The sequence below is a fragment of the Mixophyes fleayi genome, chromosome 2, assembly GCF_038048845.1.
Source record: "Mixophyes fleayi isolate aMixFle1 chromosome 2, aMixFle1.hap1, whole genome shotgun sequence".
Classification (NCBI taxonomy): domain Eukaryota; kingdom Metazoa; phylum Chordata; class Amphibia; order Anura; family Limnodynastidae; genus Mixophyes; species Mixophyes fleayi.
In genome coordinates this window covers 139,632,830-139,870,081 of record NC_134403.1, presented here as the reverse complement: position 1 = coordinate 139,870,081, position 237,252 = coordinate 139,632,830, and the positions used below count along the sequence as shown (strand labels likewise).

Below are 237,252 nucleotides of genomic sequence, written 5' to 3'. Positions count from 1 at the left end.
GTAGCTCACCGCTTCTCAGTAAATACCTGTGTAGCTCACCGCTTCTCAGTAAATACCTGTGTAGCTCACCGCTTCTCAGTAAATACCTGTGCAGCTCACTGCTTCTCAGTAAATACCTGTGCAGCTCACTGCTCAGCGTTACCGGTACAGCTCACCGCTTCTCAGCAAACACCTGTGCAGCTCACCGCTTCTCAGCAAACACCTGTGCAGCTCACAGATTCTCAGCAAACACCTGTGCAGCTCACAGATTCTCAGCAAACACCTGTGCAGCTCACCGCTTCATAGCGTTACCTGTGCAGCTCACCGCTTCTCAGCAAACACCTGTGCAGCTCACCGCTTCTCAGCAAACACCTGTGCAGTTCACCGCTTCTCAGCAAACACCTGTGCAGCTCACCGCTTCATAGCGTTACCTGTGCAGCTCATCGCTTCTCAGCAAACACCTGTGCAGCTCACCGCTTTATAGCGTTACCTGTGCAGCTCATGCTGCCCAGCAATACCTGTGCAGCTCACCGCTTCTCAGCAAACACCTGTGCAACTCACCGCTTCTCAGCAAACACCTGTGCAGCTCACCGCTTCTCAGCAATACCTGTGCAGCTCACCGCTTCTCAGCAAACACCTGTGCAGCTAACCGCTTCTCAGCAAACACCTGTGCAGTTCACCGCTTCTCAGCAAACACCTGTGCAGCTCACCGCTTCATAGCGTTACCTGTGCAGCTCATCGCTTCTCAGCAAACACCTGTGCAGCTCACCGCTTTATAGCGTTACCTGTGCAGCTCATGCTGCCCAGCAATACCTGTGCAGCTCACCGCTTCTCAGCAAACACCTGTGCAACTCACCGCTTCTCAGCAAACACCTGTGCAGCTCACCGCTTCTCAGCAATACCTGTGCAGCTCACCGCTTCTCAGCAAACACCTGTGCAGCTAACCGCTTCTCAGCAAACACCTGTGCAGCTCACCGCTTCTCAGCAAACACCTGTGCAGCTCACCTCTTCATAGCGTTACCTGTGCAGCTCATGCTGCCCAGCAATACCTGTGCAGCTCACAGCTTCTCAGCAAATACCTGTGCAGCTCACCGCTTCTCAGTAAATACCTGTGCAGCTCACTGCTTCTCAGCGTTACCGGTACAGCTCATCGCTTCTCAGCAAACACCTGTGCAACTCACCGCTTTGTAGCGTTTCCTGTGCAGCTCACCACTTCCCAGCAATACCTGTGCAGCTCACTGCTTCTCAGTGTTACTGATGCAGCTCACCGCTTCTCAGCGTTACCGGTGCAACTCACCGATTCTCAGCAAACACATGTGCAGCTCACCGCTTTATAGTGTTACCTGTGCAGCTCATGCTGCCCAGCAATACCTGTGCAGCTCACCGCTTCTCAGCAAACACCTGTGCAACTCACCGCTTTGTAGCGTTACCTGTGCAGCTCACCACTTCCCAGCAATACCTGTGCAGCTCACCACTTCCCAGCAATACCTGTGCAGCTCACCGCTTCTCAGCGTTACCGGTGCAGCTCATCGCTTCTCAGCAAACACCTGTGCAGCTCACCGCTTTGTAGCGTTACCTGTGCAGCTCACCGCTTCCCAGCAATACCTGTGCAGCTCATCGCTTCTCAGCAAACACCTGTGCAGCTCATCGCTTCTCAGCAAATACCTGTGCAGCTCACCGCTTCTCAGCAAACACCTGTGCAGCTCACCGCTTCTCAGCAATACCTGTGCAGCTCATCGCTTCTCAGCAATACCTGTGCAGCTCATCGCTTCTCAGCAATAACTGTGCAGCTCATCGTTTCTCAGCAAACACCTGTGCAGCTCACCGCTTCTCAGCAAATACCTGTGCAGCTCACCGCTTCTCAGCAAACACCTGTGCAGCTCATCGCTTCTCAGCAAATACCTGTGCAGCTCATCGCTTCTCAGCAAACACCTGTGCAGCTCACCGCTTTTCAGCAAACACCTGTGCAGCTCAACGTTTCTCAGCATTACCGGTGCAGCTCATCGCTTCTCAGCATTTCCTGTGTGGTTCATTGCTTCTCAGCATTACCCCTGCAGAGCATCGCTCATCATCGGTTCAGATCCAGTTATAACACCTGTGTGGATCTCAGTGCTGTTGCTCTCTGCAGCTCGCTGCTTCACCGCCTTGTTGGTTCAGCTTATCTCAGTCAAGACCTGTGGCTTCACTGCAGAGTATCGCTCATCGTTGGTCTTGTTCCAGAGTTATAACACCTGTGTGGATCTCACTGCAATTTCTCTCTGCAGCTCATCGCTTCACCGCCTTATTGGTTCAGCTTATCTCACAGTCAAGACCTGTGGCTTCACTGCAGAGCATCGCTCATCATCGGTCCAGTTCCAGAGTTGTACACCTGTGTGGATCTCAGTGCTCCAGCTCTCTGCAGTTCATCTCTTCACTACTACTTCCCTACTGCCTTACAGTTCCTTGGTGGTTCCGCGCGTTATCTGCTCTGTGCCCCCTAGAGGACTGCGACCTGCGGTTGAGAGCAGCTAAGACCATATTCCCTTGTGGGAATCCCTGGTGAACACCTCTCCTCCTCCGCACCTCTCTTGGGGTAAGCTGTCACTCGAGCAGAGGTCAAGACCATTGCCATTATCTGGCTTTTGTGACATGCAAGGAGGTGAGAGATTAATCTTACCAGAATAGTCACCAGTTTAAAGTGCAAATATCTATCTGAAGAGAGGAAGGGATGTGAACAGCCAGGTATAATTTATACTGAACAGATTGTCAGATACAATACACAGAACATTGAAGCGTTCGGTCAATCAGCTGACACAAGGAACTTGGAATAAATTTTATTATGCAAAAAAACCCAAACATCCCACGTGAAAAAAATGTTTTGGTGCTAAATAAATAAATTATAGTATTAAAAAGGTTTTCATATTTGGAGCTGAAAAGTATGGTGGTTCATACGTGACCTTTGGACATGCTGTCTAGTCCCATTTTTACACCACATTTTTAGATACTCGTGGTAACAAGGCCCACCTGGGCATTTGTGACATGTGGATACAAAAGAGTTAACTAAAACAAAACAACCTCTTCTGTCTAAAAATAACTTAAAAAAATTATATTGCATACTTACTATTACAAACAAAACAATGCCACCACTAAGTTTTTATTCATGAGCTGAAACACTTAGGAAGACTTTAGTTGCTCCCTGACATATCCCTAAATGCAATCATAACCTGATATAATCAGTGTTACTGTAAACCCAACAATTTCCTGCCTGAATCTAGCATTACCAATGCCAACACTATGCAACATGTGAATTATTTAAGAGCACAAAGAAAGAACATTATTAAATGGAATTTGATATGATAAGATGGTAACAATGTCTATTAAATAAAATGTTTCTAACAAACTGACGTACAAAACTACAAAGAGTTTGTAGAATAAAACGGAAATAAAGCACAGAAACTGCAGAATTAGATTTATACATTTCTGACAAAATCTATGGCCTAGAGGCTAGAAGATTTGGGCAATTTGCCAGCAGTAGACTGGTCCCCAAAAACTGAATTTACAATTTAATTTCATTACTTTTTAAACCTTTTTCTTCCTTTCCAAAGGTTCCTCTGTGACCTCACTGAAAGAGATGTGCTGGTATACTACTATGTTTTACAACCAATTTATTGCCCTCTAATTACTATAAAAAATATACCATTACTCCCTTCTGAAGTTAATGCCACTACAGATGTTTCTGTACATGCACATATGAGTAATGGTTTGGTCGTATTGGTTCCTAGGAGAGATACATGATTGCTGTAGGTTAAAGTAGTTCAACCAGTATTTTAGGGTCCGTTAAACTCTTAGCTGGGTAATAAAAAGGTTGATTGGCCTGCTATGATAACAGGGCATCTTTTACAGGGCATTATTCACTTCTTCCCTAGGCCATTCAAATAGCTTGACCCAGGGAAGATGTTGCTGATGATGACTGCCACACCTTTGCTCTGGACACTTCTATACTCCAGATATATTGATAATGATGGCGTGTCTTTGCTCTGGAAACGTTGTACTCTATTTTAAGATACATACAACTCAAAATACAGATGCAAAAGGTGCTTCTTTACATTCAACTCTAAATGAGGACCATTGTATTCAAGTCTCTTGGGAGACCTTCACCAACAGTATTTGCTGTCAGATAGTTTGTCTGTTTGCATACTTTGTTAAACCAGGACATGGACATCATATTTGAGAAGTATATGTACATGTTCACAGCTACCCCTATATTTTTCATGCACACCTTATTCATCATAAAAAAAACTTTGTCCTAGTCTGAATCTGTACTCAATTGCTCAAACACCTTACTGTACATTGCCTACATTAAAACACCCCTTCCCTCCCCAGTCACGCCTCTTCAGGCATAAGGTGCCGTAAGTGCCATATAGTCGTGCTGAACAGCATAGTTGCATACGTTCACTTTCTGAGCATGAACAGGGCAAAAAAAGGCAAAGATACACTATGGAAATAGGCATACATATCAATCTGAATCAGGCCCTAAGAGTGCAGAAAGGTGTCACTCCGCTTGCTGATGGTATACATTATTCTTTCAGGACATCTTCATGTCAGAAGGAAACCAAACATGGAACATGGAAGGAGTACAAAGGAATAGTTTGTATATTATACCAACCATGCCCTTCAAGAAAAAAGTTTTCTCAGAACAGTCTAAATTTGATATCTGGGTTCAATACTGGTGACCAAATTTTTTTTTGTCAGATTCAATGAAGGCCTCATTTGTTTACTCAATAGAGACAGTGATGTGCAAAATATCTGATTCTATAACAGAAATAATCATGAATAACCTTCACTAATCATTAACGTGTAGTCCTACCCTAGACCCAGAACAAGTGAACATGAAATCATAAGTTAATGTGACAGGTCCCCTTGAAGACAACAAAGGAAATTCAGAACCTACAGTGGAAGACAGAATGTTTGAGTAGGTACTTAATAAAATCTAACGCTTCATGTTCACAAGTGAATGAAAAAAAAAAGACATGCATGTGGAGGGCCATGAGGAATATTTTCTTGGTTTAAGAGATGTTAAAGACAACATCCCTTATAGCCATTGCCTCAGCGAGAAGAGTGAGTGAGACCCAAAGCCTTGCTTGGTATGCCATGAGGATAAAATCCTATGACCAGACATGAAATTTCTTCCAATGGTGATTTCTGAGTTCCACCTAAATCAGGAGATTGAGCTTCCTCACAAAATCCAGAAGAATAAATCTGGCATAAAGTGGATGTGTTAAATTCACTTAAAGCATACCTACACAATTCAGAAACCCTAAGGAAGTCAGAATAATTGTTCACCACATTTCATTTGAAAGCTTGAATTCAGGATATCCATCTTCTAAAATATCATCATGCACAAAGAAAGCTTATCAGCATACAGGATTATCAGAAACCTTAAAGGTAAGGGCTCATTCAAGCAGGGCAGAAGCAGCATCGTGGGCAGCCATCGTTAATGCATCATCTGTAGAATTGTGCAGGGCAGCTGTGTGCTCTTCACTAAACACACTTGTCAAGCACTACAGGCTTAAGGTGAACCCTATTCAATAGGAATTTGGCACTAAAATTCTTCTGTTGTGTATGCAAATAAAACTTTGCTGCATATCGCATTGTTGTGTCATTTCTGCTATGCTATATGCCCTTCAATTACCCTGTGCCATGTCAAAACTTAAAGAGAATATATATTTCAAACATTCTCTAATTTTCCTTTTCAGAACTATAGACATGGCAGTGGGTAGAAATTCTCACCAGAAAAATTATGTTCAAGCTTGGTCAGATCAAAAAGACTGCTAGAGTGAAGGAGGACCTGGGATTCCAACCGCTGGCAGCAGTTCTCTGTGGAAGCTATACTTTACACTGGCACAAAGACTATACTGCATACTTTAGTAAGGTAACTTGCTGTCTATTTTATTATTCCTCTAAGCTGTTTCCATACACAGGTAGCAAGCTGCTATATTCTTACTAAAATTCCCAGTTCCAGAGACATAGAATGTGATAACAAAAAAAAGTTCTGCTCTCTGCAAATTTACAAATACAGCTTTTAACTTTATCAAAAGGTGTCAACTCTAAATACACATGGATGGTGTATAACTCTAAATACACATGGATGGTGTATGCCTACTTTGGTTAGCACCTTTTCTGGAAAAAAGATACTGTCTTTCCTCTTTGTTATGTTTATGAGCTGATAATATAAGCAGTGCATAGTCCTATTTTTACTGCCAATATGGCAACCCTAATGCCTCTATAGTACAAATCAGCAGGCAACTGTATTGATTGCAATGCTACTAGTTACCAAACACCATTGTAATACGTTTTTCTTTTAAGACATATAAAATATAAGAGTGGGAATGGGAGAAACAAAGTCATATCCAGGGTAAAATGGATCATGATTGAAAAGTACACTGTGTGTAGTCAGCAAGAAAAAGCAACCTTATAATATGAACATGTTTTCTATTGTTGCTTATTTTATAACAATAAACACAGCCTTTCCCCCATCCTGCATAGAGAAAGAGACTGTGGTAAAGACAGCAGTAATGTATGTATAAGGTAGAGGATTGGCTGCTCTGCTGATTGCTGGTCCAGCACGAAGGAGGAAGCAGGAAGAATGAGGGGCGGGCAGAGCACTAATCACAGCCCCAAACAATAAGGCCCCGGAGAGGCCGTGTACGGGGAGGTGTGTCTGCTGCTGCTCGGACTGTCACCTCCTCACTACAGGTAAACAATAAGGAGGAGTTTAGGGCGCCCTGGTAAACACACATCTGTACCTCCGCAGTGCATGGCTGCACCGGGGATCCAAATCATCCTGCTGGGAGAAGAGCACAGGCCCAGGTTGGCATCTAACCAAGTTTTGTCAGGGGTGATGCAGTAACTTAACCCCTACTTGTACCACATATATCCCAGCTCAATGGCCGCCATGTTGGCGGCTGCTAACAAGTGCAGCAGAGTTACCTCTCTAGTTCACCGAATGGATCACTGAAATCCAAAAGCTTTGCATTATGTGGCACAATAACCTGTTTATAGTAATAGATGATTGTTTATAAGCATGATAATTATTTACTACGTATCTTTATTCACATTATATTTAGTTAATGTGTCATGTTTTCGGGTTAAAGTACAATAAAAAGTTTGTAGCTGTGCAGCTAATAATGTCACTGTACTGCACAGCTGGAATTACAGGCACAACCTACTCTCAGTATTTACACAGTAAAGTACTTGGGGTTTTGGGTGTTGGCTGATTTACTAGGAAATCCACTGTACTAGACATACTTTTCAGAATCAGAAAGGATGCACCTCATTCTTTTTTTTACATTAAACACAGTGTGCACTAACTTAATGTAAAACATTTATTTATTGATCAGCAAATATAACAATTTATTATTGATTGACAAAAATGAGGTGCAACATCTGACTTTGTGCTTCCTTCACTTTTGCTGAGGCTTGCAAAATCAATCTCACTGTCTCCCTATAGTTTATTTTAGGTTTGGTCTAGGTAGTTTGATTTGGGTAAAAGTGACTGACGCATGAACTAATTATTACAGTATAGTGTGGAGTAGGACCTAGATGGAACTCCAGCCAATACATACTCTATAGTACATTTATACATATTGTGGCCTTCTCAGTACTGTTGCATGTATGGAAGGAAACGTTATTACAAATTTTCTTTACAATTACACAGGCTTTTGCAAGACTACTGTTGAAGAGCAAGACAATCACGATTTTGTTCTACACTCTTGGCCCAATGCAGAAGATATGAGAGCTGTGTCTAATTCAGCGGCAGACTTCTTTCTTAAGTAAGAAACCAGACCGTGGCAGGTGTATCATTACTTTATGCTATGGCCTGCTTAAAAGAAACAAAAACAAATTAAAATTAATGTTGGAATGGAAGTTAAATACAACAATAAAACAGCAAATGTAAAGTCTCTGACCAAAATAAATTCATTCTGAAAACAAAAAATGTCAACATATATTAACGTGAATATACTGTAAACATTCTGTGTGTGAACCATCTTTTCAAACAAATTGGCCTTTAAAAAGACTGCCCACTTTAAATAAGGTTATTAGATCAAACGTGTAATGATGGCTAGAAGATATGTTTCATGGCTACACTATGCTCCATGCCTACATTTTTATTGTACATGTACACTAATGAAAATGAAGCCATGTAGCATGTATATTTATATGCATATGGTTTACATGGCTGAACTGGTAACCCAAACTTTAATTTTTTTTTAGGGGGCATTCATAGCCATGATTTTGCCTCCCAAACTGGAAATCTGTAAGAAACCTTACACAAAATTGGCTTTGCCAGTGGAAACATAAACAATGTCTTATACTGTGCTCCAGAGAAATTTTGATACACTTGTCTTTTGGGATAAAGTCTTCACTAGTGTTTTACAAGGTGGTACAGGGTCCCACTGACCTATTAAGGTGGCATTGAGGATCTTAAGAATAACTTCCATGTATTCTGAATATGCTGTCATTAACCCTTACATGTAGCACCAATATATTATCCAGCTCTTTACAGAGATTGTTTCTAAATTATTCACACCAGCCCTGTCCAGCTAGAGTTTACAGTCTAAATTCTCTTCCACACACACACTAAAATCGATTCCTTCCAAAGACTAATAACCTACCAATATAAGAGGAAACTGGAAGCCCACACGGACATGGGGTGAGCATTCAAACTTCACACAGCTCATGCCCTGTTTGGAATCAACCCTATAGGACACCTTCGAACCTGATATTATTTGAATGAAATATTTTTTTGTTTTTACTGCTAGCTTATTAAACAAAATGAATGTTTTTGACCCTCCACATTGTTAATGTCTACTTGCTTTAATCTACATTATCTACGTTATGGTCTCTCGTTCTGTAACTGCATCCAGTAGGCACAATCCAATTCAAGTCTTTTGATCACAATAAATAATAATAAACTGACGCGTTTCTCCACTAATATTCTGTGGTTTCTCTGAAGAAGCCACAGATTATTAGTTGAGAAACACGTCAGTTTATTGGTATAAAAACTATCTGCGTTCCACCTTTTATATTCCAATTTATTTTTCATAAAGTCCTGAGTGGGGTAAGATCACTGCTGTGAGCAAGAAATATTTACTTGGGAAGACAGACTCGTTATGCAGTTCTAGCAGGCGGAGTCATAAACCGCTAGCAGGGCTCCATGAGTCGGGTGTTCCATGTAAGAACTACACCTCCTAAATGATATATGGACTGTAACATTATATGGCTGGTCGTGTTAGTTAACATTATTATCATCCACACCGAACTGTGACATTGCTATATGGATTATATCCAGCATGATCGTATTTTGGAAAGTGTGGAATGGTCCCTTGATTTTCTATAAACAACAATCCAGGATCAAGGCATAAAGTACTGCTTTTTGGAGGTCATAATTTATATATTTGTCCCTATATGTGCACTATAGGAGACTTTTATATACAAGATATTTATTAGTTTAACATGTCCGGGTCATCGTTTTTTAAGTTGTTTTATATATTTTTATTTATCATGTGACATTGACTTTTAATTAATGGTGTTTATCAGTATTACATTTTTTTTTAATATATATCTATATAACTCTACGGTGATATATTTCTTACCTTAGATAGGGTCAGTATTGTGCTTCTATGATATCTCTGTGTTTAGTGATAACGTCTGCTGTTTTATTGATTAAGATATTTGGTCTCCACATTTAGAATGGCTATGGGACTTGGAACACTGAACACATTGCTATTTCTCTTTGGTTTGGGGTTTTATACAGATCTCCTCAACTATCTACTTGCAATCTTAGAAACTTTCACAGTGTTTATGTCCTTGGAATTTTCAATTTTATTATAATTGTTTTTTGTATCCAAATGACACTATGGCACAACAATTTAAAATATGCTTATTTCTTTTAAGGCTTTAAACATTACTTATTTAAACTTTGTATTCTGATTTAAACGCTTAGATTATGTGTGTTATGAGAGAATTATAAACTAAGATCCTTTTGCATAATTACAGGGAGAATACCAACACAAATTCCATTACTAGCATAACCAAAGAGAATGGAGTTTTGGAGAAATCATTGACTCCGGTAGGTTGTTGTTAAAGTACATATATGGCTGTAGCTCATTAAAGGAAAAATCCACTTTTGACAAATATATATGAATGAAATTTTTATACCATATACAGTTGGAAACAAGTAAATTTGTGCTTTGTAATTATGCCTTTCACGTATAATTTGTCTCACTGTGCATGAATACCACTTGTGCCAGTATTTTCAGCTACATGATTCTTACACTAGCATTTCAGGAAAGTGATCAAGGGCGTTTGCGTGCAATTGCAGTTCAGTAAAGGTATCTGGACGCACTTTATCTTTGCTCTTTCACCTGTGTCAGTAATGTGGTTTTCATTTTATGGTTAAAATGTTGCTTACAAAGCGTCTGCTCCTTGAAACTCGCAACATCACATCTATGTGCTATATTTAAGGTTAAGAGACTTATAAGATGCCTCATACTTAAAGTACAGACGTGCAAATACAAGTGTGCAGACCCACATTTGCTACGCAAAAGGGCTTCTTTGATTCCCAACTTTATATCACCCCCATAGTTTGTCAAAAGTAGAATTTTCCTAAACATCTATTAATGTAAATTAATGTAATTCCTGTATACTATGACTATTTATTACCTCATTGAAATGGTCTGTAAATTTGTTAGGTAGATGTTTGCAAGTTATTTTTTGTTTTAAACTTTTTTTTTTTTATTTTGAAATACCAGTTTATACAAACAAATTAAATAGACAAAACTAGATGTTGAACAGTTTAAAATAGATACATTTACAGTTTACAAATATACATATTTTTTTTCTTTTCGTTTTGTATCAGCATATGTAAACAATTTGTCTTGCATACATTATTTCTAATACCTAGTTCTGACTGGCTCTTGAAACTTTCTCACACACAAAACTGATAAACTGATGGGAATTAACACAATAAGACCTTTTCCATAGTGAGGAGGTAATTTAATTACTTAATGTGCACAGCAAAATGCCTTGGTTTTGTGTGCGTCTGGAGTATTTAACCAGTTAAGAGAACACTGGCTAGACATAATCCTCCTGTCTAAACACCGGACACTGTTTGTCATTGGTCGCAAAACAAAGTAGCACAATACAAATTTTTATGCTTGAGACTCCTCCCACAGCCTTAGCTTGATGGACAGGTGACACTACCATCTTGCCTTTAAAAGGGAGTTCTCTGCAGGTGTTCTGCAATTGCTCTTCACTGCAAGCAACCTTAGGCGTGTAACCCTGTCTGCAGCCTTTAACAGCAGAGCGTCTGTTGGACACTTAATTCCTCTCATAGATACCTGTGGAAAAAAACTCAATTTGTCACCTATCCCTCCCCTTGGCATCACCAAGTAGCATGGCGCAGACTTCATGAGGAACGCAGATTTCCATGACAATGCATTTGCATTTTTGTGCAAAATCCCCGCTATGTTTCATTCTATTCGACTGAAGTTTGATCAAACTAATGACCTCTCTAATTCCAATTCTGATTTCAATTGTTCAGGCTTTTGTAAACAGTGATACTTCTGTGGCAGTTCTGCCCTGACCCCCAGGTTAGCATTCTGGGTTGGCAGTTCCCAAAGATTAAGGTCCAGACAGTATGACTTCTTGGGCAGTCCTTTAAGACCAGGCTTCTGACAGTTGATTCAGTTGCCTATATGCCTGGCTGGACTTGCTCACACAGGACTTCTTTAACAAATGAGAATTCTCGCCCTAGGATAATTGGATACGGCAGCTTAGGTGCTATGGCAGCCACTTCCTTCACGCTTTGGCCTTTAAGTCTAATGGCCAAAAAAGTAATTTTTTAATCTCTTGGTTACCCTATGTGTGCAGCACACTTATCTCCGGTCAACCGCAAATCTTTGGCTCCAGCCAGGACACAGCTGGAAACCAGCGTATGGTCACTCCCAGAGTCCGTGACTGCCTGAACAATCTTGTTGTTCTCCCATACAGTCACTTTAATGAGGGTGAACCACTGGTTGTGAAACTCCCTAAACAGAAACTTAGAAACTGAGGCCCAGCTTGGGCAAGTGAACAGTCAATTGGGTTTTGGGGTCTTGTGCCCTTGGTTTTAAAGTGTCCAAGCTCTCTGCACTTGAAAAACCTCCAGTTAGACACCTTTACAACTGGACCTCGACTAGCAGCAGTGTTCTCTTTGAGGCCTTGGACTCCAGGCTTACACAATTGGTGCTCTCATCCTTGGGGTTCTCCAAGTACTTCTGAGAGGATGCCAAGGCCACTGCTTGGTCATGTTCCTCAGCGTATCTAGAAGAAAGTGTCTTTTCCTCATGTAGCAATCTTTCAAGCTCTTCATGCTCTACAGCCTTGCAAGGCCTCTGTAACTTGCACTCCACAAGTTCAACACCTCCTGCCTTAACCATGACATTTGTTTCAAACAGCAATTTCTTTCTCTTTATCTGCTGTTATCTCTTTAAGAGTCTCCACTGCATTTACTCTTTCCTCATATAAGTCTTGCAACAAATGCGACTTAATTCTCAAAGACTCAGAAACAGCTTCTTGGGCTTTTATCTTTTCATAATACTGTTGCTTTAAATTCCACACTTCCACACAGCAGTTTTCTTCTCTAAAAGTTTTCTACAAGTAATCATACGCTTCCCTGGATACTTAATCGGATGCAGGCAACACCAGATTTGTGCAGAGAGCATAAGATTTTCTTCTCCACTTTGCAAACTCCAGAGCAGGTTTTCCAAATTTTCCTGCTGGGACTGAATTTCAGACACGCCTGCATGTAAGCTTTCTTTTTTGGCATATTTTATTCTTTCTCTTGACCATCTTGGCTGAAGCAAAGACAATTTGAACTGGCAACAATTACTCTTTGTTCTATTGCAGTGTTGAAACAACAAACTTGATCTTTACATTCATTCTGCACTTTTCACAGGCAATTAGCAAAAAACAGGTGCTTTAGCAGCCCAAACAGCAAAGGTTTTTTGTTTTTTCTATGGACCACACCCAACTCACAGCTCAGTGAATAACCAGGTGTGATACTACAACAACCAGCAATTTCTGAAACTTAAGCTTTCTTTGCAAAACAAAACCAGGAACTGAACAGTTCACAGTAATATCGCTCCTTTCTCTGTCTCTCCACATACAGAATATTTACTTTTTGTGCAATGCAGAAATCTCCCCACTACATCTGACTGCTTTATAACAGCTTGGTGTGTGATAGTGGCATTTAATACATTTCACTCACCACCATTGCATCTGGTTTGCTGAGTGGACAGCTGTGCTTTAGCTGTCCTTTGCAACACCACTTGTGACACGGACACCCTTAGGTGATGCATACACAAACAACTTTTTGCTGTATAAGCAGTACTTTTACTGTTCGATCACAAGAAACAGCATACACTTCATCAGGATGACACCAGACAGCCTAACACTGACTAGACACCGGCCACTGTTTGGCATCAGTCGCAATTTTTAGCAGCATAATACAAATTTTTATACTTGAGACTCCTCTTATAGTCTTAGCTTGATTGAAAAGTGAAACTCCCATCTTGCCATTAAAAGGGAGTTCTCTGCAGGTGTTCTGTAATTGCTCTTTAGTGTACACTAACCTTGTCAGCTTTGCTGTTAGCTGTGGAAAAGACACTTTCAAACCATTTTCAAAGCATGTAAGTTAAATCACATGTTCTACTCTGTCACACATTTCTTACACCTATATACCTCATACTAGGTGCCCTGCTATACGTGTGTGTAATCCTGTCTGCCACATTTACCTGCAGAGTGTCAGTTGGACCTAATTGGACCTAATTCGTCTCTTAGATGCCTGTGGTAAATCTCTCACTTTGTGACATATGTTTTAAAAGATACAACCCAAGAACAGTACACAACAATTAATAAAAACAAGTGCCCTTTATCATGTAATTAAATGGAATTCATAAATGCTTATGTTGTTTATGAATAAGAACAAACAAAACAGAAAAAGTACATTAAAAAAATGCTGTTGTGACTGAGGATTTGAGCTGGCCACACATAAAGCAATTTGGCAGTTGATAATGGCCTTTTGGCCCTATATTGCAGCATGTGTGTCCCTTAAACCACATTGATAGAACATCACTGGACATGTCTGTGTGTGCTGTTCTTCCAAGTGCACTAACAAGCCACAATGAAGGTGGAAGTGATCGCCCCAAGGACTGAACGGACAGATCTGATTTGATCTGGCAGCCCATGTGTGTAGTCAAATTGAAGAATAAGTGAAATGACAGGACTGGCCTGTGTATGGCCACCTTAATGCTTTATTGAGAAGAATGCCACAAACTTATACTTTATTTGGTTTACTATTTTGAACACATACTTCATTTTCTCTCTTAGTGGGGATTCAGTTGTTTCGCACATGAAGATCTCTGCACACATTGCTGGCAATTACAGTAGTAATCTCTGCTCATTTTTGGTATGAGGAAAAATGAGCGGAGATTCCAGACAAAAAAATCGGTGCGAGATGTCCCCAACAGACTTTCCAGAGAGACACCTCGCGCAAATTGAATCTCCCCCTTAATATTATACAATGTAATACAGCTTTCTGAGAAAAACAGGATTTACTACACAAGAGGCAGGACACTAGAAGAGTAGAGCTTCCTCTTCTGCTGCCTAGCAGGGGCAGTTGTCATGGGGCAGTAAAATAGAACCAAGTAACCACACCACAGAGTTACTTAAAACACATAATGCTATTAAATAGTACGTGCTTACGAATAACAACTGATAACCACAGACTCCTTCAGAGGAGCAGGTCAGCATCCTGGATCATATATATAAGAATGAAGCTGACTTTCGCTTCATGGTTCTAGATATGAATCCAAACACAGCAGCTGCAGAGTCCCACTCAGTTGTGTGGCTCAGCAGTTGTTAAAGTTGTAGAGGGGGATTTCAGTCATTTTTGTTTTTACTGTTCAAACAAGATGGAGACTCTGCTTTACTTGCTCATTTCTTTGCTTTTCTTTAGCGGGTTTAATGTGGTTTTAAGTTAAAAATTATTTTTTTTTGACTGCTACTTTTCTATGCTTAAGGTGAAAAAGGGTCGAAGACAATCTGAGAACCGCTCTAGAAGAAATTCCTCAAGGCGGAGCAGGGACAGTCACATATCAAATGGAGACACGGCTGAAGCTGTGACACTATTTGAGGTTGTCAGCATTGGAAAGAAAGCAATACAGGTATATCATTTTAGATTAAATAAATATTTTTGCTGCACTCTACATTTGTGTAAACTAATTCACTTGTGACTCTAGCTGGAATCCCAGTGTAAGCTCCATTTACTGTGTATAAGTCACAGTCACAGGCTTGAGAGTTAGACGCAAATCAAGCGTATTTTCCGCTCCAAAAGGTTGAAAGCAAAAAGAGCATATTTTTGCTCATATTCATCTCAAGATATAGCCAACTCTGAATTAGTAGCATATATTGTAGACTTAGGCCAAGTAAAAAAGAGAATATTTACACCCAAATGCAGAGCCTTATTTTCAAACACCACATTAGCCTCATTTGAAAGTCACTGTGGTGTTCTATGTTATTAAAGTACCATCGTATTTTAGTATTATAGGAATAGAATGTAGGCCTGTGACTTGGTCTGTATCGGGTGCTTTTGCCTCAACACTTACTTACTGTACTTAGTCTGCAATGGAACGACTCTCCCCACCACTGTCACATTTTGCCAGTTGTAAGTGTCATATACATTCCAACTCCTGAATATTTCTGCATTTTGTGGGCATGCACAGTGCGAAATAAAGCATTTTGTGCTAAGCAAACTGACTTAAGTCCAACTCTGAATTAGACCCTTTGTGTCAATGTCTCCAAAGGACAAGTTAAAGTATACGTTCAAATATGGTAGGAGAATTGCATGGTATAAAACTATTATGTTTCTGCTTGATTATGATTTTTTTCCCTTTTAACTGGCTCGTGATGTTGTGTTTGGAAATATTTCCTACACAACCTTCTTTATATTTTGTGTGTACTCAATTTCCCCTTTTTTCTCTTGTAGCAAAAGAGGGTAAATCCCCTTCTGTTACCTGAAGTCAGATATTAGACAGCTGTATGCTGTATGTAAACCCGCACCTGTTGCGGTTCATGGCTACTTATTTACCTTTAATTAATAGGGCTGAATGTATTGTGCCGGCCTGCACTGTGAGCCAAAGCGGCTGCCTTGAAATAAACCATGTTTTCCAGTTCTGGATCTTGGCTACAGTTAACAGATGTGGAGGCTCATATAGAAGTAGTATATTTTATCTGTATGTTTAATTAGGCCCTTGTATGGACAGTTGGTGTGACATCTCGCTGAAATGAGAAAGGGTGGTCTCCTAATAAGACCCCTTAATAAGAGCTCAATTGCTGTCATGTTGACAGATTGGAGTGACACAGAAACCTTTTAAGCTTTGACGATGTTTCATGCAGCGTTTTCTGAGCTGAAACGCTATTATGTAACAGAAAGGGAGTATTGCACTTCACTTCAACCTGTCACTAAGGTAGTGATTCAGCCCTTCTGAATGCTGCTCTTTTCCAGATAGAAAAGCTCAGAGCGTAAGCGCTGCTATATGACATCACCCTAAGTCAGCAGTATGCAGCTAGAAGGCAAATGTAGAGCTCTTTTATATCATATAAGCTTTAATTTTTTAAACATCATCTCTGTGTCATAAAGTGTTTTGCATATATTTAATTACGGTTTGAATGGACTGAGTAAATGAAGTATTTATAGGAGTGTCTATAGAATCTGCATGGCTTAAATGTTATGGAATGCTTCAGTACTGTTTATACTGTACCAAGGTGAGTGGTGTCTGGAATAATGATCTTGCGGTGTTCCCCTGTAGTCTGTTGTAGATGACTGGATTGAAGCCTATCAAAGTGACAGGGACGCAGCTCTGCTTGATCTTGTTAACTTCTATATCCAATGTTCAGGATGCCAAGGTAATTGTATTTTTGTAAAGCGCTGATGTGTTTAAATTATATTTAACTCTCTATATTAAATGCATGTTTGCGTGATTTAGTCCCTTACTATGGGTGGGATGGGGCATGCTAATATAGGCTGTGTACAGTAAGGGTGTATACACCCAAATGTGAACAGTTCAGATGGGGAAAAAGATGCATGTACAATTGAGAAAGCTGTATTATTTGCAGGTGGACAGAGGCAAGTGCAAAAAGCTGATTATGGTGATGACTTCTCCAGCACTAGCGATGCACTTGTGATTGGCTGTTTGCGATTGCACCACTGAGGCTGATTGGTGCTTTCTTCATCCCTCGGGCGTATATTAGGCTTTTTTATATGTGTTTAAGTAAAAAAAAAATTCATGCATGAGCCGGGGAGTGTCTGCTTTATTAGAGAGTTTTTTTTCAAAGTTTTATTTTATTTCTTAAAAGAAATGGATTAAAACAAGAGTGCAAGTGCGGCGTAAATGACTAACATGTGCCTGGCATAATGTGCTACTGGTGCAGACCAGCATGAATCTTAAGATGCGAATGGCTCAGCCTATGGGCATAAATGGGTTATTTATATGTGCAGCATTATTGAAGTAAATCACGCCTAATTTGCAACCAACTACATCAAGCCCATTGTCTGTTTTTACAAATGGCATCTAAGGCTTCATGCATGAACCACCTTCCATGTAATTATAGTTTTCCTAATTAATTATAATCAAATAATTACATAAAGGAACGCAATTACTGTCAAATCCCCAATTTACATTCACTGATTTTACACTTTCCCAGAATGTGTTCTTTTTTTTGCCCCCTTCGTTTCTAATGTATTATAATGGACCTATTTCCTAGATTTAGCTCTAGCTTCTCCTGCATCTCACACTACAAAAATTACCCAGATATAGTATTGTGTACTGTCATACTGCTGTACAGTAAGTTTTATCCTATAGTGTTTTAATATAAGGTTAAAATACAGTAAAGCACAGTAATTCAAGTTTTAGTAATGCAGAAGTTACAAAATACAAACAAAATACAAACGACCTGCTCCTTTTTCCCTATAAGGAAAGTTATAACTTCCGTGTTGTTTAGTACTTTTAACTCTGAACCATTATTGAAAAACGGTTCTGAATGGAAAAGCATTTAAGCCCTTACCAGACGAGGATTATTGGTGAATAATCTCCTCGCTAGTCAAAGAAAATTCATATACAATTTATACAAGATTTTTTGGTCCAAACTAGATTAAAGAAAATGTTTCCTTCTGCCTCTCCCTTATATTGTCAAGGCAGTGGACAAAGAGATGATTTTATTACAGCTAGTGGACTTGTTCCAAATAGATAGATATATCTTTCTGTCAGATATTAGAAAGCTATGAAATGTCACCTCATGCTTGATTCTAATGATTGTCCTGTGACATTCATGCCTTATAATAGATTAATATTCAGTGGGAGCTGTATACCCAGATACGGGATTGTCGATCAGCCCATGTGAGATCAACCCTTGTCATCAAACATGGTTTTGTGGAACCTTCCCGTAGATACTCTGTTGTTGATTTTACAAAATTAACCATAAAGACTGAGACTGATTCAAATGTAACAATTTTACTCCTGAGGGGCTGGAGAGACACTTCCGGGGTGAAAATATAGATCAAAACTTCGTAAATAAACTTTTTATAACACCCCTAACATCTACCTCTGTGGAAGTAAAAAGTAGTTCACTTATACTAGAGTTACAAAAAAGGCACATATGACTGGATCTTTGTTTTATTAAAGTATTTTTATCGTTTTCCAATAAGCATTGTCTAAGCGATTTCTTGTGTTTCCAAAGCACAAACAATTTATTTAACAAAAGCAAAGGTTTAGCAGTTCCTTAAAAAAGCTACAGTACAATACAGCCGATACCAAATACATGCATACATACGCTGCGTTCTCTGCTGGGTCCAGCGAGACAGTCCTTCAGTCCTGAAGACTGTGGTCAGTGATGACTGCTTAGCTGGTCCCAGGGAGCTTGTATATATACACTCAGTGATACAGAGAAAACAATCCAGATGATGTGGCTTGCTTCTATAGGTCCAGGCTTCAGGAGGGTCCAGTGTAATGCAGGTCATAGGCCAGTTCAAACAACCTCCTCCAAAGGTGGGGGTCAACATTCCAGGGTGGGGGTCTGCTCTCCAGATGATGACTCAGATTTTCCCGCACAGAATCCAGTTCAAACTAGTCTATTTACATAACACAGACAGTATAATTTTAAATATTTATTCCCTAACATCAATAACTAGAGTATGCAATGTGCGATCCCTTCGGCGAATGAATCGAACAACTGCAGATAAACAGGGGATTAAAATGATACTAAACATGAAATATTTCCTGTAACCTGAACTTTAAATATCACTAAAGTGTACATATAACCTTATAATATATATAACTATAAACCAACCAACCTTTTCCCTAATTTGACACTTTGTTTTTCCCGGTTCCTTGAAAAGCGTAAAATTGGCATTTGTTTGATTTGTTTCTGGTAAAAACACTGATGTCCTCTACTATAGGTTGTTCTTGTAAAGGGAAAATATTCACAGCCATAAGTGAATTCATAGAGTCCCACATAATGTAATTGTTGATAAGTGAGTAGTCCTAGTGTGAAGGAGTAAGATTTTCCTACAATTTGCTCACCACAAAACCACATGAGTGGGCAGACATTGGATTTGATATTGATGTTACACCTACATATTTTGTCAAGTAGAAGTAGAGGAGAGTACCTGTTATTTATATAGATTTTTCCTAGGTGCATTGAACAACATATAATACACACATAAAGAAATTGTCAATTCCAGGGGCGCACGTACTGGGAATTACAACTTGTTTGCATAATTCAATGAAAAGATTGTACGCTGTCATGGACAGGGACTTCTGAACTTTACTGCATGTTTTAGTGTTGTTTATTGTTTGCGATTTTTTTATGCTGATGATATAACTATATTATACAGCAACTTCTTGGTGCTTTGCCATACCTTCCAACTTTTAGAATCACGAAATTGAGACAAAACAAGCCCCATCCCATTTTCTTCCCAAACTCCATCAACAAATATGCATATTTAGCTAAAGCACAACCTAGTTTTGGTTATTCCCCACCCCTTTTGCAACCCGCAAATCGGGATGTCCCACCAAAATCGGGACAGTTGGGAGGTATGCTTTGCTAATAACACATAACAACAGTAATAATAAATCACGAAAATAAACAGGCGAAAGTCATTGCAATTCTTCCATATTTATTTCCCCCTTCAATATTTTCAATGTAAAGTAGATTGTTAGATATACATTTTGACCTGCATATGTTTACTGACCCAATTGTAAAGCGCTACGGAAATTTGCTGGCGCTATATGCATAAATGATGATGATTTGCTTTTTTGTTTTTCTCTGCTCAGGGGTGGTAACGGCAGAGCTGTTTCAGAATCCAAAAAACAGAGACATTATGCAGAAACTGACTGAGGAGTTTGATGAGGTAGATATCCGCCATAATTAATGCTGTGTCCCTGCTACTTCTGGCTATGTGCTAAAAATCACACTATATGGAAAGTCATTTTCAGCTCTCTTTTAAATTAGTTGAATATTCCAAATCTAATCCAAAGTAGGATCAAAATATTAAATAGTAATTTAAAAAAACCTAAAGGGCTCTTCATTATGAAAGCAAGATTGCTGGGATGCTCACAAAAAAGGCTGAATGATGGGCATAGAGGAAACAGCCTGTCTCTGTTCAGTTCTTCAGTTCATTGACTACAAACCTCTCAACTTCAAAACATTCACTGGTAACAAACAAGAGACAGAGGGTATCACAGATGATTCCAATTATCTGCAAACATATATAGTGAATGTGATTAGAGAGATAGTAATTACCTGTGAAGGTGACTGATGTGAACTTATGCCATAAATCAGCTGAATGTGGTTTTGATAAATGCAGGTGCTCGGGTTTCCTGGGTGTAGGTTGTCGGGACAGAGCAAAATACATCTGGGATTAACTGCACTCCATAAGCTTGTGTGTTTATAAAATAGTTATTTATACACTAAAACATGTAAAAAAAACCAAAAAAAACCACAACCGCCCCGTGTGGATTGCAGTTACCACTGAAGTTGTGACAAATACTCACAACAGACACTTTTAGCGGTAATTATCTCTACCCATTCACTTCCGATGTTTGTTAGCTAATCAGCACCATATGACAAACTGAAATATAGAGTTGCTTGCTCGTCGTCCCATATAGAACTGTGTGCTTGCTTTTGGTGCATTTTTAGGAGTGTTCCCTTTTTTGTGTAAGGGCACACAGACTTTTTTACTCCCCAAAAAACATTTCATTTTTACACCAACTCTGAGCTGGCAAAGATGGGGGCTCATCCTATACTCATAATTTGAAACATTTGTCAAGATTAATTTAAGCTATATATAAGGCTTACCTGAGTGGTATTTTAAAAGAATTTTGAAAAAAAAATAATTTAATGAAAGTGGTGGTTCTAAAGTAGTAGGAGGCAGGACTTTGATGTAACATTCGCAGTTTTGCAAAGTTTGTCTCTTCAGACATTTTCTGTCTCCTGCACACCAAGGTACACTTCTAGTTTGCAGAGACATTTCCAAAGTCTGTAAAGTAGACATACACCTTGAAGCATGCAGGGTATTGCATTGATGCCAAACTAAAGTAATTTGAAGTGCATCTAGTGCTTTTTGTAACTAAGGTCCAGTGTTTGTGTGTATTTGTGCAGCACTTTATGCAGTCATAGAATGCTACACATATTCAACATGACCTGATTGAGCATGATCATAATACAAGCCTGTTACAATTTAAACGGACAACGGACACTGCACGTACCTGGCATGATTGGACCACTAGGTGTGATCAGAATAATAATAATGTCATAATATAATTGAACTACATAGGAAACACTTACACTTGCTCAACCTAACCTTACCACTAGGCATGTTCAGACTAAAGCACTATTACACACTTTATAGTCAAAAATAGTACACCTAATGAACAACGGGAATAATATTAATATTAAAGCCTAAAATGTTTTTAGGGACAATCTTTAAAGCGGGATTGTTCGTGAAGGTCAAGAACAACTGACAATTATGAATTACTTGAGGTTTATTAATTGTATTTAATTTGTTGTTTTTTTCATGTTTGTACTAAATGTCCATTTATGCAACTTAAACCCTAAATGAGGCAATACTTGATAGTCATACATATATATGGCACAGAATCATAATTTTAAGGTAAATTCCATTACAGTATTTTAGGGCAACACACTCCTTAACTATAAGGCTCATACATACAGTTGTTAATATAACACGTTCACTGTGCATTCTTAAAGCGTGAAGAATGCACTTCAGTGCTGATGTTAAGTAAATGGACGTGTTCACACGCACACTTTCTGACATGTCAATTTCAACATTGCCAGCATAGTTGGCACAATGTAATTGAGTTCTGTGGGAGCTCTGATTAAATACATAAAACACTATGCTGCAGGGGAGCTTTGTGAACATGCTTTGAACATGCTGTTGAAAATGAAAACAAAGGCGCAAGGATTGGTAAGCCTTTTAACATGTATTTTTTTAATTATGGTATTTGTAATATGCTCACATTGATTATTTTATGTATGACTATGTAATTTTATATAAAGCACTGCCTAGATGTGTTTATTTTAAAGCTGACACTGTCTCTGATTTTTATAGGAAACAGGTTTGCAGTTTAAAAAGTTCATGGCTTATCCTTGGATTCTAACCATTACCTGGCCAGTTAATATGGTAAGATGCATAAGACCTGTATACTATGTTATGTTATGTGCAATATATAGAGAAAAGAAAATATCAGTCTTGAACATTATATGTTTCAGGGATCATTGTGCTGTGTTTAATTGTATTCAAAGGTTTAGGAATCCTGGTCAAATTTCATGATCTTCCCACATCATATTGGAGGACTCCGGGGATATTGGAGGACTCCGGGGATATTGGAGGACTCCGGGGATATTGGAGGACTCCGGGAATATTGGAGGACTCCGGGGATATTGGAGGACTCCGGGGATATTGGAGGACTCCGGGGATATTGGAGTACAGTGGTAGTGAAATAGGTGTGTGTATAGTGGTAGTGAGATAGGTGTGTGGCACTTTAAGAAAGCTGTTAGGTAGCCTTGGCTCCTCCCCTCTATACCTCCCCTTTTTGCTAGGCTAGTTTAGTTTAAGTTGCTATTGTTCTAGGACGTTGGGCTGTTAGCAGTCTGTATTTTTTATTTTATATGGGAAACCTCTAGCTGTCATTACTGCCGATGTGCCTGCTGAGAAGAGGAGGGGGGTTTGAACCGTTTCAGCAGTTCACTGCAGCCTTGTCCGCAGCTCCCCAAACGGACGGTGGTGCACTGCTTGGAGCAGGGGATCAGGGGTGCTTTAGTGGTGCCGTGGGATTCCTCTGTGCCCAGCCTCCCAAGCAGTGGCTGTACAAGCAGCCACTGTTTTCACTGTGCACACAGAGAATGGCAGTAGGTTAGTGCACCCCTTCTCAGCACAGTACTTGGAGAGAAGGGGGGGGAGGTAGAAGTCACAGTGGGTCCCCTTGGTGGCATCCATTAGTTTGTTTAGGGGACAGGATAAGGTAAGGGTTACTGTTTTTTCTGTAAGCCCCTGCTAGGCACTGGATTGGCGAAGGGGATTGTCCTGTTAGACGGCTGGCAGTCCAGTGCTGGGTCATGGGGAAGGTGCTCTTTCCCTCTATCTGCACTTCCTCCCTGGTAGTCTCTCACTCCTCGTGTGAAGACGCCAAATTAAGCAGTCATTTTAAAGCTCCAGCTTCTCCCCTCTCATTGTCCCTTTTCTGGTCAGGTTGTGGGGTATTTTTTTTTTTTTTTCTAAGAATAATAGTCTGTTGGGGCTCCTTGGCTGTATAGTAGGATCATTTTATTTGTTTGATTATGTGCTGCTTATTTTATTAACTGTGATTTCACTCTGTTATTGCTGTGTTTTGTCCCATCTGGGCGTAACATGTCCGATAGGGAGAGACCCTTGAAAGTTAAGGCTGGGGTGATTTCTATGATGAAGTGCACTTATTCCATTTGTAACTCCAAGTTGTCATCAGAATGGTCAGACGCGGATGCGTTGTGCGCAGCCTGACGGTCGGGGGATCCCATGCTGTGTGCGGCAGGAGATTCTAGTTCTGACTCTACGTAACCTGCCTGCGCTCAGTCGCTGTCCAATAGAGTTTCTGAGCTTGCCCAATCGGTGCGGTCTTAGTCTGGAGACGTTGCTACTCTAGGCTCACCTGCGTCTAAAGTGAGTTTGCTGGCAGGCTCATGTTGTGTCTAAAAAAAAAAAAGCTCTGGAAAGGCTCCTTTTTTTCTGGGGGTGTTTTGTTTGGACCTGAGCTTGACATCATTATTAGTCAGGCAACAGGAGGAAAAAGTACTTTTCTTCCTACTAATGCTCCTAAGCTTAAGATGTCAAGGTTCCGTTCATTTTGATCTTCAGGTCGGTCTCAGGATCAGTATTCCTCGGGGGAATCCTCCAGAGTTGGATTATCTGCCCCTCGGTGAGGACTGCAGCATGGACGTCGAGCCTGGTGGCTCACTGACCTGTGGCTAAGTCAGCAGACAAGCAGTCGGCGTAACGGGCATTCTGTGCTTCTGCGGCCAGCCATGGTGGGAGCCTGTCTTCTCTTGTTTCATTCTACCACCGATGCCTAGGTTTGAGGAGTGATGGACTGGGAGTATATGATTGTTATCAACCCAAGCAGGTCTATTCCACGGGTCTTCCCAGTTGTCCCCCAAAGCGTCTGGCCCTGCGAGAGGCTATCAGCTCCCTGACTTCTTCCGGAGTGGTTATTCCGGAGTCACATAAAGGTTTGGGGTTTTATGCCAACTTTTTTCTTGTTCCAAATCCGGACGATTCTTTCAGACCAATTCTGAATCTGACCTGGGCATCCAGGTCAGAGTGCCCAGGTTCAAGATCGAGTCTTTGCAGTCGGTAATTCACAGTATGGAACAGGGAGAATTCAAGGTGGCCTTCGACATCAAGGATGCCTATCTGCATGTTTCCATCTGGAAGGGTCATCAGTCCCTCCTCCAGTTTGCGGTTCAGTCAGATCACTGACAATTTCAAGTGCTTCCTTTTGGTCTGGCTACAGCCCCACGGGTCTTCACCAAGATCATAGTGGTCATGTTGCAAGAATTTGACACAAACCTCTGCTGGGTTCAGACGTAAACTACATATTTTGCACATTTTTTTTTTTTTTTTTAACTATTTATTTTGAAAAATAGCAGTCATGTACAGATAAGAATCAACAATTAGTACATTTGCAGGGCAAGAAACAAAAACAGAGAACAATACTTATCATGGGCATATGTCAATGAAACAGAAAATATTTGAATAGCTAATATACAAAATAGCCAGAGGATATTAATAAACAGACAGATAAGTATACAATTGTTATCCAGAATGTTCAAGAAACTATAACATATTATAACAATATAATGTGGGGAGGGTGGGGGGGGGGGGGGTGGGAGGGGGCTGGTCGCCACCGAGAGTGAAAGAAAAAGAGAGCATACTTCCTTTTATCCACACAATTCCTTGCCCTTCCCTTTTTAGGAAGAGAAACAAATAAATATGAGAGGGGCAACAAAAGTTTCAAAGGTGGATACTACTCAGATTCTCTGGGAAGGGAAACCGCATCAAGAGTCAGGCCATCTATGAACATAGGGAGTCTTTTTAGGAGGAAGGGGTTGGTACAAGAGTTATGGGGTTATAAGTAAAGCCAAGGAGCCCAAATCTGGTGGAATTTATCATTCTTATCATGCAGGTGGTATGTAATCTGTTCCATCCGGGCAATAAACCAGATATAGGATCGCAGGGCCGCCATAGTGGGGGGTTCAACTTGTTTCCAAGACTTGGCTACTAGGCATCGTGCAGCAGCCAGGACATGGGAGGCTAATTTTGCAGACTCTCTATCATCCTCAATCAGAGGGTAACAGAGAAGAAAAGACCATGGGTCTTTCCGGACAGGGCATGGAAGGAGGAAGGAGAGGAGGGCCCTAACTCGATCCCAAAAGGAGGATATTTTAGGACAGGACCACCAAATATGAAAAAAGGAACCCATCTGGCCACAACCCCGCCAACACACTGGAGAACTAGAGGGAAACATTTTAGTGAGTTTGTCGGGTGTGTATATTTTGCACATTTTATTGTACAATTACTATTTATTTTCTGAATTTAATGGGTTGAAAATATCAGTGAAAGTGGCACTTGCAATTAATTCATTATACAGGAGCTGGCCCAACATTCTCTCAGCTCACATCCGTGTGAGCTGATTTCTCACTTCCTTGCACATTTTTTGTTGGTCTTTTTATGTGCACTGCATGTTTGAGATCTCTCAAGAGAAACTGAAGTTTATTCCAAAACCTTAACCTTTAGTTCCAGTAAGTACTTTGTGGTTGATTTAGAAGTATGTTTTGGATCGTAGTATCCAATTTTATTTCGGCTTCATTTTGTTCACTGACTCTGGAACATTAGATTGTAAGATTTGTTGATATTTCGTTGGATCTATTCTTCCTTTCACCAGGTGGCTGCCACACTACCACAAAACATGATAGAGCCATCACTATGCTTAATGATTGGCAATGTGCTCTTTTTTTCTTTTTGTTTTGCTTTACGTGTTTCTTCTGCAAATGTTTTTGTAGTTGAATTTTTGTTTCGCCAGTCCACAGTACAAGCTTATCTTTGTATTGTTTTGCACATTTCAGACTCTTGTGAGGAGGCCATATGAAAGGTTTCCTTCTGACAATTCTTCTATGGAGATCATTTTTGTGTAAGCAACTATGTACTGTGGCTCAAAGTTTGGTGTCCGCTAAACCTCCCCGCAAGCCATCCCTTCTAGCCCTCAGTTAGCTGCTTAATGGGGCCCATGGTTGGTGAGCGTAAGCACAAGTTACTGAGGGGTTAGAAGGGTCAGAGTATTTATCAGCTCAGGAATTGTCTTCACGAGTCTTAATTTACGGCCTAATAAGACAATCGAGTTTTAAGACCTTTAAAAAAAGTATATTGATGAATTATTTGGATGGGTCCCAAACTTTAGCACATGCTACATGCATTGATTTTGTTTTTATCGGTTACATTCAGATACATGGTAATTGTGCATTGGTGCTGATATACTGTGTAATGTGTGAACACCACCAACAGCCTTGTGTTTCATGTGTTAATATATTGCTATGAGGGAACTGTTCTTGATCAAAAAACATTACTCTATAATGTGCATCAAATGTTTATACATTACAAAATTTTAATTAACCATTTCTTGAAAATGTCCACAGTCGTCAGGGCTTCTCATCTGTATGACTAACTTAGGTTTTTACTTGTGTTGTTTTTTTTAAGCATTTTTAGTCTCTTCGTCCCAAAGTGTTTTTTTTTGTTTTAAAAAGCTTTTTACTACTTAGCCAAGTATTTGCAAGTATTTCCACTTATTTTTCTTTCACGGTTTTGACATCTGTTAAGTGCTACCAGTTGCCTACGCTCAAGAGGCTTTCAAACCACAGGAAAAAAATGTCCATTTAGACGTATCCTTGGTTTCCTAATACTGACTTAATATTCAGTAAAGCCCAGTACTTACCATGCAATGTCTGCAAAAAAATTAAAATGTTCCCAATAGTGCTGCAGTTCTGTGGACATGTGGTGTACATAAGGGGGCAGGAGGAAATTACCATAACCTTACATATCCTTTCACAACCTGGTAACATAACAGCACTTTGTTTATTAAAGGACACTGAAGATTACCCACTGATCAAATCAGGAACATACTGGAAAAAGTTTCGCTCCAATTTCTGTGAATTCACAGCTGTGCTGGTTCAGCAGTGTCAGTACAGTGTCATATATGATGGATATCTGCTGAACACCATTATCTCACTACTTCTGGGACTGGCAGACTCCTGTGTAAGAGCATTCCGACATACAAGTACATTATCAGGTAGGTGCATAATGGAGTATTACTGTATTATATGGAGTATTACTGTACATAATGGCACTATGTAGAGTTGGACGCAATTTACACTTAAAGTGTAAGTTGCATCCAATGGCTTTCTGTACTTTTGGTAAGATGTGCTTAAAGTATATTCTATGTTAAAATAGTATCATATGCTTTAAGCCAATCATACGCTACGGGGCATAAGCCCAACAAATAAATATTTTTCTCTAGAAAGCGTGCCACCCACCTCCAAAAAGCAAAACCCAAATCAGCCCTGGTGCATCTATCCCAGGCTGGTACTGGCAAGATCAGGGGAGAAAAAGAATGAGGTCCCACTGAAAAAGCCACAGCTGGGTGGCACAGTAACATAGAAACCCACAGCATGAGGTCTCCCTATGTCAGTGACAACCATCCATAGGCCGGTCAGCATGGGGTACTAATAGTAATACATAGTAATAACATTACCATAATACATGATAGTAATACAAGTGTCAGCGAGCCCATAGCTGTCAGGACCGACTGGGACCTGAAGTGCACCAGAGAAAAACTTAAATAAACGAAAGAGATCATTTTAAAAAAGCTTTAATTGAAATAAAGACTCTAAAACCACCCTTTTACCCTCTTTATTGTTTCACCTAGGTCTGGGCTGGCAGTGCTGGCATCAACTACTAGTATTATACAGCTCTATTTATAACCAAGGGAGATATATATATATATATATATATATATATATATATATATATATATATATATATATATATATATATATATGAGCAAAGAAATCCCCCCCCCCCCCCCCTTCCAATTTTGCTGGTACCAGAGCCTGGCAGCGCTCGTACTGTTTTTTTGAGATTTCGGGGGGAACCCAAGCTTTTTGTCTTCCTGGGTTGGTTTGGCTTTAGGAGGATGCATGCTTGCCCTTTTTTTTATTATTTTTTATTCACTAATAACAAATTCCGTGCTACTGCTTCATCAGCACGGATCTTGCACCAGAGGAAGAAGCATCTGCAATAGTTATGATACCCAAAGGCATATATGCGGCTGCTTCCAACTTTACATAGTATGTAACAAGCGTTAACCTGCCCTCACTATGGCTATATCTCTCCCCATCCCCCCCATTACTCCTTTCCAGCCGTAGAGAGGAGCAACAGGGAGATAAGTAACAGCACAGTAAGGAAAAACACATTTTGCGCTTCCGGGTAGGACCTGCGTCCCAATATCTTAAAAAAGTGAAGGAGGGCATAATATGCAGAAATGGGCAGACTAGTTGGATAACAGATTTTTTCTTCCCGATTCTATGGGGGAGAGTCAATTCAAAGTGAAGTGTCGGTGGAGCCTGACGGGGCTCCTCAGTGATGTCCGGCCAGAAATCTTTACTAAATTTTGCTCATACCTCTATGAGGTGTGAGCAAAATGAGCGGAGATTCCTGTACCGTAATTACTGGAAAGGCTTGCAGGACTACATGGAGTGAGGCTCTGGCAGCAGATCCCCCTTTATGGGTGGAATTCAAACCCCCCCGAAGTAGAGCAGCGTTAAACCTATTACTGTTATTACGGTAATTTAACACAGAGCTGCATATACTGTAATAACGGTATTTAAGCGCACTATTACCGTAATAACGGTAATAATGCACAGGACGCATTACATTTTACAGTAACGCGACCAATTGAATTTCCCTCTATATGTGTAAAGTAAATAGCCATTTTTTGTAAAGAGAAATTACTGTACAGAAAATGGGCAATATACATGCTATGTAACCTGTCACAATGATCAGTCAATGTGCTGGAAATAGGTGATTTTGTTTTCCATTATAAATGCAACATTAACTTAAAGAAAAGACAACATAAGGAAAGATGGACACTTCATGAGATTGGTCAGAAAAAGCAAACTGTTCATAGGATTGGAGGGCGAGCTGTTGTTCACTGTGGCGGTTTTTCACTCTTCTATTCCCTTCAGCTGTAAAACTGCTAACTGCGCTTGTAAGAGTTAGACTAAATCTGGATATCAGCATAGACAACTCCGAGAGACTATACAAGGTAGAGAATGAACGAGTGTGTTTGAAAAGGACCAACCTACGACTTGAACAGCTTGACAAAAAAAGGAAAAAGGTAGGATACTGTATGCCGTATTTCTGTTTTATATAATGTTAGATAATATTATATCATAAAAAGTGGTAGTAGATGCCTGGGGAAAGATTCCAGCAGTTGAGGTTATAATAATACATGTAAAGGAGTTTAAATGTCTATCAGATAAACACAGGTCTATCCTCAAAATAACCATCAATAAGACAAATGGGAAAAACTAGCTGGGCCAATTATAACAATTCTGTGTTTTTATATATGTATTTTTTAATGTACTATTCTCAATTCACTACTAGGTAAAATCCCATTGCAGTGCTATATCACTGATCTTACCTAGCTCTAGCACGATCCCTCTCTAAATATCTGTGCTTGAAATGCAACCCTGATTTATTTCCAAGGTCAAGACTTGTATTACAAAATGATATAACCCGCTATCGTAAACTTTATGTATAAGACGATGAGTCGCTCCGTGATCATTTAAAGACATAAGGTCGTCGGCCAAGTTCTTTTATGTTATGGATCTCTGAGCTAACTTCAATTATCTGTAATAGTTTGTAGTTGAGGATGCTCTTCCCTAATACACATGGTTTCCTGATGAGCACTGAACTTATAACAAGCAAACTTACTGATTTATAAGATGTGACATCAAAATTCACCCTTTATATAGATATTATTTACAGGAATTTATAAATCTATAACCATCACTTATTATAATGGTAATTTATATGTTGCTGTTACTGGATTTTTTATAATATTGTAATTGTTACTAAATACTACTGTGTTGCTTTTGCTCAGCTGCAACAAAAACATTGTGAGATAGAAGATATGATGGATGCACTATTCAAAGGGACATTTTTGCAACGGTACCGGTAAGTAATGATTACAGATTACTTATTTATTCCCAGATCAGGACTGGTCTATATGTGTCTGAGTGATATAGGGAATGTGTCTTGTGAAAAACTTTTACATAAATTGATAATGACTGTTGTAAACCGCCATTTATCTACAACATTCACACATAATTATGAAATTATTTTTGCATTCTTGTGGACATTCTCATATTTCTGGCATACAATAACAAGAAAATGATTACCAGTTATGTTCAATTACAAACTATAGGCACATTGCAAATCTTCAAAGGGGGCTGTCACAAAAGTGTGCCTTAAAATGCGAAACATATTCACAAGATATGTAAGTGAGCTGTCAGGAATGGTGATTTCTCATATAGGAATGCATTCCTACTGGGTCCACTGAAACATTCAACATTCCTGTGCTGCTCTTCTGTTTACTCCTGCTACTGCTTTCCCTTGTTCTAATAGGCGGTGGTTCTGTTATGTCTTTCCGGTGTCCTTGACCGTACACGTGAATTGTAAGTACACCAGGGAGGGGTATCAAAAATACAGATACTTGTTTCAGTCAAGTGAGCAGTTCTAGTATACATAAGATGGTGCAACACTGTTGGGGGAACCCAGTGGTTCTGGCATACTGCGCCTCAGAGGTAACTCAAATTCAGGATTTAACTCTACCTAATACTACATTTTAATTTTTTTAAGAGAAAGATAGAGTTTGAATTAATCATGGAGAGGCTTGCTAAAGGTAAAAGTAGATGACGTTTAAGTGGTACAATTTTTACTTGTGCAAAATATTTTTTGGAGCACCGCCTTTATATCCACCATGAGCATGCACATTGGATATGTATATGAATCATTAATGTACTCAATGTCTATGGCTACATCCACCAGTTAGTCATTACAGTTGTTCTTATGTAGATGCTCAGCTCTGTGTATGGCTTGCTCTTCATAAATGACCCTTTGCAATCATATGGTGTATACTATATTGGGGCGAATCAATTCAAAGTGAAGTGTCGGTGGAGCCTGGTGGGAATCCTTCGTGATGTCCGGCCAGAAACCTTGGCTCATATTTACAGCATGACAAATAATGCTGTGTTGGGATGAATCTTTCTAATTACCTTCATAGATTAATTTCTAACCATCACAGTGGAGATCAAAATAGGTTACCAATATTTTATATCAATTTATATATCTATATAAGTCAGTTAGGTTTGTTAGAAATAAAACAATATCTAGCATCCTATGTAAAGGGCAAGTTAAGCCACTATTTGACATTAATATATGGCTAATCAATGGCTATGTATTATGAACCAAATAATATACCTTAAATAACTGAAGGGTTTATACTTATCTATTAATATCCACTATATTATATTTAATCTCTCTGCAGGAAGTTGCCATGTTAGGAGAGAGGTTCTTCTCTAATTAAACATAGACAATGACTGACAGTCTAGAAGACTTGCCTTGCAGAAATGCAGTGTGTGGGGTTAGTTGATTCATACATAGGGGAAAGGCCAGAGTTCAGTAACTAAAATGACTGTATCAGATCCCATCAGGACACCGCCCTAAATATGTGAAAGGGACTTGAGCGGTCTGTAACATACTGGAAGTATTACTGTACTTTTTAAGAAAGCTGCTATGGAATGTCAGAAATTTTACTTTCATGGCCGTAAAAGTCAGATATGGTCCTGAGATGAAAAAAATTATTTTAGTCCAATCATATATTAATGTATAGTAATAATATAGTATTTAGTCTTGTTACTCCAACTCTCCTAAGCATACTTTATGTGATTGATCCGTGCTTGCTAAACAAAATACAAGCCCTGCCTATCTGTGTCACATGATTCATTTGTGTCTTTTTTTTACCTCATTATTTTTTCAAGTGAGGATATCCCTATCTAAGGGGGGTATTCAATTGTTCCTCCAGGCGCCGCCGGAACGAGCGCGTTAAAACTATTACCGTTTATACGGTAATTACTCGCTCAATTTCAGCTCGCAGCTCCCTGAGCAGCGAGCTGAAATTGAGCGAGTAAATTACTGTATGAACGGTAATTACGCGCAATATTACCGTATAAACGGTAATAGTTTAAACGCGCTCGTTCCGGCGGCGCCCGGAGGAACAATTGAATACCCCCCTAAGAATCATATGTATTCCTTGTTTTTGAGGTTCTTTCTGCTTCAGATTCATCATTACTCATAGTTTTTAAGAGGAGATATATGTAATTGTTATTCCTGTGCTTTTTTTACATTATTCTAGTTCAATCACGTGAGCTACAAATGTAATTTGAAAAAACGTTAACAGCAAATATTTAGTCAAAAAGTGCAACTTTAAAGGTATATAACTTCAAAACCAGTGTACAGATCAGCCTAAGATTTGGGGGTTTTATTTACACTCATGGCAGCATTTATTATTACAATTTGAAATGGTCAGTCTTGATTTGATGTGGAATGACCTAGTGGTTGATTCTATAATATATGGTTATGTGCAAGTGCATAGAGTATGTTAATGAACATTTTATACATTGTTGTTTCCATTTCTGTTTTGTAGGGATGTGGTTCCTGAAATCAGGGCATTGTGCATAGAAGAAATGGGTATATGGATGAAAATGTACCCACACACTTATTTGAATGACAGTTGCTTAAAGTATGTTGGGTGGATGCTGTATGATAAGGTGGGTTTATAAAGCACGGTGTTTCTGGAATTGTGTGAGTCAGTGATGTCCAGATTTGTTCCTTCATTCATTGTTGCTGAGTAAGATAATTGGAATTTTAGTCAACAAAGTTAGAAAAAGTAGATTTTAAATTACTGTTGTATGATAAACTAGTCAAATATGAGTCCCTGTTATGTATAAGTGATATCACTATTGTAGACCACATACTCCGATATGCTGTGTCATCTGTTATATTATTATTATCCAGTATTTCTAAAGTGCCAACAGTTTACTGCGTTTTACATTTATATGTAAGAGATATATAGTTATTACATACTAAAAACAAACAAATATTAAAGGGTGAAGATGGTCCGAAACATGACAGTTCACAATCTTAGGTAGATAGTCTGTTTAAATTATACACAGTGCCTTCCTCAGTTGTAGAGATATTTTGGATGATAAAAACATATTTTTATGTGTTACTGACTGGGAGATTGTATATGTTTGTGACCACACCACACCACAGTTCACAGTTTTTCTATGTGTTTGTTTAAGTTAGAAGTAATTTTTAACTGTTTTATGTGTTTACATACAGACAGGATTTTCTTTTGGTAGCATAGATAAATAAATGTGTTTTGAAGTGCATACCACAGTTTAAACAGGTAAATATTCTTTTTATGATCCTTCCCACAGTTACTTTTAAACCACTTAGTTAAACCTTGAAAAGTTAAATGAATTGACTATGCTGAGTATAAGGATACCATTTATGTTTATGCAATCTAAGGTATGATTGATACATAACCTGTCGGATAGATCTTTCTTGCACCTCTATGAAATGTCTGATGTCCTCACTATTGTGATATCACAAGATTTTCTGTGACACACTTCTCCATTGCGTTATACATAGTGCTCACTTTGAGCATGGTGTATCGTGATCTGGTGGTCAGGAGCCATACGTAAAAATATTCAGAGAGAGTTTCCTGGAACCCAAGTTTGTCATCATTAGCTGGGTTCTGTGTATGGGGCCACATGCTGCGTGTGCGGCTGCCATATTGAGGAAACTTAAATTTACATCCCTCAGCCCATTGTATGTGCACCTGTGTTAAGAAGGGGGTAAAGATTCTGCTGTTTTCCATGATTTGCTATTTTAATCTTGAAGTCATTTCACATTCTGTTGATTGTACTGTTTTGCATGGAGCAGTGATTCTATACATTGTCTTTTCAAATATTATAACCCAGAGATCGGTAAATGTTGTAGATTATCAATCGCTCAACATAAGATTTGTGTGAGAAAGTATGCAACTGCAGCCATGATAGATTGCTAAGAAGCAAGCGTGTGAAGCCTCTCCCTACTCCAGCACAGGGGATTATTCCGGGGAGGTTGATTAACTGACGGATTCACTAGTGCATATAGTGGTATTTACTTACATTGTCTCACAGTTTTGTGCGTTGCATAAAAACATGTTATACTAGATATTTTCTTTCTTATTGCTCTTCATTGTTAATTTTAGATCCCGGAAGTGCGCCTAAAAAGTCTCATTGCTCTACAAGGACTTTATGAGAAAAATCATCTTGTTTCCAAAATGGATCTTTTTACTACAAGGTTTAAGGTAAATAAGTTTGTGTGACATGGTTCCAGCAAATAACGATTTTGGGATCACAGATTTCTTCAAACATAAGAGGGAATTCAGTTGCCGGCGATGAGGTGCGCGGATGTCGCACCGCACATATTGCCGGCAAATATGGTAAAAATATCTGCTCATTTTTCTTTGCAGCTCTATGGGGTGCGAGGAAAAGTGAGCTGAGATTTTGCAGAAATCACACCGCGAAGTATCTCATGGACGTTCCGGAGACACTTTGCGGCTAATTGAATTCCGTCCATATTATTCAATCCCATTTGACAAATCCTTCCACCAGTTGTTATGTACTCATTCAACCTTAATCGGTTAAGTCCTTCTGATACCTTACTATGTCGGTGCCATCTGTATGCTTTCCCTTGTCTATACCACATTTTCCTCAACCCCTAATTTATTCTACATGCCTAGTAAGTTAGTTTCTATATTTACTTTTCTCTTCTACTTTTACTTCTGTCTTTCTTTCTTGGTATTGGTCATTCATATTTAAAGGAAATAACATACTGGCAGTTTACTAATGTACCAGGCCAGTTGTTATGTGCCATCAACATTCTATCTTGGTTGGCAGCAGTGTAAGCCCTGAAACTGGCTGGATTCACCAGGAAAGGCCATAAAATGATATTATTTCTGTATTGAATAACACTTAGTTTCTTTTTAGTTTTGCATATATGCAAAAAATTATTATTATTTTTTTCATATTTCCTAGGATCGCATTGTTTCAATGACCCTGGACAAAGATCATGAGGTGTCTGTGCAAGCTATGAGACTTCTTGTACACATGGCAAAGTACATATTTTATGTCATATATATTATGCTTATATTGTTCTTTTTGCCTGATTAACTTGATCCTTGTTTTATAATTTTCACTTTCCAATTAAACCAGTACATCAAAAAATAACTTGTTGGTATATTGGTATCACCCAATATTATTCCTGAGCCCAGTCTGGTGGTTACCTTGTAGCTCACCAAAAAAAAGACTTTAGGAACATTATATTTGCCTGAAATGAAAAGTAATTTTTCAACACTTCTCTAAAATGCAACTATGTCATAATGTATCTCATAAATGACAGTTGGTATTTATTTAAACCCTTTGTTCTTTCTTCAATATTTTTTTATAGGGATTATTGAACTAAGCCTATATTTGCAACCCTTTCCTGACATGCCAACATGTCATGTTTTTCAGTATTTTCACAGATAATGTATAGATGATTACTCTGTACTTGTACTTATGTTGTCACACACAATATATTCAAAACGTGACCTGTTGGGGGTACAGTAAACCAAAAATTCCAATTGGCTTTAATAAAAAAACAACCATTTTTTTTTTTTTATAAAGGAGCTACTAATAGCATTCACAACATTTTCTGTCAAAGTGTGAGGACTTTTGAATACTTATTTGTGGATTATTACTTATAAGTAGCACTTTTATTTACAGCAATTTGTATTTATGGTGTAAATTATTATGGGCTATTGTTACTTGCAAATTTAATATCTGCCACTAGAGTGCATCATATCACCTGTATTTATTCTGCTCTTGCAAGGATGTCAATACAGGGTTCCAATAGTGCTTTCATTCTTTCACAGTAGAGAGTACTATGATATATTGAAGTTAAATAAGTATCTGTTCACTTACAATATAAATTCTCTATGCAATAAAATAGACAGCATTTGGAACTATAAATACAGAAGTGTATTTGCAAGGTATGTAGACATAACATAAATAAATGAAAAACAACTAAATGCAATACATACAGTTAACTAAAACAAAATCCAGACAAATGGTACAATCAGTTGGAGCTAGCTTAAAATCAGGAGGAGGGTGCTAAAGAGCAAGCCAATGACACTGGGAAATTGGTGGGTCCAAGACTTTTAGAAATTTACCAAAACAACTTTAACTAATATATGTAACTTTTTGTAAATAAAGGACATTACTAATTAAATAATGGAAGTGTATACTGAATGTTTAATATTTTTTTAAATTTACAAATAAAGTCCTATGGGGTCATTCAATTGGCTGCGTTACTTGAAAAAGTAACGCGGCCAATTGAATGCGCACTATTACCGTTATTACGGTAATAGTGCACGTAAATACTGTTATTGCGGTAGATTTAACGCCGGCTTTTTGCCCTGAGCTGCGAGCAGAAAGCCGGGTTAATATTACCATAATAACGGTAATAGTTTTTACGCAGCGGTACTTCGGGGGGAATTGAATTCCCCCCTAAAATAGGGTAACATAATTTAGTGGGTTACAATATCATTATTGCATATAAACCAAGTTGCAAAGTTGGCAACATTTTTATGAAGATTTCAGGACACATTTTGCCAGTGTATTTCAAATGGGGTGCACAGTGTCCTGACATTGGATGCTACCATGCCTCATTTGTGCCAATGTTAATAAGCATCTAATTATGATCAAAATGTAATTTTACTGTGTACTAAATGGAAATATCACAATACATATGTTAATGTGCTATGTAAATTTAAATCAAATTTAACTTCTGTAATTTATTTGCTTGCAGTGCAAAACTAAGATCTCAATTTGTGGATCTTATTCGAGATAATTGACATGATATAAGGGGGTGAAGAGGGCACAGCAATTTCCACTCCTTAGCTCTCCAGGTGCGCCTTTCCAGAGGCATGTTTTAGCCACACATCAAACAATGTAATTAAAAACTGCAAAACTACAAACATGCCACAAATGAGACTAAACTGAGCAGTACTGTGAGTTTTAAAATCGTGGGAAGCTGGACTTTTGATGTACCATTTATACTTTTGCACAATGTGCCTCTTCATATTATTCCATACAGTAGGCATATACTTTGATGTGTACTGCTGGACCATATAGATGCACCAGTGCAAAATCATGTCATTGTCTCCACTTTACACTGTGGTTATTAATGACTCCCCAACAGCCAACAGAATCTCATCATGTGATGATAATGACTTTACTTCTCCATGGTGTTGCAGAACTGCCAGACACCTTACACCGGATGTGTAAGTGCACTGCATAGCTCATTCTAAGTGCTAATGGGTATTAAATGCCCCCTTAAAATATGCCTCTCTTGTAAAGCATTCCTAGTAAGAATAGATAGAGACATGGAATCATGATTAAAAGGGGAAGATGACAAAATCTTCAAGGTCCTAATAAAAAAAAAAAAAATTCAAATAAAAGTTTGGAAAATGATGTAAAAAGGACATTTTGCAAACACCAAAATACAGTATTATGTTACACAAATAAAAATGGATGACAAAGGTTCAAAAACAGCAACCCAGTCTCATACCTGTCTTTTTTGATAAAGTGTGTATTATCTGTCATTAGCCCCTTATTCAGCCTATTGTCCATAAGCTTTTTTTCCCCCCAAGTATCTGTCGCTGAATAGGGACGTTTTTTTTAATGGTGACCAGTATCAAGTGTCTAGTTCTTTATGCTGGATGTAATATCAATATCTCTTCTTACTTTTTACATTAAGTATTAGGTATTATTATAATAATATTATAGTTATATAAGTGGTAATAACATTTTGGTCCTATGTTCTCCTAGTGATTGGTGCATTGAGAATATATAGCAAACTGTCTTTAGAAACTGTATTTACATGGTGATAGCGTATTACACCCAAATGAGACATCATTTGTGAAGAAAAGTTTCAGCTACTGATGAATTTATGGTTGATGGATTTACAAAACTGTAAAAGCAATGTAGCATTGTTGGACTTCTCAATAGTAAGCCAAGCATTTTCTACTTAATAACTCCTAAAATCATATTGATTATTGTTTGCATATTGTAATGTAACATATTTTGGTCCTACTGACATTTCAGCGAGAATGTCAATTGAGGATTACAATATTCCTAAGTACCAGAGACTTGTCCGGTTGGCACTGCCAGCAGCACAGACTATGAATCCTTTGAACAAACTGAAGAATCACTTTGTGTCATCACACAATGATTTAATTGGTCTCTGTTGTGTTGAATTAAAATGGAATCTCACAGAATAGAAACTGGTCTTTCTTCTTGCAGGAATTGTGAAGATCTGTTTACCACTGAAGACTGTGAAACCTTGTACCAGTTTGTGTATACTACATACAGGCCACTGGCTGCAGCTGCTGGGGAGTTTTTATACACACGGTAATGGAAATCCATATAATGCGTAATGACACTTAAGGGGTCATTTAAAATAACAGCAATGCCAAGTACATGGCAGAAGAAAGCAGTATTTTCCATTGAAAGACTCGTTTTACTAGCTGGAAAAAGAAATTCAGAACCACTACAGTGACATCAGCTTTGTCTGTAAAACAGTAGGAGCACGGCTAGCAACATGTTGTAAAAATAGAAGAGCTTTTAATGTAGCATAACTTACATTAGTGGGCACAACAATGTGACCTTTAACGCAGAAGCAGTACATACTAGTTTTGGGGTACAATTGCATGACCATCCTCATTATCTGTATCCAGTTTATGAAATGTTATGCCTTTTTTGTTTTCCTACATTTAACAATTGAAAGTAAGGACTTCATAGATGTGCATGGTTCAATTTTCTTAAAAACGTCAAATGCAAGTTCAATTGGATCAGGCAACCAGCTTAGCAATCACTGTACTGCAAAAAAGCACGCAGATCACATGAAGGGCATAGGAGGAAGCATTACTCTTCTGCTATCTACTGCATCGAGGGTGCATAGTCTGTCTTTCTTTGGGTTTTATGAAGTGAATCTCATTTGGTGGCAACTGAAAGAAAAATAATAAAAAGAAATAAAGATCAAAATATGTAACAGAAGGACGTCATGCACTTCTTCCCCTGTTTGAATCAGACACTTTGTTACAGAGCCAAGTAACATTGGACTCCTCACATGATGTAGCTGGGAAGGTTAGCGCAAATAGAGATGCACACAAAGTACAGTCCCCTCCGCAAACAAAGTAGGAATGTCACAAATTGGAATCAAACTGTGTCATCCAGTCTGTAGCAGTAATTGGAACTCACTGATGGATCTCAAATTTTGTATTGAGTTTTCATGGGGTAACCTTTGTCCCACCGCTACAGAGGCTAAATCTATCTCAGTAGACAGTGACTAAGGGGTCCATTTGTTAATCCTTGTTTCTCTTTCATTCTATCTGCTGGACACTGCTGCCATGGGTTGTATGAGGGGAGCGTGAATTTGTCACTTAACTAGTTAACTTGTTAAATGTATCAATGCTGACAGACCACTGTACTCTACAACAACCTGTAATGCCTCAGTTTACCTTAAGTGCCCAAGGGAGTTGGGCTTACTTTTTCTGCTGGTATAGTGTTTCCTTTATTTTATTCTTTTATTCCTTTTTAAAACCGTTTTTATTTCCTAAACTACAGGTATATGCTCTAGAGAGGGAGAGCACACTCCTGTTAATGCAGCTGCACTACAGCTGTCCTACAGTGAGAACTGGAGGGCCGCTGTCACACTGACCGTTCCCAACATGCCAGAGTCAGAGAGCGGCGGTAATAGGAGCGATGGTGGCCGTCATCTTGCTGGAAGATACCAAGTTCCTCCCTCAGAAAAAGGAGGGGGGAACTTGGATACCAGCATAATTCATCAGGAAATCAATGTGGGAACAAGAAATCGCTGTGGGCTTACTAAAATAAGAGGCCACAGCTATCGATTCATATTACAGGAACAGGAAAGACTCGGATGGAGCTAATGCATATAGAGCTCCCCCACCTCAGCTTAGACTCTTGGACTCTTCCTATTCGCGCCAAAGACTGCCCGGGAAGACACCAGAGTCTCCTCAGCCTGATACTGGAGACAATGCTGACAGACTCCTCTCCTGCAGACCTGTCTTAGCCTGTCGGAAGGCTAAGTGCCAAAAAGATATATTCTATACTTCTATACTCCATTTACTAGAAAGTTAGGGGTATATTAGTAACTGTTGTGCAAGTAGCATACTATATAGAATTCCACTTACAAAACTTATCTCATATCAAACAAAAGCTTATAACAAGATACTACTTTTGACTGCATGTCATAAATTAGTATAGGGTGCAGGCCCAGATTATTGTACCACCCCTACCGGAGGAACCGGCTTGGGCATCTTCTCTGGCGCAATCGGTTGCTATATTGGTTCAGCTGTTTACTAAGCCAGCAGAGATACCAGCGGTTATGACAGTCAGGATACCAGTGACTGAATTATGACAGACTGGTCCATCATCCTCTCTCGCTAACGTATGCTCTCCTTATGGAGATTCGGCTTGGTCCTCATCCTTGGTCAGCGGCCTAGATCGGTTAAAAAAGTTTCTTTGACTCACCAAGACCCATACAGTCAAGAAACAAACTACACTGGTCTGCAAATCCTCTCCTGTCCCTCTCTGATTCTAAGAGATCATCAAAAGAGGAAGGTAAGCTCATTTATGACTCCGATTCTGCACAGGTCATGGACCTGGAAGAATCTCCCAGATATCAGGGCATTGACAACCTGGTATTGGTACGCCCTGGACCTTCTGGATTTTGACAAACCCAAAACTTCTGATGATAATGGACTTTTCAGAAAAATGAGAAGACATGCGATCCGTTTTCCACCATCAGTGGAGCTAACAGAAATCACGGAACCTGCTTGGAAACAGCTGGACCGAAAGTTTAGTATCCCACGGAGATTTCTTGCACTGTACCTCTTAGAGGAATAGGACCTTGCCCATTGGAAACAGGTCCCAAAGGTCGACACTCTGGTGGTACGCTTAGCTCGCCACACTACAATTCCAGTGCCAGGAACAGCGGACTGACAAGGGACTCTCTCACTGAGGTAGGTCCTCCTACTCTACGAGGCGCCCTTCACCCAAGCTTCCAGAACAACCGGCAGCCTGACTGTCATCCACCCCTCCTCGCAGTGGCAGGAGGGGGGGATAACTGCGTCTGTTCAAAGATCAGTGGACAGCATCCTCCGAGGACCATTGGATTCGTGGGATCATGACGAGGGGGTACATGATAAACCTGTCGGTTCTGTGCAACCACCATGCCTCGCGACCCAGAAAGAAAACAGGCAATGCTGCTCTGTATTGCCTCTCTTCTTTCTGCCGGAAACCAGAACGGTTTTTCCTGTCCTCATGCTGGATGGCTCATTCCGATCCCATTTTAAAGATGTTAAACCTACACCTGAGGGTGGCAAGGTTTCACATGGATTCCCTCAGGTCCATAATAAACTGACTGAAAGCAGACAAATTTGTGGCATCAATAGATATTCAAGACGCCTATCTTCACGTCCCCATTTAGGAGGCACATCAGTCCCTTCTCAGATTTATGTTGTGATTGGCTCACTACCAATTCCGAGCACTCCCCTTCGGCCTCTCCAGAGCGCCAAAAATGTCAGTAATGGCAGCATGTGTTTGTTCCGAGGGGCAAAAATAATATCCTATTTGGAGGACCTCCTTATCAAGGCCACATCAGCTCATCTGTTACAACAGCACCTGGCACTTACCATCAAGATCCTGTTGCACCATGGTTGGTTAATAAACCTGCACAAATCACAGTTGATCTCCTGCCAGTGGATGACCTACCTGGGACTCATCATGGACAACAGAAAACAGAAAGTATTCCTCCCGGAGGACAAGACCCGATCATGGCAGAACATAACTACACAGGTTCTGGCCTGTCGAGATCATCCATCCACCTATGTATGCGACTCCTAGGAAAAATGGTATCGAGACAATTCCTTACAAACAATTCAATTTCTGCTACTTCTAGTGGAACGTCTTAACAAAGTGGTCGGGATCCCACCTGCATTTGGAATGGGAAATGATCCAGTTGTCACCCAAAGCTAGGGTGTCAGTTCAGTGGTGGTTGGTCCAGGACCACCTGGTGGTAGGCAGGGCTTATGCCCTGTTGTCCTAGATCATAGTGACCACAGACTCCAGCCTGTGGGGGTGGGGGGCCGTAGCCCTTCACTTACAATTTCAGGGTATCTGGTCGAATCAGGAGTATTCCCTCTCAATCAACATTCTGGAGTTGAAGGCTATGCTGATGGCCCTACAGGGTGCCCAGACCATCCTTCAGGGACCTTCGGTCCGTCTGCAATCCGACAATGCCATGGTGGTGGCTTATGTCAACAGACAAGGCGGAACCAGAAGTGCAGGAGCAATGAGAAAGTCAGTGCAGATCTTGACCTGGGAGGAACACCACATTTCCTTCATCTCAGCAGTGTTCATCCCAGGCGTCCAGAACTGGGAGGCAGACTATCTGAGCCGACATGCTGTAATGCCAAGGGAGTTGTCACTCCATCCAGAGGTCTTCCAGTCGCTGGTCCTAAGATGGGGTCTCCCGGACCTGGACCTTATGGCGTTGAGGCACAACCGGAGGGTACCCAGATTCTAAGCAAGGGCAAGGGACCCCTGGCGATCGCCGTCAACATCATGACAATGCCCTAGGACTCCCAGTTGGGGTATCTGTTCTCCCCCCCCCCCCAAATCCCCATGATTCACCGTGTTCTCAGATGTGTCAGGAAAAGGGGGGCTGGTGGCTTCCCCTTGGCCGCATCGAGTATGGTATGTGGACATTCTCTTGATAGTGGTGGGTAAGGAGATTTGTCTACCACTTCGAGATGAGCTGCTTCTATAAGGACCATTCTGACATCAGGACCTGCCTCAGCTGGTTTCAACGGCATGGTTGTTGAAGATAGCCTTTGGCTGTCTAGAGGGTTCTCTTTCAGCTCGTAAACCAGTTGCGGCTCGTATCTACCACCACATCTACATTAAATGGTATGAAACATGACCCTGCCATTTGGCTTCTTTTCAACTCCCACATATCCTGGAATTTCTCCAGAATGACCTGGATGCAGGTCTTCGTCTGGACTCTTTAAATGTACAAGTCTCTGACCTTTCTGTGTTTTTTCACCTTCAACTGGCGGACATGTCGAATATTCGGACGTTTTTCCAGGGAGTACTGCATATCTAGCCATCATATGTCCCGCCCAAAGCACCCTGGGATCTCAACCTGCTGCTTAATATACTACAAGATCCTCTGTTTGAACCAATACATTCTGCAGAGTTGCGGTTCTTAACTTGGAAATTGGTGTCTCTGCTGGCAATTGCATCGGCTCGCAGAGTGTCGGAGTTAGGAGTCTTTTCTTGTCGTGAGCCATACTTTGTATTTGACGATGACAGAGCAGTTCTCCGTACGATCCCTTCTTTTGCTCCGAAGGTGTTTTAGGCTTTTCATGTGAACCAAGAAACTGTGGTTCCAGTATTCAAAGAGGGTGCGTTGTCCTCTGGTCCGAATTCTATGGAGTACTTGGATGTGGTCAGGGCGCTCCGTATTCCTTATTTATTTTGTTCAATTTCCATTGAACATTTTGTTCAATTTCCATAAACGAAGATGGCCAGGCCCAAAGCAGTCTATTGCTAGATGGATTACTTCAACTATAAGCAGGCTTATGTCCGTGCTAACCGACCTGTGCCAGATCGAATTGTTGCCTATTCCACCTGCTTGGTGGGGTGTCTTGGGCAGCGCAAATTAGTGCCTCAGTGGACCAGCTATTCAGAGCAGCTTCCTGGTCCTCAGTCCACACTTTCACTAACTTTTATCAATTCCATGTCTTTGCGTCCACGGACGCCAGTTTTGGTCGTAGTGCTCTACGTGACGGGCTGTCAGATCAGTCCCTCTCTTAGCGGGGCTGCTTTAGAATGTCCCCATGGTAGCAATGTCCCCCAGATAGGATGAAAGAGAAAAGAGGATTTTTATACTTACTATAAATCAGTTTCTCTGATTCCATCTGGGGGACACTGCGTTCCCCCCCTTCTGCTCTTCTGCTGTATGGTCTTTGGTTGTTTGGCTTACCTTCCTTGAGACTTTATAATTAAACTGAGGAGCTACAGGGGGTTGCAGAGGCGATGGGTTGTGTCAGCATTGATTCATTTAACAAGTAAACTTGTTAAGTGCCAACTCCATGGTCCCCTCATACAACCCATGGTAGCAGTGTCCCCAAGATGGAATCAGAGAAAGGGATTTATTGTTTTTCATGTAATTTCCAGAACAGACACCAATCTAAGTATTATGCAAATGTATTAACACTGCATTGCAGCAGATATCATAGATTGCAATAATACAAAAAATTAAGGCGCTAGGAATCAATTAATAGTATATGGTGTTCGGACCGCAGCTCCCTTCAAGAAGAAATCTGAATCTGCTTCATAGTAAATTAAAACAAAAGCAATAAGAGGCGCTGTATCCAACAATTTCTATTTAATAAAATGCAAATATAATAGCGATTACAAATTCGCTTAGATACAGTAAATTGCCTATACAAGGTCAACAATACAATGGACATCAGGTGATCCCAAATACAAATCACCTAAAGGATCACAATATAAAATTGCAGCTCACGGGGAACAAATCAGCTGATGCACATGAGTATTAACTCATAAATAAGGAATAAAAGATTATATAGAACACACTTAATAGTGGTTCCCAGAAACACCTCAATAAATGGTTATATGCAGATATTTATAATGCTTGATAACATACATATAGCCGCTGCAGCGGTATAGATGATTCAAATCCCTAAGAGTAAAGGGAAACAAGCAATGTGCAACATAGCACTAATGAGCTCTCCTTGTTTCAAAGAGCAGATTTTAACTATGCATGCAGCAGAACGATATATAGCATTCATTAGCAGGATATCCCTTTTGTATAGTTATGATGGTTTTTTTGAGAGTGCAGAAATACCGCTGAAGCGGTTAATTACAATGGAAAGTCCTTTGTAGTGGATAAGCGTTGATGATTTATATCAACTATGAGCTCTCCAGATTCCGTTAATATTATTCGGCAAAACAGTTAGACTTTGGCATGCAGAGAACTGCAGCAACAGTAATAGAAGTCTTTAGCGCAATGATCCGGCGCTTGATAGCCGATACAGATAACACGGAGGCCGTAAATAAAATCACTTCATCCACTTACTTAGCAATCCGTTGAATACCCCGGGGTACAAAAAAACGATGTCCAGAGATGGTGAAAAGAATATTAAAATCCAATAGTGTCCTGACGCGTTTCTCCGTGTTACACACGGTTTTATCAGAGAAATAATGTCAATAGAATGTCCACATACTATTTAAAGCCAGTTAATAGGTCACCTGACCATAACTGGCCAATAGAATCACGATTCCAATCGTTCTTTGATTCAAACGGTGTGTGTATACACTGAGTGTATTCAATAGAAGCAGGCACAAATAAACAGTGACAGAAATGAGAACATAATTCCCCAGTTAGTATTCAATAAGGGACCAACTGTTATAGATAAATATTGTGCATGCTACTGAATACACTTATATAGAATATTAATAGCATCTGTTTAAAAATAAAAATCAGAAAACAAATACAATAAATAACAATAAACGTCTTGAGCTGTGAAGTTCCATTAATGATATCCACATTATAAATGAGATGCATCTCTAGATTAGTACAGAAATAAAATAAAATTAAATTAAAATTAAGACCAGGTGGGAATCTAATCCTAAACAGAGGTCTCCCATCCAAGGAATGGCCCCACCTAGCTCTGCTTAGTTTCCCAGTTCATTATATGCAAGATACCCATAGAGCAGATACACTGATGGTAAATTGGATATAAATAACATATATAACTTTAATATGGATCAACTTAAATATATTACAATGAATTCATATGAGCATACACATATAGATATAAACATGTGTATGTATAGACCGGTTGGTAAATCAGCGTATAATTAAAGAAATAATTTAATAAATAAACCATACACCTAGAGTAATCCAAGATGTTGGTTAAATTCTCAGACAAAGTAAAACATAGTCAATACATTGGCTAGTGTACTCCTAACCAAATAAATATTGAAGACAAGTGTAAGATGAAGCAATGATTGGTTAATTCATATATTATTCAGTTCTATGCTGTCATTTAGACCCAATGGAACTGTCGTATTGAGTCTAAATATCCAGTAAGCTTCACTACGGCATAAAAGTTTGAATCTATCACCTCCCCTAGGGGTAATGTCAACTGGCTCTAATTTGAAGACCCTCCAGTAGCCACCCATACAGATGTTAACATGTGATGATAAGCTGTGGGTCTTCACATTCTTAAGAATATTTCTACAGTGTTCAGTAAATCGTACCCCTACGGAACGAATAGTTCGTCCAACATACTGTATCCTGCAGGAACAGTTAATCAGATATACAACAAATGTGGAACGACAATTTAATATTCTTAAGAATACACATACACATGTTTATATCAATATGAATTCATTGTAATATATTTAAGTTGATCCATATTAAAGTTATATATGTTATTTATATCCAATTTCCCATCAGTGTATCTGCTCTATGGGTATCTTGCATATAATGAACTGAGAAGCTAAGCAAAGCTAGGTGGGGCCATTCCTTGCATGGGAGACCTCTGTTTAGGATTAGATTCCCACCTGGTCTTAATTTTATTTTATTTCTGTACTAATCTAGAGATGCATCTCATTTATAATGTGGATATCATTAATGGAACTTCACAGCTCAAGACGTTTATTGTTATTTATTGTATTTGTTTTCTGATTTTTATTTTTAAACAGATGCTATTAATATTCTATATAAGTGTATTCAGTAGCATGCACAATATTTATCTATAACAGTTGGTCCCTTATTGAATACTAACTGGGGAATTATGTTCTCATTTCTGTCACTGTTTATTTGTGCCTGCTTCTATTGAATACACTCAGTTTATACTAGGGATGTGCACCGGCGACTTTTGAGGTCTCGTGTTTTGTGTTTTGGATCCGGATTTTCGTTATTTTTGAGGTTCGGATTTGTCTCGCAAAACACTTGACGAAAGGTCTCGGTTCGGATTTAAGGTATTGGATTCGGATTTTTTTTGAAAAAAACATAAAAAGTTTAAAAATCAAGTTTTTGGGCTTATTTTCACTCCTAGGCTATTATTAACCTCAATAACATTCAATAACAAGCATTTCCACTAATTTACAGTGTATTCTGAACACCTCACAATATAGTTATTAGTCCAAAACGTTGCAACAAGGTATCTTTCTGGACTGCGTAGAGGAGTGGGTCACCACAATATATATTAAAAACCCTGAACTTTTATGATTCGCACCAATAATTGTACCTGGACTGCGTAGAGGAGTGGGTCACCACAATATCTTAAAAACCCTGAACTTTTATGATTCGCACCAATAATTGTACCTGGACTGCGTAGAGGAGTGGGTCACCACAATATCTTAAAAACCCTGAACTTTTATGATTCGCACCAATAATTGTACCTGGACTGCGTAGAGGAGTGGGTCACCACAATATCTTAAAAACCCTGAACTTTTATGATTCGCACCAATAATTGTACCTGGACTGCGTAGAGGAGTGGGTCACCACAATATATTAAAAACCCTGAACTTTTATGATTCGCACCAATAATTGTACCTGGACTGCGTAGAGGAGTGGGTCACCACAATATATTAAAAACCCTGAACTTTTATGAATCGCACCAATAAATGTACCTGGACTGCGTAGAGGAGTGGGTCACCACAATATATATAATAAGAAAACCATCAACTTGTTTGATTCGCACCAATAAATGTACCTGGACTGCGTAGAGGAGTGGGTCACCACAATATATTAAAAACCCTGAACTTTTATGAATCGCACCAATAAATGTACCTGGACTGCGTAGAGGAGTGGGTCACCACAAGATATATTAAAAACCCTGAACTTTTATGATTCGCACCAATAAATGTACCTGGACTGCGTAGAGGAGTGGGTCACCACAATATATTAAAAACCCTGAACTTTTATGAATCGCACCAATAAATGTACCTGGACTGCGTAGAGGAGTGGGTCACCACAATATATTAAAAACCCTGAACTTTTATGATTCGCACCAATAATTGTACCTGGACTGCGTAGAGGAGTGGGTCACCACAATATATTAAAAACCCTGAACTTTTATGAATCGCACCAATAAATGTACCTGGACTGCGTAGAGGAGTGGGTCACCACAATATATTAAAAACCCTGAACTTTTATGATTCGCACCAATAATTGTACCTGGACTGCGTAGAGGAGTGGGTCACCACAATATATTAAAAACCCTGAACTTTTATGATTCGCACCAATAATTGTACCTGGACTGCGTAGAGGAGTGGGTCACCACAATATATTAAAAACCCTGAACTTTTATGATTCACACCAATAATTGTACCTGGACTGCGTAGAGGAGTGGGTCACCACAATATATTAAAAACCCTGAACTTTTATGATTCGCACCAATAATTGTACCTGGACTGCGTAGAGGAGTGGGCACTGGGCACCACAATAAAATATATAAAAAACCTTCAACAGATCTGCATTACACTACACATACGGCTGCTCCTCCATCCTCTCCATCATATACATGTTGGAGTTTTAGCGTGTGACAACCTCTTGTTTTTGATAATGTCAGTGCATTTTGAATATTTTTCAATTTGCCCCACACCACTGAATGTACTTTATCTATGATACGCATCTATCTATCTTGACTGCGTAGTGTGGTGGCCCCGGTACACAATTTGGTACCGAGGCCACAATATAATTAAAAAACCCTCCACGTGTCAGAATTCCACCAAACAAGTATCTGGACTGCGTAGTGGGGTGGCCCCGGTACCCAATTTGATACCGGGGCCACAATAAAATAAATACACCCTCCACGTGTCAGAATTCCACCAAACAAGTATCTGGACTGCGTAGTGGGGTGGCCCCGGTACCCAATTTGATACCGGGGCCACAATAAAATAAATACACCCTCCACGTGTCAGAATTCCACCAAACAAGTATCTGGACTGCGTAGTGGGGTGGCCCCGGTACCCAATTTGATACCGGGGCCACAATAAAATAAATACACCCTCCACGTGTCAGAATTCCACCAAACAAGTATCTGGACTGCGTAGTGGGGTGGCCCTGGTACCCAATTTGATACCGGGGCCACAATAAAATAAATACACCCTCCACGTGTCAGAATTCCACCAAACAAGTATCTGGACTGCGTAGTGGGGTGGCCCCGGTACCCAATTTGATACCGGGGCCACAATACCTCCTCCAAACATGCTACAGACAATTCGTCATTGACAGACCCCAGACAGACAGGGTCGTAGTGTTATTGTTTGACTTTGTAAACCCAAAAAAATGTCCCTGTTGCACTTGCACATAGTCGTGCAATGAAGACTGACTTTTTCATTTAAAGGCACGATCTTTCAAGTGTAGTGTTTGTAAGTCTAAGTCATATTATACTTTTGGTAAAATTGGTTTTTTTTGTTCCTCTTTATGGTAATTAATTAGTAATAGAATTAAAGTAGGAAATAAAATTAAATAGAATTAAAGTAGGAAATAGAGTGGTATAGAGTTGTAGTGTGGTATAGATAGAGTGGTCCACACAATATAATAATAAAACCCTCAACTGGTCTGAATTCCACCAAACAAGTATCTTGACTGCGTAGTGTGGTGGCCCCGGTACACAATTTGGTACCGAGGCCACAATATAATTTAAAAACCCTCCACGTGTCGGAATTCCACCAAACAAGTATCTGGACTGCATAGTGGGGTGGCCCCGGTACCCAATTTGATACCGGGGCCACAATACCTCCTCCAAACATGCTACAGACAATTCGTCATTGACAGACCCCAGACAGACAGGGTCGTAGTGTTATTGTTTGACTTTGTAAACCCAAAAAAATGTCCCTGTTGCACTTGCACATAGTCGTGCAATGAAGACTGACTTTTTCATTTAAAGGCACGATCTTTAAAGTGTCAGAAAGAGAGAGAAGACACAGGAGAGGAGAGTTGTAGCTGGGGACCTGGGGTGGAAGCTCCCAGGCTCCCCCAGCATTGCCTGGAAGTCTGAGCGTGGTGACTGAGCCAGGGCAAGGAATGTGTGCCCTGGATGAGGGGGAGAACTCCATGCCACTATAGTGAACCCAAGAGAGAGGGGGACACTGCACATGGAAGAGGCCCTGGAGTGAGGGCTGCTACAAGAGGCATGGTAGCTGTAGTGTCAGATCCTGAGGCTGAGAGTACACAGAGTGACGTGTCAGAGCACAGGAGACATTATCCCCGCAGAGGAGGGATGAGCTGCAGTTGAGAGGTCTGTTGTTGAAATAGGACATGCACACTTTAACAAACCAATCATTTCAGCGACAGGGCCTACCAAACAACTTTGACTGAAATGATTGGTTTGTTTGGGCCCCCACACCAAAAAAGCTATTCATCTCTCCCTGTACAGACTAAACAGGCTCTACTGAGGCAAGATGTCGTCCTCATCCTCAACCTCTGATTCCTCTCCCCCTACAGTGTCTACTTCCTCCTCATCACACATTATCAATTCGTCCCCGCTGGACTCCACAACCACAGGTCCCTCTGTAGTATCTGGAGGGCAGTGCTGTACTTCATTGAGGAATTGATTATTCATTTTTATAAACATCATTTTTTCAACGTTGTGAGGAAGCAACCTCCTTCGCCGCTCACTGACCAGGTTCCCCGCTGCACTAAAAACTCTTTCCGAGTACACACTGGAGGGGGGACAACTCAGGTAAAATAGAGCCAGTTTGTACAGGGGCTTCCAAACTGCCTTTTTTTCCTGCCAGTAACAATATGGACTGTCTGACATGTCTACTTGGATGGTGTCAGCAAAGTAATCATCCACAATTTTTTCTATTGTCACAGCATCCAATGCAGCGAGAGTAGACATGTCTGCAATGGTTGGCAGGTCCTTCAGTCCGGACCAGATGTTATCAGCATCCCCGCCAGTGCCTCTTTTGGGAAAACTGAGCTTTTTCCTCGCAGCCATAGATGTGGAAGAAAATGAGGGTGGAGCTGTTGGCATGTCACGGTCCTCTTCAGAGGACAATCTCCTGACCAGCAGGTCTTTGCACCGCTGTAGATTTGTGTCCGCCGGAAACAGAGACACAACATACGCTTTAAACCGAGGATCGAGCACGGTGGCCAGAATGTATTCCTCTGACTTTAAAAGAGTGACCACCCTCGGATCCTGGCAAAGCGTACGAAGGGCTACATCCACAAGAGCTACATGCTTGCTGTAATCGCAATGGCTTACCAGCTCCTCCCTCACTTTCTCCAGCTGCTTCTGCAACAGCCTGATCAGGGGAATGACCTGACTCAAGCTGGCAGTGTCGGAACTGACTTCTCGTGTGGCAAGTTCAAATGGCTGCAGAACCTTGCACAACACGGAAATCAGTCTCCACTGCGCTTGACTCAGGCGCATCCCCACTCCTTTGCCTATGTCGTAGGTGGCTGTGTAGGCCTGAATGGCCTTTTGCTGCTCCTCCATCCTCTGCAGCATATAGAGGGTGGAGTTCCAGCGCGTCACAACCTCTTGTTTGAGGTGATGGCAGGGCAGGTTCAAGCTTTTTTGATGTGCCTCTAGTCTGCGGTAGGCACTGGCTGAATGCCGAAAGTGTCCAGCAATTTTGCGGGCCACCGCAAGCATCTCCTGCACACCCCTGTCACTCTTGAGGTAATGCTGCACCACCAAATTAATGGTGTGGGCAAAACATGGGACGTGCTGGAAATTGCCCATATTTAATGCCCGCACAATGTTACTGGCATTGTCTGACACCACAAATCCCCATGAGAGTCTAAGTGGGGTAAGCCACTGGGAGATAATTTCCCTCATTTTCTCTAATATGTTGTCAGCGTTGTGCCTCTTATTAAAGCCTGTAATGCACAATGTTGCCTGCCTTTGCATGAGCAGCCATTTTGTAGATGCTGCTACTGATGCAGCTGTTGCTGTTGCTGCGGAAGGGGATGCATCTACCCAGTGGGCTGTCACAGTCATATAGTCCTTCGTTTGCCCAGAACCACTTGTCCACATGTCCGTGGTTAAGTGGACAGTGGGTACAACCGCATTTTTAAGAGCACTGAGGACACTTGATCGTACTTCTCTGTACATTTTTGGTATCGCCTGCCTAGTGAAGTGGAATCTCGAGGGGATTTGGTACCGGGGACACAATACCTCCATCAACCCTCTAAATCCCACTCCACTGATGGCGGACACCGGGCGCACGTCTAACACCAACATTGCAGTTACAGCCGCAGTTATACGCTTTGCAATAGGGTGACTACTATCGTATTTGGTGGTCATGGCAAACGACTGTTGGACGGTCAATTGTTTGGTGAAAGACTTAGCGGTCTTACGACTTCCCCTCTGGGAAGATGACCGACTAACAGCAGCAACAGCAGCAGTGGCAGTAGTAGGCGTACCGCTGCAGGATTCCTCGGATGAATCCCGTATTGAGGAGGACTCAGTCTGGCTGCTGACTTGGGCTGCAGGACTGAATCTGATGGAGATTGTGGAGGAAGTTGACGAGGAGGGTGTTGCTGGTGTGTATCCAACTGGACCACGGGATTTAGGTGTCCCTGTACCGATGAGGGTCCTAGCCCCAGTTCCTGAACTAACCACTGAACTATGAAGGTTATTCAGGTGACGTATAAGGGAGGATGTTCCTAGGTAGGCAAGATCCTTACCCCTGCTTATTTGAGCTTTACATAAGCTACATATTGCCATACATTGGTTGTCTGGATTTGGATAAAAATAACTCCAGACCGAAGAGGTGCATTTTTTGGTCTTCTGACCAGGCATGACGATGGGCTTTTTCATCCCATGGACATCAGCTGTTTCCCCCCCTGGTGCCTCATTTACAATAACCACATCACCATCCTCATCATCAAGTTCCTCCACAGCGCCAGCTACATCATCAATAGCCTCCTCCCGAGCCACCTCTTCCCGTACAGTGATGGGAAGGTCAGGCTTGACAACCACCAACACCCTTGGACTCGCCTTGGGGATTTGTGATAATTTCTCTTTAGAAGGCAGAGTTGTTTGCTGTTTTGTTGCTGACAGCATAACTCTCTTCAATTTTTTGTAGGGGGGGGGGAGGAGGAGGAGGGCTAAGATCCGTGGGTGAAGCTGAACACGTCATGAACACGGGCCAGGGCCTAAGCCGTTCCTTGCCACTCCGTGTCGTAAATGGCATATTGGCAACTTTACGTTTCTCCTCAGATGATTTTAAGTTTCTCTTTTTGCTACTTTTTCTTAACTTGGGCTTTTTGGATTTTACATGCCCGGTACTACGAGATTGGGCATCGGGCTTGGAAGACGACGTTGATGGCATTTCATCGTCTATGTCATGACTAGTGGCAGCAGCTTCAGCATTAGGAGGAAGTGGGTCTTGATCTTTCCCTACTTTATCCTCCAAATTTTTGGTCTCCATTATATGTAGCACAAGATACTGCAGAATGTGTGAACTTGGTAATATTGCAGTACCAATGGACTTATACTGCTGGATTGGTTTTGCAAATTTGGTTATAATTATTATATATTTTTTTTTTTTTTAATTTTTTTTTTTTTTTTACTTTTTTTTTATTTTTAAAAAACTTGGGAATAGTGGGGAAATAACTATGCCCTTAGAAGCACAGAGCACAGGACACAGCACCACTGGACTGAACAGGACACGGCACAGGACCCAGCAGCACTACGGAACTCAGCAGGACAGAGCACAGGACACAGCACCACTGGACTGATACTGCAGAATGTGTGAACTTGGTAATATTGCAGTACCAATGGACTTATAATGCTGGATTGGTTTTGCAAATTTGGTTATAATTATTATATTTATTTATTTTTTTTAATTTTTTATTTTTTTTTACTTTTTTTTTATTTTTAAAAAACTTGGGAATAGTGGGGAAATAACTATGCCCTTAGAAGCACAGAGCACAGGACACAGCACCACTGGACTGAACAGGACACGGCACAGGACCCAGCAGCACTACGGAACTCAGCAGGACAGAGCACAGGACACAGCACCACTGGACTGATACTGCAGAATGTGTGAACTTGGTAATATTGCAGTACCAATGGACTTATAATGCTGGATTGGTTTTGCAAATTTGGTTATAATTATTATATATTTATTTTTTTTTAAATTTTTTATTATTTTTTACTTTTTTTTTATTTTTTAAAAACTTGGGAATAATGGGGAAATAACTATGCCCTTAGAAGCACAGAGCACAGGACACAGCACCACTGGACTGAACAGGACACGGCACAGGACCCAGCAGCACTACGGAACTCAGCAGGACAGAGCACAGGACACAGCACCACTGGACTGATACTGCAGAATGTGTAAACTTTGTAATATTGCAGTACCACTGGACTTTTACTGCTGAATGTGTGAACTTGGTAATATTGCAGTACCAATGGGCTTATACTGCAGGATTGGTTGTGAAAATTTTGTGGTAATTAAAAAATATTAAAGTAGTTTTTGGTATTTTTTAAAAAAACTTTTTTTTATTTTTTTAAACACAGGGGAATATTGGGGAAATAACTATGCCCTTAGAAGCACAGAGCACAGGACACAGCACCACTGGACTGAACAGGACACAGCACAGGACCCAGCAGCACCACTGACCTCAGAAGGACAGAGCACAGCACACAGCACCACTGGACTGATACTGCAGAACACAGCACAGCACAGCACAGCACAGCACAGCACAGCACTAAACAGCACAGCACAGCACAGCACTAAACAGCACAGAACTAAACAGCACAGAACTAAACAGCACAGAACTAAACAGCACAGAACTAAACAGCACAGAACTAAACAGCACAGAGGACCACCTAACACACCCTCCCTCTACCCTGATCAATGCCCGAGTGAAGATGGCGGCGACTAGCGGGGAATTTATAGGATCCGAGTATCGCGAGATCCGACAACGGGATTATGAGTCAGAGCCTCAGTTTCACTTTTGAATTTGGCGCCAATACCCGGATCTGTCTCGGATCCGACTCGGATCCGCAACGTTCGGGTGGGCTCGGATTTCAGAAATCCGAGCGCGCTCATCCCTAGTTTATACACACACCGTTTGAATCAAAGAACGATTGGAATCATGATTCTATTGGCCAGTTATGGTCAGGTGACCTATTAACTGGCTTTAAATAGTATGTGGACATTCTATTGACATTATTTCTCTGATGAAACCGTGTGTAACACGGAGAAAGGCGTCAGAACACTATTGGACTTTAATATTCTTTTCATCATCTCTGGACGTCGTTTTTTTTGTACCCTGGGGTATTCAACGGATTGCTAAGTAAGTGGATTGGGTTTTACTCACATATACAGGTTATAAATACACCACCAACAAATTGGCATGGTATGTTATTGACACTGAAAAATTACATTCCGGCACCAGTCCAAAATGTACTCAGAACTCTGTAAAAGAGTTATGCCAAACTATACACACACCTGCTAATAACCATATGACCAATAACACACAGACATAGGGAAAGGAGGGAAGGGGGGAACCACATTGGGGGAGGATGGGTCAAGCAAAATCCTCATTCAAAAATTTCAGTTTATTTTAGAGCTCTGTCAACCTAGTAGGTTATGCATCTGCCGAGCACACCACAAGCCTAAGTGGTCCACTCAACCAAGCCAACCCACTGGTGCAAAAATGGGAACAAAACCACTCAATCTGTCAAATTTGAGATCGGGGACTCTGGAGAGTCTAATAGGTTTAACCATGGAACCCAAATAGCATAGTACATTTCAAACGAGTCTGTGGTTGACAAATGCATCTCATCCATGACCCTATAGAGTTCCAATCTATTAGACCAGTCCCGAATACTCGGAGGCATAGTTGATCTCCATTTCACTGGAATTACTGCCTTCGCTGCCGAGATAATACATTTTAAGAGAGATTTTTTAAAACATGATAGAGGCATGTCAACTTTATTTACCAGCCAGAACACCGGGGTGTTGGGTATGTTTTGACCTAGCAACTTCCGCGTGATGCTTATCACCCGGGACCAAAACGTTTGCAACACGGGGCAGTCCCACCAGATATGCAAAAGAGAACCAGAACCCTGGTTGCATCTCCAACAAGTGTCGGGCACCCCGCGGAAGACCCTCGCCAGATGAGCCGGGCATCTATATCACCTGATAATTACCTTATAGTGAGTTTCTAGGATTGAAACATTCGGAGAACACGCGTGCGCTGCCTGGAAGATTTTAGACCAGTCTGCCTCTTGTAACTCAACTCCTAAATCTCTCTCCCACTCTATGGTAAATTTCGGGGGAGATACGAAAATATGTTCTACCAAAAGCTTATATATAGTTGAAAGGGAATGTGAGGGACATGGTGACCTGAAACACATCGATTCGAACACCGTTAAACTCCTAGAAGTATGTTGTTTTGGGAGGCCCTGTGACAAAAGGTGTTTAATCTGTAAATATCTTCAGATCTTTGCATTAGACAAATCCCATTTGGATTGGATCTCTGTAAATGGGAGAACCCCCGTAGCACCCACCAACTGTCCGACACGATGGATCCCTGCTTGAGACCACTGTTTGAAAGCTAACGGGGTATGGACATCGTTTTTTTGTACCTCGGGGTATTCAACGGATTGCTAAGTAAGTGGATGAAGTGATTTTATTTACGGCCTCCGTGTTATCTGTATCGGCTATTAAGCGCCGGATCATTGCGCTAAAGACTTCTATTACTGTTGCTGCAGTTCTCTGCATGCCAAAGTCTAACTGTTTTGCCGAATAGTATTAACGGAATCTGGAGAACTAATAGTTGATATAAATCATCAACGCTTATCCACTACAAAGGACTTTCCATTGTAATTAATTGCTTTAGTGGTATTTCTGCACTCTCAAAAAAACCATCATAACTATACAAAAGGAATATCCTGCTAATGAATGCTATATATCGTTCTGCTGCATGCATAGTTAAAATCTGCTCTTTGAAACAAGGAGAGCTCATTAGTGCTATATTGCACATTGCTTGTTTCCCTTTACTCTTAGGGATTTGAATCATCTATACCGCTGCAGCGGCTGTATGTATGTTATCAAGCATTATAAATATCTGCATATAACCATTTATTGAGGTGTTTCTGGGAACCACTATTAAGTGTGTTCTATATAATCTTTTATTCCTTATTTATGCGTTAATACTCATGTGCATCAGCTGATTTGTTCCCCGTGAGCTGCAATTTTATATTGTGATCCTTTAGGTGATTTGTATTTGGGATCACCTGATGTCCATTGTATTGTTGACCTTGTATAGGCAATTTACTGTATCTAAGCGAATTTGTAATCGCTATTATATTTGCATTTTATTAAATAGAAATTGTTGGATACAGCACCCCTTATTGCTTTTGTTTTAAGATATCATAGATATCTGCTGCTTTTCATTTTTTTTTCGAAATACAGTGCTCTGTACTGCAATAATATGCAATGAAAAGCCATTTACACATACGGTAATGTATGCCAGCTCATGCTGGCATACATAACTGTATGTGTAATTTTTCAACTTGCTCTATAGGGTGAACATAGCGGTAGAGGATCTTTGGATTCCTCACCGCATCTTACTGCTCTCCCCTCCGGTACCTATCGCAAAGGTTGCCACTTTGTGATAAAGACCATAGAAAAGATATACAGGTCCGTTTTCGCAGGAACTGCAGTTTTTCGTGACTGCTGTTCCTGTTGAAGTTTTTTTCAATAAATAAACACGATCTTTTAATCCTTATCTTTGCAATAAGGATTTAAAGGGATCGTGTTAAAAATTTGGTCATTAATAAATATGCCCCTAAGTGTCCAGCCAGCTCAGTGTTCTAGAGATGTAGTGCCAGCTTACAGAAGTGTGATATACCCATCCCAGGCCAGTGTGATAAATGCACACACACAACCCTTATTTTCTTGCTAGCTCACTGAAGGAACAAGAGCTGGAGTTAAAGTACAAATGGGTGTAAGGTGAGATCCGGGGAGCCTGAATGAGAGAGGCGGAATTGTGTTAGGCAGTGAATTTGGGGTTATCTTCAGACTGCAACCAACAGCTTCAAGACTATGAACAACCCTGCCCCTAACTCTGTGATTTGAGAGTTTCACGACGCTCCTACCCAATAGCCAGTCAGACAATAGGGCTCACAGACCTGAGAGATCGAGCCTATCTGGTCATGTCAAGACTTTAGAGCTGCTCATGTAACTGTCAGTGTAGCGGAGGTTGGAGCCGGCTGTCAGAGTGCGCAGACCTGTGCACCACTGCTGTCCACTCGGCGCCTCATTGAAGAGCTGGAGAGTGCAGGAAGGGAAAAATGAGCATATGGAATAGAAGACAGAAGACAAGTAGTAACCGGGTCTATAGACAGTGGGAAAGAATCTATAAGAGGGGGGGGGACAGAGCAGAGAGATTGAATATTTCAAATACCTGAAGTACCTGGGCACTGTCTCTGAACCCCATGCAAGGTTAAGATGCACACATTAGTGTTACACATTCACCTTCTAGACAGTATTGTAGATGTCTACAAAATGTTCTTATACAGAATTTCTCTAAGTTCTATATACCACTGTTTTGGTACACAATGCTGCCATAGATGTATATGCTGTACTTACGGCGCAGTATAGATCAGCAAAGTATTCGATCTGCTGTTAAATCCTCCTATATCGATGGTTACACTCATATACTGCCATATAGGACTGCTGGCCAACTAGCATACAGTTTTGCATAGTGAACTTAGCTATAATGTGTGGCATAATGCACATACCAGGCTTCTTTTTCAATAACTATATTTAAGTTTCACTTAAAATGCATATGCTTGGCACACATATATTTTTTTTTTTTTATGGAGAATCCCTTTACCTGGGCAACTTCAGAAACAAGTGTCTGACAATTAAGACAGAGGTTAACATTGTAATGACACACATTATATTTTTGTAACATTTTACATATCTTACAGACTATCTTGTACATTACATATTTTACTCTGTTTAAGTGTAGACATTAGAGAAGTAGTTATTTCTAATGTTAGCAGCTCTAAGGCTGCTAGAGTTGAGTGAGGGAAGAACTGACAGAGCAGATCGGAGGCCACCAAAAAGCACAATACTTATTTCTTTGCCTAAGTTTCTGAAAATGTAGTCTGGCAGCAGCAGCCCAGGCACTTAGGCAATGTCCTACATAATGATGACATTGAGGCCAATCTTTAATATTATGGTAGATAAGTTTAGAGTCCGCTCTGCCATCACAGACATCCACTGCCTTTCTCTTTATATTGTTGAGAAATGTGTAAGTCTCAAGTTCAAGGTAAGCAAAATAAAAAGAAGAGTACTATCCTCCTTAATAATAGGGGTCTAGGAAGGAACTTGAAGCACAATGTAATTTTTTTTATTTTAATTGATGTAATTTTTCAAATACAAGTCCAATGGTGGAAGCATAATTTATTGTATGTACTGTTTCCTGTAATACTCATGCTCTCATTACACAGGTATTTGAACCCAGTGAAAGGAGAAGAGAGACATTCACAGGAAACAAAATGTTCTGAGGACAATCTAAGACAGTTGAAGAATCTTCTAAATTTCTTCCTTGAAAGCGAGGTATGATGAAAACATGCATGAGGGCATTTTAAACATTGCGTAAATTTATTGCAGGCATATTACCTAATTATCTGTTATTTTTTAAATATGTCCTTTGTTAAAGGATAATATCCTAAAAAATTTATACCTAAAAGCTTACATACTTGTGGTTTTGTGTTCAGGTTACCTGGGGGGGGGGGTTACTAGACATCTTGCACACAAAGCTGCTCTGCTTGTTCCTGAACACTCCAAATAAAGACCAGGTCAACATAAGAGGACATTTCAGACAGGCAGCGTATCGATCACCAACAACAAATGAAAGTCTCAAGGAACAAGTGGAGCAGCAGCTGGCGTGTTCAGTGCATTGCTCAGAATGATCCTTTAATGGTTTTAAAGCTATACACCACGTAAGAGATGTTACAGAGATGTCATGGTCTAATGTGAAGCTGCAGAGACGGGAAATTGTTGTGGACAGAAGCAGGCCATTATCACGGTCCTCTGCTCGACACCACTACACCCAATCACAACACACTCTGAACACAGACATGCCTCTGGAACTGCCTTGCATTCTCTTCATACCATTGAACTTCTGAGCTCCTAGCTTGCAAAATCTAATTGACACTGAGCTGTATATGTATGTATCATAGTGTGCACATGTTCCTCCATTCCTCTTTCTGTTACCTGAAGTGATGTTCCCCATGTCTATCTACACTGTTTGTAATGCTCTTTACCTCTACCTTCTCTTCCTGAAATGATCTGCACACCCTTTGTAATAGTTTAGGTATCATAGAAGGAGTCGAGTAGTCAGCCTTGAAGAAATCAGTTCTGCCTGCACAGGCCAAGGTCCATGCAGGCAGAAGTGGAGTGTAGCTAAACAAGACGGTCATTGCACAGGTAATCAAGCAGAGACATAGTCAAGGACAGGCTGGTTCAGTACACAGGTAACAATAGTAGAAATAGTAAAGTGAGCTTATGGGTTGAAACTACAATAATTGGGCAAGGCGAACAGAAAGCTGTTGAGTTTAAATAGCTCAGTGTTCTGATTGGCCAGTGAACATGAACAGGCTAAACTTAATGAGTAATTACAAAAAGCCTAGGAATAGTCTATAAAGGACTGTTTTTTAAAGAATAAATGTCTCGGTGGTAGACCATCAATGCAACAGGCCAGAAACACAGAAGCCATTGTTCAAGGCCCAGCAGGCTCAGTTCCTAAAATCTCCTTAATCTTTTGAAGAACATCATCTTGATGTCTTTTTTTCCAGTTTTGTTAGAGTAACATTGATGGAATTCTCAACACAATCTTGGATCTTGTACATTTTCTTAATGCTTCAAGATCTTTCTCCTGGCCTGTAACCCCCCACCCATTGTAGTGGGCACTGTCACTTATTTTAAAACATTCTTCAATGTTTTTTCCACTACATATTCATAAATGTCTAAAAAGGTTATTTGAATGATTCTTATTAGGGTGACATAGTATTGGGTCACTATATTTACTTTGCTTACCATAAGACAGGAGGTCAGAAGGTTTAGTCACTCCTACAAAGTTGTTTTGTGAAATAATGGTAGTAACAGGCTCAGTATCTTAAAAAGGATTAAAATATAGACATGGCAGGGTCTCACCTTTTGCATTCCTGGACCTGGCCTATAAGAAATATGTCAATTAAATCTTGAAGAAAAAGTCTCCACCTTTCTTTTCTGGCTGACATGCTTAAATGAACTTAAAGTTGCAATGATTTCTAAGAACTGTCCTTTTAGAGAGAGCATATTTTATGACCAAGACAGCACAAATAAATCTGATTCTAGTATAAATTGTAAAAAAAATATCTAAATATATAAAAGACTATGTCTATGAATCTTATATGAGTCACAATAATTGTAATAATGCATGAAATACAAAATGAACACACATTTATAATACATATACACTAATTCCAGGCAGCATGGTGGCTAAGTGGTTAGCACTTCTGCCTCACAGCGTTGGGGTCAAGAGCTCAATTCCCGACCATGGCCTTAGCTATGTGGAGTTTTTATGTTCTCCCTGTGTTTGCGTGGGTTTCCTCCGGGTGCTCCGGTTTCCTCCCACACTCCAAAAACATACTAGTATGTTAATTGGCTGCTATCAAAAATTGACCCTAGTCTCTCTCTCTCTGTCTGTCTGTGTGTGTATGTTAGGGAATTTAGACTGTAAGTGGGGCAGGGACTGATGTGAATGAGTTCTCTGTACAGCACTGCAGAATCAGTGGCGCTATATGAATAAATGGCGATGATGATGATGATGATGATGATGAATTCTATCACAAGACTCCATGGCAGCTGAATACTTAATCAAGAACAATGAGACAATTCTCTGTGGAATAATACACCTATAATGATTCATGGTGATGCATATACATCAGCACCAGAAATGATTTTCTTATATAAGGAACAAATGGCACAAGGATGTAACATCATTTTAGGCCCAGTCTCCTGGGAGAGGACAGTTCCTACAGGAGAGTGGCATGTGTCCATTTTGACCACAAATGACATTTCTGGATTAAGATTGGCTATAGAAGCAGAGGTAGATGGTTTTCAGATGCACAAATTCAGCTCCATTATCATGGGACCAGTTAAACAAAACATCTTTCTGAGTAAGTGTGATGATAGGATCAATAATTATAGAGAGGTTTCTAGTAAATCTTCTGTGGAAGTGTACAAATTCTAGAAAAACTCTGCTTTTTATTCTCACTTTTGGGAATAGGTCATTTTCGTAAACACTTAATCTTGCTAGGATCTATACCTAGACCATACAGGAAGATGATGTATCTGAAAAATTGGATTATGTGTTCTGAAACTCACACTTATTTAGTCTAATATATAATTGTTTTTGTGGAGATGCTCTAAAGCCAGTTTTTTAAAGATCTCTGCAAATTGCAATGTTTCCAGTAACTCAGGGATTAATGTGAGATTATTTTGTTTATTGACAGTTACTTTATTAATATCCCTGTAGTCAATTCATGGACATATATCTTGTCACTTTTCTCCACAAAAATACGGCTACCTGGTTCAGAGAGAATAAATTCACCTGAAAGGCATTACAGCTCCTGGCTGGAATTTAATGGAATCATACATATCATTCTCATCATCAGATATATATATATATATATATATATATATATATATATATATATAAAAAAATATATATATATATATATATATATATATATATATATATATATATAGCGCCACTAATTCTGCAGCGCTGTACAGAGAACTCGCAGTCTAAATTCCCTAACACACACACACACAAACTTCATTTGTTCATTACAATCATAGGCATGTTTGAAGCAACTTCAATACATAATACAACTGATATGCCCTAATATTTGTTTTAATGGCCCTATCTTTGTTCTACACTACCTATACTTTTAGGAAGTCAGAATCTGAGATTGATTTATTAAGACCTTATTTCCATCTAACTGAATCCTGTGTACTTTATCACTTTAGCACTCTTTTGTGTGTACAGTACTACCAATGGTTCCAATGTTTATACTGTATGATGTCAAGTTGTATCTGCAAGTCACTATCTGCACCCTGTTCCTAATTTTTATTATTTAGAATCTTTCTGTTTAACTTGTGTGGTGTGTCAATTGTATCACTTGATGCAGACTGTTATTTAAGTTCAGAACTTAATTCACAGAACTTACCTAACCGTGCCATGTTACTTGTAAATGAAAGTCTATTATTGGTTTAACTGCTTTTAGATGCATGACCATGTGACATACCTTGTTGACAGTCTGTGGGATTGCACACCTAGATTTCTTAAAGACTGGCAATGTATGACATCCATCCTGCTGCAAGATATTAAAGGTAAGAGTGCTGGTGAGTTAATGAATCCAAAACCTAATACTGTCTATGGATGGTTTTATAAGTTGATAGAAAATATAAATGACTGTTATATAATTAGAAAACAAATAATGCAACAGTTCTCAACTTATTTCTTTGTATGCTATGTAATGTAGATATCACTGTAGAATGTAGATGAAGTGTGATAAAGGGTAGATGTGGGCAGGGCTGCCATCAGAAATTGTGAAGCCCGTTACATATCAAACAAGCGGGGCCCCCCTCCTTCTTCTTGACCACACAGTTCCCCCCCCCGATCAGGTGGATGCAGAGTTGTTGTGTGGAGCCATTACACCCAGACCTCCCCACATGGCCCACAGACCGCCCCACATGCCCTTTACATGCCCATTAGACATTCCTACATGCCCCATAAAATTATTTTACATGCCCCACAGCCTGCCACCTTTACCCTGCTGATGGTGGCCCTGCATGTGGCATTGGTTTTGGTCAACCTAGTGCAAAGACAGCAATGATTGTGCTCTGCTGGCTTCTCTGTAATTCAGCACTTATCAAAACGTAGGAATGTACAATCACTCTATAGGGCAGTTTAAATTGTACGCAATGTTCCTAAGAACATTGCAGATGCACATTTTTACCAATTTTACAGTAAAAAGTAACAATAATTTTTGCTCGCACCTCTATAGGGCATGAGCAAAAATAAGCGTTACTTCTGTAAAAAAAATATATATATATCCGCGCAAGGTGTCTAGCGGCCTTTCCTGGAGGCACCTTGTGTGGATATTTTAAGCATTGAATCTGCCCCTATGGATAATTTCATAGTATTTAGTATCTAAAGAATGTATGTAGGACAACTGGACACACAATATGGGATAACAGTAACCACCAATCCCTTCTTGTATTATGACAATTTATTAAAACTTATTTGATACAATAGTGTGTAGGTCCTTGCACTGTGTGACACCCTCCCCCATATTGCTAGTGCTAACTGGCCAGGACTATCTACCACATTATGAACTAAAAGGGGTAGGTGGTGGCTACTTATAGTAGTTTAGGTAACAGCAGAGCTCTACTTTGCCTTTATTCTACAGTATAGCCTTGTTTCTATTTCAATAAATTTGCTTTTAGAGTTATGTGGAAAGAATGTTTATTGCCATTTTACCTTTATTGCCACATTATTTAATGTTGTACACTCCACTACCTCTGGTGAAAGCAGTTTCACCATCTTCTACTCTTTCAATAACAGCATGATAGGTGTGTGGTAAAGTGCAGATTTATTTACATTCTATTGTACACTGTTCTAGTAATGGTTTTATTGGGTTTCAGACTTGAGTGCAACTCAGGAAAACCTGCTGGTAGAACTCCTGTTGGCAGCTGTACGACAGGCTGTAGAAGGCCACCCTCCTGTTGGGAGAGGAGCAGCCAAGAAGGTGTGTTAATCTATATGCTTTCAAAAAGCAGCACCTCATGTTGCACATTTTGTAAGTAGCAGGAATGAGTGGGGCAACTGTCATGATGTATGTGCTATGTAATCCTTGGGGATTGAGATGGTATTGTCTCCCTTACATTATATGTTTTCACTTTATATATTTCTTGCATGTTAAGGTCATTCTAGTTTTACAGGACAAATGTGAAGCACGTTAAATCTTTGTGTATAAATTGTACTGTTTTATGCTAGGTATTCTCAGCCAAGGAGAAGAAAATGCAACTGGAAGACAGAGAAGGAATTACTAAACACTTCATAGGGACCCTTCCCTTGCTCTTGGCAAAGGTAACACAAATGAAAATGTTGCCAGTCACTTGAGCTACATCAAAACAACCACAGGAGCCAAGATGTGTCCTGTGGGATCATCAAGTACTGCAGCAAATACAATAACTTAGAGATCTGACATGAACAAGAAACAAAAGTCAGTGTAGATAAAATAATGTCTTATACCTTGTAGGATAGCATTCATTCAAATTCCCAACTCCATTATGAATTGAAAACCTTACAAAGATATTGATTTTTTTTCTTATGTTTTGAGCTCAAGATTGCTTTGTTCTACTTAACAAATATTTTTTTATTCCTAGAACTCTAATAATCAGTTTCAAGTCATAATAAAATAGCTATGGGATGTTAATACTATATTGATCTATTGCCAGTTATACTACATCTTAGTGTAAATGATACAAATACAGTATTAGACGTCAGCAAGGACATCTGCGATAATACTGCATGTCTCCTGCGCCTGCGTCTCATGTTGTCTTCTTCCCATATAGTGCAAATGAGCTGTAATGTGGACCATGAAATATATTATATAGAGTGGAACCTTTGCTTTTTTCTGGGGGTGTTGTTGATTTTGCTTGTGCTTAGTTTAGTTTGGGTTGTATGTACAACAGAAGTACAAACCTTTTGTATGCTGTTATGGCAGTACCAATCAGCACTGAACCATTGCAGTGCACTTTTTTAATTTCACTTGGGGTATAAATGATCAGGTTCTGGTAATATATGTGTTAACTTGATGATAGTTATAGGTGATGTCATGAAAGCACTCAACGCACTAGTGACTTGGATGTTACTTTGAGGGGTTAAACAGGATTTCAGCACCTTGCCCACATCTATCCTACAGGTTGCAGTTCTAGCTGAAACACATGCCAAAGGGTTCTCATACGCACTTAACACTTCATACTTCTTTTCATATGGAATTCTTAGCGTAACACGCACAAACTTATTACGTTTTAGATTTAATATAAAAATGTACAGGGCCCTAGATATAATAAATAATCAAATAAATAACATACAAAATAAATGCAATAACAGAAAATAAACAGGATAAATTGACAGAAAATAGAAAACATATGTAGTATAATATGTATGCCTGGAAAGTGGCAAAAGTGTGCAGCTTCTCAATTCAATTGAGCACCCCAAAAGACTGCCAACTTCTCACATACTGACATGGTATTATAATCACTCATGCTGCTGATGGCTCCCCTCCTCCTTGTTAGGTCAATCAAAAAACATAATTGTAAATGCTAATGATGGCTTATAACTCTGGCATTCTAAAGCACTTTTCTTCAGGACTTAGAAATACAATATCTCTTCCAAAAGGAGGGTCACAGAAAGATACATTCACTAACCCGGGAGTGAGTTCAGTCACAGTTACATACCAAATATAGATGTAAAATATTAAACACGGCGGGGAACGTGAAGTTTCTAGCTTATCTGTACAGCTGCTATCTATAAGTTGGTACACCTCATATAACTATTGTCAATTAGTTTAGGTTGGCACAGAGATCTCTCAAAACATGAAATATAAAGAAGAGTGTTTTTAAGTGTTAGTTTTTCTATATAAATACATATGCCCTGTGTGAGGGATGTTTACAGCTTGTGTTCTTTGAAGCTGCATCTACCCGACCTATAGATACCACTGAGTCATTCCTTCTTCCTAAATTGACAAGACTAATACCTTTCATTACTAATATCTCCCTGTCTTTACAAAATTAAACCTTAATTTATATATAGTTATATATAGATGGCAGGAGGGAAATTGGGTTATCAGTGACATGGAGAGATGCAAGTGCCAAGCTGGCTTCCTGACACACTGTGTACCCTTTGATGTATTCAATATAGTTGTCCACCCCCCCCCACCCCTGCTCTTACTGTTCACATTCCTAAAGCAGTTTGTCGGTGGAGAAACCAGTTACGGAATGTCATATCTTTATTTTAAGTTTTTACTTGCACCTCCCCATCTGAACAAGCATGGTAAAATAAAGATTATTATCTCAAGTATAAAATGATGTAAGTGCATTTCTTTTCTTAAGACATTATGACTATTAGGTAATTATATATAAAACAGGGCCTTCATGGTCAGTGTAAGAATTAGCTATTTATTTGCTTTAGCACATAGGTGCAATTATCAGCACGGTGGCTAAGTGGTTAGCACTTCTGCCGCACAGCGCTGGGGTCATGAGTTCAATTCCCGACCATGGTCTTATCTGTGTGGAGTTTGTATGTTCTCCCCGTGTTTGCGTGGGTTTCCTCCGGGTGCTCCGGTTTCCTCCCACACTCCAAAAAAACATACTAGTAGGTTAATTGGCTACTATCAAAATTGACCCTAGTCTCTCTCTCTCTCTATCTGTCTGTGTGTATGTTAGGGAATTTAGACTGTAAGCTCCAATGGGGCAGGGACTGATGTGAGTGAGTTCTCTGTGCAGCGCTGCGGAATCAGTGGCGCTATATAAATAAATGGTGATGATGAATTATCATACTGAAAGATGAGCAATTACACAAACTGTTATTTTTCACTTTTCTCTTATAAGTTATAAAGAATTGTTTTGTTTTTTTCATTAATCACTTTTTAGTCACAATTAATATTTAGTTTTTTATTTTTTAATAGTTTTCAACAGATCCTGATAAAGTGATGAACCTTTTACAGATCCCTCAATATTTTGATATGGAGGTTTATTCTGAAACACATATGGAAAACGTAAGTACCGTATATACTCGAGTATAAGTCGACCCGAATATAAGCCGAGGCACCTAATTTTACCACAAAAAACTGGGAAAATTGACTCGAGTATAAGCCTAGGGTGGGAAATGACTTGCTTCTTTTAATAAACTCAGGCTCCCAAAATGTCTCCAAATGTACCAAAAAATCAGCAACCATATTAGTAAGGTGTATATATTGTGTATATATAGTGTATATAGCGTTCACATGGGATAGCAGATGTCACAATTTGGAAAATATTGGAGAGGATATGTGCCTGGTAGGGAGGGAGGGATTTTCTTTAGCCCTTAACTTCCACTGCGGAAGATAAGAGCTGAGGGACCGCAGAACAGGCACTCACTCGAGTATAAGCCGTGGGGGGCTTTTTCAGCATAAAAAATGGGCTGAAAAAGTAGGCTTATACTCGAGTATATACAGTAATACTTGTAATTCTGTTCTGCTCTCACTACCAGTCTGCCTTTTGTGAACGTAACCTCATTACTGATCTCTACACATAAGAGCACAGTCCATTTTGTGATCACCTGATCATTCTTATGGCGTTGACATTAAACTGTGACCTGTACATATTGATGGAAAACAAACAAGTTGATGATTTTTTTTTTTGTTTTATAGTGTTAGCTGCTTGCATATGTAAGACATTTACATCAATTTAATTTTAAATAATTGAGGGAAAACTATTTTGCAAGTGTTTTACCATAATTGTAAATAGCTCCTAATTTGAGCCTGTTATTATCAGTGTTACTAAGTGGCAAGTTGCCAGTCATAATTTGGAATGACTGTGATGGGGTGGATGCAGAAATTAACCCACACTTCCATGAAACAAAGGCAGAAATATGAATATATGACCCATAAGGAACAACTACAAATATTTCTCTTATTAGCCATTTATATAGCAGTGAAGGATAATCAAAGGCAAAAGTGATCAAAGCTTGATTACAAGATACACGTTTACAAAGAAAGATACAATGTAATAGAAAAACAATTTTAAATGCAAAAATGAAATGTCAGTGCATGGAAATCTTTTTAACTCCAGTTTGTATTACAGCACTTGGAGGCCTTGTTGAAGCAAATGAAACACATAGCTGTAAGTCACTCCGACCCGCAGGTGCTTGAGGCTTGCTCCAAGACATACAGCAGATTGGGTAAAGATAACCTGGTAAACCAGAATTGCGTCAATCTCTCCAAAAGACAACTGATTGACCATCTTGTGGACACTTACAACCAAATGCTGGATGATATTCTGCAGGAGGTGTGTTATATTGTAATCCCTAGTCACAGCCATATGTGTTGTTTCTTGGCTCAATCGAGATGTAGGACTCTGGATGTAGCTTACATTTTCATTTTTCTCACTATGCTTTATTACATTAATACTGCATTTATCCTACTTTGGTATTGTAATTACACTGTGCAACAATTGTTTTACCTCAAGTAAATACTTGTATGTTCTTATCATGTTCATTCGAAACTACCCTGAAGCTATTTTCAAGTCAAGAATTCAAGAATGCAATAAGGATGAAACAATGACTTCATTTTGTGAAATGCAATTTTAATTTACCAAATATGATGTTATACAGTATTTTGAAACTACAAAAAAAAGAATGTTGAGCTTTGTAAATGGATTTCATTGTTTAATTAATTGTTTATTAAGGTACTTATATTCCATGTATTTTTAATCACAGAGTGCCTTATAGTAATTAGTTTTATAGTTGGTGTTTGTGCCGGGATGGCATAACAATTGTTATTAATGTTCCAGGGAGAGGAGCCTCTGACTGCAGAGGATGTACATCCTATGTCATGCACATTGAGAAGGCTTGCAGCATTTCACAAGTGAGTCATATCACCCTTAAATATCAGGATTCTCTTTTAAAAGATGTCATTATTTTGTACCAGTGCCTTGAGAGGCTCCATTTTGTTTTGTTAAATTAATACATATATGTGGATAATGTGAGCCATAAAAGTAACCATTATAAATCACTTTCTTTAATTACTATAAAAGGTCACAGCACAGCTTAGCATGGCACCATTCACTTACTGTAAGATGTTCTTTGATATAGTGATTTGGGTTTAAGGTAAAGTGATGGCCAACTGGTGGCTTAATAAGGCTTACTAATGATTCTATTTGGGTACATTTACACAGCCAAGCACCAAGTTAATCCCTGATTGGGTAATGCTGTTTTACTTTCTCTTTACAAGATGTTTTGTTATTTGTACAGTGCAAAACTAGTTTGTAAAGCGAGAAAAAAACAAACAAACAGCAGAACAGTGCTATGCTGTATCCCAAAAATAGTATATATTAAATACAAACAAATAAATCCATCTGCAAGATTTACTAAAGCAAAGAAGTGTCTGTGGATTGTTTTTAAAGAAAAAGCAATAGTTACTATTACTATATCAACATATCCTGCTTAATTTATCATCATCAATTTGTGGATTTATAAATTTAAGTCCTCTTGTGAGACTCCTAAAATATATCATATTGCCCTTCAGTGGGAGAAATTAAATTGCAGCACAGTATTGCAATTGCATTTAATGTTTTGTCCTGTCATTAGAATACTAATCACAGTGGAAATTAGTCTGTTGAAACCAACCTGTCCCATTATTTCGGCTAATGCTCTGCGGGAGCCACTCTTACCATATGCCAGCTTTGTACCAATAGCAAAACCGCAGTGATTGGCTTCATTAAAAATATTATGACAACTTTCAGACAAAGGAAATATGAGAATCTGGACATGTTACAGCATCCTGTTATGTTACACTCTTTATATCTCATGTGCAGTGCTCATAACCTTTCTCAGTGGGATCTCTACCAGAAGACCGTTCAGCTCCTTGTGTATGATATGGAGCGGCTTCGTTTGCCAGCGCAGGTAAAATACTTTGTTTTATTTATTGGCATTGTAATGAAATTTTTATTTTAAAACCATGTATATACAATACAAAGTATATTTTGCAACACTGTTACTTCTGAAGTCAAAGGACAAGTTGATGCTGTGTGTGTGACACCATGGGGCATATTCAATTGTTAGGGGGGTATTCAATTGTCAGCGGAAACACCGAAAATCTCGCGGTCCGCGCACTATTACCTTGATTACGGTAATAGTGTGGTGTGCGGAAAAACCGTTATTACGGTAATTTTCTCGCTGGATTTCAGCTCGCAGCTACCGTAGTAACGGTAGTAGTTTTTACGCGGCGGGATTTCCGAACAATTGAATTAACCGTTACACTGAAAAATAACTCGGCGTGCGCACTATTACCGTCATTACGGTAATAGTGCGCGTAAATACCATTATTACGGTACCTTTCACACTGGATTTCAGCTTGCGGCTCAGGGAGCTGTGAGCTGAAATCCGGCTTAGTATTACCGTAATAACGGTAATACTTTTAACGCTGTGGGGAATTCAAGCAATTGAATATGCCACTATGGGCTAGATTTACTAAGCTGTGGGTTTGAAAAAGTGGGGATGTTGCCTATAGCAACCAATCAGATTCTACCTTTCATTTTGTAGAATGTACTAAATAAATGAAAGCTAGAATCTGATTGGTTGCTATAGGCAACATCCCCACTTTTTCAAACCCGCAGCTTAGTAAATCTAGCCCTATGTGTTTGTCTACATGGCAAACACACAAGATCTTCCTTACAGTGGCTTATGTTTCTACATCTACTCTGTGAATTGAAGAACAATATCCAGTGGCCAGATTATCTTGAACAAGTTGACTGTATAAACTCTGTGACTTAAGTACATTTGACACCACACTCTTCCTGCATAATTTTCACTGGAGCCTTACAGAACACCTGAAATATTCTGTGCTGCTGGTATCATTCTGATCATCTGATTGGCTACCTGTTGTTCTATCTTTGCCTGCATAAAATCCCACCTCCTTAGATCTGTCCTGCCTACTGCCTGCTCACACCCTGCCCATGTGTTCAAATTATCCCTCTTCATTGGTATCTTCCCCTCTTCCTTAAAAAAAAGTACTTGTCTCGCCCATTCTTAAAAAAGCAAATCAGCACCCTGTCTAACTACCGACCCATCTCTCTCCTCCCTTTTGCTTCTAAACTGCTCGAACGGCTTGTTTACTACCGCCTGTCTAACTATCCTTCTGGCAACTCCCTCCTTAATCTCTCCAATCTGGATATCTGGATTCTGCCCCACAGAAACTGTCAAAGGTGACTAATGATCTTCTCTCCGCCAAATCCAAAGGCCACTACTCCCTGCTTATCCTCCTGGACCTTTCTGCAGCCTTCGACACAGTTGATCACCCTCTCCCACTGCACCCTTAGCACCGTTGGCATTTTCAACACTGTCCTCTCATAGTTCATTTCCTATCTCTTTAACTGCTCTTTCTTTGTTTCCATCTCTGGCTCCTTCTCCCCTTCTTTCCTACTTCCTTGGCCCTCTGCTCTTTTCTTTGTACACCTCTTCACTTAGTGAACTTATCCGTTCCTTCGGCCTTCAGTACCACCTCTATGCCGATGACACCCAAATCTACTTCTCCTCTCCTGACCTCTTCCCTTCCCTCCTCAACAAGGTGTCCTGCTGCCTCTCTGCCATCTCCTCCTGGATGTACCATCTTTTACTTAAATTGAACATGGACAAATCTGAACTTATAGTCTTCCCTCAAGAGTCTCTCCCCCTCCCATCCTCTCCATCACGATTTGGTAATACCAACATCTCCTCTCTTTCGACTCCTTTCTCTCCTTCGCCCCCCACATACAATACTCACCCTATCCTACTGCTTTAACCTCCGCAGTAAAGCTTGTATCAGACTTTTCCTCTCCATTGGCGCACCAAACCATCATTTACCTCCTTGATTACAGCAACCTTCTCCGTACTGGCCTCTCCCACACCCATCTCGCTCCTCTTCAGTCCATACTTAATGCTGCAGCCAGACTGATCTTCCTCTCTCGCCAAACTACTTCTGCCTCCCCTCTCTGTCAAGAACTGCACTGGCTACTCGTCCACTACACAATCTTCTTCAAACTCCTCACCTCAGCTACAAAGCTCTCTCCAACTCCACTCCTCCTTACATCTCCAACCTCAGCTCCATTCATACTCCCTCTCGCCCCTTTCGGTCAGCTAATGACCGTCCCCTCACCTCCCATCTGGTTACCACATCTTACTTCCACACTCAAGAATGCTCCTGTGCTGCCTCCCTTTTCTGGAATGATCTCCCTTGTTCTATCAGGCTAACTGCGAGCCTACAAACCACCCTTAAACGCTCCCTTAAAAACCCATTTGTTCAGGTAAGCCTACCCATCCACTGCCCCACACAGCCTGCCCCTTCTTGATCCTTCTTCACCAGTCATAATAATCCTCGTCCTCATTCTTGTCCTCCTCTTTCTGCTACCTTTGCCCTCGGCACCCCTACATCAGTTATACAACTCGTCACTAGACCCTTGCCCTTGGTCTCATCTCCCTTGCCTTCGCATCTTGCATACTCTCATCCTGATAGTTAATGAGCAGAAGTTGAATATTAAAAACAAAAAGTGTTCAGGTGCTAGTCATATACACTTTAAAAATGGCATAATGTTGGTTTGCATAACTGAGCCAACTTGTTTGAAAAAAGCATCTAAGATACATTGCAGTTGCTTTACTCGACTAGAAAACACATCATAAAAATAAATCATTACCTATATTATGTTTCCTCATCATATTATTTTTTTTTGTGTAGCTTGTGCTACCTGCTCTCCAGTGTATGTATTATGCCATTGTTTGGCAGCTGGTACCTACCATAGAAGAGACACACCCCAAGGTACATTTTATGTTTTATTTATTTTGACAGCTGGGTTGGGTCTTTATTTGTTTAACTAACTAAATTATTATGTTTCAGGATGTCATGTTTGTGAGAATAGTTAGTCTGCAGTTCCTATTTAGCAACAACAGCAGTAGTTAAACTGTTTATTGGAGTATCGGACAACTGTTGCAAACATAAAATGATTCTAAACACAGCAGTATTATAGGAGAAAAAATGATAAACTTTATATAATGAAAGTGGTGGATCTAAAGTGCTAGAAGATTGGACTTTTAGCCTTTTGTACATTATGCTTCGCACACATGTTTTGCAGTAATCGTGTACCTGTAAAGTTGGCTTTTTACATGATACATTGATGGATACAGAAGCCCAATTAAACTATACAGTGGGAAAAGTACCAGTCTTAGGGAAATATACTATTTGTTCTTTGGGGAAGATGAGTGTTTTTTGGAAAACGTGATTTATTTGTATCTGAATTACTTGCTTGAATAATGCATTTTGTCTCCCTGATATTTTTTTTCATGAAGAGAGGGCAATAGGTAGAAGCTTTATTGTGATAACCTATAGATCAGTTTAGTCATTCAACTATTATTTATTGACCTATTCATACTTTTGGTGATTTGGACCTCCATATCCAAAATATTTGTGTTTAGGGCTGGGAGAATAAGAGTTGGAAAAATCCAGCACAAAAGTATTTGTTGTACGAATAAAACAGGCCTGGACAACTTGTCTCTCCAGGTGTTGTGAAACTACAAGCCCCAGCATGCCCAGGTTGGCCAGACCTGAAAAAACCTTGCATAACACTTCTTGAAGGTTGTGTTTTAAATATAATTATAATTCAGATATAGTAATTTTCCCCAAATCAAAATAATTTTGCATTGATTTTGTTGTCTGCTTTATTTGATTCAAATTGAGTTACATTTCTACCAACATAAAAAAAACAAGAAATGTGTTTTTTGTGGTTTTGTCAAATTTTTTTTTAGGAGGAGCTCTGTGTGCATATATCACAAGTGAAACACTTTTGTCAGCTGTGTAGAAAATACTTAGATCATCAAGATCAATCTGTGAGAGAGCAGGTAAGTGCTGCTTAAATGCGTTTTTCGGTCTTTGGATAACCACTGCTATTTAGGGCCCCTACCCCAGTGTACCCCTTTGCCCATACCGAAAGGTTAGAGGCATGGTTTTTTCCTAATTAGCAGAAGTTGACTATCCTTTAATAGTTTTTTGGGATTTTTTTTAATATAATTTTTGTATTTTGGAGCTGTTTCCTGAACATTGTTGGTATTTTTACATCCGCAGCAGGTGACCTTTGTGCTGTCCACACATAGCTTTATGTTTACTCAGTAAAGCAGTGCACAACACCATACCTGGAATGGGGCTGCCATAGACAACCTTTTGGTTACAGATTTTTGACCAGGAACCATACTATGGGTCCTTGGTCATCCATTTGCGATACACCGTTTTCAAATTGTACAGTTCAATGTGGACGCCTATGCTTCTGAACTGATGAAGGAAAATTCTGTGATGTCATATTAGTGATTTCACTAGAGAGTGTCCTTTGTCTTGTGAGAAGCAGGAGACAGTTTACTCAGGTGTCACCTATTGTGAAATCCTATCTTTACCTGGCATGTTGTCTGATGTTAAACTCAGATTAGACTGAATCTATCAATGTTTTCTAGGTTGGGCTACATAGTTTAAAAGGAGTAAGTTATAAGTGAAAAAAGGTTAGAAACGAAATATTGTGGGAAATAAACAGGTACCCTTGCATCTGAGCCCTATAAATGTGTTAAACCTGGCATAACAGCCTTATTTACAGTCATGGGAAAAAGTTTTGAGAATGACACAAGTATTGGTTTTCACAAAGTTTGCTGCTTTAGTGTTCTTAGACCTTTTTGTTAGATGTTGCTGTGGTATACTGAAGAAAAATTACAAGCAAAATAATAAGCTTTTGTAAGTGTCAAATGATTTTATTAACAATTACATTAAGTTTATACAAAGAGTCAATATTTGCAGAGTTGACCCTTCTTTTTGAAGACCTCTGCAATACGCTCTGGCAAGTTGTCAATCAACTTCTGGGCCACATACTGACTGATGGTCGCCCATTCTTGTAATCAATGCTTGGAGTTTGTCAGAATTTGTGGGGTTTTGTTTGTCCACCCGCCTCTTGAGAATAGACCACAAGTTCTCAATGGGATTACGGACCCAAAATTTTGATGTTTTGATCCCCGAGCAACTTAGTTATAACTTTTGCCTTATGGCGTAATGCTGGAAAAGGCATTGTTTGTCACCATACTGTTCTTGGATGGTTGGGAGAAGTTGCTCTTGGAGGATGTTTTGGTACCATTCTTTATTCATGGCTGTGTTCTTAGGCAAAATTGTGAGTGAACCCACTCCCACCAGTGCAAGGTTTGCTCAGGAATGGCAGCAGGCAGGTGTGGGTGCAGCTGCACGCACAGTGAGGCAAATATGTTTGCCCTGGTGTTAAGAAGGCCAGCAAAGAAGCCACTTCTCTCCAGAAAAAACATCAGGGACAGACTGATATTCTGCAAAAGATGCAGGGATTGGACTGCTGAGGACTGGGATAAAGTCATTTTCTCTGATGAATTCCCTTTCAGATTGTTTGGGGTATCTGGAAAAACGCTTTTCGGAGAAGGGAAGGTGAGCGCTACCATCAGTCCAACAGTAAAGCATCCCGAGACCATTCATGTTTGGGGTTGCTTCTCAGCCAAGGGAGTGGGCTCTCTCTTAATTTTTCCTAAGAACACAGCCATGAATAAAGAATGGTACAAAAAAAATCATCCAAGAGCAACTTCTCCCAACCATCCAGTAACAGTTTGGTGACGAAAAATGCCTTTTCCAGGATGATAGAGCACCTTGCCATAAGGCAAAAATGTTAACTAAGAAGCTCGAGGATCAAAACATCAACATTTTGGGTCCATGGCCAGGAAACTCCACAGACCTTAATCCTATTTAGAACTTGTGGTGAATCCTCAAGAGGCTGGTGGACAAAAAAAGCCCCACAAATACTAACAAACTCCAAGCATTGATTAAGCAAGAATGGGCGACCATCAGTCAGTATGTGGCCCAGAAGTTGATTGACAGCATGCCAGGGCGATTTGCAGAGGTCTTCAAAAATAAGGGTCAACTTCTGCAAATATTGACTCTTTGCATAAACTTAATGTAATTGTTAATAAAAGCCTTTGACACTTTTATAAAAAGATTGTAATTTTATGCTAGTAATTTTATTTCAGTATACCATAGCAACATCTGACAAAAAGGTCTAAAAACACTGAAGCAGCAAACTTTGTGAAAACCAATACTTGTGTCATTCTCAAAACTTTTGGCCATGACAGTAGTATATTTATACTTGGGGGTGAACTAGCCAATTATTTTGGGGTAACACCCATTTTATTACTAATTGTGTTACATTAACTATGGGGAGAATCATACAAATGCATATTTTTGCTGCTTGTACAAATTACACTATATGTAATTAATTATAGTCCCAAAAGGAAAAAACTATGTTAGAGTCTTGGTTACACAAAGTTGTTAAATAATAATTATATGTTTATTCAACTCGGAACAAAATGTTAAAGTGTGGTCTAGTGACAAGGACATAATATCGCCCAGTTCATGAAGGGATTAAGGCAGAGAGATGTTACAGTGTATATTGTCAGAACACTGCAACTGATACAACTCTACTTGTGTTGTTAAAAAAGATGCACACATACTTGCCAATATATTAATTTAAATTAGTACACCGTGCTGTTTCCTATGTTTCACATTAATTTACCAAATTAATTAACATGGATTGATTTGAATTAGTAATGCTAAAGTGATTTTTATAACACAAATTGCTTAATTCAACCCAGGTTAATTAAATGGGGGAAGTAAATGAGATGCAGACCATTCTGTCCCAGATAAAATACTCTGTTAGCAGCAACAGGACAAGCTGTGTTGGCTCCCAAGACAAAATTTTTGAAATGCGTTCCATCCTACAACCCCCAGTAAGGGAACCCCATTTACCATACCCACCATTACTGTTTTCACATTATATCCCACTACACAATAGGCCCAACAGTAACACTATGTTATTTTAGAATAGTGACCCACACAATATATCTACACATACCCCTGTCTCACATAATAAGAAGTGCAAGAAAAGTAACTCTGTGTAGAGCCCATTTTCTGTTAGCTAATATACAATACAATGCTCATTGCTTAGTGGTAATTGTATTATAAAGAATTCACAAAGTTATGGCTAGCATGCAGTACAGAGCCCATTGCCTGGTAGCTAGTATACAATACAGAGCCTGGTGGGCAGTGTAAATTACAGAGGGCATTATCTGGTGGGCAGTATATAATACAGAGCCTATTGTCTGGTGGCCACTGTATAAAGATCATCCTCAAGTTGCTAGTGTGTACTCACCTGCCACCTTGTACTCCTCTAAATTACTTCAGCATAAGGGACAGGTGGGTGGGCTGACACTTCATCTGACTTGTACAGACGTGCTGTTACGATTGGCTGAATTATTAGTCACGAAATGCTGACAGTCTCCTCTGCTGCACAATAAGCTTGGACTTAACCATATCACTGGTTAGACAATCCACTTTCTCTTACTGACATACTATGCACTCAACCCAGACAGGCTGCACCCCCTGAGCACATTACCTCATTTTTTCATAATTACTCTCTCACCAAGTTAGTGGATAAGGGGAATAGTCTCCCAACATAGATGTTAGATAGTAATACAGTGGTGGAATTTAGACACGCATGGGATAGACACAAGGCTATCCTAAATCTGAAAAGACAAAGTATTAGAAAGGAGTAATAGATTATTAGTATAAAAAGGGGCAGAGGTTCTTATCTACCAACAAATGCTATTCTAAGAATTTATTTATTTTTTTGCTTGTACCTTCACCTGAAATCACACATATCATTCCCATTCTTAGCTGGTTACTATTATATATTATTATTTTATTTTTATTATTATTTTTATAATAATATGTTTTTTAAGCTGTTTATTAAATTTTATGAAACCTAAGGGTGCTTGCAGAAATGTACAAGTTAGAGGGTACATGTCTTTGTGAAACAATGATTTACAATATGTGCATACAATGTAAACTCTTTGTTTTCAGGCTTTCCTTTCCTTGTGTGACCTACTTGTGATACTTAATAACAGAGGTGGAGGGACGTATATGTGTGTGGATTCAGCGTTGGAGTCAGAGCTACTCTCATTTGTCCATCGACATGTCTTCCAGGGTGATGAAGAGAAAGACAAAGGTGGCTTTGTTTGTTAGCGAGCCATCATTTTATATACAACCATGGATAAATAAAATCTTCTCTTAGGCTTTTCCAGATATGCAGTTTCTCTTATTGTGTTCCAAATAGACTGCAACAAGAGAAAACCAAGAATTAAATAGGACAGGCTATATATCAATGGTACTCAGATGTGGTATTGTGGTGCTGAGAGAAACAGAAGAAAATTATGTCTGCATCACCAGTGGTTTTCCCTTCTCATGTTCCGTTTAGAATACAATAAGAAAACCTCTTGTCTAGAGGAGCCTTTATAGAGTCTTAGGGCTAGATTTACTAAGCTGCGGGTTTGAAAAAGTGGGGATGTTGCCTATAGCAACCAATCAGATTCTAGCTTTCATTTATTTAGTACCTTCTACAAAATGACAGCTAGAATCTGATTGGTTGCTATAGGCAACATCCCCACTTTTTCAAACCCGCAGCTTAGTAAATCTAGCCCTTAGGCTCCATGACTTTCTGGAATTTTACAGGCAAGCCTAGCTTTCCTGATCAAAATCCTATGGAAAATATATTTAGTCATTGTACAATCCTGAAACTTTTCAATATAATTGTAAATTTTCCTAATAACTCTCTTATATGAGGCAGTATGAGTTTAGGTTTAGTTGTCCTTTAATGCTGCTTATTCTAGTGGTGAGTTATAATGGGGACAGGTGGGGTCTCTAAATGGGCACAGAGCAGTAGGGGGACCCACATACCCAGAGTCCCCACAAACTAATTGGCCAATTAGAAGGGGTGTCTTTGCAAACCAATAACAGAGAATATGCACCATTGGCCTTTACCAGAGTGTAATACAGCTGTACAAAAGCCCCAAGAGAAGTTTAAGGATTGAAAAGCATCATTGCACCCAGGTGAAACTTCTCATGTACTGTGGCCATCCAGATGTTGTTGATCTACAAGTTGAGTGCTGCCTCAGGATGTCAGGGCACACATAGTTTCACAATAGCTGGAGATCTACATGCTGCCTAGTCCTGCTGTACATATATTTATTTAAAATGCTATATAGACTAATTTGACATCAGATTGCAAGGTCTTGGGGCGAGCAGTGTGATTCTACTGCAGAGCCTCTTAGTTCTGTGAAGTAACAGTTGTGAACCAAAAAATAGGTCCTTGTGCCTTTGAGCTGTATGTGTTACATTGATCTCTTGTTTCTGTTTTTACTTTTGCTAAACTAATTATTTATCGATTTTATGATTTTATAATGTTTATTTAACTAGGAGTATTTTAATAAAATGTTATATTTTAATTCTAACAGTAAATTAACTAATGAAATGTGTAATGTATTCAAAACTGAAGCAGATTAGCAAACTTATTGGTACTAGGATGATAAAGTTTAGAGGCTCCAGTGCTGCATCTTACATAGTCTTTAACAGTGGCATAGCTAAAGGCTATCTCTCCCACAAGGGAGATGAAGCAGCCAGCCCAGGAGGACTCGGGACTGACTGACTCAGTTGAAGCTATTAAAGTGATAAACAACTGAGTGTATCTTATACTTGAAACCCCTTGAACTTGAAGAGTGTCAGGAAATATTCATGTGTAAGATCAGCAGAGTGCGTATTCACACCCCTTATAGATGTCAGATTTTGACTTTAATGTATCCCTAAACTACGCCTTTTAGCATGTACATATTTGCACATCCTATGTGCCTGCTGGTGTAATGTTCTGTGTTGATGATAACAGGCACATCTTTGCGATGGATGTATCTATATGCTAAATTTTAAGTTGCACATATCTTAAAATGGTATGGAATAAAAATGTATGTACAGTTTACAGTATGTATGTAGAATGTGTTTTCCAAATACTAGATAAAGTAAATACTATTTTTAAATGCATTACTTTCCGTTTAAAGAAATAGTGTAAACCCCATATTTTCACCCTAATTTTCCTTTTTCTTACATACCACACTGGACATTTGAAGGCTTTTCCTTAGGGCCCTAATATCGTTTTCCTGTACTTCATGAAGAATGGTAGAAAGGATGCAATAGAGACATGTGAGGGATGGTGGCCCATGGAGTACAGCCCAGGGCCGTAGACCATCTTAATCCACTACTGGTTTAATCATAGTGATTAAATTATCTCTACCTAAAAGTAGCCTGGAGTATTATAATATTTTTTTTTAACAAGAAGACTAGTGACATAAAAAGAGAGAGTTTGAGGTTAACAGAGCTACTTAACAAGCACAGTCCTTAGGGTCTATAAGGTCATATCAAATCTAGCGGACAGTGTTGTTTATGTAAAGTATCACAATAACAGTCTTTTAAATTTTAAGTGTTTTGTTCCTCCCTGAGCACAGTTCAACACGCCTGTTTTAGTACTTGTGTACTTTTGTATGATGGTGTCGCTGGAGGTAAAAAGGTCAAGACAGAGTATTCTGCCAACAGCTGTACACACAAGGATTATCATTATCTCCAAATACTGAACGTTCACCTAAAGTATCTTGTTTACTGGGCTACTATGGAAAATTACATGTTGTTTGTTTCATATAAATGTGTGCATTGCACAAAACCTAATGGTCTTCTATTGTCATGTATATACATTAATAGCCAAGAAAGATGAGGACGTGACTCTGGACATTTTACACAGGAGAAGAATGTTGCTAGCAGTTTATTGCAAGCTGATAGCTTCTAGTGTTGTGGAAATGTCTGCAGTTGCTGAAATCTACAAGCAGTATATGAAGGTAAATTACAAAGGTATCAATGTTGGATTGTAAATTGGTGAATAGCATCCACATTGCATATGGTAATATCTGTAAATTGCACAAAACAGCAGAGCATTCAGTTGTAATCATTCGAACTGTAGTAACCACGTTGAAAATTACACTGAACGCAACAGAATTTAGCATAATCAAAGAAGAAGTTTTGTGATTTGCTTAAGCCCAATATTACCTACTGTTTGTAATAAAAAAAACACCTTAAATTATATTTACTTATTTGCATTATATTTACTCTGACTAATCCAATGTTAATCTTGCATGGATGAAGATTATACAGAACAATATAGACAGGACAATCCAGCAAACTTTTTTTTTTCTATTGATACTTGTAGACCTACAATGACTTTGGAGATATAATTAAGGAAACCTTGAGTAGAACAAGACAGAACAACAGGATAGAGAGTGCAAAAACACTGGTCCTTTGTTTGAAACAGGTAAGAAACTAACAGTTACATAGACAGCTAGAACACTTAACTCATGACCAGTTTTCTTAATCACGTTTTACTTACCTTACCATGTATGTGACATTTAATGCTACACTTACAAATATATGTTTATATTATATTTCAAAACCTCAACAACACTTAACAGAAATTAATAACCTTGAAATTGTGTTTTGTGCCACTAAACTCCTTAGTTTGATATAATAGCACAACACACCTGTAGTGTAAACTATAAATATATATATTGTAGCCATTAAGGATACAGGATAATTATTTTTATGAATGTAAGGTACTATACAAGTTGGTATTAAATGTTAATGCCACTTCTCTAAATATAAATACAAGTAACTTGCATTTTAAGTTTAGTTGTTAGAAGTCCTTTAGCTTAAGCACACATATTGTCTATTTGTGCTTTTATTTAATGTGCTGTACTTTGTGATAGCATTGCATGTTTCCTGGCTGTTCTAGCCACATAATTGTAAGCATGACTTATCACGTCGCTGGTCTTGTTATTAGAGAGATACAGATGCTTGCCATTTCATGCAGTACATTGCAAATAGTACCCCCTTGACACCAGGAAGGAAGGTCACTTAGAGACAGCTGAAAATGAATGCAAATTAACAAAAGTGAATGTCCTTGTTCCTTAAAAAGACATGACCCATTACAGCTTTGCTTTCTTTTATCCGGCTTGGTGATGTGTCTGCAGCTGTTTCTGGAGCACAGAGAAGCACATGACAGTGCCATCCAGTCCTCCTCGTCATTCACTAACATGAAGGAGCTGGCTCGTCGCTTTTCTCTAACGTTTGGCATGGACCACATGAAATGCAGAGAATCTATAGCTATGATGCACAAGTATGTGTAGTGGAGGATTTTCTCTGACATTCACTGTGCTATTTATACAGTACACATCATAACAATGCGGTCAGTATTAGGCTAAGCTCTATTTAAAATAATATTCCTAGTTAGCTTAGGACATTTTGCATTAAGCATCACACATATTGCTATAAGCCATAGAAGAGTGTACTGTAAAAAAACAAACCTTACACATTGCATATTTATTATATATTTGATTAAATGTATGTTTGAAGACAAAATGACACACAATGTGAGAGAAATACCAACAGACACACACGTAAATGTCTCTGGGTTTCCTCCAGGTGTTCCAATTTCCCCAGAACTTGGCTTTCACTAAATTGGCCCTGGACAGAGCCGAATTAACAAAGTTGCTGACTCTCTTGTTGAGTAGACCGTACATATGCTAAATTATGTAACTGTGCTCCTTTTTTCCAGGCCCCAGTGCATGGATTAAAATAAATCTTCACAAAGGCCATTGACTGGTTATATGTTTTATAATCAATTTGTGAATTTTAGTACCTCCCAGTAGTGATCTCTGTTATTAGTGTGGCTACAATAATCAAGAACATCCCCTAGTTTTTATGATAAGGAAATGAATTTCTAAGATAATGACATACTGGAAAGTGGATTATACCTTATATGTCTAACTGCTTCAATTGACTCATTTGGCACTATGCCAAATGTTCCCAGAGAACCTCCAAACATCAGACCTTCCAGCATCTCCTTGTCACTTGCCTAGTATCTGGAGGTTTTGGTGTCACTAAGGACTATGAGCAGTAGATCTGAATAACACCAGAAACTTTACATTACAGAGAAGCTCTGGGACGATGCCAGTTTGGCCACCAAATAACTGGCTGTGGGGACTGACAAGACTTGCCAGGATGGGAATCTCTATGTAATATATGGCTGACAATATAGGCTATGTGCACAGTTATATCTTAATGCAGCATATGGCTGGAAAAGTGGGTATGATGGGTCTCTGTGTAGTATATGGGTATATATGGCTCACCCTTGGGGTATCCTTATGCACTATCTATCACTGCAATGTATGGCTGACAAGATGTGTGTGGGGAGATTATTTGAATTGTATGGCTGGCAGTGCCTTCAACACACAGATAACAAATTCTAATATTCTTAGCCTAATATTATAGTCTAGATATAATGCTATATTTGTAGCGTATGCATGCATGCTGGGGTGTGTCTAAGATTGGCATGAAGTCACTAATATATTTTTGTACGAAGCAGGCTAGGACTGACTATAACAGTTGCCAGAGGACACTTTGGTTGAACCCAAGTGAGACTTTATGGCATGTTTGATATATTGAAAGCTCTGGAAAAGTAACCTCTAATGTTACAAAATTATTAATCAAAAGTTGTTTTTTGTGTATTCCTCATGCAATATATGTGTGCTACATAAATAAAATCGCTGCAGAGTTCCTTGGCCCCAAATATCACCACATCCCATATATCATATATTACAGCAGTGATTGTAATAGTCATTTTATGCTGGCAGGCACATACAAGGCCATATAGGATAATGAGCCATGGGGCAGCCTGCCACACATGCATCTCTGTCACTTTAGGCCTGGGCTATGTAGACTGTCCATAATTTGTAAGCCTTTCTAACTTGATTTATGTGTAGGTCCTGCAGATTCCAGTCCTGCTCAGTTACTACATTCTGTAAGGCTTGTGAATTCATGCTGAGCTCCCAATGGCCTAAGTTTCCAGTCCAGCACAATTTCATCATAGCTTTATTTCTAGAGAACATGGTTTGACTTGATGTTCATTTATATGATGTTTATTTTTTTTTGTCATCATTAAATGATTAGATCATACATATTCAATATGTATCACCCTATTTTATAAATATATATATATGTTTTTTTTATTTGTTTTCATGTTATAAGACAAGGCATTGAGTTTGCATTCAGGGAGCCAGCAACAGAGGTCAGTCTCCCTCCACCCAACCTGCCATTCCTCATCCTGATCAGTGAGTTCTCCAGCAAACTCCTTAGAGCTGACAAGAGACTGGTGTAAGTTGGTTTGGTGTCACATCATTTCTGCATAAAATAATGTGTGTGTTTCTGTTTACTTTTAATGCTGTATAGCTATAAATAGATCACTGGGATACTGGTGCATCACAAGAATTGTTTAAAGAGTACATTGATCAACGGCAAGAGTTTTGCTGAAAGTAGCATGCTTCTTGAGAACAGTATGAGGGTGCTTACAAACAGGTGGTTTACATTACATCTATGCTCAGTTGGTCTTTTTCTGTCAGCAGAACTCAGATTTTACAGGGATGATGTAAAGGCATTTGAATAGCCACTTACACAGTGGACAAAGTCACTAAACAGCCTAGAAGATAGAAAAAAAGCACTGATGGGCAATCACACATTATGTTAAAAGTTCGTGGGAATACAATATTCTTTTTACATAGGAATCCATGATGTCCAATGAGCACTCTTCAGCCTGCAGCCCATGCAGTGTTTTGTGGTAGACTCATGGTGCTATTAAACAGCCTGTATGAACACCTAAACCTAGGGATAAGAAGTGTGAAAATAAAGAAAGGAAGAAATGTAACGCAAAAGAAAAAATATATTAATGTCAAATGTTTCTCATAATTCTTGTGCATAAAAAAGTGGCTCTATGCTCATGACAAGTGGCCATGCTTTTTCCCAGCCCACAGTCCATTTATTCCATCAAGTGATTAAGTAATGACTCCTATGTCTGTAGATCAGGCTCCCCCATATGTATGCATCTATTTCCAGAAAGAGGGAAGCAGTGTGGTTTCAGCAATAGCCCTTTCTCAAGCTCCTGACAGAGGTACTTCTGCCAGCAAACATTATCAAAAAATAATGGTGCTTTAAAATATATAGAAACTTTAAAAAAGTTAGAACTTAATATATGTCAGAATATGTTGTAAACAGAGATTTCCTATATGTAAGCCTATAAAAATTGCAGACAGTGTTACATACTATGTTACTGTGGTAAATAAAAGGACTTAATATTCCCTGTGAAACTTCAGTCAACTGCATGGTCTGCGATGCATTAAAAATGTTTGTCTTGCATTGGCTTTGTTGCATAGACTATGGGGGGGAATTCAATTAGCCGCAAGACTCCTCGGCCGAGATTTGACAGAAGTCTACCATAATTGCCGAAATGTGCACAGCGCTGTATCACCAACAATTGAGTCTCCCTCAATAATAGAGATATTTTCAGGTAAAACATTAAAAAAAAAAAAAAAAATTAGTCATTCATTGCCGATGTATATATGTGTCACATGCTGGTAGTAGAAGTGACAATTCAGACTGTAAGACTTAATATGGAATTAGACTATGACACACATTTGAAATATGACTCACATTAGTCACGGATGCTAATGCAGCTATCTAATCTTTTTTCATATTATACAATATTCAAGGTAACTAAACCTTCAGTTTTAATACAGATGAACATAAGCTGTTGACTCATCTGTGTAATTATCTCATGATGCATTTATTACTGAGGAACGTGTCTTTTTTTGTGGATGACAATTGTGTAGACTGAAAAAAGCTGCTGATTGTCATTACTATATTTTGCTTCAACCAGAGCAGTTTCTAAGTATGGATGTAGATAAATGTTGATAGTAACACCATTTAAAACTTTGTTTCAGTATTTCATATTCAGTATAGATTTACAACCTGCAGTTATTGTGTAATTTTTTTTTTGTAATACTTTAAAACACGTATCCAAAGCCCCCACTGGGTAGAGGCACATGTCAAAGGGGCTATGATCTCACAGGGCCTGTGGCTATCATTGCAAGAACTTATATTATGAAGAAACTTTTGATAAAGGAGCCTACATCGTAACCCACCAGTTTTTTGTTTCACCCACCCCAAAACATTATAAAATTATTTTTACTTAACTTGCCTCTCGAGGAGGTGGGCAGAATCAAAAGTATTCATTTGGCCCATAATTGTTATAGCTGGCGATACGTGTATTCATCCATGTAGAGGAGTTTTGTGAATCTCTAGTATTTTCCTTTTTTGACTGTTGTACTCTTGCTGTTTCTGTCTACAAAAATAATTATATTTAAGAAACAGTAAGATGGTGCTTAGTGTGCTGAATATAGCCACTCTTTTAACAGAAGATGGCCTTGTGCTCACTAATAATCTGAAAGTATTAAGAATGCTTTAATCTAAAAAATTACAAACTACCTGAGCTGAACAAGAAACATAACAGTCACCATGTCAATAACCCAATGCAGTAATCACTAGTGTGTTCAGGTTTTGTTACCATACTAGTGAAATTACTAAATGAATCATTTAACTAAAAATCAGCCTTTTTCACATTGATAAGTTAGACCAAGTATATGAATGGGACACTTTATAACCATGCTTAAATTGTTGCTTTGTTATAGTTGTTTAATGTAGTTTGTCAATAAACTGCCAAAGATACTGATGCTTATCCTGGCCTTTGCTTCAGCAGATATGGATATCTACAGAGATTTGGTAATGAGCAGACGCTGCTTTGCAAAGGAAAAGAATGGAATCCACTGGTTGTGTACAGTAATTCCTTGTTAGATGGCCATGATGAAGAAAGCTCTTCATGCGGCAGTTTTTTCACTAGAAACCATTTGATTTCCAGCACATCTCATCATGTAAAGAGAAAATCAACATATGGTAAGATTCCACTTCTCCACACTATACCATCAGTTATGGGCAATCTTTTTTCATTTGACCCCTTAAATCTGTACTCATTATTTTATGAAGACCCCCCCACACCCCTCGTTAGGTATTCAGTCAGTTTACCTGGCCCAACTAGTCCCAGCTTTCTCTGGTGAAGTCTATGGTTTAAGAGTGATGTTGCATGGGTGTGTGCTAAAATTAGCAGGGTTGAGTTCCTTTACTAATGATAGACGTCCCTGAAGTCGTCATTACTTCAGCAGAAGATGGGTAGTCCTCCGCTTTTAGGGATGTTTATCGCTCATACATACTTCCACTGTTGGCATCCGTGACATAAATGCATTGCAATCAATCAAGCCATATCAGATGAGTAACAAGGGGTACATTCAGCTTTTGCTAAAGCACAGATAGAATAGCTGGAAAACTTTAGCCTGCTGACACACCACATTTCTTTGTGGTTAAAATACATGAAATGTTCCATCATTACATGAACACATAATGGGATTGATTAATCTACGTACACATTGCATGCCATATTTTGTGTGAAATAGAGAGTTTTCAGAAATTGACTTTACAGCAATGAATGCATTACATGCAGTTCCGTCTGAATCCAAATGACACAACTGCCTACAACTTGACAACTTGAAGACTGGAATGGGGAAGGAAAGGGATGGATGGATGAATGTAGGCAATGTACAGTAAGAGCGTGCCAACTCTGATGCAGCCCATTCAAATTCTAGGTTTCTCTTAAATATGTGTTTTTTAGCCATATCATTTGCACTAACTACAGGTCACACGTAGAAGAAGGACTAGAGGCATGTAAATGGACTAGAATCCAGTAAAGTGAGAGCCAGTGTAAAATCTAATCCAGGCCCGTGAACAGAATACTTTACCTCAAATAACAGAACAAAAACACCTATATTAAGTTGATGAGAATTCTGTTTTCCTTTAGTTAAATCAAGCATTACTCAAGTGTACAGTGAATGTAGCATTCCCCCCACCCCCTCAACAGTTAAAAGTTAATAAAAAAAGTCAGGATACATTGGAACAGTGTCAGGCTTCAATGACACGATAGAAGATTGGGCCATATATGTAGAAATAGTGTAACTTTATTATGATGAAAATAATGTTAGTGGTGAAAAGATAGTGTCTGCCTACTTAGTGTGATGGGGGTGTAAGCATATTACATATTCCAAAACAAATGACATAATACATGAAAGACAAAATAATACAAAGACCAGACATCTTATCACTGTATTATTTAACAAATTATACACAGATAACTTAGTAATGCAGATCATGTTATTTACGGGACAGTGAGTGAGAGTGATGGTAATGTCCAATATGAAGTAGGCCTGGACTCATGAAAACAGGGCTAGGAAAGAGATACAGATGGTGCTCGAATAATAGAAGGAGAAATCATGAAAAGAAGGCCCTGCTTATGAGATATTGCATCCTAAATGGGAAGAAAGAAATAGGGTGGCAACAAGTGGGGGAGTGGAGGTGATAGAAGTTAGGAAGAGGGCCGATAGGTTTGAATAAAGAAATTAGTTTTAAGAGCACGCTTAAAGCTGTGGAGAGTAGAGACTAACCAGATATGTTGTGGAAGATTGAAGGTCTGGAGGTGGGAGTGGAAAACAGTAATCAGTGTGGTAGTGAGGTGGCGGTCATTGGCATAGCAGAGGGGGCAGCAACGTGTGGGTAAAGATCAGGTTGGAGATGTAAGTGATGGTGAGGAGTTTAAATATAATTTTGCTGACCATGGGGAGTCATTGTAGGGACTGGCAGAGAGAGACAACAGATATAGAACAGCAGAAGAGAAAGATAAGCAGCATTGAGTATAGACTCAAGGGGGAGTTGGGTAGGCCAGAGAAAATGAAGTTACAGTAATCAAGGTGAGAGATAAAAAGGGAGTGAATAAGAGATTTCTTGGCTTCCACAGTGAGATATGGCCAGACCTTGGATATTCTGGAGGTGGAGGCTGCAGGATTTGGAGAGGGATTAAATGTGAGGTTGGAAGGAAAGGAAGGAGTCAAGTGTGACTCCCTAGGCACTAGGCTTGAGGGATAGATAAGAGGGCATTATCAACAGAAAGAGAAAGGAAGGTAGGAGAGCACTGGAGGACTATTATTTCAGTCTTATAGAAATATTTAGTTTGAGAGTCCTGGGACATCCAAGATGAGGTGGACGAGAGACAGCAGGACACACATGAGACATAAAGGAAGGGAGGCCAAATGAGCTATTGAGTTCACCAAGGGAGGAGGTGTAGAGAGAAAAGAGCATTGGGCAAGAACAAATCCTTGAGGAACTCTGACCGTTAAGGGAAGTGAGGGAGGAGATTGAGTTGGTTGTAGCTGCCAAACAGGGGCAGTTGGTGAAGTAAGACGAAAACCAGGATAGGGCAGTGTTACAAAGGTCTATAGATTGGAGAGTTTGGAAAAGGAGGATGTGGTAAACGGTATCGAAGGATGACAAGACCGAAGTGTCCCTTACATTTAGTGTAGAGAAGATTGTTCGTGACCTTAGTTTGGGCAGTTTTGGTGGAGTGGAGGGAGCAAAATCTGGATTAGAGTGGTTCAAGGAGGGAGTGAGATGAGAGAAAGGAGGTGAGACAGTTGTAGATAACTCATTTTAGAAGTTTGGAGGCAAAAAAAGGAGAGGGGGTAATTAGAGCGAGGGGCAAGGACTAGGGACAGTTTTTTGAGTATGGGGGAGATGAGAGCATGTTTGAAGGAGGAGAGGAAGATACCAAATGAGAGGGATAGGTTGAGGAGGTGGGAATGGTGGTGGGAGCAGGATTCAAGAGGGAGTGCAGGAGAAGACAGGTGATGGGGTCAAGTGGGCAGGTGGAGAGGGTCGAGGAGGGTACGGACTTCGTCTGTGTATTCTACAGTGAAGGAAGAGAAGGTTTATGGGCTAGCAAGTGGATATACCATTTGTTGCACAGTTCATTAAGACCAGTAAAACTCACCAGCAAAATGTTTCCGGAGCTTGTTAACGTTCTAATGAACCATTTAAACCCTAAATTTCTAGTATTTGCGGGGAGAATTGTCATCATAAAAGAAGTTAATTTTGAGTGGGTCTCCCAGATGCAATAAGAGAATAAGATTAGACCGTGCAGTGTCTATTGCAATTTTAAGGGAAATAGCAGCAATGGATGCTTTAGAATTGCAACAAAACGGGCTTGAGACATTTTGAAAGTATGCTGGTCAGGAAGAATATACAATAAGATAAATAAACGGCAAACTCACCATGAACTAAATAAAACTTTACAGTTACACATGGTGACAGAAAATGAGTCAGACTCAACTAACAATCAGGAAAAAGATTTATCCTGTCTTGAATTTCACATTATAACGGCGTCAGACCACCAAGTAATGTGGATCATCTATGAGGTTGCAGAAGTTAAGTTAAAAATGGAACTGGACACAGGATCTGCTCTTTCGGTTATTACAGCAGATGTTATTTGCAGAAATACCATTATGTAAAACCTCTGTATTGTTGTATATACTGGAGAAAAAGGTCAACTCTAGGGAAAATTAGTTGGTGTGATAAACAGCGAGAAAATGCACCAATTATATCTATATGTATCACAAAATGTAGGTTGACTTTCACTTTCTTTAAATCTTGAAGTACCTCCAACAGGACATGTTTTGAGCATTTGTTTAATCATATAGGGCCTGATTCATTAAGGTTCTTAAATGAAGAGGATTCTCAATTCAGTCTCCTGGACAAAACCATGTTACAATGGAAGGGGTGCAAATAAGTGTTCTGTTTTACACATAAGTTAAATACTGACTGTTTTTCATGTAACACACAAATATCAACTTTAAATTTCAGTGTACAAATAAGCTATCAAATATTTGTGTGTTACATGAAAAAACAGTCAGTATTTAACTTATGTGTAAAACAGAACACTTATTTGCACCCCTTCCATTGTAACATGGTTTTGTCCAGGAGACTGAATTGAGTATCCTCTTCATTTGAGAACCTTAATGAATCAGGCCCATAGTGAGTTAATCTATTTGGCTGAGTAAGTCCTTTTCCCACCTGTTCTCTCAGACGCAGATGCACTAAATATGAGCTGTTGGGGTTACTTGAGGGCTAAAGTTGGGGAACCCTGGTCTAAAGTATCAAATAGTGATGCTACTATTAAGAGATTAAATCAGTTGTTAACTGGTGCACAAACCCATATTTGGAAAAGAGACAGGAACATTGAAAGGGATGAAAGCCAGCATTGTATTAGATAAAAAAAATCTACTCTGAAATTTCACAAAGCTCAACCTGTATCATATGCTTATGTTTGACTAAGGGTTGAGGCAGAGCTGAAGAAACTAGAACATTTGGGAATTTTTTCACCTAAATAAAGTGAGTGGGCCATGTCCATTGTTTCAGTATTGAAGAAAGGAAAAGCTGGAAATACTTGCAAATGCGGATAATCTTTATTGAATGTTTTCAAAGATAAGTATCTGAGTACATAAATAAAAGGCATAAAGGGGGACACCAAGGGGGCATGGGTTACTCACAAGGAAGGACACATTTCAAACAGTCGCAAGAAAAAAGAACTTGAAAACCGTATACAATACAAAGCACCAAACTATAACGTAAGCACACAATAAAATTGCAGACATCATAAAATATTTATGATTGAGGAGGTTCGATCAAATCAAATACTGGAGGATCAGAGATATTATTATTATTATTATTATTATTACCATTTATTTATATAGCGCCACTAATTCCGCAGCGCTGTACAGAGAACTCATTCACATCAGTCCCTGCCCCATTAGAGCTTACAATCTAAATTCCCTAGCGCACACACACACAGACTAGGGTCAATTTTTTAGCAGCCAATTAACCTACCAGTATGTTTTTGGAGTATGGGAGGAAACCAGAGTACCCGGAGGAAACCCACGCAGACACGGGGAGAACATACAAAATCCACACAGATAAGGCCATGGTTGGGAATTGAACTTATGACCCTAGTGATGTAAGGCAGAAGTGCTAACCACTGAGCCACCGTGCTGCCCCAAGATAGAACCAGAACGACTTGGGCTGAAGTTCTCCCGGGATCTAGTCGTGCCACTTAAACCATTTAGTAAGAGGGACAGAAGGAGAAGGAGGTGTACGGCATTTCTATCGTCTTCATAGCAAAACTAAATTGAACTTTGGAGATGATTTGGCCAAGCCGCGACTTGTGTTAAAGCGGTGATGGGTAGACCCAGCTGTCATTGATGTCATGTCAGTCTTATTTTAGGGGTATTAGGGTTAGGCGTTAGTTAGGGTTAACCCTAACCTTAACCCTAAAAAGGAAGCATACAATTAGGCGTCCAGATGAGATCCGCCAATGGGTACTCTAGGTATGAGCCCTTTACCAGGTCCACCTATCGTTTAGAAGAGGTATGGAGAGATCAGTCTCTAAGTTGCAACAGAATACAGGCTTCCTGGTACTCTTATTAAAATAGCAACCATCATTTCACCTCTGTTATGCGCCTATAAGCTAGAAGGGGGCGTTTTTGTTTCTAAACGTAAGTAATAATGTTATAAAACCTATCCAAAACTGTTTAGGAATAATGTAAGGGTTTGCGCCTTCTGCAACTCTGGTAATAACACCAGCCACACCTCCTGGTTATTCCAATTGTTGGCCAAAGTACAAAGTTGTAAGAGTAACTGTGTAAGGTTGGTCTCAAGAATATTAGTAAGGAAAGAGGGTATGTGAATTCCAAGATAAGGCAGGGAGTCCCGCACCCACACATAAGGAAATTTCTTTTGCAATCTGGACGGGAAGTTATATCGGTCAAGAATGTCACATAAGACTGACAATGAGGTCTCCAGGCTGGTCACAAACAGAAACATGTCTGCAAATAGGCATAAGTTATGTGAAACCAGGAAAGCTAGGTGACTATCTAATCATTTGGGCCAAGTATTCAATGGCTAAGACAAACATGAGGGGAGACAGTGGACAGCCCTGTCTGGTGTCATTAGAAATGGGGTGGGAAGCAGAGAGAAACCCATTACTAAAAACCTTAGTCCCTTGTAAAAAACTAATATGGAGTGTAAAATATCCCCCTTCAAGCCAAATTTGATGGGAACTTCATGCATATATTGCCAGTGAAGCCTATCACAGGCTTTTTCTGCATCTAAAGAGAGCAGGATAAGCTCTTCCCGGGTTCCAGCATTCAGATCAACAACAATCCAGATACAGCATGTGTTATCAGATGCCTGGTGTCCTAATACAAATCCCACCTTGTCTGGATGGATCAATCGTGGGATGAATGGATTCAAATGGATCACTGTCAATTTAGCAAAAAATGTAATATTGGTATTGAGCAATGCAATTAGCCTGTAATTCTTATAATCGGACTGATTCGTACCAGGTTTAGGAATCGTAATTATTTATACTTCCAGCATTTCTTGCTGGAAACTACCCCTTCCAGTAATTCCAATGTAGAATTTGGTTAAGATAGGGGTAAGTTCGGCTTTAAAAAATTACATAGAAATTGTTAATATAGCTATTCGGACCAGGGGCTTTGTCTTTCAGAAGGTGTTAGGTGTTAATTACTTCAATTTCATGTTAAGACAAGGGAAGATTAAGTGAGGCAAATGACTTTGCCCCTTTCAGGGAGGGGGGAGGCAAATGACTAAGGAATGCAACAATGGAGTCAGTAGTCGGTTGTGATATCTCCCTATGGTCGCATAAGTTGTACAAATGGATGTAGTATTTTGAAAAATATCAGCGATATGTGTAGAATTGTAGGTTTTAATGCAGTGGGAATCAACAAGCACTTTTATCCTATTTGCGATAATTTACGAAATGCAATTAAAGGACCTAAATGGCAAGCATTATCACCAGGAATGGGGACCCGGGGGGACTTTGAAATTGTACTTTTATATAAAAGTACAGAGACCAAATGGGACATTTTTAAAATACATTCTGAATAAATACTTTTACATGTACATACTCTATGGCATCAAAGTGACTGCAAGTAAAAATGTGGAAAAAAATAAAGTACTGAGGTAATTGGGGAGGGGAACGACATATACAAAGTATGTAAAAGGAAATCAGAGTAGCAAAAGATGGCAAGTCTAATCCCAAAATGTTTTGTAAGTACAACATGTGGGCAGCACAGTGGCCTAGTGGTTAGCACTTCTGCCTCACAGCACTGGGGTCATAAGTTCAATTCCCGACCATGGCCTTATCTGTGTGGAGTTTGTATGTTCTCCCCGTGTTTGCGAGGGTTTCCTCCGGGTGCTCTGGTTTCCTCCTACACTCCAAAAACATACTGGTAGGTTAATTGGCTGCTATCAAAATTGACCCTAGTCTCTCCCTCTCTGTCTGTCTGAGTGTGTGTCTATATTAGGGAATTTAGACTGTAAGCTCCAAAGGGGCAGGGACTGAAGTGAATGAGTTCTCTGTACAGCGCTGCGGAATTAGTGGCGCTATATAAATAAATGATGATGATGAACATATGTATGAAAAATGCTTTGTATAATATTGAACCTTTCAATTATAAAGTGGTATTTTTCCTGAATGGATTCAAAAAGGAGGACAATATACCAGAAATAGGTTGTAGCAAGGGCCTATGTATACGATTAAAAGTAACTGGAGGAGTTGCAGCTATGCGTATCCACCAATATTTTCTAATCAGTAATTGATAGACCAGTGTTTTTTTTTTATATTTATGGACTCTCTCAAAACTGGGTCAGTGTCATAAATTTGGCATAAAGCAGATGTGGTGCAAATCTTTAGAGAACAGTATCGGAACCAGGGAGTTATAGACTTGCAGGCCTGACTTCAGTGGTGGGTAAAGTAGCCACCACCGCTGCACAGTGCAGGGAAGTCACATGACCTCCCTGCATTGTGCTGCGGTGGTCAGGTAACATGGAGGTGTGGCTATCCCCGTTCTGATAAGATTGGAAGCAGCCAGCTGGGGGAGGTAGGTGAAGAAGGGTCATCTGTTGCCCACTACTGGGTTAAAGGATAGAATACAAAGGGTAGTTATAAACAGAACATATTCTAACTGACAGGTAATAAAGGTATTAGTGCTGTACCACAGGGATCCATATTGGTCCATGTCCTTTTTAATCTTATCAATCACCTGGTCAATGTCCTAAAATGTAAGATCTTCATATTTGCTGATGACTAAGCTATGTAAGGTTATTCACAGAGCAGGATAGTAACTCGCTACAGAAAGAATTAGACAAAATAAACTGCAGCGCAAAATGGAAGATTCGATTTAATGTAGGTAAAAGTGTTAAGCACCCAGGTCGGGCCTGGACAACCTGTGGCCAGGTGTTGTGAAACTACAAGCCCCAGCATGCATTGCCTTTAGTTAGCTGATAGCTGGCAGGGCATGCTGGGACTTGTAGTTTCACAACACCTGGGGAGCCACAGGATGGCTAGGCCTGACCTAGGTCATGGTAATAATTATGCTACTTATCTCTTCATTTAAGATCCTTAATGAATCAGGCCCTAAATAGAGAAGCTGAGATGGAAAAGGACATAGGAATACTAGTTGACAGACAGCTGCATAGGCCCCCAAAAAATCCTGATGTATAAAAAGCATGGGCAAACGCAGGATTTGTAGAGGAGGGTTTCCACACCACGCCACCAGTGGGCGTGACCAGCATGCATGGGGGCAGCACGGTGGCATAGTGGTTAGCATGTTTGCCTTACAGCACTGGGGTCATGAGCTCAATTCCCGACCATGGCCTCATCTGTGAGGAGTTTGTATGTTCTCCCCGTGTTTGCGTGGGTTTCCTCCGGGTGCTCCGGTTTCCTCCCACACTCCAAAAACATACTGGTAGGTTAATTAGCTGCAAAGAAAAAAAAATTGACCCTAGTCTCTGTCTCTGTCTGTGTGTTTGCCTGTCCATGTCTGTATGTTAGGGAATTTAGACTGTAAGCCCAATGGGGCATGGACTGATGTGAATGAGTTCTCTGTACTGCGCTGCGGAATTAGTGGCGCTATATAAATAAATGATGATGATGATGGCTATAATATTAGACAGTGCTTGGATGCTCTCCAACTCTTCCTATCTCTATAATATACATGGGCAATGCTACATGCACTACTGTTATGTGCACGCAGCTCTCCTTTTTCAAGCAGAGCCGTGTGAAGCGGGGGCAGGATCCAGCCACCTCAATTATACAGTGCCCCAGGCTTGGAGGGGGATTTTTGGGCAATAGTATTCAAAGGCAGGCAACCTCATTAATAAAGGGAATGGAAAGATTACATTTTAAGTGGAGGTTTCAAAAACTAGGTTTGTTTACTTACAAACAAAAACACCTTAGACGTGACCTAATTAATGTGTAACAATATATTCCAGGCTAGGTGATTTTTCTAATTCATTTTTGATACCAAGGACCAATCCAATCAAGGGGTCATTGATTTTGAATGGAAGAAAAACAGTTTCACCATCGAATAGCAAGGGAACCTTTACTGTACAGGTGGAATTCCTTACCGCAAAAGGGTATGGATTGGATGCCTTTATTACAGGAACTTATCTGTAGCTATAATTAGTAAATAGAACTTTGGAGAGGATTGATATTGGATATTTACCTTATTGTTCTTTTTGGGGACAGGAAATATTTTTCCCCACTATGAGGCTAAATTGGCAGCTGTCACACTGAGGTGTTGGGCTTTTTTTCCACCTTTACAACAGCAATTGTAATAATGCATAAGGTGGAGAGCCTAAAACCAAAAGTCACTTCTGCACAATTTCTCATTCTTAACATCAATATTTCGTCATTTGTCAATTGAAAAGTTAATACACTATATTTTATTACTTTGCTGTTTTATATATTTTCAGAGGACAAATAAATAAGTTTATCAGAATGAAAAAGAAAAGGACTCACAAGTACTGGACATTTTTGGGAGTTTACGTTGTATTATGACACATAAGAAATGCCTATTTTTCACATTGTTTGTATATTGGTTTCAAAATGTAAAGTGGCACGTTATATGTGAGGGGGCTGCAGTTACAGGAGCACTTGTCTATGCATTATTCTTATACTATTTACCATATCTATTACAATTAGTGTCTCTACTGCGCTCTAAAATTTTGAGGGCTAGGATGTATTAGCTCCACTATCTATGTGGCTTTGGGTAGGCTTCAGGCTAATATTGTAATGTTTGTTTCTTTTCTCTGTATTGTCCATGTGGTGTTGTATTTGATAAAGCCAAATAGTATGAGATGAAACGATTTATTCAAGAGTCTTGATTGATCCTTTTGTAATGTCCTTTTCAAGCTCAAACTCTACTGAAGTCAGCACTGATTAATGTTATTTTAATACTGTGGGTTTCTGTTCTAAGGACCATTTCATGGAAATCTATCTTAGCAGCTACTATACTTTATGTACTTTCTGATTTCAAAATGGTATCCTGGATCTAAGTCATCTTTTTCATATAGCGCCACCAATTACGCAGCATTGTACAGAGAATATGCTCTCTGTATGAGAATATTCACATCAGTGCCTGCCCCAATGGAGCTTACAGTCTAAATTCCGTAACACACACAGAAACAGACTAGGGCTAATTTTGTCAGCAGCCAGTTAACCTACCAGCATGTCTTTTGGAGTGTGGGAGAAAACCACGCAAACATGGGGAAAACATACACAGATAAGGTCATGGTTGGAATCGAATTGAACTCATGACCCCAGCGCTGTGAGGCAGAAGTGCTAACCATTGAATGTAGTGTGTGCCTACTTTAGCTGCAGCAGATTAGAGTCCTGCTTTAGGCAAATATTGCTACACAGAAGGAAAGACTAGCTGACAAACCTGATGAGAGGCATTTCTTCACCCAGCGGAAAGTGTTAAGAGAGACTCTCCCATAAGACATTTGATCTATAGCTTAAGACTGAAATCCATTCCCCCAGACCAGTTATTCTCATCTAGTGGCCCCCTACCTGTTTTGATCATACACATGATGAATTTTTTTTTCCAAATGTAAAGTCAGTCTATTTCTAGTGCTCATTCATCTTGTTAGGTTCAATATTTTTTATTTTGATACAATGTTAATAACACAGATACTTTTTATGATGAAAGATTGATTTAAATATGTTAAATTGGTGTATTACTTTAGGCAACCTTTTGCATCCAGAGTCTTTTGGTTTGAGAAATTCTTTCACATCTGACAGTGTGCTATGTTTGGAGTTGTATTTCTGCACATGATTTATAATGTTTTGTACATGATATGCTCCCAGGCCAAGCCAGTGGCTGGCAAAAATAAGAACCCTTGTAAGGAGCTAAATAGTGAAGTCACTCGGCAACAAAGCAAAAATATACAAAATGACAAACTAATAAAACTTCTTATTCCTGGTTGTGTAGAGAGCTGCAGTGAAGAACTGAAATGCAATGTTCAGAACTACAGTTCTTGTTTGTAAATTTTACCATAGATTTGTTTACACAAGCACAAAAGAAATGTTCAGTTCTCTGCAAACCAATGGGGATGTATGTATGTATGTGAACCAATGATAACAAGTATTTTCCGGTAACTCTTCCAGGACTCTGGAGATAATTAACAAAGTTTTCTATATTTCACTAATATTTTATCTAGTGTAATCAGTGATCGAAGTGGGTGTGTATATGGTGCTATTCCATACCACCACTTCTCCTACTGCCTTCATTGTAAAACTATCAAATTCCATTTACTTACATTCCTAATACATTTTGCATACCGCCATTTCTAAATTATCACTTCAACCACTGATCCCCTATTCATACTGCACCAAAAACCCAGGTTTTTGGGGCAATTCTCGGGTCTGCCCCGGGAAGCCTGCATGATGAATGGTGTGATCCAGGTTTTTCAACCCGGGTCTCACCAGACACAATGTTAAAGTAAAAAAAACAACATCACAAGAGGAGCCAATAAGAGCAGAGAACATTGCACATTGTGAATATTGCACTAGTTCTAAAAAGTTCTAAAAGATTAAAGAACAGCTCTATCAACAATATACAACACATCCTTCTCTTACTACAAATTGTAGTAGCTGGAAAGCTGAAGAATGAGCTGGAAGAAATCTGTAGATATTAAGATTAAAAACATTGATGTTGTCATCAGCAAGCAAGTGCTAGGGAGTTGAAACCAGGGACTTAGAAAAACTACCTTTATAAAATTAAATAAAAAAAATAAATAAAAAAAAATCACAAATAGAAAAATATTTATTCCATTATTCTGTAGGAGATATTAAAAAAAACATCTAATGTATTTTCAAAGCAGTAAGATTGATATGAATAGGTCTCTTTATTTTTATGGTGTAAACGAATACATTTTAAGTATGTGATGGGCTGTGTATGGTTACAGTTATTCACTCTGCATTACAGAGCACATTCCTGGAAGAGGCCTGGTGGAAAAAAGTACATTTCAGGAACAGAACTCTCATTATCCTGCTAAAAGCAAGAGACAGGAGGCATGTCATGAGCAGACACCAGAAGGCACTGTATCATTCAACAGGTTAGAGGATATCGTGTAAAGAAAATTAGCAGAAAAACTGGCTAATTGTAGAATAATTGACTACCTTTGTTATAATGTCTGCATTTGAATGAGGCATATAAGTGTTCTTCAGTTATATGTAGATAACATGGTCACTGTGATGCTGTTTGCAATGACAGACCAAAATCTCTCTTCACAACAGTTAAATCCAATAGAATATGAATATATATATATAATAATTTTTTCTTAACTGCTGCAGCGCTTGAAGCATTGTGTAATATGACAAATTAAGCAATCCTACTTGTACCAATACCTACTACCACAAACAACATTTTTCTTTCATTGGCCGTTCTATAAACTAACAGTTTAAGCACCTAGAAAAAAAACGGACAGATAGACAACTGGAGAACAGAGTGAAAGCAGGTGACTGATAGATTAGACAGCTGTGGAACAATCGGTACATGAAGAGACAACTGTTCCACTGACATGGAGAAAGTAGGGGGTAGAAACAGCTGAGGAGGGTTGTAACAGAGATAAACTGATTAAGGAGTTGTGCATTTGTTTCTCCTTTTTAGAACATGACAGAAAATCAGCATTATAACCTTTCTTTTAGCTGGGATAAAGAAATAGCCAATAGTTGAAGTCCCAATAGCGAACATTCTCGCAAGATAAAGAGAGTTGATATCAAAATTGGATTTCAGTGCTAGCAGTAGCATAAACAGTTTAGAGCAGTGTTGCTAACCAGTGAATACTGGTTGACAGCATTGTTTAAGAAGGAAGCAGACTGTGCCTCTATAAGTAGTAAGTGGAGCTTGGTCATGTGATTAGCAGCTTCACTTACTTTATGAACTGTGGGTTATTTCTGTGCAATATGTCTGGCAGTAAAGGATATCTCCAATACATGATTGACAATACGGCATTTCTGCATTATATATCTGGCAATGGGACATATCTGCAATATATGACTCGCATATCTCTGTGCAGTATATGGCTGGCAGTGGAGTATTTATGGGTTATACACATAGCAAAAACAAGTTACAAAAGAGCATGAAATTAAGGGTGATCAGAACATGACATAGAAATCACAGGTCAAAATGGTATCTGGATACTCGATCACATATGCCAGTGGTTCCTAAAGTTTTGCAGTTCGCCGCACCCTTAGAGTCTCTATAATTTTTTCAAGGCACCCCTCCAAAATAATTACCAAGCAGTCCCGTTTTAGAAGTAGTTGGGTAAAAAAAAACGTAATAAGTATTTAGGTCAGGACAGAAATACTTATTTAGTTGTATGCAAAAATTATACACATAAATCCAAGGTAAAAGAATATTTTTGTATATTTTTTTTAAATAGATTTATGTCAAAGAATAATTTATAGCTAACTCACACTGTGCCCCCTTCATCCACAACTCTGTGCCCCTGCATCCACTCACTACCCCCTCTGCATCCCAGGGGCCAGGAAGAGGAAAAAACAAAAAAAACTTACCAATCAGGCGGCGCCCGGGACCCAGCATCCTCCTCTCTCCTGACGCTTGTCATTGAATGTCGGGCGTGACCGGATTGGTAAGTTGTTTGTTTTTTTTCCCCTCTTCCTGGCTGCGGCAACCCTGGGAGCCGCGGCGCACACTTTGGGAACCGCGGACATATGCTCTATATCCTCATATATTTTCAGCATTTAATATAATCCCCCTGAAATGCTAAGCATTGTGGTGCTTAGAATGTAACATTATTTGAGTTTAACTAGATGTCTATGCTTCCGTACACCACAGATCAGGCTCTATATGGTCTAGCAATTAGCAAAATCCTCCTTCAGCCTTGTTATACTTGTACAAATCCTACCTGTTAGAATATTCCTCATCATTTTCTTAGCTTTGCAAATGGTTTTTCTTAATCCTAACTTATACTAATAAAGACATAACAAACAAAATGGCAGTGACTATTATAAGCTTGAGAAAATGTAAGAAGCTGTAGCCAAACAGAAATGTTTTTTTGTTGGTCACATTTCAGGATCAGAGTGGCTTGTTTTCATGGGCTCTTGTGTCTTTATGATTTTATCTTTTTTGCCAAGATCCAGAAGCCATGACTAACTTGGATTCAAAATCTAGAGGGATGTTCTGGAATTGGAAAAATATCAGGCTTGATGCCTCTGGGTAATGGCCTCGTTGGGTATAGTGTGAATGTACTAAGTAAAGGTGTCATCTATCATCCGACACCATATAATAATGATAATTTGTTTCAAAATCCCTACCCCTATACACACTTAAGAGCATCAAGTCCAAAATATCCTCCTGTTGCTTTACACATCTGTCAATTAACTGTGAACAATATCAACTGAGTCTGTCAATTACAGTCTTCTTCTACTCAATTAAAACACAATGAAATTGAACCTGAAATACATTTTAGTCTAAATCATCCCTACTGAGAATATGTATAGAATATGAAGGATTTCTTTAATGCTTTACAATGTGTGTTAAATAAAGTTTGGTCTCCTCAAACTGAGCAGACAAATGTTACATATGAATTTATATTTAAAAATACAGCAAAAGAATGTACTGGATTGGTCCATACCGCTCTGACAAACACCTGTGAGATCCATTTCCAAATAATGTAATTATATCCTATCCACTCAAGTTTCATAGCAACTGTCTGATGTGAGTTAAGATGTTCACGTACCTATTTGTTTGATACTAAATAAAATAAAGAAATGCCCTGCAGTGGTTTTAAAATGTATCCACCACCGTTCGCATTTGTGTCGCAAAATTTAAGTGACATAAATTCCAACTGTCACCATTTTCTGTGTTCACAATTAGGAGGTGTGTCGGAAATGTTATCTGGGTGTTTGATGGTTAAGTCTGGTTTTTTTTTCCATGTTGGCCCGATAATGTTCAGAATTTTTCTGTCGCTATAGTAAGTAAGTACATAAACACACAATCACACATGTCTAGACTCATATTTTCATGCTATAGCACTCACACAGGTTACCTTTGTCAGGCGTCGTCTCTGCCTTCACACTAGGTACAGGAAACGGTTGCTTGTGCGTTGCAGACAGCCGCGTCCGGTTGCCTAACACCGTGGCGCTTGTTTCTCCTGCATGCGCAGTAGACTGCACATCCCGTTGCTAGACAACAGGATGCTTTTCACATTCACCTGGCGGCAGTCAGCGTCTCTGACCGCCGAAATCCTCTCATCCTTCTTGCTGCTTAAATAGAAGCCTCTGGCACCACCAGGATGCCAAAGTATTGGTTCACTACCTGCTCCAGCATTACCTGTGGCTCCTGTATCCTGCATACTTCGGTTCTGACTTGGCTTGTTTTCCTCTACTATTGTCCTGGTTAACGATTTGGTGCCTTATTGCTCAGTTTGGTTTTGACTCCTGGCTTGTCCTGACTATTCTCTGGATCCTCCCTGTGTACTGTTCTGCTTGGCTGGTTCTGACCTGGATTGTTTGACTACGCCTGTCTACTTCCGTCTATACGCCAGTGACTGTCTCAGAGAACCACAACCTGCATACCCCTTGCATCAACACCCAAACTTCCTTGCGGGGGTCCATGGTGAATACCAGGGGTACAGTAGACTGCACACCTCCTTGTTCAGTTACACCAATACCGGCTAGTGGCCACCTCTGCTAATTCTGTGACATCCATTGTACACGTCTAATAAAGTACATAAAATATGCATTTCTATATATGTTAAAAACACTATAAAATTTGATATTGAAGAAATTCTTTGAATTTAATGGATGAAAAAAAGGGTTTATTTTTTTTTTCCAATTTCTTTTTAGAATGTGCATAAATGTAAATGTTATTTACTCAGCTATAAAGAAAACCTCTAACGCAGTTCCTATCAATAATTATTCAAACACTAATATCGTAAAACAATTTACTCATGATACATTATAAAAAAAAACATTAGTATTCAGATTACATGTAAAGAGCATGTTGAACCCATGAAAAAAAAATATATACACACACAGGCAATACTGTGCAAAAGTTTTACGTAGGTGTGGAAAAAAATGCTGCAAAGTAGGTGTTAACAGTTTCTTTCCCAAATAACCAAATGCAAAGTGAATGAACAAAAGAGAAATCCAAATCAAATCAATATTTGAGGTGACCACCCTTTGCCTTCAAAACAGCATTAATATATAAATTTTTCTAGGTACACATGCAGAAAGTCAGGGATTTTGTAGGATTATAGTCAGGTGTATGGTTAACCAGTCATACCAAACAGGTAATAATGATCATCATTTTCATATGTAGGTTGAAACACAGTCATTAACTGAAATCCGAAACAGTTGTGTAGGAGGCTTAAAACTGGGTGAGAAACAGTCAAACTCTGCTGCAAAGGTGAGGTTGTGGAAGACCGTTCCAGGTCATACACCATGGCAAGTCTGAGCACAGCAACAAGGTAGTTATACTGTATCAGCAAGGTCACTCCTAGACAAAGTTTTAAAGCATACTGTGGTTTCAAGATGTGCTGTTCAAGCTTTTTTGAAGAAGTACAGAGAAACGGGCAACGTTGAAGACCGTAGACGCAGTGGTCGGCCAAGGAAACTTAGTGCTTCAGATGAAAGACACATCATGTTTACACTTCCCTTGGAAATTGGAAGGTGTCCAGCAGTGCCTCAGCTCAGAACTGGAAAAAACCAGTGGGACCCAGGTACAGTCATCTACTGTTTGGAGACGTCTGGCCAGAAGTGGTCTTCATGGAAGAATTGCAGCCAAAAAGCCATCTTTTGACGTGGAAACAAGGCCATGCGACTCAACTATGTACGAAACCATAGGAACTGGGGTTTAGATAAATGACAACAGACACTGTGGACTGATGAGTCAAAATTTGAAATATTTGGCCGTAGCAGAAGGCAGTTCAGTCGCCGAAGGGCTGGAGAGCGGTACAATAATGAGTGTCTGCAGGCAGCAATGATGCATGGTCAAGGTTCTTTGCAAGTTTGGGTCTGCATTTCAGCAAATGGAGTTGAGGATTTGGTTAGGATTGATGGTGTCCTCAATGCTGAGAGATACAGGCAGGTACTTATCTATCATGCAATACCATCAGGGAGGCATCTGATTGGCTCCAACTTTATTGTGCAGCAGGAAAAGGACCCCAAACATACAGCCAATGTCATTAAGAACTATCTTCAGCGTAAAGAAGAACAAGGAGTCCTGGAAGTGATGATATGGGCCCCACATTGCCCTGATCGACACCATCGAGTCTTTCTGGGATTACATGAAGAGATAGGCTTGCTCTAATCATTCTACATCCACAGAAGATCCGTGGTTACTTCTCCTAGATGTTTGGAACAAATTCCCTGCAGAGTTCCTTCAAAAACTTCAAGTGTACCTAGAAGAATTGATGCTGTTTTGAATACAAAGGGTGGTTACAACAAATATTGATTTGATTTAGATTTCTCTGCTGTTCATTCACTTTACATTTTGTTAATTGATAAATACAAACTATTAACACTTCTATTCTTGAAAGCTAAATTACTTTGCAGCATTTTTTTTCTACACCTGCCTAAAACTTTTGCTTAGTATTTTATATATCTATAATACACACACACACACACACACACACATATATATATATATATATATATACATATACACATACTGAAGGCTTAGGTAGAAACGTATGGTGAAAAAAATGTATCCTTTATGATTTCTTAGAATAAAGTTCAGCTTCTCACAGCAGTGGCTGGTCTGTTAATAGGGAGGAGACATTTCAGATCTGAGATTTCAAAGTTCCTGTGTAGCTTCAGAATTATATTCCAATAGGAGCACTGTGCAACATTTACCCATAGCCAGGGATTTCATGTATATCTTAGGAGCAAGTTTACTCACTGAAGCAAAATTTTAGTACATCAATTTAAATTAGAAATATATTTACTCAACTGGTTGCCTCATCTATACAAAAACAATATCAACATTGCTTGGATAAGTTATTTTCACAGATACTAATGCATAGCAAAAATGTGAATGGTGTGACTATCAGAAGCGCAAAGTTGGCACAGAATGTGTGATTGCTATGCCTTTCATGTGGAGGACTTGAATAGATTACTTGGTTAAAAAAAGTTTGATTCTTCTAATTTTACATAGACAAGGGTCTTCAGATATTATCAAAAGACGTCATATCAGTTGGTTGTGGAACCCACTGTTTGATGTAGCAAAAAATGAAGTGTAGCTATGGTTCCAGATTCCACAGTTAATAACGCTGTCCTCTTCTTCTAGCCATCTACATAGAAAGAAAGTGAAATCTGAAAACACAGATGAAAGCAATGAAGACGTGGATGTTGATGAAATGGATACATATCATGTAAGGAGAGAATAAGTTCACATCTTCTTTAGTGTACCGGTATTTTTCAAAACCTGTTTTACATATTGAAAGATTTTTGCTTATTGTATGCCTTAGGCTTTTTTTTTTTTTTCATTCTGTGTATAATTTATTTACAGTCAACAATGTATCCATTTTACTTAACTACAGTAGACCAATGGCCTTTTTTTAGCCATTTTCCTAGAGCCCACCACTACTTGGGGGAAATTGGTAAGTTTAAAAAGTGTTAGTTATGAAGTTAGTTGATAGTTTTGTCCTCTTTATCTCTAAAATGTGGACACACAGAATAATTAAATCAATGTGAACTCATGTGTTAACATCTTTTCATTGCGTGCCTAAACTCCTTGTCCGAACACTTCAGCAAGCCACTCCTTTCCAGTTACACATGTTGAAGGGGCAAGAAGTGCAGACTGTCCCTAATCAAACTGCACAGTTGATTGATAAGGAGAAAAAGCAAAACAACGGACCACAAAATGAATGAAACAAATGCCTATATTGTCAGGACTGACTACATACACTTTTCTGCTTAATTTTTTTTTCTAGGAGATTCCTACAATTATAACGAAAGAAACTGAAGATACCACAGACTAGAAGTTTTTGTTGACTTCCAGCTCTTAAGCCTTCTTCTGACAACTTCATAAATAGAACTCCTCTAAATACAGATTACATTCGAGAAAGTGACCTCCAGGCCCAGACTGGTATCAAATGCATTCATGGTGCAGCATTTCTATTTAAAACAATACTAATTTGTCTGTATATTTCTGCTCTCTGCAAATATAAGGTCCTGTGGCCAAATGTATGTTTTGTATTGTAACCAGACTAACTTTTTCAATAAAAGTTTTTTTTAATAAAAAATAAATAAATCCCTTAATAGGTATTATTGAGATGCCCGTTTGATTTCTTAGCGCTAAGAGCTACACAAATGCAATTAAATAATAACTGTCCATAAAAATTATAGGGCTATCATATTCAATAGTGCTTTGAAACAGACAAAAGACACTAGACTGAAACAGTAGGTATTACAGCCTCCCACCAACCTAAAGGTAATGAGGTAAATGAACATGAGACAGAGGAAGTAATGAGGGGGAAAGAGTTGATAGGAGGGTGGAGTAGACAATCTGAGGTGCATCTTGTGACAAGGTATATATGGAGAAGACTTGGCGAGTACCTTGTAGGCGATTGGGAGTAGTTTGAACTTAATTCTTGAGGCGAACGGGGAGCCAGTGAAGGGATTTAGAGAGACAACGAGCAGCGGAGGAGGAAATTATGGCTAGCTGCTGTCTTCAGAGTGGATTAAGGAGGGGAAAGGTGGATGTAGGAGTGACTAGAGATGATGAGGTAACAGTGGTGCAGGCTGGAAATAAAGTGTGAGTGGACCAGTAGTTACTTTTTGAATGAGGAAGGGGTCTATTTTGTCATTGTTCAAGAGGTGGAGGCGGCAGGACTGTGAAAGGGACTGGATGTAAGAGGTAAAGCTAACTAAAAGTCAAGGATGACAACACAAAGGCAGGGAAGATGTTAGCAAGGAGAAAGAGAAACTCAAAATTTGAACATGCTAATTTTGAGGAAAAGTTGGATCAGCCAGGTAGAGATGGCAGAGAGGAAGTTAGATATGTGGAATAGGAAAGAAGATGAGAGGTTGAGCGAGAAAAGGTAGATTTGGGTGTCAGTGGCGTAGAGCTGGTAGTGGAGGCCAAAGGAAGGAATGACTTCACTGAGAGAGGATGTATAGATATAAAAGAATAGAGGGCCAAGCACAGGACCTTGAGGAACACCAAGAGAGAGTGGAAGCGAAAATCTGTAATGAGTATTGAAAGTAGAGACGTTGACGGAGGGACTTGAGGAGTAAAAGACGAACCAGAAGTGGGCGGTTTGAAAGGCTAAAAGAGTGAAGTGTGTCAAAGAGAAGAGATTGGACAAAAGTGGCAGAGAGGTCAAAGAATGAGGGAGAAATCATCTTTTGACTTGGCTATGAATAGGTAATTGATCATTTTGGTGGGGGGCAGTTTCAGATAACATGGATTGGATAAAGTATTTGAGAAAAAGGAATAGTAAATATAATTTACTTCTTTCCTCTTCCCGTGCAATAGTAGTAGGGAGGTCAACAAACAAGATCAGCCATGCATGATGCATAATCAAATACAATTTTATTAAGTAGCTGTGTGGGGATGATGTGTCCCAAACTACGTCAGCAAATATTTTAACCAGTAGATGTCTGGTGAAGGTATCAATAGATGTCCATCCAGACTGCTTTGCAAAAATCCACTATTGATGCCAAAGAAGTTGCCACTGCTCTTGTTCAGTGAGCTTTCAGGATTTTGGCACCTTATGTACATTTCTTTTGTATCCCTGTGTAATGGCTTCTCTGAGGATTTTTTAGATTTTCTGTCTGAATTGGGTATACCTTTCCGGGTTCCTGTCCGGATCACACAGTTATGTTCCTAAATCCCTCTGTTTTGGATAAGTACACAAACTGTTCTGACTAAACTCAATGTGTAGTTTAGAATAAATTCATGGCCATGTTTTTTGATTAATATGAAAAGTTGACACTGCCATAGGTAGGAGCATGGATTAGTCCTTAGTACTACCATATCTGTGTAGACAATAAAAAATGGTTATTTGCACCACAAAGCCTGTAGTTCTCCAAATCTATGGGCAGAATTAATACTGCCCATAATTCAGTATAATTGAGATCATGTTATACCACAAAATTCTTAAGACGCCAAATTATCTTCACTGAAAAAAACCCAGATATGGTCTTTTGAATCTATTTTGGTATATATCAAGAGACTGATGCAGAGACCTGTACCGTTAGAGTTGAGAGAGAAAGACTTTCGCTAAGGCAGTCCTGAAGAAACTTAAGACTATATACAATATTTGCCAAATCTGCATCCACTTTAGGGTCACAACTCAGAATGAACTTCTTCCAAATCGACCTCAGAAAAGTAATTTTTTCTTGTCTGTAGAAGTGTGTCAATTAACTTATCTAAAATTCCTTTATTTTGGTGACCGCTCAATCTCTATGCCATAAAATATAGTCATCCTAGATTTGGATGAATAATTGGGCTTTGTGTAGGCGGTCTGGCTGAAGAACCCTGAGACATCAATACTGCAATATCTGCAGACTAATGTGTAAATCTTCCAACTCTCGTGAAGCTGACAAAGAAGTTTCCTCTGGGAACATGATGAAGTTCATGCTTGTAACCTTTTCTAATAATGTCCAAAACACATTGATATTGAGCAGAATGTATCCATGTCTCTGCATAGTTTGCGATTCTGTTGCCCGCAGGTGTTAGTGGGGACTGAGCCATGCCAGTCATTATGCAGTCTTTTTACCTAATCTCCCATCTTTAAGCCTCTGCATCAGAAAGGTTTGTTTAGATACAGTGGTACTACCTTGTATGGTATATTGTCTCCCAGGCTTATAACATCTTCCATCTTTGAAGTGTTGGACATGAGGTGGTAAGGGAATAATTCACCTTTCAATCATGTATCAGATGGTTACATTTTTTTCCTCCCAGAAAACTTCTGAATCATGTCTCGTTAATCACCAAAGAGGAAGAAACCTTCAAAGGAGAGTAGTTAAAGACTATTTTAAAACTGAGCATCTGCTGCACATGGACAGTATAAGCTCTATCTGCCTCCATTGAAGCCATTGCCTCGCACAAAAGTCTATTCTTAGCATAGCTTCAGTGCTTATCAGCAAATATGGTCTTAATTTTTTTTTTTACACATCTGTATGAAGTCTTTCCCCATAGTCTAAGTGCTTTAGTCACTGAAGCCATAGCTACTCCTGATTTCAAAGTAGTTGCATAAGAAATAATCAAATCATTAACTGTTGACTAGCAGCCATAACGCATATTGGTTAAAATCCTAATCAGCTCAGCATAGGCAGGAAAAGAACACTACTTGAGGCTATATAATATAACTCCTACTCTTCCTAAGTATCTGAGTAAATTCTCAAGGTGCTGCTGTAAAAAATAACACACAAGTTTGGGGATATTAGCGCATGTCTGCTCTAATGCTCTTATTTTAGTGGACATTTGGGCAATAGGGACTTTATAGACATTTCAGAGAGCCAAATGTATCAAAGAGAAACACAGGACGCTTTATTTAGGTTACAGTATTATGTGCAGGTCAATGTTTTCAGATTCTATATAAGTTTGTAGTCTATAAGTCACTTTGCTCTGCAATATACAGGTGCTTCAGAAGTGTTAGTAAGTCTCATGTAACGGCTCTATTTGCATAATTTTATGATATGCTTTATAATATCGCAAACAATATCCCACCACAGGATAAAGGTTCGGTGCGGATAGGGAAAGACACATAAAAATAGAATATAAAATAAATCTCAGTTCAATAAAGTATTAATAATAAATGAATCAATTATAAATTAATCAAATACTGTAAGATATTTTAAACGGAAATCCTCATAATAAACCATAATAGACCTCATTAAAGGGTCTATTGAAACCCTAAGGTATAGAAAATATTAGAGAATTAATGGCGCTGGGAGAGTGAAAACTACCAAGAAAACAATATAAATGATTTAATATAATACATATAATAAAAACATGGATAGACACAAGTCAAGAAGATATATTGACTTAATTCCTCAGTAATAGCAATGCTTGTAGAATAAAGAATACACTGTATCCAGATATATCAGGATCCAAAATAGGAGAAATACATAGAGAGACTGCCCAGAGTAACAAAATGCAGATCCACGTCCCAATCTCGGGGAATAGAGACAATGCTCCTGAAGGGTTAAGTAAACACAGTTTTTAATAGGCAGATGGCAGATACAGGGTGAAGCTTCCCCGCCCGATAGGTTCAAATCTTAAAAAGTTCCTCCGGCAGAAGAAAATAAGTAATATGGCTCCTTACCAGGTGTGTAGAGTATCCTGGTATCCCTCAAGGGGAAGAACAGACAGGTCCACTGGGTGTGAGTGTTACGGAACACTCCGCTGGATAGATGAAACAGTACTCACTATTCTCTCCGTGGACACTCCGCTCTGGCCATGCAGTCACGCATGTGCACCTGCTAAATCCGTCGGTTTGGAAATTGTTATGAAAAGAAAGGTTCCTCCTTTCGGCGTTCCTAGCTTCACCCTCAATGATGATCCGGACACTAGTGCCACAAGATAGAGTTCCTGCTGACGCGTTTCGTCTCCTGAACGAGACTCCAAAAAAAATAATTATTTTCATAACAATTTCCAAACCGACGGATTCCCCTTGAGGGATACCAGGATACTCTACACACCTGGTAAGGAGCCATATTACTTATTTTCTTCTGCCGGAGGAACTTTTTAAGATTTGAACCTATCGGGCGGGGAAGCTTCACCCTGTATCTGCCATCTGCCTATTAAAAACTGTGTTTACTTAACCCTTCAGGAGCATTGTCTATTCCCAGAGATTGGGACGTGGATCTGCATTTTGTTACTCTGGAAAGTCTCTCTCTATATATTTCTCCTATTTTGGCTCCTGATATATCTGGATACAGTGTATTCTTTATTCTACAAGCATTGCTATTACTGAGGAATTAAGTCAATATATCTTCTTGATTTGTGTCCATCCATGTTTTTATTATATGTATTATATGAAATGGTTTATATTGTTTACTTGGTAATTTTCACTCTCCCAGCGCCATTAATTCTCTAATATGCTTTATAATATACTTTATATTAAACAAAAAATAGGAATGCATCTCTTAATTGTTTGTTGTGCCATCAATTGGGTCACTCATTTTGCCACCGTGGAAGACTTGCACTTGTTATTACAAGCCACTTTTAGTTTCCTACCAATACCACTTGAAGACTCTTTTTGTCTGTTACATTTGGAAAACCTTCCATCTAGTTTGTTGTAATCACTCATATAGCAAACATGTGTTTGCCCATGCAATGGGTTGTAAGAGGATCTGCTTCAGTTGGATACCAGTCCAGTCCTCTAATAGATCAGATAGTGGTGGGAGGGGCCACCACCTACCTCTCATGAGGGAGCAATGATGACCAATAAGCTCTCCACTTTCCATTTCAGCCACAAACACTAAGTGTAGATTTTTAATGTGTAAAACTTTACAACTTTTTGTGCAAAATATAGTTTATTTCAAAATACAATATATAAATTCTTTAAATGTTTCTACACTGCAAACATTTACACATTTTGGTACCCAATTTATCATTATAAGATGGGGGGGGGGGGCGGCATTCCACACATTTACATATGTACATTTAAAGGCACTCTAACAGATATTGTTCAGTTTTTCTCTGAAGGAGAACTCATTAATGGGACCTGTATTAAATGGAATGTGACAAGAACTACACAAACAAATGGGTTCTACAGTATATGCCACCTTAGCACAACGCTCATACATAGGTCAGCAAAAGCTTGAAAGTAGGCGACGAGAGATCAGGAGAGGTCATTATTATAGCATTGCTGTCCGAAACCAGAGCTTCCCAGCTATTTCATCCAACTTTTACTTAAAAAGTTTGATGGACATATTTGCCTTGGCTGCTTTAACTTTTGCACTAGATCAAAATTCCTTGTAGGTTCACTGAATGTCCACAAAGATTCGCTCTAAAAGAAAAAATAAGTTTGCCAAGGACTAGAATTCTCTTTGTTTAATATATTCTATTTTCTAATTTGCTTTGGCATTGGACTTTAACTAGTATTGACAATCAATGAACTTGTTTTCAGTTTACAATACAGAAATCATTAAGAACAAACATGGGTGTTAAAATATAAAATATTGTTGAGTTCACATTTTTGAAATGGAGGACTCTTCTACCAAAGCATTTAGCACAGCAAAACAAAGTGATAATTAGACAATTAAATTAATTAAATACTGTTTTAACAATAAATAGAAACACATTGTTTTTGATAGTTAATGAGTCTTGCAGTAATTATATTTTATATTAATAAAGTGCCGTCCACAGCTAATGTACAAGGGGCATGTGGCAGACCAGCTGCAGAACGTCCCTCCAACACTCTGCAAAGACTATTTATTCAAAGTCTTCTTCATAGTCATACTCTTCAAGGTCTACTTGTGACTGTTCAGAAGCCATGTCCAAGAAGGGCCTTTTATCCAATCCATACTTCTTTTCATTGACTATATCTGTCTCCAAGGCATTTAATTCTGCGTCATACCTGAAACATAATATTAGAAACTTGACCCACCATTCATATTACAATCAAAAACATATTTCATAGCCTTTCTTAGTTCCTCTAGTCCCTGTTGGGATACACATGTCCCATAGGTGATGTAGTTGTAATGTCAACAGTCACAATGTAGACAGTGAAAAGGTCTACATACCCACACCATAATGTTGATAGTCAAAACATCGACAGTAAAAATGTCGACAGTTATAATGTCTACAAGTTCATAAGGTCGAAATGTAAAATGTGAACAGGGCTGTAAAGTCAACATTCACAATTTCGACAAACAAATCTAAAGGAATGAAAACAATACAATACATGTAACCCCCAACCAACCGCCCCCCCCCCCCACCACTAATTGTGGAAAAAAAAAACCAAACAAACTGCGTGCCCTACCTTAACCAACCCTAGTGCTGAAAATACACCACTAGCAATAGCAACCCCCTAGGTTTAACAAGCCCCTGTGATAGCACTAGAGCTCTTCCAACACCCCTAGGGCGGTGGGTATTGGAGAATAAAGGATTTAATGTATAAATTCCATTTTGTCCCTGGAGCAATACAGGCCACACCATGCCCTGGGTGGCATTGTTTGGTCATGTTGGCGCTTGTAGTACTACAAGCACCAGCATACCCATGGCTGCCAGGGCATACAGGGCCCACTGGGGCCTGTAGTCCTCTAAGGAAAAATTTAAATAAAACGCAGAAGTTTAAAAATTATTTTACCTGAAATAAAAACACTCCTATACTACCCTCATTCATCCTCTTTATTGCTCAACTAGTTCCAGGGTCTTCATCCATAATAAATACAACGTTCCATGGCTTGGTAAAATAAAAAAGCCTCATAAGTGACAATACTAGCGCGTAAGTTTTTTTTATTTTTAACTGTTAATTATACTGTAGACCAGCGGTTCCCAAACTGTGCGCCGCGGCTCCCTGGGGTGCCGCGGCGCTGTCACAGGGGTGCCGCGATCCCTAGGAAGAGAAAGGAGAGAGAAAAAAAAAAAAGCAAAAAAAAAAAACAAACAAAACTTACCCATCATCCAGCGCCGGATCCTCCTCCTCACTGACTGCCGGGCGTGACGTCATCACGTCCGTCAGCCTCAGTGAGGAGCAGCAGCAGAGAGGACGTCAGGAAAGAAGGTAAGTAAAGAAGAGTGAAGGGGGTCACAGAGACACGCTGAAGGAGGGGGACACAGAGACAGAGAGACACGCTGAAGGAGGGGGACACAGAGACAGAGAGACACGCTGAAGGAGGGGGACACAGAGACAGAGAGACACGCTGAAGGAGGGGGACACAGAGACAGAGAGACACAGAGACAGAGAGACACAGAGACAGAGAGACACAGAGACAGAGAGACACAGAGACAGAGAGACACAGAGACAGAGAGACACAGAGACAGAGAGACACAGAGACAGAGAGACACAGAGACAGAGAGACACAGAGACAGAGAGACACAGAGACAGAGAGACACAGAGACAGAGAGACACAGAGACAGAGAGACACAGAGACAGAGAGACAGAGAGACAGAGAGACACAGAGACACAGAGACAGAGAGACACGCTGAAGGAGGGGGACACAGAGACAGAGAGACACGCTGAAGGAGGGGGACACAGAGACAGAGAGACACGCTGAAGGAGGGGGACACAGAGACAGAGAGACACGCTGAAGGAGGGGGACACAGAGACAGAGAGACACGCTGAAGGAGGGGGACACAGAGACAGAGAGACACAGAGACAGAGAGACACGCTGAAGGAGGGGGACACAGAGAGACACGCTGAAGGAGGGGGACACAGAGACAGAGAGACACAGAGACAGAGAGACAGAGAGACACAGAGGCACAGAGACAGAGAGACACGCTGAAGGAGGGGGACACAGAGACAGAGAGACACGCTGAAGGAGGGGGACACAGAGACAGAGAGACACGCTGAAGGAGGGGGACACAGAGACAGAGAGACACGCTGAAGGAGGGGGACACAGAGACAGAGAGACACGCTGAAGGAGGGGGGACAGAGAGAGAGACACGCTGAAGGAGGGGGGACAGAGAGAGAGAGACACGCTGAAGGAGGTGGACAGAGAGAGAGAGACACGCTGAAGGAGGGGGACAGAGAGAGAGAGAGACACGCTGAAGGAGGGGGACAGAGAGAGAGAGAGAGAGACACGCTGAAGGAGGGGGACAGAGAGAGAGAGAGAGACACGCTGAAGGAGGGGGACAGAGAGAGAGAGAGACACGCTGAAGGAGGGGGACAGAGAGAGAGAGACACACTGAAGGAGGGGGACAGAGAGAGAGACACGCTGAAGGAGGGGGACAGAGAGAGAGACACGCTGAAGGAGGGGGACAGAGAGACACGCTGAAGGAGGGGGACAGAGACGCTGAAGGAGGGGGACAGAGACGCTGAAGGAGGGGGACAGAGTGAGAGATGGCGAAGAGGGGGACAAAGTAATATGGTGAAGGGGCGCAGCGATATGATGAAGGGTCACAATGTGATGGTGAAGGGGCCTAAATACATCTTACGTCATTTTGACCCAACTACTTAAAAAACGGGACTACCCGGTAATTATTTTGGCTTAGGGGTGCCTTGGAAAAATTATGATGACCTTAAGGGTGCCTCGAACTGAGAAAGTTTGGGAACCACTGCTGTAGACATTTTCCCTGTTGACATTTCATATCCAACCCGTCCCACTTTTTTTGTATTGCCGTTTTAATTTGTTTAAATCTATGTCAAAACTGTACATATTTTACATGTTGACATTTTAACCATTTATACATTCTGAACATGTACAGATTACGACTGACATTACAACAGACAACATTATGGTGAAGACATTTTCACTGTCGACATTTCATATCCAACCCGTCCTATAGCCATAATTTTTAGCACTATATCAATTATGTTAATCAAATGGTAAGCTTCACAATGTTCATAAGCCCAAAAACTGGAATCCTGCCACTAAAGCAAATCTTTAACATAACAAACAAGAATACCAGTCAAATATATTGTCCATGGAATAATCCATATGTAACACAATCTTACTCCCTTTACACCTTTATCCCAAATTACTGGAGGAGAATTAGTTAGCAACTACACAACGCACTATCAATTTTTCATTCTACTTTGCTTTGTAAAAATGGGAAAGCGATTACTGGTCCCTCAGAAAATATTTTTTGTTCATGTTCTATTTTCATCTCTAGATTTCATGAGACATACAGCAGTGAGTACATAGACTGATGTTCTGACATTCAACAGAATGATCAAAGCCTCTCTATAATGCATCAAAACCTTTTTTCCCACATAAAAGTTTCCTACCCATCATTCCACTGTTCTGTTGCGGCCTCTTCAGCTACTAAGATGGCATATTCTTCTGCAGCATATTTTTCCCAGTCTGAAAGTTCTTGTCCTTCATTTTCACCAACCTACATGAGAAATACAGTCATATGAGGAAGATACCACACTGAGAACATAGAGCAGTGTATAAGTCAGTTTTGCTTGTCACCTACCCGCAATATAGAGAATGGATCTTTCTGTTCATGGTCCAAGTACTTGTCTAGATTTAGGAAAGTGTCAAAAAATAGATTTGCCTGCTTGCATTTCTTTAAGTCATGAAGAGTAATTTTACCTGCGGAAAAGAGGACACCAGGACAACTTTAAACTAGTGAAAAATGAAAAAGTTTAAAACAAGGCTTTGAACTTACCTTGTTTTAACATAACACATTTATACATAGTTACAGGACGAAAGAAGACCGACAATATATACATGTCAACCATAGATAAAGGCACAATTGTAAATAAACCTTTGTACTAAGGCCACTTACCCTCACTTTGTGGTTTGACAAGATCTAACATCTGACAAAGACAATCCTCAAAAGGTAGTGGTTCAATGGCCATACTTTCCATCTTCTGGCATTGTTCTTCATAGAAATACTCCAGCTCATACATAGATAACACGCCATCTCCATCTAGGTCCATGCAGCGAAACCAGTATGCAATACTGAAAGGTTATAGACAAAAAACAAAAACCATAACTTCAAGAAGAAAGAGTAACACACCTATTGACAACTGCAGTTCACCTAAACAAAGATAAATTCCCATGCTACGTCTACAACTCACCTGGTCTGTGTTTTCTTGTCCTCTTCAGATAAGAGAAACCATACGAAGTCTGCATAGCTAATTTTCCCCTTCTTCTGTGCTTTTCGACCTCTGGCAGACAAAGAATAAAGCAGATTTGGAACAACATTTAGCAGGGAGACAGGATTCCATTCTCTGCAAATATACACCTTAAATACAGAGCACTGCTGGGCTGTAGAACTACTACACAATTGCACATATTCACAAAAACCGAAGCAAAGAAAGTGTTTAAAGCATACAATTTTTTAGTATCAAATCTTAGGAGATGTGATTTGACCTTTTATGAATAGGTCTTGGTTATCTACGATACAAAGACTATCTATGATAGCAATGTATGCATTTTAACCACAGCCATACTAATGCTGATATATTAGTCATTAATAACTATGACAATATATGAGTCACTGTGCACATTGTTTGCTTACACACCCGGACACATAACAGGACTTTCTTAACAAGCAAAGACACTACCCAACTAAAGGGATGTCTTATAAAAACAATGAGAAGATTCACTTCCTATGGTCAATACTGATAAGCCACTCCAGCAGGACAAAAGACTCCTGTTAATGTCATTTGCATTGGCTTCAGAGGGTTACCATGTCAATTGCCATCTATTCTCCTTTCATAGTGGCTTATCTGCATTATCTGTATAGGTAAAGGAATCAAATGATATGAGGAACAAAGGCACAGGAAGATCTCACCAGAGAGCATACTGTGAGAGCATTTCTAGGTCCTCAATGATGATGGTAATAATGATATGTGAAGGAGTTAAAAATCTTGGTATTTGCCTTAAAAATACATTCAGTGTAATCACCAGCTCCAGCCTTAAACTATCTCAAAGACCCCTAGGACAGGGGATAATGGATGAGGACATTGGGAGTACTGGCTCCAGTGAAAGTTGATAAGAACCCATAAAAGTGACATGAAGAGAACTAACTAGCTTTGTCAGAAGATTTATATTTACTCAGGAAAATATCAATCATGTGTTTCTGTTCTATAACCAGATCAAACGCTTTTTCATGTATAAATGTATGCCAGAAATAAACGAGCACAGCTCAGTTCTATCTTGACATTGGCATGTCTGTGTCTTGATTACTGATCTCCTGGTTAACCAGCATCTTATCTCACTGATATCTGAAGGGACTTGATAAAGGAGAGGTAAAATTACCCTAACATTACGTGGGGGCTCGAATAGCCAGGATCTCGGACAACCTATACAGATGACAAATAACGCTTGCAGCATCAGCTAGAATCACGGACAGCTCAAACCCGTACGGTGAGTAAATTCAGCTGTGATTTTTCCACTGATTTACTCTCTGTCCAGCATTCTTGTTGTGTGTCTAAAAGCTGTTCATCTGTATATGGTAAGAGAGATTTCCTGAACCCAGATATCTGTTTGAGAGCATAAAAAGCGCTAACTATATGGTTGAATTTAATATATGTCAAAAGTACTCACGATTCTATTTTAAAAATTAATTTGGTTATTGCTCAGACTGTTCATGTGCTGTTATACTTAGAAAGCATTCTGATGATACTGTTCTACACTGGAAGCTGTAATTGATAGAACTGTTTTTGAATGTGTTGTGGATGCAAAGCAATATTATTGTATGTTAAATGTGCATTTAAATAAGGATATATATTGCAGCAAAATATAGGGTATTTTTGGTCTCAAGTGTTACTATATTGGCAAGTTAATCACATACCCTTTGAAGGGAAGCCTATCTGTCTGTACAGCATAAAGAAATTACCACCTGGGTTACGTAATGAAATTGTAAAGGGATATTCTGGTGATTATGAAATAAGAAAGCAAAAATGGTTACAGCTGCAACAGAGATTTGCACAATTGTTATTAGTGTTTGTTTTTGATTATATTTCTTTGTATAGTATGCAAATATTTTTCAGCCAGAATAGAAGGAATTAAGAGGTTTTTGAACGATAGTATGGAGGTATAATTCTCTGTAAAATACAGATAACTGCTATAAGAGTGCATGCGGTAAAGCAACCCAACAGTACAGTATATTCAGAAATTGATCAATTCTGAATACTAGGGTGCACAGGGCTAGCAGGGTTGTTGGGTTTATAAAACCCACAAAGGTACAGGAATACAGAGAAGTAAAGAAATTTCTAAAAAAATAAACAAACAACAAATATTTAAAAACAAATATTTGACAGAGCAAGCTTCCCATTAGAGGGCACACTAGATCCAGAAAAGGTTTCAAAACACCAATAAAGCATGGATAAGCAGAAAAGGACATGCAGATGTGGTTAACATGTGGTATACAGTATCATTAGAGATGAGAAAAAAGAAAAGAAGAGAGAATGCACACATAGGTACAGGTCTATTAGACATGCCACCGCCTTATGTGGACCCTACAGCTCCACCGCAGAAACCAGACAATAGACCAGATACACCACTAGGTACCTCAACAGACAGGTCACATAGTACAGTTAGCAGCACAAAAGGGGCATTCGCAATTAGAAACTCATTCAGTGACCCCAGTGGACGCAGCTAACACTCCATCAATCACGTTTCAAACCCCAAGTCAAATCCATTCTCAGTCTGCTAATAACGAAATAAAGGATTATCCTGAGAGACAGTGTTTGCAATGTGGAATCTAATGCACCTCCTTGTACAGATAATTCTTACAGGAAAATGTTTACAAGATACCAATGATGGTAAGCCGGTTGAAGGATCACAATATCAGTCCATTAAGAGAAACAACAAATCAGAGGGTGAGAAGGAGAACAACATCGGAAAAGCAGGTATTGCATTCTCACACTAATATGTATCCAGTCAGAATACAAAGGGTGCCTAACCCAAACTTTGATGCCAATACTGCCGAAGGGGCTAATAATAGGAGTGATGACTCAAATAATTAACAGCAGGGGTTAACAGCAAGAGCACCAGAAGGTGGCAGGGGGGCTATTACTCATCCTGCACCCCCTGTAGAAGAAAGAAATACTTATAACAGTGGTCTTGAATTTCTAGCCAGAGTACAATTGTGGTGTCATAAACAAAAATTAAAAGCACCAGCAGCACCAGACATAACACAGAGAAATGATTCAGTAAGGATGTATTTGGATAAATTAACAACCAGACAAAATGATGATGTTTTTCTACAGAAACCCCAGATGGTCAAAGAATGTTGAAAACAAAGTTTTTGAATGGTTTAAAGAATGAGGTAAGAAGCCAACTCTTTACAGTCAGACCTGAGGCATTGTCTATGAAAATGTTATCTTTGCTACAGGTACTTGGAGGACTGGAGGGCCAGGAAGCAGAAAAAAGGGAAAGGAATGCCCAAAAGACTCCTCAGGTAACTGTACACCTGGTACAGGGAAAAGGAACATGGTAAGTAAGGCAGCAGCCTAAAGGAACAGAAACAGTAAGTGCAAGACAAAGGAATCAAGGTGAGGACATGACTGGCAGATGTTTTTTATGTAAATTACCAGGTCACATGAAGAAGGACTGCAGGATATACAAGAAATGGCAGCAGCAGCAAACGGAAACCAGCGGTCCCCAGGGCACCATAAGCAGCAATCAATGAAGATATGGCTCCCCGTTGTCAACACCTTGTCAAGTTCTTGTAAACACCTCTGAAGAGGGTAAGCTGCCTGGAACTACTGTGTAAATTACACTGCCCACTGGTCAACAATTGGACTGCCTAATTGACATGGGAGCAAGCCAAACAGTATTGAGACACGATTAAGTACCACAAGAATAAGTGACCTCAGATTATGCAAAAGCATTAGGGTTGACAGGACAGCCCATACACCTGAGGAAAAGAAAGAAAGTTAAGATACAAGTAAACAAAGACTGTACTCCTGTCCCTATAGAGTTTCTCACTTCAAACACTTGTCCTGTAAATCTACTGGGTGCCGACATATTACAGTTAATGAGAGCATGCATTAAATACACCCCAGAAGGGATGAAATGCACCAGTCAACTTCCAGACAACATATCTAATCAGGTAGAAGCAGCAGTACAGGTGTTTTTGATACAACCAAGTGAAAAAACACATCTCAAGATGAGGCACCACTACCACAGTGTCTGAAGGATGTACCTGAGAAAATATGGTCAAAGGGAAAAAACTGATGTGGGACTGTTAAAAGTTGCTCCGGTACAACTTATACTAAAACCTAACACACTACTAATATGTGTTAAACAATATCCTTTGACTATGTTACAGAATAAAGCAATCACAAAACAATTTCAAAAATACCAAGACAAAAGGTATAGTAAAGAAATGTTGATCACCTTTTAATACACCTTTATTCCCAGTCAAGGAAAGAGAACAGTAAGAGGGAGGAGCTCCCGAATTCAGGTTAATTCACGATCTCAGAGAAATAAATAAACGACTGGTTGTGAACACACCCATTGTCCCAAACCCACATACCTTGCTGAACCAAATTCCTGTTACATCAATGTGGTTTACAGTTATAGATCTAGCAAATGCTTTCTTTTCTGTACCAATAACTAACGATTCACAGAAAATGCTGGATTTTACGCATGAAGGAACACAATACTGCTGGACCAGATTGCCCCAGGGAGGGGCCACCAGCCCTTCAGAATTCTCTGAAGCAATGTCAACTGTCTTACAAGGTTGGTTACCGCAATATCCTGAAACTACCTGACTATTGCAGTATGTTGATAGCTGCCGATAGTGAACAACAGTGTAAAGAAGAAACTGTTTCTCTACTAACCTTTTTGGCCCAGCAGGACTGCAGAGTGTCCAAATCCAAGCAGCACAGAAGGTAATTTTCTTAGGACACTGCATTTCATAGGGCACTAAACATCTGACGCCACAAAGAGTACAAGCGATACAACAGGTAAAAACACCTTTCAGCAGCCAGACTCACTAAGTGCGAGGTAGCATTGTTAAGTGCTTCACATGTCACAGTCAAACGGTGCACAGTATTAAATCCAGCAACATTGTTACCCCTAATGTATGAATCTCAAGATTCAAAAGGAGGGAATAATAGTGAAGAACAAGAGCCGTCAGAAGAAAGACATTGTGATAGTGAAGGTGATGACGATGAATTAGGTGAAAATATTAACCACAATTTTTCTTTTTCATATGATTGCCTCCCTCTTATGGATATGGAAACACAGACTCTTCCAAATGTTAGTGACTCTCCCTTGTCTAATGCGGTGTATGTACTTTATGTAGATGGTTCCAGGTATTATGGTAACGGATCACCATTTACAGGATACGCAGTGACTACAGAAAATGAAGTAGTTGACTCAGGACCACTATCATCGATACTGTCAGCACAAGCTGCTGAACTGATAGCACTCACCAAGGCATTGGAATATGCAGAAGGAATCACTGCCAATATCTACACGGATTCCAGGTATGCTTGGGGAGTGACGCAGGACTTTGGTCCAATATGGAAGAGCAGAGATTTCTAGGCCTCTAGTGGTAAGGACGCACAGCATGCCAATCTAATAAGAAACTTGTTTAGAGCATTGCAATTGCCACACAAGGTTGCCGTAATTAAAATAGAAGCACATACAAGGAATGAGACTTTTGTTTCAAAAGGGAACACGTTGTGCAGATGCAGAAGAAAAAAAAAGGCGGCTAAGAGAAAGCCTGAAAGAGAAGTATACACAATACAGAAAGAAATGTCTGACAACACTGATCTAAAAAAATTCAACAAAAAACAGGACCATTGGAGAAAGAAAGATGGAGACGATTAGGAGCACAAGAAGATTGCGCTGGTATGTGGAAACTGAATGATAAACTTTGTCTTCCACAGGTTTTGTTCCCTCCCATGTTACAGATAGCTCATGGACAGCTGCACCTGGGGAAGGAACAGATGACCAGCGTGGTCCATCACCATTGGATAGCTCCAGGATTCAATAAAGCTGCTACAGACTATGTTCAGGCCTGCTGGATCTGTAGAACTTCAAATCCAGGAAAAAGGGTAAAAACGTCACAAGGTACAACTTCAAAAGCCTTTTATCCTTTTCATAGACTACAGATAGACTATATACAAGTGCCTAAATCTGGAATATATGAATATGTTTTAGTCTGTACAGATCTTTTCAGTAAATGGCCGGAGACTTGGCCAGTAGCCAAGGCAGCAGCAAAAGCAACTGCGTAAAGACTGATTGGTGAGATTGTGTGCAGGTATGGTGTCCCTGAGGTAATTGAATCAGATAGAGGTACACACTTCACAGGGGAAATAATACAACACATAATGACAGATCTAGGCATACAGCAAGCTTTTCATGTGCCGTACAGACCACAGGTTAGTGGGCGAGTAGAAAGGTTGAATGGGACATTGAAACTGAAGATTCAGAAAGTCATAGCTGAAATAAAAAATAAAAAAAAAAACATGGCCAGAATGCCTGCCCATAGCCTTGTTCAGTGTAAGAACTGTGCCAAATAGGAATAGCAAGCGGTCTCCTTATGAAATACTTTTTGGAACACTACCAAAGACAGGGTGTTATTATCCACAGCAATTACAACATAAACATGGAGATTTGACTAGCTATATGAGAAGTCTAACTGACCATTTGAACTATTTGTATGTTCTAGCATTTTCTTCACTTCCAGAGCCTGATTCAGACCTACAGCCGCATAAGCTGAAACCTGGCGATTGGGTGTATTTAAAGAAACACGCGAGGAGAACTTTTGAACCAAGGTTGGAGGGTCCGTATCAGGTCTTGCTGACCACCCCCACATCAGTGAAACTCCAGAACCGAGACTCCTGGGTGCACGCATCACACTGCAAGACGACGCTGGTCACACTGGACACATAACCTAGATCTCTGTGATAACACAGACATGGGACCTGTTTGCCCACAACAAACTGCAGTATTTCAAATATGTATGTTGCAGCATAACACTAGTGTGTGTATGGGCATTACACCCACTACTCATTATCACTGTGGTATTGATCATATTGATAGGATGGAACTGGTATATGTCATGTACGTTCAGAAAAGATATACAGAGATTACAGCAGAGGCATGAAGAAAAGATACTTTTTGAATAAACAGGGGCAGAAGTGCTGATATCTGTACTCGATCCCGAGTGAATGGTGAAAGACCCTTGCTTTCTCACAAGAGACTGTACAAAATTAGTCTGGGCTGCGTTAGATGTCACCATTTCAGGCCTTAACATTTTTTACTGTATATATATTATTAAAAGGAGGAAGATTGTGAGAGCATTTCTAGTTCCTCAATGATGATGGTAATAATGATATGTGAAGGAGTTAAAAATCTTGGTATTTGCCTTAAAAATACATTCAGTGTAATCACCAGCTCCAGCCTTGAACTATCTCAAAGACCCCTAGGACAGGGGATAATGGATGAGGACATTGGGAGTACTGGCACCAGTGAAAGTTGATAAGAACCCATAAAAGTGACATGAAGAGAACTAACTAGCTTTGTCAGAAGATTTATATTTACTCAGGAAAATATCAATCATGTGTTTCTGTTCTATAACCAGATCAAACGCTTTTTCATGTATAAATGTATGCCAGAAATAAACGAGCACAGCTCAGTTCTATCTTGACATTGGCATGTCTGTGTCTTGATTACTGATCTCCTGGTTAACCAGCATCTTATCTCACTGATATCTGAAGGGACTTGATAAAGGAGAGGTAAAATTACCCTAACAATACAAATAAGGCAGTTAGATACGGACTCCCCTAAATAAGTGTAATGTATGGTGAACACTGTTGATTTGTCCTGACTAAAGTTGCTGACAAAATATAAAGTAATACAATGTTAATCTACTGTGTAATAAAAAAAAAAAATAAAAAAAAATAGTTAACTCTAAAGACAAGGCTGACACCCATTTTACCAACCAAGTGGTTATTTTTGACGCTTGTAGTGAAACTGTTAAACTAAAAAGTAATCCAAGTCATCTAATTTTGAAGCAATAACAGATATTTTCTTTACTCCACTTTTAAGAATATTTGTTAATCTAGACCATAAATTATAGTTACCGTGTTACAGCTCCTGAGAAAATTCTTTCGATAACTCTACTTGATATGGCTGTAGGTATAAAAAACCTAATTAGTACAGCACCATTTTCTTACCATACAAACACAAATCATGACTAAAGTGCTTAATGTAATGACTGTGCCCTCATAAGTGATCCTTTTCTGAAGTCTTGAAGAAAAGTGATGCTTTTTATTGTAACCCATCAATTTATGGTATGTGCTTTCGAGAAGGGGAAATGCAAAAGGGACCATGTAATTCACACATTGTTCTATTATTTAGGAGAGAATGACATCTATTTGCTACATTCAGTTCATTCCTTCCATATGAAAAACATAAGCAGATCCAATATCCATATACAGGCAATGAAACCTTCGTAAAATATTGGCAAAAGGAAACTGCACCTAATAAGTTGGATAAAAAAGAAGAAACAGTAAGAATAGTGGAAGGAGTTACTGTACCATGATCATTGTGCTTGGATAGGTCCTGCTCATCTATGTACAAGTCGTGGTCTGTGTCGAGCTCCCAGAATTTACAGTAGATTACATAAAAATGTTCATAGGAAAAATAATCTGTTGACTGGTTGATGTCTTCCTCCTCCAGTAATGCCACATGCTGAAAAGATGACGAGACAGGAAGGGTGGTGTATTTTCATGCTACTGATAATCAGACAGCCTGTAAGTGGGTTACTCAAAAAGAATGTGTGGACAGATTAGGTAAACTGAACTGATTTAATACTGCATTTGGAAGAACTAAACATAATCCGGTAGCAGATTCTTTGTACCCAGCCAACGTTTAATGCTCCATACAAACACTATATATTACAAAACTTATTGAAAGTTAAATGCTACTTTATGGCATCTAATTTAATTCATATACCATTGAGTTCCCATGATGGCCAGAATCTAATGACCCCAAATGAGAAAATAAATAGGAGATACTTTCTTATATACACGGATCCCCATCCGCATTTCTTTAATTGTCAAACAATTGTGCACCATGCTAAAACTTCACTTTCTGACTGAGCAAAATCCAGTGAAACCCATTTTAAAGTAAAATATTAGAGGATGTCACCCCCCCCAAAAGTGTCTCAAATGACTGACCCTACACCCTTTATTTCCTTTACCTAGTTCTGTTACTTGGCGACAGTGTAGTACTGACCCAGTAGAATCAGACAACCAAATTCTGGTGATGAACCCACCAGAACACACTCCAAATTTACATCTAATCGGCTTGTAAATAACTGAGGCCACACTAAAAACAGTGCATTGAGTCATTTAGAGACCAAGCATGATCCAAATAAAGGAAAAATTGTATGTGTTAGAACCCCAAAATATCAACTTTGATGAAACAGAGGTAAGAAACATTTTGATATTTATTCTCACAAAATATTCCACTTAAAAGTATTGTATTTTGGGTGGTATTCGCCTTTACATGTCAGTTTTAATTGAATACTTCATTTTATCTTTATCATTTTTTCTTCATTTTATTATGGACAAGTCAAATATATTTTGATTGAAACAAAAACTGGTTGGTACTTTTATAGAACAAATAGTTTACTGTACACAAGAAATCTACACATTTATGGTAGACAATTCTTGACGTGGCACTACTTGTAGAGATTGTTGTACAACTTATGTTGAAGTTACAAAATCTGTAACCAAGGGGTTGACAAAGGCTTCTTTAAACAATTACCTGCAAATGTTAGACAAACTATATTGCATACAACCTCTAATTATTGTTAGAAAACAAATAAAATAAATACATGTGAAATGTGTGAGAAACCTGGTGTAAAGTACAAATAGGGTAAAACACACATAAACTGCATGCTAGTTTATATAGCCACAAGTGTACATGAAAACATGTCATGACTTACCTGCAGAAAATTACTCTTCCTGAGCTCTGGACATGTGATCCGACCAGACCATGATCTGTTTACAACGTAAAATATCCTTTGAACCACCTACAAATATCATAAATAAAGATGAAGGAATTTTGAAGAGGACATTAAATTGTTCTAGAAAAAGTAGTAAGTTAATGGAACAGGCACTCAGAACCGCACAACGTAATAGAGCAAAGTGACTGGCTCAGAACAGCATTAAGTAATACAGCCTGTATGCCCCTCTCCTATTTGAGCTTCACTCTGTTCACCTCATGATGAATGCCGCATAAAATATGAAAATAACAAACTAATCCTTATGATCTATACAATGGGCTCAAGCTTCTATTGGACTAAAACATAGAGCAGAATGCTATTATAGTCCATCAAGAATTTGAGAGAAGTACCACATGAATGGTTACTACAGCATATGGATTAATAAATATTACAAGTGAACTTCTATATGGTCTGTATGGAAAATAAACATGTATATAAAGCCTAAAATTACAAAGGAAATGGCTGAATACATACAGACATACTGTATCCCAAATGCTGCTCATCATTATACAGGGCATCCCTCTACAAAGGGGATGTGTACTAGTAAATAAAATAGACATTCCACACATTTTGATCGACATGTGGCACGAATCATTCTGTATATAGAGCCAAATTCTCTATATATTGGCATTTAATAACATAAGGAATGGAGGCTATCCTAAACCATCTTTCATACATGGGATATTCTTGTTCTATTTGGAATGGGTAGCTCTATACCGCACATAGAAACTTTAAAGAGGTCACATGGAAATATTAACGAAGAAAGTAGAAATGCAAGGCATTTAGTCACAGCAGTATTGTGTGTTAAGCTTGCCACAAATGTACAGATTTGTACTGACAGATCAAGATTGTGTGTTGTACTGGGTTAGCTAGTTACTACCACTGGACAACCACATGAAGTTATGGGACTGATAAACCATATTGCACAGTGTGTCACTGGCTACAAAGTCAAAATTATAAACTTGAAACAAAGTGGAATTATGCTGAATGGTTGCTTACAAGTAATTATTGGTTTAGGGTTTTAAAGATAGAAGCAAAGAATCCTCATTTTTTTGTTTTGTTCCAAAATAAGAAATGGCTTGGAAAGATGATTTCACTCCTGACACACTCGTTTGTCTAACATGCAGAGCTCAATGTGATTAACATTTCTGGCTTAAATTACAGTCTAAACAAATAATGAGAGCTAGCAAATTATATATGCAGATAGGAGAATGCACAATATACCTCTGGTATAAAGAGAAAACGGACCACTACGTCAGTGTATGTCTGACTATTACCAGGAAAAAAACAACAAGCAATACAATTCTTGACCCTGAAGTATGTCATTAAGAGCAACCAGAGAGTCTATTATAGCATCCTCTAAGCAGTGTTTCTTAAACCTGGTCCTCAGTGTATGTTTTCCATATGTCTTTGCTTTAGCACAGGTGTATTCATTACTGACTGACAACATTGTAATAGATCCACAGGTGGCATAATGATTACTCTTGTCACCTGGAAAACCTGCTCTGTTAAGGGTCCCGAGGACTAGGTTTGAGAAACACTGCTCTAAAGCGCATCTGCTGGGAACTATTACACATAAAATGACTAGCCAGAGCCACACTCCAACATTTGCTAAAAACATCTAACTTGTGGCTGGGATTTCAATGGTCGCAGTAATAACGCATTGTTCTAGAACACTGTCTGGGAGCTCTGAGAGATATAGAAATTATTCTATTACTGTCTTTACTGGAGAAGGACATAAGAAAACAGACTGGTAGCTGGTGTGGGGTAGGGTACAATTGTGTTTAATGAACTTGTGTCTTTTCAACCGCAGAAACTATGTTTAATCATCAATAAATCAAGAGAGTATTGGGAGACCTATAAAAAATATTTGTTTTTTATATCAACTTTACATTTGTTCTTTAAAGAGCAAAACTAATGATTTATATTAAAAATAAAAAACCCATAGTACTCCCACATAGTTTTCAAAACAAAATAGCAGCCAGTTCATGCACTGGATGGAGGCTGACATTTGAAAATATACAAGTACATTGGGCAGCACAGTGGCTAAATGGTTAGCACGTCTGCCTTACAGCACTGGGGTCATGAGTTCAATTCCCGACCATCTGTGAGGAGTTTGTATGCTCTCCCCGTGTTTGCGTGGGTTTCCTCCTTGTGCTCCAGTTTCCTCCCACACTCCAAAAACATACTGGTAGGTTAATTGGCTGCTAACAAATTGACCCTAGTCTGTCTGTCCGTGTGTGTGTGTGTGTATGTTAGGGAATTTAGACTGTAAGCTCTAATGGGGCAGGGACTGATGTGAGTGAGTGCTCTGTACAGCTCTGCGCAATTAGTGGCGCTATTTAAATAAATGGTAATAATAATAAATAAAGTACATTAAATTGTACAAGGAAAGAAAGATTTGGAGCCCTACACTAATCTGACTTCTAAATGTAACTAGCAAAGTCCACTTTCATATCCAATACAACCTTCGCCTTAAACTAGCCATACACTTTACCAATCGTTAAATGAATCAACCAACAGTGATCAGATAGAGCTGATTTGAGTGTGTGTATTGCAATTTAAATACACCAAATCCTACAACTGCCTTACATTGCGCATTAAACTTTATGCTTTATAAAAAAGGTCAAAATAATAATGTGCAAAGCAATCACTTTATTTTATATAAAGAACAAATGGATAATGGACTGATGGCTATTTGGCTTAAATAGCACAACGTGTTGTGGAACGCCAACACATCGCTTACTTGGGTTTTAATTTGAAAGCTTATCTGTTAACCCTGAACGGCTCTTCAGGGGTCATATAGTTGCAAGTGTAGCTCAATGAAGCTTAGAGTAACAGTTTTACATTCTCAAGCTTTGAGACAGCTTTGTGTTTAAATTTATATCACAAATCAGTATAGTTTTTTTTGCAGCCATTCTTTAAAGCTCACAAGGAACATTGGATGCTGGAGGAAACAAGGGTATCTTCATGTTTATAACTTTGCTCCAGAGTTCGATAGTTTCAGCTTTTACAATTTAACAGAAATGTCCACAAACTGAATACTACAGATATTTACAATGGATACATTTCATCATTAACCATATAAATTTGTCCCTCACTCCCTACTACACAACATATGAGCTCCAACCCTTTGCAAGTCTTGCTTGAGAGGCAAAACTCAGATTTCTGTTATATTCTCAGTTACTAACGTAAGCTATGATAGCCCAACTTCAATTATGAAGGTATAGTAGAAAGACGTTGGGCTGCCTCCCTATCCTCAATCTTGGGATAGAATATTTTTGGCTCACACAAGTTTCAGGATGCGTCAAAGAAACATCATAAGGTCCTCACCAGAAGGAAATTGCAAATCATGTTCACCCTCCCCTTTGTGTTTAAATGGCTGTAAGGGAGCGGGGAAAATTAAAATATCTGACAGGAATGTCCACTGGTGGTGAATTTCTGGAACAAAGCTCTTCTACAAAATAAACGCTGTTCTGTACCCATCAAACTATGAATAGTCTTGTTAAATTAACTCGTAAAAAACTAGACCATGCCTGTGAGGAACCGGATATGACACACATTGCCCTATAGCTAAGTGGGCTATAGACTTCAAGGCTCAAGCCAGATTTACAGCTACAATAATTTCTCTGCTGTCATATAATGATTAATAATTGCAAAAGCAAGTATAATTGAACATAAATGGAAACCATTTTGGTGACAAAGTACAGAAAAAATTGCTACTTACTGTGGTGATGTAGCGGGAATGAAATTCTGAGGCTTCTCGCAAAAAAGTTAAATGTGGATGAGTGTTCACCACATCCTACACAAAAGAGAAAATACCTGACATTAGAAAACAGGAGTCACAGTCTTCTGAGCTGAAGCTCAGTCACATTCAGCAGATATTTTGTGTAACATGCAAGTATTGACAGCATTTTGTTCTGTTCAGACCAATGCAGTAGCTGTGTGAAATGTGCATGTTTACCCAGCATTTGCACAGAGGTTATCTCGGTGCGTTCGCTTCCTCTCACAGTGCAAAAACAGACTAGTATAGATTATGGGAAAGGCACTGGTGTCAATGAAAAAAAACCCCACAAAAACAAAATTATCTTTAAAAGAGTTGCATAATATTTAGGTGCTATATAAAGATTAATAATTTTTCAATTACCGCAATTCCGCAAGTATTTCCTGTTTTGTTTCTTTAAAATGAATGGGTTTTTAAAATAAACTTTGCAAAGTCACAGCAAGGATAAATAAAATTAAAGGAGTCATGTAATTAATACTTTGAAAAAAAAAATCTTGCAAGATGTTCTGTAGTCATGAATTGATGCTTACTTGTAAAAATGGAATGAAGTCCTCCTGTTCCAAATAACTACAACCAGGCTTGGCTAAGAGCTGCATGAACTTTGCAGAGTCATCGTGACAGGTCTGCATGACCCTAGAATGTACAACAGAAAGGACATCATGAACAATATAACACATTTTGAAATATCCCTTAACGGTTATACTACGTTCTCACGGAAAGCAACAAATGTTTACCTGTTAATTTAATTTCCTTGAAGGACTCCATGGCAGCCTTGACTAATGGGTTAAATTCCCTACCCAGCTGAATAAAGACAGGAGAGAAAACACCTGAGTTTATTTAATGTGACACCTCCTCTTACCAAGTGTCTGAGTAACTTACCAAGTGGTGTCTGCAAAATATAACCCAACAAGGGTGGAAATATTAGGGATGCCATGAAGTCCTTTGATGAAACGAAATGAACAGGTCAATATAATTTTTCATTTCCTTTTTGGAATCCCTGGCAGCTCTAATCAATGGGATGTAACCAAATCAGTAATATAAGGTGGGCCAATAATTAGTGTCACCCACATTGAATACACAGAACGGACTTGCGTTCAAAATGTATATATTGATCTCGGGTCTGAAGAATAATCCTCCCAAACTGAGCTTTACTGGTGCCATATACAGCGTATGATGTTTAACAAAGGTGTGGATTGTAGACCATCCTGCAGCATTATAAATTTGACTTGGGCTGGAATGACACAGATATCCTCAAGAAATTGCCACTGCTTTGTACCTTTACAATTTTAGGCACCTTCAAAACATATTACCAAGTTTTCCACCACTAATCTTGTATCCAAAATGATGCTTAATGCCGAGAATTGAACTTTCAGAGTCTTAAGTGCCAAACCATTGTTTAGACCTTTCTGTAGAAAATCCAATACTTGTGGAATACTTAGCACCAATGGACTAATTGATCTTTGCACCAGCAGATACAATTATATAATAAATTATTGAAATTTGTTTTCTAGCTTATATCAAAACATAAAATACTTGAGTAGACATTCCTCCTGAGCAATGGCTACTTTAATGGGGTGGTTATTGAGTAGAGTGCACTCATGCTCGGGTGCAACACTGGACACTCGTACAGGAAATTCGGTCTTAAATGGTACAGGCCACATTGGCTCTAGAAGTATTTACCAGACTATGGCAAACCATGGTCACAGAGGTCAGTAGGGGTGAACTGCTATCACCTCTACTGCTTCCTTCTTGATCTTTCTTAGAGTCCTTAAAATGAGAGGGAATGGAGGGAAAATGTATCCCAAACAAAAATTTTAGGGTCCTGTCAAAGCATCTGTTCCCTCCACTCTGGGATTGTTGTGGCGGAAGAAAAATAAAATGATTCGGCATTCTGACCAGATACCATTAAATCTATCTGTGGTAAGTCAAACTTTGTTATCAATAGCCATAACATCTCCTTGTTAAAAAGAGACAAAAAAAATCCCCAAACAATAAACAACCAATTCTCCTGGGTGAAACTGATTGTGGCTGAAATCATTTGCCACTATACTGTTTTTTGCCGGCTACATGAAGATTTGAGATAATTTATGTTGCTTTCTCTTTAAGTTATGTCTGGTGCTCACTCTTTCATAATAAATGTACTTCTGGCAACTCCCTGTTCGATTATGAATGCTAATCCGGTCTGATTGACTGAGAACACCTTGAAATGCAGATGGTGCAAGACAAGTTGTAAGTGAACAATTGCGTTCCACACCACTTACATTTCTAGATTATTTATATGTAGCTCCCTTTTGCGTTGATTCTAGGTACCTTGTTCCATTTGTCAGTTCAAATGCGTCTCCCAGACCTTAGTGCTTGAATCTGTCAGAAGTAGTCAGTCATTCTGGTTTCTGAGATGGGGTTTGTTGGATTCCTCTCATGGGTTCCATCCACTACTTTAGAGACTCTCTGATTACTTTTGTTATCTTGCTTTCTTTACCCAGAGACACTTGTCATTTATTCCATCATTTAAGTAATTGTAATCGCAGGTTCTCATGTGCCATCTTGCCCATTGTATAAATCCTATTGTGGATATAAACATAAGACGACTCTTACTGAAGGATCTCGTTGATGTAGAATATAATAAATGATCCGCTCTATTTTGACCACGCTCTCCTCTGGAGTGGTCTTAAATAGTCACTATGTCCTCTGCCATGTCTATATAAAGACCTATAAACTGTGATGGTATCAGTTGACTTATAGTTTTGTTGAAATCATCCTGTAATATTGCTGTTGTTGGTATATCTTGAATTCAAATTACATTATTAATCCACTTCAGTAATAACTATATCCAACTTAAAAGGTCTGAGTGCTTCCTTAATTTTACCCTCTTCCCCGTAGGAGTACCAATTTTCTTCTTCCATAGATTCCCCTGATGTCAGCCATATCTAATGCCATATGTGGCTTGAATTTTCTTACATATTGGTGAACACAGAAGAGAAATTCGCTATAAAAGACTTTTTCATCCAACCTATTAATTCTTTAAATTGCCCCCTGGGCTGTACTTCATAGTTGAGGTATACAATTCACATAGAGGCTCTAAATAGTCAGTAGGTAAATCTTTATTGCAAGCTTCAAAAATCCTATAATTCCCCAAAGGCTGCATAAGGATACTAAAGAATGATAAAATACATATTATCTAATTCTCTCTCACAAACCCACAGAAGCACAATGACTAATGGGGCTTTAGCTTTTTGGGGCAAGCTCCAGGTCCATGCGATAAGCAATCCTTAATGATTCAGCTGCAATTCAAATTTGACGCCTTTAACTCCAGTGCGAAATCCAGAAGTATGCTCTATGTGGCTCTCACATGAAGCCTTGACTTTAAAAGCCAGATGGTATGCCTGATCAATGGAGGGAAGGTAGTAGTCCCGGGGAGCTACCCTGCTATGGGTAGAAAATGTCTAAGGCCTATTATTATATAGGCTCAGGTGTTTTCTGTTTATCCTCAGTCAAGTAGGGAATGAATCCATTGGTAAGGGCTGCCAGGGAGTCCAGAGAGAAAATTATCTCCCTAGTGACATGAAATTGCTACAGAGAATCCTAAATCTTTGGTTAGTCTGCAGCAATTAGCACTTTTGCATTGGGTTCAGTCACAAAAGGGAGTAACCAAGAAATGGACCAGCAAATGCAAGCAATGCCGCAAGATGAGAAAGCAGTACTGAAGTTAAAAAACAAACAAAAAAAAAAAGATTCAAACAATCTTAATATTGAATAATTTTATTGATATTGATATCACAAAATCGCAGGCTTTTACCAGACTACAGGTCTAAGTAAAACTTGCTTGGAAAATGTAAAATGTTGCAAGTCATTAGTTGATAGGACATTTTGGTCATTATTGCAGCATTTGGAATTTTTATATGAATTCACAAATTTTAAAAGAGGACTTGACCTATATAAAATGAAAACAAGCAGGATATGTTTTCCTTAACATGCAACTTGGTAACCCAATAAAAGCTTCACTGTGCTCTGCTGGAGTAGGAAGGGGAGGGGAGAAGGTGTTTCAGAGAAACTACTACACAAGGTCATTTTTTATTGCATAATCAATTTTATAATTTGTGTGCAACAAGGTCTACTTTGATGTGTGCCTACCAATAAGTACAAAAATGACCCACTAGCACAGCAGAAATGTTTGCAATTTGTTGGGCATTATGGACGAATGTAACCAGTAACATTCTGCAACATTTCTAGTGATGTAGTAGTTCCAACTCTTCTACATAAATGCTGGAATCCCTAATCTAAGTCATTAGACAAAATTTCCTAGAAAAATCGTCACAGGGGAGTTGTGAGGCAGCAGCAAAAATCTGCCCAGAAAGGCATGCAGATAGCAAAAATTCAAAGCACTACCAGTGAGAGGCTACCCATGTTCATAAAGTATACACTTTCAAAACATTTCTATTCAATATTTTATTTTAAAAAAAAAACATCACCTTTCATTAAAAAGTACTTGTAAAAAAGTAAACCCCAAAACAACCAGAAAACAAAGTCATATACATATTAGTATGCAATGCAATATAATTTATGGAATTGTATTTATGGGGGCTGGAATGGAGACGAGACCACCTCCAGTTCAGGAAATTATCAACATTTGTTTAAGGGTCTTATTCTGGAGAGCAATGTATTTGATAGCGAGATCTGTCAAATTAGATACTCTGACAAAAAAAAACAACGAAAAAAGTAATGTGACAAATGCTTAATATTCATCCTGACAAATCCCTTGCTTTCCCTTAGATGTGTTCAAAAGTCATTGTATTATAGCACATAATGAAAGGCTTGTTTCACTTCTCAATATACATTGTTTATCTACATATTTTATAAGGTGGATTAGAGTTTAGTTCATGGATAATTGAGGATATAGGAGGACTTTACATTGAAACCTACTAGTGGTAAATTAAATGCAGATGCAAGAAACGCTGCAGGTAATTCTTCAAATAGCAAATCAAATAACTTCAGAAGCACTTGAGAAATCAGGCACACTTACTTTCGCCACATAGCCACGAACTTGTGAACAGACACACATCCAGTCCTGTCTCCACCAGCTGCATAGAACAATGGTGCTTTCCAATAAAGTGGACAATCACAAGCCTTGAAAGAAAAACAAACATATGACTGTTATATTCCATACAAGCACTGACTTTCCTAATGCAAATACCTCAAACCCCATTTAATTTGCAGCCATCATCAAAATTACTAAGTTAGGATGTTAACATGGATATTATTCATAGCTCATAAATAAGTTATATAGCTTTAGCTCTGATGAAATTGTTAGCTCAAAGACTATCAATTTTCAACTCAAACATAAATAGTACAATTTTCCAAACATACTGTAAGGCGTTACTTTTACAAAAGAACTATTAGATTGCCCAGGCTCTCCAGCATCAATTGCCCTGCCTACAGGGAAGACCAGCCTTTTAAACCCCAAGCTCTTCCCCAACTGTATCCTGAAATACAGATGTCAAAACCATGCCTTTCCCTCCCATGAGTTTGACACCACCTACGCTAGATAGTTGATTAGGACAGGTGCACAGTTTTGCCTATCTGCAAAGCCTCATCACAGCCACACCCTGGAGCCTGCAATTGCTAGACACACATGGTAAGTTACTTACTTGCCACACATATACTATATACAGTAAGTAGCCACTTTATTAGATACACCTGCTTGTTAATGCAAATATCTAATCAGCATTCATGTGGCACTAACTCAATGTATAAAAGCATGGAGACATGGTCAAGAGATATAGTAGTTCAGATCAAAACACCATAATGGGGTAGAAATTTAATTTTAGTGTCTCTGACCATGGAATGATTGTTGGTACAAGATGTGGTGGTTTAAGTATCTCAACAAATGCTGATCAACTGGAATTTTCTCTCACACACACCAGTCTCTAGAGTTTACAGGGAATGGTTCGCAAAACAAAAAGCCATCCAGTAAGCAGTAGTTCTGTAGGGGAAAATGCTTTGTTAATGAGAGAGGTCAGAGGAGAATAGCCAGACTAGTTCAAACTGACAGGAACATGACAGTAACTCAAATAACCATGTGTTACACAGTTGCATGCAAAAGAGCATCTCTGAATGCCCAGCATGTTGAACCTTGAAGTGGATGAACTACAACATGAGACAACCACACTGGTTTCCACTCAGGGCAGCCAAGAACAGAAAATGAATGCTACAGGGGGCGCAGGTTTACCAAAGATTGAAGACTGGAAAAATGTTGCCTGGTCTGCCAAATCTTGATCATGCAGATGGTAGGGTCAGAATTTGTTGCAAACATGAAGCCATTCTGCACACTCTACCCATTTTCTAACACCTACTTCCAGCAGGACAACACACCATTCGCAAAGCACACGTCATCTCAAGCCGACTACGAACATGACAATGAGTTCAGTGTACTCCAATGGTGACTACTGTCACCAGCTCTGAACCCAATAGAGCACCTTTGGAAAGTGGTGTAATGGGAGATTTACAGCATACATGTGCAGTCAAAAAATCAGCAGTAACTGTGAGATGTTATTTCAACATAGACCAGAGTAAGAACAGTTGATAGCACCTTGTTGAATCCATGCAAATTCTGGCTGTTGTGGAGGTAAAAGGGGATCATACCCAGTATTAGAGATATGCACCTACCGAAAGTGACACACACTGAGATAGACATGAGTGCAGAGGATAAATGTGTATATGTATCTCAGTGGCCACTTCACAGATAGAGAGATAAGCGCAAACAATCTTAGCTTTTGGTACGCACAATTAGAGGTGGCCAAGTATATACTAGATTTATCTGTACTGGTCCAGCAATACCACACTATTTTGGTTGTCTCTGTCTTCCTTATGAGTATAGCAGAGATATATAGATACAGATCTATATACACATACACACACACACACACACACTCATACACACACACACACACACACTCATACACACACACACACACACTCATACACACTCAGATATTTAATCAACTATTAAAAAATGTACTAATCGCAGCTTCTTTATCCAGTTTATTTGAAGTATCACGGGTGTTTATTAAGGAATCACCACAAAATTTGGACCCCTAAGGTAACTTTTCCTCCCGAATCCAAAAATCCAAACCAAATTACTTTATCTGCCTCATGTTTTGCGTTTAAAACCTTTAACATAACTTAAGTCCTTAACTGAAGTGGAGTCAAAAATCTAATTTTTCCCTTGTTTGGAACTTGTTGTAACGGTCTGTAATTTCCTTAAAGTGTCAGCAGAAAGTGTATTCTGCCTTCCAGTACTTCCTTGGATAGTAGGCACTTCCGTTACACAGAGGACGTGAATAAAAGGAACAAAACACTTATCTCTTGAAGGCCAGGACAGCACATTTGTTGATTGGTTTCGTTTCATGAAGTGTTTCAGCACATCTTGTTCCTCCTCATTACATTGAATGATATACCCAATGTACCAGATGTTATCATACACTGCTGCTATGTATGTTCCAGGTTGCAGATCACTTTGTCCACATTTTTGTGACTGTGGTCAGCGACACTATTTTTGGTTTCTCCTGCCTTTATGTTGTCTGATGACAATCAATGTAGGGCCGGCCCCATTGCTCAGTGCACAGACTGTCATGCTGGAATTCGGCATGACAGTGTGCGCTGAGCAGTGGGGTCGGCCAGCTAGTAACCGGCCCATCTGGCATTTGCCAGAACTGCCAGATGGCCAGTCCGCTCCTGCCGCCACGGCTTCCGCCGGGTGCCGCAACTCCAGGGGATAAAAAAAAGAAAAAAAAAAAAGGCTATGCAAATTATTGGTTGTTGATTTACCCAACATAAAACTAGTTTGAACAGGGTGGAGAATCTCGCCGATAACTAGATTCAGACGTAGGGCCAAAATTTGAATGCCCGTAGTTAGAGATATGGGCAGGTAGGTGTCTGGCAACAAGGGACCTTTCCCTGTGTTTCAGAACTAAGAGCATCAGACATAGACGGAGACACAGAGCCCGAGTCATACAGTCTCTTAAATATATCCAGCAAATGGGTGACGAAAACCCCCAGATGTTTCTTGTACAGCTTAATAGGGACCCCAGTTACGTCCGAAGCCTGCCCATTAGGAAAGGAGGAGATAGTATCGTAAATCTCATCAATTGTTATGGGCAGGACTCAGCCTGGGCAAGGAGACAGCTCTGAGATGTCTCACTAGGTCAGAGTCAGAATAATTAGCCTTGGAAGCATATGCATCTGTGAAATAACTAAAACACCTTCGCAACCTCTGCAGTCCGGTGGTAGTCATTGGTACGATGACCACCTTTCAGAAATCAGTAACTGCAACAAAAGCATGCAGATTGCTGTAATTTAGACAAGTAGGACATACCGACTTACTGAAAAAGCGACACCAAGCAATTCCGGCAACCCTGCAATCAACCCTGACTGTAGAACATGCCAGCACTCATGTAACGCATTGCCCCCTTAATACTAGCCATGTAACGTTACATGGCTAGTATTAAGTGGGCAATGCGAGTACCGGTCAGCTCTATAATGTTTTTTACAAAGGGTTTAACATTGTCATTCTCATGTCGAAAAAGGTGGTCATCGCTATCGCGCACCCCTGCAGCAGAAGTCCCCCATGCAACCCAGTAAATCTGCAACCCCTGCAATCATGCGCCGCCCTTTCAGACCTAGCCAAATACGCCAAAAACCTGCCACATTTGACAGCCTCAAAAGTATTGTGCATGTTTAACAATTTAGGCCTACACTTGTCCAGAAGATAGTCTGACCACACCCTCTGCGCCACCAACCAAGCCTGCCTATCACCTGCCAAGCGAGAAGATCTCCTCCAGCTGCGAGGCCTCCCGATCCAAACTGCCCTCCTTCAATCTGGACTCGCTTTTGAAGGAGCTAATACTGGAGATTAGGGACCCCTCAACAAAGCCTTCAAGGCATCCCAAATAGGAGGCTCCATGGTAGTCTTATTGGTGTCAAAATACCCCTCCCAAAGGGATCTCAGAGCAGAGCCATCCCCCAAAAGGGTTAAATTTTGGGGGGAAAAATTGGCCTCTGGGAGCATCTGAGTCTATAGTTAGCACCACAGGGGAGTGGTAAGAGATCACCCGAGACAGGTAAGCAACATCAGTGACAGCAGGCACCAGCCTCCTAGAAAGCAGACCTAAGTCAATCCTTGAAAAAGCATGGCAACAGGTAGAGAAACAGGAGAACCGCACCACTCCCGGGTGACTCAAACGGCACACATCCTCCAGACCCATTACGGCCACTAAACCAAATTTTGTCTTCCCAGAGAGCCCCCCTGACTCTCGCCACCTATCCATATTTGCATTTAAGACAGTATTATAATCCCCAAAACAGAGCACATGGGGTCTCATGAGACAGGGAAATAAAGTCACTGCATTTTTTAAGAATATCGCTAATTTGGGGGGTGGGATATAAACCCAGAGAAGAATCAACAGGGTTGAATTAAATGTGCCTCTCAGGAATACATATCTGCCTAACTAGATAACATCCACCTCATACGTCTTTAGCTGGCAAATGACCAGAGACCTCTTGACCTTCTCATTGTGTCGTCCCCCCCCCCCCAGATACACCTGGATCCTAATTAAACAAAAAAAACAAAACATAAAACAAAATAACCCATCCCCTCAAGACAGACCTGAACAGCTATCTCAATGTACAGGGAGAACTGTACTAGTGAGACGAGGGGAGACCAAAAGTCCTAAAGAAATGGTCAAAATTAACCTAGTGTGATTTATTAACTCCTACTGACCCCCAGAGTAATATATAGTATAAAGGGAAAATGCATCTCAATAACCCTTGATGTCCACCCCTTATGGGCAAAATAACTACGTCCCAATCTAGAGAGAACTTCCCAGCAGGTAAATAGAGAAAAGAACAATTTAGAAAACAAGGCATAAATACCCTAAGAACATAGTGGTATGCATACGATACCCAGGGCTGACAGGAGTAAGCCACTCAAGTAAACAAATCACCAAAAGGATCATCAGTCCATGAGAGGACCAGATGGCATGGTCGCCTCCAGCTCTCAGGCACTCTGTCACAAGACTCGCCGTAGACACTCTAGCCCGGCAGAGAAATTGATCACCAGCCGATCACTGCTACCGCCAGATGTCTACTAAGTATTTGCTCAGGACACAGCAAATTTTCAGAGTAGGCCCCAGCACCAGTGCTCAATTCCAGTCACCTTTGAGAGCCATCAGACCAGCAACATGGACTGGGTAGTAGCAGGGCGTCCCCACCATAGGAACAGACCTTGTCAGTCAGCAATAACACTGCAGCAGGGCAGTTAATCAGATTACCGGGGAGCTCACACCAGCACATCATGCCACACCACTAAAACAATTTTAACATTTTAACGAATACTTGGAATTGGTTCAGAACTGCAAAGGCAAAACACAAACATTTAAAGCATTTTTAACAAGCATGCTCTACAGTTTGTAGACTAATATTAAACAGTAATTATGACTTGGATTCTACAATGCACAGGTCAAGGCGGCTCGACAGCACCATATGTTGATAGTTTACATTGCTTAAATAGACAGCCTACTTAAAGGAGCTTTAATTCCTAAATATTTTACATACAAAAATAGTTTTAAAAAATTCTGAAGTTCAACAAAAGGAAACCTGCTATATTTGTATAAAACCGATTTGTACAAGCTTCCTAAGATTATTTTCCAAGCAACACAAGGCCAGATGAACTTAAATGCAGAATGCCTAAGATTGTTAAAGTTCTATTCAAAACAGAGCATCTGAGGATAACAAGGTATATACTCGAAGCCTTCAGGGTGAAGAAAAGTGTTACCAAATTCCCATATATAGCTTCATGGAAATTACAATCTGTAATACAATTTCGTGATAGAAGACAGGCCAGTATGAACACTCAAATCCTCTAATTAATGACACGAACTGCATTTGTCTTCTACACTTTCTTGGGCTTATATCCCACTAGGGAATTTTGGCATAGAACGGTTAAACAATGTTCATGAAGACACACATAAAAAAAGAAAGAAGTCATTCCCCTTGTTTTAGGTACAGCCATTGGTGTTTAAAAATACTTTTTATAACATCCCTACAATTTTGACCCCTCCAGAAAGAAATTAAATTTTATACACGATATAAGAAAAACGATGTTAAAATAATTTATCATGTCATCTCCTATTAGAGCTACTGCTGCTACAACCGGCATTGTGAATGTGCTAGACAACTGATAGAGATGCAAGACACTGGCTCTGGATACCACGCTGGTGGTATGGTTAGCTAGAACAGCTAATGCAAGGGACAAAGGGCCAGGACAAGATGAGTGCTATGTGCATGCTTTAACCACTTGGTGGACTGTGTTTTAGTGCCACTGTCCTGCTGAAAGCCTATGAAGGGAAACACCAAAAAGTGAAAATGATGGATGAACAAGGTTAGCACACATTGGTAAACTCAGGGAGAAACACACTTTGGATGAAATGGCCTAAAAATATGCGGCATCCATGTCTGGCTTTATGTCTTGTGTGAAGTGAGTACCAGGTGGTCTTGGCATGACTAAATCACCCCCTTTAATCACAAGCATGTGCAAAAGTTTGGGCACCCTAAGTATGCAACACCTTTGGCAGAAATCAGTTCCCGAAGCCTCTTGAAGCCAGAAGTCTTTTCTGCACTCTTCCTTACAGAACTCTTGTACCTCATGGATTATTATGTCTTCACATATGCACTGCAGGTCTGGTGTCTTCCAAAAGATTTACATTAACATTCCAATTCCAAAACCTAAATCTTTTGTCACAAAGTACTTGATGGGTTAATTTTGATGTAGGTTATGGATCGTTGTCTTGCTGAAACCTCTTTTTCAGATTCAATTTTCTTTATTTTTGAATGCAGCAGGTTACATTATAGCATTTGTTGATATTTTGTTGAATTAATTCCTCTTTCCACCCAGGCATCTGTGCCTCTAGATGTCACAAAAACTCAAAGAATAATCGTTCCTCCCCTATGCTTAATGCTTGGCAGAGTGTTCATTCACTTTAAATGCTTCACTTTTTTACGGCAAATGTATCTTTTTGTTGAGGCCAAAAAGTTTACCGAAGTATTGTTTTACAGACTTCAAAAGTTGACTTTTGTGATTAGGTTATAGGAAAGTTTTCTTTTTGACAAATATTCCATGCAGATCATTTTTGTGTAAGCAACAAAGTAACACTACTTCAGCTAAATCCTTCTCTGCAGGTCACTATCATTGCCATGTGGGTTCCGCTCTGCATATGTGATTAGTTTAAAAACCGTAAACTAGTGCGTTTTTCTGGATCAGATTTTTCAGCTCCCCTAAATTTTTTAATGATAGAAAGTCAATGCCGTAATTTCTAGATAACTTTGTTTGAATCTATTGCCATATATCCATATACCAGTGACTGAAGAGGAACAGGCACTTTCTTCCGATACTCTGGCCTTGTTTTAGCCAGCATTCAAACCTCTGCCAAAAACATTTTCAGCAAACTTTAAAGTACTAAGTTGCCATTTGGCTACAAAATAAATAGTAATACATTTTTCTATAAACATGGAACCATAGCACTATTATGTATGAAAGGAAGGACATGGGCCACCTTCACCTTCATTATGGCTGCCCACCTTTCACCACAACCTCTGCTATAGACTGCAACTCCTTTTTAGAGCAGCATCATCAGAAGTTATAGAAACCCACAAAAACAAAAAAAAACAAACAGTGCTATAACTGATAAATAAAAGCCGTATGGCCTTATTTTTATTATAGCAGTATTACAATACCACCTGCTATCTAGCAAGTGCTGTTTTCAGCCATTAGATCAATTTAATATGTGTGCGCACAAAGGTGAAAGTATACATAAATAAATCATTACATTTAAAAATGAACCTGTCCTTTACAACAGCATCCGTTATTCCCTTCATCACACTGTTCAGTAGTGTTCCCCCCCAATGACTGTAGGAAGATATCCTCGGTGAACAGGTCCGTGTGTATGAAATGGCTTGTAAAAACCCCATTACAATACTAAGGTTCTCAAATATGTCCTTATGCACGCACCTTTCCATCATGAGTGTATGGGTAACCACTTTTTTTTTCCTTCTAAAAAGTCCACAAGCAGCACTTATTTCTCAGGAGGTGAACAGCTTAGGACACTATACATAGGTCTCCATCTAGTGACAGTGTAGGTGACTGCATTGCCTGGTATCAACTCAGCACTCACTGCACCATGGCCAGACACCTGAGATAAGCCTGTATAACTCGCCCTAAATCTCACTCAAAACCATGAAGGATCACTAAAACAGCTATACATTAGTATAAAATGGAAGGACCTGTTGAAAACCCTCTTTAAGGCAAGTGGCTGGTTGAAATATCAACACAGAGTGAGCAGTTGGCAGATATTCACATGGGTATGTTACTCCAATATGCACCTGACAAGGGGGATATCTGTGATCTGTGACAGCTGGTGGGTATCTGTGCAACATATAGCTGGAGATGGGGGGCTTTCACTGCAATATACAACTTCCACTTTAAGAAACCTCCATGTGAAGCTTTGTGAACTGCTGGTGGCATGCTTTTAGAAAATATAGGTGGCACAAACATTGTGCTTGTTGACTGTATAAAGCATTCCTTTACAACAGTTTAACTCAAAGCACATTGCTTAAACAAATTAAATGAATACCTTTGCCACTTTCCCCATATCTTCAAGTGTTGCCTTTTCATTCGGAAGAACAGCAAAAATGTTCTCAATCTTTGAAATTACACCATCCACGTTGATATTTTCTTTTGGGCATCCTTTAGGAAAATAGAATTTTGGAATGTTTTGGCTTAAGGTAGGAGTCCTCGGTTCTTCCCTCTTCGACTGTGCCTAAAAAAAGCAAAAGAAAAAGAGAAACTCATTTTAACATTCATACACAAAAATATGATTAGACACACAAAATGGGCTTCTCTCTATGCGGATGATACCCAAATTTCTCTATCATCTCCTGATCTCTCACCATCTGTGCTGTCCCGCATTATCGACTGTCTTTCTGCCATTTCATCTTAAAATGTCCTTTCACCAACTCAAACTCAATCTTTCAAAAACAGATATAATATTGCAGCCCACCAAGAGAAGTTATCTTCCTGACATTTCTATTTCTTTTGACATAACCATAAATCCCACCCGCAAGCTTGCTGCCTAGGTGTGATCCTTTGACTCCGAACTATCCTTTCTTCCCCACATAGACTATTTAAATCATAATACATACATTTAAAAAAAATAAAAAAATAAATCAGAATACGCACATATCAAGACACTGCAACAACTCTAATTCATGCATTCATCATTTCCCGCATTGACTATTCCAATTCCCTTCTTGCTGGTCTTCCCAATACAATCTATTTTGCACGCAGCGGCCAGATTGATTTTCCTTGCAATTCGATCTTCCTCTGTTGAACCACTCTACCAGTCTCTCTATTGGTTGTCTGTTCTTTGAAAACACACCTCTTCAGGCAAGCTTAAGTATTCCTCAACCACCCCCTTAACCTCCCTAGGTTACCCTATTACCACAATTCCCACAAGGCAACAACCCTCTAATCCCCTGATTAACATTGCTGTGTGACTGAATCATGCCTTTTTTTTTTTTTACCTTTGCAATCTGGCTGGACCAAAATGCCATATGTAGACCTCATATCAAATACCCATTGTCCCTTAGATTGTAAGCTTGCGAGAAGAACCTTTTTACCTCTGTCTATATTACCCAGCATTATATTATAAGGGCACAGTCGTGCCCTTATATTAAGGTTACAACTAAAAAACGACATTCCACGCCATGCCACTGGAAATCTGTGAGAGGGGGGGGCATGGTGTTTGAGGGTCTACATTTTAAAAATAATTAAAGCTATTAAACTGAAATTTGGCATGCGAATGAAGAACCGTCCATAGGTGCCGCATGCCAAATTTCAGGAAAAAAAAGAATAAAAAAATGACAAATTAGGAATAATCTAAAGTTCAAAATCTGGCCGGTTTTTCCCACTTCCTGTTTTGCAAAAGTCACAGTTTTTCTGTTTTTTTGGGGGAGAGCGCAACGCAGTATACAGGAGGTCTAAAGACTTGGGGTTTGTTTTATAAGAAAGCTATTAGGGCCGAGGAGTGCCTTTGAGGGTTTAAAATTTTGAGAAAGTTGGTTTTTTTTTTCAATTTGGTAAAAAATGCCCCATTTTACAGATAGGGGATTTCATAATGTTGCACATGTCAGTTAGAGGTTTGTGCTGGGTGTACTCAGACTGGCTTCACTTGAGCACTTACCGTATTTCCCCATGTATAAGACGCACCTTTTTCCCCCAAAATTTGGGGTCTAAAACATGGGTGCGTCTTATACAGGGGTAGCGGGGATGCAGGGAGGGGGGGGGCAGCATTATTGTGACAGCGGGGGATCGAGGGGAAGCGAAGCAGCATTATAGTGACAGCGGGGGATAGAGGGGGAGCGGGGCAGCATTAGAGTGACAGCGGGGGGATTGAGGGGGAGCGGGGCAGCATTAGAGTGACAGCGGGGGGATTGAGGGGGAGCGGGGCAGCATTAGAGTGACAGCGGGGGGATTGAGGGGGAGCGGGGCAGCATTAGAGTGACAGCGGGGGGATTGAGGGGGAGCGGGACAGCATTAGAGTGACAGCGGGGGGATCGAGGGGGAGCGGGGCAGCATTAGAGTCACGGCAGGGTGATCGAGGGGGAGCGGGGCAGCATTACAGTCACGGCAGGGTGATCGAGGGGGAGCGGGGCAGCATCACAGTCACGGCAGGGTGATCGAGGGGGAGCAGGGCTGCATTACAGTCACGGCAGGGTGATCGAGGGGGAGCAGGGCTGCATTACAGTCACGGCAGGGTGATCGAGGGGGAGCAGGGCTGCATTACAGTCACGGCAGGGTGATCGAGGGGGAGCAGGGCTGCATTACAGTCACGGCAGGGTGATCGAGGGGGAGCAGGGCTGCATTACAGTCACGGCAGGGTGATCGAGGGGGAGCAGGGCTGCATTACAGTCACGGCAGGGTGATCGAGGGGGAGCAGGGCTGCATTACAGTCACGGCAGGGTGATCGAGGGGGAGCAGGGCTGCATTACAGTCACGGCAGGTGATCGAGGGGAAGCGGGGCAGCATTACAGTCACAGCAGGGTGATCGAGGGGGAGCAGGGCTGCATTAGAGTGACAGCGGAGGGATCGAGGGGGAGCAGGGCTGCATTAGAGTGACAGCGGAGGGATCGAGGGGGAGCAGGGCTGCATTAGAGTGACAGCGGAGGGATCGAGGGGGAGCAGGGCTGCATTAGAGTGACAGTGGGGGGATCGAGGGGGAGCAGGGCTGCATTAGAGTGACAGCGGGGGGACCCAGGAGGAGGCAGACAGAGGCACAGTGGCAGCAGGGGGGGGGGGGGGGGCGATTGCAGGGAGAGTGTGCTGCCCGGCTGCTCTGATCACAATCAGAGCAGCCGGCCTTTACACTCTCCCTGCCATTTTTGACAGCTACAGTCATTTTTTTTTTTTTTAAACTTTGGGGCCAAAATTAAGGTGCGTCTTATACATGGGAGCGCCTTATACATGGGGAAATACGGTACATGACTGTCTCTGGCTAAGGGATTTTCATCTCTGAGCTGAAGAAATTACCCACATTTCCTAGCCAAGGGGGGGCTGGTTAGTATTTTGGGGAAATGGGAGGGGCACCCTGTAGTACTATTAGCCCAGGCACTGCTCTCAATTGTGAGATTAATCTCTCCCTGAGACAGCTGTTGTGAATCCAATGTAAACCTCCCACCCCTCAGTGACATCAGTTAATTTATTCAAAAGTGCTTTGTGGTGCTTGTTCTGATCACACTCAGTGGTAATCACAATGGGGAGTAGATGTGAGGTATCTGGACATTAGCATCTGACATCTCCCTCTTTACAAGTGACATGTACTGGAGAGAAGCTGCAGATAATCTATACACACCCACTTCTCATTGCCTGCTGTGGGCTGTGTTTTACTCATTGGTTTACTCATGGCTTTTCTGTCAGAATCTCTGTAAAAGTCTGTCTGCTTTCACTGGTGACCAGCATCAGCAAGGACTCAAGTTTAAGGACTGGGGAGGTGATTAAAGTTCTGCAGGTGCTGGTGGGAAGTATAAAAGCACAATGTGGTACATATTGCACCACATTTCTGACTGCCAGAACATGCATGCACACACTTCACAAAAAGCCATGGAATTCCATAGACAAAAAAAACCTTACGGTTTAACAACTCTTCAACTCAAACTGCAAAAAGCAATGAAATTACGACGATTAAGGCAGTGAGTGACAGCAATCTCACTCCATGATAGTGCTGAATCTGCAGCTAACCACAGGATGTGATGGCATACCATGTCTGTATTGCACAAGGAACACGTCCATTAAGGTTTCTGCCTTAATCGTCGCAATTTCATTGCTTTTTGCAGTTTGAGTTGAAGAGTTTCAATCGTTTCTTACATTGTAGATTGTGTATAAGGAACCTTAACTGGACATGTTAAACCGTAAGGTTTTTTTGTCTATGGAATATTATGTTTGTCCCCAACTGTAAAGCGTTATGGAATTTGCTGGTGCTATACAAATAAATCTTGATTATTGATGATAAAAAGACTCCTTTTTTTAAAATTATTTTGTAAGGAGTTTTTAACAAAGCTTACTATAAAAACTTGCCTAAATGCAACATATACCGCCAGGGTGAACTGACAATCTACTCCCTCATAACTCTACTATACAGTCCCCAAAAGAATACTGCAAGCACTGCAGAATGTACAGCACAACCAAAATCAATCCTGTGCACTGCTGGTTGCTTTATCAGCCTGTCGGCTCCTGCACACTCCAAGTAAAACAGCATCCAGGTAGTTAACAATAAGCATTCAAGCTCAAAGCCACATAATGAAGCTTACTTATTTCATAATTGTGCACTATTCAACATAGTGCAATGAGGTAGCTCCAAACAAGTTTATTAACAAATCAGTACTGACAAAAGCATTGCACTGCAGAACAATGTCTTTTTTGTAGGTAATGCATTACACATAAGACCAAAGGAAAGAATGTGGCAGAAATGACAAGTAATGAATACCGTAGGGGAGGTGCTGCGCAGGAAATGTTGGAAAAGCAATTGTGATGAGGTTACCAGAGTAGAAGACAGTCACACCTTTGCAGGACTACAGAGTTTGTTAGGAAAGAATTTAGAAGTGAGGAAAGACTGATTGCGGCATGTTCAGATCGCATTTTTTCAGCATGCCCAAAACTCATTCTATTTTAATAGTATTATGTGGAATCACCACTGTTTTAATTCATACATTGCAATATCAGGCTCAATATTAGCTGAGACATTGCAGTGTGGGCACTTTTAGATGGTGGGAGGGCAGTTAGCTCACTTTTGATTGATTCAGTTTGAGGTAGTCAAACCAAAAAGACAACCAGGAGGAAACAAAGGCAGTTGGAGATTTTAATCATGATAGATGGAGAGTGGTGATGGTAGGAAACTTATGTTTGGGTGTCGTTATATACATGGGACTGAAAACTAAAAAAAATATTTTAAAGAGTTTTCAGAGGGATGCAGTGTTTAATCGAGAAGGGCAGAGGACCAGGCAGAGATTCTTGCCGGACACGGGAGATGATGAGAAAGACTACTGGAATCATATGACCTTGGGTTTTAGAGCAAATTAATTAGTAAGTAATAAAATAATAATAATTAAATATAATAGTGTTCTGTCCTGGTATCTGAAGATACCAGAAAACTACACTAGTCTAATTCTAGAAACAATTAAAAAACAAAAAAAAAGTAGAGAAAGAGTCCTATCTACTATGCCAAGTGTTAATGTACAATATCACTGTATGTGCAGTGTGCTCTGCACAGCAGGATCATAGAAGTAGGTTTAACATTTTGGCGATGAAGAGTTCTACTTTATAAAAATACACTGTCCTAAAAACATTGACAAACCTGGATCTACAATCCTGCAAGTTTGAATAGCAGTGTATTAGAGGCTTAACTTCTAGTAACAGGTGTTCTTTATGGTTAAAACAATCAAATAAAATAATTAAAAAACAAAAAAACAACAAAAAAACTTTTGGCTTGGCAAATTCTCCTTCTAAAAAGACCATCAAATAACATTATTTGTCCACACAAAAAACTTGCAAAGTTATATTAAAGTGTAAGAATTGAACATTTTCAGAGGGGGAAATGGACCATTATATTATTAAAATAATGAAAAAGTAAACTGTCTGGAACTTCTTAATCTAAAAAATAAATAAAACCATGACTAAATGTACTTATCTGCCACTGATTTCATTTTGTAAGTGAACAATTTCACACAAGTTCAGTACATATAAACTGATCTCAGGCAAAACCACTATAGTTATAGATGGAAATGTGTCCTCAGTGTTAAGGTCACAATCTGCACATCGCCAATAACCACTTCTTCACATTTTAAACAATCTGAGCTCAAGAAGAAATTATCCTAATTTGCTCAAACTTATTACACTGCAACAGCTGAGGTTGGAAGCAGATTTCAGACAAATTATAAGATGCTCTTTTTTATATACAGCTACGAAACACATTCAGAAAACGTACAAATATTTGCCAATGTTAAAAGGAATATAAAACATTAAGAAGAAACTATACTAGAAATAATTTCCCTTATGTTTACCCTTAGTGTTGCAGAGCACATTGCTGCCCACTTTCAGATAGAGCAAGACAACTACTAAGAGAAAGAGTCAAAAGATTGAAGAACAAATGCAAGACTGTATATAGTCTTTTATCACTTACTATATAAAAATATGCATTTGAATTTTGTGTACTTAGAGCGATAAAAATGCTCAATTTCGATAAAGAAAAGGAACCCAACACAGAATTTGAAAACATTGGTATATTTAGGACTTTTCCTCAACAGTATCAATTCCAGACTAAGGTTACACAAGTGTCCTGTGTAAAAATTATGTTGGTAATGGAGATTAGTGGCATTGGCCACTCTACCCTCTTAGTCAGACTAGACGACAGTTTTTCCCACCTGCAGTGTGTGGAAGAATTAAGGGGAAATTATACTAAAACAGTATTTTAAAAGGCTTGTTCTTTAATACATTAATACAGAATCTAATGTGCTGTCTGACTGCAAATAAACTGGTTTTGGAACTTATCCAAACATGTGTTGAAGTTTCAGACATGAATATTAAATTATTGAACATGAGGCTATAATAGTTTCTCTTATTAAAATAGCATACATAAACTTAATGTCAACAAGTCTACTAGAAGTATATTACAAGAATACTTTCAGAGCCTTAAATGACTGACAGGATAGTAGCTTGTAGTGAGGTAGATAGTAGATACCAAGGTTATGCAATGTCAAACATCTCAACTCTTCCCATGGGATGCATTAAAATACTGGATCACATAAATAACTTCTGGTATAAATTTATTTAAAGGAATTAGCGCAGGGCGCTTATTTATATAATTGCACAAGCACTTATGTTTGATATTGTGTATATGTTGACATAGGAAATCGTTATTTCTGAAACCAGGGTAGAAAATTTGTCTGTTTAACCTTTCTCGAGAAACTGCATTATGTCCGATGTATATATCTGATACAATGAGCCTTTGTTTACACACCCTTTGGTGTATTGTGATGTGTGGAATTGGCTTGTTTCGGTTTGTGCTGTTCTGTGGGAATGTGTATTCTACGACTGTCTGATAAATTTATACATGTCAGTTAGACCTTTTGACTTGCTAGTATGTATCCTGCCTCTGAAATAAGACACAGGATATCACAGCAAGGTTTAAGAATTTCATAGCGAAGTGTAAATATTATTGGCTTTGAAATGCATCTGAAACCATGTTTGGGTAAACAGGTTATATCCTGATGCTAAAAATAGTTTGTCTAAACTGTATAAAAGGCACTAGCTTGCATTGGAAAGTAGTTCTTCTGATTTTCATCTGACCTGATCACTGGTACCTTCAACCAGTGTGAGAGCAAATAAACATCACTTGCTTCAAAGACCTGCTTGAAAAAATCTTCAGTATTGCTGCATTCCTGTGACCTGCAGATTAGACCCTAAATCTAATCCATTCTCCGGCTGTCTCTGAGGTTTGGACCCAAGCTTTTTGGTACCACTGCTCTGCCTGCTACCCATGCAGCCCTGGTCAGTGTGATAGGCCAGGGGGGATCCATCCACAGCATCCCTGATCCATAGTAAGAGGCCAGGAGCACCAGCCCAGGTACACCAGCAATGAGATACGCTCGCAGCATCAGTTACCCAGAAGAAACCTGATTCTGGATGCCGGTAAGGAGTCCAGAGGTAGCAGCCCTTTTAAGCCGCTCCTACTGCGGCAAGAGGGCGCATTTGGTATAACAAAAGGAAACAGTGGCAAAGCAAGCCCAGACGGTTCCCAGCAACAACAGACAGGGTGGCATGCGCGGTCCACCCTGTCACAAATAAAATAAAAAAAATATTATATATATATATATATATATATATATATATATATACATATACATATACACATATACACACACACATACATACACACTATTAAAGTAATTCTATCGTTTCAAAATAAGCATTGCCCAATCAATTGTATGTGTTTCCAAAGCACAAAGTGATTTATTTTAGCAGATGTAAATAGTCAACAATTCAATACATTATTATATTATGATAAAGTACAGTACAGCACAGCCAATACCAAAAGATAAGTACATACCAATGCTATCGCATGCGCTCGTTGCGCACCCACGGGACCCGGTGGACAGTATATCTGTTAGAATACTGTGTCAGAGTTGACTGAGGGCCAGGGTGTGTGCAGCTATGATTATATACAGTACAGTGTTACACTTGAACAATAGAGATGACGTAGATTGTTTCTATAGGTCCAGACGTTGGGTGGGTCCAGGGTAAACAGATCATAGGTTGATTCAATCTAAGGAATCCAAAGGCGGGGGTCGTCTCTCCAGGGGGGTCTGCTCCTTTCATAGCCAGCATCATACAAAGGATTATTCCCTACCTAATATCAATAACTAAAGTATGCAATGTGCAATCTTTTCGCCGACTGCACCGGACAGCTGCTAATGAATAGGGTTTCAGTATGATACCAGACATGCCACCTTTCCCACAACCTGAACCATATATATCACTGAAGTGTACGTATAATCATTAGAATATATATATATATATATATATATATATATATATATATACACACACACATATACATACATACATACATATACATACATACACACACACTACTAATAAACCAAATATTATCTGCTCATAAATTACAGTGTAACGAAACCAATATGAATATGAATTATATAAATAAATGTTGTAATGTGAGTGTGCGTGCATATTTTACCGTGCGATCGCATCATGCCACGTGTTACGTGGCATACACTTCGCAATCGCACGACGAAACCAATATACTTTCGTTCATCCAATTATACGACTTCGACAACACACACACACATACATACACACATACATACACACACACACACACACACACACACGATTGGAAAACAGAAAGGGACAGATTCGTCCATTTAGTCTTTCCATTTTAAGTGAACATTATGTGGAGCCTTTTCAGATTGGATAATCTTGTATTTAAGAAGCAGACAGGACAGCTTACACAGCACTTAACATTGAAAAAGAATATTATTCTCACCCATGGGATGGCGTGGAGTAAATACCATTAAAACAAATTGGACCTTAACACTGCTGTAAGCAGTCAAATAAAGCAGCAATTCCACATAAAAGATTTATTTATTGTATTCAAAGAGCGTTTAATGTACATTTTAAGCATGCATCATATTTTTTTTGCTGTCCTTCTACAAATCATTAATTTAATTCCAAAATCACTAAGGAATTTGTAAAATACGGCTGCCATTTACATAGACACAGGCTCACAACTCTCAGCATATCATGTGAAAGCAGAGGGAGAGGAGGAAGGGGAGGATTTTACAGTATACAGAGCAGACAAAGGCACATTCCAAACCCTCTTTACTCACTACATCATGTGCCATTATGGTGTTTGCCATGGTAGTCTGACGCTGCAGAATTAGAAATCATTAATAGGAGCCTGTAAAAAAAACGCACTTAAAAAGGGTAAATACAAACCTTACTCTCCTAGCCTGCCACAGTGATTGATGTCTAAAAACCACCTAATACAGCAGTGCTTTAACAACAACATGCAGACATTGGGAGCAATATTATAAGCCAATAAATGGCAATTCTAGCAACATACTGGGATACATTTATAAAAACAGGCATAAGGGCAGACAGAAAATGGAGCCAAAATGTGACTCAAGGGAGGCAAGACTGCAAACCACTGATGCTATTTAAATAAGCCAATTGCTGGACATTCACAAATTATAAAACATTAATTTGCATTTGATTAAGAACATAAAAGTTTATAAAGCCAAATAACCTCACGTTTACAATATTTTGCACAGCATGAGGCAGCACTCAACAAGGAACACCAAGGACACAATTTAGAGCAGAGTTTCACAAAAACTACTGGATTACATAATTAACCGAAATGAAATAAAAAATAAAAAAAAACAGCGAACGTCGTACTTCATTGCCATCTTTTAGGGTATATACTAAATGCAACCCATTTTTTGTGAAAAGCATTAACCTTGTATATAAAATCAAACAATCTTATATTTAAACTAAAGAGCTGAATCTCAGCTGCCAAAAACATTAAAGAAATTAAAATATATATATATATATATATATATATATATATATATAGGATAAATGGTTTGTTAGAGTGCTTGTTCATACAACTGCATTCTAAAATTTAAGAACATGGCATTAAAGAAAAGTATTTTTCCCTTTGCAATCTGGCTGGACCGAAAAAAACTACATGTAGCACTTACCCTCATGTATCAAACTCCCATTATCCCATAAATTGGAAGGCCTTCTTACCTGTCTATTACCCAGTATTATATTACTGTGTTTGTTCCCAATTGTAAAGTGCTACGCAATTTGCTGGCACTATATAAATAAATGTTGATTATGATGGCATAACCTATTTTTTATGCATTAGAACATGCTACCAATACAATAAATTGTATTAGTAAAAATAAGTTTAAAGAAAAAAGTCACCACACATTCGTTTTCATGTATTTTTGCCATTTTCCAAACACCCATGTCTATAGTTGCTCAAAACATGAAAACCTAAGTTCTTCATAGGCACATAGTTAATGGGCCCAGGCATCTGACACTAATATGCAATGCGTAAAAAATCCCAGATTGCTTTCATATAACCCTTTACTTCCAGGAACTTATGTTGTCAGCACCAAAGGTGCAGACAAGATATAAGACAGATTAATGGGCATATAGGACTAGTGGAGAAACATAGTAGATAAAGTTGGCAGCGAACTATAGGATAGATTGGATGAGACAAGGGCAGACATAAAGGCAAAGGGTATATGCAAGGGAGGAGCATGCAGAGAAAATATTAGACTAGGGCTAGAGGGTTAAGGAAATAAAGGAAGTAGTGAGGACAGGAACATGAGGACAAGACAGACATGGGGAACTGAAGGAGGAACATTAGGTAAAGCGAGTACGAATGGTGCAAAATAAGGAAAAACATAGGTATTCAATAGAGACCACTAAGCTGTGAAAATAGAATAAAAAGTAATGGAACCTGCCCTACACGCACGTGTGGGTCTCCCACAGCAATAGAAACGAGTAGATAATGCCTGAAAATTGGCTAGCAATGAGGTGGCCGCTTTCTGTGTTTGTATTCTGTGAAGTGTTAATGTATGTGGTGACTTTTTACAGCATGGCAACATAAAGGGTGAGACAAAGGCAGAAATGCACTTGCGTTACAAGGGAGAATGGAAGTAGACTAGCACTTAAGTGCTTGTCGCATTACTTCAGGCTGCCTATGTCCCCTCTGCCAATGCACACCATGTAACTATTAGTATGCATAGCTGTTAAACTTTTTATTGACATGTGTAATATATATATATATATATATATATATATATATATATATACACACATATACACACACACACATACATATATACATACATACTGTACATAAAATTTCAGTGTAAAAACAAATACATTTGTAAACTTCTGATACAGTCATGTGTTTGAAAAGATCGTATAATTATCACTATAATGCGCTGCATATTTTTAACTGAAAAAGATTGTTTGAAAAACACAGGATCATGGATGTTTTATAGTTTTAATCACCCCTTATTTATATTTGTAGTAATGGATGCTGGGGCACAATGATCCACCATAGATTGATTGTTGATTACACATACTTACTTATATATGTATAAAATTGTTTTGCATGTAGCAATCTCTAATACCAGAAGTGAAATGTGCAGTCAGTTGTTTATACTCCACATGCAGTTTCATGTAAAAGACAATACCACAAGTGACTTCTTGTCACATTTAGATCATGAGTCATCTCTGAACAGAGCACTTTTCATTTCGGTTTTCCCTCTAGTGTCAAGCTACAGACCTCCCTGTAAGGCAGGGATTCTCAACTCCACTCAGTTTGGAGTTCATATTACTGTAAACATGGGAGTCTGCTTTAGGACAAGATTATTTTCTGTTTTATTTCCATCACTATCACAGGCTTCAAGTACATTATTACAATATCACTGCTAGAAACTTGAACAAAATATTCTAACACAATAGTATATTAATTGGTATCACACAATGAAAAGTTACACCCAAATAGTCCAAAAATATATAGGTCTATACAGAGACTTTTTGATAGGTTTTCACTTCATATGAATTTCAGTATTGCCTTCAAGAGTGTTCATGCTCATTAAAAACGTACTGGATTTCTATGGACGTGCTAATTAAGTGCATAGTACACAAGGCAACAAGAAGGGCCCAGAGAACACACAGTGTATGATCTGTTAAAAGAGGATAAGTACAAGGTCATGTCTTATGCATTTTTCAGGGACTAAACTAGCAAACTAATGTGTGGGTTGCTAGCAGCTATAAAACTAAGTTTACATTAAGGGGAAGAATTACTATAGGAGAAACAATAATATACTAAGAGCTAGGGCTCTATTTATCAAAATATTTCTAAATTGAAGATTTTCTATAACTGCCACGAAAATCTTCAGCTGCGCAATTCATTATTAAAATATAGCTGGGGCAGCTGAGCAATGCACAGTTTCCAGGCAACACTGGTTGGCAGTAGTAAGAGGAGTCTCACCACTTTACCAGGCCAGTGCAGGGTCAAACTGAGCATGTGGACTGAACTGGACGCCTGTAATTGGGCTTCTGTTGAGACTCAATTTAAAAAAAAAAAAAAAAATGAAAGTTACTAAAATCAAAAACCCAACAAAATAAAAAAATTAACAAAAAAAATTAAGTTTTAATTTTAATAAAGCATTTTTCCCTGTCTCAAGCATCTTTTATCACCTTCCTGAGATGGAGGTAGCAATTGGAGGACAGCAGCAGAACTTGTACCACTGCTATCCTTTATAAATAGGCTTCCCCATGCTTTCAGTGGAGAGGCTTCGCTGGAAGATACTGATAGCTGGCAAAAGCTATAACCGGCAAGGAAGCTTGTTAAATAGGGAAAAACAAAAACAACCATTTTCACCAGATTTAAGGCTTTTCCTTATTGTTAGGGGGGAATTAAATTGGCCGCGTTACTTATTCAAGTAATGCGGCCTGCGCACCATTACGGTAATAGTACGCATAAATACCATTACGCTAGTTTTAACGCTGGGTTAAACTTACCATAGTAACGGTGATAGCTTTAACGCAGCGGTACTTTGGGGGAATTGAATTCCCCCCATAGGTGGGAACGCGGCCAATTCAATTCCCCTCCCATAGGGGAGAGGAGGGGAATTCAATTCACCGCATTACTTGAAGTAACGCGGCCTGTGCACTATTAGCGTTATTACGGTAATAGTGCACGTAAATACCGTTATTACTGTAGTTTTAACGCTGGCTTTTTGCTTACAACTCACTGAGCTGCGAGCAGAAAGCCAGCTTAATATTACCTCAATAACGGTAATAGTTTTTACGCGGCGGTACTTCGGAGGGAATTAAATTCCACTCCCAAGTTTATTTTAGTTATGTATATATTGTAACTTGTTTTAGGATTAAAAAAAACAAAAACCCACAAAACTAGAAGAACTCAATTTTCCCAAGAAGGATACATACATATTATGTAAAGATGGAGATATATCTCAGAAACAGAAACATACATATACAAACATAAAAAAAAAAAAGAATCTGCTGAAGACATAATCAGTCTTTAGAACAATTCTATATTATGTGAGCAGATCATATATTTGCTAGATATCTAGACAAATTATTGTGCTTTTCACATTTCATCAAATGAATGTTTTGAGAGTTTTACATCTGAGAAAAAGAAAAAAAAAAGTCCACTTTGCTAGCGCTCAATATACAATTGCACTAGTGTTCACTGCAGGGCTGCCATATATACATAAAGAAAGCAGAAAGCATGCCTGAGACAACTGGTAGGTTTAAAAATGTCAAACTGACCACAGACAAGAAACACAGTTGCTGAACACACAAAACACAAAGATAGGGACAATCATTAAATAGCTCAAAATGTATTTTAGTGCCTAAAGAACTTAAACATAAGCATGAGTTTTAAAAGACAGCAAAGCAGCACAATGGTTACACAGGCATTTGGTTATCTATAAACAGTTAAATATTTTTTAACCCCCAAAATATATAATTCATATAAAACATGGAAACACCATAAACATTGATGCAGTAATTTAATTACAAACACAGTATAAAAAGGCCGTCATGCATGACTGAAACTGGAAAAGTTTGCTGTGAAACTAAACAAAATGCTTCACAAATAAATAAGCCAACCTGAATCTGCTGAAAAGCTTTAAGTCTTTTCTTAAATCTTGAAGGCAAAACAAAATCACATCCACGAGCCAACAAAGCCAATTCCTTTCTAAGGTCTGGGTCTTGCCTCAAAGAGATTTCTTTTATCCTCATACTTCCAGATTTCATATAAAATGTATGCTGAAAAGTTTTCCAAAAAGAGAAAGAATCCTTTTGTTTCCAAATCGACAACCTGCAGCAGAGAAGACCAGTTTATTTGGCAGCTTGCAGAGGCGATACAGCTACACTCTCCAGCTCCATACATTGACAGAAACAAGCCAGATAGCTAGGGGAAGACTGCCTGTACAGTCACTGAGGGGGACTGCCCTTTACAAAAGACATTCCAGAGACTCTGCTCTCACCAAGCAACAGGTTGATTCTTTCCATACAGTATTAGAGAGGGTAAAGGAGTTCGCAAAAACAGAATGGGGGTGGGGAATTAGGAAGAGTGCAACATAGACAAAATTGGTAGCAGAGGTGTAATTTCCTGCTGTCTTCCCAGTTTGCCAAACACCAATGGAAGTGCTGTGTGAATGAAGTGCCCAGGACTGTCAACAGGCGCTCACTAGTGCATTTACATTCCAGCTCCCTTGAATGTGGCCTCTATCACATCAGCAAATATGTAGCAACTGATAAACCAGAGAGAGAGACAGAAGAGGCATTCAATCAGCAAAATCTAGCCCTGCAAAGCACAGTGATTCTCATTGATGGCATACTGATCTGGTTCAGATAGTAACACATTAACTAGTCTGAAGCAATCAATATACATTTAAAACTGCATGTCAAAACAAACCTTCACGGGACATGTGTTACATGTGAGTGTTAATAAAAAAAAAAAAAAGTACTAAAGTATATAAAAACAAATGATAAAAAACTATCCCCAGCTGCAGTGAGAAGTGGTAATTGATTAAATGCCCCTCAGCCAAAAATTCATGAACCACCAACAATACCACAGCTTTAGGAACAGCATTTAATGTCCGTATATAATCTAAGAATAAGTGAAATACAAAGATCTTTACATTTTTCATTTTAAAAACTCAAAAGTTTGGTACGGACAGATAATGGCAGATTACACTGCAATTACTTGCTTGCAATAAGCAATGCAATGAAAAGTGGTTCTTAAAGAAAATACCCTAATAAAAGCTAAATAAAACACATCAGGGTCACTCCAAATCAACACAGGGTTTCAAACGGACCACTTCAGATTCTAATGAAATTTGTCACAATGAATGCTGTCATGGAGTTATACGCATTTAAAGTTTCACTTTTTTTTTTTTAACAAAAAATTTGCTTTACATTTTTTTTTTTAGATTGCATTTGTAGATCACCTGATTGAGCTAGAGAGTTGGGCAAGGTCCTATTTTATGGGCTTTTATATGATATAACAAAGCGGTATGTTTCAATAAAAAATAAAAATTTAATTCTCAAAAAGCCATATTTTTACATTTTTTAAAAAACATCCCAAAAATTGTTCACTCTGTTAATAAATCCCCAAAGTTTTATTTTGGGATCATGATGTGATCATTTGCTACAAGAGCTTTGACTTTGGACTGTTTGTTAAAATAATGAAAATGAGAACTATCTAGGCCTCTTCATTACCATTATCTCTTTAAACAATTGCTTTGATGTATATTATGTACAATGATACAGTATGATAATACTGATATATTTAAAACATGTGATAATTTTATGTCTTTCACATATTATAAGAAAGTTTACTACTAATCATTACCATTTGGCACTGCTGCTTTGGATGGATGGTGCTACTTGATGGGTTGGAACTGCCTGAAGGCTTCATTTGCTTTTAGTATTTCAATTTTAAAAAGGGTGTACATTTGACCTTTTGGACTTAACAGATTCACCTTACACAGAACATCTACCACAGTAATCCATAAAACATCCGGCTTCCATGGATATGATAAAGATGGTGATGGACCAGCTGAATGGAGGAATGTCACTTTTACTTCATCGATGTTTTCATCTTTCTCCAGAAGAAATGCGAGTCACCATTTCTTGCCATAGAAAATGAACAATGACCCTATTGCTCTTTTCAAAGTGTCCAAAGTTGTTTTCTGCAGCGGGCTTAAACTTTTGCAACTTTTGGCATTTCAGAAAAAAAAGTTGCACATCCATTCTCAAACAGTTCTCAACCCTTTTTATTACAAGTATGAGTAGCCTTTTTAAATGGATTAAAACAAGGTAACTAACTTTCCTCAATCTTTATTCTTATTTAGGTAGTACAATCAGGTTATGCCAGGGTTTCCCAAACCCAGTCCTCAGGGCTCCCCAACAGTGCAGGTTTTCTGGATCACATCTGACATAATTAGGACCACCTGTGGATATGTTACAATGTGTCAGTCAGTAATGATTACACCGGTGCTGCAGCAAGGAGATATGGAAAACCTGCACTGTTGGGGAGCCCTGAGGACTGGGTTTGGGAAACCTGGGTTATGCTGTAGTGGATGATGTCCAAACTGTACTCACTTCTGCACAGCTGGCCAAACTAAAAGCACTAACAAAAGCATGTCAGCTTGCAGAAAATATAAAATTGTTAACATATACACAGACTCCCGTTATGCATTTGGCATTGGTTTCCAAATCTCCTTAAAATCGTGACAATTTTTTTTTTAACTGCAACAGGTACACCCATTGCTCATGCAGAGGCAGTAAAAGAGTTGATAGCAGCTATACAGTTACCTTCACAAGCTGCTGTTATAAAGTGTCAAGCACATATGACAGGACATGAAGTTCTCAAGGGTAACCATAGAGCAGACATTGCGGCCAAAGCTGTTGCGCAAATGCAAATTAAGACAGAACAAACATATACACTACAGAATGTTTGTTTACCTGATGTACAAACATTGATATTCAAATAAAAAATTGTGATTTCAATCATGAAAACTAACACCACAAAAGAAAAGAATATAGCTGTCTTTATGGAAGCGTTTGGTACTGTATATAATGGATACAGAGCACTTCCGTTGCCAAAGGGCCTATATTGGATTTGTGGTAATAAGGCTTACTCTTGGATCCCATGGGGTGCTACAGGACAATGTGCTTTGTCATGTGTTTCCATATGTTAGGGTTACAAAATAATTGGAACAGTATCCTAGAAATATTCTGTAGAACATGAAATGATTCCTGCAGGGGTGACCTATTTGACTAGCAGAAAAAAAAGGTCGTCGTCAGAAAAAAAAATAAAAAATGATGTATTCAGGTTCAGTGATGGAGAAAGAACCGCAGGTACACTGTTTCCGTTGCCTACAATATATTTGATGGAAACGGCCTTGACCAAGATCATTTATTTAATGGATGACATGGTAGGTGAGGTAGTTGTGGCCATAAATCAGACTATAAAAGAGTGTCCCAAATCACAAAGGTTGCATTACAGAATAGAATGGCTTTGGATCAGATGCTAGCTTCAGAAGGAGGGACCTGTGCACTTGTAGGGCAAGAATGTTGCACTTACAGAAAAGTCAAAGAGGCAGAGGTACATCATGAACTTCTGTCTAAGGTTCAGGAATTACAGAGCAGTTTGAAAGAATTTGGAAGGGAAGGATGGGATCCTTTTGGTTGGCTTGGCAGAGGATTTTCTGCAGTGGTGAGTGGAATTTTACAGTACGTAGTGGTGGGATTGGCGTTTATTGCAATGGTCTATATTGGGTTTTCCTTTGTGCTGTTTAGGGATAAGGAAAATGTTGAAGACAAAGGAGGAGCCAGCTGAACATAATGAAGGGGAATACGTAGGAATGCATGAGTTAGAGGAAAGAAATGAGGACTGGGTTTGGGAAACCTGGGTTATGCTGTAGTGGATGATGTCCAAATTGTACTCACTCTGCACAGCTGGCCAAACTAAAAGCTGGTCAGGGTCAGGCTCAGATGAGTGTAGGATATCATCCACTTTATGATGATATCGTTGTTCCTCAGATAAAATAAGAAATAGTAAGGAATTGGATATCCATATAATATAGTTCAAAAAGTAAATACACCTATGATCCTATATAAGGGCTCCCTAATCTCCGATATGGCAAGTATTGGTGATTAACCTGTCACAACTGCATCTACCCTTTCCTTTGTTGTCTGTCTCCAATAACCTCCTTTAGGATCAAAAAAGGATCATATGATGTGTAAATTGTCATAGTATGTTGCTATACAGCAACAGAGAGGAGTGATATGGATATTCAATTCACACAAAATAGAAGTTGAATTAAAGCTGGTTATAAAATAGTAATAGGATGCGTAAGAGGTAACGAGCTACAATATATATATATATATATATATATATATATATATATATATATACACACACACACACACACACATATATATATATATATATATATATATATATATATACACACACATATATATATATATATATATATATATATATATACATATATACACACACACACACACACACACACACATATTATTGACAAATTATATGATGCTTTATGTATTAGTTTGTGGTTTTAGGGCATAAAATGCTTACAAAAAAGTTATATGAAATTACCATTGTTATAAATTAATTGAATGGTCTGTATTGCGTATACAAAATAAATTTTCTGAAGAGACATCGTTTTTGGATTATTTCTAAAAACTGCCATAACACTTCTCTAAACCAATTAAAAACACCAGCCACTGCTCTTAACCAATTTAAACAGCACAGCAGGCTTGGACTGGGCTGCCGGAGAAATAATTCCCATGAGATTCTGATGAGGGGGTGAGAGGAGCATGCGCTGAGCTCTGATTGGAGGAGCCCATCACATGCTCCTCTGACCAGTGGAAATCAACAGCAACCTAATGGACTGTGCCTTCTCTTCCTGGCCGGGTGAATGAGGTTTCTTCTTGCGAGTACAGTGTTGCTCCCAGTCTGCTGGGTCTCTGCCTCCCAGCAACACTTCTCCAAGTTGCTGTTCCTCCCTGCTCCCAGCACACATTCTCCCAGTTTGATACTCCACTGTAATTAAACACTCTGCTTTTTCAAATGTGACACAAATGGTGCAGGGTCAGGTTAGATTTTGGTGGGCTTATATTAGTGACCAAGGGGCTTTACACTAATTAAAACCCACCCAAACCTAACCTGTTCCTGTAAAGGTGGGACTATTCAACACAATTGAAGTGTCTTTCCACGTAGAGTATCTTTTCACTTAAGTTTACACACCTGCGGAGAAATGGGAGTAGATTCTGTCTGTAAAATCTAGTCCCCCAAACACAACTGAAGAGGAACGTGCATTCCTCTAATGAAGTGAACTGGAAACAAATTTTGTTTTGTTGATTTTTTTCAATGTGTAGTCCCTGAATAAATATTTTTTTCATGAATCACTCAAAACTGAAAGCTCTTGTAGCAGATGATCCCCTCATGATCCCAAAATAAAACTTTGGTGATTTATTAACAGTATGAACAATTTTTAGACGTTTTCAAAAATTTTAAAATATGGCTTGAGAAAAATCTAAATTTTGAACATTTTAAATTTAATATTGATTGAAGCATAATGATGTGTTATATATCTCATAGGAAAGCCCATAAAAATATTCAAAATTAAACATTGCCCAACTCTAGCTCAAAATCAGGTGAGCTACAAAATGTTAACAGCAAGGTTTTCATTAAAAAAATTGCAGCTTTAAAAAAAAAAACTTCAAAACAAGTGCACATAGCCTAACATTTGGGGGTTTTCTTTACACCCATGACAGCATGTAAACCAAATTTAATTGAAATTAGAGAATGCAAGGTAGAATTTTTTCCAAAATTGTGTTGATTTGATGTAGAATAAGCCATCAATAGATAGGGCACAAGAAAAATCAATATTAATCTCATCAAATAAAGCATGTGACAGCGAAGTGTGACAGCAGTATCGCTTGTAAATATTCCATGCATGCAATTACAATTTAGTGCCTGCATCTCAGTTAAGCAGTCTGTCTCCAGGTCAAGTAAAGGAACTGTACTGTCCAAAACAGGTCTATGGCTCAAAATGTAACATCGCAACTAGCACTGGACAATATTATTATTAGCTAGATATTAAAACTTAAGTGGTGGCCACCAAAATTGTTTATATCCTTAAATCTGCTCCTGCATAGGAAGGATGATTCACCAAAAATCATCCTGGCACAGGTGAGCTTGTTCAATCGAAGAAGGGAAGATGAAGATTTAAACTGCTAATGACTACCTTCTCTTCAAGAGATACTTAGGATCTCCACGAACATGTTGCCCCAACACTTTGAGCTTGAGAAGAAGCTGTCAGCACTACACACAGAAATACGGGGAAAACCAAGGGAGAAAAATTCCAAACCTGCTGACACCAGCAATGCAAAGGGCAATGGAACTTCGTGCAGAGAAGCATGAAGAATGTGAAGTGGCTATCCCAAAAAGTCCGAAATGTGAACGGCACAACTGGTCTGTCAAACATATAGAGGCTCTGAATACATACGTCTATTGCCTAAATGTGTGAAGCTAAAATTCCCAAAACATGGTCTTCCACAAAGCATCCTCAACCTAAACACAGAATTAGATCAATTGGCAAACTTCCTTAGGCACACATCAGCATGCACCGGCAGTATTACCGCCTTCCAGATGGTACCTACCAACTTGCCAAGATCAGCAAACTTAATGGCACTCGAGAGGGCAAGACTGGATGAATTCAAAGGCTTTTGGAGAATTTGGAGGAGATGGACTTTGATCCAGACAGTCAGTTGAAAATCTTGTTTCCGATATATGGTTTGGACATTTACCATGGTCATTTACATATCTGTGTGTGTTTAGATGTGTAGAACTGGTCAAGCTACAGAGTGACTGGTCGGAGGATGAGCATTCCATAAATAATATATCTATCTATCTTAGTATTGTGCAAAAGTTTTAGGCAGGTCTGGAAGAAAATGCTGCAAAGTAAGAATGCTTTCAAAAATAGAAGTGTTAATAGTTTATATTTATAAAAAAAAAAAAGCAAAGTGAATGAACAAAAAAGAAATCTAAATCAAATCAATATTTGATGTGACCACCCTTTGCCTTCTAAACAGCATCAATGTATTAATTCTTCTAGACACACTTTTTTGAAGGAACTTGGCAGGGAGGTTGTTCCAAACATTTTGAAGAACTAATCACAGATCTTCTGTGGATGTAGGCTTGCTCAAATCCTTCTCTTCATGTAAACCCAGACAGACTAGATGGTGTGAAGATCAGGGCTCTGTGGGGGCCATATCATCACTTCCAGGACTCCTTGTTCTTCTTTACGCTGAAGATCGTTCTTAATGACATTGGCAGTATGTTTGGGGTCGTTGTCCTGCTGGAGAATAAATTTGGAGCCAATGAGACTCCTCCCTGATGTTATTGCATGATGGATAAGTACCTGCCTGTATTTCTCAGCATTGAGTACACCTTTAATCCTGACCAAATCCCCAATTTCATTTGCTGAAATTCAGCCCCAAACTTGCAAGGAACCTCCACCATGCTTCATTGTTGCCCGCAGACACTCACTATCGTACCACTCTCCAGCCTTCGGCTCAGAACTGGAAGAAATGTTGAACACTTCAAGGAAGTCTTCAACTATGCATGAAAACATAGGAACTGAGGTCCAGATAAATGGCAGCAAGTGCTGTGGACTGATGAATCAAAAGTTGAAACATTTGGCTGTAACAGAAGCGTTTGTTTGCTGAATGGCTGGAGAGTGGCACTATAATGACTGTCTGCAGGCAACAGTAAAGCATGGTTTTGTTAAATGCTGTAGAAAAGATCACTAATAAAATATGTGAAGTTCAACATACCGGAAGTTGTAAAGTATTTGCTTACAAAGGGCCATGGGAGGTCACAATGGATAAATGTCCATGTATGTGTACATCCCATGGGCTAAATCTGCTTCTTAACAAGACGCCACTGCAAACACCTATAGAAGCAAAATAAGTTGTCAAACCTAAGATTACCAATAATGTAACTGCTATATTTAAGCAGGAAGAAAATAATGCAAATATAGTGACTCCCAAATTCGATAGGGTATAGTGGCGAACTAAGCGAAAAATAATGAAGCTCAAAAAAAACCAAAACATAATAATTGATGATCTTAAAGTGCCAAAAATTGTAAAGGAACATGGTACTTGATGTCTTTTCTGTTTTCAGCTACAGGACTACCAGAAGATTCTAAAGCAGTGCACTTCTGTTAAACATTCCTTAAAAGATCCAGTAAAAATCAACTGGTCTTGAGAATCTAAGGGCATCTCTGCTTACAAGTACAGAAGAAGGTAAAGTTAAAGTCAGACTTTATTGACAGACAGCAAGAATATTGTTGCCAATCAATTCTTGCTCCTGCAAATCTTCTGGATCTAATAATCAAAAGGAAAAAAATATAGCATTCCTATGGCATTTAACTTTATTACAAAACAAGCAACATACTAAAAGGAGTCTACGTTGAAGAAATACTTTGAAACATTGCAGAATTCAGAGCATGTTTTGGCGTTTGGTCCAGGAATGTAGTCTAGGGGGTATATGTTTGAACCTCCGATTTCTGTCAGTCGCCTTTACAAGCCAACGGCCACTTTAAATTTTCCCTGCAAAGTAGACGATTTCTGGCGACTTACAGAACATACATATACCCCCTAGACTACATTCCTGGACCAAACGCCCAGGACTCTACCAAGCATCTCTCTCCTACTAAATGGAGTAAAGTCTTTTTTCAGAATTTCAGAAGTTAATATAGAAGCAGATTCTGATGTTGGCAACTCAGAAAATTAGATTGATAAGACGGTAATTCCACATTCGATCACCCCCCTCCCAAAGGGAAATAAAAAAAATAAAGGAAGATGCCACCACTCAGATTACATTTTTTTTTTTTGATAGAATGTCCAAAGAACTATTTCTGCCAAACAACTCAACTGTCTGACCATTAGTTTCTGAAATATTTTTTTTTTCCATGTGTTAAAGGATTTACTAATCGCAGCTTAATTATTCCAGTTTTAAAACTAAACGCCAATACTCTCCTAATTCTCCTGGATCTCTCGGCTGCATTTGACACCGTTGACCACTCTCCTCATACAAACGCTGCAATCCCTAGGTCTTCAAGACACTGTTCTATCCTGGTTCTCATCCTACCTTTCTAATCGCTCTTTCACTGTTAATTTATGGGGGGCCACTTCTGCTCCGCTTCCTTTATCAGTTAGAGTACCGCAAGGCTCAGTGCCAAGTCCTCTGCTGTTCTCTTGGAAATCTAATAAGTTGCTTTGGATTTCAGAATCTCTATGCCGATGATACCCAAATTTATCTATCCTCTCTTGATCTCTCGACATCTGTGTTGTCCCGTGTAACGGACTGTCTTTCTGCCATTTCATCTTGGATGTCCTCTCGCCAACTCACATTTAGGGGCATATTCAATTGTTACGAATCCCTGCGGCGTTAAAGCTATTACGGTAATAGTAAGCTGGATTTCGGCTCGCGCTCAGGGAGCTGCGAGCTGAAATCCAGTGAGAAAACTACCATAACAACGGTATTTACGCGTACTATTACCGTAATGATGGTAATAGTGCGTGCGCCGCAAGATTTTTGGCGTTTCCGCCAACAATTGAATATACCCCTTAAACTTTCTAAAACAGAGTTAATAATATTCCCACCCACCAACAAGCGCATACCTGACATTTATATCGCTGTTGATAACATGACCATAAATCCCACCCCACAAGCTCGCTGCCTAGGTGTAATCCTTGACTCACACCTATCCTTTGTTCCCCACATTGACTCTATATCTAAATCATGTTACATACATCTAAAAAACATTTCCATAATTCGCACATCTCACGCAAGACACTGCAAAAACCTTAATTCATGCACTTTTCTCCTGCATTGACTATTGCAATTCCGTCCTTACTGGTCTTCCCCAAAACAGACTAAAACCCCTACAATCTATTTTGCATGCTGTGGCAAGATTGATTTTCCTTGCAAATCGTTATTCCTCTGTTGAATCATTCTGTATGTCTCTACACTGGTTGCCTGTTTTCTACAGAATCCAATATAAAATACTTTTACTAACCTACAAGGCCATCAACAAAGCTGCACCAACATACATCTCCTCTCTTGTCCCAAAATATCTTCCAACTCGCCATCTCCGTTCTGCACTAGATCTGCATCTCTCATCCACACTCATTACATCCTCCCATTCCCGGTTACAGGACTTTTTTCGGGTGGCACCCACTCTATGGAATTCTCTCCCTCGCACAATAAGACTCTCCTCTGGTCTACAAACTTTCAAGCGTTCTCTGAAAACCCACCTCTTCAGACAAGCTTACAATATTCCTCAACCACTCTCTTAACCTCACTACATTACCCTATTACCACCCGTTACACAATTTCACACAAGACAACTACCCCTTGATCAACATTGTTGTGTGACAGGATCATTTAGCTTATGAGTCACTTTTACCTTTGCAGTCTGGCTGGGCCGAAATGCAAAATGTAGACTTAACCTCATGTGTCAAACTCCCATTGTCCCATAGATTGTAAGCTTGCGAGTAGGGCCTTCTCACCTTTGTGTCCGTTTTACACAGTTTATTAGTTTGCTATGTTTGTCCCCAATTGTAAAGCGCTACAGAATATGTTGGCGCTATATAAATGATGATGATGATTTTAAGTATCATGTGCTTATAAAGTAATTACCACGAAATTTGGAACCTCGGTAACTTTTCCTTCCTCACTTAATCAACTAGTTATTATCTTTTAATTCATAAGTCATTGGAAAATTTCCACAGCATCATACATGAAATTTATAGTCGTATACAACAGACACCAATGATCCATAATATATTACAAAATACATGCTTAAACTAAACAGGATTATACAAAGACCAGGCATCTACTAACAGATTACACAGATAACTTGGTAATGCTGATCAAGTTATTTACAGGACAATGAGTAAGAGTGATGGTAATGTCTAATGTGCCGTAGAATAGAGGACTAGGGAAGCAGACATATAGCAACAGAGGGTGATGCAACAGTAGAAGAACACAAGGAAAGAGGGGCCTGCTTGTGAAAGGTTACAGTGGGGAGAGTGGATAAGCCAGAAGAGGCAAAGGAGTTTGGAGGAGAGATCATAGGTTTTAATAAAGAAATGAGGTTTAAAAGAATACTTCAAGCCTTGTAGGTTATAAAGACTAACCTGATAGGGTGTGCAAGAGTGTTCTACAGATGAGTAGCCACCCAGTCGAAGTCTGGAGGGAGAAGTGCTGTAGTGAGGCAGCGTCTGTTGGCAGAGTGGAGTGGGTGGGGAGTATTGTGAGCTGAGACTGAAGATGGAGGGGGGAGGCATATGAGAAGTTTAAATTGAATTCTATAGGAAACAGGGAGCCAGTGTTGCAGCAGGCAGAGAGGGACAGCAGAGAACAGAGCGGAAGGGAAAAGAAATAAGGCGGGAAGCGGCGCTGAGAATAGAGTGAAGAGGTAAAGGCAGGATTTGTCTAGCCAGAGAGGAGGATGTTACAGTAATCAAGGCAAGAGATTATGTAATGAAAGTAACGCAGCCTACGCACTATTACCGCTACTACTGCAATTTCAATACTGATTTTTGCTCGTGGCTCATGTTAAAATTACCGTACTAATGATAATAGTGCGCAGAGTGCATTACTTTCAAAAATAACGTGGCCAATTGAATTTCCACCAAAATATTAAATTTCAGAAAGCACTGGGATATCTAAGATGAGATGGTAGAGAGACAGCAGGAAACAAGAGATGAGGGAAGGAGAAATCACAGGATAGAAAGATTTGGGTGTCAACAGCATAACAATGGTACTGGTGGCTAAAAGAGCTGACGAGGACACTGTGAAAGAAGATGTTGAGGGGTCAAATTTCCACAGTCCTTTCCCCACCCTGGGCAAAGCCCTGGCTCTATCCCACTTAACCACTGGTGGGTGCTGGATCAAGAGGTTGAAGGGAAAGTGGAGATGAGCTGTGCTTCCACAGAAGGTCCCCTACTGGGTTCCAGACAAAATGTCTGGTCTAGTCATGATGAGAACAATGGATACTAACTGGCCTTCCCCCTCACCTGTATCCTGCAATCTGATCCTTACCCATAACCCACATGACTTCACTTTAAGCACAATAAACAACACCTTCACTGCCATAATAATAATATACATATTTACAATGAGCTAAAATGTCCTCTTATCCACGTTTAATTAGACACTGCAGTTGTACTCTGGTGAGCTGGGAAACAAAAACTGGGCTATAAAAAGTACATGCTATAATCCACATTTTGTGAGAAACAAGGGACAGGCTGGTTAAGGTGTTATCAAAGTCGTTTCATCACAGGCAGCAAGAAGGTTGAGAAGAATGAGAAGGGAGGTGTGCCCCAGGATTTAGTGGAAAGAAAGTAATTAAGTTAGTGAGGGTGTTTTGAGTGGAGGGAGTGAAAGTCAGATTAAAGTGGCTAGCAAACAGGTCAAACTTCTATAACTATTAGCTATGCTTCACTGTAAAAACTTAGTTGACAGCAATATTGTGTACATAATATTTGCATAAAAGTCTACATTTATATAGTTTTGATGTGGAGGCAACTTGTTTTTACTGTTGCTACTTCATTATGCTACAAATAGGTACTTCATATTCTTACTAATTAGACTTTATTTCCAATAACCCATGTCAGCATAGTCCAACTTATCCAAAAAAAGTATTAAGAAAACAGAAAAAGGAACTGTTGTACTAGATCAAGCTTCATTTGTATAGATCATACCAGATCTACTTCAAGTTAAGTATAGTTGTTAGGAACCCCTCCAGCCACCACAACACAACCCGGAATCTACTCTGCCAGTCAGGTGTTCACTGGAGCCCCTGATGGTGGGGACAGACTGGGCTGCAGACTGACAGAGGGTCGTGAAGAGTGTACCGGCTGGGGAGAACCCAGGCAAGCGGAGTCAGGTCCACGCAGAGGTCAAGGGCCGGCAGCAGACAGCGGTATCAGTAAACAAGCTGAAGTCAGGGGTCACAGGCGGATAGCAGAAACGGTAAACAGGCCAGGGATCAGGGTCACAGGATACACAAGCGGAGTCAGTTCAAAGCCAAAGGTCATACACGGTAAATCAGAAGTGGTCTCAGAAGACTAGAGCAGGAACAAGCAGGTCAGCAGACTGGAGCACAGAAGCTATAACCGGCAATGATGAAGCAGACCTCATTGCCTTAAGTACTAATGGCCACCAATCAGAGCCTAGCTCTGAATTTAGATACAGCCCCCTGCCTAGCTAATGAGCAGGATAATCAGCCCGCAGGCTAGAATCTATGATGAGCGCATGCGCCCAGCTTCCTCATCGCCGGGACGTAGCGCTGAGGCGTCTGCCCGTTGCCCCGGCAACGGCCGGGTTATGGCCGGAAATGAAGTCCCGGTCGCCATAGCGACGGCCGGGACACAGGTGAGAGTCGCGGCGGCTGGGCACCGCCGCGGCTCGTAACAATAGTTTATGGAAAGGTTAAGCAATTAAGAACATAAGAAATGTAGGTAATTGTCCAAATACTGTTATCAATGTCAAACAAAATAAGTTCAGAACACAATTACAAAACAACTTTGATACCAGGAATAGTACAGAAAAGATTATGGATAACAAGCCTTTATAGGCTGTGCAGTACTGTAATTCATTAACTGAAGCTTACATGCACACTGATCGGGCACAAAATAAAATCACTGATAAGTGAAGTGAATAACATTGATCATTTCACTACAATGGCATCTGTCAAGGGGTGGAATATATTAGGCAGCAAGTGAACAGTTAGTTCTTGAGGTTGACGTATTGCAAGCATGAAAAATGGACAAGTGTAGGGAGCTAAACGACTGACGAAAGCCAAATTGTGATGGCTAGATGACTGGGTCAGAGCTCCTCCAAAACAGGTCTTGTGGGGGTGTTCCTGATATGCAGTGGCTAGTACCTACCAAAAGTGGTCCAAGGAAGGATAACCAGTGAACTTGCAAGAGGGTCATGTTCGCTCAGGGCTCATTGATGCGCATGGGGAGCGAAGGCTAGCTCACCTGGGTCCAATCACACAGAAGAGCTATTGTAGAACAAAATGCCGAAAAAGTAAATGTTATCTATGATAGAAAGGTGTCAGAACACACAGTGCATTGCATGCGTATGGGGCTGTGTAGCCGCAGACTGGTCAGAGTGCTCATGCTGACGCGTGTCCACTAGTTACAGAGCCTACAATGGGCACATGAGCATCATGAAGCAATGGAAGAAGGTGATCTAGTGTGACAAATCATGTTTTATTTTACACCACGTGGACATCTGGGTGCGCGTGTATCGTTTACCTAGGGAAGACATGGCACCAAGTAGGCAAGTCGGCGGAGGCAGCGTGATGTTCTGGGCAATGTTCTTCTGGGAAAGCTTGGGTCCTGGCATTCATGTGGGTGTTACTTTGACCTTCCTAAACATTGTTGCTGACCAATTAAACACCTTCATGGCAACGGAATTCTGTGATGGCAGTGGCCTCTTACACCAGGATAATGCGCCCTGCCACACTACAAAGACTATTCAGGAATGGTTTGGCAAGACAGAGTTCAAGATGTTAACTTGGCCTCTGAATTCCCCAGATCTCAATCTGATCGAGGATCTGTGGGATTGTGCTGAAAAAATACGTTTGAGTCATGGAGGCCTACCCTCCCAACTTAAAGGATCTGCTGCTAACATTTTGGTGTCAGATACCAACACAGGACACTTTCAGAGGTCTTGTGGAGTCCAGGCCTCGATAAGTCAGAGCTGTTTTGGCAGCACGAGGGGGCCTACACAATATTAGACAGGTGGTTTAATGTTGTGACTGATTGGTCCATGTGTCCAATGTGAGCATGATACACCTGTTAGCAGTAAAGAATTCCTCACTTTAGCTTGGTTTGCATTCACAAGTAAGGAGGCTGAGCAATACATTTTATCTTAACTAGCAATAATTGTATAAAAAAAAACAAGGAAAAAACTTAACCCCACGCCAAAAAAAAAACCCCTCAAGATGTTTTGTCCAAAACAGAACATTAATACTGACATTTGTTAGTCATGTTCTTTCTCACCATGTTCCAATCTGAGCACAAATAGTCTGAAACAGTGGTTCATGAATCACTGTGGAGGAATCTATGGGTTCACGTGCAAAGACAATTATTCATGTAGAACAGCACGCAAGATTGATCCTATAGGCTAGGCTAAAAAAAAATAATTAATTTATCTAGAATAAAACATGCACTGGCATGCACTATTACAGCAAATGCCGATATAAGTCTATAGTGTTCTTCCGAGGCATCTATTTCCCAGGTGCTTCACCTGGCTGTTTTTACTTGCCATCCAGCTCTTGGAGCACAACAGAGTCCTATTATAATAGAATAAAGCATTGCTTCTCCTATTATAACAGGAACTACAGTGAGCAGTGTGTGCTAGAACACTGACCACCAGTCTGACCAGTCCTGGCAGGTGTGGGAAATAATCTACAACATTTTTCATTATTACTGCAAAATATTACAACTGCCCCCACCTGGCTGCTTCTTAATGTCACCCGGATGGCAAATATTTCTGGGGAGAACGAAAACACTGGTCTAGATTAAGCTATAGAAAAAGAAAAATCAAGCTTTAGTAGTCTAGCAGAGTAGTTGCAACTAGAGAGGAGTGAAATGAGTTTTGCAATGGAACTGACCATGCCAGATGTGCAAAGTTCCAGTAATAGTGTTAGTGTTCAACTTTTGCATGTATTAATAGTGTGAACAATAATTGCTCAAAAATAAACATAATCCAAAGGGAATAGTGACCAACTAAAGCTTTACTAAGAAAGCTTTCAAAGTATAAACCATTCTCAAACATTGTTTCCAGTAGTATGTTCTTTGGAACTATGCAGTTTATTTTATTAGATATTGGCTCCTCTTATCTACAACATTCAGAAGATTAAATTTCAGACTGATATAGTGGCGACATCAGCAGGTCATGACGTGGTATTGCTACTCAACAAATGTATAAAAAATGAATGTATTGTAACACTAGGTAGATGCCTTCTATTCTTTAGTTCTGGAATATAATGATGAAGATTACTGGAAAGATGTAACTTAATTGAATGGTGGTTCCAGTGGTCAGACATCAATCAGTATACTTGCTATGTGAAGATGAAGATATTATTAATATGAAGTATTAAATAATGCTATAAAAGTTGATCACTTTCTATGCATGAAAAAAATATTTTTGAAAGGCACCAACCAGTCAATGATCCATTACGCTTACTAAATAACACAAATTTCTGGGACTGCCCTACTAAATTTTCACAGATAGAGAGTCTCTGGGGATTTCAATGGACCCATTTTTGTGAAGTGTGAGAGCTTTGATGGAATGTTTGCACATGTCTTGATTATATATATTAAAAAAAAAATAAAAAAAATGCAAAACTATAAAATTAGATTGATCACTTACATCATCGCACTACCCTTTTCAGGTAGCCAGGGATATATGCATGCATCGCTCTCACTCTTCTGGAGGGTGTGTGGGGGGGGGGGGGGGGGGGGGGGAGGGTAACCATTCTCTCACTTGTATTTTCCTTGAACCTAAAATACAGCTGTATTATTCATTTTCAGAGAATATCCCCCAATGATGACTTTCAGTTCACAGCATCAGGGTCAACTATGTTCATCTTTTAGGGCAGAAAACCAAACAAAAGCAAAACACTTATTTGTAGGGTCACCTTCTGGGCTAGTCACTGTTCCACTCATATGATGGGGTTGATCTTGCCTGCTGGCGATATATGGGAACACATGTTAAACTCACTCATCCTCTGAAAAGGCGGCAGAAGATGATCTTGCAGGTGTGTGTGTACACACACATATACAGTCAAGTCCATAAATATTGGGACATCGACACAATTCTCATATTTTGGGCTCTATACACAATGGATTTGAAATGAAACAAACAAGATGTGCTTCAACTGCAAACTTTCAGCTTTAATTTGTTCATCTGATTTGGATGTAAATTTCCTCAGTGTAGGAATTACACTCCACCTCAACCGCTTCTTTACCACTCTTCAACCACACCCCCTTCTCAAGTTGCTTCTCTATGCTACCCATACATATTCAAACCCATTTATCCCCTCATCACCTTCATTTCCCACTCATCATCCCCCACCCCACTCCTCATAATCCCAAAATAAAATGTCCTCCTTATCACAATCACCTTCCCATCTCTCAACATCACCCTTCTATCTCAATCATTAACCACTCCCTTCTGCATCAATATTAACCCCCCCCCCCATGTAACCTGCCATCCTACTATTTACTCCCTCCATTGCTAACTGCATCCTTTATTATCAGCTAAGTATGCCACAGCCAAGCCTGCTTGATCAGATAGAAACTGTTCTATGATCAGTTCCCTTTGTGCAAGTTTAAATTTGGCACTCCAGAATAACAGGCCATATACACAGTATAGGTCAGAGAAAGAAAGTGTCCAATTAATACAGGGTATGACCCCACCACAGTCCAATTTTTTGGGAGCCAGCCCTCCTGTATTTGCATGAGGTTTTTAGCTACAAAAACACTGACTAAAAAAAAAAAAGGTCCATAGATTTGATACCGACTTTGAATTCTGTACAATGTCAACTTATATCATTTCTGATCAGCAGGCAATAAACATTAACCTACATGTGTATATGGATTGTATTAGTAATTAGGACTTGCACACGGCTGGACTGTTTCTATATCAAAAGACCAGTGCAACTCCCCCAACTAGCATTCTGGTAATTGCTATATGACCGTATACTCCAACGTATAAATCCTATTTAAAAGAATAAAAAGTTAATCTCTATTGTGTGGTATTTCCACACCAAAATACCCAGATATTCAAAACACACACATGTAATAACTGCCACAGTCAACTAACATAGTATACTTCAAGATCTTTGACAAGTTATATTGATAGATTTATAGAACAAGTTGCCAACAAATGATTTGAGAAAAATCAATAAATTTGAAAAAATGTTATCATTTGTACATGGTTTAAATCACAGCAGCATTTAACAGAAAAAGATTTATAACCGAGCTGCTGGTGTACTTCTGAATTACTGTGGCCTGTTAATGCAGTTGGAAGGTGACTGCACACAGCCCAAAGACAGCCATCTGTCAACAATGCAGCACAATCATACAGGCTAGCTTTTCTTAAGTGTTGGCAGGGGATATCTCAGCAGCAGTTCTCTGCTCTAGTCTACAAATGTGCTCAAACCAGCTAATCAATTCCACATTATTCAGTTTCATTGTTAGTTTTCAAGCCAACCGGCCAAAATAAGCAGCGATATTATTGCGTGTGGCCATCCAACAACTTTTCTTTATCTGTATTTACCAAAACAAAACTTTACAAGTAACTTGATCACTTTATGAGTGGAGAAAGCATACTGATCTTTTGTGTAATTATATTACCAAACACAGGATGAAACATTCTAAACAAGTTTTCACATGTTGAAACATCAGAAAGGATAATCTACCCACTGACATGTTAGGCTACCATAATATTTTCAAGTTGAACTGTTGCTCTGCAGACTATCATTGTGAAGTCTACAAAACAACCAAACCAACGATTATTCAGTTCTTTTCAGAATGCTCTGTCTAAATTTACTGACCATTTTACTTTTTACTGAAAATTGTAACATTTGCACTGTTGATTGAAAGGCCTCAGCAGGCCTCATTTTGACAAGTAAACAAAACTATCATAGTCACTACAGCAACTTTATAGCTTAAAAAGACGTACGGGAAATAGAAGGAAACGGGGGTGCCAGGTCTCTTGATTTTAGGGACACTATCTTTTTCACCACAGTGACCTAGAAAAAGTCTTGATCATATATTAAAGATGACGCTGGATCACAAGTTTGAAAACATTCAACCCACCCCTGAAAATAAAAGTTAAACAGGAAACTGTACCTCAAAAAGATCCCACTAATTTTTCATATTTTCATACTGCCCTTCCTTAATTTATAGACATTAAATGAGGGTGGGAGGAGATTCCTCCGTTGCCTACTTTTGCAATCTAGCCATCCAAAGAAGTTTAAATATCATCTAACAAGTGTTGTGTTTTTGTATCTCTTTTGTTTTTAACTTTAAGTTTTTTTTTAATTCTCTTGTCATTTCCAATGTGAACATATTAATGCAACACTAAATGCTAAGAGTTCTGTTGCAAAGATAACCTCACCACACTAATTACTATTGAGCAAGTACCATGCAACATAATATTTACGGTGATGGCATTGCAGAAGGTTAAAACAATGCCATAGCATTTTTTACAGCTTTGAGCACAAACCCTTTACTGATGTCCATAGACCTGGAGAGCATAGCAATAGATGAAACAATATATTGAAACTTTTTAGCTACATGATAAAGTAAATCTATTTTAAACTACAATATGAAGGCTTTTCAAAGGAAACCTAATCCATTAAGAACATAATTTATACCCACCTAAATTTTAACTATACTTTTGCATACCTACTCATATTAATCATTCTCTGAAAGACACTTCACCCCAATCCATGATGCTATCTGGTTATTTACAATGAAAGAGCAATAGGGATTTATCTCACTATCTATACACATACATGTTTATACTTCTGTCACAAACATATGTGCATTGTTTCAGTGGTTTTTGATTCATAAATTCTGAAAAGTTTATAATAAATGTGATGTTTACCGGTCATACTCAATCTGCACATGTAATATGCAGTGGGTGGATATTTCAGAAAGTATGAATGATGGCTATATTTAGTATCTACACCAGCTGTCAAAAGCATAGGCAGATGGATGATGCGAACTGAAATTTTAGTTAATCCCTTCAGGAATGCCTATGTATCCTGGAAATTTCACTTAGTTTCCTAAAATAGACCATTACGATGCAGAGGAGTAGCAGGGACTTCAGAGCCTGAGAGCACCAGCACATGCAGTATTAATCTTCAGATCACAAAACACCAGTGCTGTTTTAGCAATTACAGCCCAAGTACAAGTTAATTCTTAACCCATATTTTCCACTACCCCTTTGAGAAATTTTAACTGGCTTGGAATATAAAAGCATGACAGACACATTGTTAAAAAAAAAGTCAGTATGACATTCCAGTTTTTTCTTTAGAAGAACCTCAAATACACTTTGCCTTTTAAACCTAGTATAAAAAAAAAAGATAAGCTTTCTAAAAATTCCATGTGAAAGTGTTGAATATTTTAGCAATATATATATATATAGACAGTATGTATGGGACATCGAAATAAATCACGTATATTAACTGTATAGGACTCCCACCATAAACGGTTTGGCTTTTCTTTGTTACACGCAGGCCACATGTGTAGAAATAAGTTGATGAGGAGGTAGGAAAAAACAAAACAAAAAAACACACCAGTCCATCAAGTTCAACCTATTTTAAATCTCCTGCGATCCCTCTCAAATTTAAAATTGATCCAGATGAAGCAACCGCCAATATGTTGCAATCCCTAAAATCCATCCTGACCCAATATTGTAGTCCCATTTCTCCCTGGATCCACTACTATCCTTCATTTTAATTATACTGTCGAAACCCTGGATACCCTTTTCCGCTAAATATATGTCTAAACTCTTTTTAAACATATCAATTGAATCTGGCATCACAACCTTCACCAGCAATTGTTGCAAAATGGTTAGTCCCTAGGTTCGCAAACTGTGTGTCGCCGCCCCCAGGGGTGCCGTGGACAGGAAGAGGAAAGAAACAAAAAAAAAAACTTACCAATCTGGCGGCACCCAGGACCCAGAATCCTCCTCCCTCACTGACTGACGGGCATCACGCCCGACATAATCAGTGAGAAGCGGCAGGAGAGAGGATCCTGGGTCCCAGGTGCCGCCAGATTGGTAAGTTTTTTTTTGTTTTTCTCCCTTCCTGGCCATGGTGGGATGCAGAGGGGGCACAGAGTGTGTGGATGCAGAGATGTGTTAGCTGTAAATTATTCTTTGACAAGAATATAATTGAAAAAAAAAAAATATATATAAAAATATTCTTTTCCCTTGGATTTATGTGTATTTTTGCATACAACTAAATAAGTATTTCTGTCCTGACCTACTTATTACGTTTTTTTGATTAATTATAAAAACGGGACTGCTCGGTAATTATTTTGGATGGGTGCCTTGAAAAAATTAAGGAGACTAAGGGTGCCGCGAACTGAAAAAGTTTGGGAACGACTGGGTTAGTCATTGCATCTAAAGGATTAGCACACCGGAAAAATAATCTTCTGAAAAATCATTCAGATTGTATGTGGACATTCCGGCAAAGAGAAGAGAGGAGGAGGGGGGGGAGAGTTTGAACACACCAATACAGCATATGCAGGTTTCAGACATTATACAATATACAGTATTCAGTCTACTGTGGTATTTTAAACTAACCCACCAGACTTGGTCTAGGTCTTAGAGGACCCAATTTAAAACCTTTGCCGGGGCGCCTCTGTTGGCAAAGGACCACCATTAGCAGGGAGAGGAGAAGTAGAGTTTCTAACCTGAACACCAACCCCCTCAGTCACATAGACATGCCATTCAAACCATTTCATCAATGGGGAGGATGGTCTCGTGGAATAGGGGACATCTAGTGTTTCCATCTCAAACGCATGCTGGACTTTGGTTATTACCTTTGACAGGGTGGGGGGGAGCGGCACCATCCATGTCTGGGCTATGGAGGCTCTGGCAGCAATAAGTATGTGGTTAAACACATAACAGGCCTGTCTCGGGACGAGGCGGGTATATCTGCAGAAGGGCGATTTCGGGAGTCTGAGAAAGAGCTAATCCGGTCACTCTCTTAGCCAAGTCAAATACCAGAGCCCAAAAAGAGCGTAAAACCGGGCATGTCCAGAAAATATGAAGCAAATCCCCAACCATCGAGCATTGTCTCCAGCACAGCTTAGACTGGGAGGGCCACATTCTATGAATTCTAGAGGGGGTCAGGTATAGTCTATTCACTAGTTTGATAAACATTTCAGTGTGGTTTAAACATTTGGACATCCGGAAAGCATATGCATAAACTGCCTGCCACTGGTCCTCTGTAAGGGGTATCTGGAGATCTGATTCCCACAGAAGCTGGCTAGAACTTTTGGCTATTGGCTACGGGGAGGTGAATCCGTACCAGAAGGTGATCCCAGCTCTATTATCTCCTTTCGTAAGTTTCAAGAAGAGTGGGGCTGGAGAGGCCTGTAGGGTCAGGTTATATCTCAAGAGGGAAGATACCCAGTGCCCGATTTGTAGATATTTGTAAAAATCTCTCGTAGGTATATGGAATTGGTGCTGAAATTGCGTGAAAGACATCAACCCCTGGTCATCAAATAAAGATCTTCGGTATACTTTGCCATTCGCTATCCACAGGGACAGATTCACGTCTGGGATCAATTTAGCCAAAGTCCTCAGTGACAGGTTATTAGTGGGAAGAGATATGGTAGGGGAATTCTCGACCAACTTATCCGAGGCTCTCAGCGAGTCACTGGTTAGCCGGGACAGGGACCCACAGGAAGGGCGCCACCGTCTAGGCAGTCAGAGTAGGTCCTGCAAGGGGAAATGGGGATTGCGAGCCCTTTCCAAATCTACCCATGGTTTTGTATTGGGGGGGGGGGGGGGGGGGGGGGAAGAGACCAGTCTCTAATTTGGGACAGGAGGCAAGCCATATGATACCTAGCCAGGTCTGGGAGAGCTAGACCCCCTCTTTGTCTAGGTAAGGACATACGAACACTAGCAATTCGTGGGGGTTTATTCTTCCAAATGTATGAGCACATGATAGAGTAACTTGTCCAGTATAGGTTTTGGTAAATACAAGGGCAGCGTATGGAACATATACATTAGTTTTGGCAAAATTTTACAGGCTGCCAGCCTACCTAGCCAGGAGACCTCGCTGCACATCCATGACTTAGTCAAGGTGAGAATTAGGGAAATCAAAGCCGCAAAGTTAAGGTCCACAATGTTGTTTATCGAGGGAGTAATCTGATACCCAAATAATGGATCGCCTCAGACTTCCAAGAGTAAGGGAAGAGAGCACCAAGGCTTCACACTTTAGCTGGCGGTAGGTTAATAGGCAACGCATCAGATTTAGTGGTATTCAATTTATAGTAGGATGCTCCACTAAATTTATCGAGTATATTATGAAGGGGCGGCAGCGAGGTCTCCAGGGTCAGTTACAAATAGTAAAATGTCGTCTGCAAAAAGACACAGCTTGACTGTAACCCCAGGAAAGTACTTGGCCTGTCTAATAGCTTGAGCTAGAGGCTCTATTACAAGAATGAAAATTAGGGGAGAAAGGGGGCACCCTTGTCTGGTGCCATTCAAAATCTTAAAATGATCAGATAGAAAACCGTTACCGAGTACTCTAGCTCTAGGGTCACTATAGAGGGCCATGATCCCATTCAAAAATCTGTCTTTCAGACCAAAGTGAAGAAGAACCTGCTGCATAAACCCCTAATGTAACCTATCAAAGGCCTTTTCTGCGTCAAGGGAGAGAATTACTAGCTCTAGGGGGGACCCATCCATACTTTCAATGATGTTAAGGACTCGCCTTGTATCGTCAGAGGCCTGACGACTCCTGACAAACCCCACCACCTGATCAGGGTGTATGAGCTGAGGGATGAGGTTTTGTAATCTATTAGCCATGAGCTTGGCGTAAATTTTGATGTCAGTAATAGGCCTGTAGTTAGAGCAATATGCAGGGTCCTTCCCCGGCTTTGGGATTGTTATCAGTTGAGACTCGAGCATCTCTTTGGGGAAGTGCCCCTGCTCAGTATCAGTATTATACAATTGCATAAGAATAGGGGCTAAGTCAGACTTGAAAGCACTATAAAAAAATATTAGTATAGCCATCTGGGCCTGGGGCGTTATCATTCGGTAATTTTATTGATAACTTCTTCAATTTCAAACTGTGTCCATGGGGTATCTAAGGACATGGCTGTTTCAGGATCTAGCCTGGGAAGATTGAGGCCTTCTAGGAAGGAGTCTATGGCTTTGCTATTAGGCTGGATCATAGTGGGATCTTCCTTCAAATTGTGTAGAGTAGCATAGAACTTTGCAAATATATTAGCTATGTCTTTGGGGTTAGAGGCTTTTCGATCACTTCCCACCAGCAGATATTTTATTCTGTTCCTGGCTTGTCGGCCTCTTAGTTTACGCGCTAGCATCTTCCCTGCTCTATTCCTAGCCACGTAGAATTTTTGCTGCAATCTATTTAAGGCTGCTTGGGTCCTAGCCATAAGTAGTTTCTGTAGTTGGGGCCTTACCCGAGTAAGTTCCTTTTTAATCTCTTTAGATGGGCAGGCCTTATTTTGAGCCTCAAGCACTTGAAGTTTGGCTTCTAACTCCTTCTGGCAATGTGCATTCGCTCTCTTCAATCTAGCCCCGGTCTGAATGGCAACCCCCCGCCTTTAGAAAACACCAGAAGTTGAATATATTAGTCTCTTCCGGACTATTGGTTTGGCAGAATGAGGAGATAGAGTTCTTTAAAACTAGTTTAGCTTCTAGCAGGGAGAGCAAATAAGCTGGAAAGCGCCATGGTCTGTGAGGCATATGAGGGCGCGACAGATGCAAGGACCGACCACGTCAACGGCAAAATCTCCAGGCGGAGACCTTTGTAATGAGATCTATACGCAAGTACGAATTATGGACATAGGAGAAATATGTATAATCTTTCCCCTCTGGCTCAGAGACCCTCCAGATGTCGTACAGACCATGCTCCGCCATAAGCCTCGAGAAAGCACCCGCCAGGCCCAGCTGAGAGGAAGCAACAGAGGGAGAGGAAGATGGAGATCTGTCCATCCTAGGATCCGCCACTATGTTAAAATCACCCATCGTTATTAGACAACCCTCCTTATGTTTATCCACTTCCTGGAAGACCTCCCTTAAGAAAGGTACCTGGCGAGAATTTGGAGCATAGAGGGAGGCGAGTGTAACTAAGGGGTCTTCCAATAGGCCAACTAAAATCAGGGATCTACCCGCTTTGTCCGCTACCCGTTTTTTGAGGGTGAAGGAGGTATTAGAGCTAAACAGAATGGCAACTCCATTGCGTTTTAGTGGACCATTTTCCATCAAAATTGTGGGATAGTGATTGTCTCTAAAAGTGGGGGGGGGAAAGAGAGGCTGAAAAGTGAGTCTCCTGTAATGCAACAATATCTGCCCGTTGTTTAAAAAGGAGGACAGCGCCATACGGCGTTTATTTGGTGAGTTTAATCCCCGGACATTAAGAGCTTAACCATCTAAATTGAGGGGGATAGTCTGAATGAAGTGATACCACAGTGTACCCCATCCAAAAACCGGAGAGGGGAGCGAACCACAATAGCAACCTGAACCAGGATGTGAACTTGAGTTGCATGAAAGACATGTAGGGTAAAAGAGGGAAAAAGGGAGAAAAAATAAGAAAGAAAAAAATAGGGCAAACTAACCGAAATAAGCCAAACCATTGGGTTAGTGTATTTGCTGGAGGGGAAAAAGGAGAAAACCAGCAAAATAAGCAACAGGGGTAGCATGGACTAACGGGGTCCCCACCCACGTACAGATCGCCCACTCAAACCCAACAACAATTGCAAACCCGGATAACACCCAGCAACATAACATGAATACTAAACAGTACCTTAACTTTCAAAGTAGCAGAACGAGGGCTGCCACTACATAACAGTATTACCTTAATAGCATACAAACTGCTGCAACTCAACAACTGGAGTGCCTGGAAGATAAAACCTGTAAGTGGCAAATAACATTTACAAACAAAACACACAACCCCGACCGTGGCTTCCAAAAGATCACCCTATACAGGTTAGTCTCTAAGAGGTAGTCTGATTTCTCCAGTTTCGAACATTTGGAGCTGGACGGGCTACTAATCAGTCGGGGATAATTCCAATGGCGGCAATAGGTAATAAGTCTCTTATGAAACACTTCTTGGCCAATCACCTCTCACTCTTGATGTCAGGCAGGAGCCGTCTCACACTCTGGAATGTCCCACGATTTCAATAGAGCAATGCCATCTTCTACAGATGAGATCACATGGAAGACATTTTGGCGGCGAACCAGCAGCTTTACTGGGAAACCCCATCGGTACTGGATCTTTTGTTCCCTTAAGGCGCTGGTTACTGCTTGAAAGGATCTGCGTTTAGCGATAGTGGCAGCCGAGAAGTCAGGAAAGAATTGACGAACTTTTATCCAGCCTAGCCACTTGTAGTAATCGCTCTTTGACCTGAAAGAAATGGACCCTAAGAATGGTATCACGGGGGAGGAATTCAGGACCGAACCTTGGCCTTTAGAGACGATGAATACGGTCTATAGTTAAACCGAGGTCGGACGCTGCAGGTAAGAGTTGGTGAAATAGGTTGGTAACAAAAGGCAGAAGCTCAGATGAGGAGACTGTCTCTGGAATCCCTCTTATTTTGATATTGTTACGTCTCGACCAGTCTTCCATATCCGCCACTTTTTCTTGAGGTTTTAAACTCCGCTCTCAATTTTTCGTGTTCGGCGATTAGCCCATTGTGGGAGGCCACCACTTCCTCAAATTTATCTTACAGATGACCTGTTCTTCCTCCCAAGTTCAGCGACTTCCCGTTGAACATCTGTAATTGAAGCCTCATTTCTGATAGCAATTCTGACTTGAGTGTAGCAAGCATAGATTGCATAGCTTTAATTGAGATAGGTCCATCTGCATCATCGTGGGAGGGAGAAGACAGAGAGGCACTGTTGAGGCCCTCTAGCAAGGATGGTGATGTAGCCGTCAACGTAGCATTTGCAGGTTGCTTGTTTTTCCCCGCATTAGAGGAAGAGGAGGCCTGCGGTTTAAAGAATAGGCCTGGCGGCAGGGATTAGATAGGTTTAACTCTTTTAGGTGCCATGGCACCTTGCCTAGATCCAACTATAGACTGAGAAAAGATAAATGTCGGGCCAAGGACTTGTAATATTAACTGGGTGCAGGATCCGGGTACAGTTGAGAAGACTAGGCGAACCAGCGCCACTTGCGAGGGGTGTGCTGCAACATGGTAGGGGACCCAAGAAAGCTCAGTCCAGCATTATGACAAATCACATACCACTACCACTTCCTTCCCCACTAGTATTCTTTGGGGAAAGTGCCAGGCAGGAGACTAATGGCTTCTTCCTCCAGTAACCGCCCCACATGCACAGAGGAGTAAGGTTTATCCCAAAGGGTACCTTCCAGCGTAGCATTTGTGTAGTAGTTTCCAAGACCGCCTCCAGCTCAGCACTGCACCCAGGCTCCTCCAACTTGTTTCCCCAGCAGCTAACACGTACATCACATTTATAGGTAGATAGCAGGGAAGTCCAACTGGTGCCTTTCAGCACTGGTTCTTATCACCTAGGGCCAGGTAGTTCAACTCTGTGCAGCCTCCTCGCTGGTTATTGCCACGGTCTGCAGTCGGAAGTGCGGACCGGAAGTGGAGTGGCTGGGGGACCCGTGAAACCTGAGCTTGCGGCTATAACGGCCGCACACCGCCGACCCAGCAGCCCCGACACCGGACCACTCTGGAGTCGGCAAGACAGTGCCTCCTCTCCCCAGGGGGAGGGGGGGGGCGCTCCAGGTTACTGTGCTCGAGGGGATCTGCTGTCAAGCTGTTCCGTCTGCCGCACAGAGGCGTTTGGAGGGGTCTCACTGCATGCCCTGGGGTTTCTGGAACAGAAGTGGGTAAGTATTTATGGTCTGAAGATTAGTTTTAGAGACTCCAAAAAGGTCAATTTCTGCGGAGCTCTTTCCATATAGGACTGTCCAGGATGGCGACCAATCTCCGCCCCAACATTGTGCACACAATAACCCCATAATGCCAACATGAAGAAAGTTTGAGATTTTTACAGATTTATAAAAAAAAAAAATCACATGTAAATAAGTATTCACAGCCTTTGCTCAATACTTTGTTGATGCACCTTTGGCAGCAATTACAGTCTCAAGTCTGTTTGAATATTATGCAACAAGTTTGACACACCTACCTTTGGCCAGCTTCGCCCGTTCCTCTTTGCAGCACCTCTCAAGTTCCATCAGGTTGGATGGGGGGAAGCATCGGTGCACAGCCATTTTCAGATCTCTCCAGAAATGTTCAATCAGATTCAAGTCTGGGCTCTGGCTGGGCCACTCAAGGACATTCACAGAGTTGTCCTGAAGCCACTCCTTTGATATCCTGGCTGTGTGCTTAAGATCATTGTCCTGCTGAAAGATGAACAGTCGCCCCAGTCTGAGTTTAAGAGCACTCTGAAGCAGGTTTTCATCCAGAATGTCTCTGTACATTGCTGCACTTATCTTTCCCTCTATCCTGACTAGTCTCCCAGTTCCTGAAAAACATCCCCACAGCGTGATGCTGCCACCACCATGATTCACTGTAGGGATGGTAATGACCTGGTGATGAGGTGTCTGGTTTCCTCCAAACATGACGCTTGGAATTCACGCTAAATCTTTGTCTCATCAGACCAGAGAATTTTGTTTTTCATGGTCTGAGAGCCCTTCAGGTGCATTTTGGCAAACTGCAGGCAGCAGTTTGAAAAGACCGAAAGAGCCGACACCTGACCCTTAAGAGAACTAAGGTGCAAACCTACATCCAACCCGTCCTGCAGGAACCTAAGTAACCTGGCCAAGCGAAAAGTAGGATATCCCTTCTTTTCACACCAACCAATATATGTTTTACAGACTCGATGATAGATTTTTGCAGAACCTAGTTTACGAGCCCGCAGCATGGTTTGCACCACATGTTCGGGAAATCCCTTAGCTCTCAGGATCATGGCTTCAACAGTCATGCCGTTAAAGCCAGACATTGTAAACCTAGACGACAAAGGGGACCTTGAGTTAATAGGTCTGGGCGTAGCAGCAACCGCCACGACCGAGCTCCTGCCATGGAGAGCACGTCGGTGTACCAGGCCCTCCGCGGCTAATCCAGCGCTACTGGAAGAACTGGAACATCCTCTCTCTACCTTTAAACACCCTTGGGAGCATGGCTACCGATGGGAAAAGGTAAACTAAGCGGTACTTCCAAGGGACAGACATGGCGTCTACCACGACAGCCATAGGATCTCTTGCGAGAGAGAAGAAGAGACGGACTTTGTGGTTCAACCGAGATGCCATCATATCAGCATCCGGCTGACCCCACCGTTCCACCAACTGTCCGAAACACCTCCGAGACCATTTGCCCAGATGCAGAGTCTATTCTGGGAATAAATATGGCCGTGAGCGCAGGAATGTGAACCTCAGCCCACCGAAATATCTTGTGTCTCCCGCATGGCCAAGGGACTCTTGGTGCCGCCCTGATGAATTGAGGTATGCCACCACCGTGGCATTATCTGACGGAATCTTTACTGGCCTTCCCTGCAGCAAATCTTGCACGCTCATAAGAGCATGAAACACTGCTCGCAGTTCCAAGACATTGATTGGAAGCTTGGATTTCTTCCAAGTCAAAAGACCCTGAAACTGAGCGTGAAGACAGACGGCCTCCCCAACCTCAAAGGCTGGCATCCGTTGTGATCAAAGTCCAATTCCAAATTGAGAATTTGTGTCCTCTGCCGAGATTCTGTTTGTGTAACCACCAAAGAAGCTACTGACGCGTTTGTGGAGACAGGCGGAATACCTGGCCCTCAAGATTTAGATTGGATTTGTTCCATTTCGACAGAATTTCCAATTGGAACTGCCGTGCATGAAACTGAGCAAACTGGACTGCCTTGAAAGTCGATACCATCTTGCCCAGAACTCTCTTGCCGAAATGTACAGAGGGCTGCTTTGCCACCAACAGTGATTTCACCATCTTCTGCAAGGCTAGAATCTTGTACTGGGGTAAGAACACCCGTCGTTGTCGGGTGTCGAATAAAAGACCCAAAAAGATCATCCGCTGGGATAGGATCAACTTGGACTTCTTGAAGTTGAGAATCCAACCGTGAGATTCTAGAGTTGGGATCACTATTTGGATATGCGACTGAAGCACCTCTGGAGAATCTGCCTTTAAATGAAGATCATCCAGGTAAGGGATGATTGTATTCCCCTTGGACCTTAGCAGAGCAGCCATGATCTTGGTGAAGATACGCGGGGCCATGGCCAGACCAAAGGGAAGAGCCTGAAATTGGAAGTGCTCTGATCGAACTGCAAACCTCAAGAGGCACTGATGACCATGAATTCTCCTTGTTCCATGCCATGAATGATCAAGCACAAAGACTCCATCTTGAACCTGGGCACTCTGACCTGGGTATTCAATGACTGCAGACTCAGAATGGGTCTGAACGAGCCATCTGGCTTTGGCACGAGAAAAAGGTTGGAATAAAAACCCAAACCTCTGAGAATCTGGCACCAGAATAATCACTCCGGAAGAGAGGAGGAATTGGATCACTTCTCGTAAAGCCAAATCGTTTTCGTGGACAAGTGCGAAGCCCTGTGGCAAAGAACCGCCTGGGAGGAAGACCGAGCAGATCGATCTTGTATCCCTGGTCCACCACAGCCCGAGCCCAGACATTGGTGGTAGACTGAAACCACCGATCCCTGAAGAGAAGACGGGCTAGCACCACTGGTGTCAGAGGAGCGAAATGCCCGTCATGCGGACCGCTTGTCTGCAGGCTTCGCTGCTGGATGTTGAGCAGACCAGGCCTGGTGACCATGCATCGAGCAAACCACCCCTGGGGGGCGGTTGACTGGCCCCTAGAAGATTGGCCCAAGGAATATTGACCATGAAATCTTCCCAAGGACCGGAATCTGGACATTCTGTTTGGGAGCATTAACAGGAAGAAAAGTGCTCTTTCCTCCTGTTGCTTGATTTATAAAGGAGTCAAGCGGAGGTCCAAACAAAAACACCCCCAGAAAAGGGTATGGTCTCAAGAGCCTTTTTAGACTCCACATCAGCCTTCCAGGACTTAAGCCAGAAAGTGCGACGAGTCGAAACTGCATAGGCAGAAATACTTGCCCCAATCGGTCCCACGTCCATAACTGCCTCTCCTAAATAATCTGTCGCCCTCTGAATTTGCTCCACTAATGGAAGCAGTTCATAGTACGGCCTGCCTGCCAACAAACCTTCAGACAGCTGTTCTGACCAGCATTCTACAGCCTTGTTAATCTACGCAGATGCCAAGGCAGGCCTCAAAGAGGCACCTGCTGCCATGAAAATGGACAGAAGGACGGCCTCAACCTTGCAGTCTGCACCATCCTTAAGAGTGGCTGCGTTAGGAAGAGGAATAGTAGTTACCTTGGCTTACCTTGCAACAGCAGCCTCCACACGTGGAGGCGTCTCCCATTTAGCAAGAACTTCAGGAGCACAAGGATAACACGACTGCAGTCGCCGAGATACTTGGAACTTCCTATCTGGGGAAGGCCAAGGCCCTGACAACAAATCTTCCAATTGGGAAGAAGCGGGGAAAGAGAAAGATTTATTTTTCCTGCACTCAAAAAGAGAAGCCTCTGTAGCATCAGAAACCTCTTCCTCAGGAAAATCAAGTACCTGACGCACAGCCTGTATTAACTCCTCAACACTGACGATCAGAATGAACCTCCACCACCACCGAAGGAGCATGCATGTCAGAATCCACCCTCCTCCTGAGAACAAGTCAGAATCTGACTCATTTCCCGCCACCCTCTTACACTTACGTGATGAAGACGGTGCAGCAGAATGCAACATCCTCTCTAAAGAGGAACAAACCGAAACCAAACCCTGTACAGAGGATGCAAGTCCCTGTACCCAAGCTGGTTCTAGACTGTCTGGTTAAATACAGTCAAACCCTGACTTAGCGAACCAGAACCCATGTCATTCGCTACAGTAGAGGCAGAATTAGAAGATGGAGTAGCCACAGCCTGTGAAGGCACCAATTAAGCAAGATCAGCCACCGTATTGGAGAGAGACCGAGCTCAGGCAGGTTCCGCCGTATCTGAACTAGCAGCTGCTGTTTCACACGGCTTGCTCTCTGAAGACTGACAGGCTGCATACAGAGCCTGCACGCCTAACTGTCCAGATGGTAACTTAACGTTACAGGTAGCACAGGTGAAACTCAACATAGATGTAACACCAGCCTTACCACGCATGGATTTTCCCTTATCTGACATGATAACAGATGGGACAACACACACACACAAAACAGTGTAATAAACAGTGAACAAAACACAATATAGATGACAAGCAGCACACAATTCTGAACATAAAGCGAGCCTGCAATAAGGTTAAATAGCCCCACAGAGTAAAAGACAAAACCCAGGAAAACAACAACCCCCAATTGTTTACCTTACAGGACTCCGGACAGAAAAGGGGCGAAGCTGGAGCTATAAAATGGCTGTCTATTCTGATGTCTGCACACAAAAGGAGTGAGAGACCACCAAGGAGGAGGTGCAATAGAGTAACATACCTCTCCCCCAGGGCCCAGCACTGGATTGGCAAGCGTCCAACAGGACAACCCCCTCAACCAATCCAGTGCCTAGCAGGGCTCACTATCTTTAGTGACCCTAGACTGACCCAGTCCCCTAAGCTAAAAATATAAATATTTTTTTTTAAATGACTGCCCCTAGTAAGAGGCAACCTGACGCAGGGGACATACTGCGTTTTACTATCCCCACCTCTCCCAGTACTGTGCTAGGAGAGGATTCACTTACCTGCTGCCATCCCTACTCATGCAGTGTCTGCAGTCTTTTGCCTGTCAGAGCAGGAGTACGGACACAGCCTGCGGCGACTGTGCCTGGTTCCTAGGAGGGCATGAGAACATTGGGAGAGGGGGGCTGGAAAAAGAGGCACCTCTTATCCTACCTTCCACACAGCCGTCCATGCTGTGCGCTGTATCTGCAATTCAGCGTTGTACCTTTCACTCTTCCGACTTGTCGGCACGCTGTTGGTTCGGCAGAGAGTTTTTAAACAACTGCCAGACAGGAAGGAAGGGGCAGGTTACTTAACACTGGATCCTCCATAACTGAAGCCGGCAGCCGGGGAGTGTACAAGCGGTGACTGACAGCCGCTTACGTGGCTCAGTAAGCCGCCGGCTGTCAGGAACAGGAGACAAGTCTCTGATTTACAGATAACAAAAAAATAAACAGATTTGGGCTGCTAATCAGCCCGGACGCAGCCCGTTCGCCGAGCACTTAAACTAAACTGAGTGCTCGGCGGAAATGGGGTAGAGGGGGAGAAGCTAGGGCTTAGTAAAGTTTAAAGTGCCAGTTCGCCCTGTCCATACTCTATACCCCAATGTCCCCCAAAGGAGGATAGAGAAAACTGCATTATCTTTGTATGTCCTTTTACTGTTTTATCTTAAGCATTGTTCAAGTCTCTGTGTTCTTACGAATTCACTCGACAGTTTGGTCAAAACGCTACATACCGTATTTCCCCATGTATAGGACGCTCCATTGTATAAGACGCACCTTCATTTTTTCTCCGAAATTTAAAAAAAATATTTATATTTGCTGTTAAAAAGTTTTGTACCGTTCAACTGAAGTGTGCTGAGATTGTGCAGCAGCCTGCCAGCACACTCTCCCTGCAGGTCCATTCGGCAGAGAGACAGGGAGTGTGTGCTGGCCAGCTGCTCTGACTGCAATCAGTTGGCACAAGTCGCCGGAGGGAAGGGACAGAGGTTGTGTTGCTTGCTCTGCGCTATGGATCAGAGCAGCCGGCCAGTACACTCTCCCTGCCTGTGTCTGCCGGCCAGTACACTCTCCCTGCCTGTGTCTGCTGCAAGCCCCTCAGCACACTATAGCGGAACAGACCTGCCAATTGCACCCCCCCCCCCTCTGGATCCCCCGCTTCCCCTGTATAAGACGCACCCCGTTTTTAGACCCTACATTTTTTGAAAAAAGGTGCGTCTTATGCATGGGGAAATACGGTAATTGAAAATCGGGGAGAACATTGTGGTCTATGTTAACTCTGACTAAAAGTAACTTGTTCTAGATTAGTTCTAAGGGAGAACCGAAGGCTTCCTAAATAAGAGTGTTAGTTTTTCATAAAAAAAAACCTTGGTGGTGGCATAGTTGGCACGCCATAGCTAGTGTGTGGCATAGATACGGAAGTAATGAATCATTCTAGACAGACCAGTTGGTTGTTTTTGGGTAACCCTTTGACACACACACACCATGCAGCCTCAGGCACTATTCGTGACAATGAACAAACAAAATAGGTCTTATGAAGTACCATAATATCTGGGGGGGCCTGGGAGGTGGCTTACGTCCCACCTGAGCCAAGAGGGACATGGCCTCAGTTGCAGCAAAGTAGGCGGTTGTTGTTCTACCAAATATCATAGCCCTATATAGGATTTCTAAATACCACAGGCAAATAGCGAGTGAAATACACACCTTTTAATATTTTTTTTTTTTTTGCATGTTTAAAAAAACAATATACAAATTTAGTAAGACCATGCATCAATGTCAGAGGGTTCACAAGCAATACACACACTTATATTTCTCAACAGCATCTTTGCAATGCATCCTCAATGCAATTGCATCCAGTACTTGTCCTGGCTGCTGAACCATGCGCTTCAAGCCTCTACCCACATAGTAAAGAAAGGGTCCGAAGTCATCACCCTTCAGGACGAAGTCACAAAGCGACAAAGTCTGTGGAGGCTACAGAACACACATGCGGCCAAACCCTAAAACCATGAGTGAGGCTGACCTCAGTTACGTATCAAGGTCTCTTATTCTGCATCAGGACACCGTCCCCAATGTTGGTTCACTGACAGCAGCCCCCCCACTACCATACTGTCACTCACTGGACTGTGAGTGCCATTTCCCGTGTGTTCAGGAACCGTGGCCGTCCGCCTTCCTGAGGGTCTGCGCATGTGCAGCCCTTATCAAACCTTCAGTACCTGTTGCTTTTACTTGATTGGATGATCAGGCAACCCTCCCTATTTAAACCACCTGTGATCATCACCTGGTTGCCTGATCTTGGAGTCTCATTCCCCATGAGCCTCTGAAGGTGTTCCTGTGTTTCCTCGTGTATTCAGCTCCTGCTGATTCCTGTTTACTGCTATTGTGGTTTCCAGACCACTTCAACTCTCCTGTGTTCATCGTGCCTGCACTCAGCTGATTCCTATCTGCTACTACTACCGGACTCCAGTTCGTTTCAACTCTCCTGTGTTCAGCGTGTCTGCTCCCCGCTGCCTCCGTTACTACTACAGAGTTCCAGATCGTCTCAACTCTCCAGTGTTTATCGTGTCAGCTCTCCGCTGCCTCCACCACTACTACTGAATACCAGACAGCCTCAACTCTCCCGTGTTCATCAGGTTTCCAGTTTCACTTACTACTGCTTCCTAAGTATTGCTTCGTTGATTCTGGATTGCCTGTTGTGCGCTGCACCAACCTGATTACCGCTTCCTCCCTCCAGTGGTCTCACCTCCTGCTTGGCCTTCAGCCGTTCAGGTATCCCTGCACGTCTCTCTGACAGCCTGCTCTCCTGAACCGCGGTATGCATACTTTCCATTGACTTTGCTTTTGTATTGCATATCCATCTGGACTGAGTTGTGTTCTTCTCCGGAGCCTCCTATCCTCTGAAGCTATTTTTACCATTGACTTTGTTTCCTATTGCCTGGATAGCTATTGTGACTTTGTATACTTCAAGCAGCGCTTGTCAGTTATTGTTGTATTGTGGATATCATCGTGGGATCAAGTTCTGTGTGCCCTGTGTATACTCTGCTTTACATTCATCTCCTCGTGCCCCATCTCACATATATATATATAGCAGTGGTACAACTTGCTGACGCAGACTACTGACTCCTGTTCCCTGTGACACCAGTTTCAAGTATCCTCTCACATAAGCAGTGGTACAACTTGCTATACGCAGACCACTGACTTCCCCGTTACCTACTTTCACCTGGATTCCATTCCTTCACTATAGACAGCGGTACAACTTGCTATACACAGACCGCTGACTCTCACTACCTCCTCGCTACTCCTGGACATTCCTCCTCACTATAGCAGTGGTACAACTTGCTATACGCAGACCACTGACTTTCCTCACGTTTACTTGTCCATCTGGTTCCTCGTGTATATACATCTACTCATTACCAGTTGCTGCTAGTCATAGACTTTCCTTGAGCATTCTCTCACCATCTGCTGATTCTCCTGTTCCGTTGTCACCCTGCTACCAGAGAACCATAGTACCAGCTATATTACTTTGGTAAGTCCATCATCTGGTGATATCCTGGGCAAAGACTCCTAGTGCCCGTGACACATACACACCTTAGTCAAATACTAATAAAGAGAACATTTTTCCTGCTGCTTGAGACAAAGGCCAATTAACATGAGATTGCTGTATGAGCAGAAAGTCTTGTTTAAAAACTGCCAGTACCTCAATACAATTACTGTATTATAATATACCATTAAGTATAACTTATATTTATGATCCCACATGGCACCATTAACTTAATTCAAGCAATGTCAAACATATTTTGGATGAGATGGGCTGTAGACCCATTATTTCCTGACACCCTCATCTTGTCACAGAAGGCTGATGTCATTCTGTGTTTATGCCAAGGAAATACTCGATCATGTCAGATTGTAAAATCATTGCATAGTTATGAACATAAACGCTCATTGTAATGTATGTGCATTACCTTAGGGTTAGGGTGCAGGTAGGTTTTTTTTTTATATTGAAGAGGAATAAAGCAGATTTAAACAAAATCAAAAATTCACAAACCATGAGATTCTAAATTGGCATTAGGCTGCAAAACGGTACTTACTAATCTTGATTGAGCGGATCTGCGTGTTCTGGGAGTAAATCCGCTTCTTGGGCTGCCAAATGTTCCAATGGGGAGAGCACTTGGTGAGTGGGATGGTGGACTGCAAGAAGCCACTGGTGATAAAGATAAGTTTTCCACCATTTTATGGGCAGGTTGCATTTTACTACTTGAAACTGAAAACTCTCCATCACCTTCAAAGGTCTCAGGCATAACATTTTCTCCATTCTTTATTCTTCTTAGATAATCCTTTAGTAGCAACTGTGTTGGTGTCTCACTCAACCAATAAAGAAATAGTTCATCTACTTTCATTTTTAAAACTGGCTGAAGAACCTTATTTGTAGGCATGATTGAGCTCATCAGTTCTGTGCGGAAATTCTCAAATTGCCAAACCGGGAGATTATCCTATTGCAAACAAAACAATTAATGTTACATTGCGTATTTCATAAGCCTTACTTCATCTTCAGAATTGTTTATTATAAGGTGCCACAAAACTCCAGAGCACTAAACAGTCAGTATAAATAATCCATCATATACCGGTATTAAAAAAAGAAAACAAAACAAGTACATACAAAGTTGACGAACATGGTGTAGACGTGAAACAGAGGGATAGAGAGGCTTCTGCTCATCATGGCTTACAATTTGCTTTCAATGTAATGCCCAGAAATGTATCCGCCTCAATTCAAAATACAGTTTTATGGGCATTATTATGAAACAATAATTTTGGTAACAGACAAGCAGCTCTGCAAGTCAAGTGCACATGGCAGCTAATAAAGCTTACATCCCTAGCTTAGCCACATTAGACAGAACATTGCATGTTTTTGTAAAACCTTAATGAAATACCAGTCTACTTTCTTTTAAAATATTCAAAAAGAGGTAACATATTAACACAAAATGATAAAAAGATAAATTATTCAGTCTTACATTAACATTTCAATGACACTTTGTTTAGAAAGGGTAAAGAATGGTGTATTGGTTCACATCCAGTTAGCCTGGGGAGAACAAACAGTGGGAGAGACCAGACCACAAAAAAAAGAAAAAGAAAAAGGCAGAAATACAGCAAAGAAAGAGCAGAGACATGCAAAACCTGCAACTAAGTAGTACCATAGAAAATTTGTGGTGTTAAGTGAGGTAAGCATTAAATAAGTTACTATGTTTTGCCTAACTTTTTAATAACATTAAATAACTTGTCCCAACACGGTTTTTGATGAGTATCTGCTTTAATAAGGATACTGTAAAAATGGATAGCAACTGTCAACCAAACACAATGACATTTTAAATTACCCAACAGTAATGAAAGCACACCAATACCCCATTCATACTGCACCAAAATCCCAGGTATTTGCCGGGGCAAGCCCAGACCACCCGGGTCGAGGTGCAGTATGAATGGTCCCAGATCTAATTCCTGGGTCTTTTGGTGGGGTAATTCCTGGGTCTGCCCCGGGAGGCCTGCACTATGAATGGTGTGACCCGGGTTTTTCAATGTTAATGTTAAAGTAAAAAAACAAAACAAAAAAAACATCACAAGAGGAGCCAATCAGAGCTCCTCTTGTGATGTTGCCATGGAGAACCCAAACAGAACAGTGTTCACTATGAATGCGGTCTACCCAGGAATTTGACTCTGGGGGAGCCTCTGCCCCCGGTAATATTCCGGGGTTCATCACCATTTGATGTCTGGACACACATTTATCTATAAAATTCATGCTGGCAAATTAGTGTTTGACCTCATATACTAAATATTTCTACAATACAAATCAATGCAGAACTAAGTCCAAAAATAAAACCATTCAAAACATCTGTGTAATCGGGTCAAACATGTGAACATAGAAAAAAGTAATATGACAAGAGCTACAACAGTATTTTATAATCAGTCTTGTGGGTTGTTAGGATGTTTCTCAAAGGCAGTGGTATTATACAATATAAAGAGTGAAAATCATCCATGACAACGAAAATGAATTGCAAAGATTTATATTTACTTTTTGTTGTGATGTGTAGATGCAAAGAAAAGTCTTCTACATTTTACATTGCAGCTCTGATAAAGGACAGAATTTAACAGAAATATGGCACTTTCACTGACCAATTTCTGTAAAAAAAATTTCAGTAAACACATTGTTCTGACATTTATAGTATGTGCAACATAGTGCATTTTGAATTTGTTTTAGTGAACTATCATGTATGCCATAGGGATCAATGTTATATATGCAAAGTATGACAGACAAATGATAAAGGGGCATAAATCGTACACATGAACATGCTGTTAGCCAGAACATACTGCATTGTCCTTTGGGTATGGGTACTTAACACAATTATATAGAATTATATAGAATTGTCATGTCACCCTCTTTACAGCATGGCTGGCCCTCACTAAAATGCTCATTTTGGGCATTACTATAAGGTAGACAGTGGAACAAAAAGAATAATTTGGACACACTAAAACATTAAGTTTTAATTAAAAATCATTTTCCAGTTATGTACATGTCAGTTATAAAAAAAAAATATATATAAAAATATTAAACATGTTGAGGTTTCAATAAAGGAATGTCACTCTTCTATAGGTACTGATCCAATGTGTGTATTACAGGTATAAAAGAAAAAAATTAAGATATCAGTAATATTTAGATTTGGACAAAACATTTAAAAAATATGGAGTCTTAATGATTTAATAGGGAGACGTAACTACCGTTTTAACGGTGAACATTTAAAATAATTCCAGGCATACTTGCTGCTGAAGTAGTGCATCTACACAGGTTACAGGCAACACTAGACCAAAAGATCATTGAGCCCTACAATCACATCATGTTTACTGAATGCAATATATATATTGTATGCATAATTGAATTTTAAATACTCAATGTTATCTTCTAATGCATGGAGAATAATAAAAATTGATAAGAATGTCGACAATCCAACATGCAAAAATAGGATTTTAATTGTGCAACAAGTCAATAGTCAAAAACAGGGACATCACCAGATATAAATACTTAAAGTTTAGTACGGTTCTTGGAAATTAAGAACAGTTGGGAACTATGGATTATATCAATATAATTAGATGAGGAAGACAAAAAGAATTGGGAGTACTATGAACCCTTTACAAAGAAAATGCAGGTTAATTATGGGGTAAGCACTGTACATTGGGTGGGCAGAAGGAAATGCAATGTGCCAGAGAGAGAGTGTGTAATAAAGTACCAATACAACTATAAGCGAGGAAAAGTAGCAGACAAGCAGCCACAGTATCTCTAGGATACAATTCAGCAGAGAAGCCGTCACCCACATACCACCTCCCTGCACACTCGTCAGTATATTCACCTGTGGACCTGCATGCAGCACACGGTAAGCTAGTAACTGTCACTATAAAACTCGCCGTTTATACACTTCCGCTCTGAGGCCGCTCTATCACATATGACTACAGAACTCAGCGGAAGGCGGCCGATTGTACCTAGCTGCAGACCATAGCTCCCGCTGCCACTTTCCCGCCCACCCGCTCGTTCACAGCCAATGACCGGCAGCCCTGAAAGGATCCAATAGCTGTACAGGAAGCCGTAGGCTCGCTAGCTGTTGCAGCCTTTCTCTTGAGCATGCGCAGTGTTAGGGAGAGTGTATCTGCTATGAACGGCAGGTTTCAGAGGTCCTTCATATTATTCTCTATGTAAAAGTGGTGCTGCAACCACTCTACAACTCATACATCGCCCTACCACTCTGAGTAGTTTCACTTACCTCGATTAAAGGCTGCCCCTTTTGATTGTTTGGAATATTGTACATCAGCTGGACAGGAATTACAATTTATAGAACTGGGACCTTCCTAACCATGCTGACCGTGAGATACAAGTCAATCGAGTTTTACAGCCTTTAAAAACATCAAAGGAGCCATTAAACTACCGCAAAGAAAGTGGTTGGATAAGCGCTAGGCATACCCTGTTTGCTGCATCAGCAAGTTGCCGTGACAACTATAGCAAACACTAAACTAGAAAGTAGTAAATAAGGAAATAGGTCAGACAGCGAGATAAGGAAAATATATGAGTGAACAAATATAACAAGAAAAACAGACAATGCGTATAAAACATAACAGACCAAAACAAAAAATGGATACCACTCTTTTTCTGTATGTGTTTACTCAAATATACTGGGTGACAGCAATCATGTTATGTACTATTTTGAATCTAGATTTTGCTTATTTTTTAATTTATTTCATCTTTATATTTTTTTTATTTCTGTGATGTGGATTTACATTCACACATGCATCATAACTTAATGAATATGGTCTTAGTGGTGGATTCAAATAAATTAACAACCGATTCTCTGCCCTGATGACCCTTTCAAATATACAGAAAGATATCAATATCAAGAGGCAGTTATCTAGTCAAACCCAGGTGTGCGTGTGTGCATAAAATATTTCCTTTTTTATGCTGCTAATATCGAGATAATAATAGTAATGTCAAATCTAAATCAGATTGTTCACCTGTAAGTATCAGTTATGAGCTCATCAGCTGGAGAGAATTAAATACACTGCATGGTTTGCGTGTACAATTTGCTCTGCTTTATTAGTTACAAGTCCATATCTATATAGCAAAAATCACTTATTACAGAAAACTATGCCACAAAGGGTTTTAACCACTCTTGCTCCCTTTACACAGATGTAGTTACATTCTCTCGTTTTCACACAGGAATACTCCCCAGGGGGGAGTCGTTTATCTCCCATCTGCTATGTCCAAGGTTATAAGCATAGTCTTGTGCAAACAATGAATAACTCCTACATACTAGCTGTATCTAATCTGTCTTTAAACTATAAGAGAACAAAATGGCTATAAGGCAACAAGATGACGTCAGCTTAGCAAAATCACATTTCCCATCTTTTTATTCATTATTTGCCCTAACACTACCTTTCAGAGATCACATTCTTGCTGTCGCTTTTAATGGGTACTTATACACATACACCCTTCTAACAGAACATATGAATAGGGATGCCTAAAACTGGATACATAGAACAACCCATCCCCCACCAATAGCAAGTCCATGATGCCTCTTCTAGCTGATAGATGGTCAATGAGTTGACAACCGTCTTGCACACGCTGCATGTCCTGATGTTAGATCTTCACATATATCAGTGAACATGAGAGGCTCTGGGGCCTCTTGTGCTTCCTTTTTGTCTTTAACTATGGATTTCTTAGGGAAGGAAAAAAGGAAAGGGAGAGAGAAAATACACAGTGCTCGGCAAGTTTTATATGTCACTTATTTCACAATAGAAGGGATTGTCCATTGTGCTGTATATCTTCATAAGGATAAACTTCAGTAACGAGCATGTGAATTCCAAGGAAAAGGTTCTTGGTTTCTGCACTGATCACACCTGGCAGTAGTACTGAGAGTTCCACAAGGTTCACACTCATTAGATGGGCTGTACAGTACAGCGGTTAAGACAGATGTGGTAACTTTTATTTTTCTGGAAGAGAAACACTTAGCTTTACTACACTTGTTAATAAGCCACATCATCAATTTTATTAATATATATAATAATGATTAGTAACAGTCCTTGTAATACAACATGTATAAAACCTGATAACTATCCTCCTATACCCTTGAACCAATCGGCAAGGTATAGCCATGAAAACTATCCTAGATAAGCATCTCCAGTGTGCTCCTTTAGAAATGTATATTTCATGTCTTAATTTTTCGGTAAGTGTTCATCAAACATTTTCTCTGGATCATCTGTGTCACTAGTTAAAAAGGTGCAACCCTGTGCTTCAATTTAAATATTTAGGGTCAGGCAGTACCCTCCAGAATAAGCTGTCTGGTAGTCCAATATTAACCTATTGTCTTGTGTAAATGTAATATGTTGGGCCACGATACTCACAAATACATTTTTGTATTGGGTGTAACACCCTACAGTCATGGGTTGCTCTTTCTTTTATTTGGTTGGGTTAAACCAGAGCCGTAGCGAGGGTGGTGCGGCCGGTGCCGCCGCCCAGGGCGCAAAGTCTAGGGGGCGCCACGGCCCCCCCCTGTTATTAAACAAGTCACAGCCCCAGGTACACATCTGGGGCTGATGCAGAGTCAGCGCTGCAGATCGCAATATAAGCAGTGCGGGGAGGTGGGAGGCGCCATGCTGCAGAGGCACTCCAGCCTCTATTGCCACCTTACAGTCAAAATACACTAAGGAGCTCCTGTGCAGTTCAACACAGGACGCTCCTACAAGAAGCCGATCTGCCCGCCCACTTTGTGTTGAGTGACAGCAAGCTGAAAGAGGCGCCCCTCCCCCGTGGTCAGCCCTTCAGCTTGTCCAGCACAGCAAGCTGCCTGCTACAAGTATCGAGACTGCTCAGCAGAGGACCCTCCGCCCCCTGGACAGCCCACAAGCTTCTGTTGCATTTTTCACCAGCCTGTACTCCAGCTATGTAGGTAAGTAATAATCAGCATGTGTTTCTTACCCTGTCTCTCTCTTTGTATTTGAATCTCTCTCTCTCCCCTTCCCCCTATCTCCCCCTCAGCCTGTGTGTGTGTGTCTCCCCTTCAGCCTGTGTGTGTGTGTCTCCCCCTCAGCCTGTGTGTGTGTGTCTCCCCCTCAGCCTGTGTGTGTGTGTCTCCCCCTCAGCCTGTGTGTGTGTCTCCCCTCAGCCTGTGTGTGTGTGTGTGTGTGTGTCTCTCTCTCCCCATCAGCCTGTGTGTGTGTGTGTGTCTCCCCCTCAGCCTGTGTCTCCCCCCCCCCTGAGCCACTGTGTGTCTCCCCCCCCCTGAGCCACTGTGTCTCCCCCCCCCTGAGCCACTGTGTGTCTCCCCCCCCCTGAGCCACTGTGTGTCTCCCCTCCCCCCTGAGCCACTGTGTGTCTCCCCCCCCCTGAGCCACTGTGTGTCTTCCCCCCCCCCCCGAGCCACTGTGTGTCTTACCCCCCCCCCCTGAGCCACTGTGTGTCTTCCCCCCCCTGAGCCACTGTGTGTCTTCCCCCCCCCCTGAGCCACTGTGTGTCTCCCCCCCCCTGAGCCACTGTGTGTCTCCCCCCCCCTGAGCCACTGTGTGTCTCCCCCCCCCTGAGCCAGTGTGTGTCTCCCCCCCCCTGAGCCAGTGTGTGTCTCCCCCCCCAGCCAGTGTGTGTCTCCCCCCCCCCTGAGCCAGTGTGTGTCTCCCCCCCCCGAGCCAGTGTGTGTCTCCCCCCCCCCCGAGCCAGTGTGTGTCTCCCCCCCCCGAGCCAGTGTGTGTCTCCCCCCCCCCCCCCGAGCCAGTGTGTGTCTCCCCCCCTCCTCAGCCTGTGTGTCTCCTCTTCCCCCTGCCCCCCCCCCTCAGCCTGTGTGTCTCCTCTTCCCCCTGCCCCCCCCCCCTCAGCCTGTGTGTCTCCTCTTCCCCCTTCCCCCCCTCCCTCAGCCTGTGTGTCTCCTCTTCCCCCTTCCCCCCCTCCCTCAGCCTGTGTGTCTCCTCTTCCCCCAGCCCCCCCCCTCAGCCTGTGTGTCTCCTCCCCCCCCCCCCTCAGCCTGTGTGTCTATTAATTTAACAGGAGTAGGACTATTCATTTATTGGTGACTAATAATTTAATGGGAATAAGGGTTATTAATTTATTGGTGGGGCTATTCTTATACTTGTGGGATGATTGTGGTGGTGGGGGCTATTAATTTAATTTATTACTGGGGATTTTGGGGTGTGTTTTCATTGAATGTGGAACAGAGTTGGTGTTGAATAGGGCCTATTTGTGAAATGGGAGTGCTCTTAATTTAATGTTGGTTGGTAAGACTGGAAATATGCCTTTTTTAATGTAATTTTGAGAAGAAGACCTGATTATAAAACATGGGTACTTTTATTTCATGTCAGGGCTGGTTAGAGGAAGGAGGCCTGGACTATTCACTTGTTGCTTTGCTTTCCTTTCCTTGTGGTGAATATTAAAAATATTTTTTCCAAACAGGGCCCCAGCAGGATCCGGCCAAGCATCAAGTGAGCGGAAGATGACAGCAGCAGCTCCATGTGGTCATACTACAAGAACAGGTACGAGAAAGTTGTACAGGATTGGAGAGCAGTCCAGTACTTGTAAAGTGCTAGGCGTATTCTCCCCCACACAGGGCCGTAACGAGGGTGGTACAGGCGGTGCTGTTGCCCAGGGCGCAAGGCCAAGGGGGTGCAGCTGCCGCCCGGTACCTGACTCCATACCTTGAAGAGAGAGAGACTAACTTACAAAAGCTTGGTGCTTCTGCCCTTAAGTTCCGCAGTGGAACGCATGTGCGTTCCACCGACAGGAAGCTCGTCATTTGGAACGCAAGTTTGCATTCCACTGTGGGCAGAAGCACCAAGCTCTTCTTTCTCACAGACCCACAGACTGGATACTATAAAAGACTGAAAACACAGAAGGACGTAAGAAAGACAAAGGAATATACTCGTAAATATAGATCGGCACGTACGAAACAGGGGATAGTCATTTTAAGTTGGAAACACACTTTGAATTTTTTTTCCTAAGTGCTTACTTTTCTTTAGTTATTTACTGTTATAATTGTACAATAATCCCACCGTTTCTCTTGCTGAGACCCCCGCCTTAATGCCAGATGCATTCTGTATAAAAAAAGAGAGAGGGGATCATTTTAATGGACACTCGTGCAGTCTGAAAACAAAGATGGTCTCTTTGGATTTATAGCGCAAACCAACTACACAAATCCTTATTTTAACTACGCTAAAGTGATTTAATGTGGAGATGCCAAATATAAAGGCATCATTCAGTCTTTCTTGTTGCCCTTTATCCTTGTCTCTAGTTTTAAAAGAACACCTCAGTGTTTTGTTTTCAGTATTCACATCAGCGATAGCAAACCAGTATTTCATGATCTCTTTAAACTTGTTTTCAGCATCTTTGCTGCTTTATAAATTAACAATTGTAAAAGGGCAACAGAACTCTATCTATCTATCTATCTGTCCCTCCCTCCCTCTCTCTCTCTCTCATCACTCCCTCTCATCACTCCCTGCCCCATTGGGGCTTACAGTCTACAATTCCTTAAGACACAGTTTTGCTGCTCTTATTTCAGTATTAAGTGCATAAAAATTAGAATACCTATTGCTATATATTTTTTGCATACTTTAAATGGTCATATTATATATATATATATATATATATATATATATATATATATATATATATAAAGAATTGTTTCAGTAAAGTGCTAGCCACACACACACATTATGTTTGCCACTCCCACTTAGATGGGGGGCGCCGGTGCCTTGTCTCGCCCAGGGCACCAAGATGTCTAGTTACGGCACTGGGTTAAACTTTCATATTAGAATTTTTCTCATTATGTATAATGATCTCTACATTACTATTGGCATGAGTCTGGTTCTTCCAGACCTAGCTTTCCTTTCTAGACTAGTACACATCCACAGCCTACAGCAAAGGAACATAACGTGCAATCAATATTACTGCTGCTAATATCAATGGTCACCACTCTCTGTAAAATACATTTTACTCACTCCCCTTGTCTGAAGATTTTGCAGTGGGATGCGTGCATTCAGGTGTCATTTCCCTGTACTTCCACTGCCATGGGAGTCGTCAATAAGACCTGGAAAGGACTCTCGTATCTGGGTTCAAGACTTTTCCTGACATGCTTTTTCACGAACACCCAGTCCCCTGGTTGCAGTTTATGGGTACCTGCATCAAAATTAGGGCCTGGAATGGAAGAGATCACTTGACCATGTATTTCAATTAGTTGTTTCTATAATAAAGCAACATAGTTCAATAAATCACCATATACATGCTGTAGTTGCTATGCAAAATAACAGCCTGTTCTGTGTGCTGTGCCAAACAGTATCTGATTTGGTGCTAAACCTGTGTCTTTCCTAGGAGTGTTTCTTACTGAGTGCAGGGCCATAGGTAAACATGAGATCCATGGCAGGCCTGTTTCAGCCATTATTTTCTGCATTTTCAATTTCAGAGTACCATTAAGGCGCTCCACACATCCCGAACTTTGGGGTGTGAAGGGCAGATATGATTCCCATGTCTTTTAACAGTTCCTGGAATCCTTGCCCTGTAAAGTGTGTCCCTCTTTGTGTCTCACTTTCAATGACCTCTGGTACCCCATATCAGCAGATTACCTCACTCGTAAGTTTCTTGGCTACTGCTTTGGCATTTGCTTTCCTATACAGCTATGCCTCCAGCCAGTGACTAAAGAAGTCGACACAGACTAGCACATTCTCAAAGCCCGAGCATTTGGGAAGTTGTATAAAGTCTATCTGTATCCTCTTATAGGGATACTGTGTCTGGGGTGTGCTTTTCCATGGGACAGACTTACCCGGGTCATTCTGTGCACAGATTATGCATCCTGCTACTAACACCTGTGCTGCTTGGGCGAACCCTGGTGCTATCCATAACCTGTTAGTGAGTACAACCATAGCATCTTTCCCCAGATGCACTTTCCCGTGTGCTATATTGGCCATAATGGGATAAAGTGCTTTTGGCAGACACAAACACTGACCTTTACACCACTCTCCTTGCACTTATAGTGCTCCATGTTTTGCCCAAGCCTTTTCCTCATTCTTGGCTGCTTGTCTCCGCATAAGTTGGAGTGTGCTATGGTCAAACTTGGGGTCAGGGGGTCACCATGTAAATAGACTCCCCTTGGGGTACTAGGGCTATGGCGGCTTCTCGTGCGGCCTGGTCTAATAGTCTATTTCCCTTAGCTTCGGGGGTAGTGTCTCTGTGTGTGCCTTCACCTTTATCACTGAGTTTGGAGGGCAGCTGGAATTCGGTGAACAGTGCCCTGATATGTTCAGCATGTTGACTGGTTTGCTTGCTGAACCTATAAGTGCCTACTTTCCCATATAGGGCCATAATCATGTTCAATTCAAAACGCATAACTTGAATCACTGTAAATGTTTACTCTTTGTCCTTTTGCATATATGCATGCAAGTGTCAGGGCCTTTAATTCAGCTTCTTCCGCTGACATGTGACTCGGGAGTCTGTTCAATCACTCTTTCTGTGTGTGTGTGTGTGTGTGGTTACAGCACACCCTGTATAAGAAACACCACCTATGTGGTAGCGTAAGATGTCTGCATTTGGTAGCGGTGTATTTTTAATGTCAGATAAAACCAAAGATCCTTGCCTCATTAGTTCTACTCAATCATATTCAGAAAAATGTTGTGTTTGCATTTTCTTCTTCCTGTTGAAGCTGGGATGGGATTCCCCCAAATCCCTAGGGTAACCCAAATATATACAGGTACTTCTCCCATCTTTTGAAACTTTCTGCAATAAGGCAGCAGGATTCAACATTGTGAACCTCTTAAGTGTAACGTTACAGGGAGTTAGCAGTGCTACTTCATATTTGGTAAGTCTGGCTGCTGAGAAGTGTATGGCATGTGGCACCATTAGGGTTACTGGGTTCCCTAGCACAATATCTGTACTTTTTCCAAACACCATGGCCGCTGCAGCCACTGCTCGTATGACTGGGTCTAACTGTGCAGAGTAGTATGCAAGTGACCTTAGCTTGCGACCATGTATATGTGTCAGTACTCCTTGTGCATGTGCACTTTATAACAAAATAATGTGAAAGGCTTGTCATAATCTGGCAAAGTCAATGCTGGCACTGAAGTTACTTCAACTTAAAATTGGTTAAACTTTTGGTTCTGCTCAGAGGAGAGTATAAATGGCTTGCTATCATCCAGAAGTGCTATTGAAGGAGCACAGATAATAGCTTTTAAAGTCTTAAGGCTTTTTTCATTTCTGTACAAACATTGATTCCCATCAATGCATTAGCATACCCATGATACAACGAGGTATTTACAGTATATAATGATTATAGCACAGTAAATAAGGGCAGTGAATATCTTTACAACACTGATTGACTCAAAAAATATTATGAGGATAAAAATAAAAACCTTTTGTTATCTACCTGAATTTGACATTACATTGCATTACTTTCTTTCAAATCATCTGATAAAAAATGTGGTTTAAAAAAAACCAAAAACAAACCTAAACATTATTTTATATTCAGTTATGTTAGTCCATTTCTCCTTTTCTCTTTAAAAGCACAGTAGTCATTACTCAACAGAGTTTACGTTATTTAAATCCTTCATTAGTTTATATCACAAGCTAAATGATATAATGACTAAAATAATGAATCAGGTAGGTTGTGTACTAAAAATGTATGTTTGATGCAGCGCAGCTGAAAGAGTGAAATGTGCCCCTCCCTTATTCTGTGTAAAAGATTTCAGTGTGTTGAGATAAGAAGGACTGTATTTTGTTATCTGGCAATGTATGTAACATTGATAAAAAGGTTCTTCAAGTATGCTTCAATATTTCAAGAGTAAAAAAATATGTCCGGAGTGCTGAGTGATAGTAATGTTGAAGCTAATTTATATTTAGTCTAATGCTGGGACTTGTAGTTCCACAGCAGTAGGCTGGAAGATATCAGTTAATTATTCTATCTCTGTATGTGAGTTTTATCTCCGTTTTACTGCGTGTGAGGGAGATCCGTGTTTGTCTGTCTTGACCGTTTTACAAGAGACATGTTTCAAGATTGAAAAAGTTGTACATTTGTAAATGTAATGCTTTTGAAGAGATGCAAAAGAAGTTTTAAAATCTTTGGTCCGTCACTGCACGATTCAGTGGACAGACAAGACTGTAAATAATGTACATTATTACTATTATTACTAGTGTCAGTGTTCTTTACCTATGTTAGCAGAATAACCACCTGTAATTGAATAAGTCAGTCAGCAGTTAATCAAATATCTATAGTAGCAATCGATCGGAGCAAAGAATAAGAGAACACACAAGTGTCTGGTTTCCAAACTGAAACTGCTTTACTCCAGAAATAAATCCTATAATTATACATAACAGTTTTTAGGGGTATAGAAGCGTAACAACCAATTAGAAGTTTTAGTGGTATAGATGCATAACAACCAATTAGAATACAGTAAATTATGAAAACAACAAGCTAATGATACATTATGCGTATTCTGCAATTTGTAAATTTTAAACAAATCTTTCTTATGTTTTCATTTTCTCAGGCATTTTCCCACCAGTCTTAATGTTACTTATCATAAACATTCAGCTGTGCGTCCTTGGCTTGTCCATATTCTCTGAGAACATCTTATTGTAACATTTTATCAAGGCTTCAATCTTTTTCTTTTCTCATTCTGAGTACAATATCTACTAATTTCTTTTAATGCTATAACATAATGATTACTTATATGGATATATCATTTTTATTTTGCAAACTCTCACATCAGAAGAAAGCTGGCTGGGGTCCAACAAGCCGTTTCTGTATTTGAATAAAATAATTTTGTTTCTGAAGTTGACAAAAATAGCTTTCTCTTTAATGAAGTTGAGAATTGTGGGAGTGAGCTTTTACATGCAGATATTACGAGCTGTTTTAATCTGTGTAAAAATGGCGCTGATAAATGTTCTCAGAAATCAGGAGGGTTTGTTATGCCCATAAAGAAATGGCTGAAAGAAAATTATGTCTGTCAGGGAGACTTGCTTAAATGAATATATTTGTACTTTCAACATGGAAATCACAGAATCTGGAAATATGTGTGAATTTTTGGTGATGGGAGATTTTGTTGAGAAAATGTTAAGTGATTTACAGACACAATGTGAGGTGTCTAACGAGAGTACTCTGATTTATGAAAGGAGCAGTGTTGCTTTCAAATGGCTGAATGCCTGGAACCAAGATTACAGATTGAATGTTTGTAAACCCGGAAAACATATTAGTGCCATTCAAGGGGACTGTACTAGGTGATGATGAGAAAGGAATGATTTGAATGCCCAGGTCCTGTCACTTTGACATTAACTGTTTGTGAGATTAGGGACTGCACCTTTGAGGAAATCATGGCACGGAATGCATAGCGTCATTGTTAAGCTTTTAGCAGCTGTTCACTGCACAAAAATGTTTACTGGTTACCTGATAATGGTGTACTGATACTGACAAGCATGTTACATTTACTGTAATTCCTAGTGAATAAATGTTAATCTCTATGCAAAAGTTTTTTTCTTCACAGAAGGTCTCCAGCTACAAAGACCCTTTAGGCAATCCAGATTGCATTGATCCAACTTCCAATGAATAGAAGTTTGCAATATGTTTTGGTCTACAGCCACAACAAACATAAGTATAAACTAATGAAGGATTTAAATAACGTAGACTCTGTTGAGTAATGACTACTGTGCTTTTAAAGAGAAAATGAAAAATGGACTAACATAATTGAATATGAAATAGTGTTTGGGTTTGTTTTTGGTTTTTTTAACCACATTTTATATCAGATGGTTTGAAAGAAAGTAATGCAATGTAATGTCAAATTCAGGTAGATAACAAAAGGTTTTTATTTTTATCCTGATAATAGTTTTGAGTCAATCAGTGTTGTAAAGATATTTACTACTCTCATTTACTGTGCTATAATCATTATATACTGTAAATACCTCGTTGTATCATGGGTATGGTACTGCATTGATGGGAATCAATGTTTGTACAGAAATGAAAAAAGCCTTAAGACTTTAAGAGCTATTATCTGTGCTCCTGCAATAGCACTTCTGGATGATAGCAAGCCATTTATACTCTCCTCTGAGCAGAACCAAATGTTTAACCAATTTTAAGTTGAAGTAACTTCAGTGCCAGCACTGACTTTGCCAGATTATGACAAGCCTTTCACATTATTTTGTTATAAAGTAAGTGCACATGCACAAGGAGTACTGACACAAATACATGGTCACAAGCTAAGGTCACTTGCATACTACGCTGCACAGTTAAACCCAGTCATACGAGCAGTGGCTGCAGCGGCCATGGTGTTTGGAAAAAGTACAGGTATTGTGCTAGGGAACCCAGTAACCCTAATGGTGCCACATGCCATACACTTCTCAGCAGCGAGACTTACCAAATATGAAGTAGCACTGCTAACTCCCTGTAACGATACACTTAAGTGGTGCACAATGTTGAATCCTGGTGCCTTATTGCAGCAAGTTTCAAAAGATGGGAGAAGTACCTGTATATATCGTGGTTACCCTAGGGATTTGGGGGAATCCCATCCCAGCTTGAACAGGAAGAAAAAATGCAAACACAAAATTTTCCTGAATATGATTGAGTAGAACTAATGAGACAAGGATCTTTGGTTTTATCTGACATTAAAGATACACCGCTACCAAATGCAGACATCTTACGCTACCACATAGATGGTGTTCCTTATACAGGGTGTGTGTCACGGGCACTAGGAGTCTTTACCCAGGGATCACCAGGTGATAGGCTTACCAGAGCAGTATAGGTGGTAATATGGTACTCTGGTAGCAGGGTGATCACGGAACAGGAAATAGCAGATGATGAGATGCTCAGGAAAGTCTATGACTAGCAGCACTGGCAATATGGAGGTAATAATACACGAGGAACTGTATGGACAAAGGACACGTGAAGGTAGTCAGTGGTCTGCGGTAGCAAGTTGTACCACTGTTATAGTGAGGAGGAATGTCCAACAGAAACGAGGAGGTGATGAGAGTCAGCGGTCTGCGGATAGCAAGTTGTACCGCTGTCTGAGTGAAGGAATGGAATCCAAGTGGAGGTATCCGGGGAGTCAGTGGTCTGCGTTTAGCAAGTTGTACCACTGCTATGTGAGAGGATACTGGAACAGGTGATACTGGAAACAGGGATCAGTGGTCTGCCACTAGCAAGTTGTACCACTGAATATATATATGAGGAGGTGCACGGGGAGAGACTGCAACACAAGATAGACACGGGCACCTTAAACTTGATCCACAGTAATATGCACAATATATATATATATATGACTGAACAGCACTGCCATAATAGAAAGTCTCTTGAAGTAATCCGGCACGAGATAACACAGTCAATGATGGCAATAGACTCAGCGGATAGCAAACTCCAGAGGAGAACCAACACAGTCCAGCAAGATATGCAATACACCAGCACAGTCAATGAGAAGTATGCATACCGTGGTTCAGAAGCAGGCAGTCAGACAGGAGTGCAGAGATACCTGAACGGCAGGAGGCCGGCAGGATGCAAAGTCCCTGGATGGGTGAAGCGGTGGTCTAGTAGGTGCGGCGCACAGGTAGGTAGACCAGCAGGGAAACAAATATACAGGAATCAGTAGAGCGTGGAACTGGACTCCTGGAGGGCCCTGGAGAATGGCGATGGTCTAGCAGAGGGGTAAGTAGAGAGACACGAATCCAATGCTGACAGGCGGGTAGAGACCAGTGGGAACACAGGAAAGCGTGGAGAGCGGATCAGCAGTAGATGGATGAGTAGAGCTGAGGAGTAGCAGCAGCAGGTCTCTGCGGACACACGGAGGTAGCCAATAGCAACCAGCAGGTGCAGTAACGATGGGACACGGGAGAGCAGAGTTGAACTGGAACTGTTGATCACGGAGAGTAGCGGATAGCAATAGTGGCAGCAGTCTCGAGGAGACACGGGAGAGTTGAGATGAACTGAAGACTGAAGCGCACAGAGGCAGCGGATTGGAATCAGCCAAACAGTCACGATGAAACACAGACGAGTTGCAGGGTGAAGACTGTAGTGCACGGAGGCAGCGGATAAGAATCAGCTAACAGTCACGATGATGAACAGGTGAGTGGATGTGGATTGAAGACTGTAGTGCACGGAGGCAGCGGATAGGAATCAGCTAACAGTCACAATAATATATGGTAGAGTTGAAGTGGTTAGAAGACTGTAGTGCACGGAGGCAGCGGATAGGAATCAGCTAACAGTCGCGATGATACACAGAAGGGTAGAAGTGGTATGGGAACCACAGTAGTAGAAGTGGTTTGGAAACCACAGAGGTAGAAGTGGTTTGGAAACCACAGGAATCAGCAGCGCTGAATAAACGAGGAAACACAGGAACACCTTCAGAGACTCATGGGGAATGAGACTCCAAGATCAGGCCACGTGGTGTTGACCACAGGTGCTTAATATAGGGAGTGTTGCCTGATCTGCCAATTAAGTTAAAGGAACATACACTGAAGGATTAGAAAGGGCTGCACATGCGCAGTCCCTCAGGATGGAGGACGGCCACGGTTCCTAAATGTCCGGGAAGAAGCACTCACAGTCCGGTGAGTGACAGTACCCCCCCTTTTAAAGGTGGGCACAGAACGCCTGGAACCGGGCTTGTCCGGATTTTTGGAATAAAACTTCTTCAGAAGGGCAGGAGCATTAAGATCTTCAGCTTTGATCCATGAGCGCTCTTCAGGACCAAAGCCCTTCCAATGAACGAGGAAACGGAGAACTCCTCGCGAAATTTTTGCATCCAATACCTCAGTAATCTCGAAATCCTCCTCCTGATGAACTTGAACTGGCTGCGGTGCTGAGGGAGGAGTCGAGAAACGGTTGATGATGAGAGGTTTGAGCAAGGACACATGGAAGGCATTGGAAATCCGAAGATTCTTAGGAAGAAGAAGTTTAACACATACTGGATTGATAACTTGAATGATCCTATATGGACCAATAAAACGAGGGGCGAATTTCATAGATGGAACCTTCAAACGAATATTTTTGGTAGATAACCAGACACGATCTCCAATTTTTAGTGGTGGAATAGCCCGCCTCTTCTTATCTGCGAAAGACTTATATTTGTTAGATGTCTTCTTTAAACAGGTTTTGACCTGAGACCAGATATTTTTGAAGGTCTGACAAGCAGTCTCCACAGCAGGAACTTGGGTGGGCGGGAGGGCAGGAAATTCCGGAAAAGACGGATGGTGACCGTAGACCACAAAGAATGGAGTTTTGGATGATGACTCATGGTACATGTTGTTATGGGCGAATTCAGCCCAAGGAAGCAATTCTACCCAGTTGTCTTGATTGGCTGAAGAGAACATCCTTATAAAAGTCTCAAGATCTTGATTGACTCGTTCCGTTTGTCCATTAGATTGCGGATGGTAAGAAGATGAGAGTGCTAATCGTATGCCCAAGGTTTTACAAAGGGCCCGCCAGAATCTGGAAACGAATTGTACTCCTCTATCTGACACAATCTCAGACGGACATCCATGGATGCGGAAGATTTCTTTAATGAAATGTTCAGCCAGAGTAGACGAGGAAGGTAAACCAGACAGAGGGACGAAATGAGCCATCTTCGAAAATCTGTCTACCACTACCCAAATAGTATTGTGATTCTTACTTGGTGGCAAATCAGTAACGAAATCCATACTAATATGGGTCCAAGGTTTGCACGGAATGGGTAGTGGTCGCAGCAACCCTGCTGGAGTTCTGCGGGAGGATTTGAACTGAGAACATAAATCACAGGAAGCAATAAACTCTTTGACGTCTCTCCTCATTGAAGGCCACCAGTAACTTCGAGAGAGAATCTCAAAGGTCTTGTGTTCACCGGCGTGTCCAGAAAAACGAGAGGCATGGAACCACGAAAGGATTTTCCTCCTCAGAGTAGGAGGCACGAGGGTCTTCCCAAATGGTAGCATTTTGGTGGATGAAGCAGCCAGTGAAATACATTTGGGGTCTAGAATAGCATGGTTGGGAACCTCTTCTACATCAGAGGACGTCACAAAAGCTCGAGATAGAGCGTCAGCTTTCTTGTTCTTAGCGGCTGGTTTGAAGGTTATAATTAATTCAAAACGGGTAAAGAAAAGAGACCATCTTGCTTGACGAGGGTTCAAGCATTGGGCAGATTGCAAATATGACAAGTTCTTATGATCCGTGAAGATCGTCACCGGATGGCGAGCTCCTTCCAACAAGTATCTCCATTCCTCTAATGCAGCTTTGATGGCCAGCAACTCCTTGTCCCCGATTGTATAATTTTTCTCTGCGGGCAGAAGACCCCGAGAGTAGAAGGCACAAGGATGTAATTTTTGTTGCTCCGAGCGTTGGGAGAGAATGGCTCCTAAGCCCACATTAGAGGCATCTACTTCTAGGAAGAAGGGGAGTGTCACATCAGGCTGTCGAAGAATGGGAGCAGACGAGAAGGACTCTTTGAGAATTTGAAAGGCTTGGAGAGCCTCAGATGACCATTGCTTAGTATTAGCCCCTTTCCGAGTCAGGGCCACAATAGGAGATGCAATGGATGAAAAGTCTTGAATGAAGCGTCTATAGTAATTGGCAAAACCTAAAAAACGCTGGATGGCACGAAGAGTAGTTGGCTGGGGCCAATGTAATACAGCATTTACTTTGTCTGGATCCATCTTCAGGCCAACTCCGGAAACTATATACCCCAAGAATGGAATCTGGGGCAACTCGAATGAACATTTTTCCAGTTTACAGAACAATGAATTTTTCCGTAGTCTGGAGAGGACCTCTGCCACATGTTGGTGATGAGAAGGCAGGTCCTGTGAAAAGATCAATATGTCGTCCAGGTAGACAACGACACATACATATAATAAGTCCCGAAAGATCTCATTGATGAAGCCTTGGAAAACAGCGGGGGCATTACACAGCCCGAAAGGCATTACTAGATATTCGTAATGCCCATCTCTGGTGTTGAACGCTGTCTTCCATTCGTCACCGGAACGGATTCTAATTAAATTGTAGGCACCACGAAGATCCAACTTAGAAAATATCCGAGCTCCCTTGATGCGATCGAATAGCTCAGTGATCAGCGGAATGGGATACCGATTCTTGATAGTAATGGCGTTGAGTCCACGAAAATCTATGCAAGGGCGTAGTGATCCATCCTTTTTTTTGACGAAGAAGAACCCAGCTCCAGCGGGAGAGGTGGAAGGTCGAATAAACCCACGCTGAAGATTCTCCTGTATGTACTCAGATGTGGCTTGAGTTTCAGGTAACGAGAGTGGATAGACCCGACCCCTGGGAGGAGTCTTGCCAGGTAGAAGGTCGATCGGACAATCCCAAGAACGATGAGGAGGAAGACGTTCAGACTGAGCTTTATCAAACACATCGGCAAATGAAGCATACTGAGGAGGGAGTCCCGGGGAGGAAGATGAGATGGAAGATTGCTGTACTTTAAGAGGAATAACTTGGGAAAGGCAACGATGGTGACATTCAGACCCCCAAGACGTAACTTGAGGGGTGCGCCAGTCAATCTGGGGAGAGTGACACTGAAGCCATGGAAGGCCTAAGACAATCGGACTTGTCGTAACTGGAAGAATTAAAAACGAAATTTCTTCATGGTGTAGTACACCAATCTGAAGTGTTACTGGAGACGTACTCTGGGTGATGAGACCATTGATGAGACGTGATCCATCTATAGCCGTCACAGTAATGGGTGTTTTTAAAGTAATCACTGGTAGAGACCATTGATTCACTAGTGATTTAGAAATGAAATTTCCTGCTGCTCCAGAATCAATCAATGCCTGTGACTCAAAGGATTTGGTAGCAAAGGAAATCGTAACATCAAAAGCGCAGACTTTAAATTTCATAGACGATGGAGAGGACTCCAGGGAACCTAACTTCACCTCTCCAGAACTAGTTAGGGCCTGGCATTTCCCGATCTCTTAGGGCAAGAGCTGAGCATATGCGTGGAATCAGCACAATAGATACAGAGTCTATTCTTTACTCTTCGTTTCCTCTCCTCTGAAGATAATTTGGAACGTCCTATCTCCATGGGAATCACAGAGGGTGAAGCTGGACGAAATTGAGGGGTTGAACGAAGAGGTGCTTTAACAGCAGTTGTTTTCTCAGACTCTCTTTCACGAAATCTCATATCTACACGATGGCAAAGAGAGATCAAATCTTCTAGTGACGAAGGAAGCTCTTGGGTAGTCAGTGCATCTTTAATTTTATCGGAGAGCCCCTGCCAGAAGGCGGCAACTAATGCTTCAGTGTTCCACTGAAGTTCAGAGGCTAAGATCCTAAATTGAATGACATACTGGCCTACTGTATGGGAGCCTTGTCGCAAACGAAGAATGCTGGAAGCAGCGGAGGTCACACGACCTGGTTCATCGAACACACTTCGGAACGTGGAAATGAATTTGGCACTATCTTGTAGTATTGGATCGTTTCTTTCCCACAGAGGGGAAGCCCAAGCCAGGGCTTGTCCAGAAAACAATGAGATAAGATAGGCCACTCTGGAACGATGGGTAGAAAAATTTTGAGGCTGGAGCTCAAAATGAACTGAGCATTGAGTAAGAAAACCCCTACAAGTTTTGGGGTCTCCATCGTATTTTGACGGAGTAGGCAGGTGAAGCGTGGAAGCCGTAAACACCTGGGATGGCACTGGGGAAACGGAGGAAGGCACAGGAGCATCAACAGTATTTGTGGCATCTTGCACAGACGTTCTTTGGGAGGCTAACGCCTGGTAACACCGCAGTAAATGCCGTTGGCGAACTTCCTGTTGCTCAATACGGGTAACCAGATGCCGCAGCATCTCTTTGGCTGTAGGTTCCGAATCTGGGTCTGTCATGGCCTGATCTTACTGTCACGGGCACTAGGAGTCTTTACCCAGGGATCACCAGGTGATAGGCTTACCAGAGCAGTATAGGTGGTAATATGGTACTCTGGTAGCAGGGTGATCACGGAACAGGAAATAGCAGATGATGAGATGCTCAGGAAAGTCTATGACTAGCAGCACTGGCAATATGGAGGTAATAATACACGAGGAACTGTATGGACAAAGGACACGTGAAGGTAGTCAGTGGTCTGCGGTAGCAAGTTGTACCACTGCTATAGTGAGGAGGAATGTCCAACAGAAACGAGGAGGTGATGAGAGTCAGCGGTCTGCAGATAGCAAGTTGTACCGCTGTCTGAGTGAAGGAATGGAATCCAAGTGGAGGTATCCGGGGAGTCAGTGGTCTGCGTTTAGCAAGTTGTACCACTGCTATGTGAGAGGATACTGGAACAGGTGATACTGGAAACAGGGATCAGTGGTCTGCCACTAGCAAGTTGTACCACTGAATATATATATGAGGAGGTGCACGGGGAGAGACTGCAACACAAGATAGACACGGGCACCTTAAACTTGATCCACAGTAATATGCACAATATATATATATATATGACTGAACAGCACTGCCATAATAGAAAGTCTCTTGAAGTAATCCGGCACGAGATAACACAGTCAATGATGGCAATAGACTCAGCGGATAGCAAACTCCAGAGGAGAACCAACACAGTCCAGCAAGATATGCAATACACCAGCACAGTCAATGAGAAGTATGCATACCGTGGTTCAGAAGCAGGCAGTCAGACAGGAGTGCAGAGATACCTGAACGGCAGGAGGCCGGCAGGATGCAAAGTCCCTGGATGGGTGAAGCGGTGGTCTAGTAGGTGCGGCGCACAGGTAGGTAGACCAGCAGGGAAACAAATATACAGGAATCAGTAGAGCGTGGAACTGGACTCCTGGAGGGCCCTGGAGAATGGCGATGGTCTAGCAGAGGGGTAAGTAGAGAGACACGAATCCAATGCTGACAGGCGGGTAGAGACAAGCGGGAACACAGGAAAGCGTGGAGAGCGGATCAGCAGTAGATGGATGAGTAGAGCTGAGGAGTAGCAGCAGCAGGTCTCTGCGGACACACGGAGGTAGCCAATAGCAACCAGCAGGTGCAGTAACGATGGGACACGGGAGAGCAGAGTTGAACTGGAACTGTTGATCACGGAGAGTAGCGGATAGCAATAGTGGCAGCAGTCTCGAGGAGACACTGGAGAGTTGAGATGAACTGAAGACTGAAGCGCACAGAGGCAGCGGATTGGAATCAGCCAAACAGTCACGATGAAACACAGACGAGTTGCAGGGTGAAGACTGTAGTGCACGGAGGCAGCGGATAAGAATCAGCTAACAGTCACGATGATGAACAGGTGAGTGGATGTGGATTGAAGACTGTAGTGCACGGAGGCAGCGGATAGGAATCAGCTAACAGTCACAATAATATATGGTAGAGTTGAAGTGGTTAGAAGACTGTAGTTCACGGAGGCAGCGGATAGGAATCAGCTAACAGTCGCGATGATACACAGAAGGGTAGAAGTGGTATGGGAACCACAGTAGTAGAAGTGGTTTGGAAACCACAGAGGTAGAAGTGGTTTGGAAACCACAGGAATCAGCAGCGCTGAATAAACGAGGAAACACAGGAACACCTTCAGAGACTCATGGGGAATGAGACTCCAAGATCAGGCCACGTGGTGTTGACCACAGGTGCCTAATATAGGGAGTGTTGCCTGATCTGCCAATTAAGTTAAAGGAACATACACTGAAGGATTAGAAAGGGCTGCGCATGCGCAGTCCCTCAGGATGGAGGACGGCCACGGTTCCTAAATGTCCGGGAAGAAGCACTCACAGTCCGGTGAGTGACAGTGTGCTGTAACCACACACACAGAAAGAGTGCCTCAATATCCCTGAGAAAAAATTACTAGCTGTTTATTCTGACCAGCCAGATAAGTCTTTCTTCAGGAAACCCATTTTAACAGGGTGCAGGACCTTTACTCCATTGTAAGCACTATCCGCACTTTTTTTTATAGGAATTGCCCCACTTGGACAACTAACAGAATTGCTAAATCATTTCACTCCTATTACTTGAACTTTGAAAAATGTCCAGTATTTCCCCTCCCAGTGGACATCTTAAAAATATTAAGATTGCGGAATTCGTAGACATAGAGCTATTAAACCAACCATTTTTGATGAGAAAACTGAAGAATGCAATTTCGTCTTCTCTGACAGGGAAAAGCCCCTTTACCATTACTACAAAACCTTTGAGGGGGAATTTATCCCTCTCCTCTTGGTAGCCCTCATAAAACATTTAAATGTTATGTTTTCATGTTTTCACAACAATCTCTTGAGGGCCATGTTACAGTTCTACTTGTAGAAGGCAAGGACCCCTTACAGTGTTCAAGCTACAGGTCAATCTCCCTGTTGAACGTCAATCTTAAAGCTTTTTTCAAAAAATTTCACTAACCGCTTGAAATTACAGAATTAAATCAGTTTTGTTCCTGGGATGTGAAGCCTGGGATAACACCACCAAATCATTTAGAACTCAACAACTTCTGCCTTTTTACTTTCAACTAACACTGAAAAGGTCTTTGACAGGGTAAATTGGTAGTTCCTATCTGGAGTACTGGAGCACATGGGATTGGGTCCTGTATGCCTACACTGCATCCTCTCACTCTATCAAACTCCCACAGCCAGAATCAAGATTAATGTTTCTCTTTCAGATCCTTTCTTTATAAAAACAAAACAAGGCCCCTGATTTTTTTTCTCTGCATAGAGGCTTTGGCTCAGTCCATTAGAAACAAATCCTGATCTCTTTTGTTCAGGTAGGGGAAGCGGTGTATAAACTGACTTTATTTGCTGATGAACTCCTGGCGGTGGCCACCAAATTCAGACATTTGTTGGCTGATTTCAAAATAAATGATATTAAATCGGTCGCCCTTAATCTTTCAGTGCTATCAAATTTCTTAGCAGGAATCAAACATGCTTTTTCCTTTGCTTGGCATTCGGATCATATCAAGTACTTAGGGGTATTGATCACTAAAGATCTCTCTAACTTGTTTAGGGGGAACTTTATCCCCAAGGTATGCTCTGAATTTAGGAAATGGAGCTCCCAAGGCTTCTCCTGGCTGGGGAGTGTTAACAAAGATAAATATTTTACCAAAGATCTTATACCTTCTCCAAATATTTCCCATATAACCACCCCCCCCCCTCGATTCCTCACTGACCTGGTTTGCGATTTCATTTGGACAGCAAAAACACCTAGGATTCCCCAAGATATTCTCTACAGAATGAAAACTCCCACTATTCTTTTATTATGACAAGGCGGTGTTGCTTACTAGAGTCCTGGAGTGGACCTTGTGCCATGGATTCAAAAATATGGATCACAATTGAAGGTCATGCTCTGAAGGTTTCTCCCGGTCTCCTTCCCTGGCTTCCCAAGCTACCCCACATATAACATCCCTCGACTGACCCTACCCACCAATGCTGGACTAGGTTGAGGACGAATACATACATTTCTTCCCCATTGTATCCTCTGACTCCATTAACCTACAATCCAAAATTCCTACCAGGGTTACAAACAGGAGCTTTTCAACTATGGCCGGATGGGAAGGCGATCATTTGTTAACGGCTGGTTACGATTGGAAACATTTGTGCTTTCCCTAATCTGCAAGCGAGAATAAACCTCACCTCTTTGGAACTATGACTCTGTTTACAGCGATACACTATATCCAGGATAAGATCATTCTTGCAGGGGCAGAAACGAAACTGACTATCTTTGAGGATCTTTGTTGCAATTCTTAGGAGCTCCAACACACGATCTCCGCTCTTTACCAAATGTTGATTGCAAACATATATATGGCTAATTACCAAGTTATACCAAATATTGGGACAGTGACTTGGGGAGATTAGAATCAGATACTGAACAAATTTGTCCCAAAGTTTTCCAATTCCTCATTGCCTTTTCACCAAGCTTCTCTGTAATTGAAACACAGTTCAAGATCCTCTCCATGTGGTACAGGTGTCCCTCCCAACTGTGCAAGATGCGTCCAAGTTTTTAAGGTCAGAGAGTTCATAATGGAGATAATAGGTGAACCAGTACTAGATGGCCCTGACTTATGGCTTCTCAGCCTCTCTGACCTTCCGATTTCCCAGAATAAAAAAATCCTTACTTAGATACTTAATCAATGCTGCAAAAACATTTATCCTAGGTTTCGATAGATGGAGTTTAAGAACTCCTTTCCTATAGCTTCCTAATGGCAAATTGATGTTCTCCTAGTGTACAAGAACTTGCCTCAGTCCTCTGACCCAGCGGTGGGCAGTGCGCAACTGGGTGATGGTATTGCACTAACCACTAGTATTGCAGACAGAAATTAATTTCCTGTTCAGCAGTGTTCCTAAGCTGGGACACGCCCCAAGGACTTCTCTCCCTTCCCTCTTTCTTGCCTTTTGTTCTCCCCCCCCCCCCACCTTTTCTGGTTTTGTTATAAGTTAAGAATGTAAGGAATCCTCTTCCATATTTTGTTGCGAGTCCTGTACATGTGTATTGTGTTAATTTCATACTAAATAAATACAGATTAAACAAACAAACAAAAATTGATATGAAACACTTTACTTGTTCCAATACACTAATATTCAATAACTGGATACAGGAAGCTCAGCAAATTTCTCCAAGCTGCAGACATCAGCTTTAACTGGAAGGAATAAGGACTAGAACTTAGCTGCTAATTTATTAATATGAGGCAATAATGCTAATTTTGTTTGTCGCTGCAATTTATAAATAATATTTAACTGAGGCAGCTGAGCGATACTGACCCGTAGTAGTATGGGATAGCTTACCAATTCGCTGTGGCCAGTCTCAGGGCATATACGTATGCGTGACTTGGCTAACCTGTTCACACATGCACAGTGGATCTCAAAGCCCAAACTTGGAACTGCACTATCCCAATTTTCAATTTTGAGAGGTATGTTATGTGATGTTAATTTATATTTAATTATAATAATTCAAAATGTCTTCATAAAGGTGGATTTACCCCAAGATCATGTTTTCTGTTGAAAAGTTTATATTACTGCAAAGGCAATTCACAACAATGGTCAGTTATGCATCTTATATAGCAATGGTAGTACATTTATGTAGCTACCTTAAATAAATTAAAGACTTTACTCCAGTAGTTCAGTAAGCCCAAAAGCAGCCTTTCATGCCTCTCATGACCAAAATATTACTTTAAAGCGTGGCATATCAGCCAGAAATGGACTGATCTGACACTTGAGATTTTAATAAATGCCTACTTTAATATGTTAGTGCTGTTCATTGTAGAATATTAGCAGTCTTTGGTACCAAGATAATTAGGCTTCTCTTTTTCAAATCATTATTTTGGACATGGGAAAAGTTGATAATCAATTATATATTATATTCAGATAGATTAAAGAGAAAAACAAATAACATTCTACACTGCTAGCTATGAAACATATACATTTTCTCTTTAGACTAACACTATAATCTACTCATTACTTGAGCATATGATACGAGTTTTAATTATTCAGTTACTTGGCTGGGTGGGAATAATGAGCTGGTTGAACAATGTCAAAGATTTCATTTCCATCATATTCTGTGAAGTGTTTATTTTAAGCCACTTGCTACAGCTTCAAAAGAGGCAAGAGCATTATTTGTAATTACATACTTAGCTAGCTATGGCTGTGTAGGCTTGATTTGCCCTCCAGGCTGCTTCAATTACTGCAATGAGAGTTGATTAAATGGGTCATTATACATGATTGACAAGCAATATTGTTATACAGCAATGTAGGAATTAAACCTTAATTGGATTTTTTGCTTATAATTTGGCAGGACCTCTTCATTGCACAAAATAAAATTGTGCCCCAGAAGTTGGTGAACTTCTCAATGAAATTATATTATTTATATGAACATCACTATGATTTTAAGGTATAAAATATACACTATTTTAATTTGCAGTAGAAACTTAACAGTTTAGAAACCTAATATTTTCTGGTCAATATATGTGTTTGTAGTCCATGTGTCAAGTCAGGATAAATAGCTAAAAATAGTATATTTGTCATTGACTAAAACTAAGGACTATTGTTGACACAGAAAATACAAGTCCAACACACAATTACTATGAAGAAGAAATAGATTTTCAAACATAAATTAATTCTTTGTCCATTTCTCCTATCGATTTTCTTTCACTTTAGCTTTACTAAACCACTTACTAGTGGAGATGGTGTGATGGGTCCCTCACCCCATCTTGCACAAGCAACGGAAAATGTTTTAACCTTATTGTTGACACGCATTGTGAGCTGAATATTAATATATACATCATGCACCTCAAGTTGGTATTGTAATTCATGATATTGCAGTGCCCTGTACTAAAAAAATAATTATTTTATTTGTATTGGTGATACAGTGCACATTGTGTATGTGGATGTAGAATGTACTGATGTATTTCTGATGTATGATACCCACAGCATGTTTTGGGTGTTCTATGTTACAGGGCATGGCATGCTGATTGAGTATCTGGCCTGAGCCCAGGGAGGGGGAAGGTGTTACTTTCACCACCACATTCTTTTGTTGAGTCTGCTGAGGCTATTTCTGTCTACAGACAAACAGTGAAGGGAATTCCCTATGCAAAGTATACCTGTATTAGAGGAACACATCTTCAGACACCCCGTGTGTGATTGAAAACTACACCATGATGCCAACTATAATTGTATTATATAGCTACTTATTCCACCTGAAAAAAAATCAGTGTATACATTCTAAAGTACACACTTGTCAATGTGTATCTTAATTACAGCATCATAATTATCAATATGGAAAATGTACCCCATAATCTTCATACGCAATCTTGATGCTTTCATTTTTAATTATAGTGTACTTCACCTAATGCATTGATGGAAAATGATTGTTTTTCCTATACTTCACCCATTCTTTCCTTTTTTATGTAATCTCTTTTTATTTGGTAGCAAATGTGAAATGACATAATAAAAACATAGCCATATCTGTATAAGGAAGTAATACAATTTTTGTATAACAAAAAACCAATATCACATAAGCAACAAAAGACAAAAACAAATGAGAACATTAATGGGAGTGGAAGGAGATGGGGAAGGAGAGGCAAAGGTACGGAGTGTCTCATACACCAGTCAAAGTGATATATTTAGCAGATGTCTTAACTCGATGGCCTCCTGGGTTTTAAACAAATCACGTGAAAGGACAAGACTCTGATCTTAATAAACTATTTTCACAAAATGAATCATATTTGGCCACAAAAAGGGCGTAATTTACACTTTAAAAAGACTCTTACAAAAAAGCGTATCTACACCCATGTGCAGAGTCAGCATATAAGCATATATGTGTGTGTGTATTTGTACAGTATGATGATATGCTATTAAGTGCATCATCATCATCGTGCTGTTGATACATCAGTCATCATCATCATAACTTATCTCTACTCACTTTCTTATAAACCTTCTGCAATCAGGATTCCGCCCCTTCACTCTTCCGAGACTGCCCTTACTAAAGTGACCATTGATCTACATAGAGTCACTTTTCCATAATCCTTGACCTCTCTGCCACTTTCCATATAGTTAATCACCTTCCTCCCTTTGACACCCTTCACTCCCTTGGCCTTCACAGTATTGTTCTCTCCTGGTTCACCTCCTATGTTTCTGATCGCTCTTTCAGTGTCTTTAATACTGACAAATCCACCCCTACACTCTGTCAATCTGTTGGGGTTCCTGAAAGCTCTGTTCTCGGCCCATATGCCACATGTATCCTAAGATACGTCTAACTCTGTATTAGCACCATGTGTGCCAGGTATACTCCAAGTGTAGTAAAAAATAGAAAGAAGGGCCACAGGTACAAATAGACAGATGGTAGAGAAAATGTGGGAGGCAAGAGGAACCTGCTGCTGAATAAAAGAATCTGCAAACTCTTGAAAAACAAAAACAGAAAAACAGAAAACAGCACTAGAAGCAATAGCCAAATATGAGTTCAAGAAATGGTATAAACCAAACAATATATTAAAACAATAATAAAACCATACATAAAAAACAATTAAAATCACATAATTCAAATATGAATATAATGAAGGTGGTGCTATATAGACACAACACATGGGTCGCAATAATGATTCAATACACGTATTCTATGTCATGGAATGAACCAAAAGTCCAGATAAAATTGAATAATAAATTCCGCCGGAATTTCTGGGATCATATGAAATAATAAGCAATGTTGAGCTGGTCCACTCTAGATAAATATATAGTGTATACCTGTAAACAGTGGTCCTTCTGTGTTGGACACCACTCTATGCACGGATAAATAATATCATATGTTCCACATATATCTCATAGAGAACTTGCTTCCAAACGGAACACAAATAAAGATCTGATGTATCAGTCAATAATACCACTTTCATACTGCCGCCCCTGCAATATCCCGGGTTTTTCAAGCCGGGTTTTTGCAGGGTCTCGGAGCGTCCCAGCTCAGAAACACCATTCATACTGCACTTTGGACCCGGGAATTTCCCGGGTTGACCCCATTCATACTGCACAAGTCTGTGCCCTGGCAATTTGTGGGAGTCATCACCAGAGCAGTTTTCATTGGCTGAAAAACGGAGATGTCATTGAAAGGTGACTGGTTTGTTGACGCATAAAGATGATGCTAAAGTGGGTGGTGATTGTTTACCACATTACTTTTTATCATGGCCGACGACTCACTTTTGTGTAGCCCAGAGTTCATGTTTACTAGTATTTTTTTGATGTTTTATGCAGCAAATGAGAGTTTGCTGCAGCTGCTGACACTGAAGTTTATGGCATAACAGAAGAAAACTCGGTGTCTGTATATGCGCAGGAGGAGAGCGTTTTTCTCAGGGCCAGCATTGCCTCAATTTTGAGATTCAGTGCTGCCAGTAACCGAACCATGCGTGCCAGAGAGCGTAGCCACGGAGAAGCTTTCTGGTCTACTGTGGAAGCGTTTGAGGAACAGCAGTGGATGCAACACTTCAGAATGTCACGTGGGACATTTAACTATGTGCTGGACCTTATTACCCCAGCACTTTCCAGGAAGGCCACTAACTTTGGGAAACCTATTCCACCATGTAGGCGCCTTTCTGTTGTGTTGTGGTGGTATGCTACCCCTGGAGAATACCGGACAATCTCCTGCTTGTTTGGAGTGGGGATATCCACGGTGTGCACTCTAGTGCATGAAGTCACCACGGCATTGCTGGAAGCCCTGTATCATCGCTTCATCTCCTTACCGCAAAGTCAGCGCCTGGATGATACAATTGCAGGATTCCTGAAGCGTGGGTTTCCACAGTGTGCTGGAGCCATAGACGGGACACACATCCCCATCATTGCCCCCACAGACAACCATGCTGATTACTACAACCGCAAAGGCTGGCATTCCATCATTCTGCAGGCTGTGGTTGACCACAACTATTGGTAAGCATTTTTTATGGTTTTTTTTATGTGACTGTGCCATGTGTAATGCGTATTGTAAAACATTGCTATATGTATTTTTTTATGTCAGTTTCACAGATGTTTTTATCGGGTGGCCTGGACGTTCCCATGACGCCAGAGTTCTAGCAAATTCGGACCTTTACCAAATTGCTGAGGAAAGACAAGATGGCTGGCTGTTCCCTAGAGAGGTAAATATCGGTGTAATGTTTTATGATGTTTTTGTAATTGAAGCTTATATACTATTGTTTGCTATCAATATTGTATGTATTTATTTTTATATACAGATGTAACACTTGCACAAATGCATTTTCACCATATAGTACCAAGTGTACTGCGTTATTTGACCAATATTTTAAACATGGTGACGTGAAACTGCATGTTTTTATTTACAGAAATCTACGTTTGTTGATGGTGTGGAGATACCGGTACACATCATTGGGGATGCTGCTTACCCTTTGAGGCGCTGGCTGATGAAGGGGTTCACTCAGCATTATCACCTGTCTCAGGAACAGATCCGGTTTACACATACCCTCAGCTCTGCTCGGATGGTGGTGGAAAATGCTTTTGGGCGCTTGAAAGGACGTTGGCGCTGTCTATTGAAGCGCATTGACATTGACACCAAGCTTGTGCCCCACGTGGTTGCTGCTTGCTGTATTTTACATAACATTTGTGAAATTCAAAAAGAGCAATTTCTACCTGAGTGGAATGTGCAGGAATCTGAAATGCCAGTGCTGTCAGTGGACTCCAGTACTTTTGAAAGAGAGCGCACCAATACCTCTGCTGAACTTATTAGGACCACCCTCACTGCCAATTTGACCTCACTTGTTTGATTGTACCACACAAATGTAAAAATAAAAAATATATGTTTATTTCACATATTGTATTTTGTTTTGTACATATTTCCTCATATGTCTCTTCACAACAAAATATAAAATGACACAATATAAAAGTGCTTACTTGCATGTAGAAAAAAATAAAATATATATATAAGTAGTAAACCGAAGACACAAATGTGCCCAAACAGTAAGTGCAAATTTGCTTTTCAGGTTATATATATATATATGAGAAGCTAAGGGTGTGATTCCAGATCACACGTAACATACATGATAACAATTAACAGTGAAACATTTGACCATAAAACATGATTATTACAATTGCCTATATTGTGGCATTTCTGGTGGTGGAGTGGTTTGGAGTGGATAACCCGGTGGGTATTCTATGTTGAGGTTACCCATAGGTTGAGCATGTTGTATATTTTGTACCGGGTTTGGAGGGTTATTGTTGCCTAACATGGGTTGCCCCCGCTGGTACATAGGATAATGTCCGTCATAATAGTAAGGACTTGGAGGAGGTGCCTGCACCCGTGAGAGGAGTCTGCCCATGAATCCCATAATACACTCACGATTTTCGCGTAACACGCGTTCCTGCATGTTCATGATTTGCATGAGGAAAGAGTCCTGCAGTTCCCGCTCATTGTCCATGAAACGCTGCAGTTGTGTATTCTCGTGTTCCCTCATGGTGCTGTCCATCTCCCGCAGTTGATCCATCATGACAGTTGTCATTGTTTTAGTTGCTTGGTCCATTTTGTTGGGCCTTTTGCGTTTTTTAGGAACGTTGTAAACTGTACGTAGAAAAAAACACAGTAAAACATACATTAGAATATATAATATGGCAGAACAAAAAAGCAGTGTTGTAAGCTGATATGTGCTTGAGGCCTCCGCCCTCTTGCCCAGTAGTTTTGCACTGCAACATATGCGTAGAGATGTTTTAATACTTTGGAGTGTATTATATTTGTCTTTTGGGCTTTTTCTTGAAATAGTTCTCTTTTTAATTGGTGTTTGGTTTGCATTTATGTTGATATACTTCTCTTTTTTTTACAGTTATGTTCAAACATTTTTTAATTTTTTTTAAAGTTATGTAGATATATTTTTTGGTATTTGGCTTGCATTTCGGTTGATATAGTTCTCTGTTTTTGGGACTTTTGTTTATACAGTTTTTTTTTTTTTACAAATTATGTAGATATAAATGTATGTATATATGGTTGGTTATTATGTGAGATTATTAAAGATACTTACTGTTGGAGCGTAAACTGGGACCTGGCATAGACTTTGACACCGGCACTGGTTCTGGCTGCGTTTCTTGCGAAGTCTCTGTAACGACTTGCGCAGCAGGGAATGGCTGTGAATCGTTCAATTCCTCCCAAGACATGTTGGTGTCATCTGTTGTGGCAGAGCACTCCAGTTCTGGGGTGTCTTCAATAGAATCTTCTATTATTATGGTTGCGGTCTCGCTTGTCTGTGTGCTCTCTGGTGGTGTTGGTATAGTCGCATCCACATTGCTAGAAGATAACAGTGCAATTGGATTTGTCAGAGGAGAATGTCCAAAGACCATATTGCACTGGTCATAAAAGGGCCAGTCCATTCTTTCAGCGCCACTTTTGCGCCTGTTGTGGTCATGGACTTTAGTGTACTGCTTCTTCAAGGACTTCAATTTGTTCAGGACTTGTTGCTGTGTCCTCTTTATGCCACGTTGTGTGAGTATTTTGGCAATGAACACTGTGGCATCCTTCACAGTCCCAGTCACTTGCCTTCTAATTTCTTCCCCCCCTCTGACATTCAGCAGCTCACGCACCTCTTCCTCCATCCAGTGTGTCATAATTGCTGTAAATAAACACTGTTTTTGTAAACTATTAAAAGCAATTTTCTCACTAAAAAAACGCTTCTGCTTCAGCTTTAGGTTGAGAACACCATCCACCATCTCTCCTAAAAAGCTTCTACAATGTTCCACGGGCTTCCAACGATGACATCATCCTCCAGAGACAGGCAGACAGCCAATCAGCATGTTTTCTGTGCAACCCGGGTTGAAACACCATTCATAGTGCAGACGACCCGGCTCCGACCCTGGAATTACCCCTCGATAAATCCCGGGTTGAAGACCCGGGTTTTTAGACCCGGGATTTTTCACTTGTACCATTCATACTGCAACAAGACCCGGGTCGTTTCAGCTCGACCCAAGAAAAACCTGGGCTTTTGGTGCAGTATGAATGGGGTATAAACCTACTGGGTACAGATATCTCTGTGAGGGATAAGTGCTAGAGCCAGTGGTCTAAATCCCTTAGGGTCAAATGACAGACCCACTTCTTATGCTCCTTCTGGTTTCCGAGACACACTGAAGCCGACCTGAGTCAGGCAGATGAATTTTCCTGAAAGACAGGGGCCATGTTGTCTAGATTATTTTATATGCCAAGCAACTCCTACTATATAGTCTATTATATTTACCCTTTCTTTTAGGGATGAGACTTCTGTCACCACTTCTTTTATATTGTGATGGGAATAGACTCAAAGGTGGTAGCTTTATGGTTGTTAGCAACTGTAAAACAAAACAATAGAAAACAGCTAGCTACCATTCAGGGCAATACTTCACCTCTTGGTCCCTGACTATACGGTGGACAGCCAAGCCGCTTACCAGTTTCAATTTAGTGGCTAAACGCACAAATATACAGTGCTTTTATTGCAGAAATTCCTATGACTGTGGTCATGCTCACAGAAACACAAAACTCTTCTGATCTCCTGTCTGGTGGAATCCAGTTCTCCTGGGACAGACTTCTTATCCATCTCCAATTGGTCCTCTCAGCTTTTCTGCCTCCTGCAGGACACCACAGCTACTCACTGAGCTGCAAATGATGGTGGTCAAATATCTTTTCAATCCTATTGGGACTGATGCGAAACTCCAGGGAATGAATAGGTTGCAAAGTAGCTCCTCCTTGCCTGCAACCACCACACATCCACCTCCCAAGCTCAGAACCTCTGTGGTGAACATCTCTGGAACAAGCTGCCCATGCAGAATTCTGTCTTACATTATTTGTCCAGGGCCTTTCCGCACCTTTAAGACCAACCTGATTATTCACCCATCACATGTTCCTCATATGTAGATTTTCTCTGGTTCTTTTTTGCTTCCGTCTTCTTTACTCTTGGCAGCTTCTTTCTCTATGGTAGCTTCAACCTGTAAGCAAAGCCCTTGACCAGATGCCAACAGATTATCAACCTCTTTCATAGATGAACTAAACACTTTATTTGTCATCAAATAACAATTATTTATTAACAGTTTTTTATACAGCATACATGTGCTCTCTATATTAAAAGTTGTTTAACAACTAAGAACACTAGATAGTCACATTCACACCTGTTTTTAGTGTTAATAGACATAAAGGAGTATATATGCAGAAGGGGTACCTAACAAAATTTAATGGCAAAATGTATAGACATAAATTCACTTGGTAAACATTAAAGAAGTAAAGGACCACCTTGCAGGTACCCTAAGACACATGTCCTCATTAATCTCTCCACTCACATCAGTAATATATAACAAGAACTATCCACCAGGTTTAACACCCAAAACCTTGAAAAATTGGTGTTTGGTAAAACCCCTCTGTGTCAGCCAGCTGGTGGGTTCTGAAGGAATATGCCCATACCCGGTATCACAAGAAGAACTAGCACTCCCTAATAATGAATTCTGGGCATATTCTCAGATGAAAAATGATCTAGGGAGAATTAATAGGAATAAAATACTTGGAAGGGATCGAACCCGTTTGTGTTATGAGTAGGTACCTCCAATATTCAGTACCAGCTATCTATAAGTTACTTATAAAAGACTTATTGCTTTCTGTTCCTAAGTTAGGTAGTCCTCTGGATGGCTCTAGGTGGTCAATTTTTTCGGTATACACAAACTTCTTCTAAAAGTATAATGGTCCTAGAAACTCAGTATAAAATTATTACTTGCTGGTACAGAAGCCCTAGTGTATTAATCAAAATGTTCTTTGATGTATTGGATAAGTGTTGAAGATGTGACTTAGCATTTGGAAAGATGTACATTTGGAAAGATGTAGCAAATATATCTAAAGAGGTACTTGGAGAAGGTGTGCCTGTTGGCCCTGTGTACTGGATCTTATCCTTGACTGATATTGGATATAAAAAGTCCCTTTTGAGACAGGTTAACAATGCAGCAAAAGCTGCTATCCCAGTCAAATGAAAATCTCCCTTCCCTCCCTCTATTAAATACTGTTTGATAGACTTAACTTTTACATGTGCATGGTGGATATTACACTGTCGGCATTAGATCAGCAGAGATGACTAAAGGAAGAATAGAGATGGTTACACAATGGCAGTTAAAATCACTGGGTTCAGGACATGAGATGGTAATTCAGTAGATCTAAACAATCTTGTAATGGTATTCCAGTAAATCTAAATAACCTTGTCTTTGGTGTTATGATACTCCTTGGCACCACCATGTAATTTCCCACTGCCTTCACAATTTTTTAGATATTTATATCAGTGGGAGGATGATTATGTGGGAGGTAGGACACAGAGATGATCTAAAGAACAGCTCTCTCCAACTGCCATCTGCATGCCACCCAATAATACTATTATTATATAATAGTATTCTGCCTTACAGCATTGGGGTCATGAGTTCAATTCCCGACCATGGCCTTACACACATTTATAATACATATACACTAATTCCAGGCAGCATAGTGGCTAAGTGGTTAGCACTTCTGCCTCACAGCGTTGGGGTCCAGAGCTCAATTCCCGACCATGGCCTTAGCTATGTGGAGTTTTTATGTTCTCCCTGTGTTTGCGTGGGTTTCCTCCGGGTGCCCCGGTTTCCTCTCACACTCCAAAAAACATACTGGTAGGTTAATTGGCTGCTAACAAATTGACCCTAGTCTGTGTGTCTGTCTGTCTGCGTGGGTGTGTTAGGGAATTTAGAATGTAAGCCCCAATGGGGCAGGGACTGATGTGAGTGAGTTCTCTGTACAGCGCTGCGGAATCAGTGGCGCTATATAAATAAATGGTGATGATGATGATGATATAACACTATATATTAAAGACATTAGGGGTAAATTTATCAAGCTGCAGGTTTGAAAAAGTGGAGATGTTGCCTATAGCAACTAATCAGATTCTAGTTATGTATTTAATACATTCTACAAAATGACAACTGTCCCAATCTCCACTCTAAGTGTTGGCACATATTTTTGTCTACCTTGTATGTCTCTTTTTATGCATACTCAGTTTCACCACTGTCTGGAGCTGAACAGCACTGGGGTGCCTTAGAAATCAATAATAATAATATTTCTAAAAAAGGGGTTAAGGGGCTAACATCTATAGGCAGAATGGGTTCTTATAATCATTCATAGACAGAAGGGTAAACTTGGTAAACATACATAGAAAGGGTACTTAGTAACAACTAAAGTCCTAGTTTATATCCTAGTTCAGATATTGAAGTAGCTTTTCCAAGTCTATGTTTTTGTTTTTCTGTAGACATGGGATGATTAAATGTCCGTGCTGACCTTGTCACTGTCCCACAATTTCAACACATAGTATTTGCTGGTGTAGGTGTAGAATTGTATGACATATGACAGTTGTCTAAAAATATATCAAGTATTTCATCAAAGTACAAATAAGTTACAAATTACAGGGAGAGAAGACAAGTAGAACAAAAAGGCATGTATGGAATCTGAAGGATGGGACATTCCAAGTAAACTGATCTCTAATGGAAATTATAGGAAATCCCTAAGTAATCTCTAAAGTGTTTAAACCTAGGTTTTCATTGGATATACTTTATTACAAACTGGAAAATTAAAATACATCAATACTAGGCAGTGGGGTATATACATAATTGTCTTTTATTTATAAGTCGCCACAATGTTTCTGCAGTACCGTACATAGGGGTTTAGAACATACAACAAAATTACATACAGATAAGAACAATGGGTACAGATAAGCAGAATTATAAATGCATGAAAATCACCTGACATACAATAAATTTAGCATAAGACAAAACAGGGACATCTATGAGGCCGGAGAGTGGCTAGACATGAGACATAGGGTACAGACATGAGATGGGTAGAGGACCCTGCTAGTGAGAGACAAAATGAGCACATGGGACAATAAGCATAGTGAAGTTCACTATGGCCCAGAGGTCTACAAGATACTGAGGCCAGGATGTACAAAGGCCTAGAGGGAGCCATGATTGTGCCAAATGAACCAGGTATAGCCACCCAATCCGTGTAGTAGTAATGTTGTAGCTCAATTTATGGACCAGAGTCAATAAGACACATATCTGTCAATTTTAAATTCATTGTATACATGCCCAGAACCAAGAGATACGGTTGTAAAGGCAGTCATATCCGCTGCATACATGGATGTAAAAAACACTTACTGCAGCCTATGATTTTGGGGAGTGAACGGGGCATGGAAGGGTCATTTGGACATAGTCAATTTACAGTGAGGACATTCCCATTCAGCAACGTCCAAGTCAGGTTCAGGCACACGCAGGCACCGGCAGTTCATCTCTTTACATTACTACCTGCTATGCCTATTCCACTGTCGAGGCTCATGGCTATACTGCTGATCATTCTGCCTTACAGCTACTTCGTGGTTTTCCTAATTATCTGCTCTGCTCCCCCTAGAGGACCGCGACCAGCGATTGAGAGCATCTAAGACCATATTTCCTCGTAGGAATCCCTGGTGAATATCTCTCCTCCGTTAGACTCCGCACCTCTCTGGGAGTAAACTGTCACTCAAGCAGAGATCAAGACCATTCCCACTATCTGGCTTTTGTGACAGGAGTGTTTTAAACCAAACGCCTGTTGGGCTCAGTACGCGTTCCTTGATGACTCAGACCCTATCTGTGCAACTCATGGCTTCTAATTAGTCTAGCCTTTACAAAATGGCCAATGCTCGTTTTAGCCTAACATGTATGCATGGCTATGATTACTATAGGAGCTGCTATATCACTTAGTAACTTTATTATAATTAGCCTTCAAAAATGGTTGTCGCGGTTGGTGCCTTTGGCGCATGCACATTTGTATACACTATGCTCTAGTGTAGGATTCTTCTTTGTACATGCACAGTAGCAATATTAGTTCGGTAATTGAATGGTTGTAAATTAAATTAATTTGATAACTAGCTCTAGAGTGATATTTTGCCCTTATCTTTTGCAATGTGGGAGCCTCATTTTATTGTTAATCTGAGCAAGTATATGCACATTTTATCTATGAATAACACAGGCACAATTTTGGACGCCCCCAGTGGACTGGATACATGCACAAATATGTCTCTAGTATAATATATAGCACTCAGGAACATGGACATGGAGACCCCTGATGACGTCTCAAATGAAATGCTTTGGGGACCTTTTGAGACACCATCTGAGAGAGATTTCCATCTCTAGAACCAGATCTAGAATATGTTGAGAAGTATTATAAAAGGCATGGGAGAGACTATTGGCAACAGAAACAGCTCTGCTCTCCTAAGCATGTGCGGGGCCTGCGCATGCAGTGAAGCAATGCTTCGGCTTCACTGTACTTGCTTGGATATAATAGTGAGTGCAAACAGTAGCACATCTCCATCTCATGTCCAAATTTGATCACATCACACAATGAACCAGTTACATATACCGTAGATGAATTAGCCTTTGTCACTCTCTACCGACTTGATCATCTACAGTCTTGGCAAAGATACAAACTTTGCGAAGGTCTGAAAAATGGGGTCCCACAGAGTAAAACACCATCATCATGCCATTTAACCAAAAGGTGAGCAGGTTCTTTCTATATTTCTACATGTTTACGCATAGTTTTACATGTGTCTTAGTCTTTTAAATGTCTTATGCATATTTAAAGTTTTTAACTGCATGAGTCTGCACACATTATTTATCCTTTCATTACTTTTCATGATTGTCCCGGCATATGTCTTGCAGTAGGTAAAATGTTCCATGTACAGATTTACTTTACCTTACCTCTGTCCATAGCTTCTTTTGTATGTGTGGAACCTCACAATTTGGCTTGCTTGTAACTAAAGCGAGACACAGGTTGGAAGAGTAGGGTGTACAAAAGGCAACAAATGTGACAGGAGAGATGCAAACCATCTCAACTCTACCTGGTAGCTTGCACACAGGTGCCTGATGGAAGCTATATAAAACTAGTTGGTGTTTGCCAGAAAGTTCCAATTTTTGGCAGTCAGAAGAGGTGCATCTTAAAAAGTCAGGGGTATGGCAGAGTGTATTTGTTTGTGGAAGGAGCACTTTTGGAATATTTTATTTTATCCTGATTATTTGTAATGTTGGGAGGTAGGCTTATTCACTACCACACATTGGGCCTGATTCATTAAGGAAAGTTAAGCAAAAGTAAGCAAGTAAGGCAAAACCATATTGCATTGGAGGGGAGGTAAATTTAAAATGTGATGGCAGATTTATATTTGGGGTAGGGCATGTCCTAGATCAACTTTAAATTTCAGTGTACAAATAAACTATCAAGTATTTGTGTGCTACATGAAAAAACAGACAGTATTTTCCTTATGTGCAAAATAATAAACTAATTTGCACTCCTTGCATTACAACATGGTTTTGTCCAGAAAACTTGAGTAAGAAATCATACTCAATTTTTTTCTTAACTTTCCTTAATGAATCAGACCCATTATCATGATAAGTATGCTGCCTACGGATCAAGATTTTTTTTTTTATCTTCACACAGTACATTCTGGAGAGAGCTTAGAAATTGTGTTTACTTTTAGCATGTGAAGAGACAAAGTGCAATTTGACTGATAACGCATTCCATTTAGGTATGAACTAATTTATAAGCTTGACTGGCACTAGCAAACTTTAGTCTTTTATGATAGAGCTGCTTATCTTTAGGCATTAAAGTCCTTTTAAAACATATCACATTGCAGATATTTCCTAACAGCTGCATGTAAATAAATGCCAGTGCCTG

General features: G+C 40.2%; 2 protein-coding genes across 6 annotated transcripts; one reads left to right on the top strand and one right to left on the bottom strand.

The window, feature by feature from the left end:
* The first annotated feature begins 6,599 nt into the window (after nt 1-6,599).
* On the top strand, nt 6,600-108,247 carry LOC142141515 (cohesin subunit SA-2-like). Of its 3 annotated transcripts, none has more exons than XM_075200066.1 (33): nt 6,600-6,714; nt 7,676-7,790; nt 10,018-10,090; nt 15,084-15,227; nt 16,872-16,968; nt 20,394-20,470; nt 22,691-22,762; nt 27,752-27,956; nt 29,911-30,062; nt 30,831-30,904; nt 33,435-33,558; nt 35,049-35,147; nt 35,878-35,957; nt 39,187-39,294; nt 60,453-60,561; nt 64,281-64,386; nt 65,704-65,807; nt 66,056-66,148; nt 68,754-68,843; nt 69,910-70,113; nt 70,618-70,691; nt 71,641-71,728; nt 74,535-74,615; nt 75,599-75,691; nt 79,755-79,899; nt 82,473-82,606; nt 82,975-83,076; nt 83,792-83,937; nt 85,848-85,973; nt 88,408-88,601; nt 100,931-101,060; nt 107,261-107,345; nt 107,907-108,247. In XM_075200066.1, exons 2-33 carry the CDS (start codon nt 7,750-7,752, stop codon nt 107,952-107,954), a joined length of 3,498 nt encoding a protein of 1,165 aa, XP_075056167.1. In that variant the 5' UTR covers nt 6,600-6,714; nt 7,676-7,749; the 3' UTR covers nt 107,955-108,247. The 3 variants fall into 3 exon arrangements, with proteins under 3 accessions (XP_075056167.1, XP_075056166.1, XP_075056168.1); XM_075200065.1 differs by lacking the exon at nt 6,600-6,714 and adding an exon at nt 6,721-6,828; XM_075200067.1 differs by lacking the exons at nt 6,600-6,714; nt 107,261-107,345; nt 107,907-108,247 and adding exons at nt 6,721-6,828; nt 102,489-102,981.
* A 5,197-nt stretch (nt 108,248-113,444) lies between these two features.
* On the bottom strand, nt 113,445-200,199 carry LOC142141514 (serine/threonine-protein phosphatase 2A regulatory subunit B'' subunit beta-like). Of its 3 annotated transcripts, XM_075200061.1 has the most exons (14): nt 200,057-200,198; nt 196,754-197,155; nt 146,000-146,185; nt 137,338-137,441; nt 132,848-132,950; nt 132,261-132,335; nt 128,474-128,560; nt 127,059-127,212; nt 126,603-126,651; nt 118,626-118,715; nt 118,331-118,506; nt 118,016-118,134; nt 117,825-117,931; nt 113,445-114,509 (listed from the first exon to the last, which is right to left on the bottom strand). In XM_075200061.1, exons 2-14 carry the CDS (start codon nt 197,108-197,110, stop codon nt 114,365-114,367), a joined length of 1,752 nt encoding a protein of 583 aa, XP_075056162.1. In that variant the 5' UTR covers nt 197,111-197,155; nt 200,057-200,198; the 3' UTR covers nt 113,445-114,364. The 3 variants fall into 3 exon arrangements, with proteins under 3 accessions (XP_075056162.1, XP_075056164.1, XP_075056163.1); XM_075200063.1 differs by lacking the exons at nt 196,754-197,155; nt 200,057-200,198 and adding an exon at nt 160,171-160,795; XM_075200062.1 differs by lacking the exon at nt 113,445-114,509 and having other exon boundaries at nt 117,821-117,931; nt 200,057-200,199.
* Nucleotides 200,200-237,252: the final 37,053 nt, after the last annotated feature.

Excerpts from the sequence above, each read along its gene's own strand:
- LOC142141515 (XM_075200066.1), top strand. The coding sequence starts at position 7,750 with ATGAGAGCTGTGTCTAATTCAGCGGCAGACTTCTTTCTTAA. Across the intron at positions 16,969-20,393 it reads CCAATGTTCAGGATGCCAAG|GGGTGGTAACGGCAGAGCTG; the intron begins GTAATTGTATTT and ends TTCTCTGCTCAG. Across the intron at positions 88,602-100,930 it reads AAAGAGAAAATCAACATATG|AGCACATTCCTGGAAGAGGC; the intron begins GTAAGATTCCAC and ends TCTGCATTACAG.
- LOC142141514 (XM_075200061.1), bottom strand. The coding sequence starts at position 197,110 with ATGAGCTCAATCATGCCTACAAATAAGGTTCTTCAGCCAGTTTTAAAA. Across the intron at positions 126,652-127,058 it reads ATCCAAGCACAATGATCATG|CCATATCAAGTAGAGTTATC; the intron begins GTACAGTAACTC and ends TTATACCTACAG. Across the intron at positions 117,932-118,015 it reads ATCCATTCTCTATATTGCGG|GTTGGTGAAAATGAAGGACA; the intron begins GTAGGTGACAAG and ends TTTCTCATGTAG.